The sequence below is a fragment of the Vulpes lagopus genome, chromosome 1 (genome assembly GCF_018345385.1).
Source record: "Vulpes lagopus strain Blue_001 chromosome 1, ASM1834538v1, whole genome shotgun sequence".
NCBI lineage: Eukaryota > Metazoa > Chordata > Mammalia > Carnivora > Canidae > Vulpes > Vulpes lagopus.
In genome coordinates, this window is record NC_054824.1 from 20,628,102 (window position 1) to 20,916,459 (window position 288,358).

Genomic DNA, 288,358 nt, shown 5'->3' on the forward strand with positions numbered 1-288,358 from the left:
GAAGAAGAAATAAAAGAAAAATTTTATTTTTAATAACATTTCTGAGCATATTTGAATTCTAAAACCAACTGAAGACAAAACTATCCAACCTTCATCCTTTATTAAACATCAGCTGTTAACTATGTGTGTGACAATGATCAAATCCTTTGGGAGTATTAGTTTACTCATCTGCTATTAGTGTATTAAATGATGTAGTCTCCAAGATGCCTTCCTATTCTTCAAATCTAGTCTGTTATTAATGCCTGCCACCACCACCATCACCATCACTGCCACCTCTAGCAACAATAATTAAAACAATAAAAGTACCTTAGTGAGAATACAAAAGATTATTTAACATAATCCCTGCTGTCAATGGGCCTCCATGTGTAGTAGTGAAATACAGTTCCGTCAGGATTATAAATAATGATAATATATAGGTTAAAGATTCTATGTTAACTTTAAATCTATAAATGACCACCCATTCGCCAATCTTTTGATGTAAGAACTTTAAAAAAACATAGGTCTAGTAATTGGACCATAATACATTATTTATAATTTCTAGACTTTGTTTCCTTAAAGTGAGAGTTTAAGACTACTCTGAAGATTTATGTGTACAAAATCCTTCTAGATTTTTTCCTTTGTCTACTCTGTTATTAGGGATTTACTTATGTAAATTTTAGGATAGTTTTCTTTGATGACTACATACTGAGCCTTTTCAAAGAATTTGACTTAGTTTTCATAGGTCCAACTCTTGTCATACTTATATTTTGTTATTTTATAGTATTTAAGTACTTTACATAATTAAAATTTTATTTAAACTATTATAAACAGATCTGAAAACAAATTCATCTAACTTTTGTTAAGCATATGAGTATCTGGTGAAACAGAAGTGCACAGTGAATACTGGAGTATGGTTACAAGTGTTCACTGTGTTTTGGGCAGCAGGTAGCATCATTTACAAAGGGATAGCTGAGTGCCTGTTAATCCAGCAGCTGTGTTCAGTGGAGACCAGGCAAGAGACTTTACTGTATTTGGGGATAACACATACACATATAAACAAGTGTGTAAAAATGTGGTAGAAATCACTATAGAAGAATGTAGTGAATATATAAATACATATTAATAACAATATCTAATAAACTGAATGGACATTATATGGCAAATAATGAGTCCAGAAAGAATTTTTCAAGATAAAGCATGTTAGGAGGTAACAGATTTTTTTTCACCCCCCACCTAAATATAATATTTCCGTTCATGTGAGTGTAGATAAAAATCAGTGGAATACCCCTAACCTCTCTCTGCCTCTTTAATTCTCTTTAATCCAGAGAACTACAATGCCTTTTCTCATTGAAAAACTTGAATTTAACATTTCCCTTTTTCTCTTTTGGGAATGACTGGCCAGCACTGCCAAGATTAGGTGCTACTCCAGGAAGCAGAGGCATCTTGCCTCATCCCAGAGCTGCCTATGGTTTGGAATTTGGTATTAGGAAGCATGCATGCCTACAGATAGAAGCCACATTCTTTAACACAGACTTTATCAGTAAGAAAGGTGATATTTTAGCTACATCTGCTTATTATCTCTTTTTCTTTTCTCCATTTGGTTTATAATTTGAGTGAAGAAGACAGTTCTAGGGAGTGGCTGGCCTCTTCAAAGAATCCAGCAATGAGGGGGATCCTTAGGTGGCTCAGTGGTTTAGCACCTGCCTTTGGCCCAGGGCCTGATCCTGGAGTCTAGGGATGGAGTCCCACATCGGGCTCCCTGCATGGAGCCTGCTTCTCACTCTGCCTGTGTCTCTGCCTCTCTTTGTGTCTCTATCATAAATAAATAAATAAATAAATAAATAAATAAATAAATAAATAAATAAAATCTTTAAAATAAATAAATACATAAATAAAATCTTTAAAAAAATAAAATCTTTAAAAAATCTTTAAAAAAAGAATCCATCAATGAGCTCAAGGAAGGCTCCTTGAAGCACGTGAAACTTCAGGCAGAGATTGAGAGAAATTAAGTCCCTAGTATCAACCTGGTTCACTGACCTTACCTTTTAATGGCTATGTCATTCCCAATTCTTTGCTGATACTTCTTTTGACTCTACTGCCTGTGTCTGTGTGTCTAGATATCTTAAAAATGTGTCTGTGACTAGATATCTCAATTACTTTCTTAGCATAACATTCAAGGCTCTTTATGCCCTAGATGACTATTTATCTTGTTTTGTTCAGGAAAGGCCAAGCTTATATTTGTTGTTTTGGTGTCATTGTTTATACCACCTCCTTTCATTCTCAAAGTATTCTATCCAAAAAGTTTTATTGTTGCGCTCAGTGGTTAAGCCTCTGCCTCTGACTCAGGGAGTGATCCCGGAGTCCCGGAGTCCCGGCATCAAGTCCCACATCGGGCTCCCTGCATGGAGCCTGCTTCTTCCCCTGCCTGTGTCTCTGCCTCTCTCTCTGTGTCTCTCATGAATAAATAAAATCTTAAAAAAAAAAAAAAAAAAGTTTTATTGTCACCATCTTTATGATCTCTCTGATACCTTAGCTTTCAGTCTCTTATCCTGCTATTTTCTCACTTTAACTTTTTGTTCCACCCAATATAATCCACTCAGCAATTCCAAACAATGCCTGGGCTTGGCTATTCAGGCCCTTTATCATGCTGCTCCTTTAAATGGAATGCCTTTCCGCCCTTCCTCATTTGATAAAAGCCTACTTTTTCTTCATGGTCTAGATCCAAAGTACTACTTCTGTCATGTCTTCTATGACCTCTCTCATCTCATGGGAATTCACACCTCACCTTCATTTATGTCTCCCACTAGAATGATTGGTACTTTGAGGTTCTAATGCACTGATATATTTTGGTCCACGTATACTATTTAATTTTGTTAAAACAGAATATACATAATGTTAAACAACAATGTCTATAGAGTGAACACTGAGATGAGAGTCCTTTATTATGGTTCAGAGCTGGTACAAGATGCTCTATGTACGAGTTTTAAGCACAGTTTAGCGTTAAGCGGGTAACGGAGAATAAACTCAGATTAAGCGTGACATGTGAGAAGGCTCCCTGGCGAGCATATAACCACGCTTGTTTAAATGGGCAGTAAACAGTCCAGCTCCAACAGTGGCCTGTGCTAAAGAACCATGGGTTTTTTATAGATACTGTGAGACATTGTTATGCTGTGGTAGTGATTGCATTGTAATTATTGCTAACCTGTTTAGTGTCCTTTTGAGTCTTTTAATCACTTGATTCAAGTGTACTGTCAAAAATTCTAGTATTCACAACTGGGTTGTGATGACCAAAAGAGAGAGAGCGATCGGACGAGCGAACAAGCTACTGGTATAGTCAAAAACAGCAAAGGTTTTCAAATAAAAGAAGATCTGGAGACATTGTACCCTAAGTATAACCCAAGACAAATTACGTAAACTTTCTAAGTTTCCTCATCATTAAAAGAAGGACAGGGATGCCTGGGTGGCTCTGTTGTTGAGTGTCTGCCTTTGGCTCAGGGTGTGATCCTCAGGTTTGGGGATCAAGTCCCATGTTAGGTTCCCTGAGGGAAGCCTGCTTCTCCCTCTGCCTGTGTCTCTGCCTCTCTCTGTGTATCTCTCATGAATAAATAAAATCTTTAAAAGAGAGACAAAAACACTTATTCTATAGGAGTTGGTATGTTGATTACATAAAATATCCTAAGGGCATACAGAGTAAGGACTTAGTAAATGCTCACCTCCTCTGCCTACAGAATATTAATGCACTCCAGTAAATTGCATCATAATACTGTGGGAACCAGTCAACTAGTGCACCTTCGTGTCTGTGGGAAGGGAAAGCATACAGAAGAAAAGTAAGATATTTAGAATAAGTTTCCTTTAAATATCTTTGCAGTCAAGCCGACTGAGTCATCCATCCCAGTTTTCATGAACTAGCTCAGGTGGTTTGGCCACGGAGGGACTGGTGGACCTCCTGTTAGTGGACTTCCTTGGTGATCATTTTCCAACTTGAATACTTTTACATCATTTCTCCCCCCCTCTCTCCAGCGCTTGCTCTCTCTGTGTCTCTCTTTCTCTTGCTCTCTATCCCTCTTCATTGTTTTTCTTTTCTTTTCTTTTTATTTTTTTAAACAAATCTAAGTGTTTACATGGCAAGACTGTTTTTGCAACCATTTTCCCAACAAAGGTTTCTATACCATACCTGATATGACAGAATAGATAATTAATTTCCTGCCTTCTCCCCTCAATCTCTTCCAAAACTAAGTATACAACATATTGAAGATTTTATTATAATGTCATTGCAATCAATTAAGGCAAAAGAATAAAGAACCTTATTCTGCTTCCTCTCTCCTCCTTATCATACTCTATGAAAAATAAAAATCAAGAATAATATCCTTCAATAAGAGCTAATGGCAGATTTGGGTACATAAACAACAGAAATAAGTCCTATCCACTTTTGAGAGGAATATAATCCTGAGAATATCGGAGCATTTCTTCTGTGCTAGGGCTGGGAGTCAGTGCATGGGATGTTCTCCAGATAAAGTGCAGGAGAGAGAAGGGAGAAAGGTAAAGATGGGAAGACATCAGCATACTTACTAGAAGAAGTAGCAGAAGGTTAATAGAAGATCAGCTTCGGGATCCCTGGGTGGCGCATCAGTTTGGCGACTGCCTTTGGCCCAGGGTGTGATCCTGGAGACCCGGGATCGAATCCCACGTTGGGCTCCTGGTGCATGGAGCCTGCTTCTCCTTCTGCCTATGTCTCTGCCTCTCTCTCTCTCTCTGTGTGTGACTATCATAAAAAAATAAAAATAAAAAAAAAAGAAGATCAGCTTCACAGAGTTATTTCTCCTCTTTCTATCCCATTGTTCTTACCCAGATCAATATTAATCTTGCCTCACAAGTTGTTCTTTAGTTTTCTTAGGATAGTGATAATATTATCAACTTCATAAAGTTGTCTGAGAATTAAACTAATTAAACATGATAATAAATGCAAAACACTAGAAGCAAATACATTGCACATGTAAGAACTCAATGGTGTTAGTCATTATTATTTTCATTATTTTACCTTTTATTGTTGGCCCTACCCTGGAGTGATACTAAGGCAGGATAAAATACCAGATGGATCGTGTGATGCGTGTGAGATAGGTAGGAGAGAAGACAATGTTTCCTGTACTGTGAGAGGGGCTTGCAGAAGAATGGAGAACATAGACACACACACACACACACACACACACACATACACACACAAATTCAAAAGCAATCTACTAAGAGGAAAGGGGAGGTCCCATATCCATAAACATAGGGATGTGTACGGTCAGTGTTTGATTCCAGCCTAGAAGTAAAAAATGCACAGACTATAAAGTGGTGAGAGGGCAAAAGGGGGGGGGGGGGATTGTGTCAGGATGGAAGTGGAATCAGTAAGTAGGAAAGTCTTATGGTGGATGGATGGTCAAGGAGGATGACCTTAGAAATGCGCACAGATAATTAAGACAGTTTGAAGCCAAACTCCGAGGATTAGAGAGGAGAGCGGTGTAAGAATAAATGGTTCTTCTCAGACTGGAATGTGGTGGCAGAGCAGCAACATCAGTGCAAAGCAAAAACAGTGAATGTATCAGAAGAAATTCAGGTCAGCTCAGGAGACACATCAGAAAATTGAAAGAGATTACGAACAGAAAACTATTCAGAGTTTTGTCCATTGGAAATGAACCAAGATAAATTAGAAAGGAGTATAACCTCAGTCAAAAGGGGGCTCAGACATCAATATTCCCTAGGAACCAATGTGATATGAATTCATAAAAGAATGGGATCAAGTAATTAGCCTAACTTCCCAGGGAGAGTTTTTGAGACAGACTGTTGCCACCCAATCAGGTTGTGTGAGACATTTCCAAGAACATCTTAAGAATAAATTAATTAACTAGGCTTTTATCTCCTAAGAAAATAAGCAGGGCATCCTCCACATACTCAAATGCCCATCTGACACCCTTGATTGGAGCAAAGATAGTGCAAGTCTTCTCTCATGCTGAAAGATTTACATTTATGTAAACCAACATACTACAATGCTTGCCTCAGTTTAAGTGCCGAATAAATGTTAACTATATCTAACACTACATTTACATTTTAATCCCAGTACAGAGTATTGATGGGGGACTTTCTAGGACATTGGCAGGAATACAGATGAAGATATTTTGGAGCCAAGAAGACTTTTGCTTGTTTGCTTGCTTTTTCTTTCTTTCTTTCTTTCTTTCTTTCTTTCTTTCTTTCTTTCTTTCTTTCTTTCTTCTTTCTTTCTTCTTTTCTTATCATTTATTTATTTTAGAAAGAGAGAAAGAGAGCACAAGCAGGGGGAGGGGCAGAGGGAGAGAGAATCCTCAAGCAAACTTCCCACAGAACACAGAGCCCAACATGAGGTTCAAACCCAGGACACTGAGATCATGACTTGAGCCAAAATCTAGAGTCAGCAGCCCAGCTAGTTGAGCCACCCAGGCACCCTGCATCTTTTCAAATCCCATCAGAAACCTGTCTATACCAAGAATGAATCTTAACTCAGGCAGTTTTTATAGACGTTTCAGGGAGTTGTCAAGGATGCCACAAATGTCCACATTCCTTGGGAAAATCAAGTCGAATCACTTACCAATTGTGTTGAAAACAGTCTGAAATTGTGAGGTCTTCAGAAAGTCACAAAAGTTCTGTCATGGGACCATGTGAGCTCTTAAAATTTTGTGATTTGGGAGCTAGAGAATATATTAAAATTCTTATTAGTTAAAATAAGGGTAAAGGAAGCAGGGTACAACACTGTTCATGTTTATATAGAAATTACATATATATCTAATTTGGCTAACAATATACTTGCCAGAACTTTAAATTTGTGGGAAGTTTAGAAAATAAAGTTCAGGGTTACCTGAGAATAAGGGGCTAACTTTATTTTACCCATCACTGTAATGCTTCTATCAATATTTGTTCAAGTAACCTCAAGTTCTCTGAAGTCTTCTGGATTTAATGCAGATTTCTAATACCATTTTAACATTTTACACAGTGGTTTAATAATACAGAGTTTTCAGCTAAAAAAAAAAATTAAGAACAGATGGTGAGAATGGACTCATTCCCATTCCTGATGTGCACTTTATTATACTACTTTCAAAGAGTGACTTAAAGCACATTCCAAAAATGTACAGTAGGTGTGTGGATTGTGTCTCTTGAGAAATGACTATTTTGTGCGGTATTCCTTTAACTATTGCTATTCCTAGCTCTGTTTCAGAATGTAACGGGAAAACTTTAGATGAAAAACAAAGCAAGTATATATTTAGGGATGGAATGCTCAACACAACAGTTATTTTATAACCTGTAAATGAATTTTACTGAGTCTCTTTTTAAAATAGAAAGTGTATTCTCTCATATTTAAAAAGGATTTTTACAACACTCAGTATCATACAATAGGATATTTTTAGTTTTTAAATTTAATTTTTAATTAACTTTTTGAGTTATAATTAATATATAAATATTGATTCCAAATGTACAATATAATGATTATATATAATACAAAATGATCACCACAATGATATATTTTATATTCCTGATTTCAGAAATTGATAATGAAATAATAAGATAAAAATAATAGTAGCAATAGCTGATATCAAATGATTAGTTATTACTTGCCAGGCATCATATTAAGTGCTGTTCATTTTCAAATCTCAATTTTTGCTCAAGGTTACTCCAATTTTAGCAAATACATATTTAGATAGAAATTTATCCCCAAATCATAGATGAGAACATTGAGATCCAAAGAAATTAAATATTTTGCCTTACCAAGATTTATAAATAACATACTCTGTTAGAAGGCAATTAACAGTAACATTTGATCAATAGTAGAATAGGAAATATTTTACCTACAGAGTAAAAAACTTTGCTGATTTTTTTAATGTTCTTACTACTAGATTACAGTATAATTTGTGTCTATCAAAAATATAGCTACATTTCTCCAAGTATCCCATTGGCTGTTCAATGTACTCCACCTACATCCCTAAATACTAGAATTGTGTTTAAAATCTGATATTCTGCTTCATATGCCATAGCTATTATACTAGAATAATTAACAGAATGCAGAGGTTAGGAGAAGCGGATACATCTTTATAGTGGTAATATCTTGCTTGTGTGCACATGTGCTCTGTTTCTCTCTCTCTCATATATATATATATAATATATATATTATATATATATATATACGAAAAATATATAATATATATATATATATGGAAAACAATGGTCCAGATCTGATTCTGGAATAAACCACAAATACTACCAAAGTGACTGAATGAAATATACTTTGGTATTCCTGAGTCACACCTTCTCTTAGGGAGATTTTCAAAATAACATCCTGTCTTTGAAGAATAAATATTTTCTTCATGTGACCTCCAAAAGATCTTGCTTGCTTGAGAAATTCAAGATGGCAAATGAAACAAAAGACCCATTTTATCAAGCGACCAAGTGTTGGCTTGCATTTCCCATGGATTTACAATTTAGGAAGACTGTACTGAGGTAAGCTCAGAATTAGTTCTTGCCAACCTTGTATGCTGCATAAAGCAGTGGTTTTCAAACATAAGTGTATATCAGAATCACCTGGAGGCTTGTTAAAATTCAGTTTATTTGGGATACCACCCCCAGAGTTTTGGACTCATTAGGCCTAGAATGGAGCTAAAGAATTTGCAACTCTAACAAGTTTCCAAGTGATGTTGAACTGCTAGTTGAGAGATCTCACTTTGAGAATCACAATGCAGTGTGTGCTATGTGAGTCTTAAAACCAAGCATTAACCATTTTGATTTGCATATAATTTTAAATGACTGGGACTATTGCCTTAGAGTTAATTGATATTATTTAAAATTTTATAGTTAAGTATGTTTTAAATTTTATACCTCCCTTTTTTCAAGGATGGTTTCCCTATACATTCTTTTCATCTGGGCACTTGGATCCTAAAAAACAAAAACAAACAAACCAAAAACTAGAAATGTAAATTTTCATAAAGGGAAACATTTACATATGTAAATCTTTCTTCCTACATTACCTTCAATTTTAGGTGGGAGTTTCACTTAAGAGAAAGGGTTCTTTACATTGAAAAAATAGTCATATGCTTCAAGTTGATCTTTCTAAATAGACAATATTACAAAGTATTGTTTGCAGTTTTCCAGAGCACATACAGACCATAAAAAGTAAGTGAGACTTTGTGTTAGATGAGTCCCATTATTTTCTCTTTTACAGAGAAAATCACTTATTTTAATAGGAATTAGAATAGTATAAATAAAATTTTGCATAGCACAATTCCTATCAGGTTTTGAGAACAAATTTTTGGTATTACTTAGATATGCCTTTTCTTTTCAATAAGTTTACCCTATAAACCTAATCTTGAAATTAAATATTGACTAATATTATAAAAAGAAAACACATTAAAAGTTGGCTAGAAATTACTTTTCTTAAATAACTTATTAAATTCTAATTTATAGTCACATTTGTGGCTTAATATGAAATACATTTTACAGATTGTTGTCATGTTATTTTTAATGGAACCAGCAAGATATCCTCTGATAACTCTACACATAACTATATTATTAAGGTACCATATTTAAAGAAATGCTTACAAACTTAAAAAAAATGCCTAACATCTGTTTGCAAAGTAATTTTGCAGTCACTAAGAGTAAAACTATATTACTATCAGGAGACACCAAAGAAGGCCAGAGGAGTTGTATTTTCTCGGCTTGTTTGTATTGTGAAGAACAGTTAAACAAATAGTGTCTCCCTTTCATGGTTCAGAATCCCAGCCAATAATACAGCTGAGGGCTGAAACTATTTGAAAGGGTGATGTGGCTTTTGTTGGGATCTGGCTGAATGACCTTGCTTAGGGGAAAGCAAAAGCGCTGTTGCTCTACCACAAATACTTTACAAGGCAAGGAACTTTAGTGAGGGACGACAGCAGAAACTATTAGAAGATTAATGAGGATCCCCACAGCCTGTTCTTTTATGGATTGCCAGGAACTCTTTCATCAACTATATATACTGAGCAAGTGGCTCTACTGCAAAAAAAAAAGAAAAAAGAAAAAAAAAATATATGTATATAGGAAAGGATTTCCTGTGAAGAGACTCTAAACAAAAGAGTTAAAATATTTCATCAACAATGAAAAACTCAAGAAAAAAAAAAAACAAGGGGCAAAGCTAGGAAAACTTTCACTGTGCATGTCAATTAGACATTTTGCTCTTCAATGCCAACAAGCTTCTGGGTTTTCTCACAAACGTAAAGAAGGTAATGTAGGATGAGAGTAAAATATATCCAGGGTGCCTGGGTGGCTCAGTTGGTTGGGTGTCTGCCTTTGGCTCAGGTCCTGATCCCAGGATCCTGGGATTCAGCCCTTGGCAGCCTCTCTGCTCAGTGGGGAGTCTTCTTCCTCTCCCTCTAACCCTGCCTTCTGCTTGTGTTCTCTCTCTGTCAAATAAATAAGATTAAAAAAATAAAATTCTGGGGGATCCCTAGGTAGCTCAGCGGTTGAGCACCTGCCTACGGCCCAGGGCATGATCCTGGAGACCCAGGATTGAGTCCCGCGTTGGGCTCCCTGCATGGAGCCTGCTTCTCCCTTTGCCTGTGTCTCTACCTCTCTGTCTCTTTCTGTGTCTCTCATGAATAAATAAATAAAATCTTTTAAAAAACGATAAAATTCTTTAAAAAAAAGAAAGTAAAATATATCCTACTAACAATGTATTATTGTACATGACAAACCATTTTAAAATTGCTCAACAAATAGTATTTGGTATTTCAACAACAAAATAAAGATTTATGAATTCATTACACAAAATTAACAAATGAGTATTTTTCAATTGCAACAAGTTTGATATCAAGTTGATATACTGCCCATACAAAACTTATTTTTTTAAGTAAACAGATTGGACAGGTTTTAATCTATTAATGATTTAGAGCACCAGAATAAGCTTAAACTTCAGTATTCAAGTAAAACATCAGAATAATCCATGCAATTCTGTATTAGTTTTAAAACAATGCATCTGTGGTAAAGACTGCTCTCTTCCTTTGTAGCTCCCCTCTTCCCTTCCTTACTACCTTCCAAGCATCATAAGCATATATAGCTCTAGCAGAAATATGTCAGTTAACCTAAAGCACACATGATAACTCTGCTAAGAAAGGATGTTCTCCTCCATTAACAGGGACAGTTGCAGCAAAGTTAAATTCTTTTTTAAAAACTGTTTTTGGTAACCAGATTTTATAAAATTTAACAGAGGTATTATGTGGCCTCCATACCACTTTGGATCACTTTATAACATTACTAAACAAAATAGTATCCCAAACACAGAGGTATATTGAACCCAGGATATCATTCATTTAAGGAAAGAAACCAAATTAGTGTAGTGGAGTCTGAGCACCATCAAAACTCATAATGTAATCCCAGCCACATACCCACAGTCAAGAATATCATAGTAAAAGGGATGTTCTGCATCATCATAAGTTGAAGACCATTAGAGATGTCAACTATGTATGATTAGAACAAAATTAAACACATAATTGAATATAATCTTCTCAAAATATATTTCAGAAATACTATTGCTTGCACTATCATATTATATCTCTTTGCCTCTTGTTTAACCAAACCCTAAGACTCTTCCATTAGGTGAATGAACAGTGTCATTTACCAGATTAACGAAAAGTATAAACCAGAAGATCTGTCCCCTTCCTTTCTGAACCAAACCTTAAAAACACAGTCATAAATAAAATGCTTAGACTTCAAAGATGTTCTCTGTTAGGCAGCAAGGAGGCCACAAACGTAATCACGTTTACAAAGAAGATTCGAAAGTAAGGTATATCTCTGAAAAACAACACTAAAGGTAAATTTATTTACAGAATTAGAGTTACTTAAAGGATACTTTCTAATACTGGTTTGGCAGCGATAAAACATTTCAATGATATGAAAAGCTATTAAAAAAAGAATGAACCCAAGAATGTACCACCTAGATTCGTTATCAGTTTGCCATATTTGCTTCAGATATTCTTCCTTCCTTCATTTTATTCTTTTTTAATTAAACATTATAGTCTAATCTTAAAGCTACTTACTACATTTGCTAATCTCATTCCCTATCTCCCCCCACTGGTAGCCTCGATCCAGAACCTGCTTTCTATTGTCCTTTCCATGTTTTAATTCTTTTATATCACATGTTATGTATCAACATACAAGATGCAGCATTGTTCTATATTGTTCCATGTGTTTATACACTTTATATGAATGACATTATACTTTTTGTATCATTCTGCAACTTGAACATTTTTATCAAATATTGTATTTTTGAAATAGCCACTTTGGTACATATCTATTGAAGCTATTTGTTTTAGCTCTAAATAACTTTTATTATAGGTATATAATATCATTTATTTCCTAATTTCTCCCATTGATTAGTGTTTTGGTTGCTTCCACTTCTTTCCAATTTCTACCCTATGAATAATGATGAATTTTGTGTTGTTTTCTGATATAACTTATGACATTAGTTCAAATTTCAGGCTTCTTTCTTTTGCTATAACTTTCTCCCTTTCCTCTCCGCCTCTTCCTTTCTCTTTCTTCTCCTCCTTCTTCCTCTTCTTTCCCTCTCTCTTTTAACTTTAATTGATTTATAGTCTGATGGTAGATAAAATCTATATTCAGAATAGTAGAATTTAGTCCTTCCATAAAAAGATAGCCATTTTGATGAAGGATTTGGAACCCATATTGTATAAGGAAGAGGTAAAGGTCTCAAAGATTTATCTAAGGAGACATAGAAACACTCCTGTCTATATAGTATTTTACTGTTTCTATGCTTTGTTTCATTGACAGTTGGGAATATCATAGGTTAAGTGTTGTTACCCCTCTTCTAGAAATGAGGAAACTGATGCTCCCTGGCTATATCACTTGATCAAAGTCACAGAACCAATAAATAATGAAGTCAGGTTTAGAACTTAAATCCTTCCAAAACTGAACTGTTGCTTGGTCACTGCATGGTATAATTTTCTGAGACTACCATGACAATTACCACCAACTGGGCGTAGTGGTGGTGTTTAAACAACAGAAATTTATTCACTTATAGCTCTGAAGGCCAAAAGTCCAAAATCAAGCTGTCACACTCCCTTAGAAGGCTCTAAGGGAGAACCGATTATTCCTTTCCTCTTCCAACTTCTGGTGGTTCCTCACATTCTTTGTCACTGCATCTTATCTCTGCCTCTGTCTTCACATAAAAATAGCATCTCTAACACATCACATGATGATCCTTCTTTTCAGTGGTTGGAATCATTACTTCTAGTCTCAGCAAATTTAATGATTATAACACAATATTGTTGCTTATATTCATTTTATGGTGAACTATATTTCTAGGACTTATTTACTACTGATTGCAAATTTTCCTCTTAAACAATATCCACCCTATCCCCTCAACCCCATCTCCTGGAGCACCATTTTACTTTCTGTTATTACTAGTTGGCTTTCTTATATTCTGCATATAAGTGATATCAGAGAGCACTCCTCTGTCTGACTTATTTTAGTTAGCATATGTTCAAGACCCAAACGTGTTGTTGCAAATGGCAAGATGTCCTTCTATCTCAGGGCTGAATAATACCACAGAACAAATTCTTAAACAGGTGGAGGGAAAAAATGCCTTTTAAGAGCCCTTTCAACAATATATCTATACTTCAAACTTAAACTTAACTGTTCATAAAGTAGCTCTATTTTTCACTATAGAAGCCATGCTAGTTACTATGGTATACAATTAGAGTTGAAACAAAACTGGAGTACCTGCAAGAATGTTCTTTCAGTTGATTTGTGGAAATGGTATCAAGAGTAGCTTTATCATGGTGTAGTAGATCCATTATGCAAAAATACAACTGGTTTTAATATTTTCAATTTTTGTTAAATAGGTGATAGGAATGTAAGTTACAATAATACTAATACCTGAAAGGTATGAGTGGGTTTTACTGGAAAGAGCATGAAGTTTCAAATCTAATATACCTGAATTTGAATCTTGTGCTTTATCACTATGTGAGTTATCTAAGAGATAGCCTTCTCTCAATTAAGATTTTGAGAAATAATGAATACTTGACAGTATTGTGAACATTTTTCTGAATTATGATACCTAAGATCTTAGTATATAATAGTGGTCAAAAATGTTAAATCTGTTTCTAGTTTTGACTGGCTAAACTTAATGGTGTCTTCCATTAAAATGAATAATCCGGGATCCCTGGGTGGCGCAGCGGTTTGGCGCCTGCCTTTGGCCCAGGGCGCGATCCTGGAGACCCGGGATCGAATCCCACATCAGGCTCCCGGTGCATGGAGCCTGCTTCTCCCTCCGCCTGTGTCTCTGCCTCTCTCTCTCTCTCTGTGACTATCATAAATAAATAAAAATTAAAAAAAATAAAATAAAATAAAATGAATAATCCAGGGATGCCTGGGTGGCTCAGCGGTTTGGCGCCTGCTTTTGGCCCAGGGCGTGATCCTGGAGACCCGGGATTGAGTCCCACATCTGGCTCCCTGCATGGAGCCTACTTCTCCCTCTGCCTGTGTCTCTGCCTCTCTCTCTCTGCCTTTATCTCTGTGTCTCTCATGAATGAGTGAATGAATAAATGAATGAATGAATGAATTTAGAAAAAAGGATGAATAGTCCATATTCTAGAATAATATACCTAAATGGTTACTCATCTCTTTATTTGTGTACCCAATTGGCATCTCAATTAACAAGTATAAAACAAAAGTCTTGGGATGCCTGTATGGCTCAGCGGTTAAGCATCTGCCTTAGGCTCAGGGTGTGATCCTAGAGTCCCAGATTGAATCCCACATTAGGCTCCCTCATGGAGCCTACTTCTTCCTCTGCTAATGTCTCTGCCTCTCTCTCTCTCTCTCTCTCTGTCTCTCATGAATAAATAGATAAAAATCTGAAAAAAAAAAATAAAAGTCTTGACTCCACCTTAGCCCCAAATACTGTACCCCAAAACTCATTCTCTTTTTAGATTTCCTCACTCATGGTCAATGATACCTAGATGATCACACTACAAATATAAAAGATAAAATTTATTAATCTCTTTCATCACCTACCACAAACAATCTACCAGGGAGATCTAATCACTATACTTCTTACATATATCCCAAATCTGACCATTTCCATTGAACATTGACCACCTTGATTGTTACCTTCTTCTCTCATCTGGAATATTGTAACAGCCCCCCAATCTGTTTCTCAGTTTCCATCATTGGCTTTCACATAGCTCATTTTCCACATGCTAACCAGGGCAAACTTTCAAAAATGTTAATCAAATCACTCATCTGATGACATCTTCCAATGGATTCTCATTGTAATTAGATTAAAATGTCCTTGCCCTTATACTCCAAAGCTGTGGTCCATTCTAATAATTCAAGTCTCAGCTCAAATGTTACCTCCTGAAAGAGATCTTCCTTGGACATCTTATTTAAAGCAGCTCTCTCTTCTTTATCTTCCTCAACCACTCCTGATCCCATATTTTAGTTTTATTATTACAGCACTTATTACCATATAAAAATGTCTTGTTTAACTATTTGGGGATATGTTTATACCTGTTCTCTCTATTGGAAGGTATAATCTTCATAAGAGAAAGCACCTCTTTTGACTTCCTACAGTACCTCGTGTCAACTATCAGATAAGCACTCAATAAATGCCATATTTCAAAAAAAGTAGATGACAGCAATAAAATAGCAAAAATGTGTGAAGATTGTGGGAAAATGTTCAAATGATAACAAATATATTTAAGTGTCTGACTGAAATAGAGAAAATAAAGTGTGGTAATTATTTTAAAATTCTAAAACAGTAGAAGAAATGTTAGTGTTTTGAAATATTGATTTAATATCCTTATCTTCCTTCTTAAAATACTCTTTGCTGCACATTGAAAAATAGTACAGAACCTAATTACTACTAATAAAGATATAATATTAAGCAATAATAATGCAATTATTATGATTTGGTTTATAAAAGAAGAAATATAAGGAAAATAACATCCCCTAATAAAACTTTAACTCACATAAACATTTAAAGATCCAAACAACCATGCAGTAGGCTGATTCATGTGAATAGTATACAATAATTCCTGCATTAATAAATTAATAATAGTCATTGCTTTTAATGAAGGTCAATCAATTTCCTTCTTCATGTTAATATAATAATTTTGAAGTTTTATAACTGAAGAAAAAACTATATGGAGGCTTGAAAACTATTTCAAGTAAGTCACGAATAGCAAAGGTACACTCTACTCTTGGAAATTTTATTAGTGTGAAATGAACATGATTATGATTTGATTTGTGCAGTCTTGTATCTGTGATTACTCTAAGTGTTGCCTATTAATTCTTAGAATTATATTAAATATACTGAAGGAAGATTGGTTAATATCCCTTGAGATTTGCATGAGAAATACATGTCTTTTTCATTTGGCTAGTCAGGTGGGAAAATACGAACACAAAGTCAATACTAATTTACATAACATACTGTTACTGTTTCCAAAGGCTCAAGAATATGCATTTTTCTAGATAGTAATAATGCCTTCCACTTTATACTTTGCAAATTATATTGCTACATTAATTCATTTGAATCTTATAGCAGTCATGTGAGGTAAGCATAAAAGCGTATTTCATTTTTACAAATAAGAAAAAAATGAGGATTAGAAATTTAAGTAATTTTTCAAACCGCATGGCTAGAAAATGGACAACTAACCAACAATAGCCCAAGGTTGAAATTTCTGTCCAGCATGCTTTGTATCATACCATCATCCACCTCTGTTAATTTCCTGACAGGTAGGACATGAAATAATTAAAGAATGGTGCCTTGAGCTATTGCTACCTAAGGAAGTGTCATGACATCAATGTTTCCCTGCAACAGCAGATCCAGTTCTGATTCCAAGCAGGATGTGAGCTTTAAAACAAGGAACTAAAAACCCCTCTTGCATCAGCAAAGTAAAGAAGAGAATACTAATTCTACAAAGAGAAAACAGCTGCCAGTAGGCACAGAGCTCTCAGAATAGAAGGGCAGAGAGCAGCTGGAAACTACTCCCGGACAGCAGTTTCCAGAACATATTGAAGTGAAACACAGCTTTCTGTAGAAATCAATTGATAAAGATCTAGTACTTAAAGAGTACGCATTCAGGAAGGAAAATAGGAAAAGACTGAGAATCTTGTATTAAGGATCCTGGAGCTAGGTCAGATAGATTTGGGCAAGACAAACTTGAGACAGAGAGATCAGAACCCAGATTGGATATATCATATTGTTAAATGAATGTTACAAGTTTTATGTGAGAGTAATTTGGAAGTATCAGGACTTACACCCTTTCCATTATAAATCTTATCTGAATATACTGTAAATTTTATAAAGTCCTCCTTTGGTTTATGGACTCAGTTACTCTGGACAAACAAAAGTTGCTACCTTCATTAAGTTTCAGTGTGAAGAAACTTCTCTGAATATCTATTTATATGAAGATACCTAAACCACACAGATATTATTAGAGTTGAAATTCAGGAGCCCAGATTTGATTAAATGAGGCTGATAACCAAGTTTATACCTTTCTGAATGAAATTTATTTCTGTCTTAGGCTGACTGTGTCCCTCCAAGCTCCAAAACTTCTTCCTCCACAATACCCCCTGGATCCAAGTGTGGTAACAATTTGTCTCCTGATATGCTGCTCTACATTATTGCAATATCCTTTGTGGTTACCATACACCTATACCTCCATAATTAGTATCTCTATAATACATTATTCTAGAATGAACCTAGTGCAGGTGTGCTGTTTCTTGCTGGTACTATAACAGACACAGACCCACATGGTACAAGACCATTACCTAGTTCTCATCACAAAGATGACAGATACTAATTTTAATATTTCCTATTGACGTCAATGAAACTTGGGCTTGTAGAGTTTAAATAAGTTACCTAATGTCACACAGAAAGTAAGGTAGCACCAAAATTTTGATATGGAATAATCTGAGCGAAAATCCCTGATATTTCTACAATACCACATTGACTCTTGAGGGTTTTTTTATTGTTGTTGTTGTTGTTTTTGGTTATATATATTTCCACATATATATGCCTTATCTCTAACAAACATTGTTATAAAGTGACAGAAAGTGTTAATTAAAAAGATAGTAGAGATACTCTATCTTATCCTTTTATAAATAAATGAGGTAACAAAACTGGGGAAAATGAACCAATTTGCTCAAATTTACAAAGGTGTTGATTGCCAATTAAGAATCCCATTGATGCAAAAAGGAAAGCGACTTACCAAATCTGAAATACTCAATGGTTGAGACGTTTCTTATCATCCTCAAATACATGTTATACGAATCGAGGGGCAGAGTAGGTCTCAAAAGTCTAAGAGAGGAAATTGATAAATTTTTGTTAACTGAATACATCCATCAATTGATTTCTCTGACCATTAGTGGTTCGGATTAGAAATAAGAAATCAATTTCTAAAGGTAATGGTAATCTGAGGGAATATATTTGATGTTTTGCAATGCTATACTTCTTATTCTTATCCTCACACAATTAGAAGATCACTATCTGATCAAATGAGGAATAATTCTGATATTTGAGGCAACTTGAGTAAACTTTACTACTGGCTTTAAAATATAAAATAAAAGCAGAGATAACTTCATACTAAATATAAAACACTAATAAAATCAGGGGGGAAAACAAGAATCTCCAGTAAAACTGCCATAATTGTTAATGCCTTTTGAAGTTCTATCCACTACAACTAATCAAAAATAGAAATTAAAAGTCAGTCAGAAAAAGACAAGTCCCATATGATATCACTCACATATGGAATTTAAGAAACAAAACAAATGAACAAAGGGGAAGAAAGAGAGACAAACCAAGAAACAGACTGAACTATAGAGAACAAACTCATGGTTACTATTGGAGTGGTTACTGATGGGTTGGTGGGGGGAGGAAGGATGAAACAGGTGATGGGGATTAGGGAGGGCACTTGTGATGAGTACTGGCTGATGTATGGAATTGTCGAATCACCATATCATACACTTGAGATTAATATAATGCAATATGTTAACTAATCAGAATTAAAAACATCCTTTTTATGGATAATATGTTTATTTAGCTAGGAAACCCAAAAGAATAAAGAAGGATACTATAGAACTACAAGAAAATGTAATAAGGTAGCTTAAAACAAATACAAAATGACATAACTTCCTGTGTATCAGTATTAAACAATGAAAAGTATAATTAAAAAAACATATATACTAGTATTAAATTTCAGGTACTCAGTAAGAAACGAACAAGAAATATATGAGATTTGTATAAAATAAACTACAAACTTTCTGAAAGCCAGAAAATAATATTTGAATGAATTGAAAGTCATGAGTTATCTGTGGACATGATTACAAAATATATAAATACCTAATTGTTTCCAAACTACTTTAAACATGTAATAGTATTTTTAATTAAAACTCCAAAGAGGTCTTACCATAATTAAAAAATATATATACATTCATGAACAGACAAGCAGGAATCAAACAATTTTTTTGGAAATTTACATAAAGCAATTGGTTTACATGATGAAAGGAATATATGATTAAAAAATGTGGAACATAATCATTGTCTTGAATAAATGGTCAGGTAATAGAAAGATATCAATTCTTTATATGACATACCAAAATATATTTAGATTAATTAAAAACTTAAATATAAAATACCAAGACACATAAAACAAGCAAAAAAACATACAATTAAAACTTATATGTTTAAAGTCATTGGAAAAAAACAGGGAGGATACAATTAATATATTGGCAACGTGAAAATATAAAACTGAAAGTTGAAGGTATCATAAACATTATTAATAGAAACCAAAGTTTGAGACAGTATTGAGACAACAGATAAAGAATATGAGACAATTCACTGAAAAGGAATTTCACTTAAATGTATAAAATGTATAACTGTATAAAAATGTTGACTATCAAGTGTAATGAAATGCATCTTAATTAAGATAAAAATCAATTCTTCAAGAAATAGCTTTGCAAAGATATTTTTAAGGTTAATAATTTTACAAGTGGGTGAAGAGAAAAAGTTTCATCCATTAATGGAAGTTTGACCATAGTACAATGTTTATGAGAAGTAGTATGAAAATATGTATTGCTATGTCCTGTAATTTCACTCTTGGTAATTGAAAGCATAACAAGGACATAATCTGAAACACCATATTTATGCACTAAATTCTTCTACACTGCATTAGGGTAAAAACAGGAATAAATTGAATATGTAATATGATTTTAACTATGTTCAACCAGATAGGAAAATAGTAGGAAGTTTTGTAAATTGTAGTTCATGTTAATTGATTCTTATATGAATCAAAATATCTGTAATATGCATTGTCCTAATGACAAATGGTGCTGCGCATCATTTCATGTGCTTATTTGCCATCAGTGTATCTTCTTTAGTGAAATGTCTATTCAAAACTTTTCCATATTTTCAAAAATCTTTTCTACATTTTTATTAGTTTCTTTATTAGTGAAATTTGAATGTTTTATATATAAAATAATATTATTTTATTTTATAATATTTTTATTATATCATAATATATTATTTTATTTTATAATATTATTTTATTTTATTATATATATGTATATATATATATATGCTACATGGTGAGGTCTTATTCTACACCTATTAGGATAACTGACAATACCAAGTATGAAAATGTTGTAAAGGAACTGGAACTCTCATTCACTGTTGCTGGTAAAATGGTACAACCACTTGGGAAAACAGTTTGGCAGTTTCTTAAAGTATTTACTATATGATCCAGGTATACCATTGCTAGCATTTACCCAAAATAAACAAAAGAATACGTCTGAACAAAGACTTGAATACAAATTTCCATAGTTACTTTATTTGTAATAGCCTAAAATTGGAAAAAAATCTTCAATAGATCAACAGATAAATGAATAGTAGTACTTTCATATAACAGAATACTATTCTGTCAATGGAAGGAATGAACTTACTGATACATGAAATGATATGGGTAAATTCAAAATGATATGTTAAGTGAAAAAAGCCAGATAAAATGTATGAATATTCTATTACTTCATGTATATAGTATTATAGAAAATGTTAGATAATCTATAAAGAAAGCAGATGAGTGGCACCAAGAGTCTGAGAGGGGCAGAGTGACAGGAGCATGGGAAGGGCAGAAAACAGGAATTCTAACAGAAAACAGGAATTCTAAAGGGTTATGAGATTAGTTTAGGGAATGAAAGATGCATTATCTTGTCCTATTGATGGATTCACAGGCGTAGACATTCATCAAAGCTTATCAAAATATACATTAGATACACAGTATATATGTAATATATATATAATTTAGTATAGGCCATTTACATCATAATAGAACTTAAAAATTCACAATGACCATGTATTACCTTTTATGTTTATTTTCAATATTCTGTGATTATATAATTTTGTGGCCAGATTCTGACTTTGTACCAGTAACATAGTGGGTGAAGAATTTCCCTCAAGGGAAAGGCTTATGGAAGGAAGTCACATAGGACTTTTAGGGAGGGGATGTTACACAGAAGTCTCTCCATAGAATCTACACATAGGAGGGAAGACAAAGAAGCAATAGGAAGGGAAAACCAGAGGAATAAGAAAGGTGAACATGGGTTAGTGAGATGAAATGAGTTTTGAAAAGTCCAGGAGCATATGTATGCCAAGGTCAGTAATTAAAGATACAAGAGATCTGCTCAGGCTAGTCACCCAACAGGGACAGTCTAGACTGTCTAGTTAGATTTGGAGAGCCTAACATATTTCATTGGACTAGAGTAAGACAAGTGACACTTCTATTTAAGGTAGGCAATGAATTTGCTGATTAAACAAAGAAAAGATCTCTCAGTGATCCCCCTTCAAGGAAAAGAAATCCCTATGTTTGAATAGGAAGAGCATTATGCACATTGTGGAAAGAAAAAAAAAAAAAAACCTCTGTTGATGAAGTTGAATTGTAACTGGAAAAGAAGGTATGTGAACACTTTCTTTTCCTTCTGTGTATATAAAATAATTGCTTTTTGAAAAAGTAAAATCTCAATTTAGTGATAATGCTTAGGGATTAAGATGTTCTTGTTAATTGAATTTTTTATTTATACAATCATCGATGACAATCATAGAATTTCACAGCTGGAAAGTACCTTGGGGATCATTTAGTCCAACCTCATTTTATAGATTAGGCAACAGAGGACCAAGAGGTTAAGTAAATGGCCCAAGGTGGCAGTCAATTAGTGACAGAACTGGGATTATAAGAGAAATTTAACTAGAACATGCTTTTTGTTTCAATCTTGTGATTGAAAATTTTCTACTCCAGAATGTGTTCACCTACTTAAATGTTTTAAAATGAAAATACAGGACCTCTGAACCCACAAAGAGGTTGTGCCCACAATTTCTTCTTTTATTAATTTATTTAAATAATATTTATTGAATGCCTACGGGCACTGATTAAGTTCTGAGAATTAAAAAATGTACAAAGAGCTCATAGTCTAAGGAACTGAAGTAAAATAAATGTGATAAATGCTATGAGATGAAAGCTCAGGTCTCTGAAACCACAACAGAGGGGTGTCTGCTGGGTGGAAAAGAGTGGTGACAAATATTGCATTAATACACACAACATATTAATTAGAGATACACGCACATATATAAAACCATAAAGAAGAACAAAGATATGATTATCACAAAATTTAGGATAGCAATTACCTCTAGGATGGAATGAAAGGAGGCAATTATCACGGGCCTATTCAATTGTATTAGTAATGATCTAGTTCTTAACTGGATAGGCACATGTGTGCTCACTGTCCCATTTTTTAAATAATTATATACACCTGTTTGTGAATTAAAAAAAATATTTTAAGCAATTGTGAAGAGAATGAGATGAGTGACAATTACAGTCTCCTCCATGGTAAAAGGAAGAGAATAGATCTGAAAACGTTCAAGAAGTACCAGGGGAAGAGAGAGGAAATGTTTTAGGTGTTCTGATGACCATGATGAAATAGATTGAAAATTAAGAGGAGAGGACTATAGTAAGAGAGAGAATTATAGAAACTAGAGAATGTTAAAGAAGCTGTGTTAGGGGCACCTGGGTGATTCAGTGGTTGAGCTTCTGCCTTTGGCTCAAGTAGTGATCCTGGGATCAAGTCCCCTATCCGGCTCCCCCGCAGGGAACCTGCTTCTCCCTCTGCCTGTGTCTCTGCCTCTCTTCCTGTGTCTTTCATGAATAAATAAATAAAATCTTTAAAGGAAAAAAAAAAGAAGCTGTGTTAAAGAATGGTGTCAGGCACATCTTTCTGTTAGACACAAGGAAAATGGAAAAGAGTTGACAGTGAGAAATATTAGAAGCAAATAAAGCCATTGTAGGGAGCACCCCTAGAGTGTCTATAGTTCTCTTCACAAAGAGGCTTGTTCTTTATTTTCTCGGAGAGTAAGGGCAAAAGATAGTAAGGGAGGAGAGGGGGAGTGGAAGTGATGGGGATGGCAGAAATGTTCTTAGAAGCTGGAAAGAAACGAGTGAGTGTAAAACAGCTTCTCAGGGATATAAAAATTAGCACCAAAGTTTCTTTGAGGGGTAACAATGAACCTGTAGTGGATTACATTGACAGTCTTAGGATTTTTTTTTCTTTTTTTAAGCAATGATAAACAACCTGGCTGCAGATGTAGAGAGCTCAGAAAGCTTAGAATACCATAGAATGTGCTGTGGAATTACTGAGGGAGTGAGGAAGCATAGGGTGTTGGGACATGTCACACATTGGGCTGGGGTATGAGATTTGGAGCTCCAATCAGCCAAACAAAAGAGTGGAAAGGATGAAGCCATTTGGACCTTAATCTAAATCCACTGGACAGAACAGGTGTGGAGATTATGTTTAGGAATCAATAGTTAGATTTATTATGAGACAAACTACAAAGTGCAGTTGAAAAGGGAAGGGGTGTAGGAGGTAGTATGAGCCATGAACAATGTACAAAGAATGCAATAAACTCAATTTGGATTCAGACAAAAGTCAAAAAGGGGTTTACAAGAGCAGGTGTTAGATCCCAGCAGGAAGGCAGAGCATGGCTATAATCTGGTTGATGGCCCAGGAAATTTTGTAAGAAAAAAAAAAAAGGTCACTATTCAGAAACAGGTCTGTAGGTGGAAACTAAGGGCCCAATTAATAGGTAGGTGTTTAGAAGCAACATTTTTGTACATCTAGAAGGGAAGAGAAAAAGAGACTGGCTTATTTATTAGTCCTTTTCTGGGAACGGGATCCCCTAGGGATAAGAGTGAGAATGACTCTAAGGGCTACATTCCAGAGCCTCAGGCTAGAAGAGTCACTTACTCACTAAAAATCTTCAGGTTGATGTCTTAGGCTGTTCACCAGTTCAATAGTTCATTCCTAAGTCAGATGGTTTAGGAACTGGGAATACGAAGTTGTGCTGTAGAGAAGTGGACTCGGTTCTATTGGTGGAGTCAAGAGACTCCACTGGGACAGTAGAGTCAAGAGAATGGACATAGACTCTGTCAAAGAGAGCATGGTAAAACAATGATTTAGGTTAAAAAATTAACATAAGGTCTAGGAGATTGGCAGAATTTGTGTCCAGCAGTCAATGAGATTCTCTAGTTGTGACTAAATCAATATGTTGGTTGTCTTCAGGTTTTCTATTTGTTCATATCTCTACCTAGACTGTATCAAATGATTTATAGTCACTTGTGTTTCTTCTTATAGATGGACTTCAAGATCACATTCATCAGAATGTCAGATCATGGGTTAGTGTTTTTTTCATACTGGTGTTATTCTTAGGAAGTTTGAAGTATGACCCAAAACATGAGCACCAGTGCTGTCAAAACTTCTATAGTATATGAACATGCCACAAAAAACATCAAAAACAAAAACAAAACAAAAAACACAAACCTGACTTTATGACCAGTTCAATCAATTTCACCTATAGGCCGTACTTTGAAAAATGACAAATCAGAGTCACCAATCTTGATTATGCAACCTGGTCTCTCATTTGGGAAGGTTCAAAAAAATGGGGCAGGGGAGGAGTACAGGTTTTTTTTTAAAAAAAGCTATGACATGAAAAATAAAAGGAATAAGGCTACAGAAACATAGAAACAAATATGCGTATAAAATAGAGCAGTTAAAGGTATAATCTTCGCTTCAGAAAATTTCCCTTGTTAAAATGTTTTTTAAAATTATCTTTTTAAATATTAAGGATTGACTCTTAAGCAGCTATGTGTGGAAACCATGTTGTACAAGCTAGGTTCTTCACTAGACAAAACATTATAGAAGAAGCAAGTCTATTTGAGCATCATCTGGAGGAAGGGTATTCATTAAAATACCAGGAGGATCTTAAAATGATTTCACAACAGGAACCCTGAGTACAGTGTTTTAGCAATGTTTAGTATATTTTTGTATTTTAATACTTTGGAATAAAAACCAGAATTTGGTTAGAAACTAAAACAGTACACTAAGAATCTATGACAAGAATGCTAAAAAATTATTTAATGGTCTTAAAAATAATTTATTAATACCAAGAACGTGTCACTATTGGTGATATCTTTAACTTTCACCTTTTAAAATATATTAAAATGAAGAAAAAAATAAAAATAAAAAATAAAAATATATTAAAATGTTTGAAAATTATTTAAATTATCAATCTTCCTTACTGTTGATTTTAATTATTTTCCATAGAAAGTATAAAACTAGCTTTTGTTTGTTCTAAACACAAAACTTTCATGAAAGCTTTTCTTTCCTTTTTCTTTTTTTAAGATTTTATTTACTTACTTGAGGGAGAGAGAAATAAGGAGAGAGCACAAGCAGAGAGGAGAAGGTGAAGCAGTTTCTCTAGGAGGAGGGAGCCCAATATAGAGCTTGATCCCAGGACTCTGAGATCATGACCTGAGCCAAAGGCAGATGCTTACCCAACTGAGCCACCCAGGTGCCCCCATGAAAGCTTTTCTTAACCCGAGTTACCCTGAAAAAATACTCTATTTTAATTTGATTTATGCTCTTTATTTTTTAAGATTTTGTATATTTATTCATGAGAGACACAGAGAAAGAGACAGAGACATAGGCAGAGGGAGAAGCAGTTTCCTTGCGGGGAGCCCAATGCGGGACTTGATCCCAGGACTCCAGGATCATGCCCTGAGCTAAAGACAGATGTTCAACCATTGAGCCACCTAGGTGCCTCTGATTTCTGCTCTTTAATAAATAATTCTGCTTAATAGAAAATTTTCTTAAAATGCACATGCTATTCAACTTCGATTTATATAATTTTGAATTATCGGTCTCTAATAAAGATACATTTTACTACAACATGCCATTGTTGGGGATCCCTGGGTGGCGCAGCGTTTCGGCGCCTGCCTTTGGCCCAGGGCGCGATCCTGGAGACCCGGGATCGAATCTCACATCGGGCTCCCGGTGCATGGAGCCTGCTTCTCCCTCTGCCTATGTCTCTGCCTCTCTCTCTCTCTCTGTGACTATCATAAATAAATAATAATAATAAAAATTAAAAAAAAACATGCCATTGTTCATTTTTCAGTTAGTCTTGCACACACATGCATCTGCCTACAGGTGAATAAAATCTATGGTTATATAAAGTTGTAAAATTACACATGCGCACACGCACACAGACACACACACAGAAAAAGCCATCTTTATTCACTTTGAATTTTGTCTAAGGAATAAGCAATCATGGAAATAGGAGAGAATTATATCAGTCAGGTTCCCAATAAAAAACAGATGTCACACTCAAATGAGGATAACTCAACAAACCACCCAAATATGGGGCTATTTGCAGAGATAGGGGTGCAGAGCAACCACAAAGTACAATGCAGCAATGAGAGCTTAGCAGTAACTGTGTAGTTGCAGCACCTTGACCCAAAGGACAAGAGAGGGGGCAGGTACTGGACCACTGCATAAAGAGGACCAAGAGAATAAATAACTGAGTTTATTCTCTTCCCTCTTTCAGATATTCCACAGGGTGCTAGACCGCTAGACCCAACTAGAAGCTTCTGGGCACAAGAGGCCAATGGCTATAGGCCAAGTTGTTCAGATTTCTCAGAGAACAAGGTAGAGAAAGAAGAGGGTAGAGAATCTAGAGGAGCAAACCAGCAATGTTGAAGCCAAAAATACATAGCCAGAGCAGAAGTTTTTCTCCTAAACTGACATCTAAGGTATTTAAATCTTCTTCAAAACTATTATCTAAGGTGTTTAAATTATAATAATTATTGAACAGTGTTAGTAATTACAGCCAAGAATTATTTGAATTACTTTTGATTTTGATTACTATTATTGATAGAGTTCAACATCTGGCCTAACACAAATCTCATTACTAAATATGTTAGAGGAAATACTTTCTGGTATTTATTCACACACACACATACACACACACACACACACTTAATATATTCAACAGCTACGTTCATTATCCATTCTTTCAATCATTATCATGCACTCTGCTAGGCACTAGGGATTAAAAAGGAGATCTCTGCTTTCCAGAAATTCACACTGTAGTGAAAGAGAGAAATTTAGCAAGCAATTAGAAGACAATGTAAGTGAAAGTGGTTAAAGACCTCAGAACAGAGAAGCCTTCTTAAAAAGCTAACTTTTGACCTGAGACTTCAAAAAAGAATGATCTAGACAGAGAATAGAGCTTCTGCAAAAGCATGAAGTGAGAGGGTCTGGTATGTTTGGGAAACCACAAAAATTCAGAGTGATGTGGACAAAGAGTGAATGGGAGTAAAGGACAAAAATGAGATGAATTAGAAATGATGAATTAGAACCAAATTATTAAAGGCTCATATGACATGAAAATAGCTTAAATTTTGTCCTTAAGATATGCTTTTCAAACTTTTTGTCATAATAATACAGAGAGAAGATAGTGAACTTACACACTACAGGTCTGTTGGCAACATCTGTAGTAGTATTCTACTACAAGCAAAAAAATATATAAATCTTATACTTTATCTTGAAAATTAATGAGAATTTTTCATTCTACTCTTTTGTTTGTCATAACATTAAAGGGATATTTTGACCCACTTACAAATGAGTAAAATGGGTACTACAGTAAGCACAACCACAATCAGTTTGGGGTTTCTAAAATTCCCATGCATTATCTGAGAAAGCAGATTTGAAAAATTTAAAAAGCAGATTTGAAAAATCTCATGAGGGAGTAAAAAGGCAATGGAAAAATATATATGAAATACTTGGATGTTAGGGTGGATTTTTAAATGATGTTGAAAATGTACAGAGCCATAAAACAGTGATAACAGAGAAAAGGGAACTGACTCAAGAAATGCAGGATCTCTTGACTGGAAACATTGAGAGATAAAGCATAAGTCAAGGTTCCTACCTTGGGCAGTTGGTCTCAATGATGATGATATTTTTGAAAATCACAAATAAAGAGAGGGACATTTGCAAATAAACATAGTTGACACAGTTTGGGAACATTCTGAGTGAGTTTCAGGAGGAAGCCATACAGATAAATAGAGCTTTCCAGAGAAATTATATAAAATCAAATTTAGAGTCATAAAAATAAAGATTGAGATTAAACATCAAAAATTAGCCACACTGAAATCAAATCTAGTCTATACAAGTGTTTTGCTTGATATACACAATGTTGAAATATGTTTCTGGACTAATACGACAACATTTGGAGACTGATTTCATCTCTTCTTGAGATACAACAAGTTTAGGGAGGCCTGAACTAAATTAACATATAATTCTTCCACTTACTAAGTAAAGGATGGCCTTTCAGAAGACATACCCCCTCCTCTCTACTCCACTACTTAGTGAGGAGGCACATACATATACCTCCATCTGCCTCATTCATTTGTATTACTTGTGAGCCCCTGATGATGTTTACATTTTCAGCCTCTGGTCTAGGTCAAAGCTAAAGCTGTTACTTTTTAATGAAATCACTTATAGGAGAAAGGAGGAGAGTAAAAGATAAGGAGAGAGACAACAAAAGGAAAGGAGGGAAGGAGAAGAATGTTTTCCTTGAATAACAGCTGAAAATTTGGAGAAAGAAGTGCTATGAAAACAATTCTAAGAATGGTCAAGCAGGTAAGAAAACAGATTTGCTGCCATGAAAGTCAAGAGAGGAACAATTTCCAATAAAGAGATGAGAAATCCCATGCAGTCAGGAGGTTCAGTCCAAATGAATTTGGCAATCTGGAGTTTATTGTTTCAAGAGGATTCAGATTGCAATACATTTTAAGGGAATAAAAAGTGAGAGAAGAGATACAAATAGTCTTAAACAATCTTTTAGGTAAGTGATTTTTATTTGTTCTGTGAGAAGTTTAACACATATGAGAGTATGAATGCATTCTAAAATGATTTTTTAAATTCTTATATTTAAAAGCTTGTGAGACAGATTACAAATTATAAACTCTTGGGACGTCTGGGTGGCTCAGTGGTTGAGCGTCTGCCTTTGGCTCAGACGATCATGGTATGATCATGGGGTCCAGGATTGAGTCCTGCATAGGTCTCCTTATTCATAGACCTCATGAATAAATAAATAATGAGAGACACAGAGAGGGAGAGAGGCGGAGACAGAGGCAGAGGGAGAAGCAGCTTCCTGCGGGAAGCCCAATGTGGGACTCCATCCCAAGATCCTGGGGTCAAGCCCTGAGTCTAAGGCAGACACTCAACCACTGAGCCACTCAGGCATCCCTAAACTCTTTCTTAAACTTGAATTTAAATAAATTTATTTTCAGGATACATAGATCACAAAGGGATCAGTAAAGAGAACAATGACTCCTATTTTATTCTAGAACACTTCTTGAATCTAAGGATAGATGAGGATTTGAAATAATAAAAAAAACCTTCAAGCAAGGCTGTGGTGACTTTTTTCAAATTGACCTTGATACTGATTCATCCTTATTTTAGAAGAATGAAAGAAATATTAGTGAAAGCATGCATTATGCCCAAGATTTATACTGATTACCCTCTCCCCCTAATACTAACAAATATATTTCTGGAACAGAGTAAGTCCATTCCCAGACAATGATGTGTCCCATAGCCCACCTGCATTGGCCATGTTATGGCAGGAAACCAGACGTGCTCCAAAGGAGTATGTGATTGAAGAGAATTCACAGAAGGGAGTGTTTTACAAAGGTTTTGACACAGTGAAAGGAAAACAATAAAGAATGGTATACCGTCCTTAGATGTTCAGGATAGTGGGAAGAACTCTCAGCCTCAGGCCTGAGTAAGGAGAGAATATTTACTAGAACCCAGGTAAACATGCAACTGTAGGAAAAGGAGAACAGGAGCTGTGGCCTTCAACAGAGAAATAGCTACACCCAACCTGAATGCAGCCTGACAGGTAGGCAGCTGGACGAATGAATATCTCAAACTCATGTCCTCCTGATCTCCAATTTCTGGCTTTGTCTCCCATTCTGAACCTAATCAGAAGATAAGGGAGACCAATTGATGTGGCCGTAAAAGTCAGCCTTTCCTAGCACAAAGCAGAGTGAGGGAAAAAAATCGCTAGCACATCCTCCAGAAAGAAAATAAATGAGTTTTCCTTTAGCAAGTTGCCCAGATCCTGTATTATATAATTTTCTTCAAGCAAAAATGAAGTGGAACCCCTATTTCAACAGTAGCGAAGTTTCATTTTCTCTTTCACTTTGGAAGACTTGCACATAAGGCAAATACTTTAATGTGCTATTTCTTCCTTGTTTGCTTTCAACAGCATCAAACCCCCTTTTTTATTTTGAGGGAATTTGTCACTGTTTATCGTTTCCATGGGCAAGTGGGGAAAAGTGTTCCTGCCTTGGACTGTGAAAGCTAGACAGATAGACCTTTCCTCTTGCTGTCCTCTCACCGCTAAGGTGAGTCTCTGGAACTAAGAGCCCTGAATGAGATGCATCTTCACAAGTTTTAAATTTGGAGGAAGTAAACAATATTACCTAAGGAATTAGGATTTATTCCAAGCAGAAGAAGATCTGCTCATTTCCTTAGCAGCAGCAGTAGGAGCCTCTGAACATTTGTAGTACCTTCTGTACTTTTACTACTGGAAGCACTTAGGTCAATCCATTCCACTAACCTAGCCTTCCAGCTTCTCTGTAATTACATAATCTCCAAAAATTCTCCCAATAAATGTTCTTGTTGCCTTCTGTTATGAGTACCCAAGAGCATCTTAATGTGTATGATTCCTGTTTTCAGGGTCAAGTTGCCAGTTGGATAACACCAGATTTCCCATGGAACCACTGGAGTCTTTCTTTTACATCTGTAACCTGGGCCTATCCCTTCCCTATTTGTCCGGTCCTCCTTATCCAGTCACTTAGTCCCCTTCTTTAGTGTCTTACTGGGTCCTCTCTTTGTGCTGACTCTGTCCTCATCTGGGGCCTTTCTCTTCCCATGTCTACCCATCATATTAAATTTGTGATTTTTTTTAAATCTCAATATCATCTTTGGACATTCAGTAATAACAATATTTGAATTCACTTAGGTCTGTATCACTGATAGAAGCTTGATAAGATAACCGATAATTTTTCAGTTGTCAGAGGCACACAATTAGTTAAAATATTTGGAGAATAGGAGGATCATCCTGTTAGTCTTAAAAAAAAAAATCAGTAGTTAGCATGCTGACCACCCTGCTTAAAAACGAGGGAAAATAACACTCTGTACTTGTCTCCTGTAAGTCAACCACACTGTACTTTTTAAAAACATTATCTCCATTCATTCTTACCATAAGAAACTTTAGGTAACTTCCCAAGTCACTGCTATGTAGTGGCACAGCTGGGCTTGGGACCTGGCGCCCACCTTCAGCTCCGCTACACTCTCACCCTGCCTAAAAATGACAGCTACCTCTTTGAAGATCCTGGCACTCAAATATGTGTGTGAGAAAATCAGTGGCAGAAGTCAGTTCAGTGACAAAGGTAAGTGACTATATAGCACCTTAAATTTCGAGATGAATTTTTGACAGCAAGAGGCATTTTATTAAGAAGCCATGAATTTGACTGGGTTATATGTAAAACATCTACTGGAAAACTCTTTCTTAAATTGACATTTTATTTTCTATGATATTTTCTTTGATATACAGAAAGGAAATTGTATAATTTGTTCACGTGTCAGAGATAATCTGCTTGTTTACTGTTAATGATAATCAAAATATCTGACGTGTAATAATGTTCTGGGTAACATTTAAATCAACCTGATTACCCTGGAAACCTAGTAAACAGTAACTACAGAGTCTTTTTAATATGCTTCTGGCTGTTGAAGTACTGCCAATCTGTAAAATATTTGAATTCCAAACCGCAAAGGGATGTGTAATCGATAGCATAATCAAAATAGAGGAAATAAAAACACAGCTTTGATTGACTAGCCTTTTAAAATTAAATTTAAAAAAATAACTGAAAATCATAAAAAATCGATTTCCATTTTGAATGCTAATTTTAGGGAATTAATATTATTTTGTGGGCAAGATGAGTTTCTTCAATGTAATTGAATTCTTTTTGGTAATCGGGTTTCATAGGTGTGACCGGAAGCAGCTGCAAAAGCAAATCAAGTTTGCTCAGAAAGAATATTAATGACACTCTGAAATTCCTTATTCCCAAGAGGAGAGTAAAACTTTAAGCTGAATACTTGAAAGAATACACATTTTACATGTTTCTTTTATTAGTGATGAGAGTTGCTTATTAATCAATGTTTAACAATGTAATTACAGCTGTTTTAGTCCTACCAGATAACACAGATTAATAAATGACCTGCAACTAGTGAAGTGTGTAGAAAGGGTAATGAATTCTTTCCATCAGCACACTAATTTATTAGTAATAAACAAAGACCATGATGAATTAGGAGAATTGTAGAGTTTCTGAATATTGAAATCAAATTTCCAGATGAAAGCATTTAATCATTCAGTTTTCCTTCATTTATTTCTCTTCATGTCTGATAATGGTTTGGGATTTGCCTTTCTGGTCTGCATTAAATAGTTCATCTAAAGCTCATCTCTTATACTGTTTGCAAGTTTACATTGATTCAACTCTTATTATATATTAGTTTTACTTAACACCGAAAGTAGTATAACTTTGATTTCAAGTAATTGGATTATTATGTTTAGAAGAGCAACTTTTTCCAGCTCAACAAAGCACTATTGGATTAGCTCTCTTTTTCCAAAACCGGCTTTAACTATGGAGAATTCTATTTGAAACTTTCAGTTAACTCAAAAGAGAAAGATACAAGTACATGTCACAAGCACATTCAAAACTAACATTGTGCAATGTTTAAGACTCATTTTATAATTCTTTTTTGTTTTAAATCTAGCCTTTTTTGGAAATTCTGTGGCATACAGTTGTTCAAATATGAACTTTGCCTGATGGCATGTATTACAGTAAATGCTCCTTCAATCACCACCGATTGGGAGAGCGAGACAGTGAGGGGAGAGCAATTTAAATCTGAATTAGAAATGCAATGTTTCTTTGAAGAAAAAAGATTAGAAGTATGAGATACTTATTTCAGATTTAAATATGTAGGATATTATTTAAGAAAATTAAGAAATTATTGTGCTTAGAATCTCTGTTCTCAGATGGTAGTAACATTTGTGGTAAGCATGCATAACATATAGACTTGTCAAACCACTGTGTTGTACACTTGGAATTAATATAACATTGTGTGTTAAATATATCTCAGTTTTAAAACTGTGTGTGTGTGTGTGTGTGTGTGTGTATTCAACGGAACTGTCTTTTAAGATGTGAATTCTGAAAGAAAGTTGTAATTCCCTTTAAGAAACTGGATGAAAGTAAAGTAGAAGTAGGAAGAGTCAAAGAACAAGGATTTGAAGCAAAATAAATTTTTGCACTAACTTCCTGACCAGCATGAAAATGAGTCTAGCAAGAAAATTACACTTCTGATGAGAAAGGGTAAATTATAGAATTTCTCAAGGACCCTGAGGGGTAACATTGCCTTCTGTCTGTATCTCTATACAGTTAGAGGTATCCTCTCTTCTTCTAGTCAAGTCTGTCTAGCCTAGTGGAGCAGAAAGCTTTTTCCTTCATGCAAAAGAGGCAAGTAAGCAGAGGAGAGTTACTCATGTAGAAGTGGGAGGTAACTTAGTGTTTTTAATTTAATTAGTACCAGGTTGCCAGGAGATTGGGGAAGAGTGGCACAGACTGATACTGTGTTCACTCTGCAGAAGCATTCAGGCTTTTGGGCTCCTCAAACCTACCCCAGATATATGAGGGCTCAAGCATGGCAGAGATCTGTAACTTGTTCCAAGTAAGACACAGAGGAGACTGGAGAGGGTGAGGCACTTAGTAGGAATGTTGGGATAGAGTCAAAGACTGGGCAAAGGAACCAGGACACATTTAGCAATTTTCTCCATATCAATTAGGCTGCTAAGTAGTCCACAACAGGTCCACAATTTTATAATATATAAAATATATACACAGATTTCATATATAATTACCTATAAATGTGTTTTGTTAAAGACTAATAAAATGTTTTTGCTTAAAAGTTTAATTGTAAAATTTGACTGCAAAGCACTGTAAGGTGAGCTATATTCATAATTTTGAGTCATTAAAATTACTCTGGGAGACGCATATTTTCATCTCTGCCAGACAGATGAGAAAACTGATACTCAACAGCTAGAAGAGACCTGCCCTAAATCACAAAGCATATAAGAATGGGACTGGGATTTGACCCTAGATGTGCATGTGTATATCATTATGTATTATTTAATAATGTACCCCAGAGTAAGGCTGTAATAACCTTTTTGATAGTGTTCCCTGGATAGTATTTATTTCCAAGATATATGTCTGGAACTAAGAGCTGGACTTATTACAAAAATCACATTCAATTAGTGAATAGGTACCATCAATTCTTTCCCTTTCATACAATTTTTCTAACAGTGCGGTCTTAGAACTTAGTCAGGCCTGAGTTATTGAAGCTATACTTATTGAAAACCTTTGAGAAAAATGGATGAAAGTAAATGGTGAGATGGAATAGAGAATTCATTATCAACTTTTGTATGATGGAAACAGAGGGAATAAAGCAGGTGCTCAGAAAATTTAATGAGGACTATTTGAGGTTATATGATGCTAGAACCTATACCTGAAGAAGAGACAAAAAGAGAGCTGTTATATGGAAACCTTCTTTGAATGGATAAAACCATCACACATAGTACCAAGAAATCTACCCTGGAAACCTACTTGTTTCCCCAGTCTGTCCATATATAGCACACATGGTAGATTATGAGTTGCTTTAATAATTCCTTTTCTCTAAAAGTAGTTTTGTCTTTGAAAGACAATGATATATGGATAGCATTTTGCAACTATATTCACCTGCCCAACTGAATTTAGACAAGGTTATTAAAAATAATTGATAAGTTGTGGGATCTGCAACGTGCAGAGAGAATTTGTTTATGGGTAGCTCTGGGTATAAAGAACAAGTTAATCTGTTACAAGTATGTGGAGTGTATTTCTCTGATCAGCTGCATATATATACACGTGTGTGCATATATGTGTACACATGCATGTATGAATATACATATATACACACGTACCCACATATTTTATATACATACACATATATTATACACACACACATATATATGACTTCTGTCAAGGCATAAGTCTCTGTAGTAAGCTAAAAGGATCTTATTCCATCAAACTCTGACAGGGAACTCTGTTGGGAACTCTAGTCTCATATTCTTCCTTTCAAGATGTTTTCCTTGCAAGGAGCTTCTGCCTTGTTACAGTAGATGCAAAGGGAGTGTGTCAGTGGCATTTGATCATTTTACATCTCATGAACAGCTGAATTAGGACCTAGGAGTTGGGCTTAAGGCAAGTTAAGTAACACTATGTTTTCCCTTTTAAATCTACTTTTCTTTTAGTGGGTTATCTTTTGACCTCTTTTCTTTTAAAATTTGTTCTACATATTGAAAATAGTGATCAAGTATATGCTATACATAATACAGTCTATTATGAGGATAGTTTGAGCATAAAAGACTAAAGCTAGGGCAGTCCGGGTGGCTCAGCGGCTTGGTGCCTGCCTTCAGCCCAAGGCGTGATCCTGGAGACCCGGATCGAGTCCCACATTGGGCTCCCTGCATGGAGCCTGCTTCTCCCTCTGCCTGTGTCTCTGCCTTTCTCTCTCTCTCTCTCTCTCTCTCTCTGTATGTCTCTCATGAGTAAATCAATAAAATCTTTAAAAAAAAAAAAAAGACTAAAGCTAGATTTACATCACGAAGATACACAGTCTCCTTAAACAAATCCCAGATTTTGCCCATGAATATGTTCCCATAATTGCTTCATATTAAAATAAACAAACAAACATTGCCCAGTACTTTGCAGAGGCAGTTAAGGAAACTACTAGATCAACAAGACCATCTACTTTTTAGAAACACTGTATTTCAATTTTTAAAAATCAAAAACGTATTAAAAGTCATTTATTTGTGTGCTCATGAGTGTATATATATATATATATATTATACACATACATAAATATGCATTTATATGTCACACATGATGTGTGAACATACATATGAACATTTTTATGTACATGATGAGGATACAGTCAACTCTTCAATAGACTATTTCATAGATGGAAGTAAGGAAAAGTCGAAAATGTGTTTGTTGAATTAATTGCAACCTACATAATCCTGGTTATTGTCCCAATCTACTCCTACAGACCCCCAACCTCCCTGCAATGTCCTCTCCCCACCTATGTCCTAGAACCTCCAGAGAATGTACCACTCCCAGAAACAAGTTCACCCAATAAAGCCAGAGGTGGAAGGGAGTGGTAGAGAATGAAAGACACAGTCAGAAAGAGAGCCTTGGAAATGATTGATTCCCCAGCCTCAGATAGACTTAAAATCAGCCTGAACTCGTCAATTCCTTGTATGAGTCAGTAAGTTTTCATCTAGCTTAAGTTATTTTGCTTTCACTTTTCAACCCTGTATGTGCCACAATATTGCAAAACTTATTATGAATCAACTTCTCAAATTTTGCTTCTATCTTTTCTTCAGACTGTAGGACCAGAGAAACATAAAATTCTGCCATCATATTTCCATCACCATAAAGTCCACGTACATAAAGTCCATGAGCACTTCTCTATCTTAATCAAATACTCCTTATGCTTGACCTCTTGTCAGTATTTGGCAGAACTGACCACTTCCTGGAAGACATTTCCATATCGTACTCCAGTTTACTTGGCTTCCTTTATGAGGGATAGAAGCAGAAAAAGGTACACCTTTAGCCTAGAAGACTGACCAATAGCCTGCATAGTTTCAATAACAATCAAGTAAGTGCTGGTTGCTAAATTATATTTTTTAAAGATTTTATTTATTTGACAGAGAGAGAGAGAGGGAGAGAACGAGCACAAGCCAGGAAAGTAGCAGAGGGAAAGGGAGAAGCAGGCTCTCCACTGAGCAGGGAGCCCAATGCAGGGCTTGATCCCAGGACCCTGAGCTCATGACCTGAACCAGGGCAGAAACTAACCTGTCTGAGCCACCCAAGTGTCCCGGGGTTGCCACATTCTTAAAAGGTCTCATGACTGATTGTAAATTTCACCCATAGTTAATATCAAAATGAATGATAAACATCAGTGAAATCTTGCAAAATTTGTTTTATGAGAGCAGCCCAGGTGGCTCAGCGGTTTAGTGCCGCCTTGAGCCCAGGCCAGGTCCTGGAGACCGGGGACCGAGTCCCACATCAGGCTCCCTGCACGGAGCCTGCTTCTCCATCTGCCTGTGTCTCTGCCTCTCGCTGTGTGTCTCTCATGAATAAATAAATAAAATCTTTAAAAAATGTTGTTTTATGAGTAGAAATTTGAGGAAAATGTTTATGATTTAATACTTCCTGCATGTTCCCTCCTCCTTGAGCACTAAGCATATAACCACCAGCTTTGTACAGCAAAAGCACAGCTGTTTCTACCCACGGGTCTTGTCCCTGTGCTACTTAAATAAACTTACTAAGTTGCCCTGTAAAACATCTCAAGAATTCTTTCTTGATCATTGCACTCAATGATCCCGCAACATGCCTCACTTTCTTTTACTCCTTGACAATTCCTGTATATTGGGATCCTTATATATCCTCTTCTATATCTACATTCTCACTCTATGTGATTTCATCAAGATCTGAGGCTTTAATTACTATATGACAAATGCATGTGTTTGTACCTGACCTTTCCTTTGACCTCCAGATTTGTAAGTCCATTTGACTACTTAACATCTCAACTTGGATATATTGTAAGCATCTCAGAATTAGCCAAGCACAAAATAGACGTAGGACACTCAACACTTCACAGATTTATTTTCCACCAGTTTTTACCTATCTCAGTAAACTATAACATTATTTAGACAATCTCTCATATCATTGAATTTACCTTTGATTCTTCTCTTATGCTCACTCCATATATTTATTATATATACAAATCTTTTCACCCAACTCCAAAATGTAGTTGGAATCCAAGTACCTCTCTCTATCCCCACTGTTACTACCCTGGTCCACACCACCATCATCTCTTACTGAGAATTCTCCAAGAGTCCTTTGACTATTTTGTTTGACTTATTAGTCAAGGGGATCATTTTAAAATGTGTGCACTGGGACGCCTGGGTGGCTCAGCCGTTGAGCATCTGCCTTTGGCTCAGGGTGTGATCCTGGACTGGGGACCAAGTCCCACATTGGGCTCCCTGTGAGGAGCCTGTTTCTCCCTCTGTCATGTCTCTGCTTCTCTCTGTGTCTCTCATGAATATATAAATAAATAAATAAATAAATAAATAAATAAATAAATATAAATAAATAAATAAATAAAATCTTTAAAAAATTACAATGTGCCTGCATTACTTCTCTATTTATAACCTACCACCATCGACCCATGGAATGACAGTAAAATAAAAACTTCTTACCTATGCCTAGAAGAATGCATATGATTTGGTCTCTTTCAACCAACTCCAAAATAGAATCAAACTGTCTTCTCCAACTTCAGCCATACTGACCTTGTGTGTTCTTCAAAGGGATCATTTTTTTTTATTTTTAAGATTTTATTTATTTATTCATGAGAGAGAATAGGCAAAGGGAGAAGCAGGCTCCCTGTGGGGAGCCTAATGTGGGACTTGATCCCAGGGTCCTGGGATCATGACCTGAGCCAAAAACAGATGCTCAACCACTCAGCCACCCAGGTGTCCCAAAAAAGGATCGGTTTCAATGACAACTTAAAGCCTTTGTTCCAACCATTCCTTCAACCTGAAAAGCCTTTTCCCCAGATTTTTCTCTGCCTCCTTCCATCTCATGAATTCAAAATTCAGCTTAAATAGTACTTCTTAAGAAAGGATTTTGCTTACATCTTGATTTATAGTAGTCTTTTCTGCTAATAAACTTTATTATATTACTAACATTTACTAGTTTCTAAATACTTATTACTAAAATTACATTGCTTTTAGTTCACATCATGTCTCATTCATGCAGAGTATAAATTCCATGAAGACAAGTATGATTTGTTCATTGCTATATCCCAGTATCTGCAACCTAATCTTGCTATGAGAAGGAGAAAGAAGAGGAGAAATGGAAGAGGAATAAAAAGGAGGGGAGGAGGAAGAGTATAAGAAGGAAGAAGGAGACATGGAGAAGAAAGCGAAGAAATGTATTTATAAAACTGGACCTCAACTTAAAATACTTGAATTAGCCAAACCCCAGATGTTTCAGTAAATTTGGAACCTGAGACACTTGAAAGATACTTCTAAATAACTTACAGAATGCACTAGAACAGGTGTGGTAGATGTAAGGGTAATAATCTGACAGTTCACAATGGTTTTCAGACTTTGCTGGGGAAGTATTATCATTAAGTAGTGTGGGAGCAATTGGAGCATAGGCCCCTAAAATGAAACTTTACCTAAATCTTCCACCTTATACGAGAGCATTAAATTCAAAGGATCACATTTTTTTTTAAGATTTTATTTATTTATTCATGAGAGACACAAAGACATATAGGCAGAGAGAGAAGCAGGCTCCATGCAGGGAACCAGATATGGGACTCGATCCTGGGACACCAGGATCACGCCTTGGGCCGAAGACAGGCATGCAACCACAGAGCCACCCAGGCATCCCAACAGTTTTAAATATAATATGTAGATCTTTCAAACTTTTAGAAACACACACACACACACACACACACACACACACAATGAAAAACATAGAAGAAAGTCCTAAGTCTTTCTTAGGGCAAGCAAAGAGATTTTAGCCTTGATAATAAATACACAATTTATAAAAGAAAAAAATCAATAAATTGGACCTCACCAAAATTAAAACCTTTTTCCTGTTAAAGACCTTGTGGAGAGGATAAAAAAAAAAAACCAGCTACAGCCTGAGAGATGATATTTATAAAGCACATATCTATAAAAGGTTCAGTATCTAGAATATATAAAAACCCTCAAAACTCAACAGTACAAAAACAAAAACCCAAATAATATAACTACAAAATAGACAAAATATATAGAGTCATTTCATCAAAGAGGATATATAGATGGCAGAAAAGCACATAAGAGAATATTCAGTCTCATTAGATGCTAGTAAAATGCAAATTAAAACCACAATGAGCTATCACTACATTTCTAATTTAATAATTTTTTTTAAAGTGATAACACCAAATGCTGGCAATGATGTGCAAAATTTGATCACTCATGCATGCTAATCATAATGTAAAATGATACAGCTACTTTGAAAAAGATTTTAGCAGTTTCACTTTTTTATGGAGCTTGTACTTACCATATAATCCAATAGTTGTAATTTTGGGTATTTATTCTAGAGAAATGGAAGTTTATGAAGATACGAAAACCCATACATGAACACTCATAGTTTTATCTGTAATGGTTAAAATCTAGAAACAATCCAAATGTCCTCCAGTAGATGAATGGGTAAATAAACGGTGGTACATTCATATAACTGAATGCTACTCATCAAAAAGAGAATGAGCCATTGATACATTCAACAAATTGGATGAACCTCACACATATCATGCTGAGTTAAAAAGCCAGTCTCAGAAGGTTCTAGACTGTACGCTTCCATTTGTACGTTATTGAAATAACAAAATGATAGAGATGGGGAAAGTATTAGTGGTTGCCATAGTTAGAAATGCTGGCGGGAGGGGCTGTGACTATAAACAGGGAGCATGTGGAATCTTTGTGTTGATATAACAATTCTGTATGTAGATTACAGTGGTGGCTACAGGAATCTACACATGTAATAAAATTGCATAAACACAAACACACATATACACGTAAAACGGATGACGCCTGAATATGCTCCATGTATTAGACCGGTGTCAATTTTACAGCTTTAATATTTACAATAGTTGCACAAAGTATTGATATCAAAGGAAACTGGATGAATGGCATATAGTCCCTCTCTGTACACTTTCTGTAACATCTGTGAAGCTATAGTTATTTAAAAATAAAAAGTTTAAAAATATCACCTAACAATCTATTTAAAAAACCAAGCCCAGGCCTCATCTCAGATCAGTTAAGCCAGAACCTCTAGGTGTAGTATCATGTTAAAATTTTCCTAAGGGATTCCAATAAACAGTCAACATTAAAAACCATTGTTTCAAAGCAGTGGCTTTCATGGTGTGATCCCCAAATCAGAAGCAAAATATCACTTGAAAACCTATTAGTCATGTAAATTCTCAGGTCCCAGCCTAGACCTATTGGTTCAGAAACTCTGAGGAAGCGATCTTAATAAAATATTTAGGTGATTCTTATTCATACTGTATCCAATAGGCTAGCCACTAGCCACATGTAACTATCGAACACTTGAAATGTGGCCAGTGACACATGCTGAAATGATAATATTTTTTATGTATTAGGTTAAGTAGAATGTATTTATAAAATGAGTTTCAATATTTATTTAAAATTCTTTGCAGCTCTATTAAGATAGAACTGACATATGACATTGCATAAGTTTAAGGTATATAACAAGATGATTTGATATACATATTGCAAAATGATTACCATAATAAGTTTAATTAACATCCATCACTTCACTAAGTTACAATTTTTTTTTGCTCTTGTGTTGAGATCACTTGAGATCTACTCTCTTAACAAATTACAAGTATATAATACAGTATTGTTAATTATAGTCATCATGCTATATATTAGATCCCCAGAACATACTCATCTTATTACTGGAAATTTATTACCCTTTGAGCAATATCTTCCTTAACTTATTGTTTTTTAATATTTTTAATATGGCAACTACAAAATTTTAAATTACATATGGCTTACGTTATATGTCTATTCAACAGCACTCCTCTAGAACCATTATTTTTAGTTCTGAATATACAATAGAATCACCCAAGGAGCTAAAAAAAACTAGTGCCTATACCCTACACTATATTAGATCAAACTGCTTATAATGAGGCCCTGGTGTTAATAATTTTAAAAAAGCTTCCTAGATGATTTTAACGTGTTACCAGATATGAAAATCATTGATCTAAATTTGGCTTCTGTTTTTTTTTTTTTTTTTTCAGCTTGGATTAGATTTGGGACAATTAGACAATTAGATTTGGGAAACTAACCTCTCTCCCAAGAAAATAAACTTTTACACATGATTTGCATACATTTTCAAGGTAGTTCTAGTCATCATATAAAGAATTGCTCTATCGCTTTTATATAACTTACTTTTTCTTTTAAAACATTTCTCTCAGTTTATTTTTTTATTTATTTTTTTAATTTTTTTTTTAATTTATTTATGATAGTCACAGAGAGAGAGAGAGAGGCAGAGACACAGGCAGAGGGAGAAGCAGGCTCCATGCACCGGGAGCCCGATGTGGGATTCGATCCCGGGTCTCCAGGATCGCGCCCTGGGCCAAAGGCAGGCGCCGAACCGCTGCGCCACCCAGGGATCCCCTATATAACTTACTTTTAAGAAACTTGTGTTTTAGTGAATAATACTTTTTCATGTCCTTTATTATCACATTTCATTTCTAAGTAGGTAAACTGCAGTAGGATGAACTTTTCCACCTAGATCTTCCTGAACTCTCAGAAATGATTTTTTTTTAGACTAAGCATTAGAAAGAGAACTTATTTTGCTTAATTCTTCCTTATTTCCCTAATAATTATCGGCTATATTTTAATAGTTATAGCCCTCTTTAAAATGAATATATATCCTCTGATATGTTGTTCCCTCTGTTGAATTTTATATATTAGCTACTCTAATGCTCTTTAAAGATTTGAATTGTTATTACCAGTGGCATTGCCAAAAATCTTGCCTCCAAGTAATCTAAACTGCAAGAAATGTCCTCATAAAACATTTCTCTAGAAATAGCTTTAAAAGCTAATTATAAAACACATGGTCAAACTAATTGAAAACCATTCATTTATTTAACAATTAAGTAGCTGGTATATGTGTGCAGGCACTGTTCTAGGCACCAGGAATGTAGAATTTAAACATTCCCCATCTTTATGAGTCCTCATTCTAGTTTGGAGAGAAGGACAATGTACAAGGTAAGTAAAGCTATGATATATTGAGATGTGATAAAATCTGTGAAAAAAACCCAAAAGGGATAGAAAAGCCCAAGGGAAACCTTTGAGAGAAGAGATGATTGAGTAAAACTGTAGGAGGTGAAGGAATGATTTATGTACATGTCTAGAGGAATTACATGCCAGGCAGGGGACACAGGGAATCTGAATGCCCAGATGTTGAAGCTTGCCTGGCTTATGAGAAAAGCAAGATGTCAGTGTCATGGAAAAAGTAAGAAGGGGGAAAGAGGCAAGACAGGGGGAGTCAGATGGATCCTAGTTTGGTGGGATTGTTAGGCCTTTTATTTTTATCAGTGAACTTGAGTTTTACCACCAAGTGAGATGGGCCCCACTGGAGAGTTTCCAGTGGAAGAGTGGTGTGTTCTGATATAAGTTTTTAAAAGAATCCCACGGGGCACTTGGGTGGTTCATTGGTTTGAGTTGAGGTCATAATCTTGGTTGTGAAATTGAGCCCCACAGGCATGCTCTGTGTGGAGTCTGTTTCAGATGCTCTCTCTCTAAATAAACAATGTCATCAAATTAAATCTTTGAAATAAATAAATAAATAAATAAATAATAAATAAATAAATAAATAATGAAACAGTTTTAGGACCGTGGGTCCATTACTTGCCCACTAGAAACATCCCTGGTCCCAACTCCTGAGCTCTCCTTGGCCTCTCCCTGCCCTCTTAGAATCTGCCTGGAAGGGGTGAAGTCCTGAGGAAAGTGGCAGTGTTTGGGGGACTGTATTAAGTCTACCCCACCAAAGATACACAGGAGTCTTTGATCTCATTAAAGAGATGTGAACCAACCAAAATAAACAAACAAATAAATAAGATAAAAAGATCCCTCTGGCAAGTGTTCCCTCAGTGCCAGAAGCACAGAGCCCAGTTAACAGAATAATACAAAATTATAGGAGATAGGTAATGTATTTTAAACTTAAATGCTGTATTTTATACCTAAATTTCGAAGTTACTTTAATCACTTAATTTACAATCACTTTCAGCTTGTACCCTGTCCCAGGTTGGATAATGCAAGAAGTGCAAGAACAGGAAGCTGCAGGAACATGGCTCCTGGATCTCTTTTATCTTGGAAAAAGTTGATGGACATACTATTAAAAGCTTTTCTGTCCTGGCCATGATTCATAATATCATTCATGGCACTGCTTGCTACTTCCTATCCAGTGAAATGGGAGCAAGATAAAACATCTGTGGGCTTGTCTACATCAAGCAATATACTTTCCAAGGATCAAGGGAAACTTAAAATAGATAATAACTAGATAGTGTCTCAAAATATAGAGTAAGATTTTTTGAAGTCCTATTAACAAAATTGGGATCTTTGTAGAGCTGTATGTGAGGGCACAGAATTTCAAACAGCACATTTCTCTCTCTTACACAAATAGATAAATATGCAGATTTCTGACTAGCACATTTTTTTCTGACAATAGAATTTCCTTAAAAACTTAGTAGGATTGGGGGATGCCTAGGTGGCTCAGCATTTGAGCATCTGCCTTCAGCCCAGGGCATGATCCTGGAGACACAGAATTGAGTCCCACACCAGGCTTCCTGCATGGAGCCTCCTTCTCCCTCTGCCTGTGTCTCTGCCTCTCTCTCTCTCTGTGTCTCTCATGAATAAATAAATAAAATTTTAAAAACAACAACAACAACAACTTAGTAGGCTCTTCTACACACAGTCATACACTGTGGATCTATGGACCCAAGCTCTATTGCACTGCAATACAGAAAAGTTGGTCTTCTCAAATGTGATGCTGGGTTCATTGAATAGTAAATGGGAAAGAAAATACAACTTGATCCCTAACTCTCACCATAAATACAATCAATTCCAGATGGATTGAAGATCCAAATATAAAAGGTAAAACAGTATTTATTTTAGAGGAAAACAGAACTATCTTTGTGACCTTGAATTAGGCCAAGATTTCTTGAACAGAATGCTAAAATTACCTATCACAGAAGAAAATAATAATTAATTGGACCATATTACAATGAAGAAATTTGGGGATGCCTAGTTGGGTCAGTCAGTACAGTATGTGACTCTTTATCTCAGGGTTGTAAGTTCAAGCCCCATGCTGGGTGTAGAGCTAACTTAAAATAATAAAATAAAATGAAGAACTTTTTATCAAAAGATGTCATGAGCAGAGTGAAAGGCAAACCACAAAGTACAGCAAGACATATATATCTGACAAATGATGCCTATCTGTATATCTGAAAAATTCCTACAATCTCTAACAAAAGGACAACTCAGAATAAAAGTACAATTTTTTAAAAAATGGACCCTTCACAAATGATAATATTCTGATGGCCAGTAAACATATAAAGGAGTATTCAACTTGAATAGTCATCAGATAAATGAAAATTGTAACCACAGTATGATATCACCACATAGAATGGCTAAAATAAAAATGTGGAAAATATTAAGTGTTGGTTACTATCAGCAGCAACTCAACCCTCATACCTAGGTGATCTGATAGATGATTTGAGAAAAAAGAAACTAACCTAGGCATTTTAAGTTGAAGAGATTCATTTTGGAAATTAGGTGCTCACAACAATTTGTGTAAGTTTTTGTATTAGTTTCATATAATTGCATAATAAGTCATCTGCTTAACACAACTAAGATTTATTATCCCAGTTCCTGTGGGTCAGGAATCCTGTGACATTTGTTTGGATCCTCTAGCTAAAGGGTCTCTTACCAGCTGCAGTCAAAATGCCAGTTGGGACTGTGGTCATCTCAAAGCTCAACTCAGGGAGGATTCATTTCCTAACTCACACATCATAAGATCTACTTTCAAGGTCATTTAAGTTAAATTACCTCAGCTTAAAATATCTAGAGTGGTTTCTGTTTCTTCAGTAAACTATAACTTATACACTCCCTGAATATTATCTCTGCTGTATGAAATTACCTTTCCCCTATCACCTTTATTTTATCTGACCAGGTCTGTGCAACACCAAATTAATCTAAAATGCCAGTCCCTTCTAGAATGCTCTCCCAGTCTGATTTATTGCTCTAAGCACATCTAACAGACCACCTCTGTCATTTAAAAGGCACTTTAATCTCTGAATTGTGTTTATTTCTGTCATGTATCAGGAGGATCATTTCCTCTTTATTTTTGCATACCAATACCTAGCCAAAGGCTAAATAATTGGAAGTGCTTTGTAAAATGTGATGAATGAAGGGAAAGAGGAAATAAAGGAGGGAAGGAGCAAAAGAGAGAGTAAGAAGGACAAAAGGAAGAGACGCCAAAAGGGAGAGGTAATTCTAAAACCAGGCCTTATCCTACTAGGTATAGTAATTACAACATGACTTTTGATAATCAGAGGAATAATACATTCTATGGCATCTCATGATGTGGCAAAGACATTGCAGGCTAAATGTAGAAAAAAAAATATGATAGTAGAAAGGGTCAGGGCTTGGGATCCCTGGGTGGCGCAGCGGTTTGGCGCCTGCCTTTGGCCCAGGGCGCGATCCTGAAGACCCGGGATCGAATCCCACGTCGGGCTTCCGGTGCATGGAGCCTGCTTATCCCTCTGCCTGTGTCTCTGCCTCTCTCTCTCTCTGTGACTATCATAAATAAATAAAAAATTTAAAAAAAAATTAAAAAAAAAAAAAAGAAAGGGTCAGGGCTGAAATAAGGTATACCTAGGCTTGATAAACGAAATACCTAAATCTGCAGGTGATTAAGGGCTCTAGAAAGGCAGATGGTATTTACTGGACAATTAATAAAAAATTTGATGGGAAAAAATGGTACTACATATAAATAGTAGAGATATTACATATAAATAGTAGAGATAAGACAGATTCAGAAAAGTATAGCAGGTGGCAGGAGGAAAAAAAAAATAAAAAAGGCACTGAAGAGCAGTTAGCACAGAGGCAGATGGCAGATAGTTCACATCATAACCAGTAATGAGAAAAGTCTAAGAGGCCTAAGTCATAGGGCTAGGTTTTAGAACAGGAATCCCATTAGAGGGATGGGTAGTGGGAAGGGACTTACTTAAGGGACTCACACTTAGGGGCTAAGACGGGGATTTGAATACCAGATTTAGAAAACCAGATACAGGCCTTGATTCAAGAATGAAACATAGGTTCTCTGAGTGTTTAACTCATTCTCCTTGAATTCTGCTTCCGAAGACTAGGCTTAGTTAGGATAGAGACTAAATGTGAAAGTCTACTGGTTTCTACTAGGTATAGAGAAATATACAAAGACTGTGAGTCAAGCAAATCTTAGAAATGGTGCATTATATGTGTATCTGAATAGTGAATATTTCTGGATCTGTGTTCATTATTCCTATTATTTATGTTTAAATAAGTAAATGTGATAGGAAAAGCATTACTCTTAACATTGCCTTATAAGAATAACCTGAAAACATTTTAATTTTGAATAACAGATATTACTAACAGAGTATATTTCACAATAAACAATAAAATATGAGAAAATCAAAATTATATATTTTCACAATTGTACAAAAATATATACCATCATAGCTAAATTTCATATAGAACTTTAAAGATCTTTATATATAGATAGATATAGACACAGATATAGATAGATACAGATATAGATGATATAGATATAGATATAGATATAGATATAGATATAGATATAGATATACACACATATCTCCAACAGCAAAATTTATATGAAATTTATACTTTCATTATCTGGTCAAAAATGAATCTATTTTTTTGAAGTACTAAACTTTATTAAAGACATTTAAATGAATGGTTTACCTGGGTGGTTCAGTTGGTTAGGTGTCTGACTCTTGATTTCTGCTTGGGTCATGATCTCAGGGTTGTGAGATCTAGCCCTGTGTTGGGTGTGGAGCCTGTTTAAGATTCTCTCCCTCTCTCTCTGCTCCTCCCTGCACTGCACACCCCCCCCCCATAATAATAAAATAAAATAAAGACATTTAAATGGTGAATATAGAGTAAAATTTTTAAAATATTCATTTTGAGATATTTGAATACATAGAACTCTAACATTAATTCTAAGCTTGTAACTGCATTTTTCCCTGTTTTATTCAGTATCTTTACCATCCTGTTGTATAGCCTTGAGAACAAATACAACCAATTGAGTCATAGCTATTATTTTGTAAAATGAATGCAACTATTTTTTAGCTAAAATGTGATGATGTACTGGACAGTTTCCCAAAAGTACCTGGAGACATGTATGTTATTATAATATATCTTTATTCAAATTTAGAAGGTAATTATTTCCTCAAAAGGTTAATTCAAAAATATATGTAAATATAAATTGTTAAAATGAAGAGAGATTTTTGATAGTATAGAAACATTAAATCTCAGGCAGCCCAGGTGGCTCAGTGGTTTAGCGCCGCCTTCAGCCCAGGGTGTGATCCTAGAGACCCAGGATCAAGCCTCACATCAGGCTCCCTGCATGGAGCCTGTTTCTCCCCCAGCCTGTGTCTCTGCCTCTCTCTCTCTCTCTCTCTCTGTCGCTCATGAATAAATAAATAAAATATTTTTTTTAAAAAAAGAAACTTTAAATCCCTGTTGAGATCTGAAAACACTCTCATAAGGAGTCCTGGCCTTCTTTATTGTATTGTAGGATAATTTATTCTATTCCTACACTTGTGAGGTAGATAAAGGAGGTTTTGTCTTTTATGGTTCTCGTCTTTCCTTAAATGAAGCAACCTTCTGCCATGCTTTTCACATGCAGTTTTACAGACTTTGCCACCGGAGCTTGCCTGTTAAAAGACTGACAAGAGAGTGACTATCAGATATTAAAATACTTAATTAAACTGAGATTGACCTCAGTCATTTCATCAATCTAAAATCAACTGAAGAATGTGCCAGGTTAACTCTATAGCTTTAGCTAAAGCAATGCATCTATAAAACCAAACAATGATAATAATAACCCCATAGAATCTGAGATGGAGTGTAAATTTTCATGAAAATTTTCTATCTGATCTGAGTGCAGACAGGGGAAAATGAAACAATCTTGGATAAGCCAGATGATAAAATCGTATTGTACACTGAATCATCTTGCAGTTTATGTCAATACTGTGATTATGAAGACATCATCACTGTTGACATGACTGAAATCAACACTGAGGAAAACTGGCTAGTTACCTATTTCTCTAAACATATGATCTCCTTGATTCTAAAAGGAAATATGAGTCACAAAGGAATCCTGCTGATGATATTTGGTCTCTGGAGTATTGGGCTAAGCTTTATTCACCTGCATATGCTCCTTTGATGCCTTTCTAAATATACAATAAATGCTTGAACATTCTATTTTTTTTAGCAGGCTGAGACCCAATGTGGGGCTTGAACACACAACCCCAAGATCAGGAATCCCATGCTTCACCAACTGAACCAGCCAGGTTCCCCCAAATCCTATTCTTAATTGAGGTTTCTGTTAGCATTCTCCTTCTGAGATATTATGCTAGTTAGATTATGAATCTGTAATCAACTTGATCCATATCATTAGGAAGAAATATAGTCATATCCCTTTTAAGTCGGCTTGTCCAACTAAATAGGAAATCCAGCATCTCCTTCTTGAGGCCTTCTCCTCTCCATAACTACGAACTCCTAGAAGTACACTCAGTAGTACAAAGGGTTCAGATTTTTTTCCAAATGAGTAGTATGTTCAGTCCATTTTCTTTCCTTTTTTTTTTTTTTTTTTTTAAGATTTTACTCATTTACTCATGAGAGACACAGAAAGAGAGGCAAGGCAGAGACACAGGCAGAGGGAGAAGCAGGCTCCATGCAGGGAGTTGGATGTGGGACTCGATCCCGGGACTCCAGGATTACGCCCTGAGCCAAAGGCAGACGCTTAACCGCTGAGCCACCCAGGCGTCCTAAGTCCATTTTATTTTCATTACTGCTTTAACTGTGTAGCTTTTGAAACCTGGCTTTATAGAGAATTACTAGTGATGCCTTACTCTGTAGTTCCTTTCTCAGCTATGTTATTTCACATTTGAGCTACAACAGTACAGCTCTTTTAGTTCATTCTTACTTACAGATCCAAGTTGCTGGGTTCATAGAGCTTTTGACCGTCAGGTATATGACACTTCACCTAGCAAATATTAAGCCTAGAATTATCTTTCCCTCACAATGGGTACTTCTTTGAGGTTCTCTAGGTCATTTTTTTTTTTTAAATAGTCAGAACCATTATAATATTTCAGAACTTCTAATATTGTTGAAACATCCAGATTGGGATGGGGATTTATGATACCTCTCCTCCCAGGAGGATCTTTGTCTTATACAAAGTTGCTCACTTTCTTCATAGGGAACAACACTGCATATCAGGTCAAGGGGTTAGTATAAGTCACCACCTTTGGCAGTGTACAGAACTTCATTCTTAGTGCAGAGAGTACCTGCAGTTTTATAATTTTATAGGTTGGGGGTACTCTTCAAATCCATTTTCTCTCTGAACCTATAAAATCTATTCCTAAATTACTTTGATACATAGAAATTCCTACTGTTCAGACCTTTTCTTACACCTCCTTGAGAGAGTAGCCAGGCAGATTTTGATAGAATTTCATTTTTAGTATTAACCATGGCAGAAGGCTATGGTAAGAAGTAGTCTCTAACATGCCCCGTAAGCTAGAGAGAGTTCTAAGAACTTCACAGGATCCTTAAAACTCAGAACCATCAAGTTGGAGAGAACACTCAATCTCAGCCTGGTACTATTTCCCAGGTAAAAAAGACTTTTGGGAGTTAAGTGGGTGGAGAATAAGAAAGAGAATATCTGAGGTCTATCTAGGGACTCAGAGTCCCTCAGATGTTAAGTTTTAAAAAACTGGAGAGAGCTTTCCTGCAAGATATTCACCTTCTAAGGTACTTTTGGAGCCCCTTCAGTTAACTTGGTCTCTATAGACTGAAATAGGTCACAGAACATCTCACAAATTTTTATGAAGGCCTTCAGTTGGCTGGCACGGGTAAAAAGAGAATAAGAAACTCAAAAGTGCCAATGGGGCAAATATATATTAATTACATATCACGTTATATAGATATAAATACATATAATTATATATTTAATTTCATAATTACCTTGTCTTCATTCCGTGTGGACTTGATTGGCCAGAACACCCAGAGATCCTGGTGCCCCCTGGTGGTCACTGAATCATCGCAGATATCCTTGACACCTAAAATCCAAAGGTTTCAAAGAGCTAAAAAGATTGCAAGATGAGAAACTACGAAAGCATGTAGAAGTAATTTGCATAATTTAAGCTAGTTCTTCCTATCAGCGCTGGCAACTTATGGCAAAATGAAATATAACTAATAGAAAGGAAGAACCTCTGCAGGCAAAATCAAATTTAAAAAAAAATAAATTCTCGAGTACTGAACGTGGGGTAAGTGATTGTGAGTATAATGTGCCACTTTCTCTTAGCAGTTCTTTTAATACTATATCAAATAATAAAAGTTATTTGACTCAACACTTTTGAATACTGTAAATGATTAGAAAATTTCTGAGTGACACCTTAGCAAATTCAACTGGACTCTTACAATTTTGATATAACTTTTTTTCTAAATTCTGTTAAGTGGTCTTACAGCAACTCAATAATTGCAGCTAGAGAATTATATTTGTTGTTTTCATAGCAGTATCTATTTATCTGACCTTACAGAAATGAATAAACTTTTCTACACAAGATACAGTCTTGACTTATAATTTGATTCCTGACCTCTGACTTCCTATACCGTTGGCTAAATCTGAAGCTTAGAAAAAATAGGTGAAATTATGACTATGTGTTTTATGAACCTAGCTTATGTACTTTTTTTTACACTGGACTGCAAATAAATATTTTATATATACTACATAAATCATGCTAATGTAAATATGTAAATGGTTTTCCTGCACAGTGGAAAGATTGTTTACATTTTGACTGAAATCACAAATAGAGAACCCAATTTTCTGTAATATCTATTAACAGAGACATAATGTTTCTTTTCTGTTTATAATCAGTTTCTTCTGCACAGTACCTTTTCTAATTCAGTTTAAATTACCCCTTTTTCTGTGATGAACTTGCATTTTCACATTTACCAGCTGTGAATGCATTTAGACAGTAAGTGCAAAAGTAGTAGGTTCAGAAACAGCCCTTTGATTTCATTGTTGTTGTTAACTATTTAGTTTGGCAGCCTTGGATTTGTAACATACCGAAGTCTCAGATTGTACTTTATCCTCTAAAGGCCTGTTTACTATATGCACGTGCACATACACACACACACAAAATGGCTTTTTATTTGAAAATTCATTCCCCAAAGTCACTATGATTTACTCCTAAGTTACTATTTCTTCCTTAAAGTCATAGAATATCTCCCAGAGATAAGCAGTGAGGTGAATATGAGTATTGAAGCATGTTAAAGGGAGAAAACAGCTATATCCTCATTTGGAATGTGTGTCTTGAATTTGTACATTTATTTTCATATATATATATGGTTATGTGTGATTATTAGTAATTAGATGAAAATAACATGGTGCAGAAAAATTAGGCATATCTTCTTGCATCTAAAAATAGGTATTTTCATCTTTCTACTATACATTTATGATAGATGTTTCAAAAGAAGGCATGTAAACGGAAATGTTAAGATGTAGCTCTATTTTTTCCATTTATTTCATATTAGCTAAATATATATAGGCTACTCCATCAACTGCACTGCAAAATTAATACATAAAAATAAAAAAAATAGTTTCAGAATTTCTGCTTTGGCTCACATGTGTTGGTTATATACATCATTTCATATAGCTCAGGAAGATGAATTCTTTTCTAGCTCATTTTGTATACACACAACCCTTTACTTTTCTAGAATTTTCTATAGAGATAATAACAAAAATCATAGATGTGAAGCTAAACTAAACCATTTCTAAAGTGGTAGAATGAGATTCACCATTAAATGTTATTTTAAAACGTGAAAGTTTCGTGAACTGATTATTTTTTATTTCAAGGGCTTCATGTACAAATAGGTTTATATGCTTTTCTGTTACCTGAATACTGTCTATTAACAATTCCTATACTAAAATGTATGCTGCATAACACTGCACGATAAGCATTCTTTTGTTGACTAAGTCATTCACTTTTATTTAAATGTTTTGACTTCTTTATCAATACCTAGATACAAAAGAAAGAAGGTTGGTAAACCTAAAAATGAGTATCACTATGCAATTCTGCAGGGAAAACTGTCAGCAGCCTGGCACATGTGCATTTAATGTGAAGCCTCTTGTCTCTAAAAATAAAAGCAAGGCTGCACATGCCCCTATGTCTGACAGACAGAAGGGACACAATAAGGGGACTCCCTATACCACCTACACTCATCAGAGTGAAGGATGTTACTTCTTTGGTTTCCAGGTTTAATGGAAAGTTATTTGTATTCACATCACTGAGTATTAGTCATTCAATAGATGAAAGGAATATTTTAAACTTTAAAGGCTACCTTGGTGTCATTGTAAGTAGTGGGGATGAGACCCTGGAGAAAGTGCTGAAATCCTGTAGAATTATTTTAACTATTAGAAGTGGTTTAATATTTGTGAGTTTGTGGTTCTGAGATTAATAGTTTTATAGCATATGTGTGGAGATTTATGTTTTTAATTATGTTTTGCCTTACAATTTTTTACTCTAAAGCATTTGTTTGTGTAAATACCACTTGATTTTCTCTGTAACAAGTACACTCTACATTTTTTTCCGGGGGGGGGGGGGGGGGTCTCTTTTCAAGGTTAATCTATTAAGCAGTTTACATTTTCTATGCATCCTTTTAAGGGCACTTAAGATGCTTTTAGACAAAATTTCTGAAATATTTAATAGGCATAATGGCTAGGAACAAGTAACATTTAAGAAATAAACTACAGAAGCAAAGAGAGGCTAGGGAAGGAAATTTCATTTCTTTCTTCTTTGTAATTGCATTAGGCAAGTTAAAACTACAGGAGACAATTTACCATAAAATACAACTTAAAATCCAGGGATCTGTCATCTCTGAGAGTTCTTGGCTACAAATACCAGAAACAACTCAATTTACTTTATATTTCTATATAGAAAGGGAAGGAAAAGTTTGGAGTTTTAGGCAAGATCAAACTTTGTGCTTATCATAAATAAAGGCAAATCATGAATGAATGGCAGATTTTTTTTTTAAAGGAAGAAATATGAGACAAGAACACAGAGCTCATCTTAAACATGTGATCAAGTTACTCTGCTGTGACCTTTGAAATTGGTGATTTGGCAATTAAGGTTTTCAAGTTCTTCCTCTTATTACATTACTCACTTCTTGAATTGCAACGTGTCCGAAACTGCCTAACGGTAAACGGATTTCTCTACGCAGTCGCCCTTGCTATTTTAATTGGATGAATTCAACTGGAGATGTAGGTTATACTTTTTATTCTCAGTTTCCCTTGAAAGATTGAGTAATAGTAATTATATAATTGGCTAATTATTGGAATGTATCGATTTGCTAAAGAGGTCTTGCCTTATGAATTCAACGCGTGGTAACATTCTTTAAAACTAAGTGTAATTCACGCAACGAAATGGGAAACATTCAAAATGGGGCAATCCAAGGAACACCTCAAAAAACATTAAAACATATAAGAAATGTGACATGGAACCTTCTACACGTTCTTAGAGTCCTACTTCACCCCACAAACTATTGTGAGATGATAGGGCGGGGGGGGGGGGGAGAGGGTGAAGAGGGCACCTAAAACAAAAGACTTCCTTTCTCCACTCCCTTTTCCTCTGTTTCTTTTGCCAGAGCTTGTTGCAAACTCTTGGAAACATTGTTTGAACATAATACACTTGGATACTTTTCTTCTTCCAGGGTCTGTGCGGGGTGGTGCCTAGAGCTGACTGCTGTGGAGTAACAGAAACAGGAAAAGTGGAAACCTTTCAAGAAATGAAAAGAACAAAGTTACCCGACTCGCGGAGGTTTTGAGTAAAAAAAAAAAAAGAAAAAAAAAAAAAAGTAGAAGGCACTCTACTCAAAGACACAGCGTATTTCACTTTCCTGGTTCCGTGCTTGGTAGCTGAGAGGTGGCTGGCACTGCCTCTGGTTCCTAAAAGACCACGAGGAGAACCGTTACATGTACATACACAGGGCTCTAAGCTGGGAGCCTTATCCTCGGATTGATTCCGCTGCACGCGAGCTGCGGTCGCTAAAAGCCGAGCGCCCGCAGCAGCACGCACCGCGGCTGCCACCCGCGTCCTCCCTTTGCGAGCATCTACAGCGAAAGCTGGAAGCTCAGAACCTGGAGGGAATCCTGGACCCGCAACCTGACTCCGCTCGCCGCCGATTGGCCGGCGCCGCCAGGCCCGCCCCCGCGGCCGGGGCGGCCTTTTCCCCGGGCCCCGCCCCTCGGCCCTGGGAATCGCCGCCTGGCAGGCCGGTGCGCCTGCCAATCAGCCCGAGTGGCGGAGGCTCTCGGCTCGGAGCCCCGCCCCCTCCCCCCTAATTGATATTATTGGAGTGTGGAGCAAGCGGCCGGTCTGCAGTCGGAGACTTGCAGGCAGCAAACACGGTGCGAACGAACAGGAGGGGCGGGGGGAGAAAAAAAAATTAAAAAAAAAAAAAAAAAAAAAAAAAAAAAAAGGCAAGCAAGCAAGCAAGCTAAACGTGGAGCAGCCGGCCGGAGATCGAGCAGGGGAATTCGATGCGAAAAGCGCAATACAAAAGAACCCACTTCGGAGCAAACAGCATTTTTTTTTTTTTTTTTGAAAAAAGCTGCGACTCAACTGAAACCTAAAATAAAACCTGCTCATGCACCATGGTTTTTCAAACTCGGCACCCTTCGTGGATTATTTTATGCTACATCTGGCTGCTCCGCTTTGCACACACCGGGGAGGCGCAGGCTGCCAAGGAAGGTAAGGTGATGGGAAAGCAAAGTTTGTTCTGACTTATTTATTTAGCGGTCTACCTGCTCGGGCCGCCGGGTCCGCGGGGCTCGGGCGACCCTCCCCCGCCGGCTCCCCGCCCCCTCCCCGCTCCCGCGGCTCCCGCGGCTCCCGCGGCTCCCGGCGAGCTGGGCTGCTCCGAAGCGCCTTCGGCCCGGAGCCCGGAGCCCGGAGCCCGGGGCCCGGGGCCCGGGGCCCGGGGCCGCCCGCCCGACGGGAGCGGGCTTCGGGCGCGGGCAGTGCGGAGGGCGTGAGCAGCGGCGGGGGGCGGCGGGGCGGGGTGGGCTGCCGCGGGCATCACCCTCCCCGGCGGGCCGGTTCCCTCGGAGCGCGGGCGGGGCAGGTCTCCGCGCGGGCCCTCTCCTCCGCCGCCGCCTCCCCCCTCTCCTCCTCCTCTCGGTGTTCGCCTCCGGCGGGGCGAGCTGCGGCCGGAGTTGGTCGCGGCGGGGGAGCGAGCGCCGCGTCTCGAGTCCGGGCCAGCCCGCCGGCGCCCGAGCCCTCCCGGCGGGGCCGTGACTCGCGTGGGCCCCGAACGCTCGGGTGACTAATGGGGCGCTCCCTGCGTGGGAGGCGGCGGCGCGGGCCTGCGGTGGGCGCTCGGCCGCCGGCGCGGAACAATAACGCGGCGGCGGTGGAGGTGGAGGTGGAGGTGGAGGTGGAGGTGGAGGTGGAGGTGGAGGTGGAGCGAGCGAGCGAGCCGGGCGAGCCCCGATCAGCGCGCGCCGCGCGTGGGTCCCGGAGCCGCGGGGCTCGGCCGGCCCGGGAGGCGGGGGAGGGGGACGCGCGGGGGGGGGGGGCTGGGGCCGCGGAACCCACAACGAGGTGCCGCCCGGGCCACTTCAAGTCCCCCAGCAGCTGCCCGGCGGGCAGTTTTGTCCCGACTGGTCAGACCTTGCGGAGGACCCGGACCCTGAAGGCTGGTTCGGGATGGAGGGAGCCGGTTTCGTGTGCGCGGCCACACAACGCCTTAGTATACATGGTCATCATCATCATCATCATTGTTTCTTCTCCTTTGAACCACTGACAAGGTAAAATACCTTTCGGTGCCTGTAGTCGGAGCTGGGGAAAAATAAATCCTCTCAATGGAAAGGTCTTGCTTGTTGAGCAATGTCACCATCCCCATCACCCCCCGCCCCCCGCGCGCCCGGCTCCCCGCACCTTGCCTTCCAGACTGAACACCTAAGGTTGGTTTCCCGGGGTTTAGCAGCACAATACTGATGCTGAATTGTTCCCGGAGGCGGGAGGAACCTGCTATCAGATATAGGTCACGGTGGTGATGCGGGGCGGGGGTGGGTGGGAGGGGGGCTGCGATCCATACCGGTTCTCGCTTCAGGTTGCCCTGAAAACTTAGTGATTCAGTGCTGCTTTTTTTCTTTTCTTTTTTTTTTTTTTGCATTCCTTTCGTGCACCCCTCTTCTTTCACTCAAACCACACTCCCCCCAACCCAACGCCCTGTCCTACTTCTTGAGCCAGCCTGACCTTCTGACACTCCCTCCCCCCCCCCCCCACTCCCCGCGTTTCCACATCTGCAACCGGTGCTGACGCCGAACCCATTCAGAGAAATTTTCGGAGAAAAAGCACGACTCCGAGCTGTCGGTTAGGCGGTAGCGTGTGCACCGACGTCTGCCCGAAACACACAGCCCTCCACGCCAAAGTGCACGCTTTGCTCCTCGCATAGCGTTAGCGATTAGGAGCATTCGATCCCGGAGCCTTGCACCGACCGCTCCGCAAGAGCGGGACCCCCGGAAAAGTTTGCACCGCTGCGGCGGAGCGGGGCGCGCAGGCTCGCGCGGAGCCGGCAGGAGTCTGAGCTATAAACAACTGCGGCACTAGGGGGAGAGGCTCCCGCAGCCTGGACGCCTCGCTCGCTCGCTCGCTCGCTCTTCCCTGGCGCGTGCAGGATACGCGGAGAGGATTCTGGTTCTAGGAGGCTGAATTCTTTCAGTGCAGAAGTGAGATGCTTCAGAGGTGGGCGGGGGGGCGAGGTCCCGAGCCGCGGTTCCGGGGCGAGCGAGCGGGACCCGGGGCGCGCGCTGGGAAACGCCTCGCGCAGGTGCCGGCCAGGCCTCCCCGGGGCGGGGGCGGGGGCGGGGGGTGGGGGGCGCGGGCTGCACGGGGGAAGATGAGGGGGGGCCTCCTCCCTGCACTTTGCTCCCGCGCGTTCTCTCTCGGGAGGTCAGTTCTGGCTCCGGGGAGCGCGTGTCAAAGTCCGAGCCTGACGCTTGGAGGCGAAGTGCAGCTGCTGTTTCTCGTCTTCGTAAATGCCGCCGCCGCCGCCGCCGCTCCCTCCGAGGAGACGCTTCCCGAAAGCCTGTCGCCTCCTCCCGGCCCCTTCTGGAGCTTGGGCGCCACGGCCCCCCGGAGCGGCCGGGCCGGCGGGGGCGTGATGGATGCTCGGCGCGGCGGGCGCGCCCGTCTGGCAGCCCCGGCCCCGCCCCGCCCCGCCGGGGGCCCCGCCCCGCCCCGCCCCGGCCCCGCAGGCTCGGCAGCCGCGCGCCCCGCACCCTGCCCCGTAGCCCTTACCCCGCGCGGCGGGGCGCGGGGTCCCGAGGCCTCGGCCTGGGCGCCCCAAGCCCTGGGGGGCGCGGGGCTGCGCCTCGGTGGGCGTGGAGGTGGGGGAGCCCCGCGCGGGCAGGCAGAAGCGCGCGCCGAGAGCGGACGGCGGGAGCCCCGGCTGAGCGCCCCGGAGCTGCCCCGGCTGAGCGCCCCGGAGCTGCCCCGCCTGAGCGCCCCGGGGCTGCCCCGCCTGAGCGCCCCGGAGCTGCCCCGCCTGAGCGCCCCGGGGCTGCCCCTCCTGAGCGCCCCGGAGCTGCCCCGCCTGAGCGCCCCGGGGCCGCGTCCGCTTCGGCCTGTTTCCCCCTTTGCTGGTTCGGCGTCGCCCGCGCTCCGCGGCCCCTGCACCCGCCCCCCCCCCGGGCCGCGCGGAGGGTTGCAGGGCGGCAGTAAACAATCATCACGTCCCTCGTTTCACTCCAGAATGACCCGAAGGTCACCGGGGTTTAAAATCCACTTGTCTCCAGCCAGTGCAGGAGACAAAAATAATAGGAGTGATGATAAATCACCCCAAAAGGGGCCCAGATCCCACGTTGTTTCGTTGTGCTTCGTCTGTGTGGTTGAGGACGAAAACAAAATAAACTTCAAACATCCCTTTACATAAATTCACTAACCCGACGATTTAGCGGTGTTCCCAGGGCCAGATACAAGTTGGTGTTTTGAAAGTGTGTCCCCCCCCCCCACCCCGCCCCCTTATCAGCAAGTGCTTGTGACCGAGGTTTGTGCTTTCCTGGGCTTCCCAAGAGTCTTAAGTGTGAAACATCTTTGCAAAAAAAGTGTCCCTTTATCCATGTGTTTTCAGTTGCAGAGAATAACCTTGACTGGTGTGAAGGAGCTGAACACATAATCAATGCATTCCTTTGTTTTCTTAGCGTAACACATTTCCATTACCTTTTAAATACACTTTTTTTTTCCTCTAGTGATTATTTAAAAGTTCATATAAGCGTATATTTTGTTTAAACCCAGATTTTGACATCTTTGTTGAGGTTGATGTTAAGCATAATTACGAGATTGGACATACATCCACTATTATTTCTGGACAAATTGATCCATTTGTTAGAACGCTGTAGGGTCAGGAATATTTTTAAAGGATAAAAACTCTTAATCAGTTTGAGCACAGAGATTGCTTTAGGAGAGTAACTGTCTTAAAAAGCAATAAAGTGTATTGAATTGGAGGTATGATCTACATTAATGTATAACATTTGAATACGTTGTCTTATTACTATCCGGAACATTTGTTACATTTATATACATTTAAATGAATTATTTATGCTTTTTGATAGCATAAAAGTGGAATACAACCGTTTTTAAAAAATCAAGTCGGGAACAAAGTCAAGTCAGAGTTTAAATATATCATTTTGAGAATTAGCTAATGCTTTGAAATATTTGGAAATTTTAAAAAATAGAAATATTGAAAACAGATGTTTGACTAACCCAGAAATATATCTTGTAAAAAAAAATGGGCAATTTACTTTTCTCATGATGACATTGTCTGATAAAATTTTCTATTGTAGTCGTTTTGGCTTAAGAGAAGATACTGTATGGAAAAGTTTTTAAATAATAAACTTCAATTCTCAAAAGGTGCTAGGAGATACTTTTGGCACAATATTACAAATTAATGATTAGCCGAGGACTAATACAGAATTACATTTTGTTATGTTCATGTTGTTATATCTGACAAAATTTGGAGTGCTCAATGCTTTATAAAATTCTTTACAATATATAATTATATAGAATCAATATACCACGAATCTTTTTCTTATGTTACTTTCCTGCTATTTTTCAGCTTTTGAACTTATTTAATTAAAAAATATCAAAAATCATATGGTATTTTGACATCTTTTCTCCCTAAGAAAGGGGGATATACTTGTAGCAGGTGGGTATTCATTTCATCATTCATTTACATAGATAGCTGTTTACATATCTTAGATCATAAAGTGATAATTTTATAAAAATTGGATTCACATTAATAACTTTTACAGATATGTTTACATATTTCATGTAACATTTGGAACTAAAACTTTCTTTTTCAGTACTACTGCTGGATTCTAAAGCACAACAAACAGAGTTGGAATGGATTTCCTCTCCCCCCAATGGGGTAAGTGCTTCTCCTCATAGAAAAATCACCTTTTATTTTTGAAAGTAAGAAATACAACCTCCTCCCTTCCCCTATGGAATTATTCACATTCTTCTTATTTAAACTGTTTTAATTCCAAATGTCTCATTCAACATTTTGTTGTGTTATAATGAGACATTGAGTTCTTTGAGTTAAGAGAGGGTATACTTAGTACTTGGGGAAATGGATTTTAAAAAAGTCTCTATAACCATAATCTTTTGAGTTCTTATTGTGAGAGGAATCATACCTCAGTTTCCAGGCTATAAATGCTAACTAATTACAGGGAACAAACTCACTTAAACCTCTTTAGTTGCTTTATACTTCTTAGTATAATCACTAGGTAGGTTGTATGTAGTTCTTTAAAACAGTATGTGATATGTTTCCTCTTTTAAAAACAGTTTTAGCATCATTCAAAATACACTTTAAAAGGTAACTGAAAGTGCAGTATGCTCAATATTTTGGCATGGAATTTGCTGTAAAATATTATTTGGATTCTCCAAGTTTTTATCATGTGTTATCTGCTGTTGTTAATCAGAAACGATGGCAGGACATGTACATATTAAAAACCTACCATAATAGATATGAGTAAAAGCTGCCCAATAAAAATTTATGAAAATATAAGTAAAGATAATTCTGACCATTACATTTCACATGTCAGGAAAGGTATATCACTTACTTAAATGTAGTTCAATGTCTTTGACTTTAGGTCTTATTTTAATTGTGAGAGAGGGCACATACTTTATCCTTATGAAGAAAGGGGCTCTGAGAAAGGAGAGTGTATATCTCATTGTTACTTAAGTTGATCTTCCTTACAGTAAGAAGCATAAGTGAGGATATAAAAAGTATAACACATTTTGCAAAGAGAAGAAGGAAAGTCTGAAAGGGATTTTTTTTAGTATAAGAAGGGCATAAAATCAATATGTCACGAACTGGAAGTCAGTTTAATAATGCAAAATGTGAACAATGCAAGTCTGCTTAAAATATTGAGATTTTTTTTTATTCAATTAATATTTGAGATTGCTGAAGATCATATTGTAGTTATCTGTATAGGTCAGATTGAATTATGAAAAAATGACAAGTATTTTACAGATTAATAATAAAAAGTGTTCTGGGCTTAAGGTAAGAATGTCATACTTTTCTCGTAAGTGGAATAGTTTCCATGAGTAAAATAATACACATTTCAGGAAGACATTCACAATTAAAAAGAAACATCTTTCTTACCAGTGACAGATGTAGACTATTTTCTACCATCCGTCAATTAAAACAAATGGAGGTAGAGGATAGTTTTTATCTCTCTCTAAGGAGAAGTAAACTGATACAGGATTGTAGTGATTGTAGTATTTCATCAATGTAATCCGCAAAATGATAAATTATGACTGTCTATGTTATCTTTGACTCAAATGGGCATTTTTTATCAGTCCAAATATCTTAACAGTTAACCCTACATATTTGGAGGAATCAACAGATAATATTAGGAAATGTTGATCGCAGAATTTTTTTTATATATGAAATGGATTGACTTTCATGTGATTAAATATCTTGCAGGTAATAAAGTGTTATTAAGATAATGTTTCTAGAAAACATTTTTAGAAGTATACTATAAAAGCATAGTATCTGAATTAAGGCTTCTTTCCTAATGATGTCATTTCTAGAAATGATTGCAATCTCTTAGAAAAGTGAGATAATAAAACAAAAGTTGTGTTAAATGCATTTGTGTAGTCTCAGTATTTGTGATCTATACTATAGTTGTCTTGAAATTTTTCCCACAGGAATAAATTTTTTAAATAAAAATAAAAATTAACTGGGTTTCATAAGTAGTGAAATTGATTTTTCATACGTAAAACAAAGTAACACGACCGTTCTTGAAGTTAGAAAAAGGAAATCCTGAGATATGCCTTTATAATAATTAGCCTTGGATTCTTCAGGCTGGGGAATTGTTAAAAAGAGCACATTTTTCTTTAGAGCTTTTGATTTCTTGGTAGATATCATTATTAGTTTTACTTTTAATAATTTCGATCTAATTAAGAGACTAAAATCTACGCATCCAAATGGATGAATTTGGTTATATTTGGCTAAGTGCCATTCAGACAGATTATAACAAGCAGCTAACTGAGACAAAGGGAAATATGCACACCATTAACTAGTCACAAACTCAAGTTGTGTTGAATGAAACCTGCACATGATAAAGGGTTCTTTGCTGCATTTGAGGAATTTTGATATATATAATAAAATTGTAGCAAATATATAATGTCATACAAGAGATTTCTGAATGATAGTATTTTGCTAATTTGTCAGTTTTCTAAAAAACAATTTTAAAAGTAGATATTAATATTTTAAAGTATTTTAATAAATTGATTCTCTAATCAAGTTTTACAAATAAAACTCATTGCCACAGGCTTACTAGTTTATTTTCCTATCTGCTTTTCTTGAAACAATGGTTTAAATATTACATGCTGTATGATTTTTGAATTGAATACGAACATATTTTCATATTTGGCATTTTATTTTGGGGAAATGAATACAAGTGGATGATGATTTCACTATTAAGATAGCCTAAATATAAAGTGGGAAATTTTGTAATATGGGTAAGAAAGGACATAATCAACTGTTATTTTAGACTTCTAGGACTATTTTAGGTGAAATCAATTTATTTGCTAATGAGCAGTATAGATATTATTATACATGGCTTAATAGTCTTTTAATTGTTGCAAGTTCTGCTAAACTTATTATTTTCCCTTTTTATGAAAATATATGTTTGCTATAGTATATATTGCATCAGCATGTGAATGGACATTTTTAAACATGTGATATTTTTCCTGTCAAAAAGCTTATTACTGAAATATGATCCAGCATGCTGATTTGCCATGTACATTTGATTGTCTATTGAAAGCAATTTATTTATAAAGATGAATCATGCTTTTATAACTACTTATTTATAGTTTTGTGGCTTATGTACAGTATTATATATAACACTGCAATAAATAACGAACTCTGTAAAATGTTGCTCCCTTATATCTAATTTTGAAAAGATGGTAAAAGATTTCGCATTATGAATATCAACATGTTGTGGAATGCTTTTGCATTTCAGAGGACTCTTGGCATTTTCTTCCCTTGTTTTTTAGGTGCTCTAAGTTGAACATCAACACTTAAAATGTCAACTGAGTTATCAAAAATTCTGCCATGTGTCCATATGCATATGCATTAAATGGTAATTTAAGCGATGTGTTGTGCGCTTAGTCTATAAAAGTTATAATCTCAGTGGAGACTATAGACATAAGCAAACATGTAAAAAGAAACACTAATACACTAGCAAACAGACATTAAACAAAATGAAATATTTATTGTATGTGCAAACGATACAAGCAACCTGAATGATGTCCCGCTACCAGGATGAAGCTGAGCTAAGAGCCCTGTATTCTCAGGTGACAGTGTTGGCCACGGTAGGAATCTACCTAACTCCTTCAAAGATAATTATTTGTGCTACTAAAGGTTCCTCATGTACTTTCAAAATACAAATGTTTTTTATTTATTATTTATTCTTTGCTGATTGACTGATAGCCTTTTAAAAAAAATTTTACAGTGGGAAGAAATCAGTGGTTTGGATGAGAACTACACCCCAATACGAACGTACCAGGTGTGCCAGGTCATGGAACCCAACCAGAACAACTGGCTGCGGACTAACTGGATTTCGAAAGGCAACGCACAAAGGATTTTTGTAGAATTGAAATTTACCCTGAGGGATTGTAACAGTCTTCCTGGAGTCCTGGGAACTTGCAAGGAAACCTTTAATTTGTACTATTATGAAACAGACTACGACACTGGCAGGAATATAAGAGAAAATCTCTATGTAAAAATAGACACCATTGCTGCCGATGAAAGTTTTACCCAAGGTGACCTTGGTGAAAGAAAGATGAAGCTTAACACTGAGGTGAGAGAGATTGGACCTTTGTCCAAAAAGGGATTCTATCTTGCCTTTCAGGATGTAGGGGCTTGCATAGCTTTGGTTTCTGTCAAAGTATACTACAAGAAGTGCTGGTCCATTATTGAGAATTTAGCTATCTTTCCAGATACAGTGACTGGTTCAGAATTTTCCTCTTTAGTCGAGGTTCGAGGGACATGTGTCAGCAGTGCAGAGGAAGAGGCGGAAAACTCCCCCAGGATGCACTGCAGTGCAGAAGGAGAATGGTTAGTGCCCATTGGAAAGTGTATCTGCAAAGCAGGCTACCAGCAAAAAGGGGACACTTGTGAACGTAAGTAATATGTGCTATTAAAATTCCACTTTGCATTTTTTTCTGTTTCAATATCAGATATACTGAGTAATGATAGTTATTTTAACAAGCAAGTCTGTGCTACCCCAGCATTCCGATCCAGCCGATCTTAAGCGAAGTCACTGTTGAACTCTCAAAGTTTCTCCACAGTGATAACTGCATGAATGATATACAATGAATATTGGCAATAATGAGGTTTGCTACTAAGATTTAATTTGCCCTATGTTTGACCTAGAAGTTGACAGTTGCACCTTGGTCCACGAGATTAAGAAAGAAGAGTGAGCAGAGTGAGGTGTGATATTAATCAGGATTCAGTGATAGGGGATTCCTCCTATTGTGAAATCTGTATTCTCTGGACTTGTAAATCACACAAAAAAAGGAGATTTCAGGGGTCTGCTAACAAGAGCTCTCTGGACAGGGCACATTAAAATATATTTCTAAACTTTCAGAATTTTCTTAATAACTACTAAAACTTTGGTACAAAAATCATCAAATTCCACTTGATAAATCTCTGAGGTTACTTCTGCCAAAGCCATCTTTCTTTTCTGCACTAAATAATAAAATGAATGCTTTTCTGATAAGTCATGTTATCGTGGACCACCTTTTTTGTGGAAGTGGGCCAAAGCAAAGCTTTAGTTATTCTAATACATCAGTTGGACATTCCCTATGTTTTAAAACAATAAGAGCATACGAATTAGTGAAACTTTTCCTTTATTTGGCAAAACAGGATTTTTTTCTTATATAGTATTTTGTAGTCATTATAATTGCCCAGTATTTTTCTATTTAAAACTATGTCACATCGACCTTCAAAATTGATAGATATTTTTCTATTTGTGGATATCCCAAAATATTCTATAATAAGGTTATATTATTTATATATGATTTAATTTATAAGTTATAGAACAAAATACATTCCCAAAATAACTTTTATATACTCTTTGTACTTCAAAGCCAGCAACATAGTTTAAATAATTGCAAATCCTAATTTAGAGGGGACTGGAGCTAACAGTAGTAACTTACTATTTGGAAATACTCTTCCATCTGCTTTGTATATACTAGTTTATTTAATGAGGTAGATTTCATTATCATATATGTTTTATAGGACAAAAATATTGGCACTATCAAGGGTAAACTGCTTGCTTGTCGTTACTTTAGGAAATAATATCTGTCTTAGCTTAGAATCAAATTCAGGGCATTCTGATTCCCGAGCTTGGGCTTTTAGCTACAATATTGACCTGGTTTCTGCACAAAGCAAAGAGAATCCTGGCAAATACTCTGAACTGAACTCACATGTCTTGGTCTTATTAATTTGGTAAATGAAACATTACTTTCTCATAAAATTCTCTTTCTAACAGAATAGTTAAAGAAAAAAATGGTCTTAAAAAATATTTAGGGATGCCTGGGTGGCTCCGTGGTTGAGTGTCTGCCTTCAGCTCAGGGCGTGATCCTAGAGTCTGGGAATCGAGTCCCACATCAGGCTGCATGGAGCCTGCTTCTCTCTCTGCCTATGTCTCTGCCTCTCTCTGTGTGTGTGTGTGTCTCTCAGGAATAAATAAATGAAATCTTAAAAAAATATTTAGATCTGTGTTGCCCAACATGGTAACTAGGAGCCACCCACACATGGCTCTTAGGGTCTAAAAATTGGCTATTCTAAATTGAGATGTACTATAAGTAAAATTTGCTAACTGAATTTCAGTGGCTTAGTAGGAAAAAAAAAAGAATGTGACATATCATTAATAATATTTATACTGCTTACATGTTGAAAGAATCATACTTTAGATAGACCGGGTTAAATAAATTATAATATTAAAATTAATTTTAATTGTTTCTTTTCTTTTCTTTTCTTTTTTTTTGTTTCTTTTCTTTTTAATGTGGGTTTTAGAAATTTAAAAATTACTTACATACTTCTATATTATATTGTCCAATATATAAGTTGTAAGTCAGGTAAATTGTTTATCACATAACTTTCTTAATTATATATATATATATATTGGACAATATATTGGACAATATATTACATTGTCCAACCAAATAGTTAAATAAACTATATAGATAGAGTAACAGAGCAAATATACTTTTCTATCCTGATTGAAGAGTTAAATACTTCATGTGGAGTGGATGGCTGCTAGCATGTAAAGTACTGAGGAACCAGCACTCAATTATGATCCATGCTATAACTAATGTTGTGAAGTGAACTCTGGGCAAAACAAACAGATGCTATAGGTTCAGGTTCTATAGGCCAGTTTAGCAACTTCCTTTGACACCCCTGTGAAGGAGTACAACCTGTCCTACCCAACTGTCGTCTTACCCTATCCCTTATGCTGGTAGAATTTCTTATTGAGTAGATCACCCTGCAGGTTCCATATATGTGGAAATGAAAAACTATTGAAAATTTATCAGTACTCGTAGGTGGAATCCTATACCACTTATTTCCTATATGTTGAAATCTTCTTAGTGAACTAATCAATTCAATGAAAGGCAATATTCTTATTGACTGAAAGTTAACAACAATTACTTATAATAAGAAAATTTAAGAAAAAACTATTACACGATAGCTGAAAAAACAGCCAGTTTGAATAGTATGTTGGTTTTTGATTGATGTGAAAGTGGAATTTAAACTTTCGCACTATTAAAAATGGGAAACATAGTAGATAAAGCGAGAATATATATAAAAATGCCCAAATAAATCTGTCTAAGAAAAGTCTAGGAAATAACGTTAAAAGTTCCTCGTGCCCTTTTAAGGCTTAAAGATTTTTAAAGAAAATTATTGTATTTTTTTATTATTTTGTGTAATTTAATCTAAATGATTTTTGCATTTATTAAAAACAAACAGGAACTATTTGATTTTTATACTTACAAATATAGAACTTAGTAAGAAAAACAGTCTTTAACTACAATAGAGACATTTACCGTGAAGAAAACACTCTCAATTTCTTCCAAATCAGCAAAATAATCTCATTAAATGCGGTACTATTAAAATTATCCACATTTATTTATTTCAGTTTCAAGAATTGGGACCACATTTGTGTACCAAAATCATTGTTACCTGCAAACCACACTCAGGTAGTTAAAAATAAAGTACAATGACTTCTCTGTCATATGCATTAACCCTGCATTGAAGTAGATGGAATTAACTATTAAAAAGAGTTTGTTAAAAAAAAAAAAAAAACTGTAATTAGTCAAGATGCCTCCTTTATGGTTCAACTTGAAAGAGTATGTGTGCACTGTTATAAGTCAAGTAAATTGTTTATCACATAACTTTCTTAAATTTTAACCTTGGTGATGTTGACAAAGGAATTAAAGACCTTATACTTAACTCTGGCACTATGTTCATTTGCAAAAACACTTCCCTCCTTGGCATAATTCCAGTGCATTGCTGTGAGAGTACTTGCCTCTGGAATCAATCCAGGCCTGCCTTTATAGTATTTCTCCTGTTTCCTTTCAATGATCCTGTTAAGAGTTTGAAAACAAATTCCAGTCCCATATTGAGGAAAACTGAAGTGTTTGGGAGAGGATGCTAGTGAGTCTCTAGCCAAATGAGGGTGGTTAGCCACTTAAAGGCAAGTTTATCAAGGCACTTTGTAGAGAGGAAGTTCTATGGTGATATTTCTTAGAGTATAATTTGAAATATGAATAAGTGTGAAAACTGATCACAGTTTTGATTAATTGATATGAGCTTTTTTTTCTTCATGATTTTGAAAAAATTACTCAATTTTGAGAGCCAAATGTTTCTCAAGTCAGCCAATCTATGGAGAACTTGTAATTCTTTATGATAATCCTTTAATGAAGACATCTCTTCAGTCATTTAAAAATATATAATTCCAGTTGGTTAGCAAGCTTTTACTGTCAAAAAGTCATTTAAAAAAATTACTATGAGTTGTTGTAGCTTCTATGCACATTAGCAGGTTATATTATATTTACATATATAAATTTATTCAGAAGATTAATAAAATTGTATTCTGAAATATATTTTGAAAATTTTGGAACTTTTGAATAATTTTAATTAAAAAATGAAAGGAGGATTAAAAAAGTAGAATAGTATTTGTAAAGTGTGGAACTTATTAATATTATAACGGGTTTCTATGGGTGATTTTCAGTTTACACTAAATCATGTTCATTTTATCAATTAATCCTTACCACATCACTAAGAGATTGAAAGTATTATTTTTTCACTCACTCAACATATGAAGAAACTGAAGCTCAAGGATATTAGTATGTAAGAAAATTGGGTAAGAATCCAATATCCTGTTTACCAATTTAAGCCTTTTTTCCCCACTATACTACACTGCGTCCTAAAATTTGTCCTGGATTTTAACCAATGGATTCTAGTTACTGAAGAAATGATGAAACTTTATTCTAACTAAGGTGACTCTCTCCCTCAGTTGCCTGGGGTAATTGTTCTGTTAATATTGTCTCTCTTTGCTTTCCAAAGTGTTCAGATTTAGATGGTAAAATATATGGTCTCCCTAACTGTAAAAAGTCCAAGAATGTTACACAGTTCATATGCACATATGTCAGATCATAAAGATATGATATACTTGCATTATTTATATTGCTTAATTTTGATTTTCTGAATTAAAACAAAAATTTAGGAATTTCTTTTTTGATGAGGTTAATGTAAAGGAGAACTCAAATAATTTTCGATTCCTAATTTTTATTATAAGGGATTTCCCTAATAATTGCTTCTTAATACTTTATATTAATATATTAACAGATATGTCATTATTTTATTAGCATACAATTAGTGGACATATCTATAGTTAAGTAAATGAAAACGTTTATTCAATTTGAAAGCATTGATAATATTAAAATCTGTGTTGATTAGATTTTTGAAGACTATGTTTTTTTTTAAGTAACATATAATTTGTACCATCACTTTTTATGATAACAAGTGAGTCTTTATAAGATATCTCATTTATAATTAAATATAAATAGAAAAGTAAGTTAAAGTATAAGGTTAAGAGCTCAGATGTAGAGTCACAGAGTTTTCAAATTCTCTACAACATACCAAGTGTATAAACTAGGACAATCTCACTAAGTCTTAATTTCCTTTAGTATTAAATGGGGCTAATAAGAAGAGTACTCCTGCATAGGGTTCTTGTTAGAATTGAATGAAATAATGCATGTAAAAACCCTAAGAATAGTATCTGGGACATAGCAAATAATCAATGAATGCTTGCTATTACCTTGTTATTAATAATGCAACAAGGAGTTTGCTAAGTAAAGAAATCTTATGGCAATGACTAAATGAGGCTAGATCTCACGGGCCACAAATGGTTAAATACCCTTTAAGACAGTAATCTTATCCTTGGTAATTTTTTGGAGAAGATATTTCAAAGAAAATAATTTTTCACATAACCTTTTCTTTCTCCAGCAATGTATATGATTTGAAATATTGGAAATAACCTAAATGTCTGAAGTTAAGTGCATCACCTTGATTGAAATTAGTCCTTAAAATATCAGCAATGTGATATAGGAATTTTAAATTGCTCTCTATTAATAATTTTGAATGAAGGATGCCCAGATAGCTCAGCGGTTGAGCGTCTGCCTTCAGCTCAGGGCATGATCCCAGGGCCCTGGGATCGAGTTCCTCATTGGGTTCCCCACAGGGAGCCTTCTTCTCCCTCTGCTTATGTCTCTGCCTCTCTTTCTGTGTGTCTCTCATGAATAAATAAATAGAATCTTAAAAAATATAATTTTGAATGAAAAATAAAGGATACAATTTTGCAGACATTGATATTAGACTATGCAAGATATGCATGGGGAAAGAATAGATGCAAGCATAAATAACACAATTTATATACTGGTGGGATCGTGGGTGATCTTTTGTTCTCTGAGTTTTTAAGTTATCTTGAACATTGATCTTTTTTTTAACAATTATAAGTTATGTGTAACCTGGTATTTCATATAACAACAGCTTGAATTGTATCTTGAATATATGTGTTTTAAAATTAAGTTAGCATCTGTGTAAAATACAGGGCTCAGGTGATGGAGTAGTAAGCAGAAGACATAGTTTAAATAATTTAAAAGAAGGAGATTCAAAAAAAAAAAGAAGGAGATTCAAGGCCTTCAACAAAAGCAGGTCATAGATTTTGGGTGCTTTCTAGTTATTAATAGATAGCAAGAGATTGTTTTAAGTGTTTTCACCATATATTAATTCATTTAGTCTTAGAGGGATGTTACTATTTCATCCAGTAGGTAGGTACTATTATCACCCTGTTTAAAGTACAACAAAATACTCCTACTGAAGTATCACATTATTTTTCTATACTATATATATTGAGATATGTGTATAAGATGTGCATATGTACATTTACATATACATATGATATGTAGATGCAAATTCACACACACACACACACACACACACTCGCACACACCTTTTTATGTAAGGAAACCAAAGCACGGTGAGAAGTGGGTTACGTGCCCACAATCCACATAGAGTGGTAGACTGCTATTTACTCAAAGTGGTCTGGCTCAGGAATCCTTGCCCCTACCCAAAGCAGAGCTCACGTCTTTAGAGATGGGCATTTTATCTATCAGTCTTTTATAAAAATAAACGGTCTTTCTAAATCTCGAAAGTTGCTACAACTCTTAACATTTTCTTTTATTTAAAATTTCAAAATACTTCTATCTCTGTCTTTCCCCACATCCTAAATATTTCATCAGTTTTGCCATTATCTTTCCTCTCCCAGTTTTTTTTTTTTCATGTGGCAGTCAGAATGCAGCTTTGTCAAACACAACACACACATTACTTTATTAATCAGAAGGTTTCAAGCTCCTCATTACCAAAAAAAAAAATCTGTTGTTTTCTAGGCTGGCATTTAACTCCCTTCAACTTGAATCTTCTTTTCTCTTTTTCTGTCACATATGTATCATACTCAGAGCCCCTGTTCCCCGGCCTGGTACAGATCTGTCATTCTACCGTAAGTACACTCATAGATATTTTTATGATGCCCTATTACTTAACATTTGGCCCCACATACACAGAAAAAATAAAACCCATCAGGGCCTCTCACAGTTATTGTATCTTAATCCTGCACATTCCCAAATTCTTCAATGACCTTTCTCTTCCAGATTCTGATAGCAGTTACTGGTAGTAACACTCTCTGGGTACTTACCATGCCTTGCTTCTACCTGCAGTGCTAGCTAGCTTGTGCCAGCAGGTTGAAATTTTGCCTTTCCTTACAATTTCAAGTTAAATGCCTCTTATTCCCTTTTAGATCACCTCTTTTTGTGGATACTTATAAATACTTTGCACTTTCCCTGTAGGAATCATCATAGGAAATCTGATTTTAATCTTTATTTGTCATTCCTTTTATAGCTTCTAAGCTCCTTAACAATCAAAACTTATGGTTTTTTCCTACCAGCCATTGTACCCACCTAAGTACAGTTCTTATACCACCTTAGTCTTCCAGTAAATGTTTTTCAACTTTCTTAAAGAATTAATCATACACTGCCCACTTCCAAGGCAAATATTTTTTAAATTTCATATTCATATAACTATTTAATTTCTTGCCATATATGGCTAGCTTCTGTTATTAGCCTTAAACTTGATGAGTATGAGAACCCTTTATTCTGTTTTGTTCTCCTTATAGCATATAGCAAGATGATATGCTAATCATTAGAAAACCTGAATGGGAGTCTGCTTCAGATATGGAATTTATTTCTGTGAATAATACAACTATTTTTCTTTGTTCATTGTCATATTTTCATTCTCTGTGTCTTTGTGTCTTTCTTTCAATTTCTGCTTCTCCCTCCTCTGATGGATTGAAAGCTAGTCCTGTTACTAATATCTGTGTTTTGAGAAATATTTAGTTCCAAGAGCCTGGTAACATTTTCTTAAATAAGAAGGACTTGGGGCATGTGGGTAGTTCGGTCAGAAGAGCATGCAAATCTTGATCTCGAAGTTGTGACTTTGAGTCCCACATTGGGTATAGATATTACTAAAAGAAAATAAATAGACTTAAAAAAAAAGAAACTCTTGAAGTATATTTATGTTGATCTTACATGGGAAAGTGATTTTTATAAGATTATTTTGCTTCCAAATTATATACTATAAATACTATCTTGAATTGCCAAACAAAATGAAATAATAGAAACAAACCTGAAAAATCAACCCCTAAGCTAATATTATACTGTGTTCTACAAATCAGGAATTATATAAATTGGATATCATGTCCATATATATTTCTATTTGAGTTATAACTACATTACAGATTTTTTATACTCTTCAATCATTCACTCAGAAGCTCGTGATACTTGTTTAAGGCATTTTTGAACAGGTAATGTACGTAGATCTGTAATGAGTGCCATACCTGTGCTCCTGTCTCACAGGGCCTTTTCCTAGTGTACCTACTGTTAGCATTTTTTTCTGTCTTTACAGAGATATGTGCTCATTAGTCTTTAAAAATACAGATAAATATCATGATCATAGTTAAATTAGAATCATACTATAATTTCCTACCAGGACATTGTAGACTTCACTTAAAATTATACTGCTTTTTACTAATCTTCATTCATCTTTGTATGTACCCACTGTGCATTGAACATGGTAACTACTCACTACAGAAAGGACAGGAAGAAGGAAGATCTGAAGTGAGGGAAAATTAAGGGAGCAAGGAAATATGAAATTAATGTATAGAATTTATACCTTTCTATGATTTATATGACTTCAGAACCTTTCTAATTATCCTAACTTTGGCAAGTATATGGTCAATCTTTTATATTTCAGTGGAAGGTTAAATTGTCGTTAATTTCTGGCAGGCAGTGTCATAATACAAATCAATGATACCTGATAATTTTATATTTGGTTTGATTTCTGTATCGAACTTCTAGCCATTTCCTCTAAGATTATTATCACTATAATTACAACCCACAAAAGATTTTCTTTATGATGATATTGTGTATAATATAGTTATTTTGTGCAAATAATATTTTTTTTTCATGGGAGAAATTTGACCTAGCTATACTTTTGATATTTTCCTCTGTGTATAAAAATCTGATGCATGATTCAGAGAGGAACATTTCAGAAAGTCTCTTTATTCTAATTTCCCTCACATTTAATAGAATTTAGTTATCTCATCATCTGCAAAATACTTTAGTAATTCAGTTTATGGAGGCATGTCTTTATTAGGATAGTCATGTCGTGTTATTATGTGAAAAGTAGGTTTTGAGCCTATATAATTTGAGGTTTTAAAAAATCTGATAACAAAAGCAGTTCAGCTTTGAGTTTAGGTCAAACTAATGAATTATAAACATAACTTTTTGCTTTCTACCTGTGATATCAACTTTGTTAAAGATTGTAACATCTGTGTATATATATCATAGTATTTTCCCCATCCAACAGCTTGTCACGGGAACACAGAATAAGATAAACCTTAGTTGAAGTAAATGTGTATTTTTTCTTTCAAATTCTGTGGTCTTATGAACAAGTATGGAAGGTTTATTATTTGATTTACATTGTTTAGTCTGGGGTCAATGAATGATACAGAAAACCAGGGAGAATATATTCTAGGGTATAGGAGTGTGAAAATATTTTTCAAGGTTATGTTTTTTGTGTTGTGGGTTTTGAATTTTTTCATTTGAAATGAAAAAATTACAGTTGATGATAATATCTCTTGCTTCTAAGAGAAAACCAGGAGCCTTTGAATGGACACATACTGTGTTTTATATTTAGGTTCAACTAGAACCTAGTTTAGCTTCTCACTTAGGATATTAGCTTCTGACCTGCACTGAAGCCATTGACACTAAATTACAGCCTTTTATTGAAAACATAGATTTGGTGAAGGGAACACCATGATGGTTTTATTAATAAAATAGACAATCAGATATAATTATTATCTGCATATTTTGCATTTTTCACTTATTAGAGTTGGTTAACAATCTATTATGTTAGTATTACCTACTTTTCTTTTTAAGAACATTCTATAACAGAGTAGGATAAGAGAGGGATTAAGGATGGGAGTGGAAGGTATGGAGGGATAGAATATATCTAAAGAATCACTAGATATAATAAAAGTTTATTCTAAGAAAAAGAAGCTGAATATTAGTGACTTTACTATACTACTCTGTATTTTCCAGTGATTTTTATGTTCTGCGTTTATTTAGTAGTTTACCATTATTAGCTAAACTGGTTCCGTTTAAACAATGACATCTAATGGCATTAACTTACCTAATGACATTAACGAATGTACTTAATTTAAACTAGTAGAATGCTCAAATAAATAAACCTGATTGATTTTAAAACCATTTCTTCATATCTATTACATTTCACAGGCAAAATAACTTATACTACACAGTGCTCCTATTTCACTTGACCTTTTCCTATAAAGTACTTTTATCCTTGAAAAGAGATGTGAGATAGGACAGGCACCTTACTACTCAAATATATAAATTCATTATAACAAAACTGTTCTGTGGACATTCTTGCACTCCTTGAGGGTATAATCCTTTCCAAGACAATTAGAATTATCAGTTCTTGGAGTTTGAGTGTACCTTAAAGATTATATAAAATAAATTAGAGGGTTTTTCTCTCTCTCTCTCTTTTTTTTTTAATAAGTGGGACAACTAAAGACCTCATTTATAGTTCTAACAGTTCATTCATGGCAGATCCCAAAGTGAAATCAGAACTTACTCTTTCCTTTTTTTTTTCTAAGTTGACATTACAGACAACACATACATATGCACACACATACGTATATATGTATGTATACATATACAGATACATGCACACACACACACACACACGCCCATTAACTGCTCACCTCTCCCTGCCTCAAGGGTAAAAAAGCATAAGTCAATATAAGGGAACAAAAAATTAAGTTTATTTTTTCCTTGACCCATTTTTAGATTTCTAAATTGCTCTGCACTAATATTTTAATTTGTAAGTGCTGAATAGTTAAGTCTTCCTTCTCTGTGGAAATCTCAGTTGACTTTTACAAGGAGGCTGAAAACTCTTACAGGATATTCTTGGATTACTGCATATTCAAAAAAGAAAAAAAAAAACAAAAGCTACTTCAGCAATGTCATTAAATTTTCCTTCACAAAGAGTAACATAAACTAACGTTACTTCTTTATTTTTAAGTAGGTTGTTTCAGGTTTCCTCTGCCATTTAAGAAAGTAAAGTCCTATTTTATTTCTTTCTTTTGCTTTGTTTTTTTTAAATGTTCAGTTCTTTTATTTTACCAGCTCTTAGGAAGGTGAATTTTTAGCAATGAACACGTTTTGGATATTGTGACAATTGTATATAAATGTGCTTCAACACAGGATAGTGGACACCTCTTACATTACCAGAAACCTAGAATTTGGAAGGAAGTAGAGACTCTGCCATTTAACCTAGATTTCTGCCTGGATGTCTTCTGAGAAACCTTCAGACCTTAGTCCCTTGGACCCTGCAAGGGCAGAGGGACAGTCAGACTTTTGCAAAATCTATTTCTCAAACTGACCTTTAAAATTAAAACATACTAAGCTTAGGCATTCAAGTTGTGAGCTGGAGCTGGGAAAACATGTGTCTCCAAGCTTAATATGTTGAGATAGTATTTTAGTTTGCAAATGAAACCTGATAGGAACTTTTAAAGTTTGCTATTTCAGCCATGCTCCTTGCTGTTTCTCATGTTTATTCTGCGCAAACGTTATATACAAGAATACTGTGTTATTCAAGGCTGAACATAATGGTTTGATCATTTTACTGCTTCTTAGCTTTTTCCAATATAACAACATTGCTGTTCACTTCAAATTTCAAACAGCTCTCTTGTTGATTTTCAAGATTATCTACGAGGCTATCCCAGTATGTATAGCCATCTCTCTTTCTAATATCCTTCCTCTTTCAATGTGGTAAAGTAGATGTTCTTTCCCATCTCCACTTCCCTCTATTTTCTTCTTTTTTTCCCCTCCATATCTTTTCCCACAGTGTTGTAGACTTTGGCAATAGCTTTTCATTTACTTTTTAGAAAATTCTACGCTATTCCCTGGATTGAAACTTTTCAGGACAAACCTTCCCATCTACCAAGTGCATTAAAATAGTGAAGGTATTACCCATCACTTATTGAATCTATGCATATAGTTGGCAACATTATGTCTTTTTGCCTTCCTTACGTGACAGTGATTTCACATATTATGATTTCGTGCTATGCATATCAATTCAAACATATTAAACCTTATTAAAAACTATTATTCATTATTGTTGCAAAATTTAATCTAATGGTGGCATACCTTTGTGTTTTGAACTACTCTCTATCCTTTTATGTTTTGAATAGAAACCTTAATTAGACATAAAAGGAAATCTATTTTTTAAACCTTTTCAAATCATCAATAGTGTTCATTATTTACAAAAATTTATAAAATAAAGCTTTTAATAAATTGAGAAGAGAGTTTCATAATGGGAAGGTAAAATGGTCAATTTAAAAATAAAAAAAATCACAACTCATAATATGTGGCAAATCTTTTATAATTTGAATTCTAACTTTTTTTTTTTTTTACTAAGCTAAGAAAATAAACTATACTTTGATCAATGCTGGAGGTTATCATCCCTTTTGTAATGTTTGGACTGCGACTATATAATTCTAGAATTATCATGTCAGTGTCAAAAAGGAATTTAGTCAAGTATATATGAATGTTTAATTAAAGTTCTTAATTCTTATTTTTCAAAAAGCTATAACAGTTTTGTTATGGTATGAGAAAGGGAGATGGGGACTTAACAACAAAGGAGAGTTAGTAATAACTTAAATAGTTTTTCCCACCAGGAAGGAAGATTAAGGGTGAATACAAAGACAAGCAAGGTTAGGATACTGCCACAACGTCTTCCGATCTTTAGTTTTTTAAAGATTTTCTGTCATCAAATACTCTATCGTAGAGACAACAAACTACGTGTTAGGTCCGTAAAAGACAGCATAAATATTCAGGGGCCTGTGAATACAGCTCATTGAAGCTTATATGATACAAGCTGCGACAAGGTTGACTTGTTGAAAAGCAAAATACAAATGTATTCCAGAGTTCACATTAAGCACATCTTTTATTGCAGCCACTTGCTTTTGTTTTTGCTTGCGTATTTTTTTTTTTTTTTACCATTGCCTAATGGATTAGATGAGAAACAAACACCCCCCCCCCAACAAAAAAACAAATCTGCTTTTGCATATAGGCTAATCTATACTGACAATAATATACATCGTATTCATATAAACCTAAAGGGCATACTTATTTATTATTCATTAATGTCAATAGATAACTGACTGTCACTGGCAGTCAGAGTGGATTCTGACAGAATGTTGACATTGATTGACGGACATGCTCCTGAGGATCTTCATAGGCAGACTGCTTGGGTCAGTTGAACACATAAAACCATCCTGGACCCAGATTGGGCATGAGGAATCTTACTGGTATTTTTATTTTTAAAAAACATTGCATAGTCTGAAGAACTCATCGGATCTTAATATTAATCTTAGTTGTTTAGTGTCATAATTATCAAATTAAAGTAGTAACTGATTTGATTTTTTTTAAAAATCAGGTTCCTGATCCTTCTGGCTCACATCCTAGAGGCAAATGTTGACTTTGTTCATTCTCTCCTCCAGAAAAAGAAGTGAAAAAAAAAAAATAGAGAGAGAGAGGCTGATAGTTGCTTCATGCATACATACTTGAAATTATTGGCATTGTATTAAGGGAATACTATTAAATTTAGAGAATAAAAGCTAAAAGTCACTGATGTACAGTCCATATGATATTAAAAATAAAAGGAAGCTGTGTTCTTGAAACTTTTTTCCTTGAATGCTCTCAACACTATATTTTTAAGTGGATTCCTCAGCTTTGATAAATATACTTATTTTATTGAGAGTTGTTAATAATTTATCTAGAACAAAATGTTTGGCTATGGAGATTTTAATTAATAGTTACTTTCAACTGTAATTTGCTAATTTTCTCAATTTGTATGAAAGCATTAACACTAAAAATAATAGGCAGAATTTCAGAATCTTTTAATAGAGGCTTAATATTTTTATTTCAGAGTACACGAAAATGATCACATTATATTTTGTCTGCAGTTTAACAAAAGGGTTAACTTGAGATACAATTGGTATATCCTTATCTTCATTTTTGTATAATTTATTTTTATTTTTAGTTCTCTCTTTTTGTACTGAGATCACTATATTTTACATACATATATATTTATTAGTTAACTGCAATTCCATCTATGCCAATATGTTAAATTATATTTTGCATGGAATAAATAATGGTGACAGTTACATATTATAATATTTTAGAGCGTCTGAGTTATCCACACATACTCAAAATAGTCATTTCTCGTAAAATGTGTTACATGTAAATCTGTTTGTAAGAACTTTTCATCATTTTAGCATATGTGTTTTAGAAAATTTGAATTTGAGGTTAGGTAATTTCTTTCAGATTATTCAAATATCAATAACAAATCTCTAACTTATTAAAATAGCTCACAGCCAGGATCTCAAAGCAACATGTAATTTATTATATCATTACAGCATCTTTGTTATATATTAAATATTTTTATATATATTTTTTAGTCAGAGAAGGCCATATTTCACAGTGTCAGCCAGTAGTACAAAGCAAAATGGAAAAATTATATGGAATAGAATCATATAGAATGAAAATCATATAGAATATTTTTGGGTATATTTGTTTTAAAATATGGTTGTCGGTAACTACTTCCATAAAATGAAAAGTACTTTTTTTCCTACCTGCTGACTAGTTCCACATAACGTATTTTACATATATTAGTCATCAAATAGGCATGAGATTTTGACTTTCCATTTAGAAGTATACCATGAGATTATCTAAGGGTTAATTCCTTCAGGCAGATGACATATCACTTTCATTAAAATGACATTGGGAAACTGAGATAAATAGTTCAACATTTTCTGTGCTGACATGATGTTTGCCTGTCTGACTGCATCCTTTCCAATAGACAGCAAAGACGCAATTACAAAAAAAGACATCTGTGCCAAGGTTTAGCTAGCCAAAAGGGCCAAGCTCTTGTGTTTAAAAGGTAGAGAATCCAATCGATGAAAATGTCTGGACCTGTTAGCACCAATAAAGCTGAAGGCCACTGGGAAGCTCAGAGAGGGTCTTTTGTTGTGGAGATAGAAAGAGACCCAAACTATGACACTTTAGGGGAGCAGGGTCAGCAAAGAAGATCATCCATCTTCTTCAGTGGCAGCTCTCTGTCAGATTCTAACCCGGCTCAGTAGAGGAACTAAGCCTCTCCTGTTGACACCAACTGATTCTCAGCCAAGTGTAAATGAAGCTAATATTCACTGACCTTATGCATAGCAAATGAAGCCCTGTGTGTCATTTGAGAAATAATGTTTTCTGACACTTCAAAAAGTGAATGATGGACAGAATGTGTGTGTGTGTGTGTGTGTGTGTGTGTGTGTGTGTGTTGGTCAAGTAAGCAAATATATATCCTTTCGCCCCTCCATATTTTTAGTTGATTTTTCACAGTAGCCACAGATTTACCATTTAGACACCAATTTAGCTTTGTATTATTTTCATTTACATGTCATGACACTTTATATGCAGAGCTTGACTGTGCTGTAGACAAGCTCTTATTTGGCTTCTTTAGTCTTTGTGACAGTGCCTTGTCACAGGAAAAGAAGATTGAGTTTTCACTAATAAAATATGTAAATTTCCAGAAAATTCTGAGTTACTAGTTTGCATTTAAAACATAATGAAACAATATATTTCTTTGTGATTATAAAAAGTGGAATGGTCTCCTTAAAGACTAAGTCAGAAAGGCTAGATTTTGTTATTTTTACAGCATTGTCTAAAAGCACCTTTTTTTTCCTAGTTAGCAATTTTTGTTGCAATCTAATAGTCTTTCTTTGTCTATAAATCAAGATTTTCATATATTTTGCTTACTGAGGATTACACTTTAAATTGTATAGTGTGCATTTTTCACTCTGAAGTATTTTTCATAGCACTTAAAAATTTCTCGCAAAAATGAAGGTTAACATGTACCAGTGATCATAAATGTCCATTACATCAACAATACTAAGTAGCCTCTGTACTCTGTAAGTAAAACATTACCACTGACAAAAAAAGAAAAATAGCTGTGATAAATATAAAACAATGATTTTTTTAAAATTGTGGAATTTAAGGATTTAGGGAAAAGATAAAGCACAGCATTGGATTTTCAAAGAGTTCCATGGAAGGTGATTATCTGACATGGTGGATTCATGAGAATCACCAGGACAGATCTGCATCTAATTGACATCAATCATGTTTGAACTGAAAATAAACAGTTGTAAAATTTTTAGAATCTGTGTATTGATTGTTGTTCACCTCATCAGTCTTGTTTATTTGTACTTATTAAAGGAATGAACATGGTTTTTGTTCCACCAAACTTAAAAAGACACCATCTAATGAGTAAGAAATTTTCTTCTTCCTTCTTTTTTGACAAGTAACTAAGATCAGATGAGATCATAGACAAAGTTTTCTCCTGGCGGTGTGCCTGAACCTAATCATACAAAGACAATAAACATGTGTTTTGTCAATTCTTATTTTTCCCCACATTTGTCTGAATCTAAGCACTCTTCTAAGTAAAGTGATGCTCAAACACCAAAGCGAAGTTATCGTGTTGATAGTACCTTCACTGAGTTCTGACAGCTCTTTCTCATTAGTTGGTTATCTTCTGCAAGATTTAACAATGATGTACATATAAGATGCAAGTATTAAAGTGGTAGTTTTGTTTATGAATTATATGCTACCTCTACACATACAGGTGTTAAACTCAGTCTGTGAATCCATAATTTTCCAGGCAATACTCTGAAAAAGAGTAACTTCCTAAATTATATTACTGTGCCTGGTCGTAGCGGTGATTATGATGGTGGTGGCAGTAAGGGTGATGGACTAAATTGAGCTGATTTTCACATCTGTTGAATTACATTAGTATGTGCAGAGGGTCTTTCAGATGAATCCAGTGACATAAATACACATACTCCAGGAACGACAGGAGCCTCCTATCCTGGATATAAGTTTGTTCTTAGTGATCGGTACAGTCTGTTCTCTTTGATAAAAATTTGTGAAAAGTTGTCTGGGGTACAGATACAATTTTGCTTATTTTTTATTTTGTTGTATATTTTCTTGATTTCCTCAAAAACAAAGAGCTTCCAAAAGGAAAGAAAGTAAGTATTGGTAAAAGGAAGTGGGTTTTGCTTCATGGAATCACTGGCTAATGGATTTAGCCAGGTGTTTGAATCTAAATTGAAAAGGCCAATTGTACTTTATGATCTGCAGAAGTCAGTTTGGATTAGTAACACTGAAGTTAGAAACCAGTGTCGTTTTATGCTGCTAAGTATCAGCCCCTTTGCCCTGAGAGCTTACAGAGTTCAGTCCAGTTCAGTTCTGCAAGCCTAGTAGAGGGTGTTTTATATGCGAATCAGTGTATTATGGTATCATAAAGGTTTTTGGTAAGTTTCCAAAATCATCCCTTGTTGAATCATTTGAACCCGTGGAGTAATCTCACAGGACACTATTTTGGATGGGAAATTTTGAGACTAGGACAGTACTAAACATCTTTCATTTATGTATATAACAATCACTCATTGAGTTACCTCATTCAAAATTATATTAGATACTATAGTCACATACAATATTGATTTATAGTTCAGATTTTTTTAGGCACCAAGCAATGCCTGAAATAATTGGGCTTCCTAGATTGCTGAGGGCTATGATTTGAGAAAAGATACCAATAGGGTTATTAGTAATGGCTAAATAAATGATGGCACGTCCATATGAATTGTGATTTGTTAGAACAGGTCATAAAGTGAATTTCAGAGAGTTTTACATTCAATCAGTCTGCAGGATCAAAGCATCCTTTTTCAGAGTTTATTGTAATTATTGCCATACATTATTATTAAATGAGATATTTGGTCATAACTAATGATGTTCTTCAGAGTAAGAGGTTGCTATAATTTAATTAGTTCACATGTTTATTAAACAATCATTCCCAACAAAAATTTGGTTCTATTTATCTTTATAAATTGAAATATTTCAAGTAGCATTCTTAATTTTGTATTTTATGCTTTATTTTTTAGATCTTGCCTGGGAAATATATGATTTCAAAATAGGAATTACACTTGTTATTAAAATAATAAACGATGTTTATTTTGTAAAGGACAAGCTTCACGTGCTTATATTTTTAAATATGAAAGAAATTACTATGCATTTAAATGTCCTCCCTGAAAGTTAGTCTTTTCCTTGGTAGTGACTTTACACACTGTGTCACAGTGCACTAAATGTTGCTTTCGTATCCTTAAGGTGCAATTTATGGAAAAATCAGGTAAATGGAGAGTAGCATTTAGTTTTAAGGGCTTTTTTTATTTTTCTTGTTTAAAAAAAGTACAGAAAAAAAGAGGGTATTTGCAGTCTTATCAATGGAAGAGAATCATCAGGTGAACAGTGACATCTCTAACCAGATCGCCATGAAAGTTATTTAATTCCTTTGTGTCCATCTGGAAGGAAAAATAAACCGGCATTTCCAATTCCCAGTCTGACATTTCCCATCTTTTCCTATTGAGGCAGCCAGGCAAAAGCACACACTATAACCCACACGGTAACCATCCCTTTGAGGGCAGGGTTGATTTTACTTCTGATTCTTACTGTGCTCTCGGGGTCAAGGATTTCTGGAGAAACATGACCTATGTTTGCTGTCAGGAAAAGTGGGTGATTTTACTCTCTATACCTGCAGGTCTCCGAAGTTATGTGTAGATTGGGGTTTACTCCACACTGCTTTGTCAGCATAGCTGTGGCTTTTTTTTTTTTTTTTTTTGACAGTTGTGAAAGAATCTTGAGATGGAAGGAATTCAGTACAAAAATTGCTTTCTTCTGTAAAGCAGGAAATGACTATATAATTTTTCAAATTTTTGATTGTACCATAATTTTTTTTTTTAATTTTAGGTTGTGTCGCTTCATATTTAAGGGAATCATGCCTAATGGTGACTGACAGATTATTCCAAACTATAAACATTATAATGAGATGACATCCAACTACAATTCAGGTGTTCAGTTTTCAGGTTTAGATTTTCTTTCTCCTAAGCCATGAAGAGTTTTTAACTTCTATTTTTAACTAGCTGGAAATTAAATGAAGAAGTAATAGGTTACAAGAGTGAATTATTTTATTTGGTTCCCTTTATCTTTTAGCTAGTTAACTAGAGAACCAGCTCCCCTTCCTCCATTCCTCCCTTCCATCCTTCTTCCTTCCTTTCTGTTATTCATATTCATAAATATAATACATATAGGTCATAGTCATATAGACATATTCATATGTTTTCTGAGGCCAGCAGGCTCTGCAGTATATCCTTGTTTATCTGCATCTTTTCTTTTGTGACTGAGGATATTCCTATTCATTTTACTTCCTTTTGGTCCTGGTTCCATTCCACCAGGACATAAACATCGACGTGAGAAGGTCAAGACGCTCTCTTTTGTTCTTTGTAAAACCATAGAATTGTGCTTCATCATTTGTATACTATAAAGTGTTTTCTAGTTTTCTTTTCCTCTTTCCAGTTGTCTGTTTCTGTTTATTTCTTGGACAGTGGTATCGTATTAGTTTTTCCAGAGAAGGTGACACTGAAGTTTCCATTCACACTTTTAGACCTGTAATGACCTTTCTTACCCTCAAGGCAGAGATGCATGTTTTGGAATCTGTAGGAACCTCTGGAGGGTTAGTATCTGGTATAAAATTCCAGAGGGATTGCTCTCATTAGAGTATATTCCTAGCAAGGCTACATATTAAGCTAGATTTAAATATTTGTTGACAATTTTAATTATTGCCAAGATTTCATGCATTTTACTGAGAAAAAAGTATGAAACTGACAGGCATATAATATACAGGGAGATTAGGAATTCTGCAGTGCTGCGTGGGAAGTAAAAGATCAAACAATACAAAAATATTGAAGTTAAAAAGAATTCAGCACTCTAAGACTTTTGGGGAAAGATGTTTGGGATATAAAACCAATTCAATTTAGTTCAACAAACATTTCTTGAGTGCTTTTTGTTTATAGATAACTATGATAAATTTGTCTGGGAGAGATAAAATTACATGAGCTTATAGATTGCCAAAAACACTTAAAATTAATAATGTTAACAATCCAGTGATGAATTTTTAACTCCGTTTGGGAAATTTCTACCTTATAATTTTTTATTCTTTTTCAAATGTTTAGCCAATAGAAAAGTATAAAGAATAACACATTAATCACCCTACTGGTCTTCAGAGTCTCCAGTTTTTAAAATACCGCCACATTTGTGTATGTTTACCTCTCCCCACCCTTGTGTGTGTGTGTGTGTGTGTGTGTGTGTGTGTGTGTGTGTGTGTGTGTAATTTTTTTTTTCCTGGCTGAACCATTTGATAATAAGTTGCTGATGTCATTACACTTAACTCCTACTAAATTATTCTAGCATATTTCCCCAAAACAAAGACTTTCTGCCAGATAAACACAAAACTATATTTCAAACACAAGAAATTCAACATTCATTAAAAAGTTTAATAAATAATACACATGCCAATTTTCCAGTTGCCTCAGACGGTCTTTATAGTTGACTTTTTTTAAATCCATGATCTAATTAAGGATCCTATATTTCTTTGGTTGTCATATTTCTTTTCTTCTCTTTTAATCTAGAACTTTCCCTTAACTTTTGTTTTGTTTGACCTTTTAAGAATCTAAACCAGTTACTCTTAGAATAATGCCACATTCTATATTTGCCTGGTTGTCTCTTCATTATTCAGTTCAAGTTAAATTTTTGGCAGGGATACAATATCCTTGATGTGATTTGCTTTCCATTGCATCACATCATGTCCCCTTATTTGTGATGCTAAGTTTGATGACTTGGTTAAGGTTATGTATACCAGATTCTTCTGTTTTAAGTTTACTGTTTTCTGTTTGTAGCTAATTAGTAAACCAGTGAGCCACCCAGGTGCCCCGCAAAATGTTGATTTTTATATTTTCTTCTTCCTTATACATTTAGAAGTTTTATTCTGTAAGAAAGTTTCCTTTTTCTAGTCTCAATTTGTCTTGAATAGTGCTATAGACTCAGATTCTAATAATATATTTTTTTAAAAAAATTATATCTACTGAGTATTTACTTAAAGAGAAATAATTTCTGCTTAAAGAAGAATGAAATTGAATATTAATTATATTTACTTTGAAGTCAGGTTTAATTTTTAGGATTTAAATTTTAGCCCACATCTTCTCGTCTTTGTCCTACTCTTTTTAAAATTTTTTGCTTGTTTTTTAAACCTCTGAAGAGAAGTTTATTTTTTTTTTTATTTTTTATTTATTTTTTTTAAAGATTTATTTATTTATTCATGAGAGACAGAGAGAGAGAGGCAGAGACACAGGCAGAGGGAGAAGCAGGCTCCATGCACCGGGAACCCGACGTGGGATTCGATCCCAGGTCTCCAGGATCGCACCCTGGGCCAAAGGCAGGCGCCAAACCGCTGCGCCACCCAGGGATCCCTGAAGAGAAGTTTAATACATCTTTATTGTTATGTATCTTTTGTAATGAGTGAATAGTATTTTATTTTCAGAAGTCTTTTTGAGACATCTTTCAGATTGGTAGCATCGCTCTACTAAAATAATTAAATAATGGTTAAAAATACCTCTTCTGACTAGATATACATAGGGTCAATTAGCTGTGTGCTCAGGCAAGCTACATAATCTTTCTAGGCCTTGGTCTCTTATATTCAAAGTGAAAAATATTAACTATCAATTCCAGAGATTGTGTATGGACCAAATAATCTAATATACAGGAAACACTTGCACACAGAAAATGGATAATACATGTGCATAAAAATGGGATGGTGCTTGTAGAGCATTTGGCATATTGTCTAACACAGGTTGAGTAATCAATAAATGTTACCTGCAATTGTTATTATTCTCAGAATTGCTCTGTGTTTCTATTTTGGTAAATGTGGCTGGAAAAGATCCAGAAATCATATCGATTCTACTTCCATAAAATCTTTTCAATATATCTAATCAGTTTTCCCCATCTCACTGACACTATCTTGGTTTAAGTCTGTGTCATACCTACCTTACAGGAGTTGGTAGCCTCCTAATTTATTTGTTTGAGTTTGCCTTATTCCTTTTCAGAATTTTTTCTACTTACTCTTTGAAGTTATTTTTAAAATGCAGATTGAGTTATATCATGGCTTTGTTTCTTTTTGATTTTTTTAAGGATTTTATTTATTTATTTATTTGACAGAGAGATAGAGCCAGAGAACACAAGTGGGGGGGAATGGCAGAGGGAGATAAAGAAGCGGGCTTCCCACTGAGCAGGGAGCCTGACATGGGGCTTGATCCCAGGACCTGAGCTAAAGGCTGATGCTTAACCAATTGAACCACCTCACCATAGCTTTCTTTAAAACGTATCATTTCTTCATGTAGTTTCCAAGATATATTTTTTCCCCAAGATATTTTTTAACATCTTATTCAAAAGATATATTTTTCCCCAAGATATTTTTTAACATCTTATTCAAAATCCTTTCTGACTCGCCTCTGCTTATCTTTTTCCCCATTACTCAACCATACTGAATAATTTGAAGCATCCTAACTGCTGAATTCCCCACTGCAATTTTCATATATTATCATTTTCTGCCTAAATTCCATCTAATTGGGGAAGACTTCTAATCTCCTCATCGTCCCCTCCCAACTCTGTGTACCCTTCCCCATAAGGCCACAGTCATGCTGGTCAGACAAATTTCCGATGTGCATTAGCCTTACTGTAATGGGCTCCATTAGATTATAGGTTCTACAGAATAATGGCATTCCTTTATGTCCTTCTAGCACCTTTATATACAACTAGCACCCTACATAGCTAACCCTCCTTGCTCAGTAAATAAAAGAGGAATGATTGACCATATACATGAAGTTAGGTTAACTCCTATAAGGCAGGATACAAAGATTATAAATGTCCAATATTCAGTTAATTGCCAACAAGTAATTTTGATGGTGGTAATTATAATAATTTTATATATTATAAAATTATTATTTTAGAGTAAGAAAAAGACCTTTGACTCTTGGGAAGGAGGTACCACCCTAAATATCCAAGAATAGGAGATGAAGACTGTTATGAATATCCATAAGATGAGATGTCATATAGACTCCGAAATCATGTTGTTAAATTATATATGTATTTATGGGAAAATGTTCACTGTATTAGGCCAAATAAGAAAGCAGTACAAAAATAGTGTAACTGAATTTTTAGGAAAAGAGTGCAAAAACATACATGAAACTGTTAATATGAATCATCCATGGTCAGTGAGATATAGGTTATGTTTAGTTTTCTTTAGACTATTCTATGATCTTTATGTTTTCTGCATTGATCATGTATTGCTCTGTGTGTATATGCATATGTATGTACACACGCATCTATCTATCTGATCTATCTCTAACTTTACAAAGAAAAAAAGGAGCAAAGAAGTAGAACATGACAAAATTAACCAACCTATCCTTGCCTTGTTCTTCACTCTCATTAATATTTGGGGGACAAGTACTATTTTTGGTTGTCATTTAAAAATATGGGCTACCATTCTAGTTAACAAATAGAAGGTTCCTTATTTTCAGGAATATTTTAGTATTAATTTAAAATATAATCTAGACCAACTTGGTGTAGCAGGAAAACAGGGACTTCGTGGAGTTTAAAAAATTATGAAGTGTTTTAATTTTTATGGTTTCTTTCTGAATGCTGGATGAACAGACTACACTATTTAAACACATTGTAATATTTAAAATTTATCAAAATGAATTACGTTGTACGTATATATACACAAATACATAGTTTAGAACTCTTATAGATTGGTAATCCTTGAGATACTGCTGTTAGTAATAAGCCATTATGCATTTTCAGTCAATTGTATTGTTTTGTGGCAATGAATACCACTTATAGAATAAGCTCCAAATGGGTAGCATGAGTTGTAATAGGTTTTATATATTAATTCCCCAAATGTAAGTGTGTTTTTTGTGTGAGGAAGAAATTGATATATAATTGCATATTAACTATAAAATGATACCAAAATAAAAAACTACTCAAAGGAAGTGAATATCATGAAACAATTTTTTCAACACATACTGAGTCTTGGTATATTCTGTGTATTACATACACATTAGTATTTGTAGTGCAAGTCATTTTTATTGTCTGATACAGCATATCTAAATTCTCTGGGCTTCTTAGTTCTATCAAGAATACAGTTTTTTTATTTTAGATTTATTTATTTCTTAGAGAGAGAGCATGAGCTGGATAGGAACAGAGGAAGAGGGCTGAGCACTGAGCCTGATATGGGGCTTGATCCCAGGACTCTAAGATCATGACATGAGCCAAAGTCAAGAATCTGTTGTTCAACCAAATGAGCCACCCAGGTACCCCTTAATAATAGAATTTTTAACTTACCTGCCATTCGGTAGATTTCTTTTAAGGAATTAAGACTCACTTTCATATTAGACTACAGAACATATTTTAGGGAGATAAATCATCTGTGAATTATGTAAAGTATAATAAGAGGATTTTTTTAAGATATATAAACTTACAGCCTCTAGCCCTGCTTAGTCCTATATAAAACAAACTACAAAAATAAGGCAAAATTGTATTGAGCATTTATTCTCTGCACCTCAAGTAGACTTCATATTTTCATCAACAAATGAATGTTTAAATAATTAGTTACAACATAAGCCAGGAAATTCTAATTGCACACAAATTCTGATTAAACAAGGAAATAAATTTCAATTGGGGATAAAATAAAGGCTTGCAGGAGATGGTATATGCACTGAGTTTTAATCAATAGATATGAAGTCATAAAAAGGTACTTCCAGGCCCTGTGAATGTTATGAGCAAAGACGGGGGATATGTGAAATTATAGGTCATACTTGGTGATCAGATAGTTGGGGTTTGTGTGAAAAGGATTATAGTACTAAAGCTGGAAAAATAGATGATAAATTGTATTAAATCTTGGGAGAGGTGGCTTTTTATGTTATATGAAGGAATTTGTAGTACCTTTTATAGACATGAGGAGATCATCAAGAACTTTTAAGAAGGGTATATAATTAAAGTTGTGTTATGGTAATAAATGAAAAGGAAGTTGGAAACTGGATTAGAGGTGGGAGAAGCTGAAAGCAACAGCTCCTTTCCAGTGACTCAAGGACCCTGTTATGGAGAATGGGAAGCAAGGGTTGTGTTAGGGACAACACAGAGGTAGAACTAATGCTTGGAAAGACAACATCTAAAGGGTGACACATGGCATTAGAATTTTGAGTTATCTTTTACTACTCTCCTTTTTAAAAATTAATTATTATTATTTGTTATTTTTTAAATATTTAATTTATTTATTAATGAGAGACACACAGAGGCAGAGACACAGAAGGAGAAGCAGGGTGCCTGTGGGGAGCCCAATGTGAGACTCTGATTCTGGGACCCCAGGATCACGACCTGAGCTAAAGGCAGACGCTGGACCACTGAGCCACCCAGTTACCCCCCTACTATCCTTAAAAAAAAAAAAAAAAAAATATATATATATATATATGTATATATATATATATATATATATATATATATATGGGGGGGCAGAGGGAGAGATTCTTTTTTTTAATTTTTTTTTAATTTTTTAAAAAATTTTTTAGAGAGATGAAGAGTGAGAGAGTGGGGCTGGGGGAGGGGAGAGAATCTTAAGCTCCCAGCGTGGAGCCTGCTGCCAGGTTGCATCCCATGACCCTGAGATCAAGACCTAAGCCAAAACTAAGAGCTGGAGGCTTAAACTGACTATAGCACTCAGGCACCCCATTACTACTATTCTTTTAAAGCCCGTTTTACTTCAGCCAGACTGATTTGGTTTGTCAGTAGTTTCTAAATGTAGCCTTTACTTTTTTGTTTTCAATATTTTCTATTTTGCTTATTTCATTTTCTTGACATGGCTTTTCTTCCATATCTTCACAAAATATTCATATATTTTGTGTCCTTCAAAAGCCCAAGTGTTAGCTTCTTCAGGTAAGCCCCTCTGATCTTCAAGGTCAAAATTGAACTTCCTTGTTCTAGAAGTCCCAGAATATTTAATTTTTCTGCTTCTTATGAAAATTAAGTTAATTTTCTAAGTTACGACATTTTAGTTGGAGTCAAATTTTTATTTTATTTACTAATTATGACCTTAGGCAAATTACTTAATCTCATATAATTTCAGATTCTTCATTTCAAATTGAGTATGACGATAGAATCTATGGATTCTGAGTGATATCTGATATTATTATTAACATTAAATTATATAATGCATATTACTGAGTGACATCCCAAGATCAAAAATTAGTGCTTGGTAAATTTTAGTCTAACTGCTTGTGTGGTGTGTGAAATGATGTAAATTACCTCAAAGATTTAAGACAATGGGGAATGAGACTCTCCTATCAAAGGATGGGTCACTTAAATTGAACTCTTAATGCTGGGCTCCTAAAAATAAGATAAAGACTTTGATTGAGTACATTGGACAAAGAATGAGAGAGTAGTTTCAAATACCTGCATTTGCTAGTCTCATCCTTGACAGGTCAGAAAACCTGACAGTGTGGGCTTCTCCCTTTAAAATGAATGTGGTTGTAGATGTTGGCTGTGTGTAGTAGTGGCTTGTCAGAGATAATCTGTGAAAGTGGTAGTAGTAGAAAGTAGTGGAGAAAGCTGGGGAGACAAGTTAGATTAAATCCTGGTAGGAGGGCTTTTCACGGGGGTGTCATTCCATCACCTAGATAATGGTAAGGGCAGAAACCAAATTCACATGAGCCAAGAATGAATGGTAATGTGAGAAAATCGCTGGAATGAGAATAAACAGTTTTGTCTTGAAGAAAAGAAGGCAATAACAAAGTAAATTGTTGCAAAGTCGTTAAGAGTTAAGTTATTTGGATAGTGCACATAAAATGGGATCTGTTCCATTTGGAGAGTTCATAATAAGAGAAGAAAGCTTTGAAAGATTGTATTAAAGACCGTTTCTGTCCAGAGTTTGCTAAACTTATTTGATTGATAGAATGTGGAGGGTTGACTTTAAGATAAATCCTTTTTGTGTAGTTCAAATATTACTATATTTGGAGCAGTGTTTGCAAACACAGTTGGGAAAATGATCATCTAGGATCCTTGTAGGAGAAGAGCATAGAAAGCAGGATTATAGTGGGAAAGGAACAAGATTCAAGACTGAGATCAAAGTGAGTCATTTCAGTTTGTGAGTGGGAAATAAAAAAAATAAAATTCTGATTGATGATGGTGGCATAAGTATGGCTGGGCATGTTGACAGACAGAAATGCTATCAATTCATCTCTCCAAAAATGAAGCTAAAGAATTGAGATGAGAGGATCACAGGGTGTGAGAAAAAGGGTGGGGGTGGGGGAGAGGGGATTCTCTTAGAATTCCAGACTGTAATGACTTTTTTCTCCTAACTTATTAGCTCATTGGTTCCAACAACCTTTGATACAGTTTTTAAGCTTTTTAATTTGTGAAATAATTTGTGATTAATTTAACTTAATTTGTGATTAATTTGCTAATGTTTATTAATTATCCAGTTGTTAGAATTACTAACTACATGTGTTAATAATCACAAAGTCAAAAGAAGCAGCTTATTTGCCCTACAGAATAAATTAAACAGAAAGGTTCTGGTTTTTAAGGACATATTTCAAAATGAATTTTTTTTTTAAACAGAAATCTTTGTTTTGTTTCAGGGAATTTAGTAAAACACGGTATTATCTTTTAAAGGCATATTGCATTAGATCTTACTTGCATTCCCCACTATTTCTTTTAAGTTCTTAATTTATGAAAATATGAATTACTTACCAACCCAGTAACTTAAAAAAAATAATGACTTGCTTTTACTGCTTATTTTCCTTTTAACTTAAAATTCATCACCTTGGAATTTTCTCTGTGTATAATGGTATTGTCAAGGACATATGTACAGGGAGTAGTGAAAATAGATGGATTTGTAAATAGCAAATGTGATCCTTTGAAATGAGTATACCTGATTGTAAAACAGTAAAAAAAAAAACAAAAATCAGAAAAATCTACTCTGTGTTTTTCTAAAGAAGACTATTATTTTTAACTAAGATGCTCTTTGAAAATGTTCAGGGAGGCACTTTTTTAAAATGGTAAGTGAAGCAAATGAAAAGCAAATGGCAACAAGGCAGTCACCTTCTGCAGAGCTTTTAACAGTGAAAAATTAAGGACCACCTGCCATGTTGGATTTTATAAGTATGAATGATGTAGAGGCACTCGCCAACACATTCATGACTATGTGAAAAAGAGGGGTTTTATATAGTAACACAAACCTTCAAATGGAGTTAATAAAAGACGAGGCTTTCCTTTACTGGGTGGAAAGTTATCTGCTATATAGAAAGACCTACTGAATGAAACATTTGTCCTCAAATTCTTTTTAATCTGCTGTGAGGCTCTGCCTGTTACCTCACTTGGAATAATGTGCCAATTTTGTAAGGATAAAGAGAATTTTATCCTTTTTTTCGTTCCCCCAGCTTCTTGATGCAGCATTTCCTTGAATTTCACAGTACCTGCCTGTTTTTAGCAGCTCTAATTTCAGACTATCACTTTCCTGGACTAACGTGTAAAAACTGATATTCTCATCTCCTTGATGGAGAATATTCAAGAAATGCAATCCCAGTGAGAATGCTGCTTACTAATGGATATTTCTTTCTCCAGGCATGTTAAAAAGTTCTGTTTCTGTTTCAACTCTGTAATTCCTCCCGTTCTTTACAAAAAACGGATTAAAATGTCTCCTATCCATGGAGGAATGCTTCTGTGGCAGCATATTGCTTTTGTATTATATATTGTGAGTGGTTCTTGTCACAGCTCACACCGTAATGGTTCTGAGTTAAAGCATTTTTCTTTGCCCCTACCAAAATATTTACTTTGTCCTGTGACAGTTTAAAACTGACATGCAAGAATTGTGAGAGAAATAACCCTATTATTTGTTGGATTTGTTTGGTGTTTGTGCTGTACTTTTCAAAGTTAATTGGGTATTGTTCTTACAGATTTAATAGAGTTAATGGAAATAATAATAGATTTTTTAAAATGCTATTGGAGATTGACATCTGATTTGTAACTTGTGGCAAGGACCCCCGGTTCTAGCAGTATACGGGGTACTTTAGTTACTGTGGAAGAAGGTTAAAAGCAAATAGCCATAAAACCTTCTCACAGTTTTAAACTCAGTTTTAAGCAAGTTGTTATTGTGAAGTATATTGATCTTAATTCAAAAAACGTGTAGAGGAGCTTGCTGCTAAAATTTCCCAAATCTCCAAATTTTGGAATTTTGGTATATGTCCAGGTTATTTAGTTACTACAGTTGTATACTAAAGTGAATTTTATTAGGGGCTCATCATTGGAATTTCAGGAACTCTTAGAAAAGCCATTTCCCCTTGTTGTTATCTCATTCTAGTGATTAAGGTGACACTCATTCCGTTGTTATTAATGGCCCTCCTTTCAGTCTTGAAAGGGTCCTGGCCGAGATGATGAATTATATAGTTACCTTCTATGTAAGGCATTTGGTGTCCTCTCACCACACATTTTATAAATTTCCAAAATAATCACTTTTTAATTTATATTCTAGTATGTTTTGGTTTTTTAGAATATAAAGTTGTTACCTCCCATATACAAAATAAAATTTATGTATGTGTAACTGGTAGTTATATCTACTAACAAAAGTAATTATTTTATCCTATAGTTAAGTCATTAAATTGTGACTCGGGTATTCATATTTCATGATAGCAAATTAATTATAGGCTTTTTTTGAGTCAAATTTAGAGCTGAGAAGGTAAAGCACCTTATAGGATTACTTGTCAAATGCAACTAGATGGAAAGAAAAATTATGTTTTGGGGGAAGAGGCAATTTAACTTTTTTTGCTTCTCTGGAATTAATGTGCATTTAGAGTGAACTTACATGAAGGCAAATTTGATTTTCATAATTCATTAAATATTTATATTCTGATCATACTGCCAACTAATCCATGTGAAACATAGTTTTAGCCTGGACAGCACTAATAGATCTCTTTTTTCCTGTATTGCTTATATTAATATAAATGTCTATTTATGATTTTATTCATTTAGTTATATTCCATATAATCAGAGTTTATGACTTTCCCCCCCCATTTCTTTGTGAGATGGTTACTGAATATACATACACATTTATGAAGTGATTAGAAAATTATACTTGACAGTAATCAGGTGCAAGACTGCACAGTATCCACCAAACAGCCCAGGACTTTGGCAGAGGTGTAGTTCCAGAAGAAACATGCCACTAGAAACTGAACTGGATTCAGAAACTGCTGGCTGGGTTCTAAGCCCATTATTACCACCTAGTAACATTATAAATTGGTATCAGTTACTTAACGTCTCTAAGCCTCCACTTTATCTATTGAATGAGGGAAATTTGCTTGCATTGCATATCTCATATGGTGCTGTGAGGACCCTCTTAGCTATCGTAAATCAAACTGCATTTTAATTTCCAATATTTTAAAACCAAAACTGCTGGCGTGAGCTGGATAATTGGAAAAATGTAAGAGTAGAAACTGGGGACTATCTAATAAAAATCTCTTGATTCTACCTCCCATAGATTTACTGAATGTCCAGCTCTCTCAAATGAACCCCTGCGTCCTGTTCCAGTCCACCACACCATGATCTTCCACCTGTTACCATGGCCCTGTCTTTTCTCTCTTCCCTTTTTCTGCTTCCTGCTGATCCACTGCAGCTACAGTGATGTTTCTAAATATGAGTCTTATCATATAAACGTTGTCTACTCAAAATCCTTCTGTGGCTTTCTGTTCCTCTTAGAATGAAATAAAAGCTCCTTAACTCTCGCCCCTGCCTCTTACCAGCATCATCACTTGCTCCTCTGCCATCTGTATCCTACATTCCGGCATATTGACATCCTGCCATTGCCTCAGATTGCCATGATCTTTTTCCTCTCTGTTCTGTCTTTGCCTGTGAAGAATCTCCTTCCCCTCTCTTTCGCATTTTTCCTACTTATTCTGCAGGTTTCACTTACACCAGAAGAGATGCCACTTATCTGTGTCCTTGCACTGATTCCTGTTCGTGATACATCACGCTTTTTAGAATTGCTTGTTGAATTATTGGCCTTCCACCAGACAGAACTCTGTGAGGACAAGGATTATGCCTGTCTTTCTTCCCATAATGTCTACAGTTCTTTGCATAGTGAGCACGTAAGAAACATTCATAATATTTGTTGGATGATGAATACGTGAATAACTGTACAGGAAGATAGTAGAGTAAATAAGATAAACATTTGTCACAGGGTTACTGTATTGAGATTGTCAAAAGAATAATGGACAAGAATTAGCTTGATATTAAGGGAGAAGGAAGTAAAACCTCCATGTTTCCTGCTTCTGAAGGAAAAACAAGTTCAGGCTTTATTTTTTGTTGTTGTTGTTGTTGTTGTTTAATTCTACGTTAAGCTGGATTTCTTAACTGGAGACATACCTTATATGTAGATGGAAATTTGAAATGGTGACACTGATAGGAGAGAGGGGATAGTGATAAGAAGAATGTTTCTGTCACATCTATGTAGCATTTTAAAAAAAATTTTAAACCTTTTTAAATAGAAATTTCAAGCGAGGTTATTTTTTAAGCAAATAATCTAGGGCTTTAGCTGGAGAAATTTTGAGAAAAACTAAGTTTATAAAAGCTAAAACTAACTTTTATGGCAAAATCATGTCCTATTTTGTTTGCATATCAAAAAGTCTAACTGTAATTTTTTTCCCCCTGGTTAGGACAGGACTTCCTTAACAAGGTGACAACTAGGACTCAGAAGTAGGATGAACAGATACCTATTTGTAGGAAAGCAAGGTTTCTCAAGAGTAGCACTGTTGACATTTGTGCCAGATAATTGTTGTTGTGGCAAGTTCTGTAGGTTGTTTAGCAGCACCGCTGATATTTACCCACCAGATGCCAGTAACATCACTCAGTTAAAATGATCACAAATGTCTGCAGGCATTGCAAAATGTTTCCTGGGGGCAAAATAACCCCCACTTGGGAAGTATTGCACTGGAAAGTTAAAAATTATACCCCTATGTCACATGGATAACTTTATAATATATTGGAGCCTTTTAATTCCTATGTAAATTGTTTTTAGATCTATATTTGATGATAATTAGCAAAATGTAAAGGATCAATGTGACTACTTTTAGATTTTGTGAGGAATGTGAAAGTGATGAGGACTCTGGACTACTTGTTTCAGAAGGCAAAGACGTCCGAGGAATAGAATGAATGACAGAAATATAAGATAAGAAAAGACAGTGAATTTGTGCTTTGAGGATCTGCCTTAAAGGTGTAAAGAGAGAATGAATGAGTCTGCATGAGTCTTTGACTTGGGACCCAGGACTGAAGAATTGAAGAAGTCTTACATTTCTTCCCAAAGGGCAGGGCTTGAGTTATTGGGGATGCACTTATGTATATAGTCTTTGTTTTTGTTCAAATGCACCTGAATGGAAGACAGTGAATGGTTCTTATAATGGATGGATACAATTTTCCAGAAAATCAGCTGCATATATTCCTGTACGTGGGTGAGACATCTTTGGGGTTCTGTTATCATACACTACGATCAGTTGTTTTCATGTGAGTTGTTTGTGGACTACCAGTGTTGTATTAGTATGTGAAAATGAAACCACGAAATGTCACTTGGTCACTGATGCTGACAGTATGGCATGCTTTCTGGAGTGTTCTCTCTCTCTCGATTATTATCTTCAGACTTGTTATTAATTATGAGAAGGCCCCACTTCCTTCTGCCTAACTTCTCTCATGTCTATATATCATAAATCTCTCATAATGAAGGCTTTGTGGACATGCTTGCTAAGAGAAATAATGACAGAAGTCCTAAAATACTGTGATTTTTCTTCTTTAGTGGTCATGAAGAAAGAGAATGGTAGTTTTCATTTTTCTTAGTTGTCTTTAGAAAAAAATGTCAGACTTTACAGATATGGATGGAAAGCAGATTGCTATCATGTGTATGGATGATTACATTACTGTTAAGAATAGCAAAGAAAACTCAGTAACTAACTTGAAAATAAGTTGTATTTTCATAGAAATCTATTCTTTCTTCATGACTTTTCCTTCCTTCTCTCTTTCTCTCTCTCTGCCTCTCTTTTCAGTGAATGTTTTATCTGTAATAGCTGCCTGTAGTGTATTAGAGTTTTTCTTGACCCTTTCAAATCTCCGAGTTTTTATCAGCCTGTCTTATGTTGTTTTATTTTGGTTATTACATGGCAAGTTACACAGTTTGAAATGTGTATTTGGCATATTTCCTTTCATTGTAGAGTATAGGGTGAAATTGTACCTCTACCTAAATAACATACTAAACAAAGTAGATTTATTCAGACCAAAACAACAGAAGAGAAAATAGGTTAAATTTCAAGTGAAGATTTTTTAAAATGATGTTATTTCAAAGAACTCTTTGTATATGATTTCTTTAACTGTCAAACCTATTAAATGAATTCCTAAAATGAAACTTCCAGACATTTAGCTACATAATTTCTATAATGATGCAGTTAAACAGATTGCTTGTAAAAATGTTGGAGAATATTCCAGAAGTGTTTTTTTCTTTTTTTACATTTTAGTGGAAGCTAAATATTCTTAATTAAAAAATAGTGTTCTCTACTATGTTAACATAGTAATTATAATATTATTGACATGTATAAAATGCTCATGTGTGCTAGGCACTTTTGTAATTTCTTTAGTTCACATAAGAATTCTATTATGAAAAAAAAAAAACAAACTTACTTTTCCTAGGCAGTTTCCTATCTAGTGGTCTAGTGGTAGATCTGGCATTCAAACCTAGGGTTTGAACATAAGGTGTTTGGTCCCATAGGTTGCCTTCTTATAAATACTGTTCTCTACTGATCTATAAACTTTTTTTTAATCGTCAATATATATTCATGTATACAGGATTCTTCTATTTTGGCAGGTAAAATTGCAAAATACGTAACTATGCTTGAGACCCTATCATCCTGGGCACTATTACAGACTTGCTTAGTCAGGCATTACACTCAGAAGGAAGTCTTCGAAGGACCAAACTCTTGTGAAATATCAAGGAAATATAATTAACACCTTTATATTTGATTGGAAGAGTATGATAACTATCTTGCAAGATTGCAGTGAGAGTGTAATGTACCCTGCATGAGATAGATAGATGGACAGACAGAGACAGAAGTATACATTTTAGCTATAGTGATTAATTATAGAAATGGGAAGAGACAGGAGGGACTCAGTTGTTTAAACCAGAGGTCAGATATGGCTTCATAGGGAGATGAGATTTGGAATTATAGCAAATGCATTTGTAATGAATCTTCTTCAGAAAGTTTAGCACCACATAGCTTACTTCTTGATATAAATGGCTCTAAATTCAAGCCTGACTTAAAAAAATGCTCTAGTTAAATACCTTTTATAAGACTCCATGTAATTTTAGTGCTTTCTGTTAGTTGGAAATTCAATATTCTACTACTTTTTTAAGATTTTATTTTTTTATTCACGAGAGACACAGAGAGAGGCAGAGACATAGGCAGAGGGAGAAGTAGCTTCTTGTGAGGAACCCGATGAGGGACTCAATCCCAGGACCCTGAGCCAAAGGCAGACACTCAACCACTGACCCACCCAGGTGCCCCAATATTCTACTACTTTCTTATTGTTTCTTCTGACATTTGATAAATGCTTCTTTATTTATTGTTACGCTGTTTCTCTCTGGAAGTTAATAGTAGGGGTATTTATGAAACACTGAGGTGTATTGTAAAAGGATTTGTTCCTTCATATATTATTAATAAAATATGTAAAATGGGAATCAGAATACAATTTATTTTTTTTCCTTTTTCAAGAAAGCATGCAATATATTTATCCATTAGTAAATAGCATGCTTATGTTAAGCTCATGATTCTTCAGAAGGGGATGCATTGGAATGCCAGTTTACTTTGCGTGATACAACTTAGATGGAAAACTTAATAAAGCAAAGATATAATGAAGATAGTAAGTAAAGAGTGATATACCTTATCTTGATAAAAAATTGTTTCCTCCAAATTCTAATTTTGCAAAATATTTTTATAGCACTCAACACTTGTCCCTTTCTTTTTTTTTTCTTTTCTTTTTCTTTTTTTTTTTATTGGAGCTCAATTTGCCAACATACAGCATAACACCCAGTGCTCATCCCATCAAGTGCCCCCCTCAGTGCCCATCACCCAGTTACCCCACCCCCCACCCACCTCCCTTTTTTACTACCCCTTGTTCGTTTCTCAGAGTTAGGAGTCTCTCATGTCCTGACTCCCTTTCTGATATTTCCCACTCATTTTTTCTCCTTTCCCCTTTACTCCCTTTCACTCTTTTTTATATTCCCCAAATGAATGAGACCATATAATGTTTGCCCTTCTCCGATTGACTTATTTCACTCAGCATTATACCCTCCAGGTCCATCCACATCAAAGCAAATGGTGGGTATTTGTCATTTCTAATGGCTGAGTAATATTCCATTGTATACATAAACTACATCTTCTTTATCCATTCATCTTTCGATGGACACCGAGGCTTCTTCCACAGTTTGGCTACTGTGGGCATTGATGCTATAAACATCGGGATGCAGGTGTCCTGGCATTTCACTTTGGGGTAAATCCCCAGCAGTGCAATTGCAGGGTCGTAGGGCAGATCTATTTTTAACTCTTTGAGGAACCTCCACACAGTTTTCCAGAGTGGCTGCACCAGTTCACATTCCCACCAACAGTGCAAGAGGGTTCCCCTTTCTCCACATCCTCTCCAACATTTGTGGTTTCCTGCCTTGTTAATTTTCCCCATTCTCACTGGTGTGAGGTGGTATTGTCCCTTTCTTTCTTTGATAAAAGAAAGATTTGGGGATGCCTGAGTGACTCAGGGGTTAAGCATCTGCCTTCAGCTCAGGACATGATCCAGGAGTCCTGGGATCGAGTCCCACATCGGGCTCCCTGCACGGGGCCTGTTTCTCCCTCTGCCTATGTCTCTGCCTCTCTCTGTGTCTCTCATGAATAAATAAATAAAATCTTAAAAAAAAGAAGGACTTCATTTTGGGAGAATTCTAGAACTCCAAAGCTTTACTGACATTATGATTAGACATACCATTTTAACATTTGTAGCTTTGAAAAGATTCAGCTTTTTAGCCTCCTAAAGGACTGCTAATTTAAACTCTAAGATAGTCATATTGAAAAATGGCAAAAGTCATATTCTTGTGAGGTTAGGACTCTCTCCTCTTATCATCATTGGCATTTGGCAGGGATCTCCATCGGTCTTATCATGCCATAGTTATTATTTGCTATTTTCATTATGGTGAAATAAAATAAGAACATATGAAAATTTTCAAGCATCAGATGCCTCATTTTTCATTGGTATACATCCACTTATAAAAGGGTTTCACAAATTCTTATACAATGCTTGATTTTCCCTAAAAGTCTATTACATTGTGGCTTATAGACATTCTGTTTATTTAGACATATACACAACTGGTATTCTAATCACTCTGTTGAACATTTATAAAAGAGTAATTCAACTTAAATGTTGAAAAAAATTATTCTAAAAGTATTGTCTGACCTATTCCACCTGGTTTCCAACTGTCACAGTGTGTCTTCACAATGAGTTATTGTTTTTCTCCTGTATGTTCTTTACCATTAATATTGCACACAATCTTTGAACTGCTTTTTTCCTTCTTGACTACCTGTAATCTGGTTAGTATAGGTTGATATTTTCAAAACCTTTAGGTAGGTGTTGAGATTACTTGATTCTGATTAACTAGGAATATTTAATGCACTGCCAACTTTTGTGCATATATTGTGCTATATTATAGCATCATTGGTGTAGAAATAGAATGGATCGTTATATTCCAGTTTATACTTTCCTTTGCAAGAATGTCCAACACATTTTTTGTTTGGAAATATACACATTTACATTATTATCCTCTACCATGTAAAAATCAATATTTAACTTACGAAGTTTTCAATTATTTCATATTTAAATGTACTTTGTAGTACTTACATTACTTTTTTTGAGCTCATTCTTTATGGTAAGGTACTTAATGTTCTTATCCAGTTTTCTTGTCTGTTAGTTTTTATTTGAAAAGAGAGGGGATGGCTGGGTGGCTCAGTGGTTGAGCATCTGGCTTTGGCTCAGGTCATGATCCCAGGGTCCTGGAATCAAGTCCCACATCAGGCTCCTTGCAGGGAGTCTGCTTCACCCTCTGCCTGTGTCTCTGCCTCTGCATCTCTCATGAATAAAAAAATAAAATATTTTTTTAAATATGAAAAAAGTAAAATATATGTACATATAAGTAGGCTTTAACCCTTACTTTTGTCATGCCCCTCTGCATAGGTCATATGCAGAATGAATTAATTTATCTTAGAGACATCTGAAATTCAATGCAAAAAGACAAAGATACAGAATGGTGTGTGGATATTTGTGTGTTTATACTTAAAAGAAAAGATGTAACGGCCCATTGTATTTAAATTAGCTTTTTTGTTTACAATAATTGTTTTTAAAATTTAAAAGAGAGCCAGTAAGAAATAAATTGAAATCATTTTTCATAATGTAAGGCATCAGTGATATTTCTGTGTTTTCCAATAGAAATGTTAATTACAAGAATTTATTTTAATAGTGGCCTGTCTAGTTTCAAATTACTAACAGAAATGAAAGTATATGTGTACTTTCTAGAATATGGGAATTCTAGATTATCTACAACTAGGATATTCTTGTTTTTGAGGTTGGGTAGGTCATATATTTAAGGAAAAATGGTCTTTTTAAGAATGGGGAGCTATCACTTGATCTTTTTTGTCTTAGAAAAGAACCTTACACTGACAGTTTTATTATGATTTATAATTCACAACTAGTAGTTTTCCTTCTGGAACTTTTCTTTACCATGTTCAAAGAAAAATGCTCTAATTATATGCTTATAAAATATTTCACATCTCCTTCACTTATTCATGTTACTGTGTTAAGGATGCTCATAGGATCATGTTAGAAATTATCTAAAGCATTAATCTAAACATGGGTGTGCAATTGTCTCCTTCTACAGCATAAGGGGAACCTCCTTAAGAATAAGAGCCCATGAAATATCTTCCTTTAACCGATACAGTCAGGATTCTGCTACATTCTACTTAAGAATGTGCCATGCTGTTTCCATGGATCTGATTACTATAAAAAGTTTACTAAGTTGTTTTGGTGAATTAGCCTTTGGTAAATGGGACAGTTATTACCAGATGCCTAATATTGCAAGATGAATAATGATTCATTCAGTAAATGCAGGTTAACTTTTTGCTATGTGCTAGACATTGTGCTAGGCTCTGGGTTGTATAGATACACATATCATAATCTCTGCCCTTGAAGGTCGCACAGGGAACTGGAAGACATATACATGGAAAAATAAATATGACAGCATTAATGCCATAATTGTGGTATGTCATACAGACCAGTTTGTACTGTCCACTTTAGTAGCTTTAGGAGGAGTTAGGCTTTTAACTGATTCATGAAGGGTGAGTTAGTTATTCATTAAAACAAGAACTAAACCAGATGTCTTTTTGCATGCTAACATAGCTACCATTTCTAAAAATAGTTTTTATTAAAAAACATATTAAACAATATTCTGGTCTTACATACATTCACTTTTTGCAAAATGCCATGAATGCAAAGTGGATCAGATACAGATAGAGCTGTGTCAGATTGTTTGCTTTGTGTGGAGATAAAAATGAACAATTATTTCGTTTTCTGTTATTAAGGAGTAGAAAATATGGGGATTCAGTTACAAAATTCTTATTGTTTTCTTTATTTTTTTAAAGATTTTATTTATTTATTCATGAGAGACACACAGAGAGAGGCAGAGACATAGGCAGAGGGAGAAGCAGGCTCCATGCAGGGAGCCTGATGTGGGACTTGATCCTGGGACTCCAGGATCACACCCTGAGCCAAAGGCAGACACTTAACCGCTGAGCCACCCAGGCATCTCCTTACTGTTTTATTTCTAACAATTTTGTTTATCTCAAAACTCTCTATACATACATACATACATACATATGTGTATATATATATGTAGAAGCCTGTCTGCTTTTGTGTGTGTGTATGTGTGTGTGTGTGTGTGTAGTGAGCTCCTGTTTTTTGAAAAAAGGTTTGAGCTCAACATTATCATTTGTTGTGAGGATTTATTCTGTCTGTTATTTTCTTTTATTTCTAAGAATTAAGGATTGAGTGAATATCCTCATTGTCCTAATGCATCTTTTTAAAATGTCATGCTTCAGGGCAAACTGATTTCTTTATGATCTTCAGAAAATTTTCCACTGACATAACAGAAATGATTATTTATCTCCCCACATGTTCAAACTGCCTTAAACTGCTTTAGGGTTATTTGCTTCACAAGACTTAGTATTGATTCACATTATATAACTGACTAAGGAAAAAACTAGTCTTCATAAAAGAGCTAGAAAGATTGTCTTAACTGATGATTTTGTTTTAATAATTTTTGAAATTTTTGCTGAAAATTATAGTGAAAAGCCCACATTTTATACTACTTGAAATGGAATGACTGCACTTTGTTTTAAGAAATTCAAATGGAATTATTTCTTTCATTTTGTCTGTGGATCTTGCAGACTTTTTCTACAGATAGGTAGATTTAAGTGTATTGTGGGAGAAAAACTGATTATTGATGAATCACTCATAAGATAGTTTAATTTTCAGTCTTTGAACTAAAAATGTTCATTTTATTAAATAATTAAATTTCAAACATTTGTATTTATATACTATTTCTTACCCACCTAAAGTTTTTTGAACTTAAAGTCACCTGCTTTTATGAAATATTTTGATATTGCCAGATCCACTATTAGCCTCAGTGAAAGACAAAACAGTAACTGCCACAAATAACTCTCTAGTTTAAATATAATTGGTCAATAAGTCCCTACCCACATTTCCTGCATGTCAACCTGTGCTGAATTCTCTCTCTTCACATTGATGAAATGCTACAGCCCTGGCAGGAAAGGTGACTTTAGTGTCTATATTCACCACTGAATTGGGAGATAATTAAGCATATTGCAAAATATACAAATTAAGACACAATATTTATAATTTATATAATAATTTCTAATCACATATCAGAAATTTAATTAGCTTTAAGCACATAACCAACTGATTATACATAGTATTTGATACCAGGTCAGAGGTAAAATGTATTTAGAGATCATCGTATTTGTTTTTTTAGTGGACATAACTTTGGTCCACTGCCTAGCACAATGCAAAGAGTAGGCAAACAATAATTATTTAGTCAGGGAAGGAATAGTAATTTGGCTGTATTTACCTAATAATTAATTTGTGTTTTTTGTTTGCATACACATCTGATAATAGAGAAGTGGCTCATTGTTTATCAGAGGTAGAAACTAGGGTGAAATCAAAACAGCATGGACATTGGCATTGTGAAATAATCATAATAGTTATTTATTGAGTGCTTATTCTCTGCCAGGCAGTGTGCTATATTTTTCACATGAATTAGCACTTTAATTCACAATAGCCTTATGAGATAGTCGTATTATTAGGTTTCTCTATTTTTAATATGGACAAACTGGGCTCAGAGAACTTAAGCAGATTTGCAAAGGTTACACAGCTAGTACAGGCTAGAGGGGAAACCAATGTCATAATTTATGTAAAGGGCAAGTTGTATTGCCTTTTCAGGATTGTTGAAGTAAGACTTTCTGTGGTGAAATTAACAATATCTGTCATTCAGAATATGAATTTTATCTTTTAAGAAGTGCTGTTTTAAAAACGATTGTGTTAAAAAAAATAAATAAAAACGATTGTGCTAAAACCAGAGTATTGATCTTTCAAAAGAGGAATCCTCACTCCTATATTTTGCATCATTTTTTGTCTTATTGCTACATTGGCTACATTGTCTGACCTTTTTAGGTATATTTTCAAAACTGTGAGGAATGGCTTAGTATAGTGAAAATGAATAATAAAACTGAAATTATAAAACTTACAGTACTATAATAAATACAAGAGAAATATTTAAAAATAAACTTGACAGTGGCCTAAATGATATAGTAATTTGTGCCCCTGCCTGAAATCTTCCCAGCACCAATTGCTATTTAAGAGCGCTCCTCTTTGCAGCCTCTTGTTCTTAATGACAATGCTCTCAAGGAAATCTATAGTAAAATAAAATAATACTGTATCATAAATAAGTGACTTTTTTTAGTCACTATGAATAAGTAATGTGTGAAGTTGGCTTCCCCTAATATAAGTGTTTTTAATTCATGGGAACCCAGTAATTGTATTGTTTTTCTATAGAGTTGAATTAGGGCTAAAATACTCTGGTTTATCCCTTTTCCAGTAGGTAACTAAATTCTAAGTTTGTGTAGGTAATTCAGTTTTTTTTTTTTTATCTGAAGGTTGATCTCAGAATGGACCTATGAGGACAATATTGAGTGAGATCCAGAAGGGTCTGATTTCATTCTGCATCTTTCCTTTTATGGGAGTTGGTTTTTAAGTTATTTACATAATTTAAAAACTCCGCTTTTGGATTCATATCTGCATGAACCAGAATGAACATGCACGTCTCTGGGAACACAGACGGTGTTTGACAACAATGGCATAGGGAGAGCTGGAGGTGAACTGCTAGGCAGATGCATCTCTGACACAGTGCATGCCACTGCCTATCAAGGATGGCATGCAGAGGCAGACCAGCTCTTCAGAACCCGTCTTTCACACTCTTGCTGATGCACAGCTGAAACACTAAGTGGGTCTAAGTTTATATGTGGGGTTTTGGGGGTTTGGTGATGGTGGCTGAAATACACATTTCAATAAAAACCAATTGTATGGGAGCTTAACAGCTAGATAACTGTGTTATTGTTAAAACAAGTTTTTGTAACTAGAAAAAATATATATATATTTATATATACACAAACACACTAATGTCTCCATAGCACTTAATAATTAGTAATGAGGAAACAAAGACATCGAAGCCCAGGATGTGAAGTAGCCTTATCCAAATTACATGCCACTAAATGGTACAGTAGATTTGAACATGGATTTTTTAAATTAAAATTCAGTTCTCTTTTGCTATATCACATTACCTATTTAATAAAACCTAATATTTATAAAATAGAATAAGAAGAGAAAAGAGATTTGAATGTTCTAACTTGATTTTTTTTCATCTTTTTTTTTTATCATTTTGGCAATGACGTCAAAATTACAGTGATTTTCTGGTAAAATAAAGAGTATTTTAATGCCAGACCTCAGCAAAATTCCTAGCATATTCTAAACTAATAATTTAATACAGAACAAAAAAACCTGTCTTTATGTAATCCTTTATTTTCTTTTCTTTTATAGTTTTAAAGAAGTTTTAAAATAAAACTTTTAGAAGGTTCTTATTTTACATGTTTCTTTTCCACTGTATGGTATTAATAAAACATCAAGTTCTCAATTAACTAACACAGATAAATAACACAGATATATTTATAATGCCCTGAAATTAGTTGTTTTTTTTTTTGTTTTTTAGTTTTTAAAATCCCCCAATATTTTTGGCAATTGAGCACCTGTTATCACAAACTTTATGTAATGCATCATTTCTTCTCCAAACTCTTACAAGTTATCTGTAGGGTAATGTGGATGGTGCCTCACAAGCTATAATATACTCGTTGCATCATGTTGTTTTTATCCTCTCTGCCCGCTGTTCATTCTCAATGTGAAAAATCATAGCATATCAGTGACAGGAGGTCTGGCGTTCAGGCAGACTTTTGTAATTATTCCCACTGAGGCACTGTCAATAGGATTAAAAAACAGATTCTGGATCTGTCCATCCCAGATGAGGTCAGCACTTTGAGCAGTGGGAGTACTATTTCTACAAGCTGTGCTTTTCCCCTTCGCATTATAGAGCATAGACATTAATATGACACAAATATTTGAACGATCCTATGGAAACGGACTAGCTTTTTCTGAATTAAGCTCTGGATTAAGTACAGTGTCCATCTGCAATAAATAAAATAACAACATTCGTTAGTATCCCTAACTATGTATGTGTATAGATTCTACAATATTAAAGCCCAGAAAGTTTCAATTACAGAACAATCCACTTATAGTTCATAATTAATAAACTCTTTGCAGCTGCATAACTGTGGCCGGAAACATCTGCAAAGCCTCGTATTTTACACACAGACACATAAACATAATTCCTTCAGAAAAAGTTCAATTGTGCTTAAAATCACAGGTCTGGAAACAGAGTAAGACTTGAAGAAGCTGAATCTAGTTGTATTCAGTTAGTTTATGGTAGGAGAAAGAGCTGCTGGGCTTTTCTTGCCTAGCAAAGAGATGGGTTAAAATAAAATAATGTTTAAGACCTATTCAGATATTCACACAAAATTAACTTTGTATAATTAAAAATCTCTCCTAATTATAAGCTTGATTTTGATAAGAATCTATTTCCTTCTTTATAAAATTTATAAAATGAAATTGCTATCCCTCAGATAAAAGATAAGTTATTATTTATGAAACTCTAAAATTAACAAATGGGTGAAATGAATATATTGATTATAGATTATGATGTAGATTATAGATTTAAAATTTTCTAATGTTTTTTATAATTCATAGTTAATTTATTACATCTAACGATGGCCTTAATTTTTTAAAAGATTTATTTATTTATTTTAGAGAGAGACAAAAAGAAAAAGCAAGAGCTTACAAGTGGAGGAGGGGCAGGAGAGGGAGAAGGAAAGGGAGTGAAGTGGACTCCCAATTGAGTGTGGAGCAGGGAGCCCTATTTGCAGGCTTGATTTCAGGACCTTAAGATCATGACCTTAGTTGAAATCAAGTCAGGTGCTTAACTGACTGAACCCCCCTGGTGCCCCCTGACTACAGCTTTATAAAAATAGATGAATATAGAGTATATGTGTTAGAAAGACAAATTAATATATTATTAACATGTAAATTGGCATTTTTCCTTAATGTTTGCTTGCTCGTATGTTCAATTTGAAGTTGAATTATTAATGGATTTCATTATATATGCCAGCTTTACTGAAATGTAATTCACATACCATACAATTCATCCACCAAAGTGAACAATTCAGTGGCTTTTCAGTAGAGTCCTGATTTGTATGACTATCACTACAAATCAAATTTAGAGCATTTGAATTACCCCAAAATGAAACCCTACACTCATTAATAATCTCTTGCCATTTCTACTCACTGCCTCAGCCCCTGGCAACCACTAATCTACTTTGTGTTTTTAAGGGTTTGTGTATTCTGGACATTTCATATAAGGGAAATATATTTTTGTGACTGGATTCTTTCACATAGCCTAATGTTTCCAAGGTTCATCCATGTTTGATTGCTGAATAATATTCCATTGTGTTTATTTATTAGTTGATGCACATTTGGGTTGTTTTGGGGTTTTTTGGCTATTATGAATAATATCACTGTGAACCTTTACGTACAAGTTTTTGTGTCAATATGCATTTTTATTTCTCTTGAGTATATACCTAGGAGTGGAGTTTTTGGTTAATCTGGTAACTATATTTAGCTTTTTGAGAAATTGCCAGTTTTTGTTTTAAGTGGTTGCACAATTTTACATTCTTCACAGCACGGTATGAGGCTTCTAACTCCTTCATATCCTTACCAACATTTGTTATATCTGCCTTTTTTTTTTCTTATTGCCATCCTAGTGGGTAAAAGTTATATCTCACTGTGGTTTTGATTTGCATTTCTCTGATGGCTAATGATATTGATCATTTTTGTGTGTGTTCATTGGCTGTTGTTATGTCCTCCATATAGAAATAGCTGTTCAAATCCTCTGCCTATTTTTGATTGGCTTATTAATGAATTTTCATTTTTATTTTTCTTAAAATTCTAATTTGCTAGATTTCTTCATAATATCTCATTTTACCATCAATTTTATGATGGAGATATCTTGTCATGCATTCTTTAGAAACTTTGCTAGTTGGAAAAAAGACCTGGGACTTACAGGATGATAGTTCTAAACACGTAGAAAGATTTTAAAATATAGAAATGTCCGGACCTTAATAATGATTCAATTATTTTGATAAGGCTAAGTTATTAGTGTTCTTTCAAAGAGTCCCTAATGTGTAGTCATGGAAGACAGCTGACTAAGATATAGATTATCAGTGCCTTAAAGTCCAGGATGGTGTCAAGTGTGTCTGAGATTAGAAGTGGAGCTTAAGACTTCCAAAAAATGAGTCCATTAATGACCAGAAAATCTTTCTTATCTGTAGAGGAACTCTAAAAGCATGTGGATTTTCTGGGATAACCAGTTTGTGGGAAAGGGTCTTTAGAAATACAATCGATAGGATATCCCCCAAGTTTACCTTTATAGGTCATAAACCTGAAGAACCAGAGCCAGTGTGAGAATCTGCACCCTCTTTCACAAGAAAGATATTTCATTTCTCCTAATTGCTTAACCTACCCAGAAATCTGTCTGTGGCTTTTAGGATGACCTTTAGAATTGTTCATCTGTGTTGAACACAGATTTGTTCTACTAGTACCCTGATTGTTCCATAGACTACATGCATCATGCAAGTATATACTCAAAGGCCTGGCACCTTGTTGCTTAAACACTTGACATCCATTGAAGACAAGTATGGAATCTGATTGTTAGAAGAGTTCAACCAAGAAATCAGAATGCCAGGTTTTAGTATCAACTATCATGTATTTAAATGTCCTCATGTTCAGAATTTGTTACAGTATTATTACTTTTAAGTAATTCATTTCTAAATGGGAAACTCTGTTGTCTTTGTGTTCTTTTTTTAAAAGAATTGAAATCTCAAACATTATTTGAACCAATGCAGTCAAATAGGGGCACTACTCTTATTGAAAAATAGTTGAAATTAAACATAATAAATTATATTTATTTCATCACAGTAGATAATATAACATCTTGTAATATAGCTTATTGTAACATCATTTAGTGGCTGTATTGCAATATATTGTTAGTGCGTGGTAAATAGACGTTTCGCATGCTTCCTAGATTCCTTTTACTTTGGTGGTTTTTCATTTAAAGAGTAGAATAAGTGAAAGCTTGCTTGAGGTATGAAATCTGACAAGATTATGGTTCTTGGCTCTAGGATAATGAACTTACGTTATTTTATTCATTAGGACCCTAAAAGACTGAAAAAAAAAAAAACAGTCGAAAGAATCAATCCCAGGCCTTTGTGGTAACACTGCTAAAAAACTATTAATCAAATGATAACTGAAAGATTATTTTTACCAAAGTAATTAAATATTGTAAACAAATTTTATACATATTCCCAGTCTTCATCAATCTAGTGAACGTTAACTTAAAATAATATACAATTAAAAATTCAAAAACATCAAAAGGCAGGAAATTACAATTGTATGTTTTTTTTGCAACTAACTTACCATAGTGCTCATACTGCATTAATTAGATCTTGCTTTGAGTTCAAATGCTGTTGAACAATTTGAGAAATAAGGCAAAGAAAGTTTTAAAATTGCATTTGCACAATTCCTAGAAAGTTATTCTTGCATACTTCATAGTTGCGTATAAAGGGAATTTTTCTTTAAGGTTTTAGAAGGCCTTTACCTCTAAAAAACTTTTTATTATTATTATTATTATTATTTATGATAGTCACACACAGAGAGAGAGAGAGAGAGGCAGAGACACAGGCGGAGGGAGAAGCAGGCTCCATGCACTGGGAGCCCGACGTGGGATTCGATCCCGGGTCTCCAGGATCGCGCCCTGGGCCAAAGGCAGGCGCCAAACCACTGCGCCACCCAGGGATCCCCTCTAAAACCTTTTGTATTAGTACATTTTAGAAAACCAGCTGAAAAAATAAAAAAAAGGAAAGAAAAAGAAAACCAGCTGCATTTGTAGAAAGGAGAAATTCCCTTGATTTCCACATAGGCTTTTTGGGAGCCATTGGAGAGATCACCTAGTTCTTATGTGGCTGACTCTCAGATATGTCACTTCACCCCAGTTTCTCGCACTGAGTATTTTACTCAAGCTATTTTGTATGATATCTCATCTAAAATTTTAATTTTAAGAGCATCTGTTACTTCCTTCCCAAACTTTTTTACCACCCAGTCGTTCACTATTATCCTAAGAGATACAGCTTATGCCTTTGCATGTTCTTGGCTTTACTTTTAACACCATAGCTCCAAAGATTTTGTACTTATTTTTAATAACTCTAAATTAATAGTCTTCCTAGAGATTAAGTGAAAACTGTCTTGTCACAACTTATTATTTTCAATATTAACTGAACTGAAACAGCATATTACTTCAAAGAAAAAATGTTAAGACTTTGATGACCACATTTTTCCGGTACTGCCTCTATCATTATCTATTTAATGATAGCCATGCATGTACTCCACAATTTTGCAGGCATCTTTGGTGCCAGAATTCACAGTGCAATTGAGAGCATGTACTTAGTATCTCTTCTGTGAGGTGTGCGAGGCTATTATTTCATAGTTTTCTAAATTAAAATAATAGTTTTAAATTAGTAAAGGGGTATAATAAAAGACAACAAGGACCCATAGAAAATTAATTTTTAGGGTTGCTAAAGCCCTGGAGACCCATTGAATAAGTGCCAGACTTTGGCTCATTGAGCAGTCAAGGCTGGTGGAAGAGCATATGGTTGAGTATCAGTAGTCCTGTGTTCTAAATCCAGTTTTAACCTAGACAAACAGAATTATTTGAAGAACTCAGGTTACTTTTGCTTCAAATCTGCTTTCCCATCTGTTAAAGTGGTAACAGAATTTAGTGTAACTTTGAAAGTTGAGTGATAAGGGTTTTAAATTTCTCTACGTTAGGTACCATATATATTCTACAAACCATGCAAGTTGAACAAGCAATGTCCCTCTTTATTTGTAAGAAAAATAGGAGTATGACTTTATTAGAAGATTTTATTTGCAATGGGAGAATTAGGATTCTGCAGAATTCCACTAGGTACTGTGCTGCCTACTAATTCTGGAAGCCTTCCCTAGTACATGTTAAGTTATGTTACCATTGTGGGCCCCATCTCCCTGCTTCCTAAAAACTAATATACACATGTCATTAAAGAGTGTCAGCACATACCTCTTCTCTCTGTCTCTTTCTTTTTCTTTGTTAATTCTCTTGTCCTTAGTTATCAAGCTGCAGGTTGTGAGTAAAGCACGGTCTTCTCTATTTTACGGATATCATATGTGATCATTGCATTATAGATAATACATAAAGCAAGATACAATGAATACTTACAAAGAGGAATTTCTATCCTGAGAAACCCATGCCAAATCCTTTATCTTACCAGTTAACCATTTTTTTTTTATGTGGCATTCTGTCTTTAGAAACATTTAAAAAAATAAAAGAAAAAAAAGAAACATTTAAAAGTGTGATCTTTGGTTATGCTATTTTATGATCAATCTCATTGTTCTCTCTGTGACTTGTAGCAATTGCTACTGAGAACATGTGAAGTTGTATTAAGCTTCTTTTCCTAAAATATTTGTGAGTGTTTTCCTCCTGTATGAATTGAGGAAGCCAACTAAAGGTAGACTGGCTTCCGAGGACAGTAGTGGATCATATATTTACAAGGAGATGGATGTAGTTCTCTGTTTATACATCTATCCCTTGTCTGTTGCAATATAACACACCTTTAAGTTTGTAAATTATCTAAAATACATGTCTCATTTGTGTGAAATAGCCTTATGCTCTTGAAGCTCAAAAGATGATTGTAAACTCTCAGGTAGATCAGAATAACTTGTTAAAATATTGAGCATGTGAACACAAGTAGAGAATGACTCAGTATACCATTTTGGTAAGATAGGACTGTTTATCCCACCTAAGAGTGAAAATGTGAGTAAGTTCCTGAGTGATGCCCAAGTTGAGGACATTAAACAAATGTGAATATCATAAGTTAAAAGTCATAATTGAACTTATGTTAAATATTCACTAATCTTTCTTTAGAAATATGATTAATTTTTATTAAATATGAAAGTCACTAAAATTTTAACATATTCATTTGATAAATATGAAGGGTAAATTAAACTTATTTAATATATTCAGTGTATAATGCCATTAATTAATAAAATTGTTGAAATAATGAAAATTTAATTTGCTGAATTTCAATTAAACGTAAAAAATGAAAAGTAATAGAAAATGGTTCAAGGTTACTTGATTTAATAGAAAATAGGATCTAAATGAGTAAGAGCAACTTCACTAGGAGGTGATAGAGACATTCTTTGTACCTGTCTATTCATTGCTGAGAGCAATTGCCATGTTAGTATGATTGTAGTGTTAACCTCTCTCAGCAGAGTAGGAACAGTCCTCATCTGTTTACAGTTGAAGGCTTTCTCCTTATTTCTGGGGGAATAGGTTTCTCCTTTTCATAGGATTTTGTTATTTTTAGTAACAAGGGAATCCACTAGTGGAAGGCAGCCTGCCTTATAATTAAGAATTGGTTGAAATTATATCTTGAAATTTTCTGAAAATTTGGGGGGGGGCATACATTTCTGTCATTATCAGTTGATATTTTTTATACCAATGTTCTTTCTGTAAGGTAATTAACATTATTTTAATATTTTTCTATATGAACCAAATTAACACATACAAAGTTAATTTACAGCTACATTATATTTAGAAAACAAAACTTTGAAGTATATGAATATGTATCAACAAATAAGTTAATTATATTGAAATTGAAGTTACCGTGAATTAAATAACCTGAGTTTTTGTTGAGCTAAATTATGCTTTTGTTCAGTTTGGGGCTCTAGATTTTGAACTGATCCCAACTACAGGTGCAAGGTCACTGTATCATTTGGTTTTTATTATTTCGTTTTAAAATGTAGTATCATAAAACTAGGTTATTGATATACACTAAAATTTTGTCATAGAGAGCTTGGGTTTCAGAAATTAAATTCATATTTTATTCTTTGCTAAATATTACTAAAATCAAAAAGTAAGTCTATTTGTTCATATTGCTATTTTCACTTTCTTTTGCATACCCAGCCTGTGGCCGTGGGTTCTACAAATCTTCCTCTCAAGATCTTCAGTGCGCTCGTTGTCCAACTCACAGTTTTTCTGATAAAGAAGGCTCCTCAAGATGTGAATGTGAGGATGGGTATTACAGGGCTCCATCTGATCCACCGTATGTTGCCTGCACAAGTAAGTTCATAATAATAAAATAGGAAAGGACTTTCAGAATCCTTCCACTTGTTTGTACTAGTGTAACATTGTTGAGATAGTCATCGGATTTGTGAATGCATCCTTAATTATTATTAAATGTCTGCATTTTTTCATGAACCGATAAGGCTAAATAATAACATAAAATAGACACATCTTATGCTGTCTTTAGTGAGACTTTCACATTTGTAAAATCAAGATACATTTAATAATATTTTTCACATATATCTAATGGGAATCATAAATAAATGTAAAACTTATTTGAGTCTTAACGTGGATATGAAATGTGATTAAAAAGTCATGATTTCCAAATTAAAATTCCATCACTAACTAGAGCAAATCTCACATCTTGGTGCTTCAATTAATGAATGTTGGAGAGACCCAAATCCAAAGCCGATCCCAGACTTGCTGTAAATCATTCTTGAGCACATTAAGAATGAATAGATGTATTCTCTGTTATATAGTTAAATGGGAGACTATTTTTAAGCAATTGCACAACTTTTTTTTTTTAGGTGCATTAACTGTTCTTTTTAATTGCTTAGAAGAAAAATAACTAAAGACTGTGGCAAAAGTACAAAGACAGTTGTTATCCTGTTTTCATTTTGACATATTAAATGGAAAATAAATAAAGCCTCTTGCCAAGTGAATTCAAGGAGGCTTTTATGCAGCTTCCCTAGGCAAGGTAATGAAATGTTTATGTAAAAGAAAGCATTTCAACTAGTTTTCTGTATGGTAATTGAGCCACTAGCTTAATGGCCCATGTAGAACCTTTCATTCATTTTTTTTCTATTTTTGTTTATTTGTTTACTTATTTTTTATTTCCAAAGGGCCTCCATCTGCGCCACAGAACCTCATTTTCAACATCAACCAAACCACAGTAAGTTTGGAATGGAGTCCTCCTGCAGATAATGGAGGAAGAAATGATGTGACCTACAGAATATTGTGTAAGCGGTGCAGTTGGGAACAGGGCGAATGTGTTCCCTGTGGGAGTAACATTGGATACATGCCACAGCAGACTGGATTAGAGGATAACTATGTCACTGTCATGGACCTGCTAGCCCACGCTAATTATACTTTTGAAGTGGAAGCTGTCAATGGAGTTTCTGACTTAAGCCGATCCCAGAGGCTCTTTGCGGCTGTCAGTATCACCACTGGTCAAGCAGGTATGTTTTTGTGTTTGTCTTCACTAAGTGAATAATGTGACTACATAAGTGAGGTGTCTCACTTGGATATTTAGTTAACTTGGCTACACAGAACACAATTATTCCAGCCTGTTGATTATTCACACCTTTAACTTTTCTTTGTTATTTCTCCTGTCGCCTATTAAACCATTTGCTAGACTCATTAACATCTCCTCCAGAGATCTGGCCAGAGAAATAAAAAGGGATAAATTGTAAACCAGTTAAGACTGTTCGAAGACAGGCAACTCTGCTGAAAGATCTTGAGGAAGAGAGTGAAAATATTGGACAAAATAAGATGTAGGCTAATTCTTGCAGTTTTACTTTTTTGTGTGGTACATGCTTATGATCAAAATCTACATGATAATTAGTAATGATGGAAGAGTTGAGTGCGCTGTCTCACATTGTGTTAGCCAATATTTTACCACATTGAAGGTGATATTTGTAATATATGGCAAGTCTGTTAAAATTTGCATGAGGGAATTTTAAGTTCATCAGTAGATTTGTGATCATATTACTGTTCATAATATTAGAGATCATATTACTGTTCATAATAATAGAATACTTGGAAGATCTCATGAGGGTTTCAAAAGAAATGAATTAGGAAATAATAACCATGATGACTGTGAACTTGTAATTTAGCCTAAAAGCAGTTTTCATTTACTTTCTTCTTGGAATTTGAGGTATCCTACTCAGTCCTTTGTTGTGGTATGTTTTGGAAAATACAAATTGGAAAGCAAGTTTCAGAAATTGGAGACTTTCTAAACCTTCAGAAAAATCTTATTACTGAAAGACGTTTCAGAAATTGAGGGCTTTCTCAACCTCTAGCTGCTGAAAGAAGATGCTGTGTAGTAGATGTAACCAAGTGCCATGTCATCATCATTAATAAAATGGGACCTGTACTGGAGTACTGAGTTGTGTGAGCATCATAATAAGCTTATAACAAAGTCTTCTTGATCTTTGGCTAGTTGTCAGAAACCAGTATTATCCCAAATTCCTGGACATAGATTAATCTATTCTTCACTTCTATGCCAATTTTAACAAAATGTTACCTATTTAAATTGTATCTGCAGAATGAAAACTATGCATATGGTCTCATGCTTACCATTTTGAACAAATTAGTGAGTCTTAATCTAAAGGTTTCATTTTGATGTTTATTTGAAAGGCTATTGCAAATCCGATCTCCTGTGTAAAAGCAGAAATCTGGGGGAAAAACAACCTAGAAAATTTAAAATTTTCAAAAATTAAATGAAAGAAATTTTTGCCTGTGTTGTTTTACATTGGGATATGTCACTCTAACTTTACAGTGAGTGGGTTTGAATCATTTTAGGATCATGATTGTGACACTATAGCTATCTTTGGAACTATTAATAGAAACTCTTAGGTCTACTGTGTTGGTATGTTCTTTTATCCCTGCTGATATCAAGTTAGAAGGGACATTTTTATTTATTTTTGAATATGACCCAAAGGTGCTGAACTGATGCCACAAATAGAGTTCACCAAATAGGCTGCTTTGGGGGTTTGTTTGTTTATTTATTTATTTATTTATTTATTTATTGTCGTTTAATTTTTCAGGTTAATACTTCATGGGCTAAATAGGCCATAGATTTTTCCCATAAATTCTTGAATCAAATATCTTACAGTAGTTAGGTAAAGTGGTTTTGGGTGTTGATTCTCTTCTGGTTAAGAGCAAAGTAGTTTTGTTTGTTTATAGGGAGGGAGGGAGGAGGTAATTCAAACGTACAAAAATTAGATTGTGATGATTACAGAGCTCTGTACATATACTAAAGAAAATATTGAATTGTATACTTAAAAAGAGTAATTTTTATGGTATATAAATTATACCTCAATAAAACTATTAAAAATTTTTAAAAGAATAAATATAAGAAAGTTAAAAAGCAAACCATGTTTATACTTCTATGTTAAAGTATTAATTCACAACTGTATAGTCTCTACTGCATCTCAAATGCTAAGACCCCATGAATTTAAAGTTAGCTTTTTTTTACTTTCAAAAAGAAATGCACCTGTGATAATTGTAATCACAATTGTGATTAATCTGTGATAATTGTAAACGTTTTCCTTTATTATTTTTTGAGGATTTTATTTACTTGAGAGAGAGTGTGTGCACATGCATGCGAGGGAGCATGAGCAGGATTGTGGGAGGGACAATCTGTCTGCAAAGGGGCAGACAGAGAGGAAGTAGGAGATTCCCCACTGAGCGGGGAGTCCCAACATGGGGCAGAAGTTTTTCCTTATTTTTTAACAGAGGAAATTTAGATTATATTAGTGATTGCTCTATGGAATTTGTATACTCACTTCCCGCTGCTCCCCATCACCAGTATTTTTGCTCTTTCTAAAGGAGGAATGATTTGAAATTTTGCCTATGTTCATTACTGTCCATGGAAACCTGCAATGATCCTTGAAATTCTCATTCTCTATTAACTAAACAGCATCACCTCCCACCTAGTTTATGCTACAGTCATTTCAATAATGATTTTAAATCTGGATCTCTGGTCAGTTATCCCCCTCATCAGCAATCCACTGATGCCTGCTATAAAAAGATTTATTAGGGGAATCTACATGTGTCTGGGCAAGAATAGAGTGAAGATGGAAAATAATCAGCCAGTGTTTGAAAGGTAGTGTGTACACTTTGTAGTTTCTTTTAGTTTGGAGTCTAGAGCACAAGACCTCTCTCCCCACCGGTGTTTGTGGACATGGAACTACACTAAGACCCCTTATGCTTTGTTCAGGGTAGGAGTAAGGTATTCGTGTTAAAGAATCTGTGCCCTAGCCCCTCCCCTGCCCCTTATGAGTTATGTGCTCTTTGCTGGATCACTGAAGATCAACATAACTAAAATGGAGATAAAATGTTTGATGATAGATATTAGAAAAAAATTGAAAACTCTTTATTGTCATAAAAATATTATTGTAGTGAGTTGCAAAATGAATGCTGAATTAATCCTCTTTTTATATAACTCTTTGTGAACCTGTCAAGGCAAAACACTGTAAAATCTTTATCGAAGTGTGGGGGGAATTAGCAATTATGTTTCATAACATTGGAGGAGAAAGAGATTAATTTTGTTTTGCCTATGTAAAATGGGACTATTATCTAGTCACAGGCTATCTTAAGACTGAGATTCTACTTTAAACTAATAATTAGCTTTAAGATGAAAAGTGTATAGAGAACAATATATGATATTCATATCTAGATAATTTTTGTATGCATTTATTAGGAATATATGACCTACATAAACAGTCTAATATATATATTTCTCATTTTTGTTTTATTTGGTTAGGAATGATATGACACATATCAAACATATGTATGTTGAAGGTATTTTTAAAAATATATAAGTGAGGGGGAAAGCACATACACTTAATATTAGATGTTATAATCCTGATTCTTCCTTACATTGGAAGGTTCTCTTGAACAGAAATGGTCTTAATAATTACATAAGTGTTCTTTACAGCTGAGTATTTAAATGCTATTTTTTATAACAATTATAATGTTAATTCAGCCAACTGTGTGTATCAAACAGTATAGAGGATGGTGGGGATAGCAAGGTAAAGTTTGGGTCTACCCTTATAAGGATTCTATATTGTAGTAGATATATTTAGTTGCACATCTAATAAGGCAGAGTGCTTGAATAGAATGTGATGCATATTGTCGAACATTAGGAACAAAATACAGGAATCCCAAGAAGGAATAATTCATTCTATCTTTGGGGAAAAAGTGAGGTACTCACAGAAAAGATGCCAGGCAGTGTAGAACATTGGAATAAACATGATTTTGCCAGAAGGACAAGTGAATCATGTTCTAGGCCCTTAAAAGGATCTCGCCTATTAAAACATTGTATAAGTGCCACTACATTCCTTCTACAGACTAAGTGCATTAACACAAACTTCTGGTCTGCAGAAGTATTAAAGTTCCAAAAATTGTTGTCTCTTTTTATAATACCTCAGTTCACTGCCTGATCACTTAAACAATTAGACAGTTTTAAAAGCATTTATAATATGTGGTCTTACCCCTGGAGAGATTTAAAGGACTCAGTAATTATTCTTCAGGTCAGTGATTATATGTTATGTTCATCTGTACCTTTACCATGTAACACAGTTCTTTCAGTCTTGCTGAATGTTGTGCAATTAATTCCAATGGGAAAACTAGTCATACACAAGAAAAGTTAAATGATTTTACAAGAGTGGAAACATTGAGACATGAATGGAAAAGGCATAGGATTTGATATTCGATGACATAATTACTTAATTTTAGATAAATTATTTCAGCTCTTTGAACTTGAATTTTCTCCTGAAATGGTATCATGCACTTGACTCCTCATATTATAAAATTGAGCTTTTAGCTTAACACCAGTTACATTTATTAGAATAGAAAAGTGTGTTATAGTACTATAACAATTATAATAGTGGAAATAATAGTAAGAGTGATGAGTTACTGAATACTTACTATGGTCTTGATATTTTTCATATGTAAAATGTACATAAAGAGAATGCCAATTGAATCACTTAACTCCTTTGAACTCATGTAGCCCTCCTAAATAAAGGAGAGGTTTGGGACAGAAGACCTCTACGAGCCTGTTTTATGCCCATAGTTAAATGGACAGTCATAATACCATACAAACTATACATTGTGCAGTATGTTGTTGATTGAAATTATGGATTAATTTATAGCTGAATAATACAGGTACAGATACCATGATTTTAATGGGATTGATAATTTTAGAATGCTGTAGAAAGCACTGAGTCAGAATTAAAGATGAAAACTGTAATCTCTTGAAAGAGGATCTAATTTTCCACGTTGGGCTCCCCATGAAGCAGACACTTAGATGGAGACTACTGTGCAGGAATGGTATATATTAGGCCATGCCCTTGGGACCAGTGCCATAGGAAGAGAAAGGAAGGGAGCAAGTATGGAGCAGAGAAGCAGCTGAGATGTGATGCAATCTCACGGAATCCTCAGCCTACTCCATGGGGGAGCTCTCCACCTGTATGGAATCTTCATATTGCCCAGAGTTGAGGAGAGAGCGGCAGGCTTTCATACCTTTGTATTGTCCCTACATGGCTACAGGAAGGAGCCTAGGAAGGAGGAAGGTGTCATTTTTCAGTCAAGGAAATTCTAAAGTGGGGTAGGGAACTAGGTTTGCTTTTTAGCAGCCATCTTGGCAGCTGGGCAAACAAATTCTTCAGTTCTTCACTGAGGAAAATGTGGGCAGTCCATCACAGCATCCCAGGTTATTGCAGTCAAATACACTGCTTACCTAGAATTATTAAGTATTATGTCATCTTATCATGGACTACTTGTTTTAATGGATTGGTAATAAATTATTCTTCAGTGAAAAAGGGACGTACTAAGAGGTGTTATCTGCTGAGGATGTTAATAACAAAATCTCTTGCCGAGAACATTGGCTGTAGCATTTGCCTCTGGCTATGATTTTATTACCCTTTTATAAGAAACTTTAAAAATACCCCTGCATATCATAATTTGACTAATTTGTCTTATGTTTTCAAATGCCCATATTTTTTTTCTGTCAAAATTAACATTTGCTTCACTGTTCTCTTTATTTAGATTTATAATGTTTATATAGTGCCCCAAATGAAATATAACCATAGAGTTATATAACATCATACATAAGCAAATCTATACGGAAAGGAGATAGAAAAAGTCATTTCCTAAATATGTTAGATATATCTTCACTCACTTTTATTAGTGTGACTCAACTGTGACTATTTTCTCATAAATTAACTCAGATCATCTCTTTTCAATGATTTAAAATGGTAGGCCATCAAGTTATGTGTCCTGTAAGTAAAATAAATTATTCTTATTTAAGTTTATACATTTTGATATTTCTTTGGAATTTATAAGCTTGATTTATATTTTAAAGGAACAAGATGTTAAGAGAATATATTTTCTTGTTTGAGAGCATTTACTGATTATATCAAGTAATGTGAAATGCAGCAATCTCCGTAAAGTGAATGAGATAAATGCAAAAAAAACAAAATCTGCCACCACTACCAGCAAAAAAACATTTTGCGGAAATAGTGTTAGTTTTCTTAAAACATATGTACATAAACATACATGTACTCTACAGCAGAAAAATCAACCGAATAAGATTCCTTCAACAGTAAGCCATTCAAAATACACATTTCTGTCATGTTTCTAGTTATTTTATAAATCTGATGCATCTGAAAGGCAGACCAGGATTCAGTCATACTAATTCATGCCTTAGGGCATGATACTTCATTTTATTTTTTTCCGAAGGATTTTACTTATTTATTCATGAAAGACATACAGAGAGAGGCAGAGGCATAGGCAGAGGGAGAAGCCCTGCAGGGAGCCTAATTCGGGACTCCATCCCAGGACCCAAGGATCATGACCTAAGCCAAAGGCAGATGCTCAACCACTGAGCCATCCAGGCATCCCAGGGCATGATATTTTAGAAATTTATATATATAATTTTGTTTAGCAAGTCAGAGTCTTAGACTATATTAGTGATATTTAATTCTTTAAAGCTTAGGTATTTTTGACATAATTTAAAAATAAACATGTAGGTACATTTATGTTTTTTTCTTTAGTTGCTATTAGCAATTAAAACATATATATATATATGAAGATCTTTTCAATACTATTTTAATCAAATTGGTGACCATATTGGCATTGACACTGACAACTAGGACTTAATGAATATTTAGTATGTGCCAACCACTTTATATGTAAAGACCTGTATGCCTACACAGTATCTTCACATCCCAAACTTATAATGGACATTTAGAAGAAAATTACATCTTTCTGTGACATAGTCTTACAGTAAATAGCTCATGGATTTTCTTACAATATTTGTCACATAGTAGACTTCCTATTAGAATTCAGTGTAAGAAAACAGTGACATCTTTGGTCTTACTCTCTAGCCTCTGTAACTATTTGGGCCTAGGGTCCATGCTTAGTAAATTCATTGGATTAAATATATAAATTCTTTGTATATAAAAATATTAAGAGATTTTGTAGGATTATCAAGATTAGTATAAAGGGTTAGTTCAACTCAAATTCAATATAATTTTATTTAAATTATGCAATAAGTATAGAAGATAATAATTTCAAGTATAAAAACTTTGTGATTTGGTCTTGAAACTATAGACATATTTAGAATCTTAAAATGAATTTTCACCATAACTTGATATTTAAGTAGAGATTTAAAAGAAAAGCTTAAAGGACTTGTATTTCAAAATACTAAGGTATAAATGACCTTTATATTTGAAAATTTTTACAGTTCTTCATGGTTTGAAAACCTACTGGAAATAGAATTATTATTTTCTTTTAATATAACATTGAATATAAGGGCACCTAGGTGGCTCGTTCAGGTGATGGGGTGTCTGGCTCTTGATCTAAGCTCAAGTCTTGATCTCAGGATTTTGAGTTTGAGCCCCTTGTTGGGCTCCACGCCCAACTTAAAATATTTTTTTTTCATAACTTAATCTCTTTCCCTTTTGTGGTTTTGTGACTTGATAAGACTATAACATATAGCTGTTATATGAATTTCCTCAATTAAAATATATGTAAGGAGATGTCCTTAAATAACCTTGTTCTCAACCCCATATCATCACTTTCTTGCGACCTCTATGTTTTCCAGTCCCAGTGTCTATGTGAGCTGTCATATCTCCCCTTTTCTAATTTTATAAATACTTATGATGAACTATTTTGCTTATGTTGAGGTTAGGTTGAGGTTAACAAGTTGATCTGTACACTCTTGAGTGGAAGGACTCTGTAAACATTTGAAAGAACTCTAGTGTTGTAAGGTGTTTTAAGTAGCCTCTCATATTTTTCAATTTAATATATCTTAATCTTTTCTCAAGTTCTTTCATCTCAGCTTTGCTATTTTGTGGATAGTGATACTTAAGTATCTGAGAAGAAAGAGTTTAATTTGTATAATAACTCATTTATAACATTGCTATGGATTGAATTGTGTCCTCCTCTAAATTCATGTGTTGAAACCCTGACCCCCAGTGTAACTATTTGAAGACAGGGACTATAGGGAGGTAATTAAGGTTAAAAGAGATCATAAGGTTGGGGCCCTGATCTTGATAGGTTTAGTGTCCTTATGAAAAGAGACACCAGAGAGCTTGCTCTCTCCCCATGCACATTCACTGATGTAGAGCATGTGAGGACACTGTGAGAAGGTAGCCATCTACAAGCCAGGAAGTGTGGTCTCATCAGAATGTGAATCCCACTAGACCTTGATCTGGGACTTCCAGCCTCTAAAACTAGGAGATAATAAATTTCTGTGTTTTTGAGACACCCAGTCTATAGTATTATGGCATTCTGAATGGGCTAATACAAGTATCCATCCCTGACATAATTTAGTTCCATCTTATCATGCTGAAGGAAAGTACTTATTTTCCATATGCCTACGACAGGCATAGACACTTTTGTGGGTGGGTCAAGTGGTGGGAGTTGAAGGAATTTTATGCATTTCTATGGTTTCTCCCCTTCCAAATGGCACTAAACTTATTTATTGCAATGCATTGGTAAGTGCCAGAAAGACCAATAGTAATATTTTGCTTTTGACATCCAAGGCAGTTTTTTTTTAACAGAGCCAATTTATTATCTCATAAATTATAGAAGGTGCTACTTTGATGGTAGCAGAACATTCTGTATAAAGGAAGTTATGTGGTTTGTCTCTGAATTTTTAAGCTTGAGCAAGTTTGTCAAATTCTTGGCAATTTTAAACTAGCAATTTCAACATGATTAAGAAGTGAGTGCTCTTTTAGGTTTTCTAGTGAAAAAGTTTTTATAACTGTATTTTGGAGATTTAAATTTGTAACTTGTTAAATTTAAGCTTCCTCTAAATAGGCTCTTCAACAAAATATATGACTGCCCATTAGGATCATTGTCCTGGAATAGTAGATAATGATGGAATTATGTAAAGTAATTCTTATTATATGTCTTGCCCTTAATAGGAGGTCCTTCATTTTGCTACTGTTAAGTTTATTGAGTGGAGATTGTAGAGAATTGAAAATGCATTCACTAGAGTATTATTTGTAAAGAAATAGCTACTTTACTTTTAAAGTCAAGAAATTTGTTCAAGTGAGAAATAGAAAATCCGTTTTAACTCAAATGTGACTAACAAGACCACCTACTCTTCAAATTTAGCAGGAAATAATATAAAAAGCAAGTTACCACCAGAGACTTAAATAAAATATGCAAGAATTTTTTCAGAGTACAAACCCCAGTCAATATATATTGAATTCAGTCTCTTTTTCTGGAAGTATTACACAATTATAAATAATAAAACAGCAAAATATATGTATGTAGGAGGATTACTGTGCTAAGAATACAAATTAACACATTTGTAAAAGATTGTCAATATGAATTGAATCAGGAAGTGATTTTTGTTTGATTTTTAGTTGACCAAAACTGGTTACCTGATTTACTTGGTGCTGTTCCACAGTACAAAATGGTTTTGATCTGGGAGTTGTTTGCTTATTTCTTATAGAGCAAACTATCACAATCATTCCCCCGAAGTATTATTAAAGGAATTGGATTGTGAAGACAGACACTGTTTCAGAAAGAAATCATTTAAGAGCAAGAAATCAATAAGCCGCATTTCAGAGAATGAAAAGCCAGTGGATGGTAATTTCGTACATTATTCATATATAGATGAATACACATGCGAATTGGTGATGAGGAGGAGGATGATTATGATGATGACGATAAAAATTTGATGATGAAACTAATATAATGTATGTCAATTATACTTCAATTAAAAAAAACTCAGGCTCATGAATTTGAAGTACATATTTTGGTTCCTCTTGGTTCCGTTTCCTACACTGCTACACCACACCATACAAACCATTTTAAGCCCTTGGGTAGGCTGAGGGACATAGCTTTGAAAAAGGTTAGAGATGGTTCTAAAATTGACAAGTGTTTAGTTGTTCTATTTTTGGTACCAGTGTTAAGAGAAAGTAAATGTTGATTATTTTATTCCTTGCTTCATTGGTGATGAATTGAAGCAAATTTGATTCAGACAAGCAATTTGGTGGAATGATGCAGAGCCATCCACAAAAACATCTGTACTAATCATCCAATGCAGTAAATTAGAGCTACGAGCAAAAGACATTGATCCAAGAGGATCATTAACAGTTTTAACCAAATGATCTAAGTAATAGGGTAAAGGAAAGAACACTATCAAGGTCTTGCTTTTCAGATGTGTCGATTACTAGTGCAGAACCCTGTTGGTACTTGTGTCAATTCCAGCTGCTTTCTGACTTCAGTTCCCTTTATACTACTGTAAGCAAGAAACAAGGATCAATTAAGAGTAAAAACCAGGAAAAATTATCCAAATTTCTTGCATTTCATTTACAAAGAGGTCTGTTGCACAGGGAGAGATAATTACTGCAACCGAACAAAATTAATCAAGGAGAAGGCAGAGTAGATGATGTATGTCCTCTGACAAAGTAGGGGGCAGAGATGTACTTGCAGTCCTGTAGCTGCTTGACTTGTTTAAGACACAAGCATTAGAAAAGATCTGTGAAAAACAATTATCATAGCTTAAATGCACACAGTTCTTAATTATCCATAGCATGTTGACATTAGATAATTAGTGTCCAATTTTTAATAATAGTTGATCATTAACTTCAGCATATAGAAAGATGCAGGACATTGTCTGAGTATAGCATTCATAATGGCAATCATATACGGAAATAAAATGCAGAGATACTGGTTAAGCCATATCACTATTGTACAGTTCATTCAAATGTTCCTAATATACTTAAACATAGCACCTTTAGCTCCTGTGACATCAAGCTATATCACCTGTAATGTGATGTATCTGTGTGTATAGGCATGTATATAGACAGTTTTGATTATATGTACTTTTAAATTTCATACATTTTATGAACACATATATATTCCTATGAGAATAGGTGTTGAAATGGTAGAGGAGCCTAAGTGTTACAGATTTGGGAATCAGGAACCTATAGATGACAAGTTAATGAATGACCTTTTTGTGGGGAAGAGGAGGGAGAGCTATAATTTAAAAGTTTGAGAGAGGAGTTTTGAGAATACCACAGGAGCTGGCTGGCTATCAAAACAACATGATGAAGATCAAAAAGGAGTACCCAGGCCAGTTGGGATGGTAGGGTGTCATAGTAACTCGAGGAAGGGATATTTTCCAAGTCAGTTAATCATAGAATCAAATGTCACAGGAGGTCAGTAGAATGAAGACAGAAGAAAGTCCATTGGATTTGACAGTTTTGAGCCATGAGAAACAATTTTGATAGACAACTCGGAGTAGAAAATGTCATAATCGTATTTGTCATGGTTGAAAACAAAGCATAACGCTATGGCATATGTGGTGTAAGTGCTCAGTGTTGGCTGAATTGAATTGTAATAGATTACTTTTTATGCTGATTTCATACAACATTTATCAGACTGGTAAAAACCCTAAGATAGATTATGAGTCTGAATTTTGTTTGGAAAAAAATTACTGCCTTTGTTCTTTTCTAATACATTATCATAACCTTGTTTTCTCCTTGTTTTGACATCTCATCCTATTTTCGCACGTCTCTGACATCACTAAGAACCCAAATTTAGCCTCACATAAATTTCATTGTTGAGAACCTGGTAATCTCAGTAGAGGTCATAAAAGGAAAGATGTTAATTCCATAAAGATAAACTCTGCATTTGTAACACTGTCTCCTCTAATATTTTTATTGTCATTCGTAATATGAAATATTGTTATCAAATCAAATGACTGCACGGATCTCATAAAGACTGTGTCTGTTATTATATATAACATATATGGTATATATGTATATTTATAGTTATATTTTATACTTTTATTTTCACATTTCTTTGTCTTCCTAGTTTCTTTTTTTTCTCCCAGACATTTTAAAACATGCCACCTCTCCTGTACTCACCCATAGAAAAGTTGGAGACCCACCTAAATAAAGTTTGGAAACTTTATTCTTGCTATCTTCAGTCTGTATATTAATACTAGACTTTACCTTTTATTTTTAACCACATTTCCTTTATTTTTAAAAATGACATAAATAACAAATCCATAATGCTATTGCAACCAACCTGGGATATTAATATGATCTGTAAGTTACTTCTGGTGCACCTGCAGCATTAAATACCAGTGTTATGTTTGAAAAGATACTAACTGACCTTCTTTAGATTGCTGTCTGACTACTTTGATGTTTCATTATTTTCTTCAATCCGGGGATGAAATGGATGAATGAATCTTAATTATAGTGTCCTGGTGACTCTTTTTTTCAGACCATTTTTCTGGACAAGCATCAGCTAATCTGACAAATCATGAACAGTTTACTTTATAGTTTGGTTGGGATTAAGTTACTTACTGGAACCTGCAGAGAACATAAAAGCAGTGTCTTCTGATAAAATATCTTGGGTGTTTGCCATGCCTATTTTCAACTTTAATTAGTAAGTAACCTTTAGGAGTTGGGAACTATAAACAGATAATTTTTGACAGATGTATTTTTTATACATTTACTTATAGCACTTCAAACACAGACCCTCATATATCAAATTTACATGTCTAAAATCTTGTTACGTATTTGCCTGTCAATTTTCTTCTGAGTTTTCTCCATGTGAAAAGAGCTGCAATGTAAAATTTATTTTTATTGAAAACAATTTTAGAAATATTACTTTATTAGGTTAGAGTATTTGCAATAAGCCTCTTAATTGCCTATAGGTAATATTGCAAAATCAGTTTTTGTTATTTTGATGGTCTCTTAATTGGAAGGATTTTTATGTGATATTGAAATGAGTGGATTCTTGAGGGGAATTTCAACTCAAATTTTGTCTTTTTTTCAAGTTTAAATAAAATATAAAGTGGGAATTTTTAGAAAGGTTACACAATTACTCAAATGTGTGTCATAATAAGGCAATATCTACATTGGTATTAAAGATTTCCATAGAACAAAGATTTTTCAAGTTTTATACTGTTATGTTTTTTTCTAACAGTGATTGTCCTTTTTTGTGAACTTTGTATGCCATCTACTAGATGACACAGTATTCCCATTCAGCATTAACTTTATTCTTGCAGACAAGAAAACTGTTATGCATTTTTATACAGGCCGATAAAAGCAAGTTATGTTCATTAGTTAGAGCAACCAAATGAGTAACATATAAAGCCATATTTTCCAATAACTATCATTTAATTGGACATTTTGTTTCATCTGTCTTCTCTTAGGTGTATAATAAACACATCTAAAAGAACTCAAGGTAGAAATTAGATTTAGTATCCCTCTGGGTAACTGAAATTACCCTGCTGTTGTTATAAAACACTGTTTTTTATTGTTCTTAGACTGTAAATAAATATATTGACAGTAAAGAATTAACAACACATCCAGGAAGACTTTATTTAATAATGATGATGTAAAATACTTCTTATGCCATTCAATTTATCTAATTTATAACTCTGTTTGATTACCCCAGCATGCCTTTCATCTGTAAGAATTGCGCCCTGGGGACTAGTCAACTTATTAATTCATCACTTGTTCTTTTTATGGTTGCAATCCCCATTATAGTATGAACATAGAGTGATACTCTCTTCTGAAAGCTGCCAGCCAACTGGTTCCAGTCTAGCTGACCTTTTGTTTGTAACTGTGATCCTAATGGTTTTTCTATTGGCTTCTATTTTTAATAGGTTACATTACAATCTAATTTTTTTTTTTTTTTTGTCTCATGGTATCATGATGAGGATAGGACAGGAAGAGTGAATTCCACACCTGCAATTACAGAGTTTCATAAAGAGGAAAGACCTGCTTCAAGTTAACCTGTAGTCTTTTTTAAAATGTCTTTTGATTTATCTGTCACCTGATCCATCAGCAATGAATAATTTTCATGGAAGGTGCACTTTAATTACATTCCCATTTGACTTGCATTATCAAGCCCTATCTAGGTAATTAATCTCACCAAGTATCCAATTTCGGCCTTTATTGCTGGCAGGCAGGCCTCCTGAATTATGTGTGCCTGAATGGGTCTTGGGTCTTTTTAACTGGGCAGACCCTGAAAAAGATCCGGGGCCTTCCAAATCCTGGAACTGTATCTCAGAAGTTTTTTTTTTTTTTTTCCTTAAATATTATGATTAAATTATATTTGGCATCACAAATACACTTCCATATTCAGTGAAGCCTATAGATTATTGTAATCATGAAAGGCTTCACTTCTAGGTGTAACCAATCTGCATGTCCTTTTGTTTGTGGGATGTATGTGTTAAAATTGTTAACTGTAGCTAACATCTGTATCAATTTGCTGATATAAATTTGCCACAGTTACCACCTAAATTTAGGCATGTTCTTTTACTTCAGGATTTATTTGTATGAATTTAGGTGAATCTTTAGGTTAAAAGATGATTAGATAAAAATTAGAATCAGAATTATTCTGCTTTATATGCAGTCATATACTCTGTTTTCTACAATTTTCTTTATTCTGAATTAATAGACAATTTGCCTTTTATGTTTTACCTATCCTTTGATTTTAATAATTTGTATTCCTTAATTACTTATACCAATTGATGCCAAAGTTCAATGATCTTACCAACTTGGTTTACACACATACACATACAATAATTCTGACCTATATAATTTGCCTTTTTGTAATAGTCTTGTTTAATAGTCTAGTGCAAAAATGCATTAAGTGTTTTATAATGTTTTAATTTGGAGAGGGTGTTTATTATATGTATGGTGTTTTACTTCTCTTCTCTGAAGACATTTTAAAAAACTCTGGGAGCTCCTTGAAAGTCAAGTTGAAATATAGTGTAAATAGATTAGCTGTCTGATTGAAGGTGATCTAAATATTCAACAATATTTTAAGCTATAGATGGCCTGATTAGCACAAGAGAATGTGTCCAATACTTAGAAGACTGAATAGGTTATAATGTTTACACAGTAAAGTAAGATATTTTGGAAAATTTGTTCTGATATTACTGGGGAAAAGGATGAGTATTTCTTCATCTTCTGCTATCTCATCTATATAGTTAACTCTATAAATCTGTGCCTCTAAGACTGTTCTCGCTCACACAAATTCCTGCCTTGTATTTTTACAAAACTGTAGGTTATGATTGGATATATAAGTATTTCACCATCAAATCAAATTCTATACAACTAAAATCTAACTTTATTTTTTAAAAATCTCTTAATGTAACTTTAATTTGATCCTTTGTTTTTATGCAAATAATTGAATATGTTTTAATGTAATATGTATTAAAATGGATTTCTGAAACATTTGATATTACTTTGTAAAAACTGCATATTTCTTTATCCAAGTGTTGGTTTCTCTCATCACACAGAAATGAATCTTCTATTTATTTTTTTCTTAATGATTTGATTGCAAGAATATACAGAAATATTTTACTATCCATAATGTTTCCACATGAAGATGTAACAATTTAATACTAATATGATATGTTCAAAATATTGCTTTTAAGATGGTATAGATTAACTCAGAATTTAAATTATCTAGGAATATTTATTACTGAATGGTTCACTTTTGTGAATTTCTCAGTAAAGTATGTGCACATGTATTTGTACATGCATGCATGCATACTCAGACATGCATATTTATGCCATATGAATATAAATAAATTCATATTTAAAGGAATTCTTTCATTTGTGACTATACTATAAATATATACTGTCTCTAATAATTAGGCTTATTATCTCTTAAGTAGTTAGATATATTTCCTCTTAAATATTAACAGCCAAGCAGTTTATGGCTTTTTTACATTTAGTTTCTTTTTGGCATTTCTGAATCAAAAGTTTATATTTTACAGTAATTATTATTGTTTGCCATAACACCATTTTGAATTATAAATATAAAAATATATGCATTTATTTATTTTTAAACATATAATTAATTTAATGTTTGCAGGTCAAGGAATTGAGACTTAAACAAGAAGACTATTTGTGTAGCATTATATAATGAGCCAGTAGGGTCAAATGGCTTGTTAACCAGAAACATTCCAATTGAGTTATTTTGCCTTTCTCCTATATATTCTTAGTTGTAGATCTCAGTGTATTGACTTGCCAAAAATATGTATTGTGTAAGCTCTTTACATAGTCAATACATATACTGAGTTGAGCAGATTATTTTATTTCTATCAAAATAAAATCTGTTTTTATATAGTGATGCATGTGTAGAAATATAGGCTTCAGAAATTTATCAGACAAGTTGGACTCAGAACACTGAAAAAAATATGTGTGTGTATACATATATATGTATTTATTTTACTTTTTAAAATTTAAATTCAAGTTAGTTAACATATGGCATTATTAGCTTCAGGGGGTAAAATTTAGTGATTCATCAGTTGCATATAACACTCAGTGCTCATTATTTCAAGTTCCCTTCTTAATGCTCAACACCCAGTTGCTCCATCCCCCTCCTACTTCCCCTCCAGTAATACTCAGTTTTTTTCCCTATAATTGAGAGTCTCTTATGGTTTACCTCCTTCTCTGTGTTTGTCTTACTTTGTTTTCCATCCTTCCCCTATGTTCATCTGTTTTGTTTCTTAAATTCCACATATGAGTGAGATCATATGGTATTTGTCTTTGTCTGAGTGACTTGTTTCTCTAGGCTAATATACTCTAGTTCTTTTCATGTCATTGCAAATGGCAAGATTTCATTCTTTTTGATGGCTGAGTAATATTCCAGATATCTATCTATCTATCATCTATCTATCTATCTATCTATCTATCTATCTATCTATATTTATCCATTCATCTGTCGATGGACATCTGGGCTCTTTCCATGTGGCCATTGTGGACATTGTGCTGTAAACATTGGGGGTGCATGTACACCTTTGAATCACTATGTAGAACACTGGATTTAATTCAGAATATTTGAATACAAGTTGAACAGGTTGCTTTTTGACTTTGGGCAAGTAATACAATCTTTATATCTTGCTAGTTAATATCAGTATTACATGAAGCAATGCATGGAAAAGTGTGTTAGAAAATAAAAACACTTTATTGTTGACTGTGGTGATATTGATATACAAGAATATAATTTTGAACAATTGTGCTATAAATTTAGCTATAGCGAGGCACAGTCTTGGAAAAGTTAGCAAAATAATGCCGATTATAATACAAATTAATGTTGACTTCTTTCTCACAAAATTCAGCCGTCTCAATAGACAGGACTACAAAAGCGAAGGCATTTCTAAAAACTTATTTCTGGGCAAAACCATTGTAATTCATAGAGTTCCAGGAATTTATAAGAGGTGTGTTAGATATAATCCACCCCTTAAAGTGAATCTTGAATTCTTAAGACGCAAGAAATTTTATTTGTTTATTTATTTATTTATTTATTTATTTATTTATTTATTTATTTATAAATATTTTTTTTATTTATTCATGAGAGACACAGAGAGAGACAGAGAGGCCTAGACACAGACAGAGGGAGGGATGCACGGAGCCCGACATGGGACTCGATCCCAGGTCTCCTTGATTACGTCCTGGGCTGAAGGCAGAACTAAACCGCTGAGCCACCCAGGCTGCCAAGACACAAAAAATTTTAAAACTATTTCTTTTGTCAGTTTTCATATTGTTATACTTTGAGAAAAAGATGCTAAGTATTAATGTATTTTATCCCTAGTTTTAAAACAAATTAAGTAGTGTTAAAATATTTGGCACCTCATGATACTATATGTGTAAGTGTTTACCTTAAGTTTAATGTTTACTTAATTTAACATAAAATTTAGTTCTCTAGGTATACCTAGAATTATATCTCTAGGTGTAGATCTCATATCCATGTATACTTTTCTCTATTGCTCTCTCAGAATACAGAACTGCTTCCACTATCGGATCCAATTTATATAGTATTTTGAGAATAAGATAAAATTGAGAGAGAATGATTTTATAGAAACAATTGAAAGATTATCTAAAGATCAATAATTTTTATTAAATTTTTAAAAGATACTCTGCTGTCCATCTTTATCACATAAGAAGAAAAAGATTTAAATGACTTTTTAAATTTATTTAACATTCAGATATGCAATCTTTGAGGAAATTTTAAATGTTTAGGAACATCTACATTTGAAATATAAACCCACTTTTGGCAAACTGGGAGCAGGAGAAATAGGATTTATTGAAGTACTAATTTAGAAAGTTGAATTTCAGAATTTCAGATGTGGTATAGAATCACCCTTTTGTGACTCTGTAAAAGCTTCCAGAGTACCTCAAAGTTTTTCTCTCATGTAATATATTTCGCTGGTTTCTGGTTTTCCATTGGTTCTTTCTCTGTTGGATAGAAAATGAGCCCTTGAATACACATCCTTGTATGCACATCCCTCTTAGATTACTTCAAACTATTGGGAAAACAAAGGCAAGAATTAGAAAGCCAAAAGATGTAAAATAGAATTAAAAAAAAAAAAAAAGCAAGGAAGGAGAAGAACATAATTTTGCATATCTATCCCTTTTTTTTAAAGATTGTATTTATTTATTCATGAGAGATACAGAAAGAGAGTCAGAGACATAGGCAGAGGGAGAAGCCCGTACCCTGTGGGGAACCTGATGCAGGACTCGATTCCAGGATCCCAGGATCACAACCTGAGCCCAACACAGAAGGTCAACCACTGAGGCATCCAGGTTTCCCTTACGCTAGTATTCTAATTATGGGTAGAATAATACATAGCAGCAATTCCAGACAGACCTTTACCTTAGAAAGTTATTGCCTTTGCCTTTTACATTTCTACCCCCAGGGGCTGTTGATGAGGATTTTTGGAAACTTGTCAATATTCTTGGACTTCCTGCCCTAGATCTGTATGCTATTTGACATGTCCCCTCTCTCTTTTTCTCTTCTTTCTTTCTCCTTTATCCTCCTCCCTGCTCCCTCCCTTACTTTCTTTTCTTTACTTATTTTTTTAACTTCCTTACTCCTCCTTTCACCGCTTCATCTCTGTTTTTCTCTCCTTCCTGCCTTTCTTGACCTCCTATCTGGTTTGCCCATGAGCCGCTAGGTACAGGAAAAAGCATGAAACAATTGGCAACCACTATTCCAATGTCACAAGAGTCCTATAAATGGTGAACAAAGAACGGGCTGTTCCCTGAGAATTCATTTCTTTGCCTCCAGGATGCTGCAGATTTTTACATCCTGTGATATTTACTTTTCTTTCTGACGTACATCTAACTTGAGAGCTGCAGGTTTGAGATCAGTAGTGAAAATAACAACAGACTTGTTTCAGATGCTGTACTATTTGATATGGAAAAATATTGGAATATTTTCTTTTTCTGCTAGCCCTCTATAAGATAAATCTCTCAATTTCTGCTGAATACATTTATACAAATAAGAATGAGTGTTCTTAAAAAGTAGTTGTTTAAGGCCCCTTCAAAACAGATTTTCTTTCCTTGAGATACTTTAGAATTCTCCTAAGTAAAAAGCAGCATTATGAACAAACTGATTTTATATTTGTAAGAGTAGCTTTTTCTAAGGGTAGAATTTGTCAAAGAACTTCCCACAGAAAAGTAGGTCTCATTTCTAATCTGTATTCCAAAGAATGAAAATAGAGTCTTTTGTTAAAGTCTTACTCAATCAGTCTGTAAATACAGTCACTTACTACAAGATCTCGTGATTCTGACCTTTTGGAAATGGTGTGCGGTCACTGGAACCTTGCTTTTGATCACTAGTAATCTTTGACATTATTCAGCAACCTTATCCTTGAGGATCTTTCTCTAGTGTTCTGGGTCAGTCTCCCATGGGAGAAAAGTGAGGTTTTGAATTGTGGATTTGAAAACAAAGCAGCAATACACTCTTCTGTTGTTTAAGGTACTTTCTGTAAAGATTCTCACTATAGTGAGTGTGCCTTTGCCAAATACCCTAAAACAACACCATCAATCACTTTTAATCACTCGTTTATACTTCACTCATGCCTTTTTCCTGACCATTTCCAACCCTCATCCCTACATATGCCGAACAAAGGAACAGGTTAGCCGATATGAGCCTGTTTGTGTTTTCTTTCCCTTGTACAGTTTTTTATGAAGGGTATCCAATTTTTATCACTTTAAACATTCTTCTAATTTATGGTAAAATTGTTAAATTGGAAGCAAAAGGTTACCTTGGCTGCTGGAGCAGTAGTTGCTATTGGAGTTAGTGTTGAGGAAGATCTGTCTGCTTCTGTTCTTATAAGCGGTTTAAAAGGCTTTGTTGGGTGGTACATGTGACTGCCCACTAGGCTTTCAAAGTGATGGCATATCATATCAAAGCAGTTTGTAACATATGGCATATGAATAGAATCTGAAACTTTCATGTATGCCATGCACTTGCATGGTTTACTGATGCTAAACTCATTGAAGAGAGTGTAAAGAGTATCCCTCTGGGCAATCTTAAAAATCAAGAACCATGTTACAGTTACAGTTATGCAATGCTTGTATATTATTTTTCTCTTTTATATTAAACAGCCATAGTAATTTTTGAAAGGCTCGAAAGTCTTTGGTACTCAATACACTATGTGAACTAACTTTTTTCTCTTTTATGATACTACTTTACATGTACTTTTCAAAATTTATAAATTGGAATTAAACAATAAATACAATAAAACAATATAAATATAAATATAAATAAATATAATATATAATTAATAATATATAATATAAGTAAAAATATAACATTAATAAAAATAATATAAATAAAAGCAATAAATACAATACAAATAATACAAATAAAATTTATATTGGATAACTAGGATAAAAATAATTGTGCCACTTTTCTAGGTTACAGAGAGAAAGAGGCAGTGTTATCTCTCATATCCCAATAGATCTTCAGATCTCTATCCCACTGTTTCTCTGGAATATCAAGAGATATATAAGGGAGTTTCCCCATGAGTGATTTGAATCCTAATAATCTTTTTTTCATTATTACTAATCGTTTCTCTCCCTAAGATTTCACCAAATGCAAAGGAAAATTTACAATTATTCACATGCTAGTAAGAAATTATCATTATGAGAATTCAGAAACTATACCTAGTTTTTAGGTCTCCATTTTGATTGCTATAAATAACATTAGATTTAAAAATAAAAAAAAAAAACCTGTAGATGATTATTTCAGTGTTACCAAATTACAGTTTAACTTAGGGTCCAATAGGTTTTTCCTTCTTGCCTCTTTCTTTTTGTTTTCACTGCTCTATATCTTTTCTGGTGGTCTTACAAGACACAGGTGCTTTTTAAAAATATAATTATTTCACTAGTTTTTTTTTTTTTTTAAGTAATTCCTTATGTCTCTAATGACACCCAGAACTTTAATCCTTTGGAATTATAATGTAAATACCAATGAAGTTGTAAAATTTTAAATAGAATTCATGTCCCAGATTTGGTAAGGGCAAAAAGCTTATATTACAACCCTAGACAGATAATATAACACATATGTAGATGATTATGCTTTACATTGGATGAAAAGTCTCATTTCATTCTAATACTACAAACAGAAGTAAGGAGAATTTGTATAATATTTCTTGAGTCTCTCCCCTCACCCCTCCACCCATACTATTTGGAAGCAGAAAAAGAAAGAATGGAGTAACATAAAAGATATTTAAGGATTCAGCTCTGCCTGTTAACACTTTATTGACTCCCTAGGTATCAAATTCTCAACAATTTTATGAAGAATATGTTATTATTCAGAACACAGGAAGAAGTTAACAATTTGCCCAAGGTGATAGGCTGTAAAGTGGCTGAGTGAAATGACCAGTGACGTCAGACAGTCCCTGTGGCCAATCCTCTTTTTCCCTAGGTTATATTATCTCTTTCTGCTCTTGATTTTTATGGTTGTGTTGTCCTATTTCTGGAGAAAATGTCAATTCTAATAAACATGTGATGCATACTCATACTGGAAAATTTCTAAATATGGTCTACACATCACAATCTATACTACTTTTGGGTTAAGTATAACAGGGAAACATCCAAATAGATTCATGGTTATCAGGGAATTAAATGGATTTGCATCACACTTTTAACCCTGGTATTTTTGGATTTTATTCAGAATATATCCTAATTACAATGCATGGAAAAACCCACAAGGACATAACAGAGTAGCAGTCATGATAACATTTAATATGCTTCTTTGGACACTTTTTCTAACACTATACGTTAAGTTTGCTCTGTAGTAATTGGAAAGTATTTCAAACTGTACCTATTGTATATTAAGATTAGAGAGCTTTTGCTAGAAATATATTAATTTCTATTATTTTGATGATTTTGAACCATCATTTTTCACATTTTCATTAACACTGCACAATTTAATTGCTTTAAATCTTTGCCTGATCACATTGTTGATCAAATCAGTTTATTTGAAAATTTGAAATTCAAAAATGTTCTAATATTTGTAATTAATTGTACCAAAACTTTAAGGCATTTTTCTAAAAAAATTCTTGCCTTTGGCTTCAGAATTTAAGGTGTATTAAAAAGATGTGCACAAAACCAATACTAATGTTCATACAAACTTGCTTATGTTGCCATGAGCAAATACATTAAAGTGTAGCACAAAAATTAAACTTTATTACAGTTATGATTGTGTTCCACTGTAGAAATTGCATGTAATAAAAATATAAGCCACCTACCAGAGAGAAATGAATTTGAAATTTTTATAAAAGTTTGTCAGTTTAAAGATGACAAATATACAAAGCCCACATTCTGTAAATAACTATTCATTGTTTATAGCATGTTCTCTTAAAATCATAGCCAGAATTAGCAGAAATGTAACTTGCCAGAGTGAGGGTAAAAGGAATTATAATTTTAGTTATTGTATTTTATTTTCTTTTTTTTTTTTTTTTTTTTTTTTTTTTTTTAAAAGGTTTTTTCTTTTTTTAATTTATTTATTTATTTATTTATTTATGATAGGCACACAGTGAGAGAGAGAGGCAGAGACACAGGCAGAGGGAGAAGCAGGCTCCATGCACCGGGAGCCCGATGTGGGACTCGATCCCGGGTCTCCAGGATCGCGCCCTGGGCCAAAGGCAGGCGCCAAACTGCTGCGCCACCCAGGGATCCCTGTATTTTATTTTCTGAATATTATTATTCATCTATTAAGTTTCCAAGATTATTTTTTACATTTTTTGCTTGATTTTTATCTACTTCTCAGTTCCCACTAGGTTCTCTGAGCTCTGCTGTAAACATACTTTGAATCCAATTCTGTGAGAATATTCTTGAATAAGTACTCTTTATTAAACTTGTTTTCTAAAGCCAAGCACCTAAAAATGCAGGTGCATAGCAGGTGCATAATATGTGGGGTTTTTTTGAGAAAATGGGTTAAGACGTTATTTCTTTTGAATTGAACTATGTGAGTGAATGTGACTTAGAGTTGTGTATGTTCCCCTTAAGGCAGAGTTAATAAAACGAAAGACTATTCATTCAATATTGGCTTGTGGATACCACAGAACAGATAAAATGGCACAGTAGTTTGCACTAGCAACTAAAAAGTGAAAAATACGTACCTTTGAAGCAATCATTGATAAACTAAACAATGCAAAATGTAGTTGTTGCTGTTTGCCACACACAGATTACATTGGAGATTCATTGGGTGAGAAAGCATCATTACCTCAATTGTTTGCATATTTTAAGTGAAAAAAAAAAATTGTCCTCAGTTAAGGAGGTTATTTCTTTAACTCTCCATGATAATTTCTTTGAAAAATGCTATGCGTGTTTGTAAATAAATCTAGTATACATTCTAGAAGGAATCTCTTTTACTAAGTTCTAAAAGAAAAAAAAAAAAAACTATGTCAATGTTTGAGGGAGCTCCAATATATGCTTCTTATATTTGTTTTCTGCTAAAGATATAATCTGCATATTTCAGGAAGGCATGTATGTATTCAAGAGTTACAGATTTGGAAAGGGTTTATGGGTGAAGAAAATGAGAGAATAAATTCAGATTTAGCTGGAAGAATATCAATGGAGACCTTAGAAAATGCATTATGATCGTAATGCAACTATATTATGTGGAGTATAATAAAACTAGAGAAACCTGGTAGGCTACCTCTCTACTTATTTTCCTAAAGAACAGTGATATACTTTATTTGTAGTATTCTCATTTACACATTTTTTGCCAAAAGTTATATTTAAACTCATACTTTTACTACATTTCTATGTTGCTAATTTATATTCCAACATTTGCAATATTTTTCCTTCAAATAGTCATTGCTTTATTGAAATGTTTGATCCATATGCCCACTCTTGAATGTGAACTTGATCAGAAGATCTTCTAATGTAATGCCACTTAAGAAATGCTTGGGGTTCGGGGATCCCTGGGTGGCTCAGTGGGGGATCCCTGGGTGGCCTAGCAGGGGGTCCCTGGGTGGCTCAGTCGTTTAGTGCCTGCCTTTGGCCCAGGCCATGATCCTGGAGTCCCGGGATCAAGTCCTGAATCGGGCTTCCTGCATGGAGCCTGCTTCTTCCTCTGCCTGTGTTTCTGCCTCTCTCTCTCTCTCTCTCTCTCTCTGTCTCTCATGAGTAAATAAATAAAATCTTAAAAAAAAGAAAAAAGAAAAAAGAAATGCTCGGGGTTCAAGATTGTAGTTAAATGTGTGTGTTCTCCATAAAGCGGAGTCCTATGATCACTTCCAGAGTAAGGACTCCAATAAATGCTTAATACCTTTTGAGATGCCTTTTTGGCCGATGCCCAAGCTAACAATGAAGAGAGAGAATAAAACATTTTTTGTCTTTGGAGAAAATGCTGTTGATTGCCTTGGAAAAAGAGTCACTTTCATTCTATGATTACCAATTTATGCATTGTTTGAAAAAGAACTTAGTTACTATGTTTAATAATGTATAGTAAGGATTATTCCAATTACCCATAGTCATGCCCTCCCCTCATTCCACTGATTATCACATTTTCTTCATTGCCCTAAAAATGTAGTTTATCTTAATCAAAGTAAAATAATAGATCTGGTTATACTTTAGAGTATAGTGAGAGTTTACATTGCTAATAATTTAATTATCAGTATCCTTGTTCAGTATCTTCTGTTCCAAGCCTGGTTTTTGTTTCTGGTTTCACTTCAAATGTTTGGTATAGTGGAAAGAAAATGAGCCCTTGAGCAAGAGAGACATGGTTTTACCTACTTCTGCTGTATTATTATTGTGGGAAGTAGACTATGCATAGAAAAATTATTTTATACATAACATTCTCAAAAATATTTGAGAAAACGGCAAGGATATTTGAGAGGATTTAGGATAGCCTAAATTTATTGAACCTCAATCATACTTTCCAATGGATGTCCCCTTATTTTCCAAAGTATACAGATAACATCTGTGTTGGAAAAATGCTTGCAAAATCCCATATATCAGCATTTGTAGTAAATGGTAATGAACACCTATTCTTTATTAAGTGTGGAGTAAAATTCTTGAAAAGGCTCTTTGACCACATGCTGTTGCAGTGTTGTATGACAATTTTATTTATTTTTTGTGTTAACCTTGCTTATGGTCCTACTTAGATGTTAATTGACAAAATCAAACTTGTATCTGAAATATAAACTGCTAATGTTAGCAATTAAAATTTTTAATTATTTCTGCTTAACATATAGATAAATGTTTGGAGGCCAATGTCTCATTCAAAACTTGAGGAACATTCCCTGAAGTCATTTATCTCAGGCATGTGTTACTTTTATCATTACAATACAGATCTGAAAAAAAAAATATTTTCATTCAGTCTAACTGATGCTAAGATATAAAATTTCTAAAGGAGACAATAGTTAAAAGTTAATGGTAATAAAAAAACTGCATTATTTAATTAATGACAATTCCATGAGGATTTAGTTAATTGTGTGTGTTAAAATGATGAGACTTTCACAATAATGGTGTCATCATCGCAAGTTGTTTTGATCATGAAAGATGTCCACAGATTTTTATAGTATAGTTTTGGTTAATTTATTCTACAAATTGTACTTTTCTCTTTGTTTCTTAATTTTGTTATCTTTAAATTAGGAACTTAGAATGTTCGCTTATTTTCTTATTTGTTTATTTAGCTTTTTTTTTTTTTTTTTTTTTTTAGTACAAGTTTTATTTTGACTGTGGTTGTATGTAGTTTGCTTAAGGGACCATGCTATCTTCCCCTGGCAGATTTCTCTCCTGTTATTTAAGTTATGTTCTTTGAGGGGTCACATTGATTATTTAGGGCTTCCATGGGAGTTTTCTAATGAGAATATATAATTTCCCAGAGTGAATAGTAATCATAGTATGCTTTAAAATTGGTGTCACTCAGGAACCAATGTCCAAGGAGAAATTTTGACATCCGAAGATAATAAAGTTGGGTAAGACCAGCTTATCTCTATTTTGAGTGAGAAAAAAATTCAATGGAGTGTGACATATGGTGTACTTCTAGGAAGGTATGGATTTTGTCACACCAAAACTCTTCCCAGCTGGCTGATACTTGAAAGTGTACAAGTGAAATGTTTCTCCTTAAAACTTTCATTCATTCTTTTATCATTCAAAAATATTTATTCAGCGGATGATAACTTTTACACATTGTTCTAGATACTGGGAAAACACAGAAGACACATACACACACACAAATCTGCCCTTATGAAACTTTTAGTAGGAGTAAGATACAAGGTGCAACAGACAAAAATATATTAAACATAGGGAATATTTAAACATTAGATGATGTCCATATAAATAGTTGTAGGAAAGGCATGAATAGAGTAACAGAAGGGATGCAGTTTTTAAAAGGTTGTCAGGATAGACTTCAAAGTTGACTTTGAATAAAAGCCTAAATAAGGTAGAAAAGCAAAACCAAAAAAAAAAAAAAAAAAAAAAAAAAGAAGAAGACTGTTTCAGTTAGAAAGAACAGTCTATGTAAGGTCCTGAGCAAAAAGCATGTTTGGTATGTTCAGCATGCATGTGAGCATGGCTGGTGTGGAGAGAGAGAAAGTAGAAGTGGCTATCAGAACACCAATGGGGTTGGAGGATGTTTTATTGGTCCTTGCAGGTCATGATAGTCAGTATTCCCTCTCTTATCCATGGCTTCAGTTACCCACAGTCAGCTTCGGTCTAGAAGTAGATGATTCTCTTTCTAAGAGATCACCAGAAGGTCAATAGTAGCCTAACACTGTGTCACAATGCCTATGTCATTCACCTCACTTCATCTCACCACACAGGCATTGTATCATCTTACATTACCATAAGAAGAATGGTGAATATAGAACAATAAGACATTTTCCATGAGAGACCACAGTCACATAACTTTTATTATAGATATTATATATTTTTCCATTTTATAATTATTCTTGTTAGCTTCTATACCTATTTGATAAATTAAACTTCATTGTAAGTATATATGTATAGAAAGAAACATAGTATATATAGATTTTGGTACAATATGCAGTTTCAGGCATCCACTGGAGTCTTAGAACATTACCACCCCAAATAAGGAGGGGTTCTGTGTAATCTCTGGCTTTAGATTGCGATAGAGAGCCATTGGGGATTGGAACAGAAGAGAGGTATCAATCTACTTCCATTTTAACAATACCATTTGCGTGCTATATTCAGAATAGACAAAAGGGGCTCAAGGGTGGAAACAGGAGAGTAGTTTGGGAGGGATTTTGCAATAATCTAGAAGAAAACTGACATTGGGTTGGCTTAGACTATTATCAGTAGAATGGTAAGTGCTGGTCAACCTGGGTACATTTTGAACAGAGTCAACAAGATTAGTTGGCCCTTAGAATGTGAGGTAATGAGAAAGACTAAGGGTGACTGAGGATTTTAGCTAGAGCAACTGAAAAGATGATATTGCTGGTATCTCAGATACAGGAGATTATGAAAGGGACATGTTGGAAGTTTAGAAACTCAGTTTTGTTCATGGTAACTTTAAGATGCATGTAGTTGACTTCTGGTTGTATATACACATCTGGAGTTTTATGTGTGAGATTTGAGGCTGTGATATAAATCTGGAGTTATCCGCATAGATATGGAATTTAAAGTAATGAAACTAAATATGATAGTATGGAGAATGCATATCAATAAAATTTTTAAAAAGTTCAGATCTGAGTGCCAGAGCATTGGATGATGAAGAACAATTAGAAGAGTGACAGAGAATGAATGTCTGGTGAGATTGGAGGAAAATTCAGTTTCATGCCCTGAAGTGAAAAGAAATGTTTCAAGGAAGAGGCAGTGATCTGTGTCAAATGTTAATAGCCCTGCAAGGTGAGGAGTAAAAACTGAACTTTGGATAAAATCAACTCAGTATGAGTCTAATGGCCATCAGAATATCTTATATATCTTATATTGCACTAACCTATAGACTAAGGGTGGCTGACATTCAGCTCTGCTCTACACTTGTCACCTCCATCTGGGACTATTGTGTCCAATTATGAAATGTAAGTCACAGTTGAAAGAACGGGTTTAGCTAACATGGAGAAAACTGAGGAAGATATGATAGTAATCTTTGAAGAACTACGAAGCTTTATTTCTTAGGAAGAGTTTTCTTTACAATTTGTCTAAGTAATCTCTGCCCATTCACTCATTTATTCAATAAATATTAAATGCCTATAATGTGTCAAACACTCTGCTAGCCACTAGAGATCAAGTAGTATGCAAAGAAGACAAGAGTCCTGTGTTCGTGGAGTATAATGTCTAAAGAATTTTAATCTAAAACTGTGCTAGATCATGATAAGATCCCAGGTCTCTGGATATTTCCATATTAGCAGGAAACTCGCCCACTAAAATGGATGAAGAAGAAGGAACGAATATAATTTTACCTTAAAAAATCCAGGGACAAATAATTTCTATTTTAAAAATCACTCTATATGTTTGCTTCTGCTTATAATTTTCAGTGAATTACTAGAAATCATCAGATATGGAGGATTTTAGATCACAGGCTAGTCAGCCGTTCTCCTAAATAAGTTCTAGTTATACTTTTCATTAGATATTTGACACTCAAATAATTTTGCTGAGGGCTGGGAACTCAGTAGTGAAATGTTCATAGTGTCTCATGGAACCTACATTATTGGGAGAGATAGACATCAATCCCCTTTGCTCTTTGCTTCCATCATCACTATGGTGTTATTCTTGAGTGTTCTTATAAGATTTTCATGAACGGACATTAGCCCATGGATAAAATTATCTGCTATGTGGCTGATGTTTGGTTGAGGACATCAGACAGCATATAAATCTACAATTATTGTTCTTGAATCTTTAATGGATCTAACTAACGGCAAAGATAGGATGTTATGCCATTGTTTTCAGTTAGCGTATGCATCAGCACTACATCTATCTTGAGCCAGCAAAGAAAACAGATAATTATTTAATCTCGTGTTTGATGATAACCATTTTTTCTTGGCAAATGCTTGAATTAAGCAAGTTTTCTTCATTGATATTTCTATGATTCAAAGTCCTTTTTTTCAGCCAATTAAATATATTCAGATTCTGCAAAGTGTGTCTGGATAAATATAAAGTATTAAGCATACCAGTGTGTTCAAAACAATTTTTTTTACTGCAATCAATGTTGGTTAAGTGTACACCTGTTTTCAATATTAAGAAAAGTGGTAGTCATCTTGTTGGCACAGTTTTTAAATTCCCTTTCTTATTTTATCTTTTATTTTTCACCTGGGTGCCTTAGGTGGTTATATTTTGGCAAGATCAGGAATAGGTGTGGAGGGTGGAAACAGTGTAGTATAGCAGGATGTTATTTCCTAACTTTTACAGCTTTAAACAAAGCTTGCAATTATGGAAAGTTTTAGACAATTGATTCTAGAAGATTTTTATTTTGAGTCAGTTACCCATCTCTGGTCCGGCCTGTGTTATATAACTGAAAAGTCCTGATATTTATTTTGATAAAGGGGGACATTATCTCTTTTAGAAGGATAAGTTGAAGAGTTTTTTACTTAAAGAGGGTTTTTTTTTAGATTTTATTTATTCATGAAAGACATGAAGAGAGAGAGAGAGAGAGAGAGAGAGAGAGAGAGGCAGAGACACAGGCAGAGGGAGAAGCAGGCTCCACGGCAGGGAGCCTGACGTGGGACTCGATCCCAGGTCTCCAGGATCATGCCCTGGGCTGAAGGCGGCGCTAAACCGTTGAGCCACCCAGGCTGCCCTAAAGAGTTTTGATTATTAAAAAAATATAGAATAGGTGAGGTAATATTGAGATTTCTGTGAAGTAAAAACCATTTAGGACTAATTCTTTCTAAATTCCATTGGTCTCTTTGAATTCAGCACTAGAATTGAGCTATATTTTTACAAGTGTTTCCCTATGTACATATATTATTCTTTGTATTTCTAGTTTTTTTTTTCTGCTGGTAGAATCTTATAAGAAATTTTGGCCTCCACCATAGGTGTTCTTATGCATTGTGATTTGGATCCTTAATTTGTCTCCTTAGAGGAAGTACAGAGTTGGAAGCTGAAAGGTGTTTTTCTTGTAAGATACTTACTTACCTGAACAAAACCTCTCTATGTGTACTCTCTTCCTCTCAAATCACCCTTCTCCCATCCACACCCATTTTTTATCGTATATAACCCCCATCCTGGAAAAGATATTTACCTGAAATAATGTTTTTTCTGGATTGTTATTAATAAGTGAAGAATAGAATAGTTAATGGAAAACATATGGATAAAGGTCTTATACACCCCTTCTCCCTCTTGGAAAAAGAACCTCTCTTCTGCTCTTGCTAGGAACACACAAACATTTCACTCTGCTTCCTGGCCAAAGACTTGATGTGTAAAAAATTGCAAAGTTCTGAATGCTTCATGTTTGTTTGCCGAGGTGCTAAGAAATGCAGATTTGTGTTTCTCTCTGTAAATCTTGAAGTCATCATTAATCCTTTGCTTTCTTGAATATGAGAGAGTGGACTCCTCCTACTTGCCCCAACATACTTACACAAATTTTTAAAAGGATGTCCATCGATATTACCTAAGGTAGTATACACAGTTCTGAGAGCATACAGTTTCCTGTTTCCAAACTTTTCCTATTATTCAGTAATATGTTGTATGAATTCCATGATCCCACTTTTGCCTCAATGGCAATATCACTATATTTTTCTACTTCATACCTTTCATCTGCTCTTACGTTTCCTAAAATCTAATAATCCTTTATAGATGATTCTTCCCCAAGCTAGAAAATCTAATAGCCATGGAGGCTTATGGAACCATCTTAATTAATTTTGTTTTTCAGGTAGAAATGTTTAAAAATTACTTGAGATGTCATTGGCCCCTTTGTATAATGGAGGCCCAAATAAAAAGCCTTTGATTTTCTTTTTTTTTTTTTTAATTTTTATTTATTTATGATAGTCACAGAGAGAGAGAGAGAGAGGCAGAGACACAGGTGGAGGGAGAAGCAGGCTCCATGCACCGGGAGCCTGATGTGGGATTCAATCCCGGGTCTCCAGGATCGCGCCCTGGGCCAAAGGCAGGCGCCAAACCGCTGCGCCACCCAGGGATCCCCCTAAAAAGCCTTTGATAACTATTATAAAGATTTAATTATAAACACATTTATTGACAATTAATTAATTCATATGTAGGCAAAAAAATAAAAGCTCTCCCAAGACAAGCTTAATGCGTATTTCTACAAAATCATCCTGTCCACTAACATTAATTTTGCAGGTTATTTTTTCCTAAGCAAACATGTCAAAAGCTGCTAAGCCAAACTTCTGTGAAAAATCTAAAAAATATTTCTTTTGCTCAGAAGTCTGTCTGCCCCTTCATGGATAGTTTAAGATAACTTTTGACAACAGAGAGCAAGCATACCACTGATAGTACTCGGAGGTAGTTTTGTATTCGTGCTTAAATGCATGTGAAATATGTAAGTGGAAGGACTCCTGGAGTTAAGATTTTAATATTTCAGTTGTAGATAACTGTCTTTGAAAACATAGCTTTTTATACAGATTTGGTGTGAAAATGTTTAGTTGAGCAGATGGAGATCCAGCTGGTAGAGTGTATGTTTGTCAGGGTATCTGGCATTTAGCTACATCCAAAAATGATATCAAGCTGAAAGATGCTAAGGAGCAGCACTGTGTGAAAGCCAGTAGGATCAGTTAGGGGTAGCGTTCTTTCATTTCTGATTTTCTAACCTTGTAGGAATATATTTTAATCCAGATGGAATTTTCAATTTCAAAAATAAAATCTGAGAAAATGTAAATAAAATTGTCAAACAGCTGCCTTTCCAAAATCTTGATTACAGTAGGCCAGGAAACACATGCTACTTTGTGTGTTGAAATCTAGTACCTAATGAATAGGATATATCTGTAAGCATACAAAATCTTTCACATTTCCCAGAACTTTCTATTCTATATACCTCAAATCATTATTTTGATTTCATGAGCTAAACTGTAAGAAATGGCAGGAGATAATGAGTAGAATTGTGAGAGAGAGAAGGAGAGCATTTGGGGAAGAATGACAGGCGTCCTAAATATATAGGAACACATTTTTCCCTATTGGAGCCCAGATGAGGAGTTAAAAGGCCATTTTAGGAAGGTAGAATAATATATTTAGCCCTAAACTTTAAGGCATGTATATTTGGCTGATTAATATAGACCACTTACTCATTTCTTTACTAGAGAGATAAATATTTAGAAGTATACTATTAAAATACTTAAATACACATACTCAAAAAGTTCTATATTGCACATTTTAATTTGTCCACTTGAATTGAGAGCAATGAACAAAAGTTTTAATTGCAGTTGATAAAGAATTTCACATCATATTTTCTGTTTGGCTTCCCCTTTGGATACTGTATTAATAAAGTCTGAATTCAAACTTATAAATTGGTTTCACTGAAAACGACCAGTTTAAGTATTGTTTTATATGGTCCCCAGAGAGCATTAATGTATTTATTCATATAATTGTTAAAACTCACTCTCTCTCTCTCTCTCTGACACAGATACATGCATGTATGCGCGCGCGCACACACACACACACACACACACACACACAGTAGGGGATGCAATATCCCTGAGTACTTGAAACTACTTAATATAGTGAGTAAAAGTATCTGCGAGTGACTTTTGGAAGTCTTGCCTCAGAGATTATGTGAACCACTGAAACCACAGATAATTTTTTAGTCTGATTTGATGCAAGTACCTCATGAATTTGGGACCTAAGGTTTACAGAAATAAAGTCAGGATAAGAGAGTCACTAATATGCAGCCCTGATTTAGTCATTGATATAACCATAGCTAACTGCTTTATCCCCATACCTAAAACGTGGACTGGAAAAAGCATGATTCTTAGTGAGCATGAACTAGTGAGTTCAAATTTAGAAACTGTTTAAGGAAAAGTATCTATGTACTCTATCAGAAATGCATCCTTCTATGAAATAAAAATCTTTTTTATTCTCCAGGAAGTTTCATGTTTTATAAAGCAAGACAAAAATAAAATAATTGTTATGCAAAGACTATAAAAGTCGCTTGCTTCCAATATCCATGTAATTTTTATTGGAATATTTTTTCCTAAATTTTAAAAAGAATGTTAATAAATACTTTATTTCCTTTCTTCAAATATCCATCTTAAATTTACTTGCTTATTTCACTTTGATACAGTATAAAATTATATAGTATATTATAGCTATATAAATTACATAGAGTATAAATTTTATATGTATATGTGTATATATATGTATTATATACATAAAATATGTGAATGTATGCATCTGTGTGGTGTGAAAAACTGATTTCTTCATTTACTTTATACTGACTTCTGTGTTGTTTTTGCACCCACTATTTCAATGAATCTTCACAATACTCTCTAATGTAAGTAGTGTTAATTTCCCCATTTTACAGATAAGAAAGTAAAGGTGTAGAGGGTTTGGGTAAGTCAAGGCTGTACAGAGGCAGAAATCAAACCCCAAATCATGCTCTTATTCACTATGCCTGTGGCTTTTCCTCATTTTCTAGTGCTTTTAAAAGCCAATATTAAGTCTTAAAGGGTGGAGTTTAGATAACTGACCAATTCATTTAAACAAAGTCCTGAACAACTGACCTATTGATGTTGAAGCCAATGTGGAGTTGTGGACTAAGGGGACATGGAGAGGGAATTACTCTTCTTGAGGGAAACAGTGGCCTCCCAGTTCTGGTTGAAGATGCATGCATTCATATGTGGGGCCATATGTCCATTCCAGAAATCTATATTTTTCAGTAAAATCTTCATATTGTGCAATTTTTGTCTAATAATTCAGTATTTTTTGTTAAAGATTTTATTTATTTATTCATGAGAGACAGAGAGAGGCAGAGACACAAGCAGAGGGAGAAGCAGGCTCCTTGCAGGGAACCCAATGTGGGACTTGATCCCAGGATCCCAGGATTATCCCCTGAGCTGAAGGCAAATGCTCAACCACTGAGCCACCAGGCATCCCTAATAATTCAGTCTTAAAGCAAATGATGCTTTCATTGTGTCAAACAAAACAGATATATAGGAAAGAACTAGAGGAGAACTAATTTGTAAACTCAGCTATAGCCAGGCATTGTGGGTTGAATTCCAAGGTTAAAAAACTTTGAGACAAAAAACAACAACAACAACAAAACAAAAACAAAAACAACAACAACAAAAAACTTTGAGACAGAGATGTGTGCAGGAAATTTATGGAGGACAGCTCTTGAAATGAAAACATGTGGGTGCAGAGGGAGCAGGATCGGATAGAGGAAATCCTTGAGCATCCCAAACAATCTCTTTAGTAATCCCATGAGTGCTTTGGAGTTGGGAGGGCACTCTACAGTTGTCCTGATTGGGGTAAGGAGCCAGGTCTTCATGCCATCCCTACTTCTGCCATTAAGTAGTCATTGGATATGGCCCCTATCTGAAGGTGTGAACTTGGGCCAGGGTGTTCTTATGAGCCCGGAACAATTGTCAAAGTGATAATCATAAGCTGTCAGTCTCCAAAACACTTAAGTACCAAAAAGTAAGTTTTGGAGATCTGGATTATACATACAACAGCCTGCTATCCCCAGTCTAACCCAAATCACTTTGACCACCTAAGTCATACCACTACTGTTTTCAACAATTCCCTAAAAATCCAGAAATGCCTTCCTCCTTCAAATTCACAAATTTAAATATGTGCATTCAAATTCTACCTATCCTTAAAGATCTGCTCCAGTCTCCTTTTTTTCTACTGATCTTTATAGACCATATTCTCAGCCACTGTGATTGATACATATATACCAACAATTAATAATGTTTTACTGTTGCCCATTCTTTGAGTCTCAAAATTTTATGTCCCCAAAATTCATGTCAGATGCATGTTACAAATGCAGATACTGGGGCCCACATTTAAGAAGTCCTCATTCTGTACATAACTGGAGTGGAGCCTAGTTCTGTGCATTATTTATATGTATGCAGGTGATTCTTAGGATTTTAATATGGTTGCCAAATGTTTACATAGCACTTTGTGATATACTAATTTAAAAGCGATGCATAAAAGTACAAATTCATTTTCTTCTTCAGGGCATAGGTTGTGTATTAAAGACCTCTTTTTTTTAAGCCTTCCTCATAGAACTTATGATAAGTAAAACTTATTGCTATTTTTATTTAGTAGTTGTACATGATAACAAAATATATAAAAATATACAGAATCTTGAGTAAACCATGGGACATTTTATAAGTGAAATTATATTTTAACTAATCAAAATTATTTTGGAAAACTTCTTACTTGAGAAGCTTCTACAATGTCGTATTTCAGGGTTTTAATGCTGCCTCAGGATTTGGCTAATTGTGTTGGGCCATCTTGTCTCTAAAGCATTATATACTAGTAAAGCTGTGTAAGCATTAAATATAATTTTCTAAATTATATTTTCTGAGTAATGCTTATGAAATTTAAAATGCAATATATTTCTTTATTACAAAATATATCTATTTTCCTCAGTTTTAATTGTACATCTGACCTGTGTCTAGTGGCACCTTTTTAAAACCATGCAAGAAAAAAGTAAGCATTATGCTTATATAGAACCTGATTTTTCTAGCTCCATTCTTTCTTTTATCTAGCTACATTCTTAAGTATATTTACTAAATATGAAAGGGAATTGTTTTCCTCCCAATTGAAGCAAAATTGCAGTACAAATCATTTTGTGCTAATGATTGTATTCTTTTAAAATAGCCAAGCATATTCAGTGTCTAATCACTCTGCCTATCACTGTAATATAATGTTAATTTTAAAGAATTCTCTTTTGGAATGAAGGAACTAATATACTGAGTGTTTATTTGAATTTTACATGTATATCAAAATGCTTTGCTAAGCTTTTGTTAAACCTGTAGGATATTCCAACATGCTGCAGCTTCTTAGTATTAAAATATGACATTTATTAGAGCACTTCTGAGTAAAATAAAACCAGGCATGAAAATATAATATTGAGTAAAATTTCCAAAGGAGGTTAATTAATGAAATGGATCAGCGATTTTCTTTTCTTTTCTTTCTTTCTTTCTTTCTTCTTTCTTTCTTTCTTCTTTCTTTCTTTCTTTCTTTCTTTCTTTCTTTCTTTCTTTCTTTCTTCTTTCTTTCTTTCTTTCTTTTCTTTCTTCTTTCTTTTTTTTTCAGTGATTTTCTTTTTCTTAAATGAGTAACCTGGTAATACTAGCACACAATGCTTGTTACAGATTTTGCCACTGAGTCACAGCTTTCATTATCTACCAAACTTTCTTATGGCAACATTTTACCCAATTCAATACACAGTCCATCATCTAAATAGCTAGTAAATATATACTAGTAAGAGAGAGCTTCAGTATAGAAAATTTATTTTTCAGCTTCCTACAGAAATGAGGAAAAAAAAACTATAAAATGAACTGTATCATTGATTTATAGTTTTTTTATGTGAGTTTATAATTATCAGTTATTGGTTCCTAAATAAAGATTACTATAATACTTGATTGTCAATATATGCAGTCTCTCAGGAAATTCTATTGACTCTACATTTTTATACATTAATAAAAAATATGTAGAGAGAATCTGACTACTTTTCCACATGCAAGGCTGTCTGGCTGTTCCAGGCAACTAGCAATTTTTACCTGGATGACTGCAAAACTTTCATTTAGGTTTCTGTTGTTCTACACTTGGCCCCTTACAGTCTGTTCTCAACATAACAACTAGAACCTTTTTATAGTATAGGCTATTTTATTCCTTTGCTCAGAAAGCAGCTATGGCCCCTCATCTCACTCAGAGCAAAATGAAAAGTCCACCAGACCTTATGTGCTCTGCTTCTTGCCCCACCTCCTTAACTCCGCCAGCCTCATCTCTTACCATTGCCCTCTGCTCTCATTTATTCCAACCACATCAGTCTCTCCCATGGTCCTGAAAACACATCAGGAATGTGCCTACCTTTGGGCCCTGTTCCAGCTAATCTTGCTACCTTAGAATTATCTTCATCTGGATGTCTCTTTGGCTAACTCCTCTCCTTCAAATCATCCTTCAACCCCTCTGTTTTCAATTAGGTCTATCTTGACAACGTACTTAATATGACAGCTTGTTACTTCTCAGCATCTTGACACCCTGACCCTGCTCTACTGTTTTCTTTTTTTCCAGATCACTTTTCACTTTCCATACCATACAATTTTCTGAGTTGTTAGGTTTATTATTGTCTATCTTCCTTCTGGCAAATGTAACTTCATTAGAATAGATCTTTCTTTTCCTTGATTTTATGTCCCTTAAACTTCTCAAGAGTAGTGTGAACATAGTAAGCCCTTAATAAATATTTGTAAGTTTGAATTGAATTGTGACATTAGGAAAATGAACTATTGTATATATATTATAGTTCAGAATTTTAATTAAATTTAAATAACAACAAAGATTGAAAAGTTGAAACACCAGAAAAAATTTGTTATACTTATCAGAAAAGACCATCATTTTTTTTTTTCTGTCAGCCACGACAGTAGTTTTCTGGTTCTAGAATTTTAGGCGATTTTAAAATTAAAAAAGAAAAGAAAGAAAGCCTGACAAATGAGAAAAACTGCATGAAGCATTAACAACTAATTCCATTATCCTATTGCCATGATGGTAATAACATAGCCAGGAAAGCAGAAAACCCCAAAATACCCCCAAATGACAATATACTTATTCTCCACTATTTCGTAAAAGCAATTGTTGTTTAAAAATTGTACAGGCAGAAAATAAAGTTGTATGATTAAGTACATCTAACAAAATAAATACATTTGTCTTTATTAAATATGCACTAATTTATAGCATTATCTGTCTTTTTCTTCTTTCTACTACATTGAAATGAAAACTACATTAAGGAGTTGCACCAGTCCACAAACCTGTACTTAGATACCATAAATTAGTGAACTCATTGGCTTCAAAATGCCAGATTCCAAGTAGTTTCTTTCCACACATTTCTTTCACTTTCTCACCAAGCAGATGGCAGCATCGTGGCAAGCTATGGAGACATGCAGGCCAATTCATTCTGCCATGCATTGAAAACTGTGTGAGAATCTGTAGGCAAAATAAAGGCAAGAGAAAGAAACTCACAGTTTTGAGAGCCATATTATATACCAAGCGCTGTGTTAGTGTTTTCATATATATTATTTCATTTAAGAAACCCATGAATTAGCAAGAGAGAGATGTTAACACATAGGAATACAGTATGTCTTATAAGTACAACATTTTTCTTCTGAGGGTAATGCCATAATTGGATTAGCTCTCCAAGCTTCATGCAATGTAGTATTTTGATCAAAAAGAAATGATAGAGTGTTCCAGATACAAAAAAAAAAAAAAAATGACACTGAAGAAGATATGGAGGTGAGAATGAGTGCTATGATTATTGGGTGGCTGACGTGAAGGAGGATGAAGAGTTCCAACTCACATTGTAACCTCATTAGATAAGCTATTTCATTTCTTTCTGTAGCTAATGACTCTCCAAGGGATTCTTAAGCCAGCTGTGATGGCAGCAGGAGCCAGTTTCACATATTGTAGGTGCTAGACAAGGTCAAGGATTTCTGCTTTTATAACAGCTGAAGGGATTGGGGATGGGTAGGATTTATGTGGGGGAGTATACAACTGAGCAATGTTTTTATTCCAGTAAAATTGGTTCTGCCCAAGCAGTTAATATTTAAACTTGTAATTATGTATAACTCTGGGATCAAGTATAAATGCTGCTTAAGACTAAATCTTCATTTGGCAAGGCCCTATTAAAAGAAAGTTCATAGTTGGATTAATCACTTTGCTATTCTTAAAATGAAATACCCTGAAAAATATGTCAGAGAATCAATCATGGCCCATAATTCACACATAAAGGACCAAAAGCAGCACAAAGCTGAGTCTTACATAAGTGTGTCTCACAAACTAGTACCTCTCCATTCTGAACTCTGTTTCCAAGCTGACCTCTATTGTGGTTCATACTGTACATTCCTAGGACACACTTCCACCTATCATGCAGGAGCATGTGAATTTGTTTTCATGTTAGTTTATTTGAAACATAATTAAAATAGTAGTAGATCTTTAAAATTCCTCTGATAAATTCCAAAGCCAGAAGGTTATGGGGTTTCTGCAACATCGTTGTATGTCTATCCAAGCAAACATACAACATACACAGTATAGAGTAAAGCCCCAAAAAGTATCTGCCCTTAAGCTTACTTTCGTCCTAGCAGAGAGAAGAGAGGAAATCCAAAGTGTCCAGCATGTTATTATTTGTTTGGCAAAGAGCAGCTAGGGAGGAATGACCCTAGTAAACACAGCAGGTAGCTTTACTAAATGTGCAATATGAAATTACTACATTCCATCTTAAGGTTGTGGTTCAGTTTTCTCTTGTCAAGGCTAATTGTTATTTTCCATCCAACTTCTAAGTGTTTCCAATATTTGTTTTTATAGCTGCATCACTTATACATTTAGAAGCCATACATATAGGATATATGTCCAGAGAATCTTCAAATGAACACCATTAATTTATGTAATATAGAAGCTCAATAATCAATAGAAAGTTCTTGAAAATATATCATTCTTCTTTAATCAGACATAATAAAAATGTATGCCTTAGGTTTACTTAGTCATTTTTAGCAACTGGTATAGGAAGTAATTACAATTTCTAGTTGATATTTTATGTGTAAATGATTAATCACATATCAAATAAGCAACTTGAGACCTGATAAGTAGTAATTTAGAAGAACAGATATTGCTTAAAAAGTGTAGATGTTTGCAGTGAAGTTGTATTATACACAACCTAGAAATCCTTTAAGTGTAATATGTAATCAAATACAAATCAAAATGATATACATCAAAATGATAGCTTTCAAGATCTCTAAAAATATCTATGGCTTCAGATGAAGAAACCTTAAATATTTTCCAGTTGATTCTGTAAGAGTAAATCCTAATATTATAAGCTGCTTGACATGTTCAGTTCAACAAATGAAAAACTTTTAAGGATTTAGTTTTCAACATTAAATTATTTAGGAAGTTAGAAAAGGGATGTCATGTTCTCATTCTTTTTTTTTTTTTTTTTTTTTTTTTTTCATGTTCTCATTCTTAAACATAGATAATCTGCCACATATTCATTGTTGAATAGAAAAAAATTAGAAATCAATTCTTGCCTGCATTATCATTTGTGTTTTGAGAGAGTAAAGTACACTCACCTAATTATCTGTTGGCTTCACTCTATCATTATAACTATGGCAGTGCAGAACCTTCCTATGGTAGCATAAATAAATCTCATGCTTTTTATTTTTTTTTTTTATTTTTTTTTTTTATTTTTTTTTTTTATTATTATTTTTTTTTAATCTCATGCTTTTTAAAAAAAAATCGTGTGTTCTCATTGCACCCTCTAACCATTTTCAAAAAAAGGTAGGAGCTTAGCTCAGGCATTTCTTCTTTGAACCTGATGAACTTTAAGTTCTATAACAGGACCAATGGAATTTACTTTTTCATAAGCCATTAAAGGTATATCTTAAGGTACCCATTCCAGGAGGCCCAGTCCTGCAATAGGGCTTATAAAACAAACTGGTTCTCTAAGGAGAGGATCAAAACTGAGAATGAGTAATGAGCACTTTAATCATGAGTAAAAGAACGCATTGTGGAAAGCTTAAACAGCTTCACGAGCCATGAAATTCGCAAGGCAAAAGCATGGAAGACCATAGGTAACAAGTTGAACAAGGAAAGGTCGGCCAATAGTGGAAGGTGTTTAGAGTTCAAAGATTGTCATGTGTTTTTCTTCAGAATAATGTCCATTAATGTGGTTCTAATAGTTGGTCGTGGTTGTGGATCATGTACATAAGGTTTACTTGCTACTCTGTTGGTTGAACTGAGTTCTCTGTCAAAGCTTAGTAAATGAATATTCTAATTAATGATGGTGAAGCACGTTAAGAGCAATGTGGGGGCCAGAACGAATCTGGGAAACCTCCTCTGCCCCTTTGCAGTTGGATGTTCGTATGCTACCTTGTTAAATGCTCATCCAAGTCTAAAATTCTTTGTCTCTGAAATTGGAATCACAATAATAGTTATTAGGTTGATTACTATGCCACTTAAATAATAGATAATTAGTATTAGAAATGCTGGTAGTGGTAATGGGTATATTATGTAGACTATTTTTTTCATAATAACTCTCTTTAAAAATGAACAATTTAACCAAAATGAAACTTCTCAAAATTTATTTTCTGGTGTAATTTATTTTGACATATTGTATTTTTAAAAACAAATTACTTTAGATATTTTCCTGAATAAAAAGCAATATTTCCTATGGAATTTGCTTGTTTAGCCTCAAGGGGAAAGATGTGAACACTATAAGATTGTTTCAATATGACTATTTTCAAAACACTCTACCCATTTCTATCCAGAAATGGATAAATAGAGGGATAAGGCAGTTGATGGAATAGAAAAGTAATGGAGAAAAAAAGTATAAGCTGTAAGACAGAAGTAGAAGGATTGAAAAAAAAGATGTTAGGAGTGAGAATATAAAATAATGTTTTACTATATGAGGGTCTCACAACATTTATTGTTTTTAGCTATAAAATATATGTGTTTGTTATAAAATAGGAAATTCAGATATGTACATTGTACAAACAAGGAAGAAGATAATCAACTGTTAAAATCTACCCAAATTTTTATTAATAACATATATTTGATTCTATATATTGATATATATATTTAATATATGCTAACATGTATTTGATGTTACTTTTTTCTCAATATCATATAGTATCATTTTCTCATGAATAGAAGTATTTTTGAAAATGTTACATCACTTTCTGGTTTTATAATAATAATAATAGGATATTTACGTTGTTTTCAATTCTCCACCATTATTGATAATACCCTCCTATTTCTTTAAAAATAGATCTTTTATAATCTATTTGGTACATTTATTACTGAAGTAGACTTACACAAAGATTTGGTGCTTATTGTTAAATTACTTTGTAAATGGATTATTTCAGTGTATATTGTAACTAACAGTATAGGAGAAAACTTGCTGTGAGCTTGTTTCATTTTGAATTTTAAGGAGTCTATAAAGTGAAACACTATATGCAGAAAAATTGATGTCCTCTATTTGGGGGATTTTCCATTTCTGATTTTCATTCAATTTACAATGTCTTCCCACAAAGAAACTGAAAAATTATATGGGGGTTGGGCGTGACAATTTTCTCCACTGAGGCTATAACCAAAATTTATATGAACTTGACTCATGTCATAGGCCAAGTAATTTATTCCAAAACTCAGCACCATGAAAATGTAAATGAATTATAATTCATCTTTATTAAGACTGTTCAAAAGCATACCCCCTTTTAGTCTCTTTAAATGCACTTGTTAGATGCCTGATAAAGCAGTAAAGCTGTCAAGGAATTAAGGACTGTGAACCAAATACAAAGTGACTGAAGTGGTTAAAATCCACCTCTTAAAAATTTATTCTCCACACTCCTGATCTCACTTTTCTTGTTTGCCTTTTAAAAAGTAAGAACTGGAAAATGTTATTTTCTGATGTTAGTGAGATTAACAGAATATTTACCTACATTGTTCATTTAATTGTGAGACTACTCATATCTCTACTATGAGAAACTATGTTAAAGCTTTTAATTGCTAGTCTCCACGTGAACATTTATTTTACTCTTTACTTAAATTGAACGGAAGAATAAAATGTCTTATGATAAAATATTTTAATACTAGTATAATATTTGTGTATAGGTATGCATTTTATATACTTATATTAATTTTATACATTGCTTATGACTATAATTTATGAAATTTGAAAAATAGATTTCATTTGAAGGGTATACATAATAAAGATATCTTTGATTAGCCATATTGGGTGACAGGGATTTTTTGAATTATTTCAATAAGAATGATAATTTCTTTATAAGCCATTAATTTTTAAATCAAGATCAGCTTTTCTTTTCTTTTTTTTTTTTTTTTTTAGATCAGCTTTTCAATGAAAGTATTTTTGTGGTAATGCTGGAAAAAAGTTGTGCCTTGAAAAAATTTAGAACTTTGGTAACTACAATGATTTCTTACTATCGGCATTTCCTATGGTAAAGTATCTAATACAGATCATTTTAAAAATAGCTCTCATATGAAGAGTTTTGAAATTTAAGATTACTATACGTACCCTTTCAAGGGAAAGAGAGCTCTGAAATTTATTTATTAAAAAAATATTTGAGGGTCACCTGGGTGGCTCATTTGGTTAAGTTTCTGCCTTTGTCTTAGATCATGATCCTAGGTTCTTGGGATCAAGCCCAGTGTCAAGCTCCTGTTTAGTGAGGAATCTGAGTCTCCCTCTCCCTCTACCTGCCACCCCTCCTCCTCGGCTTGTGCACTCTCTCTCTATCTCTCAAATTAATAAGTAAAATATTTTTAAAAGTATTTGAATCACTCATAAAAATATCATATGAAATCTAAATATAAATATCCATATAAATCTACATACAAATAGTTAAAAGTTATCAGAATTAATAGTGCATTGATTCTACTGATTATAACAACAGAAATAATAGAATACTCTTTCCTTTTGTGTATTAATCTGTTGCATGGCAGCCAGAGCAGGTGTGGAAGGGACTGTGTGCTTAGTTCAGTGAGCCACAGAGAAAAAGTTCTAGTATCCTGAGCAGAAGGGATGGCTGGAGCCTGAGACAGAGTTTGAGTTATCATATAGCATATCACTCAATAGTGATTAAACCTCAAAAGATTAAAAACGGTCAGCATTTCATGAGATAACAATGGGTATGCTTTCTGTTTGGACAGTGTCAAGTTTCTGTGACTGATACTGTTAGTCTGCTTCTATTAGCTTATTCCACTCACCCACATCTCTCCCACCCTCCACCCTTCACCAGGAACACTGAAAATGGAAGAATTCAGGATAATGTTCTTCTTTTATTCTGACAGTGATGACATTGGAACAGAAATGTCCACATTCATATTCATTATAAAAAAATATTGATATCTGAGAACCAACTACTTTCACTAGTTTCAAGTGACCGTACAGGGTACTGTTGTTATTGGTAGATCTCCCTGGTTTCACCCAGGCTCAGAGCTTGGATGAGTGCTCTCTCCAGAATGAAAAGGACCCCATATGATCACATAATTGTCAGGGGATAAGGAAAACAGTCATAACGACTGGTCTGTATTAATATGTGTCACAGGTGCATACATATTTTAACATAACTGTTCTTCTTTTTCCACTGTCTACTAACAGTTGATCTCAATGCCATGAAATTCAATTTGTATTAATCAGCCTGAGGAGAATAAATAAACTTTACTTGAAAATTCTATACTCTCCAGAATAAAATTTATTTATTTATTTTTAAAGATTTATTTATTTTTAAAGATTTATTTATTCACGAGAGACACAGACTGAGAGAGAGAGGCAGAGACATAGGCAGAGGGAGAAGCAGGCTCCTCACAGGGAGCCTGATGCGGGACTCGATCCTAGATCCCGGGATCGCAACGTGAGCCAAAGGCAGGTGCCTGACCACTGAGCCACCCAGGCATCCCTAGAATAAAATTTAAAATAAAAATAAAATACATATATATTTTATTGAATAGATATTTAATTGGATATATAGCTTTGATTGAATAGATTCAGTACCCTGGTAGTCTTCTAAGTTAGGAAGAGAAAGGGAGTGAGGTTAATCTACTTTTCATAATAACTATTGCTGAGGTTTTGTGGGTGACATTTAATCCAGAGAAAGCTGAAGATTATACAGAAAAGGTTATTCAAAATGTGTCATCAGAGTCAAAACAACTCAATTAATTAGCTGAATAGTTTTAAAGGTTTGTTATCTTTGATTTATTTCTGCTATACTGTATACACAGTATCTTCTCAATTAGAATTTTATGTTTGTCATCATGGTGAATTTTTTTTTTTATACTACATATTGTCAGACTGGCTGGTTTTCTAACACAGAAAATATGGATAACTTAATATTTAGTTGATACAATGATGACAACATAAGCATTTCTTTTGTAAACAGATGCAATTTAGATAGGTTTGATGATTTACAGTCTGATTTCACTTTATTACCAGTTATGTTTTCAAATATAATATTCATATTTATACTCCTTTCATACAATTGTATCCTATTAAGATTAAATTGAAAATGGAATAATTCTAAGTGTACATATCCACTATGATATTTTCTGTTAAATAATTTCTACCAGAACAACGAAATTCCTTGGTTTATCTTCACAGAGGGATTTCTCTCTTTCAAGAAAGAGTTGATTTCTTTCATCTGATAAACCAAAAGCTGTTGTTTCCATTGTAGGTTCCAGAATTCAGTTCCAATTTTAGCCTAGTTGGAAATAAACTGAGGACTAGTGGTCTTGAGCCTTAGCAAATTTATTTAGGTTATCTATAAAGGTTCTATATTACTTACATATTTTATAAATATATAAATTAATTTGAGTTGCACATACATGGAATTTAGCTTAGAAATTAGGGGGAAAATCAACCTATTTACAATGAGTTATATTAACCATTGGAACTAATTTCACATTTTTTAAAAAAGCTTGTGTTTAGTTCAGTACCACAGACTGTGTGAAATATTGCCTAGCTTTAGGTCTTTATTTTCCTCTAATTCTTCATATTTTAGAATTTTTAAGTCCACAGTACTGTGTCATGGACACATTTGGGGGTTGGCTACATCAACATAAATTGCTACTTAATTAAATCTGTTTGAGTAGCTGAGAAATGTATTCCTACAACTTTTTGGTACTTTGTAGAAACTTGATACTTGGCAAACTCCCTAAGGGCGTTCTTTATATTTTCATTCCCACAGAAGCTAACATTATGGTTCCCTTATTCCATTAAATGAGATAAAGTGGAAAGTTCTCAGTATAATCTCTGGCACATCAGCCAAATAAAGAGTCATCCAACTGGGATTCCTGGGAGGCTTTATGAGAGAGGAGAAAAAATTGTGGGCTGTTTCTCCAATTCTCCAGCCAAATCATATTTTCTTTAAAGTTCTTCTAAAGTTAGAGATATGTGTGGATTTACTTAGTTCAAATAAGTATGATTCTAGCGTAAATAGTGATTTTCACACTCATTTTTTAATTAATTAATTAATTAATTATGAGAGAGAGAGAGATACTGAGGGAGAGCATTAGCTGGGAGGAAAAGGAGAAGCAGACTCCCCACTGAGCAGAGAGCCCGATGTGAGGCTTGATTCCAAGATCCCGGGATCAGGACCTGAGCCAAAGGCAAACACTTTGTGATTGAGCCACCCAGGCACTCCCATGTTAGTTTTTCTTTAATGTAAAAATATTAGCAAATATTTCCACTTCCTATACTAAAATAGGTTTTATTCTGATATTTTATTGTGGCATTCATTATGCAGATTGATTTATTTTAAAGCAAAAAAGTCTGGATGTTAACTGAATATCTGTAAATGAGTACTGGTGTTTGTATAAATATCATTATATCTCTGTGAGCATTCAGAGTATATGGGAGCAAAAACTATTTTATCTTTCTACAAGTTTGCAAAGATGTCAAAAATGGAGGTATTGACAACAAAAAAATTGCCTATTTCCTAGTATCTATTCATAGAGGTAATAGAATAAAGACTGATTTTTATTTGCTTGGCAGTTACTAGTCTACATTATTTTTCACAGTAACCTAAATATGTCTAATAAGTATAAATTAGCATTAACACAAAAAATTAGCAAGAAAGCCACTTTCAGAATTACTAGTTATTGGTCACTTACTTGTATCATTGTATGTATTGTGTTTTTTTTTTTTTATTATTAAAGTATTTTTCCCTTACATGGTTATTTTATTTTATTTTATTTTATTTTATTTTATTTTATTATTTTTTAAAGGAGGGGGAAAGTTGACCCAAATCTTGTCCCTTTAAAGATTTTTTATTTATTTATTCATGAGAGACAGAGAGAGAGAGAGAAGTAGAGACACAGGCAGAGGGAGAAGCAGGCTCCATGCAGGGAGCCAGACCTACAACTGGATTCCAGAACTCCAGGATCACGCCGTGGGCCAAGGGCAGGCACTAAACCACTGAGCCACCCAGGGATCCCCTACATGGTCATTTTAGGTTGGAGTTGCCCATGTGGCTTTTAATGGTTATAGCGAAATTGTAGGAGGAAAGATTCCTTTAAAAAGTGATTTATAACCAGCATTTGGGAATTATTAGGGGATTTTAATCCACTATATTCTGTATAACAGAACTGCTTCAGCCTTTCATATAATTCCTTGTACTTTTTCTTGCATAATTTTTCTCTTCGCTGTCCTCACCTTTTATATTTCTTTCTCCTTGCTTAATCATATTTCTCCCTTTATTTTAGGTTCAGTACATGCTTTTCTTCTGTGAACTCTTTCAGTTGCTCATTGATTCTATATACATGTATTTAGTATCAGGAGGCCATCAAATTACTGTGGGGGGAAAAGACAGACAAAAATTACAGACCCCATTGGAGCTGCAATTTATTCTTTTAAATAAATTTTAAAATTAAATTTTAGAATTTATTTTTTAAATAAATACTAGAGAGATGAAGGACATAATCAACAAAAAAATAATAAACTGTATGATATTTTAGAAGGCAACAAAGAAGAATAGGAATAGGAATGAAGTGGTAAGGCAGGGGCGGATTGACAATTCTAATAGTAAAAGGGTGACCTTAATAATAAGGAGGAAGAAAGAGGGCAAGCCTGTGCATAACAAAGGGAGGAATGTTCCAGACAGATTGAACACCCCATGTGAAGCCATCAGGCTGAACTGCCTGGTGAGTTGTGGTAATATGGCAAGACTATTGCTAAAAATTCAAGAGGGAGATGGTAGTAGGCGATGAAGTCAAGTAGCCCCCCTCTAAGGACTTGGGCTTTTTAACTGAGGTACTTGGGAAGCCATTAGAGAGTTTCAGCAGAAGAATGACATAATCTGACTCAGGGTTTCAAAGACTTCTGTAAGCCCATGGCATTCTTTAAAGTGTATGTCTTATTTTCTGCACTTATGCCTTACTTTCTTGACCTGATTATATCCTCCTTTAAGTCAAGGACATAAGGTATAATCAATCATTCTGTATCCCCTAGAGCATCAAGAATAAAGTAGGTGGTTGTAGTGGCATTCAGTAAATAATCATTGATTTGGTTTGGGAGGCTGGAGCAGAACAGATAAAGCAAGCATTGCTACCAGCATTAGCAACCCCAGACATCTTTTCTACACAGATTCATTAGTTTACCTTGTAAATACAAGCAGTCCGATAGAAACTGCTTTTCTGTCTTCAATCTAGAACCAAGAATCAATCACAGACCCTCAGGGTGTCTTTTTATTGCCTTTCAAAACACGTAGTTTGAACAAGTATCCAAAATGTAGAACTTAAGTATTAAAGGTCCCTCTGTCCTAAACTGCCTATTAGTCCTTTATACTTTTTTTTTTTAGCGGATCCTGTGATTTAACCAGAAAATTTTCCAATGAATGTTCTCTTCATTTGAGTGCAGTGACGGCTGTCTTTAACAACAGATGCGAAATCATCTTTCTTCTATTCATTTCTCATACATTTATGTCTTGCAGCATGTGAGAAGCATATTAAGTGGCAGTTAGGTAATAGTAGAAAGGTTTCCACAGATAATGCTTGACAATTCAATCAAAGAAAATCAGGAGGAACAATTCATGGAAAAAGGTGACTGAGAGATCAGTGAGGTTTCTGTGGACATTCATAGGATAAAAAGAGTGGTCTTTGCCTTGCTTCTTCATACTTCAAAAACACAACTTCACCTCCCATTTTTACAGAATCCTAAATCACCTATCTACTGATGAAATTACAAAATTAGAAAATCTCCAGTAAAAGCCTATTTAATTTAATTTAAAAATGCAGAGCTGGTACAATGCTGATCATGTGCTGCTTTTGTCTCCATTTATTTCCATTTTATGTCTCAAAAAGGAATATATGGTAAAGTTGTACTACTTAAGGTGATCTGTATGCTCGATCTAAAATTGCACCCATCTTGGCGCTTGCCTTTGGCCCAGGGCGCGATCCTGGAGACCCGGGATCGAATCCCACATCAGGCTCCCGGTGCATGGAGCCTGCTTCTCCCTCTGCCTGTGTCTCTGCCTCTCTCTCTTTCTCTCTGTATGACTATCATAAATAAATAAAATTAGAAAAAATTTAAAATTGCACCCATCAACAATGTTTCCCATATCTCACCCCTGCTTTATTTTTCCTGGTTAGTACTTCTCACTAGTAGCTAACTATCGATTCTACTTATTCATATTACTTTCTAGATATCTCCTTCCTACGTCTATTAGGATATAAGTTCCTTAGAATTAGATATGTATTTTTAAATCTATTTTATACATTGTTTAGCTCAGAGCTTTAAAAAGTACTTAGGATATCTTAGACACTAAATATTTATTAATTGAATGAATAAAACAAATAGGATATATTTCAAATTATTTACATACAGATGTTTCCAGTTTGTTGTGTTTTAATTTTATATAGGCTGCCCCATGACACAGAGAAGTTTAAGTTTTTTGTCTATCATTTGCTTAATGGCTGGTGAATACAGTATGTTTTGAAAAACCTTTAACAACATTATAAAAATACTTATTCATACGTTTTTTTATTCAGTGGCTTAGATCTTATGTTAAAATACTTAGTTATCAAGGATATATATACAGCATGAAGGTGTTTCTGATGACTTCCACTAATCTTTTCAGTGGCTTTGATATTATTTACTGTAAAATTTATCCTTCTCACAGTATTTTAAAATGCTTAAATTGTCTACCAATGCCACGTAGGGACTGCTGCCTATTTCTGGACTTTCTAATCCTAACTTTTCATTGTTTGTTTGTTTTTTGCCTAATATCACATTTGTAACTTAATGTAGATTTAGATTCTTACATTTTGTCATTTCTGCCACTAAATTATAATCATCATTCTTAATTTTATTTATTTTTTCTCAAATATTATTTGCCCAGGTAAATGGTAGTATCTTTTTGTTGAGTTTTTTAAAAAAAATCCTTTTTGAAGTTCTCAGTGAGTTGGCCTTTAAAAAAATTATGTCATAATTTGAATAAAGTAAATATCTGTCCAATATTGAGTCTTCCTATCGGAAAACATTCTATACCTTTTTAAAATTATATATGTCTCTTTGTAGCTGACTAAAGAATTAATATTTTCTTTATATAAGTCCTGTTCATTTCTTAGGGTTATTCATAGGTGATAATTCTTAAAGAGTTTTTGCATCTGAAGGAAAATAAAATAGCTGTTGACTTTCAGAGCTGTAAGACTAAGTCTATAGAATAAGAAAACCAAAATTTCAATTCATAAAATTTACAAGTATGTGCTATATCTTGAAGGTCATTAGTTCACTATGAATAACTGATCATGTATTCTTTCTCAACCAATTTTCTCAACTGAGAATTTCTTGAAAGTGCTTCACACCATGCTCAGCAGTCCAACTGTTTAAACTCTCTAACAAAAAGACACCCATAAGTGGAAATGTTTTTTGTTTCTGTCCTTTGTACTTCTAATACATAGATCAGAAAAAAGTTGTCTTATGGCTGTCCAGAAGGGGCCATTTTAAATACTAGAGAACCCACTGACCATAATACAAGTAAACCAAATCATAATCTAATCTCCTACTAACTAAACACTTTCACTTCGCTTTTTGAAGTCTCAGTGTCCTAGCTATAAAATTCAAGATATTGAACTGAAAATGTATTTTACTTTATTCACTCTGTTCTTACTGTGTTCCTAATACTCTTCTTCTTGCTGAATATATGGGAGTGAATAAGGCAAAGTCTGTGTCCTCATGGAAGTCAGATTCTAGCGCACCAAGAACTATTCTGATTCTAATATTCTCTGTGCCTATTGCAAATTTTGATGAAGTGGGGAGAGGAAGGGAACTAACCCTTAAGTTATAATCAAGAAATTTATCATAGTTACTGGAAACCAAATACAGTAAATTGGTAGCTAATACCAAAACCAAAGGCTCAGATAATAGCATCGTGTAATATTCTAGGCTTTGTAACCTGTGTATTTTTACTTAAATTTAGTCAGTTTCTGCATGTGCCTATGGACACGCTTCTTTACCTTTACCTCTCTGAACTTCAAAATGCTCATGTGTAGAGACTATAATAATAGCTACTTTGCTGGTTTATTTTGTGGAGTGAATGGGACAATATTTGTGAAGATTCTAATATAGATCCTTAAAAAAACTGTGTTCAACAAATGTTAATTTTTAGCTCTGTTCAACATCCCCTAAAATTGGAACTTTTCTTTACCTGTGAATTATATTAGGTTGAGGTCAACATAAATATCACAGTAGGTCAAAAATCAAGGAAGCATAAGACACAGCAGCAGCCTCTCTGTTGTACAGGATACTGATCTACCATATACCTCCTGGAAAGGCAGTCTCCGAAATGCCATGTATCTGAAGGCAGAGCTTGTTTAGTTGAAGGCTAATTTTGTTCCTATTGAAACTTAGGATAATTCCAACTCTAATCAATGGGGAATTACATATGAAATATCATAATGGAAATAGTGGTGACCTGGGTATTTTGGGCAGAGACATATGCTGAAGTAGAAACTTTAGCGGCTTAAAAAGCATTTAGCTCAAGCCTTTGTAGTATGTTTTGGTGCAAGCTTGCAGATATAGTATATAGGAGCCTCAATTACCGAGTTCCTGTTTTTAGTAAATAGTAAATCCCTGTAGGTCACTAAGTGCTATTGCTGACAAGGTTGTATATGAGAAAGCTTTTATTTTAATAACCAGTGGCAACTTGCACTTATAAAGAACCTTGCATTTCTCAAAATCCTTCTTTAGTTCAGAATAGCTACAACAGAATTGCAGCCACCTCTGGTATAGTGATCCTAAACCAATTATTAACACAGGACTAAATGGGAGACAAAGAAAGGAAGATTTTTGAGTAGTAGAGAGCACCAAACCTTATTCTTACAAAATGTGGTTTAGGGTCTTTACAGCTACAGAACAAAGAGAACTTTGGTTAAAAGAAATGCTTTTCTTAAGATTCATATGCAATAACCTGCAAGTAATTAAGCTCACTTTCTTAAAAAGAATTAAGTTAGGCCTACTCCATGCAGAATCTATATTGTACTTGTCAGCTTTTAGTGTTATAGGTTTAGTGACCTTGAGAAAGTTATATAAATTCTTTTAACCTGTTTCCTATCAGTAAAATTATGAAAATGTCTTCTCCAAGGACTGTTTTCATGATTAAATTAGGTGCTTCTATAGGGCATCTTCCTCAGTGTGTACCATACCGTGTTGCTAATGAATGATGAAAATGAATTCTGTATGAAGAGAAAACATAATTTTAAAAATGCAATTGGCAGCTGTAAAAATTAACAGACAAAAATCATAAGGAGCAATGATATATGCATGATTTTATAGAGAAAATTACAAAACATTCCCAAATGGCATAAAGAAAACCTCAAAATATAGAAAATAGATAGTATTTATTGCTTGGAATTCTTCATACCATAAATATATAAAACCCTCCTAAATGGATTTATATATTCAATGTGATTAAAATCAGATTTCTAATACAGTGTGTGCATGTATGTAAAACCCCATTCCTAAATTGAATGAAAAGGGAAAATGGCTAGGAATAACTAAAACAATTTTGGAAAAAAATGGTAGCAAGACATCACATAAAGCTATATAATTAAGAAAATATGCTCATAGCAAAAGACAGGTAAGCACCCTAATACAAAAAGATAAATATCTTAAACATATATGGAAATATGATCTGTGACAGAGGTGATATAATTAAACAAATAGTACTACAATACTATTTATTGCACTGTACATAATAAATATCAATTCCATAGAATGAAGACAACTGTGAGGGGAGAACATTATAACTTAAATAATTTTGAAGAAAATATAGAAGGCTATCTTTATGCCCTTTGATAAGAGAGGCAATTTCCAGTAAATGCAGCCCATAAAGAAAATATTGATAAAATTGACTGTGAAAGTGAAAATATAATGGGCAGGCTGGGCATTAGATGTTATATATTTGACCAAGGGATAGGGAAGTAGTTTATATTAAAAGAAAAGTGTGAAATACTAAGAAAAAGAAAACCAGATATATGAAACTGAAGAAACAAGAATAGATAATAAATCAATAAATAGGAAAATGCAAAAATGAACGGCAATTAAATGCATAAAAAGGGAAATTTTATAAATTCCTGATGAAACTAAGAATTTACAAAACTGCTTAATGTAGCAATATCTGTTAAACTGAAAAGAATATTACTAATGAAACTGTAGTACACACACACACAGTAGTTCACTGTATCAATTATCTACAAATAAAAATGGAGATTAAATGTCTATTAAGACAATAGCTACTAGGTTAACAATTTTATTTCTATTTTTAGATTAGGAGTTTTTTTTTTAATTTCTTAATTTTGTCCAAAGCTCCCTCCGTCTCTCCCTCCTCTTTTCTTTCTTCCTCTCTTTCTCTCAATTTCAAAACGTAATCACACTTTGTAAGATTTAGGAGATTTTTTCAGAAAATAAATTTTTTTCAAAAATGGTAAATCTGAAACTTTGAGAGAATGATTATCAAACAAGCCAGTCTGTTTTAAAATAGAAATGTCACATGTTCCAAGTGAATTAAGTAAAATGTGTGTAATCAAAACAAAAGTATTAGTTGCATTCTACTTTCTGTAGACTTCCCAAATTTTGACATACTATCAGTGCCCTATGTGAATCTTTGCCTATTAACAGATACACTGAAAAAGTTGGATTTAAACTAAGCATGAAAAAAATAATAATCAAGGGAGGCATGGATGTTTTTGAGAGCTGGTAAGCTGCAATTAATGTAACTATAGTTTTCTATGATGATATATATTATATTCATATATTCTTTGGTACAAAGCAACATTTAACATTTCTTTAACAAATGTGAAAACAATGTTTAATGCTTAATGAATTGATGACATCATAATCTTATTTTCTAAAAACCGGTATATGTTGGCAAACATTCACCTTAATAAGGATCAAACTAGTTACCCATCAAAAAATATGCATTTCTCCAACAAATATTCTTCTTCATGTTATCAAGAGTTCTATAGAAACCAGCTTTTTGATACATCAAAATGGAGTTTATTTTCTTAACAATACTTGTCACTGAATTTAAAGTTAGACTACCTTGACACCTTATCCCTGGTGCATGGCCTATTTCAGGGGTAAGGAATATCCTTATTACATGAAAAAAAAAATTAGTTTGGTATATCCTATTCCGAGTCCAGGGGTAAAACCTACGCTATATTGTCATCTACACATTCAAAATCATAGTGTATTAAGACTTTTTCCACAGCTAACATCCTTGAGGTTGACATCTTCTTGTGACTGAGTAGATAGCAGCAAGAAATTCAATTACAGAAAGCCGGCTCTGTCATTGCACCTGTCTGCTTGCGCAGGAAATGATTTGTAAATTGGGCTTTATCTTTCCCATCCCATAAATCTCCTGTCCATAATTGACACTTGTCAGCATAGATGAATAGTGGGAGAAAGAAAACAGAAAGTAAATGAGTAGCCCACCTGGGAAAACGATGTCCTGTTGCCTTTGGGAGTCATTTACAAACAGCAGTACCTACGGGCCAGTTTTTATCCACGAGCAGGTGACAAACATTTTGCTGTTGAAAAATATAGTGCCAGAGCTGAGTCACAACAAACACCAGGCAATTGAGTGATAATTAATATATAATATTTTCCGGAGAATATAAACATGTCTTCCAAAGAAGTAGAAGCTTTCCTTTGCTATTTTTGAAATCTTCTTATTGCTGCTGCACATTTGTAAGTATCAGGTTGGTGTCTGACCTGTCAAATGCATTCATGAAGCAAGCATTTCGGCTGTCTTGGGAGTTGATATTGTCACTTGTTACACAACTCAACATCAGTTCAAAGTTGTTTAATACCAGTGTCGACAGATTGGTTTAAAAAAGACATAAGAATGACGATGTTTTCTTTCAAATGTCAAAGAAAGGAACAAGGGATTTCATAAAGATGATCTTGGGAGCAAGCACTAACCATAAACACATGACAGATAAATCTTCCTATCTAATTTTCCTAAATGACTTATGTAATTTTATATTTCTTTCTGAAGCTTATTTCACATTGTGAGACATGCATATTTTAAAATAAGAAAATATTTCAGAATTTATCTCTTGACACTGAAATATCAAAGTATTCTAAAAAATCCTTATCACCAAAATTTTAATTGTTTTAAATAAAAAATATATAATCATATGTGCAAATAAATTTAAAAACAGATAAAATTTTACAAACTAAATTATGAATAACAAAAATCATTGTGCATCATGTGTGGCTTTGCATAGTGTTTTCTACGTATTATTTGTTTTTCAATAATTTAGTTCTTAAGCATATACATTTATCGATATTTTTAATAATCTCCAGCTTGTTAGGAAAAAACAATTTATCATTCCTTTTCAATTTTGCAAGATCTAGAATTATTCCTTTCACTTGTAACAGACTAACCAAAAGGGTAACACCTTCATCTCTCTCTTTGCTCGCATACATCAGCAAATTATAAAGAGCTTATATTTGTCCTAAAATGGGAGTAGATGATTAGAAATTAGAGCATTGGTAAGAGCATAGGTTTGACTTAAATACCTCTATTTACTCCTCCTTTACTTAGGGTTGAGTTGTTCGGCTGTCTACCTAGCATGTACAGAAATTGTAAGCATTCTGTTATTTTTATACTCCAGAATGAAAGTTTGCTAGAGGAAGTTAAGTTACTTCTCTGTAGGCTATTGTTGGTGTAAAATAAATGATTTATTTATGCCCACGTTAGTATGCTGGGCTTGTAAACACAGCAGGGAATTTCTGGGATATTGATCTAAAGCAATAGGCATTTATAGCATAATACAGTGGTACTCCATAACCCTTTATCAGGGTCAGCTTTGTCATTTGGCATCTTAACTGAAGAACAAAGCAAAACCTTTCAGTACAAATAAGAGTGCTGCATTTTTCCTCGTCTTTTCTTAAAGCAGCAGTTTTCAATAACAAGTGTATCTGCTATTGTTATCTAATGAGTATCTTCGGTTTAGACACAGATATTTAAAATGCTCAGGTGATATCAACAATAGTGAGAAGCATTGAACATAGAGATGTGAATATTGTGTTCACATGACAGATTGATTTAAAAGCTTCTTTAAGTATTGTCCAAATGTGATTTAAAAAAAAAAAAAAAAGCCTTTCAGTTTGTTGCACAGAAATGCATGAAGTGCCTTCTTTGTGTATGGTACTATGCAGTGTCAGGGATGTCCCCCAGTGGAGCTCATATCCTGTAAGAGAGCAGGCATAGAAGCAAGTGGTTGCCTAGATGAAGTGGACACCAAGTACAGAGACACTTCAGTTGTCTTGAAGTGGTGAGCAGGAAGTTGGCCAGCAGGCTAGGGTATAAGGATTTCCGTGTAGAGTAAATCAGGCAGCCGTAATGATGGAGTAATGAAATAGCATGAACTGTTCAAAAAGAGAGAGATAAAAAAAAAAGATAAAAAAAAAAAAAAAAAAAAAAAAAAAAAAAAAAAAAAAAAAAAAAACAAAAAGAGAGAGATTTTCCTTTTAAATAGACTTGGAGGCATTTTGCAAACTTGACGTCTAAGTATGAAAAGGAAATGATGGGCAGTGGTGCTGGAGGAGTAAACAGAGGCCAACCATGACAGACCTTGTATGCTGTGCTAATATTATGCCAGCTACCATTCATTCTATACTTAGAATGATATACACTTCCCATCGTTTCTCATTTTATGCTTTCAGCAACTCAGTATTATCTTAAAATTCAATATTATCTCGACTTGAGAAGTTAGATAACTGAAGCATAATGAAATGAAATGTGTCCAAAGTCACACAGCTTAAGGTATACACCCTGTGACTCTCAATTGGAATTTATCAAAAGCACTTCAAAGTGCCATAATAACATAATCAAAATATGTTTTATTTTTTTATTTTTATTTTTTAAAGATTTTATTATTTGTTCATGAGAATACACAGGAGACACAGAGAGAGAAGCAGAGGCACAGGCAGAGGGCTGCCCTCAAAATATGTTTTAAAAGGTTATAATAATGTTATAAAGAAGTGTTAAGGTTATACTTCCAGATCAGTTAAATTAACAAACCAACATATTAGTAAAGAAATCTCCCTATAATCAGGAATATACTATAGTTTATAATTAATATCCAGAGTTTAACATATAATATTTTATGTAGTGTCCTCCTTACATTAGAATCAATATGGATGGATTTTGTAGAGCATTTACCAAGTCATGTTCAAAAATAAAAATAAATTATATAGGACACAATAATTCAATAAGATGGTTCATCTCTGCACCTCAGCAGATTCCTAAATATAGTGTATCCTTGTGGACTTAAAATGTCAGGATTCCAAATATATTGCATTTAAAATTTTGTTAAATTTTAAAATGCCAGTTTACATTAAAACAAATGCAAATATTGTAATGACCTGAGTAGAAATGGTTCTTGAGTGTAGCGCCAGTGGCTCAGCGGTTTGACGCCGCCTTCAGCCCAGGGCATGATCCTGGAGTCCTGGGATCGAGTCCCACGTCGGGCTCCCAGCATGTCACCTCTGCCTGTGTCTCTGCCTCTCTCTCGATCTGTGTCTCTCGTGAATAAATAAATAAAATCTTAAAAAAATAATAAAAAAGAAATGATTCTTGATTTGTTGCTTTGTAAAGTCATTTGACATGTTTATTCTTTAATTTTTTTCATAGTAATACTAACATTTATTGGAAGATTGCTAAGTATTGTGCTAAGTGATTTCTAAATCCTTGCAACGTTCTTTTTATTCCCATTTTACAGGTGAAACATATGCCTCAGGGCAGTTTAGCAAATTGAGCAAGATGGTGTAGCTCATAAGTGGCAGAGTTGGGATGGGATCTTTTCTGTGTGACATACAGTTTTCGAAAAGGATAGTGGGCATAAGCTATTGTAATGGTTCTCCATTTCTTCAACACATAACCTAGTAATCTGGCACCAGAAAATTATTCTTTGTCTGTTATTTAATGGTAGAATAGTAATCTCTTTTGCAACTTTTAGCAAATATTTTATTTGGCTTGTGTGGCTAGGTACTTAATGATAATCCTTTCTTTTGTGTTTGACTAAAAAAACCTCCAAAACCATAAAACCACTAGACTTCAGTTCAAAAGTTCTTATTTTATTTATAATTTTTAAAGTTTTTACTTAAATTTTAGTTAATTAACATACAGTATAATATTAGTTTCAGGTTTATAATATAGTGATTCAGCACTTCATACAACACTCTGTACTCATCACAAGTGCCCCCCTTAATCTCCATCACCTATTTCACCTTTCCCCTGCCCACTTCCCTTCTAGTAACCAGTAAACTTATTCTCTGTAGTTAGGAGTCTGTTTCTTAAAAGAAGAGCAATTCAAAAGTTCTTAACTTAAAATACTATGGAAGGAAACTTGTATTTATTTTTTTTTTAAAGATTTTATTTATTTATTTATTTATTTACTTATTTATTTATTCATGAGAGACACACAGAGAGAGGCAGAGACATAGGCAGAGGGAGAAGCAGGCTCCTTGCAGGGAGCCTGATGTGGACTCTATCCCTCTCACCCCCCTACCCCCTACCCCCCTATCCCCCCACCCCCGGGGATCATGCCCTGAGGCAAAAGCAGACCCTCAACCGCTGAGCGACCCAGGCATCCCTAGGAAACTTCTATTTAAAGTAAATTCTTAGTAAGTACAAACCATTCAGAATCTGCCTATCGTTTTTCATTGATATATATAGCACAGAATATGTTATACACTTTCTTCTGCTTGCCTTCCAAGGCAATTTAGAACAAAAATAAGTAATGTGTTCAGAAATTTGATGTTTTCCAGAGAATAAAACACTGGACACATCTTACTAGTGGACAAAAGAGAGAATGTACACATTTTAAAAGGTAATTAAACACATGGGGGCTACTGATTACAAATATCAAGTGAACATTAGTAGGGTACTATTTGCAACACAGACAATGGTGATATATTTCAGTGTTGTAGTCATTGTCTGCAGTTGTATTTTTTGTGTTGTTTTGTTTTATGATAATAATGAATCAGATTTGTATTAACCAGAAAGTAGAATGATCTTTAATGAGTCATTTATGTAACTTTCTACCAAGACTCTAATCTTAAATGGCCCAGACAGTGGGATCCTGAGGAGCCTTGCTATGGCACTGAGTGAACTAAGATTGGTATATGAACATGTAATGAAAGGTGCTGATACCCCTTCACTGCTGCCCTTCTCAAGAACAAGAGTTGTGTGTGAATACTCTACTGATTTAAGGCGAAAAGATACAAAACTAAATGATTAACCTAAAACTAAAACTAAGACAGGAGAGAGAAAGAAAGATGAAGAAGAAAAAAATTTCTTTCAATTCCAGAGGAAAAGTTTAGATCAGAATTTTGTAACAAAAATGAACTACAGTGACAATAGTCCCTTAAAATTAAACCTGACCCCACAGAACTGAGGAACGTCTAATGCTATTTCTCATACACTAACTCTTTTTGAACAGGGAGTTGAAGTGTTGTCAATTCCATACCTTTATTAAATATGGAGTTTATTTTTAGAAAATCTCAGCCAATAAAATTTCTGAGGCTATGTCTTACACAAATGAGAAATGTCTTTAAGAATGTATAAGTCTTTTCATTTACAATATCTTTCTGTAGTTACCACATGAAGGAAATTAACCATGGAATTAGCAAGACATGTTGGTCATAAATTGCCAGCTGCAAATATAAAGAAATTTTTATATAAATATCATTATGTATATGTACATATATTTGCATATGTTCATATATGACTTCTATTTAAAAGTCATTTTTATGACTGTTTAGAAACTATAAATTAAGGACTATAACCATTCCATTAAATGGAAAATTACTTAGAATAAATATTAAGAAGATAAGTTTTATAAATAAGATATATATTATCACTTTTGATTAAAAAATAAGTATAAACTAAATCCATCATTATAATAACAATTTAAATAAAATTCAGGGAATTGAAACTAACATTTTTCTTTATTGCTAATTTTTTTAAATTGTATTTATTTACTTATTTATTTGAAAGAGAGAGAGAGTGAGAGGAGGAGCTGAAGGAGGGGGAAAGAGAGTCTCAAGCAGGCTCCCACTGAATGCAGAGCCCAACTTAGCACTTGAACTCAGGACCTTAAAATCATGACCTGAGCCAAAATCACAAGTCAGATGTTTAACTGACTGAGCCACCCAGGCACCCCTAATTACTAATTTTTTAATTGGCATATAATTGACACACAATGTTATGTTAGTTTCATTTTAATAGGCTTTATTTTATTAACAAGTGTATTATGTATGACCAATTATTTTATATGTCCTACTTGATCTCCAGAATCCTGAAAGGCACATAGAATAAGACAAAATGAGAGAACTTGGTTGCATGTGAAAAAACTTTTTAATAAGATAAAATAAAGCCCCAGAATACCATAAGCAAAATTATGCTAGGTACTTTCAAAAGCTATTAGTTTAAAAACTATTTTAATTAATAGTTTGGACTCATTGCTATCAAAATTGGTCTTAGTGATATACTGAAAATTACTAAATATTAATGCCTGAGTTTTAACTTATCCTAATTAACACAGATTGGTATCCCTAATTTGTTTCTTCTTAAAAAAATCATTTGGAATTTTGTGATCTTTTCCCTTAAAGAATTGCACTATACATTGCAAGCGGTAGTCAAAAAAATGAAGTCTGATCTTAAGGTATATATAATACATTACAAATTTTTATGAGATATTTTAGCACTGTAATTTGAAAGAAGAATTAACCTGGAAGTAGAATAAGAAATACACATTTGCATTCTAGATGAAAATTCATAATAATTGAGAGTTATTATTTATTCATTAAACCAGAATTTAACGGACACGTAAAGACTGGGATAAATAGTGGGGACATACTGGCTAGCAGAACCAAACATGACCTCCCAACTGTATGGAACTTACAGTCTAATGGGGGAAACAGACATTCATCAAATAATCCTACAAACACATGTCAGTTTCCAGCTCTAAAGTGCTGTAATGGGGCATTCCCTAATTCCAGGAGGACACATAATATGTTGGGTTGTATCAGAGAAGAGAAGTTGGGAAATATACTCTAAGAGGAACAGTCAGAATGATGTTTTAACTCAATGCAAAAAAGGAATTTGACACAGCCGAGGAATAAAATGGAGTCCAAGGGGGGAGCCTGGGTGGCTCAATGGTTGAGCATCTGCCTTTGGATTTGGTCCTGATCCCCAGGTCCTGGGATCCGGTTCCACATCCAGGCTCCCCATAGGGAGTTTCCTTCTCCCTCTGCATATGTCTCTGCTTCTCTCTGTTGTTGCTCATGAATAAATAAATAGTTAAAATAAAATAAAATAAAATAAAATGGAGTGTCAGATGCAGACAATGAGGGGAGATTAATGATAAGGTTGGAAAGATAGATGGAGAGTAAGTCATATTAAGAATTTTGGTTCTTATTCTAGAAGTCATTCAAAGCCAATTTTTAACAGCTTTCATTAGATATAATTTGCATACAATAAAACGCACATACTTCAAGTGTATAATTCAATGGATTTTTAGTAAATTTAGAGTTCTGCAATCACACCCGAGTCCAGTATTAAAACATTTCTGTTACTTCAATAACAATAAATAACAATAAATTCAGTAATAGTCACCATAACCATTTACCTTCACTCTCCATTTCTACCCCTGGACCTAGCTAAAAACTAATCTATTTTGTGTCTATATTGGGTCATTTTCTAAACATTTCATGTAAATAGAATCATGCAATGTGAGTTTTCTGCATCAGGAATTTTTCACATAGCATAATGTTTTTTGAGGTTCATCCCTGTTGTCCCATATAGCAGGTCCATTCATTTTTATAGATTAATACTGTTCCTTTGTATGTATTCTATTTTATCTGTTCACCAGTTGAGGATCTTTAGGTTTCTTCTTTTAGGATTTTTTTTTCCTACATGAATAATGCTGTTGTGGGCATCCAGATTTATGAACTCATGTAGACCTATGTTTCCTCCTGGGTGGGCAGCTAAGAGTGGAATTACTGGGTCATATGGTAACTTTATGTTTAACTCTCAAAATTACCAAACTGCTTTTCCAAAGTAGCTGCTTCGTTTTACATTTCCACCAACAATGTATAAGAAGAGTACCTTTGTCCCCATCTTTGTTTTAACACTTGTTATTATCTGTCTTTTTGATTGTGGCCATTCTAATGGGTAGCAAGCGGTATCTTAACATGGCTTTAATTTGCATTTCCTTAATGACCATTGAAAAGGAGCTCCATTTTATGCAACCTTGAGGAAATTAGACTTTTTTTTTGTGAAGAAGGGGCTTGCAAAGGACAGATTAAAGAAGTAGCCACTCAGAAAAGCTAGAATATGTCATGAAAGCCAAGGAGGGAAGGAGATAAAGAGTAACAATATTAATGTCACAAAGAATCCAAGAAAGATGAAGAATGAGAAGAATACTTTCCTGTGGTTAGATGAGGGCACCAGTAGCCTTATCAACAACTCAGTAGATAGGATGAGAATACTGCAACCCTACTGGAGAAGGTTGGAGTGTGAATGGAAGTTGAAGTAATGAAAACAAAGAACCTAGACAACTTTTTTTGACATGTTTGTATATAATGGGAAAAAGAAAGATTCCTTAGCAGATGGAAAGGGAATATAGGCTCGAGAAAGAATTTTATTTCCATGGGAGAAAGTTGAGTTTATGTAAAATGTTAGGAAGGGCAGCCCGGGTGGCTTAGGGGTTTAGCACCACCTTTGGCCCAGGGCATGATCCTGGAGTCCCTGGGTCAAGTCCCACATAGGGCTCCCTGCATGGAGTCTGCTCCTCCCTCTGCCTGTGTCTCTACCTCTCTGTCTCTCTGTTTCTCATGAGTAAATAAATAAAATCTTTAAAAAAATAAAATAAAATAAAATAAATCTGTTAGAAAAAATCTAATGGAAAGAAAGAGATTAGTTATATAAAAAATAATGAGGGATTTGTAACATAATAAATTTATCCATTTAGTTAGCATATACTAAATGTCTAAAATATGGATGGTGGAGTGTTTCTTGCTAGTACTGTGAATCAGTGTGAGACCCTCTTTTTCACAAAGGAATTTCCCAAGTATAAAATGGTTAAATGAAAAAATGTCATTGAAGGTGTCCTTCTAAAAAGGTCTGTATTTATGTTAGTAGACATATTATTCATGGTGTATAGTAAATGTTTAAATCACTTGGTACAACCTTTTCAGAACTGGTGTTACTCTGCTCATGTTTCCTACAACTTTCTGGCCCTACAGGGAAAATCCTTACCTGAAATAATCCTTGATACAGTCAAACAAGGAAAACAATTTTTTCCCACCTACCTCTTAAACGTGACAGATAAGGACTTAGTGGTGTCATAAATATCTCGCGGAGTCCTAGTTTACATAACTTTACTTTTTGTTCATGATCTAGTGCCTTCATTTAGGAATCTGAATGACTTCCCTTGGTCCTTACTATTCTGTATTCTGAAGAAACATGAATTAAGGAGGTGGGGGGTGGGATGGGCATCATGTGAATAATCTTACTTTCCTCTGCTATTGGGAAGATGACAGTGGCAGGCACTATTACTTTCCTCTTTAATATCAAGTTCTTTTTTCTCTTTTTATTATTATTTTTTAGGGCAGCAATATACCCAGCTTAAGTTTTAAAAATCCATTTCCAGTCTAGGGAATGAGATGAATGAGATGTAAACAGAAGATTGCTAGAGCTTGCTGGAAAAGTTGGCTTTCCTTATTTAGATCTTGAGCATTCCACATTGCCTTTTCATTGCATGCCAGCCATGTGGATGTGAGTGAGAGCTGTAGTAGCAGCAACAGCAGCATATTGAAGCCATGAGGGAAAGGCCACAACTATCATCTTTAAATTCTGGAGCCACTGAACAAAATATAGCAACTGCCCATCTGCAGAGTACTTTTTTTTTTTTTTTTGCATGAGGAAACAAAAATAAAAAACTTAAAACACTGTTTATTTGCTTTTTCCTACTTGCAGCCAAACAGACTCTAAGTCAGGGGTACACAAACTTTTTCTGAAAAGTATTAAATAGATAATAAATATTTTACATTTTACAGGCCATATTTTCTCCATTGCAATTTCTCATCTTTGATATTTTAACACAAGAGCAGCTATAGACAGTGTATAAACAGAAAGATGCAGCTATTTTAAGCACTTAAATTTTATTTATAGGAACAGTTGACTAGCCAGGTTTGACTCATGGTCATTGACCCATGCTCTAACTGATGAAAGGTAAAATTGAAGATGTTTTCTTAATTGTATTTATGTTCTAGTTAGTTACTGACATAGTTATTTCTTGGAGACTGGGTAATATGTAGGAATAAGGTTTAAAACTGCATAAATGGCAAGAAGAGGAGGGAAGCAGAGAGCAAGCAGAAGTTGATCAGTTTCTGTCTCTGGCTAAGAGACATCAGAATTTTTTAGGGGGATTTGGGAAGATCTTAATTATTGCATTGAACACTTTGCTCAGTAGTGATTACAAACACATTTTATTCACTATATTGTTTTCTTTCTGTTTAATACTAGTCCCTATTATTAAAATAGGATTGTTTAACTCCTTTTTTGAACCAGTGTAGAATATTTGCGGTCAAATATGTGTTTGTATACTAACGTGGCAATCAAAATGCTATTTATAATAGCGTTTCTATGAGAGATGGAGTCCAAATTACAAACAACTAAACCTCAAATTAACTTTTGGAACCAAACATTCATGAATCAGTAACTCTCCCTACATAGAACTATTCATTATAAGCTAGATTTTCCCAGTGCATAAAAGTTACTCCTTGGGTATTAATTGGCCACTATAGTAAACGGCAGTAATTTTCTCTTGGAACTAAAATATTATTTAGTAAATTAATGCCATAGTGCACTATTGGCATCATACAGGTTTAGAGAATTTAATGAAGTTTTCATTTATGCCTAACTTCCTAGGCACTACTGAGCTTATATATTGTGAAACAGCAACTTTAAAATCCAAGCTGCAGTGCTAGGTGAAATGTATTTAGCAGACTCTATTAAACGAAGTGCTTCATTTATAGTAAGTTCTGTAGTCAACTAATAATTCATGACTGGTATTGATAATATATTAAGTAATATAAATGTGTTAAGTTTATGCACATTGGAGAGAAAATATATTCAGAATACCTAGAGAAATCAAAGTGATAACATTTTATACTTACACATTTTAAGTGAAGTAATTTTAGTCAGTTTTGAGGTACTTTAGGTTTTATTTTTCTTCTTCTTTTCTTTATCCGTAGCTTCTCCCTTCCTTTCCTTTCATTTTTTCCTTCTTCTCCTCTTGAACAATTCAACTTATAATGAGATTAAAATGAAAATCAAAATTAATTGTGAGCAAACCACCATAGTGTGATTTTGGGGAAAAAAAAGTTAAAAATTAAAATTAACAAAAGCACAAATGGGGAACAATTTCTACAAAAAAAAAGAAAATTGTTAGATAATATTTTAGAAAGTAGGATGGTTTGGATACATATGAGTTTTAGGTCTACAGAAAAAGAGTTAAAAACAATTCTCTGATAGAGAATAAAATGAAACCATAAAGTGGAAAAGTATGAAATTGATAGCAGACTTAATAGAATTGGTCATTTTCTTTAATTATTATCGAGAACTTTGAGATACAGTAAAAGAAGAGTACAATATGAAATTGTGAATATTTGCTGCCTTACATTTAGTATTGTATGACTTTAAACACGTGTATATCATTCTATAAGTGTATAAACCCTGAATTATATATCTCATATAAGGAAGTGGCTTTCAAAAAATGTTAATATATTTACTAGTAGTAATTCACAGAGACATGTTGTATATCTTTACTTTGGTAAATATATATATGAATACTCACATGTGAAACATTTTTATGAAACCCCATCATCATACCAATGAACACTCGATTTTTATTCTTTCATTAATTTTTAAAAATTCTGGTGGCAATACATTGTATTGATTTTTCAACAATGAAAAATAGTGGTATTCTGGGAAAGAATTTGTAAGCTCTAAATGCAGTGGAGGCACATAGTAAGCATACAGTGGCAGTCAGTAATGCAAGTTTTATTCTAATAGAAAATCTGATTTATTCTGAAAGTATATAACTAATACACTGCTTTAAGGCAAAACTCTTGTCCCCTCTTTCCTTAATATTCTTGTTAACAACATTCCTGTTAGTAAACAACCTACTTATTTAAATACACTCTTTACTGCTCCTGAAAAATAAACCAAATCTGTGGATTTCAGAATATTGTTATAATATACTGAACAATATTTTAAACATTGTGTGGATATTTAGGAGAGGAACTAATGAGCTTGCTTAGCCACAAATTTATATATATATATGTAAATTTATATAAATATTAGTGTATCATTACATAATTTAAGAATATTCATGAGATTTCATGATATATGGAATAGTATATAAATTAAACTTACCTAAATAAGAGATTACATTCATATACATACTGTAAGACCATCTAGTTACAGTAGCCAAATGCAAATATTCAAACATAAAAACAATTTACAATATTTATTTAAAATCAATTAATAGAAAGAATATTTATGTTGTAAAGAACTTAGGTAACTATGAAAATTAAAGATATTCATAACATAAGAATTTGTACTAAATTAACATTTCAAAAATTATCAACTGGTATTATTGCTGGTTTTGATTAAAATACAACACAATTCTTTATTTATAATAAAACGTGTTCCAAGACCAAAGAAAATGTACACAACTGAAAATGATACTTTGATGACATATAGGGGAGGTTTTGGTCAATAACAAATACACACACACACACACACACACACACATCTCTTATTCTACCTAAGGGTTCATTTCAATTATTAAAAAAATCTGGTTGTGGATCAAAGTCATATCATTGGCCTTATAAATAACAAAGTCTTTAGCCTTCTATGGATTCATGGAAAATTAGAGATGGAGGCAGATTTCCTGATAGACCACATGTGATAGGGGTTTTTAAAACTAACATTCAAAATATTTGCTTTTTTACTACCCCAAACAGAGAGGTTGCTTCATCGTATTTTGTTCTGAATTCAACATATATTATAATATATGTCCCATTTTGGGTGTTATTTCTTTTTTTAGAATGATATGTTCTTTCCGAATAACATTAATGTCTTTCTGTCTATCTGGCACATATAAAATAGTATAAATTACAGAATTTAGTTGTTTCTAAATTCTAGAAATTGAATAAAAACTCAATATAATATTTAAAAATGCAACTGTTGTCAGTATTAATTAGGGAGAACACCTTGAGATTTACATTCCTCCCATAGCCGGAAAGGAATTGTTATCAAACTCAGCTGTACATTAGCTTCATCTGAGAAACATTTGAAAAATACTGATGGCTGACTCTAACTGTAGAGTATTCTGAAATGAATCCCAGGCATCAGTAAATCCAATATAGATTTTTAAAAAGTATAGGATAATAATACATTATATTTTGTTTTGAATTCTTACCATATGCCAGGAATGGTTTTAAGCATTTAATGTATATTTATACATTAAATTTCTAGAACAATTCTATTTATGAAGCATGCGATCTGATTATGGGTATGTTAAAGCTGAGAAAGCTAAGGCACAGGAAGTTTGGTTCCTTGCTCAAGGCTGCATAATTTGCAAATAAACAGTGGAACCCATGATCGGATCCAGTATACTAGTTCATGGGGGCCATGCCCTTCACTCCTACACTCTACTGCTTAGATTAAAAAAAAAAAAAAAAACTACAAAATAATTAAATGTTACATCTTATAGTACTGTTAACAAAGGAAATATTATTTTAGGAAAAAAGTTATAATTCTGTATTAGCTGAAGCAGAGAAAGGATGTTTCCATAAGTTGTGACTTATTAGTGGAAGCCGTTACAGAAAAATCATGCACTGTTGTTATTCAGTTGATATAAAGTTCTCTCTTGCAGATTATAGACTTGATGGCAGCATTCCTGATAATAAGTTTAAATATGTAGTTATACAGTTAAACACTGCATTAGAAATGATTTTTTTTGTAACAGGGAAATTCGGGGGGCACTTGGGTGGCTCAGTGGTTGAGTGTCTGCCTTCTGCTCAGGTCATGATCCTAGGGTGCTGTGATCAAGTCCCATATCAGGCTCCCTGCAGGAAGCCTGCTTCACTCTCTGCCTATGTATCTGCCTCCCTCTCTGTGTCTCTCATGAATAAATAAATCTTAAAAAAAAAAAAGAAAGAAACAGGAAATTTTTTTGTGTGGTTTGCTCTTTACTGCGTCCCAGGAATTTACTAGCACTTGGTTCACATCTCATCTAGACTATTACATTTACATGTGCATTCAAAATGTGCATATTCACATTTTAACTCGATTTCTACATTAAAATCTCCTGAAAGTGAGAATTTTGGCCTCATCATCTCAGTAGTCCATACAATTCTCAGTTTATATTTTTCAGTCATGAAAATTTTTATGTTGAATTTATAATAAAAAGAAACTCTCATCAGAAATCAATAACCGTGTTGTTAGAGTGATCTTACCTTCTAGGCATTTTAGTGTAATAGTGAAAGGTACTTAAGACTAATGCTAGAGTACTTTTAAAAGACATTGCTACTCAGAATGCTAATATATGATAAGTAGCTTGTCCCATAAAGAAGATCATCAAGGAGTCTGCAAAGAAAAAGAAATGCTTCTTTCATCAAGAAAGTTTTGCGAAGGAAAAAGATGTCAGCTGAGCAATAATAAAAAAAAAAGAAAACATACTGTTGTAGATGTATATCTGACATAAATTCCTCACCTCCTCAAAGGCCATTGACTGACAGCTGCACAGAGAGTAGCCAATCTGCACTTAGAGTGGTGCTGTCTTTTTTTTTAATTTTTTTTAATTTTTATTTATTTATGATAGTCAGAGAGAGAGAGAGAGAGAGAGAGAGAGAGAGGGGCAGAGACATAGGCAGAGGGAGAAGCAGGCTCCATGCACCGGGAGCCCGACGTGGGATTCGATCCCGGGTCTCCAGGATCACACCCTGGGCCAAAGGCAGGCGCCAAACCGCTGCGCCACCCAGGGATCCTGGAGTGGCACTGTCTTAAACATTTAAGTGATAATAAATTTATTTACTACTCATTTCCTTTTATTAAGCAATGACTCTAAATGAATTTTAACAATGGCCACATTTTGCCTGTCCTATCCATGTAACCTCACCCACCTTTTTGTCACTAGCTGGCACTAGACTGCTCTGAAATATTTTATTCTCCTTAGAGGATTCATATTAAATACTGGTTTACCAGCAGTTTTATTGAAGCATAATTTACAAGAGAAACATATGGGGAAGACCCATGCTTATTGGTAAAGGGCTGGTCAAATATATTATAGTACATGTGTATAATGAAATAAACAGCTGATGAAAGAGCTAGCAGATCCGTGTGTGTAATGCAATTTTTGAAACATCAAGGTTTTCAACTGTGCTATGAGAATATTGCCATTCATGTAAAAACTGCATATATTTATACACACCTAGACTATTTCTGGAAAGAAAGCAAAGAAACTAAGAATGGTTGCTAGAGAAGAGTAACTTTGTGACATGGGACCAGATTGGGAGAGAGTCTTATACCTTTCAAATTTTGTAGCATATACATGAATTTGCCCCTTAAAAAAAATCTCTATTCCATTTAACCTCTTCTGGTATACGCAGGTTCTGGGACTGTTGCCTACTGAGCAGATCCCTAAGGGTCTCTTCATCATTATGGCACATCATGGATTCTCAACAAATGTTGAATGAATGAATGAATGCTCTGCTTTCCCCCTTCTAGAGTCTGCTCTCACCTGGAATTATTGTGCTATAGTTGAAACCAGATGGGACTGAGAACTTAAAAACACGGGATTCAATTTAAAATCTGCCCCTGAGGGATCCCTGGGTGGCGCAGCGGTTTAGCACCTGCCTTTGGCCCAGGGCGCGATCCTGGAGACCCGGGATCGAATCCCACGTCGGGCTTCCAGTGCATGGAGCCTGCTTCTCCCTCTGCCAGTGTCTCTGCCTCTCTCTCTCTGTGTGACTATCATAAATAAATAAAAATTTTAAAAATAAAATAAAATAATAAATAAAATAAAATAAAATAAAATAAAATAAAATCTGCCCATGAGGGGCAGCTGGGTGGCTTAGTGCTTGAGCATCTGCCCTCAGCTCAGGGCATGATCCTGAGGTCCTGGGATCAAACCCTGCATCAGGCCCCTGGGCTTCTCCCGAGGCTTCTCCCTCTGCCTATGTCTCTGCCTCTGTGTGTGTGTGTCTCTCATGAATAAATAAATAAAAATCTTTAAAAATAAATAAATAATAAAATCTGCCCCTGAGTGGAAGCTACTTAAGTTTCTGTAACCCTTAGTTTCTTCACCAATAAAATAGAACAGTACCTACTTCACAGGGTTGTAGTACAGAAGAAAGAAGATTATATACATATGTATTACTATATAAAGAAGATTACATATATAAATATTGCAGACTGTAATAGATTTATAGATTTGCCACAGTTCCCTGCACATAATAAATGCCAAACACGTACGTGTTACGTAGAACTGAACTACAGGAGGTCCCCAATTTATAATGGTTAGGCTTAAAATGTTTTGACTTATGATTTTTTAACCTTACAAAAGGGGCAAAAGTGATGCATATTTTCTCAGAATTGTACTTGTACTTCTAATTTTGAACGTTGATGTTTTCCTGAGCTAGTGATAATGTGGTACGATCCTCTCTTGTGAGACTGGACAGCGGCCCTGAGCTGTAGCTCCCATTCAGCCGCTCCATCGCAAGGGTGAACGGCTGATATGCTTACAAGCATCCTGTTTTTTGCTTTCAGTACAGTATTAAATCAATTACATGAGATACTCAGTACTTTATTCTAGAATAGGTTATGTGTTAGATGATTTTGGCCAAGTGTAGGCTAATCTAAGTGTTCTGAGCATGTTTAAGGTAGACTAGGCTAACTGCTGTGAGGTTTGGTAGGTTAGGTGTATTTTAATGCATTTCTAACTTAATATATTTTCAACTTAGATGCATTAATCTGGGCATGACCCCAACATAAGTTGAGGGAGATCTGTAGTAAAAAAGCATTACCTGTTCTTAAAATGATAGATTAAAATGTATGATTTAATATTGAGGATTCCTTAACCTTTCTGAATTGTTATATTAGATCATCATTTAGTTACTCCTTTGTTGGCATGACTGACGTGAAGAGTACAGCTAGTTCTGGGAAGATGCCTATTTTATACCTACTGTTTATCCAACATTTTACTTTATTTACATTGAGAGTTGCAATTACATTGTAGTTATATGAAAATGACAAATTAAGCCCTCATCAATTTACATTTTAGAAGTTAGCAGGAGTCCCATTATACATTTAGGACCAATTGCTGCTGTATGTAGCTTTTCTCCACACCCTCACCTCCTTGCCCTTAATGCATTTTGCATAGAGATTTTGCCGGGGAGTGCTAACTCCTATGGTAATTAATTAAACATGCAAACAATTGGTTGTTAATCATCTGATAGTAGCAGAGAAGACAATTTTATTATTAGCAAGATGTTTTCTCAGATCATTTTTACAGAGATGTTGTGACTGTATCTTTAAAGACAAGGCCATTCTTAGTTATTCAGATAGCGGAGTAGTGACTTCTGTTGTTCCTGTTATGTATTTTATCACTCTACCGGAAATGTATTGACATGACTTACATATATCCCTGACTTGGATTCCAATCCAGGATGCTCTCTTTTCCTGCACTGTTAGTTCAACATCAATATCACTTTTTCACAGAACTTTCAGAGGTTATTTTTAGCTCTCACTCAAGTTGTCTTTTTAGTAGTTGTTTTTAAATGTTATTTCAAAGTCTCTTCTGTGATACATCTTATTTATTCTGTTGTAAATCTTACATTTTGAATAAAACATCATCATCCTCATTGGTATGCTAACTGTGTAGCAATGCAAAGTATGTAATTTAATTTTGAAAAAAAAGATCAATTTATTTCCCACTGGTTTTTTTTTTTTTTCAACTACTTATGGAATGAGACCTTGTCTGTTTTAGCCTCAGATCATGCTTTTATCCAACCAAAAATAATTTGACAGACATCTATTGCAAATGGGTTGTTCATAATTGCTGCAGACTCAAATGCCCTTAGTCCCTGCACTTTTTCTTTCATATAGAATTTTGTAAGTATTACTCATAATATTATTAGTGACTATTTTTTCATGAGATTAGTGAAATCACATGTTAAAACTTTTTTTTAAAGATGTATTTATTTTTTGAGTGGGGGAGCACACACAACTGGGTGGGGGGATAGACAGAGGGAAAAAATCCTCAAGCAGACACCCTGCTAAGCACAGAACCCCACAATGGCACTCAGTCTCAGGACCCTGAGATCACAACCTGAGCCAAAACCAAGAGTTGGATGCTCAACCAACTAAGCCACCGAGACACCCCATTTGTTAGAATTTTTTATGTATTCTAACATACCCTAAAAATAGAATTGATATGTTACAATGATACTCCACTGGGTCATGTCTACTTATGGCCTAGTGTTTGTTATTGAAGTAAATTTATATATATTTTTTTATATATTTGTCCAGTAGCATAAAAATGAAACATCTGTGGGGAAAAGTGAGAATGCTAAAAGTTGGGTTATAAAATGCTAAGCTTGGAGGGGATGGGTGACGGGCACTGAGGCGGACACTTGACGGGATGAGCCCTGGGTGTTTTTCTGTATGTTGGTAAATTGAACACCAATAAAAATTAATTTAAAAAAAAAATTTAAAAAAAATAAAAAAATAATAAAAAAGTAAAAAGAAAAAAAAGAAATAACAGAAAATAAAATAAAATAAAATAAAATAAAAAATAAAATAAAATAAAATAAAATAAAATAAAATAAAATAAAATGCTAAGCTTCTAGGAATACACATATTGGCTATTTCAAACAATTGTTACAAATGAATTCCATACTGGATAGCAAATAAAGCATTAAATAAAGACTTATTCGATTATTGTCAGATTTGCATTTGACTGTATTCTAAAAATTTCTTCATTTTCATTGTTTGTATTTACCACATGGAAATCTAACAACTGTCAATATATTTAGCAACTTGAGATACATGGTAAGAGGTCATTTCATGTTCATCTATCCAACAATACCTCACTGTATTGTTTAGAAATACAAATACTATTTTTTCACGCACCATTCTTTATTGAAATTCGGTGAGAATGCTTAACTACAATAAAAATAATGACTAGTGTAAATAAATTACTTTTTAAAGCCAAAATCAAATTTATGAGCTTCGTTCACGTTCCACCAAACACACACACACACACACACACACACACACACACACACACTTCCAAATATGTATTGGAGATTTTTTTTTCCTATAAGACATTGAATTTTGAGTCCTAATGAAGATCAAAATTCTTTGACTCCATGCTATTTCAACATAAAGTCTGACAGATCACATTATTAAACTATCACTAACCTTTTTTCGTAGACTTCATTAAAATTCCAGGAAGTCTATTTTTATTTTTTACAATGTTTATTAGTTTTCTCTTGCTCCCATAAAAAACTACCGCAGAAACCTTAAAGCAACACTTGTTTGTTATCTTCTAGCTCTGTGGGTCAGAATTGTGGGTGCAGCAGGGCTCAACTGGATTCTCAATTGCCAGCCTCACTAGCTGAAAACAGGTTGTTAGCTGCACTGGCCTGTTACATGGAGGCTCTGGGGAAGACCCACATCCAAGTTCATTCATGATGTTGTCAGAATTTGGGGCTTTTGTACTTGTAGTATTGTGGCCTCCATTTCCCTTTCACTGTCAGCCAGGGCCAGTCTCTGATCCTAAAAACTACTACACTCCGTATCTTCTCATGTTTCCCATGTGGCCCCTCCAACAATGGCAGGTTGATTTATTCTCATATTTAAAATCTCTCTGGCTCTTCCTTCTATAGCATCTCTCTGACTCTGGCTGGAGAAATTTCTCTGCTCCTAAGAGCTGATGTGATTAGATTGGGCCAACAGGCAAAGATCCAGGACAATACCTTTATTGGAAGGTGTATAACCTTAATTACATCTGCAGTGTCCCCTTTGACATGTAATGTTACATATCCACATGTTCCAGATACTAGAGTATGGACATCTTTAGAGGGCCATTTATCTATTATACAATGTTTTTAAATTATCTTTTTCCTCCACTTCATGCTGGGAAATTTTCCCATGTATGTAGTAAATTTAATATTTTATCAGGAAAAAATAGAGTCCTTATAAGTATTCTCTATCTTGTAATTTAAATATATCTGCTATACTTGATTTTAATTAGAAATTGATTAAGATCGAGATGCCTCAGTGGCTCAGTCAGTTAAGCATCTGCCTTTGACTCAGATCATGATTCCATAGTCCTAGCTTTGAGCTCCACATCAGGCTCCCTGCTCTGCATGGAGTCTGCTTCTCCTTCTCCCTCTGCTCCTCACCTCCCACCACCACTCATGCACTCTCTCTTGCTCACTGTCTCTCTCTCTAATAAAAATAAATAAATAAATAAATAAATAATTAATAAGTAAGTAAGTAAATAAATAAATAAATGAAATTTTAAAGAATTAAAAAAGAACTTGATTAAGATTGAAACCTTGCACCAGTACTAGAAGCTTAAAATCTGTAAAACGTTGATTGGCTCAGGTTTGTACGTAAACCCACCATTCTTACTGATTATTTTTAAATTCAAATCCTTGTACTAACAATTGCAGCCCACAGGTTTTATTTTGGTCTGTTATTAGACCTTCGATTTCCTTACATCAACTTCATCAACTTTGTTCTTTTGTGTTGAGATTTTCCACTTTGAGCGGTAGAAACCATTTTCTGAATTTTCTAAGATCTTTCACTGTCAATTGTAGAGACTCCATATATGTCCCTAATAAGTTGTGAGAATCTTTAGGGGTAGAAAAAGTTCCATCTGTTTCTTCGGTTGAAATTAATTTTTATATTCAAATATTGCTAGAAACTTAGGTGAGAAATGAATGTGTTAAATTTTTGTTAGAAACCCTGTTAAAAATTTATATTTAAGAACTCCTCTCTATGTAGTATTTGTTTTTCCTACATTTTCCAATTTAGGAAATTTATTTAATTACTATTTATTAGCATCACATCAATTTCAATGACAGTAGGTTTTGTTTCACTTTACTAAGTACAAAAATTATAATTTAAATGTCATAACACCTAACTTGATCTTAAGTATGTATATATTTTAGTTGTAGACATTTCTTTTCAAACTGAACTTCAGATTGTAGTTAATTGGATATTTTGGTGTAACAGTGAGTGTATCATTTAAATTGTTACAATGTGATTAATTTAGATCAACTATATTAAGCATAGAGATCATTGTGTCTTAAGATTAAGGTCTTTGTAGCACTTCAATTTTACCTTTACATATAACTTTGTCTGAAAGTAATGACTGTTAGAATCCAACTAGCTTAGAGATATTTTTGTTTATAAGGTATATATCTTTATGCCTAAGATATTGAAACTCAAGGGAAAATATTATCAATTCTCTTGTACCAAAATGTTGTATTTGAAGGACATACAGCAGACAGAGATATTTCCTATCTTGCATTTTGCCTATCCTCAAGGGCCATGTGCTAGTACTTCTAGCTCTGACCCTCTTAAATGTGTGACTCGATATAGTATCAGCAAGGGACACATTTTTAAAAAGGAGATATCTAGAAAATCACGAGTATAGTCATTTATAGCTGTGGCTCCTTGTACAAAAGAGGGAAAAGTCATTGTTAATGCTGTGATATGGGTTTCAAAATACCGTATATTACAAATGCATTTTTTGACATCTTTTTCCCCCAAGCCCCAAATTACCATAATTTTATTGGTAAAAGTGCTTTTCCAGGAGAAAATAATGAATATAATTTTACAGTGTAACTTGCTGAAATCAAATCTCATTATATACTTAGATTTTGCTAGGATGTGTCATAAACAAACTGAGGTACATCTATGCCGCAAGTCTCCTCCATACCTTGGAGAATGCAGTCTCTCTTCACCTTACTATTTAGGATAGAAACTAAACAAAGTGTCATATAGTTTGCTTTACACTGAAAATCACATTAAGCCGGGTGTGTTGTGTGAAAGAGACCTAGATGGCACCTCCCAGCTCTCTATTTCCAGCGAATGTTTCCAAATAGCCCACATCATATCATAAACCCCAATCAGAGACCAACAGCCTTACTGAGTAATTCAGCCTATTGGCTACTACTGCAGTAGTCTTACTTGTGCTGCATTCTAGGGTTTTTTTTAATTATTATTACAATTTAAATACAGATTTTTTCCGAATGATTTTAAGTGAATTAGAGTACTGGAGATTATTTGCTAAGTAGAATCTCACCTCAAAATTCAGTGGGGTTTGTATTTCCCCAGGCTCAGGCTTGAGGATGTAGCCTCTTGAACATCCTAGGCGGCTGAAATATGCTAAGCATGTTCTGGATGGAGAGACAAATTCTTTAGAATTTAGAAACAAATTCTTCTTCTGCACTACATTCAAGTTTTAAAAGTTATAGCAAAATAAGACTTCTTATTAGAAATTTGTTTCATTGGAAACATATCAGAAATGCATCTAGTCTGTAAACACAGTCTGCTGAGTACTTCAGCTGCATCCCCCTAAAGGGAAAGTTGCTCCACTTAATATGCCCTAGTTACGCTTCTGTTAGTAATCTGATAGGAAATGGGAATCATGCATCTTCCACGTCCTTCCCTGAAAATCGCCAAGCCAGAGAGAAGTGAAAAATGCTTTTTCTTAGACATTGATACAAGACAATATTAAGAAGTAGAAGAAACAAAATAAAGTCAAAAGGATAAACATCAGAAGCTTGCTTAAACAGCTTTGGCCCTATATAATTGCTTTTCTGTCAGCAGGATTATTAACAATTTTGGACATCTGAAAATTAAATTAACAGCCTGAAAATATTTTACAGAATGAGATAGAGCATGATACATGAAACATAATGACCCCACTGAAATTCAGCCAACCCAGTACAGCTACTCATTTAGACAGAGAAGACAACTAGTTAATCATCACCGAGCAAATTAGACAGAGCAAATTAGTTTGCTACATTCCACAGTCTTAGCTACCAAAAAGAGTATATGCCACTAATTAGAATGAAAGGACTCTAAGCATATTATTATCTATATAGAAAGAGAGAGCAAAATTGTAGCTTGAATTGCTTCTATCAAAGCTTGAAGCCTAGGTTACATAGAATTATATGTGTGAGTCTATATGTGTGTGTGTGTGTGTGCGTGTGTGCATTCATACACATATTTAAGTAGCAGCAGCTTTAGCGTTCTCTTGCATCTTGACCTAATGAAGTGTAAAAAATTTTTCCCAAGGTTAATTGGAATTCTTTGGGAATACACACACACATGCACGCATGCACTTGCACACACGCCCCTACACACAGTTAAAACATAAAAACGTTTTTTTTTTTTAAAGTGTGATCCCTTTAATTGAAGGCCAAAGTAGCCATTTCATATCATTTTTTCTTACACAGTATTAAACTACTTTTTTTCTTTTAAAAAGTGTATTGCCATTGCATGTGAAGTAAATATTTGGACTTAGTTTATCACTGGAGATTAATCTGAAATCATATTTTGTAGCCTTAATTAGCATTCATTTGCTTAATTGTCATTCTCAGCCCCATCATTTCCATTTTTCACTAACTTGAACAATGCTATCTTCTGCTGTTTGCACTTTAATTTAAATTTCTATTAAGGTTTATGAACAGTAATAAGGTCCTGTTTGAATATTCATTAGCTTCTGAATTGTGAGCTATGAAAAGGTGCTTTCTTTTACCTTAATGAAACTGGCACAGCATGGGACTGATCAGTTGTGACATTTGATTTGAGGCATCCAGTGAATTTTCTCATTGTTTATTGACATGTCTTGTCCAAACAGCTCCCTCGCAAGTGAGCGGAGTGATGAAGGAGAGGGTGCTGCAGCGGAGTGTCGAGCTTTCCTGGCAGGAACCAGAGCATCCCAATGGAGTCATCACCGAATATGAAATCAAGTATTACGAGAAAGTAAGTGCTAAGAACAGCTGAAATGTGCAGCCGATGTGTCTCATGTCATCCTACTGCACTGTAGACTGAACTTGGTCATTATGCCAACTATTTGGAGCTATTTTGCAATTCATAGTTAATTTTAGCCATTTTTAATAACCATCCTATTGCATCTCAGGTTCATCGTTATTATGATTGCTATATATTGTTTCTAGGTTACACAAAGGAAAATATTCCACTAGTGGTATATTTGTTTGATTTTTGATATAGTTATTAGATACAAGATGTTTTAGTATCATGGGGCCACACAGCCCAATGCATTTTTGAAAAAAGAAGTGGTTCTTTTATGATCTCTACTTGGGCATTTAATGATTTTATTTATGTGGTTTTATTGATAATGATGATGGCCTCAAATAATTTAGCAATTTGAAAAAACAAAAATGTTTTCTGTAATAAATAATGTAGTTCCTCTAAACTTTGGAATCTCCTGATGATATTCTGCTCCTTTAAATTCCTCCTGAAATTTATCCCACATATGTTATACTAAATCATATCTACCACTTCTTCACACTCCTTTCTCCATGAAAAATGGGATGGCTAAAACCCAAGCACTGCCCTTTAATCTCTTCATGCTGACTCGAATTTAGTATATAGTCACATAATTGAGTGTATGCATGCGTTTATTTCTGACCCATCTGGAGGGGGATGGGCACCTGTTCACAAATTATTATTTTTTAAAATATTTTTATTTATTTATTCATGAGAGACACACACAGAGAGAGAGGCAGAGACACAGGCAGAGGGAGAAGCAGGCTCCATGCAGGGAGCCTGATATGGGACTCGATCCCGGGTCTCCAGGATCACACCCTGGGCTGAGGGCCGTGCTAAATAGCTGGGCCACCGGGCTGCCCCCTGTTCACAAATCATTACATAGGCTCCACTTCACAGAAAGACTTGGTTCAAGGTGTGAAACATGGAATGATTACTATTACCAATATTAATATTAGTAATTAACATTAAGGTTATTATTAATACAACTGTTACTTATCGACTTAAGTTAGCTAAGATACTGTAACATACATGGCCGTTTTAACCATTTAGACAGAATTTCAAAATAGGAACCCAAAGCTTTGGAAAATCTTGGGGGCTGAATTGACTTGTTTGAATAATTTAAATGCATATAGTGCATTGGCAATAGATACATTTTTCCCTTTGAAGAAAAAACAATTCAAGATTAGTTTCAGTGTTCAGATTGTTTATATTTTTGGTTATTATTTGCATTATGAATTAATGACCTCCATGGCCAAAGTTACATTTTAAACACTTTATTTTTGTACCAGGAAGTACATTTCTTGCCCCATCAAATGTGTTTCTGAGGGAATCCTTGTTTTACTGTTGGTTTTGTTATGTCTCTTTTCCAGTGAGTTCTAAGAGTTTATAGTCAGTGTCTTCTGAAATTTCATCAGATTTCAAAAGCAATGCAATACATTCAAAAAATATGTTGAGTGGTAAATGAGAGTGAAGTTTCTCACAGGGCAAGGAAATATTTTGCACATCCTTACTCTAGAATAGATTTGTTCAAATAGTTTCTTTTCTATTTTGCATGATAAAAACAGAATGTATCTACATTTGCTGAACTTACAAATTAGACAATTATTAGAACAGAATAATATATTGCATTGTAATGTACGTAAGCATGCGATCTCTAGATATCATCATGTCATTTAGTATCAGTTATGCCAAGTTCTTTATTTTGAGATAAATGTATATTTATGATACCAACATTTTTATAAATAATTATAATTAAGACAATCACAAACTAGCTTCACTAAATACAGTTTAAGTATACATTTCTTTACACTTTTGCAAATATCAATGTGAAAGCAAATCAAACAACCAGACTGACATTTTCAGATTTCAATGAATAGTTTTATTGTCAGACATAGTAGAACATAGCTATTTAATATAAAACAAATAAGACACTATCTAAAATTATATATTTTGATGGATAGTTTTTAGCTTTTTAAATAAAAAGTCCATTAGAGTCATATCAATCAAGATTGTTTTGATGGAATATTTTTTATATTCTTTTTTTTTTAAAGATTTTATCTATTTATTCATGAGAGACCCAGATAGAGAGAGAGGCAGAGACACAGACAGAGGAGAAGCAGGCTCCATGCAGGAATTCAGAAAGCCCAATGCGGCACTTGATCCCAGGACTCCAGGATCACTCCTTGGGCCAAAGGCAGGCGCCAAACCACTGAGCCACCCAGGAATTCCCTGTTTTTTATATTCTTGAATTTTTATACTTCTTTAATTTTTAGTCTTATCATATATAATATGACAAACATATTTTTAAGCTCTAGGCCTCTGAATAGTGAGGACATTGAACTAAGTGATCTTTAAAATATCGCCAAACCATAAATTATACACTACTTTAACTTTATGTTGATAATTTTAATTTAAAATACTCCATTAAATACTGTTATTTTATTTTGTGAGAAATGCAGTTTTTAATGAGAGCAATTGATAGGTGAATATGGTGTGGTATTAGCTAAATGTCTTTATTTAATACCTTTCTTTATTTTGTGCATATGAACTTTTGCTTGCTGAATAACATTCAGGAAAAATATTAAAGGAACTACATTATTAAGGAAAAACCTCTACTAAACCATGGATTTTGCAAGTGTACCCAGGTTTTGTTCAATAGGACATTTGATTATATTTATGGCTAAATAGTTCTCACCACTGTACCCTCTACCAACAAAGCAAAAGCTCAAAACATATAAATGATTTAACAAAATTATTTCTCTTTGAAATTTATAGAACAAAGGCATGTGTTCACATTTACATTTTATATTATCTTAGAAACAACTCAATGTTACAATATTCCACAGGGTACAATGTAGCCTTTATAAAAACAATGCAGCAAATTGAAATAAATTGCAAGAATTGGCTGTCAGATTGCCTGGTTGCAATTACAATTAAATATTCCCTGAATATATTGTTTCCAGGATCAAAGGGAACGGACCTATTCGACAGTAAAAACCAAGTCCACTTCAGCTTCCATTAATAACCTGAAGCCAGGAACAGTGTATGTTTTCCAGATTCGGGCTTTTACTGCTGCTGGTTATGGAAATTACAGCCCCAGACTTGACGTTGCTACACTAGAGGAAGCTACAGGTAAAATGTTTGAAGGTAATTACCACCTTTGGTTTGGATTCCTATTCTATAACTGTCAATTTTTTTCCCAGTATGAGGGTACTGATTTGGTTTAAGATTATTTTTATATATAAAGGTAAATATGTAAATATGTAAAGGTTATACAGAATAACACTTTAAAATTTGCTGTTTTGTTTCTCAGTGTTATAATCTTATAATTCAAATGAGTCTCTTTAATACACACTGGGTTTATTTGGAAAAGATGAAGTCAGAAATAGAAACAGGACATGTTCAATTGTGTACTGACACAAGATGTTTCTATAGAACCCAGAACAATATTACCCTGATTACGTCAGCCAAAGGTACTCCTTCAAAGAAACCCCCAAATGAAGCCAGGATATACACAGGGTGAGCCAGAGAAAGATGATCTATAAAAATCTTTGTTAATTGAAGCCACTTGGATTTTAACAATGATTTCAATAATGGCAGTTCAGAGAGAAGATCTTAGATGTTGTATGTATTTTTTTTTATTTTTATCATCACTTTTCATCTTTTATAAAATATTTCAAGCATCCTAGAGAATATATTCAAAGTATATATGAAATATTAGGAATAATAATTAAATGAATATCTCTGTGTCAACCACTCAGCCTAAAAATAGAACATTATGTATCTTGAATCCCCTCTATCATTTTGTTTGTTTTATAATTCAGCAGAACATAACAAAAATGTATGTGTCTATAGGGTAGCACAGATAAGCAGATATATGTTGGAATGCATGTCCCTGTTTATTGTCAGAAAGCAGGATCAGAAAAGCTTGAGTACTATCCTGGTTGTTCTTCCATTCACTGAGGAATCAGGGTGTGTTTCAGCATTTTGCTCTTGATTTCTCCTGATATTACTGCTCAGACCTAGGGTTCACCCAGCTGTTACCTTGTTGTCTTGCCAGTATGGTCTACCCACAAAAGTCTAAACAAACATGAGCTAAAAACTATTATGTGATTTTTTTCTTTCCTCAATTTTTAGTAAAAAGTTTTTAAGTAAATTATTTTTTTTTTTTTTAGTAAATTAAATCAGTATAACTTTGATCAATTATTTTGACTTCAGAAAAATATTTTTATGGCTCTCTTAAAAGGCAAATTGACAAATGTTCTTTGATTAACAAATCCTCTGTAAGTTCACTAACTGCATTTTTCTTTCAAAATATGTTGCTATGTTTTTAAATCAAGCTTTACCTCTCAGAACCTCAAATAATAAAACAGACATTGAAATAAGTTTGAAATAGAAATTATTTATATAGAATTATAGACACAAAGGCATCAGTTGAAAAAATGTCACTTAATTTTGTTTGATAAACTTAACACCATTATTCTTTATTATCTTTTCAAAGTGGAGTATCTAAGATTAAAAATGAGAGCATCTAAGTTCAATGGCAACAAAAACATTAAATCCTTTTATGTTAAGGTTTCAACATTTGAACATTTGAGTGGTCTTGTATCAAATGTGTTCTAGTGGTTTTCATTTTAGACTGATCTCATAATACCACTTTGTGATTTCTCATATAACAAAACCTTAAATGATTTTTTTTTATTCTAATGAAGAGTTTAAACTTAAGTTAGACACATTAATTAGTTGTCTCACATTTATCTAATCATTCTTTATCAGTTAAACCTCTAGGTTTGAAAACTTTCAAAATGAATTTGTTCATTGTGTTCAGTTCATAAGTTGAGGATATTGGGCTAAACTATTTTTTATTGATGCCTGAGATTCATAGATATTATTTTCATTATTTAAAAATTAAATAAGATTCAAAGAAAGTAAGATGCAGTAGTAGAACCTGAATGATCATATGAAATTAATGTTAAAACTAAATTTTTGCACTGGAAAGAATTTGCAATTTTTATCATCAGAATATTCTCTTCCACTAGAATATAAAGTTGATGGAAGTATAATCCATATATTTTCCCTTGCTATTGTCATACCAGTTCCTACTATCAGTGCTTGACAGGTAGAAGGCACTCAGTAAAGAAGCAAGGAATGAATACCTCACAATTATCAACATAGAGCAGATTACCACTATCAATCAGTGCAGTAGGCATATTTCTGGTTTCACATCTTAGCTCCACTATATCCAGTTGTAAGACTGCATAAGTTCATGTACCCTAATTGCTAGGATGGCAATACCTAATTCAATGGTATTCTGAATATGACCTAAGTTAATGCACACAGAGTACATGCAGAAAGTTAGTTTTTATTTACTATTTAGCACAGCCATTCCCAAGCTTTTGTTCTACTAAAAAATACTGAGGATCTCCAAAGAGATTTTGATTATTTCGGTTATATCTATCAATATTCACCATTAGAAATTAAAACTGAGAAAAGTTTCAAACACACAAACAAATATTTCATTTGCCATCAGAATAATGATGTTTTCACATGTCATGTAACTTCCAGAATACTCAACTATGCACCTGTGAGCATATGAGTGTGAAAAAGGCAAATAACATCATATCGTATAAAATAGTTTTATAGCCTGCAGATCCTCTGAAAAGCTCTTGAGGGACCACTAGGTTTCCAGACCACCCTTTGCAAGCAGGGTACTGTGCTAAGAATTAGAGATGCAGAGAGACACATGACACAATTATTCTCTGTTGAAAGTACTTTGAAAGAGAGAGACTTGTACACAAATTCTGCTATACAATTAAGCATTGGAGTGCATGTCCCAATGCTATCGGAGTATCAGGAAACAGTGATCCACTATGCTTGGAAGAAGGGAAAAAGAGAACATGCCACCAAAGAGAAGTCCCTTGAGCAGTGTTTGAAAAGGGAAATTAAACAGATTATTCCATTGCACATATATCCTAAAATCCCCATCTCTTCAGAGTCAATCCTAGTGTTTTTACAATGATAAAACCATGGTGTGGTGATTATGGCACTTAAAGATTACTTTTAAAATTTATTACCCATGAAATAGATGAAAATATTAACCATAAATGTTGACTGTGGAAAGATTAAAGTGTGACCCTGTCTATATATAAAAACGTATAAATATTCACAAATTCTAATCATCATTCACTTGAGTTCAATTTTCTCATTGGAGTTATGTTTCTGACACTAACACAGAACGAAGCCTAAGACAAGCAAAGAATTAGACCCATGAGACACATAGACTGAATGGAAACAATTTCTACACATAGACGTATAATGTTTTCCTCCCTTATGAACAGTAGTTATGAACTACTCTGTTCATATATAGAGAGAGGGGGGAATAGAAAGATAGATAAAAATTTGAAATAAACAACCAAACCAAACCAAAAATCAAAAATACTTGAAAGTTTTTCTTTGTAGAATAATAGCTGCAATTCAGAAATTAAAGCCTAAAAGTTTTCTTTTTCTTCTTTCCCAACCTTCCTTCCTTGTGTAATTCCCTCAGGGAGCTAATCAGCAGGTGGTGAATTAGGGAGAGTGTATATGCCTTTGTTCAGAAACTGTCAATTACACCGGAGCTACTTCACTGTTTTTCGATATAAAATATATCTATAGTTAGCATAGGAATACAAAATTAAGAAATGAGTGGTCAAGAGAAGAACATAGATAAATAGAGAAGAGCCAATCAGAGAAAGCTTCATGCTGCTTGTTGTGGCAAGACATACTCTGCCTACATATAATTTACTGCTCTGGAGACCTAGTCCCTTGCTGCCACCGAGAAGGAGTAGTATTTTCCATCCGGCCTTATATTAAAGATTACAGCTGTTGATTGTTTCAACAATAAGCAAACTATATTAGTTTGACATTATAAATTAAATGATATTTGGAACTGGATCATTTGTTGGAATACACATTTCCATTGTTTTTTACACTCTTTTGATTGTTTCATGAAATCTGCACTGGTATTGAAAATATAATACTCTGGGGAAAATATGACAATTATGAATTATCGTGTAAGTAAAACTTTTCTAATTTGGAAAAATGGAAGTGAGAAAGCCATGTGACTTGATGAGGAATCGGAATCAGGGCCTGCTTTAAAGGACATGTAAACATACACTGCTCCCAAAGAGACTCTCAAGAGAAAGGTCTAGCTAGGCTTGTCTTATTAATAAGCTTAGAAGAATCACTTAGCATTGTACAGGAAGTATCTGCAATTAGATAATGCTAAAATATTTTAAAGTATTTCCAAAGAGTTTGCTCTCTCATAAATAGCCTACCTCATCTCTAACCTAAACTCTCAATTGGGTGTATAGCATACTTTGTCAAATGAGTACAAATAATTCTGCTTATCTTTTTCCTGAATTATGGTACATTATAAAATCAGGAAGATTTACTATGAACCCATGATTATTTTTATTTTATATTGATGGTATGAGAGATAAAGCACTTAAGATGCTTTGAAAAAATTAACAGTATGTGTTGCTTCCTTTTTAAACATATCAGAAGAAGAGACACAGAGATCGAATACCTTGCTGGGGAAAAGATGGAAAGTTAATAACGATTGTAGATCAAAGATCTCTCTCCATTGATTCATAACTAAGTTTTCAACAGCTAAGCGGGGGATAGCCATTCAATAAAGGCATTTTATAAGTATCTTTCATAGCTGAGAAATATAAAATAGATGAAAGTATTGTCGTTGCCACACCCTCAAAATGCAAAACATAAGCATTTATTTAAATTTATATTATTATAATATAATGCATTTATTTAAAATTAGAGGTAAATTACAAAGCATAGATATCTCTTATGCACAAGATTTTGTTTGCCCTCTCAAGTTCTTACATGGTATTGAGTGTTTTTGAGCCTATTTTCTCTCTTTCTAGCAACAGCCGTCTCCAGTGAACAGAATCCTGTTATTATAATTGCCGTGGTTGCAGTGGCAGGGACCATCATTTTGGTGTTCATGGTGTTTGGCTTCATCATTGGAAGAAGGTAGAACACAAATTTGTTCTAATCTTTAACACAGAATGTATTGATTTTTCAGGATTATGTCAGCCTATTACTTACTATTTAGTGTATTAGAATGTTAGAAAGTAAATGCAAAAGCTCTTTGATATAAAATATTAAAGGTCAGTAAATTTCACTTCTCCCAAGGTCAAAATACAATGTGAGTTTAATCATCCACTGCCTTTCATTTAAGAGCAATGAATATTGTAATTTCTTTTGGATGCGTTTTTATTAGTTACTTTTAGTTAGGTTTTCATAATAAATATAGGAGATAGCTGGGGGAAAATGTATGCTTTCACTTACTGGTCTGTGGAGACCATTTAAAATCTGTTGTTGTCATTGTTGTTTTTCAGAAAAAGGTATAAGCAACTATTCACTTACTGATAAATCTAAATCTATGAACTATGTTCCTTCTATTTTGTTTCACACAAAGATTTTATATTCTGTATGTTTTTAATCATATAAGTTAGTATGTTATTATTAATGAGTCCATAACTATGGACAGGAAGTTTCTGTATTTTGTTTATTGCTCTAACTAGCATGTTGTTAAAGAATTAAGGTATGTTGTACTGAATTTTAAATATATAAAGTAGGATCATTGATTGGGATCATCACAAATCTGATTTTTTTCTAGGCACTGTGGTTATAGCAAAGCTGACCAAGAAGGGGATGAAGAGCTTTACTTTCATTGTAAGTGTTTGGCTTTTCTTTATTATTATGTACCCCAATTAATGCAGACACCTGGTTGTTAGTATTGGCATGAATAAATTCCTAATGTCTCATGCTTCAGAATATGTAATGAGCTCAAATGTTGCTTTAAAGCATTTGAACAAGACATTTAGAATGAAAATCATATGATGTGAATTTTAAAATCATAAAATAGATTGAGAAATGTAATCTCTCACAAGAGATTTTAATATTCCTGTAGGATATTTAGCTACTTTTATGTCACGATTTTTCTTTTTGCAAAATAGGCCCAAGTGTTTCATACCATTGTAACAATACTCCATTAATTGTTGTATTGCCCATATTCTAGCTAAGGAATCCATTTGGAATTAGAAGGGTAGACCCTTGATTTCCCACCCAGTGGGTGATGCTACCACGAAAGACAAAGCTATGGAGCCTTTTCTCTTCAGCTACCATACATTGTCTGTCAGACAGATATTGCCCCAGATATAAATTACATAATAATGGGATTCAATTTTCCAGTGTTTTTCTGAGGATTTGGGTTACCTGACTCTTAAAAGTTGATTATAGAAATCATATTTTGATGAGATCTTCAGAAACCCAACAAAACAGATGCCCATCTGTGTTAATCTTATTCCTATTGCAATGTGGATGGCAAGTAAAAAAATGAGAGCTATGCAAATAAATGTTATTAGTTCATGTAGCCAAAGTAAAAACCTCACAATCATATGATTTTAGTTCGGACAATTAATGATGTTCTTCTACAAGCCTATTGTTTTTATTGTTAATCCTTGAAAAGATTAAAAGAAAATTGCATTTATTATTTTTCTTGGTAGCATAATCTTTACTAAAATTTCTCATGGATAGATAAATTGGCCTAAGAATTACATCAATTATAGTGTCATTTATCAAATTACTTTGTCAGTATCTAAAAAGACACTGCCATGTACCCATTCTAAAGTCACAAAAATGTATAAACATCAATCAAGAAAATGTGTGGGTTAAAGACACAAATTGTGCACATTGTTATTATCATTACTATTATCAGTGATGAGAGTGCCATAGACAGTTTATAGAAGATACATAGAAAAAATGGAGGTTACATTTTTTTCTCTTTCACAACATGAATTATTTGTAACACTTCCCCAACAGAAAGGAGCAGATTGAAACCTGAATGCCTAAACTTTTATATCTAGTTTAAAATGTATATAGAATAGTAACCTACAGTTTCGAAAATGCCCAATTCTACCCATTTGTGAATAATTTTATGACAGAGTCATTTAATTTTACCTTCATCAGTATGTCACTTTTCTTTCCGTTATTGAGCATATCTGAGATATCCCCAAATTATCAAATACCTTTTAGCTTATTTGCTTTTAGCTTTCAGGTTAATGCAGAAGGTAAATTGAAACATGGCATATCTAAAACATGTTGTATAACCTTATGTTAAATTGTCATCACTCAGTTTTAATATTTTGATGCCATTTGCTTCTTTTACCTTTGACATCAAGTTTGTAATCAGAAAAAAATAGAGCCGCATGTTTTACTTGCTGACATAGACAAGATAAACTTACTATATAAAAACAGTTTTCATCTCTAGAGCAAAATATGAATGGTGGTTTTAAGATATTTAACACTTGTGAGAAATGTAAATGAGATATTAAAACACAAAAAAGCTTATACTCTTAAATTGAGAGAAGCAACAAACCACAAATTCAGAAATTATGTTAATGTTTTCCTTACTTCGGAACATCCATTTTTAGATGAGTAATGAAAAGCCAAAGTGCACTTCACAATATCCCCTCCTGGTAAATCCTGGATATTTTAGAATCACCTTTTTTACAAAGATATCTTTTCTTGTCATTTGATGAGAACCAGGCATTTTATTTGATTTTATAGCTGTATCTAAAATACGTAAAGCACAATGCTATGGTCACCAGCTATTTACAAGTCAGTGTCCTTTTATTTCATTAGTATACAGACAATTTTCTTAGGTGCTAAGACACCAGATTGAATTTTTACAGGAACATGAAAGCAACCATTTAACTAGCTTTTAGAGCACTGAATTTAATAGAATGTCCAGTCATTTGTATCAGGCGCCCTCAACTCTCCATGGCCCCAAATGCTACATTTAAAGATATAAACACAATGGAGAAGTTTAGTGAAGCAATTCCAATTTACATTTTGTTTCCTCCTACCATTTCTTCTAACAATGTCTTTGAATCCAAGCTGGGCAGTATTTCATGTTTTTATGCCAAAATTGCTCTGGCCTGTCAAAATGTTTTATGACAGCTTGAATAAAGAACCATCAGAGACCCATTTGAGATGCAGAAGGTTACCTCCAATCTAGCTCCCTTATCACAAAACAAAACCAAAAAAAAAAAAAAAAAAACAGTGAAAGAAAGAAAGAAAGAAAGAATAAAAAGGGAGAAGATGGCTCATTCTCCATCTGCCTGCCAATCTAGGAGGTTAACCTATTGTTTTCTTCCCTTCTCTCTTTTTCTCTTTCCCCCTCTTCCCTGTACTCCTTCTTCTATCTTTTCTCTTTCTATCCCCTCTCTCTTTTCTTCTTGTGTTTTTTTTTTCATGTTCAGCTTTAGTAACAAATGAGCATCTGTCAGTTTTATAAACTGCAACAATAATTGTTTAAGACAATCAATTTTGGATAAACAATCAACTACAACAGAATAAATCAAGATTTTTAAATCCCATTTTCTTTAGACATTCTGCTTCTTTTTGTTTGTTATGTGTTTATTTTTAAAATATAATTTTAAGTTAATGTAATGACATAAGCACAGTTAGGCTGCAGTGTAATACATAAAGAAATATATTGTTCTCAAAATAGTAAGATTTAATGAAAAGATTGTTCAGTGGCTTTGTTAAAAACAATAAAGTTTTTTTGAGGATATAGTGTAATTCTTTTTATTGCATTAATATAACCAAATATATGCCTATCTATCTTATCTTTGTCTTTAACCAAATGATTAGATTTGGAATACATTATTGTAATTGAATTTGATTTAAAGTTGACATAGCATTATCTGTTACCTGCATGCTTCTGGGTGCATTTTAAGACGAATTTTAACTTTTAAGATGATTCTATGTTGTTTGAATTTTGACTACCTTTTCTGAGGCATATTGGCTACCTCTTTCCAGAGCCTTATAATTGAAAGTTCATATAAACCATTCCTTTTCAAATTGCTGTCATACATGGTTAGCAGATCCCAGGAATATTGTAAATTTTCTAACTTTACTCTGCATTTTGTATCTGGCCTCTACTGCCCTTCAAGGTGAAGATGAAACTGTGTCTTTAGTAGATTTCTCTCTGATTCTGTGATAGCGGTCCCTCACATCTTGTACTAATTTTATGTATATGTCAACGGTGGTTGGTCTTTAAGAAAATAAATCAAAGGAATAAGTAAGATGTCTAAATGTTTTTAATATTGCTGTCAGTGTAGTAGGCTACCTGTAAATGAAATGTCTTCTTTTCCCAGTGTATTAATTTGATTGATTGACTGACTGATAGATTTACAAATGTGTTTCCAAGTCCATTACAAACCTCAATATGGCTTGAACTATGCCATGATAGCAGTGAATTTAATTAAACCTCCACTCTGATAAGAGTCATGTCAGAGAATTTTGGTGATGTCTTTTGTTGATTTACTGGAAAAGCAATTCAGTTAGTAACCTATGAGCTGGATCCTATGTTACCTATAGAAGCTTGCAGATAATACCTATACGCCAACAGACTGAAGTAGTCTGTTGAAACTGCTGTGAATCAGGTGATGTGGAAGCAAGTTCACTGTTCCAAGGAGCACTCTGCATAATGAAATTCCTGGGCTGACTGCACAATAAGTGCTTTGCTTCATCACAGTCATGCTTTCTTACATCATTACAGTTAAATTTCCAGGCACCAAAACCTACATTGACCCTGAAACCTATGAGGACCCAAATAGAGCTGTCCATCAATTCGCCAAGGAGCTAGATGCCTCCTGTATTAAAATTGAGCGTGTGATTGGTGCAGGTAAGGCTGTTGTAGCTTCCTTGTTCAGCTGTTCCATTTAGCCAGGATCGAAAGTCATACATCATAATGACAGGCAAATAATTATACCTCAAGTATAGAACTTTTGCATTTACCTGAACTGTTGGAAGCAATGAGGCTGTACTTGTTTATGAGAGCTCAAGGAAAAAAAAAAGTGAAAAAGAAGCATGTGGCACAGAGAATCTGTGCATCTTTTGTCTTCTGTTGGATTTTTAACATATCATTCTACTGGAAGCTACTTCATAATAGTTCTGGAATGTTGTTTAGGAAATGACTTAGTATTTTATTTTAATTAATATTAAATTTCTTAATATTGCTGAATTTTGCTGGAATATACATTTCCTCTTACTTGATTTACCGTCTTCTTACCAGGCTTTAATTTTATCTTTTTTTCATGTATTTGTAGGTATCAGCCATTTAATTCCATGCAGAAAATTAATATATGTGACTTATTTACAAGGAATGTTATTTCCTATGTATACAACATATTTTCATAGTAATTATCCATGTTGGGTCCAACTCCATTAAATTTAGCAGTAATGGTACACACGAATTCCAGACTTTTAAATCTTTAAAAAATATTCCCTTCTCAAACAGTAAAAGCAATAGCAATGTTCAGAATTTGCAAATGTGACCTTATGCTTTTGTCACCAGTGTACATTATATACTGTATTTCAAATCTAAATGTTTTTTTTTCATAAAAAGTTTGTGCTAATCCAGTTGAAAAATAGTAGTTTAACAAATAGTTTAGTAAACCTTAAAACTGTTTCTAGAATTATGCATTGACTTTGAGAGAAGAAATATTTTTGAGATTAAAATATACCTGCCTGTTCTATTACTTCAGGAGAATTTGGAGAAGTCTGCAGTGGTCGTTTGAAACTTCCAGGGAAAAGAGATGTTGCAGTAGCCATAAAAACCCTCAAAGTTGGTTACACAGAAAAACAAAGGAGAGACTTTTTATGTGAAGCCAGCATCATGGGGCAGTTTGACCACCCGAATGTTGTCCATTTGGAAGGGGTGGTTACAAGAGGTAGATATTGATCTTTCATTTATCAAGTGGACTGTCAGAAATTAGTGTTATTCTGTACCTAGTTAAAAAACCAAGTTATGAACATATTGCATATTCTAAATGAATGTTTTTCTTGGTATATAACAGACTAACTTCTTCTTTTATGTTACTACCTCTGAAAAAAATCCGTATAAATGAAGACAAGATGAGAGTCAAAGAATAAATCTGATAGACAGATGGAGCGACTGATATTTTCATTCAGTTTCAACATCCATAAAAATGATACACTTTAGTCTTTACACTTTATATCAAGTGTCATTTTCTCTTGAGTTTCATTCATAGAGCAGGAATCAGAAGAGCACACTGACTTTGTTGTTTAATTTTGTGAATCATAAGCATCTTCCAAACAGACAGTAAATGATGCTGAGTTTAGCAGCAGCACTGTGGACATTAGAAACACTCACAGCTCACCCATTCAGCCTCTCAGAAGAGTACCATGTATTTTATCCAGGGTGATAATGGGAATATGCCTGAAGTCTAGGTTATGGTTCCTCGAGCAATGCTTTTTTCCTTATGTATACATATATATATATATATGTGTGTGTGCATTTCTTTTAATTTTAGGGAAACCAGTCATGATAGTAATAGAATTCATGGAAAATGGAGCCCTTGATGCATTTCTCAGGGTAAGTAACAAAACCGTCTTCTCATTCTAAATATACAATCCATACTACCGCTATAGTTGTTTGATTTTCTTTTTATAGTATAAAATGTAAACATTATAAACTTTAACTGATCAGAAAATTGCTTTCAAAAAAGCAAAATAGGTTAAAAATCAGTTTCCTAGTCTGGATTGAACTATAATCTTTTTGAGCACATAAGTGATACATTGTAGTAGTTTAAACAATAGTTTTCATTAATATGTTCCCTCAAGTACAGAGGATACCTACCTGAAGCCCTTTACTTTGAATATATGTTGTAGAGTAACATTGTACTTTTTCAGGACAAAGAAGTAGTACAGAGAAGACTAAAAATTGAGATCACCATCCAATACTGGCATGATGATCCCAATTCTGCTCTATGGGACCATTTCTATCATATTGCAATGTGAACAATGAATGTAAAGGACAGAATCACTAACATTTTGGAAATTAACAATATGTGGTTATTTTTGTAGTAAATTCTAAATATATAAACATACACAGTTTTGCTCTGAGACTTTTCTCCTACGTATATAAACACGTTAACATTTTTCCAAAAGGCAAGGAGAAAATAGTCTGAGGAATAAGAGGACTTCCAGTTTTATCATATGTAATCTGGAATGATACATTAAACTTAAATTTATAAGCAATTGGAAGATTTAGAGAAACTTTTTTTCTCATCTTTATGATATACATAATTATCAATTCTTTGGAATAAAGCATCACCCAGCAAGTTTATTAACTCAAACCAGTATTGTCATGCATCATATTTAAAATCCAATTGTAAATTCAGGAGAAATCTATGAGTTAAAAACAGCTTAGAAATAGATGGTGGGGGATGCCTGGGTGGCTCAGCGGTTTAGCGTCTGCCTTCGGCCCAGGGCGTGATCCTGCAGTCCAAGGATCCCGCATCAGGCTCCCAGCGTGGAGCCTGCTTCTCCCTCTGCCTGTGTCTCTGCCTCTCTGTGTGTGTGTCTCTCATGAAAAAATAAATAAAATTAAAAAAAATAATAATATATGGTGGCCTGTTTTTTGCAAAGAGCTCTCAATCCCACTTGCTAGTGCATCTGTTTTAGAGAATCTTTGTTGCAAGTAATATTCTCACCAACAGCAAAACAACAAAAAATATAAAATGAAAATAAAGTCAGCTAGGATAATCATTTTCTACTTCCTAGTTTCTCTTCATTTTTAATCGAAAACTTTCTCCTTTCCCTTTATATATTTCTAGATTGTTTACATAACTTTTTAGCAAAAAAAAAAAAAATTTAGCCCTGACTAGTCAGGGATAAAATTTTCACATATTCCATTCCCTATCTTTGCCTCAAAAATCTTTGTATCCTGTTGGATCTGACTAACCTGATACTATTTTTAATCAACACAAATGGCATCAATCTAAATAAGTAAGCAATTACCAAAACTCTATTTTGTATTCTTTGAAGGTCAGTTGAATCAGCAGCTGTTTTGTTTTTTTTACAAATGTCTGTATTACTGAGGGGGGCACTTGGCGGGATGAGCACTGGGTGTTATGCTATATGTTTGCAAATTGAACTCCAATTAAAAAAAGTCTGTATTACATAGAAAAGTAGTTAATAATTCCTATTATACTATAGTAAATGACTAGCATGCAGACAGTTTTCACTGCAGTTTTTTCCCTTTGAAAGTACAGTAAAGGACTTTTATTCTTGTCTTCCTGTAGAAACACGATGGGCAATTTACCGTCATTCAGTTAGTAGGAATGCTGAGAGGAATTGCTGCTGGAATGAGATATTTGGCCGACATGGGATACGTTCACAGGGACCTTGCAGCTCGCAATATTCTTGTCAACAGCAATCTTGTTTGTAAAGTGTCAGATTTCGGCCTGTCCCGGGTTATAGAGGACGATCCAGAAGCTGTCTATACGACAACTGTAAGAAAAAAAGTCTCTTACTGCACCTCTTCATCTTCCTAAGATTTTCCTACCAAGAAGGCAGGACTTAACATGAAACTAAACAGTAGAAAAGAGACCAATTGATCTCAGCTTTTTGTTGTTGCTGTTTTTTTTTTTTTTTTCCTTTTGGAAGAATCATTGCTGCTTTTCACTCTATGTATAGACTAAGAGAAGAAGTGTGATAAGAGTAGCAACATGTTTGTCCTGTATCAAAGTGTTCCAATATATAACACACAGTTACGCAATTTCATCTAGTTGCTAGCTCTCATAATTGCAGGAGAGAAATATAGTCCCATTTCCAATAAATATTTTCAAAGAATATGAACTATCCTAATTCTTACAACTTTTGTGAGATTAAAAAAGGAAAATATGTGAGAATTTAAATTCCCCACATTTCATTCCATTTTCATAATTATGCTGCCTGATATGTCATTGTCTTTCCACTAGACTCTTGCCCTAAGACCACCAAAGGGTCCATTAAATTGAGTTGCCTTAAAATAAATAAATAAATAAATAAATTAATTAATTAATTGAGTTGCCTTAAAAATGAAAACTTGTGGTGATATTTTAAAACCAGATTAGTAAGTTTAAATACACTTAAGAGAGAATCAAGATGGATAGATGCGATACTGCTGAATTGCTAACCAATATATAAATGTTTAACTGTAGCTATATAGTTTTGCTATAAATGATTTATAAGTTATTATGCATATTTAAAATTTCAATATCTTTTTATAACAGGGCGGAAAAATTCCAGTAAGGTGGACAGCACCTGAAGCCATCCAATACCGGAAATTCACATCAGCCAGTGACGTATGGAGCTATGGAATAGTCATGTGGGAAGTTATGTCTTACGGAGAAAGACCTTATTGGGACATGTCAAACCAAGATGTAGGTGTTACACTATTTAAACAAAAAGGATTTCATACATTGATACCCATTGTTATTGGAACATGTAGGTAACGGCTCATAAAAAAGAAACATAGGATTTTTAAAATATGATTGCTGAGTTTTCAGTTATTCCCACAAAAATTACTGTAAATTAGTGGTTCAGTTAATTTCATTTTGAAGACTTGCTTTCTCTTTCCTTTTTTTTTTTTAATCTTCTTGATATAATAGAAGTGTGCAAAGGATATGTCCTCCTAATAAAGATAATGATACTGTACTTGCACGGCTGTAGAGGAAAAGTCACACAAGAAAGATCATTTGCAGAGAGGAGGGGAAGGAGGCCTGTGTTTTGTCTTCGAAGCTTATCTTTCTTTTTCTTTTAATGTTCTGAGAAAACTAGTTTAAACTATCTATTGTTGGTTGATTTGATTAAATTTTAATTTCATGAGACAAACTAGAGATTATGATCAACATTGGTAAGTATTTCCTAGTGTTATTTTAGAATGCAATCACATGGGAGTACTTTTGGAAATTCCTAAAAATTCAGTGCTTATTAAATATGTATCTTGATACATACTAAGGCATAAAACATATTGTTATCCAGGATATTGGATATATCCAATATTTCCAGTATTCCCTGGAGAAATGAAGGTGATGGCAGTTCTTAGGGTCATACATCCCATAGCAAGAGACCACTTATAAAACAATATAGCATAAGTGCGAGTGAATATTTGCTTCTCATAGGTTGAATCTTATGAAATCAGCATTTGTATAGGTCAGTAACTTTCAAATACTGGCAGATTCATATAGTTCAACTTACTGAAAATAGGAGTGAAATTTAGATAAAAGTAGAGTAAGTATAAAATCTAGGAAAGTACCCTAGATTTGAACTAGAAATCTGGAGATGACTTTGGTCATAGCTAATGAGAGGATTTTCCAAGGGGGCATATTCAACAGTCCAGGAGCAAAAACTTAGTAAAGTGTGTGGAGACCAGCCAAATAGACTCCCTGTCCTACAACAGAGATGTACACATTGGTAGTGATTTGATATGCTGATTAAGTTGGGACAAATTGATCAAAGGCTTTATGAAGGAGTTTGGAAATGGTACAAATGCATGTTCCTTACGAGTAAAGACACAAGTGGTGCTTAAGGAAAGTCTATATTGCCATTTAAAAGAAGGATGTGACCAGCAAAGTGGAATAATGAATTCTGGAAGTATTATAAACATGCAGAGCAAAAGGTGAGTAAGGTTAAAAATGACTTATTTTTCAAAAAGAGGTCATAAGCATTGTTATATCAAATCCATATTTGCATTTTGTTTTGTTTTGTTTATTAGAATTTACCATATCAAATTCCTGAAACTTGTAGATAGTTATTTTTTGACAACTAAAATCAGATTGTTTGTTGGTAAGGTTATTTTCAGGACACTTTCCCACAAATTTCTGAATTGGCTGAGAAGTTCACAGCCTGAAGAGGTGGAGCTTTTTAAGTCATCTAAATGTTTTGGTGTTTTGAACTGAGAGATGACATGAAACTTTTTTGTTTTTTTGGTTTTGGTTTCTGCTTTTCAAAGATAAAAGTCTAAATGATGAGTCCGTTTGGCAGAGGCAAAGTTGTTAATATTTGACAGGACTCAGTGTCAAAGATTTCATGGACTGTCAAAATATGGGCAAACAAATCCTTGGGGCAGAGAAAGAGAAATATTTACATTCCCTAGACACTCAGTGGAGTTTCATTTCTTTTGACACCTTCCTTCTGTACCAGATTCAAACATAAAGGGAATGACAGGAATATAAGATGACTTAAATTCAAAGTTCACTTAACTTCCAAAAATCAGATAATAGAAATGGCTATAAGAAAAAAAATCTTCAATTCTAATTTTTAGAAGTCCTTAAATATTGTTCTTTTGTTTTTCCTGAAAATGAAATGTCAAAAATCTATAATTATTATATCAAGAATTAATAAATATTTTTGCTGATCAAAGAAATTATGTCTTCAATAACACTGACTTCTGACCTAGAATGCTTAGCACGATCTTTCTTCTTTTTTGTGATTTTGAAAGTCTGATTTAAAAATTCAGACAGAAGTTCATATTAATAGTAAGAGATTACCTACACAGTTCAGTTTTTATACTGAAATTTATATTAATACTCCTCTTATAGAATAATATTCATTAGTTTATACTTATGTTGTTAAAGTGCTATTTGAGCAACTACACGTTTAAGTTTCAAAATGCAAATGGTGAAAAAAATGGATAATTCAAAATAATTTCATTCTGGCAAAAAATTACCTAGATAAAAGTGTTTTTGTTGTTTTTTTGTTTTGTTTTGTTTTGTTTTTTGTTGTTTTTACTATAAGTTTCTGGTAGGAGTAGTATTCCCTGGAGAAATTTAAGAGATATGACAGCCCTTCGATGCATATGCAAATCCTGTGTGTGTGTGTGAATAGATTGTATTATTGGGGAAGTTTGCTTTCAACAGATCTAACTAGATATTATTTTTAATTAGCCAGGGTTGATCTATTAAGTGAGTTAATTGAATTGTTCAAATTTAGTAGCTAGGAATTTGTCAGGAATTTTAGAAAGCCTTCAAATTTCAAATGCCTTGGATCTTAAGACTTTTCATAAGACACCGTGAGAAAGAAACTGTAAATTGATGGTTATGTTTGTAAGCAAGTCCACAAAATTCCAGGCTGAATAAAGGGAGGTTTCTGTGATCACTCTGAACAGAAAAGGGGTATTTTAGAAGTCAGTGAGGTAGATAGTTTCCAGAAGGCTTTATTTGCATGCTAGGCAGGGCAGTGAGCAAGAAAAACTTGGGAAAAGATAGTATGTGTGTTCTGATGATACCCACATCCAAACAGGTTATCACTTGATTAACACTTGAACAGATTCTTACCGTATTTTCACATACTTACAACTTTCTTGAATTTTTACTGCAACAGAAGCAGTCAAAATTTAGTTATTTGCTAATGAAAGTGACAGTGAGCTTCCCAAATAAATTTCTAATTTTCATTAAAAATCTGCAGATGTTTAGCCTTTTCTGTAATGGCCTTTCAAAGAAAAATCTGTATGTATGTAAATTCAGTCCATAGTAAATATTACAGAAATTGAAAATGGTCTTATTTGGCATTCTCAGTAACTATATTTTAGTTAAATCCATGTCTTAAATATTTCAAATAAGACTTTTACCCTCAATTCTTTGAGGGTAATTTTGAAATTTGAAATTCTTTATATAGATTATTTTTTTTCTGTTCATATATTCAATAAAGTCATTTCTTCTCACTTTAAGCTAGACCAATAGCTTGTTAGTTCCGCTAGTAGATAGTCAGAAGGATGATAAGAACAGCTAAAGTTCCATAAGATATGGGACATAAAGATAAATTTTTAAAGTGGCTCACTAAAAACATTTTAAGAGCTTCAAAAATATAATACACTTTAACTAAATGCACTCAGTTGAATTGTGAGCCCTCTATATGTTAGCAAATTAAATTTAAATAAAAATAAATTGTGAGCACTTCAGCTTTCCTTTTAAAATTCACCACTGGTTTATGACTTTGAATTTTTTATATTATGGTAGAAAGAAAATTGTGATTTTTTGGCAAAACTTGCTATCATCCTGTATGTGGGGTCCAAAATATTTAATTGCATAAAATGTGGGTCATATATTATTGTAAGGTTAATGGAATGGAAATGAGCATGAACAAAAAAACAAAGTCAGTCTCATTAGATCACATTTTGAGTTATTATAGGCCCATTATCATGGAGTCTTTCTGTATTCATTTTTCTCTTAATTACAATGATCATACTATAATAATACTGAAACACTTTGCAGCAAGCAACTTTTGTTTTTATGTCTAAGTTTTTCTTTACAATATATACCAAAGAAGTGCTCCCTTTATAAATGTCATTTACCAAAAGTCACTTCCTATTAATCTGGGACCTATCTAGAATTGGAAATTGCTTAACATTTTTCTTTTTTCTTTGACTTTTGTTAGAAGATTAAGGCCAGACCTGGATAGGCAAACCCCTGTCCAAGGGGTTTCTGGTAATTTCACACACAAAAAAAAAATGTTTTAAGTGAATTCTGTGAAGACTTACATAATGCTCTAAGAAGTGTAGATACAATCATTTTACCTGTGTGCCTTGTTGTTTCCAAGAATGTATAACTATTTGCAGAAAGTGCTTTGTATTTTCCCAATTGCAATGAAATGCAGCTAACCAAACAAAAACTGCAGAACCTCTAGATTCAGTTTGTGCCTTCATCATCACCCATCAGCAGGTTTACCCTACAAGGGTATGTATATCTTGGATTATGCCAACCTGTGTCCTAGAGAAGATGAAGGTTCCAGGCAATTATCTCTAGTGCTCCTAGAGGTAGGTGCATGATTGCTAATGGGAAATTTAGAGTTCTTAAGTCCATTCCCCACCCAAAGCATCTCTTATTTTAAATGCCATCCTCAGCTGCTGTTCCTTTAAAAATGTGTAAACCGCTGAATCTTTGAAAGCCAGAAGTTTCATTTGGTGCTGAGATAAATGTTTCCTGCTGTAGTAATAGGAATCATGAAATTCCTATAATGCAACAGGACTAACTCCAGAGGGTTCATTAACTCAACCCTGTAGGAATCACTTAATGGTACTATGTTCATTGGGACAAAGACTTAAGAATATATTGTGTTCGATGGTGAATTCTAAATGTTTTTATGAAGGCTTAGAGAGCTGCTGAAGAGTATTAATGTCAGGAGAATCATGATAAGATTTAGATTTACATTTTATTTTATTTTTAAGTAATTGCTACCCCAAACTGGGGCTCAAATGCTCCATCGACTGAGCCATCCAGGCACTCCTAGATTCCCATCCTTAAAGATTATTTACAGGGCAAGGAAAAAGGAAAGATCAGTCTACATGCATTGTTCCTTTCTGGACATCTGAAGACAAACTACAAGAAGGGACATAGATTAGAAGGTGGTTCAAAATAATGACTGCACTAATGTCATGAACGTGGGAATGGAGTCCTGTCAAATCAGAAAGAGACTGCTTATGTTCAAATACAAGCAACCACAAAAATAAGGAAAGCCCCTCCTTTCCCCATAAAAAAATGGTTCTCAATTGTTTATTATTTGGTCATTTTCAATATGTAAATTTTTAGAAATTGTTAACTTTTCTTATTCACAACTTAAGCCACTATTTAAATAACTTAACCCAGCTTTCCAAAGTACAAGTAAACTGATGTGAGGACATACAAACTGAATCAGGGGAGAATTTCACCTGAGGATTTTATCATACAATACTTCTCAAAAATTACTATAACTAATTTATTTATCTTTTAAATTGTATCAATTTGCATACAAACATTGATTTTTCTTAAAGTATACTTTTTTGACTTTTCTCGTACAAAGAATTTCCTGTAAAAATTGTTGATCCAGCTACTTTATTCATCCCGTTCTGCAATCTTTTACATTTTAATATGCTATTCTTGAATGTCAACAAGCCTCTTAGGGATATGTTTCCCTACAAATATTAAGCTAATCAACATTTCTTAAAGCCAGCTTTTAGTCTGCCTACATTTGGCTTTATTTTCTTGAGAAACTCAAGATTACCTCTGTTTCTTTCTAGAGTCACCTTTTTTTTTTTTTTTATTTCTACTGCTATTTGTCAGTCAGTATCAAAAAGGATTTGTTAATCCCGCTTGATATTACATAAATGTTTTACAAGACCTTATTTGTGTTGCTTACCTTCTTAATTATTTTGCTGTGCTGCTCAGATTTATAACAATTTCTGATTTTTAAGATCTATTTTTGCTTTCCATATAAATAAAAAGAATCAAGTCTGAATAAGTAGCTTTCAGACTTTTTGATTGCCGTGTACCAATATCTCTGGAGACTTACTTTTCATGAACATTCAAAGCTTGATTCAGTGTCTTAGACTGTTATTAGATATAAATAGAAAGTGACGTGCTCATAAAAGTTCAACAACCAGCACTCAGAGTGGGAGAGCCCTAATTTCTAACCTTTCCTGATTTCCTGGTGTTACCTGCACTGTGCCCTTCCCAGGGCTGATTTCACTCTGCTAGTGTGAAGTCACTAAACCTGGAAATTGGTACGTTCACCTTCATTGAGCCACCTGTTTACTACTTGCTCTGGCATACCATTGTAGATTATAACACTGTACATTTCAAAAGTTTTATAGGCTCTGTATTATTTAAAGTTATAGTGTTCTTGGTAATATTTTCTATCATAGCATATGCACGTACTTTGAGATCTTGTTTGAAAGTGTCATTTGTACCCTGCAAAAAAGTGAAACTTTTGGGGGATCAATTCTGGGTAACTTAGACCGCCCTCTTACAACCTGAAGAATTCAGACATTCATAGATAAATATGTACACGTACAACCATATCCAGGTAAAATGGTATCAGAAAATATTCCCTTTTCGAAATCTCTGGGATGACACAAGTTTTTTTTCTATCTTTTGCACCCTGGGGGACTTTAATCACTGCTCCTAATTGCTGAATTATCAAGGAAGTGTCATGGGGTCATGCTCTTCATGCACCCCTTAATTACATATTTAACGTTCATGGGTGTTTGGGAATAAAATAAGCAAGTCTTCCGCAAAGCCTCAAAGTGTGCTTCACTCTTATCTAGATGAACTACTTTGCCTACTAGATAATGCATTTTATTATAATTGAACCTCAATCAGTAATAATTTTAATGTCCCTTTGGCTATTAGGTTATAAAAGCGATAGAAGAAGGTTATCGTTTACCAGCACCCATGGACTGCCCGGCTGGTCTTCACCAGTTGATGCTGGATTGTTGGCAAAAGGAACGTGCAGAAAGGCCAAAGTTTGAACAGATAGTTGGAATTCTAGACAAAATGATTCGAAACCCAAATAGTCTGAAAACACCCCTGGGAACTTGTAGTAGGTAAGAAATACCTATGGGAAGGGAATCTGGGGGTCATTCAGATACTCACTTAAATCATTTATCTCCTCAGTCCTAACTCAATGGCAAGTTGACATTTGTGTTAAACTATAAATCAGTGTGAAGTTTATTGTGTTCTTGAAGTTTTTGTTTTTTCAGATGGCTTACCTTAACTAAATTAGTGTGTAAAGAGACCTATTATTATTATTGCCTTTTGTTGTTGTTGTTTTTTCTTAAAAGTGATGGCAGATATCACTGGCTGTCATTTTTAGAAGACTTTCCAAACTGGAATTTTGTGATTAGGTGGCATTTCACATTTTCAAGTCAGTAATATTGTTACGTGGGTCTTTATTTCTCTCGCCTTACTTTTTTGCATGCTGTATTTTCTTTACTTTGAGTCTTTTCATAAAATGACTCTGGGAAGTTAAATTTTATGACAGTAGCTCAGTGTGTGATGAACAAGGCTTAGCTTACCCATTAAAAGGAGCCCAAAATACTCCATCCATTCTCTGCACTTGGCTTGCACCATTGTGAGGAACACTAGAAATTATTCAGCTCCAGCTACCAGGTAAACCTGATGCTCATTGTGCCTTTGTGGAGGTGTGTGAGCTCACAAGGTACCCACAAGGGTCCAATGGCACAGCAAAGGTACAACTTCTCAATGGCACCACTTAGTCCAAACAAGTAGTCCACAGCCAACTGTGCTTCCTTCCTTTACTCCCTGTCACTTTTGGTGAAGCAGATGAACAAATAAATGTAGACTGATTACAAATACTTTTAAAAAATACATGGAAGACACATCTGGGTGATTGTCAAATCTAAATAAACTGTAGCTTTTGGAGTTTGTAGTGACCAGGCAACCTTTAGCTTTTTTTTTTTTTTTTAAGATTTTATTTACTTATTCATAGCCACAGAGAGAGAGAGAGAGAGGCAGAAACACAAGCAGAGGGAGAAGCAGGCTCCATGCAGGGAGCCCAACGCGGGACTCGATCCTGGGTCCCCAGGACCACACCACAGGTTGCAAGCGGTGCCAAACCACTGTACCACCAGGGCTGCCCAACCTTTAGCTTTTTATTAACTTGTCTGTTTATCCGTTACTGTAACACCCATTAGGATATGTAATTTTATTCTTTATGCTCTCATTTTTGTATGAGCCAAGACATTCTTTCTTTAGTAGTTGATGAAAAAAAAAATTTCCTTTCTGTTTCATTTGTGTCTAGGCCAATAAGTCCTCTTTTGGATCAAAACACTCCTGACTTCACTACCTTTTGTTCAGTTGGAGAATGGCTACAAGCTATTAAGATGGAAAGATATAAAGATAACTTCACAGCAGCTGGTTACAACTCCCTTGAATCAGTGGCCAGGATGACTATTGAGTAAGTTGAAACTTTCAAAACTCTATTTAAGTATATATTACGTACATTCCAAGCTTTTTACATCAGGTCATCTGCCATATTATTAAAGAGGGGTAAGCCAGAAAATCAGAGAGAAGGTCATCTCTTTAATAAGTGCCTACTATGTGCCAGGCATTGTGCTAAATAGACCTCTGAATTTACGGTATATTTTTAGGCTCTCACAGCAATAATTTTATTCAGTCATTAGTTTTGTACAAAAGGCTCAGGCCTAGAGAATGTATATATTTTCCCTGAACTGACTCAACTAGTAAGGGGTAGCTAATTTGTCTCCATAGCCAGTGTTCTAAACACACAGTGAGTCTTCCTCTTTCCTTAACCACAGTATCATTTAGATGCCTATTCACTGAAGGAACTTTTGCCACCGCAAAGAAGGATTTCTTTCACTGTGTTTGTATGACATTAAAAACTCAAAGCTTCAAACCCAATACCAATGCATCACTGACTATGTGGTCTTAGGGTATCCACTTCTTATCTCTGAACTTCAGCTTCTTTGTCTGCAACATAACTCTTATGGGCAACGAAGTTCCTCTCATTCCCTATGTGTGAAAACAGGAAACAGTTATGGAGGTTCTATCCAGCTTAGGTTCTGTTGTGCAAAGGGTTTCACATTTTTCAGCTGAGAAGGCCAGCAATCAACGCTCTTTCCTGGTGGGTCAGGAAGTGGCATCTCCAAAAGTTTAAGCATGTGCATGCTATCTTGTTTGGTTTACTTCTGTTCATCACGTGGGTAGAGCTAGCATAATTATACCTTATCTCTCCAAAGCAATCTACTTCCCTGAAAAACTAGGATTCTCAAAGTCTTATTGGACCACTACTAGGAAATATTATGGCACTATACTCTTGCTATATTTTAGCTGCTTGCGAACACCTAAGCTCAACCTCTGTGGCTATTAGGAAAGGTAGAAGTGCACACACAGAGACACAGTTAGTTGGTGTCACATTTACACTATTAAACATAGAAAGCAATTTTTTTTCTAAAATTGAGTTAATAAATGATTGAACTGAACCGGGGTTGAGTATGCAACCAATAATATCTGCTCAGGATTACCACATGGTAATTAAACTCAGTATAAATCTTCTGTGATCATCGAAGATTCTTCTCTTTTTTAAAGATTTTATTTATTTATTCATGAGAGACACAGAGAGAGAGACAGAGAAAGAGAGGCAGGGACACAGGCAGAGGGAGAAGCAAGCTCCATGCAGGGAGCCCAATGTGGGACTCAATCCTGGGTCTCCAGGATCACACCCTGGGCTAAAGGCTGAGCCCCCCGAGCTGCCCGAAGATTCTTGATTCTCACATTCATACTGTATTCTTTTGTGACAATTTAAAATTTTAGACTTCACCTAGGTTCAAGGATGCAGTGTTTCAAATAACATTTCCTGATCATACCTTAAGTTAAGAATAATTTTAAGATTGACAATTCCATATACAAAATTTCAAATCAGTTTAAAAATGACTTATTGTGAACTGAGAGCCTGAGTAGTTAGGTTCTTGCAAAGGAGCACGCTGAAACAGTTTGCCAATCTGACCCACGGCAGGAATAGGATCATAATACCCAAGCCCACTAAGATAAGATCTGTTTGTTCATGATAAACAGGTGATTTAATTAAAGCGCTGATGACAGTTCAGTACCAAATAAATTCTTTGTAGGGTAACTAACAAAATGCATTTGTCTTTTTCAGAGATGTGATGAGTTTAGGGATCACACTGGTTGGCCACCAAAAGAAAATCATGAGCAGCATTCAGACTATGAGAGCACAAATGCTACATTTACATGGAACTGGCATCCAAGTGTGATAAGCATTTCTCCCTTATGAGGGAGATTACGGACTATATGAGAGAACAGTACTGGCCTTCGGTATATGCATAAGAATGCTGCTAGAAGACAGTTGAAGTCCTGGGTCCTTCCTCCAGTGAAGAGAAGATCTAAGAAGCACCTATAGACTTGAACTCCTAAGTGCCACCAGAATACATAAAAAGGGAATTTAGAATCCACCACTGGTGGCCAGGAAAACAGCAGTGACAATAAACAAAGTACTACCTGAAAACATCCAAACACCTTGAGCTCTCTAACCTCCTTTTTATCTTATAGACTTTTTAAAATGTACATAAAGAATTTAAGAAAGAATATATTTGTCAAATAAAATCATGATCTTATTGTTAAAATCAATGAAATATTTTCCTTAAATATGTGATTTCAGACGATTGCTTTTTAAAACCATTTGTGTTTATTCTTCATAAGGACTTTGTTTTAGAAAGTTGTTTATAGCTTTGGACCTTTTTAGTGTTAATCTATGACACATTACTACACTGGGTACCTTTGAAAGAATCTCAAATTAAAACAAACAAACAAACAAACACATAGCATGATTGAAGATCTATTTCCGTCAGAACATTGGTATCCTTTGTGTGCCATTTTATTTTGTTTAATCAGTGCTGTTTTGATATGTTTGCTAATTGGCAGGTAGTCAAGAAAATGCAAGTTGCCAAGAGCTCTGGTATTTTTTAAAAAGAAATTTTTTTGTAAAGATCAGACAACACGCTATCTTTTCAATGAAAAAAAAGCAATAATGATCCATAAGTACTATAAGGCACTTTTAACAGATTGTTTATAGAGTGATTTTACTAGACAGAATTTAATAGAATAAACAAAACTCAAATTGTAGGTTTGTGACTATAAAAAAAAAAAAAACAAAAACTGAGGCACTTCATCTAAAGAGTGTTGGTGAAGGCAAGTCTCTGAGAGCAAGAACTATCCAGTGTTACCTAAAGTTTAATCCGAGCACATCAAGGTTTTTTTTCAATATTGAGACATTAGGAAATTTAGGAGAAATAGTTGACGTATATTTTGTATCCTATTCTGTTAGCAGTCCAAACACGAAAAGAAAGAAGTTTTATATTAGAACTCCAAAGCGTGAGAAAAGGGGCAGTTCACATTTTCACCTCTCACAAATTGGCTGCAGAGAAGATCACCACTGCAGGTTTTAAAGTCTTTTATTTGTGAACGCTGACATAAGAAACTTATTAACTGAAAGAACTCTTTTTACCGTATGAGGAAGAGGTGAAGGATCTGGCTTTTCTTTTTTTAAGCTTTATTTATTAAACCATATTATTTGATTACTGTGTTAGAATTTCATAAGCAATAATTAAATGTGTCTTTATAGATATTTCAGGAATGTATACATATTGTGAGTAATGCTTTCAAAGTTACGAAAATCATGAACTACCCCAGAATTGAACTGTTGTACTTCCAAAGAGAATTGGGCTGTTTATAATGATTTTAATAGAGAAAGATCCCAGGGATCGGTCATAATTGGTCTTGTTTGATAATGTGGGCATCCACAAACAAACAAATAACAGAAACAAAAACCTGTAAATGTTCCTTTGTAAAACTTGTAAATTTTATTTATACTGTCTTGTTTTGTACACACATTTCTCTGTAGTGGGCTCTGAATACATTGAAAATGCACTATATTTTTCTATTTTACTTGCAGAGCATCACAAAAGAACAGGTATTTTCAGTGCTACATAATGTGTTTTCCCACATTTAGGACCAAAGATGGCTATAGAAAAACTCAAATGGATTGCTTCCCAAACCCCTCCCCACCCTTTTTTTTTTTTCCTTTTAAATCACTGTACAGTGTTATTTGATATTTTAATTTATTTTTTGATTGACTAGAAAAATCATTTTAATTTCACTAAAATGTTTTTTGTCCCTAAGGAAAACTAATCTGTAAAATAATTTTAATTAGCATAATACAGTCACCTAGACACTTCCATTTGTAATCTTTGTAATAGACTGTAAATATATTTTTGGAACTATAACACAATGTGCTTGAGGGTTATTTTTCAGTGTCCGCAGTGTATACAAGTGTTTATACTAAGTACAGCACTTTACAATTCTAATCAGTAGCATTGGCCTTTGAGAGAATGAGTGAAAGAGTTTGAGTGAGTGTTCCTAATTCCGTTTGGATTCTAAACTCACTAATAATGAAGTTCTTTTCCTGTTCATAGCTTAAGGTGCTTATTTTTTCTATTAAAATTAAATTAACAAAAAGCCATTCTAGAAATAGAAGACATAGTATGGTACATGCAAACGGTGTCTTTCCTGCTTTTTTCTAGCACTAGATTTATAGTTGAGTAGTCTTTCTTGAGTAGAAGGGCAGAATAAAAGTTTTTTTGAGTTTTTTTTCAAAAATAACTTTTTTCTTCAGCAATATACCTCATCTGCCTTAAATTTTTTACAGCTCTTTACAGGGAAAGGGGAGAAGGGATGGGAAAGACACACAGCACAATAGGAAGTGTATGAATACATCACTCTCTCGTTCGTAGGTTTCTTTTCCCAATCAACGTTATGATTTCGAAATACATGTATGTGAAACAAATATTCAGAGAAAAAGAATTAACGTTGTAATGCTGATTGTAATACTCTCTTCCAGAAAGAGACGAAGTGGTATAATGATAAGAATGTACAACTTGCACCTTGAAGTCTTTTTTTGATAAATTAGTGCTCAGGGGAGGAAAGGTAGAGAAAGCAAACGTCAAAAATAGAATTGAGAAATTATAAAAATGCAAAAGGAAATGGCCTCCTTGCTTTAATAGAGCCACCTTTTTAAGAATGCTGTCTTCACACTTGACTTGTGTTTTGCATTCAGTACTGAAATAAAAGTAACTTTTATTACATCTGAATCTAACATTTTCTCAGCAATTGATCTGGGCCTTGTTTACTAGAACTGGTGGTTTATGCTTGTCAGAGCACTATTAGTTGAATCATATTGTATACTTATGTAATCTACATTAGCTAGTACTATTTAGGACTATATTTTAATTGCTCCTCTTATCCGTGTTTTTAAGACAATTAAAATGGTGTAATTCACCTCTTTTCTTTTTTTAATTTAGGTAATGCTAATATTCTCCCTTTTGTTTCCCGAGTAGCCAGAACTGGGCTACTCGCTGATGTGCATGTTCAAATAAATTACTGATGTGTATTTTTTTGCTCTATGTGGAGAAATCATGGGGAACTTGGGGCGAGATGTGCTTTTTGTTGGTTGAATTTGTCCCTCCTTGCCTAAGAATTACTACAGGGGTCATCCTTTTATAAGGACAAACTGCTTTTGAACAGTGTCTTCAATGTATCAAGCACAAATAACTCTTTCTTCAACACGAATCATAAGTCTCTTTTTACCAGCTTAAAATAATAAACGAGTCTATTAGACAATGTAAAGAAAATCCTGTCTCCAATCATTGGCGGGTTCCTTTATGTCCTTTACTCATTTATTTTATTACACAATATCATGAAAGGAGATGTCTAGAGTAAAGGTTTCATTGAAATATTTCAGTGGACCAATCAGAATATGAAGAAAATTAATAGCCACTGATTCCCTTCATCCTTTTGCACAGTGACTTAATTCCACTTTAATTATTACAGAATAACAAGTTAAGACTGTATCTTCAAAGAGCCCTGCTATCAAGCATTTTAGTTAAAACCTTTATTGTTCTTTTTTTGAAACTGCACTTACATGATCCTAACCAGGATATTTGCGTGTGAAAGGAAATATTTTGTCATCAAATTGGGACAAATATTTTAGACACTTGATATAAAAAGGCAACCTGGGGAGGTTTTGCATTTAAGATGCTGCAGGATGCAAACACAGGATCCAGAGCAAACAGAAAAGGTGAAGCTCGGTGGTCTGATTGGGTCGTTTGCCATTGACACTGAGTCAGTGATCATTCCAACTTGCCCCTGCAATGCATTGAACTAAGCGCTCCCTATTCTGCAGCATCGCCAACTTAAGCTCTAGACACTCTTAACAAATATCTAAACATGCTTCCAAAAATGAGAGTAGACAAAGACCAGATAAGGTGCTACCATTGCTGATCAGTTGTGATGCTGAGGTTCAGGCGAGGCTAAGCTGAAATGCAAAGTTGAACCTTGAAGTCTTGGCTATCCCTGACTTTCCTACAGGCAAAGCTCTTGTGAAGTTCACACGGTGAGAATAATATGGCTCAAAACACCGAGGGGCAGTCGCATGATGATTAAAAGGACTGGATTCGTAAGTAGTAGCAAAATACGCTCTCCTACCAGCACCCATTTCTCTGCAAAATAATAAAGCTATTAAAGATACACAATTTCTATCACTAGGCAAAAAAAGTAGATGTGAAACTCATGGTGATCATCAGTAACAATCGTTTGTTAAGTATTCTTTTTTTTTTTTTTTTTTTTTTTGTTAAGTATTCTTAACTCCTACCTTTACCATTTTGTTTTACGTTATTAGCTGCAGTGAAAACTCAGTATCAATTTTGAAGAAAGCTGCTGAAAGGAAGACAGGTAAAGCAAAAAGGTGATCAAATTCCTGAATGCAAAAAATCGTTAACTAACTACTGATTCTAACGAATGAGAAAAGAGTGCATGGTGACTGGCAAAGGTCCAAAGTGCCCTAACGGAATGCCATCCTTTTGGTTTAGTGACAGTGTCCCCTCAATACCCCTTGTGTCCCTGCTCTTCTACCTCTGGCTAGTACATCTCAACTTGAAGAATACAGGCAGGAGAATATAATATTTCAACAGGAATGCTTCTGTGAGCCTCATCAGGTTTAAGTGCTGTAAGGGGATATTTTTTTCAAGTTCAGTGATGGAATGTAATTAAATCTATAATTAAACAATAAAAGACCTCTTCTGATTGACCTTGAGGTTAAGAGAAATTTAATTAATTGATCTAATTTAATTGGACCTATTGCACAAAGTTTGGTAAGTAGCAATAAGTAGCTCTAGTGTTCTGTAGGTATGTAACAGCACTAGGAATTCTTTGTGTCTAACAGTAGTGGGGATTTCTAAATTTCCAACATTTGATGATTTGGAGATAGTAACAAGTGAGGTGTTATCTATTCAAAGCCTCCATAAATAACAAAGCTCAATCAGATATAACCTGCAGTGTGTGTATCATCATTTCGAATATCCCAAGGTTCTATTGCTGAAAATTATCCTTGTTTCCCTTTTGAAATCTACAGCCTTTAATTAAATATATTTGTGGATTTTATATCTAAATAAAGAATGCACAAAATATTTTGAAATGAGTGCCCCTAGTACAGATACTCAGGGGCACATTTATTTTTAAGTAATGTTGGGTCTGGCTTAGTAGAGAACAAACCTATACCGTTCAAATCTCACCTTTCTCTATGTAACCAAAACTAATTAAAGACAACTACTGGACAACAAACTAGTAAAACAAAAAGAGAAAATTAAACTATATATGTAGAACGAGTGTTCAGGGAAGTCATATGCTTCTTTTAAAAATATTTTTGCAATGCATAGAAATGAGGCACCCAACTCAAGAATGCTTTTTAAAAGTGGTGCGAATTTGCAGATACTTAGTACACTGCTAGGCTAGACTCTGAGGCAAATTAAAAGAGGAAGTCCTAAGTTTAACCTGCTATCCCTCTTGACGATTTGCTAGAGGTACAGACACTGCTAACATTAAAAACTGGATAGAATACGAGGCTAAGATGTGCTCTTTCCTGAGGAAAGAGACCCACACACTTCTTCAGCTCTGACATTTGCACAAGTGTCTTCAAGGCTCTGCTGGGCAGGGGATCTGCTGGTCATGCATTATTGTGATTCCATGTTTTCACTAGATCTTTGCCAGTTGCACACCAAGCTCCATGTGTGTTCACCAGAACCCAACGTAACGAAGAATAAAACAGGAACCTGATGCCACAAGCAGACCTGCTGAGCTCTACCTGACGGGTGGATGGGAGTTCAGGCACGGGCTTTACTGCTGGTTCACTGACTGCACTCATCCAAATGAAGTGCTGCCTGTTAGGTCAGGTGTGGTGTGGAGCCAGCAGAACCCAGAGCAGCTAAACCTCCTCTGATCTACGGACAAAACAAAGCCAGCAAACACCAACTAATGCTACCCTTTAGATAAGAGGCAGGGATAAATGACAGGAAGCCAAGGGAGTCAGCTAGGAGACCCTGAATTTAATGAGAGAAGCAATGGAGAGCTGTTGACAATTCCCACCAGAATAAGGATATGGTGGGAATGAAGTCTGAAGGACCACAGTCTGGCGGTGGTGCCTGAAATACGAATTAATTATTTTTTATTTCTGGATCAGAGCCCTAGAACATACCCTATGCCTCCATTTCTTGGCTCTTGATTTTCACCTGCCCTCTTACTTTTCTAAACGGGGAAAATTCTCCAAGACGCATCTCAGAAGTTCCTTCCTCCAAGTCTTCTCTTCCTGACCCCCAGGAGCCAGAATTCTCTTTCCTGTGCTTTGTTTTTTTGGTTGTTTGTTTTGTTTTGTTTTGTTTTGTTGGCTGCTTGTGCTGCGGTTTTCCCACTGTGCTCTGTCAGACTATTTGTACGTGTGTCCCTCCCACTGGATCAAGTACTCTTGGAGGGGCAGAAGCCAAATGGAAATCTTTGTTTTGCGTCCTTGGGGATTTAGCAGTTTCTGGCACTCGGTAGACACTCTATAAATATTTTAGAATCCTTGAAGTGCAAATTAATTCAAATTGGCTTCTTCTTAAAAGGTAGTGAGGATCAGGTGCTCTGAAGGATGAATGGGGTGCAGTGAAGGTGGTAGTAAACCGGGTGCTGAGGGAGAAAACTAATTTCCGAGCACGGATGGCTGCTCCTGTGATAGGTTGGGGCAGCAGGATGGCCCAAGGGACCCTGCAGAGGAATGCGGACACATGGACCTGTGTAAGAAAGGGAGGCAGAAGGAGCTGATTAGCAAGCAAGACGAGGATGCATCAAATCCAGGATCTTCCAGCTGTTGGAGAGGAGGAGGTATCCCTGGTTGTAAATAACTGAGCAAGATTAAAGAGGAACTTGAAATCAAGCAGAAGAAATTGGACTTGATGAGAGAAACAATGAAGGGCTATTTACCAATATCTTGTTTGATGAGACAGAGGCGTGACAAAAGTGGTTTTTGTTGTTTTTTTTTTAAGGAACAGTAATCTGCAAAAATAAATGAGATGTGATTGTGACTAATTCAAAATCAGGCTTAGACAAGGGAAAAGACTCTTTTTCTTCTTCTATGATGAAAACACCCCTCACTTCCAGCTCTCTCAAACTCAAGACAGCGTCAGTAATTCCATAGTTAAATCAATATATCATAAAATTGACTTTCGTGAGCCAGCCTGTAAGTCTACTTACCATTTACATCATGAAGAGGCAGTTGTGGTAGGTGATGGCAGAGGCTTTGAAGACAGACCACAGGGGTGGGATTCCTGTCACTACCCGTGCAACGTGGGGCAAATGACTTAATTTCTCTGTTTCCTTCGTCCTATCTTATTTGTAAAATAGACATAAAAAAACACCCACTTTAAGAGTTGTCTAATTTGTGAACTGATAGTTGGAAAGTTCTCATAACAGTAGGTACTTAATACATGTTAGCTCTTATAACTTTAGAAGAAATATTTTTGTCTATATTTCTAATTATCTATTTAACAAACACTAATGAACACACTTTTGTGAATTCTGACCTAACACACAAGGAATTTTAGAAATAAATTATGTGTTTTTGTCCCAAATTTCATCCTTATCCTTTTTTCAGGTTTTGAGGGTTTTTTTGGTTTTTTGTTTGTTTGTTTGTTTGTTTTTTAATCACCATTTAACATATCTTTCAAGTCAGGACCCAAAGAGTCAAACTTCACTTATCTGGCCATAAACCATCTTTCACTATGTCCAGCTGATTATACCTCTTTGATATCTCTGGAATCTACCACCATCCTCCCAGCCACTGTCCTAAGTTAGGTTTTCATCACTTCTCACCTAGACTAATGTCACATCCTCTACTCTGTTTCTCTTCCTCTAAGCCTTTTTAATTATAACTTTCAGAGTCATTTCTCTAACACGTGTCTGATCATGTTTTCCCCCAGTTTAAAAGATTTTAACGGCCCCTCACTAATTGGAGAAATGAATTCACCTCTGTAACACAGCATCATCAGTTGAGATCCTGCCTGTGTGATCTTCACCATTATCACCTCCTGCTGGACTAACCAATTTGTGTCTTTGTCATACAAAATTCTTTCACACGCCCTTGTCATTATGATTTTTCCGGTGAGGGCAGGGGAATGTCTTTTATTTCACCTAGTAACTATTGAGCTCAACCCAGGTTTAAAGGACAGAAATAGTTTCTATTCCCATACCCCAAAGCAAGAATATGTAATTACCTTTAAAACACATATTTGACAAAAAAAGTTAAGTCTGAGGAAAAACACATAATCCCCCTCAATTCGTAATTGATATCTTAATATCATTTTCCCACTTTTTATGCATCTCCTTCAATGACTTAAATATGCCTCTGGAAACTATAAGAAAAACAGGTTAATAAACATTGCATTCTGAGCTATAGTAGAAAATCACAATCTACATATCGACATGCTAATTGACATTTTCTTTCCTCTAAACATACATTTAAAATTTTGTCTTTTACTGTTATGTATTGAAGAAGTGGTGGGTAGATTTCTGCATGGCTTTATTCAGCATCTTGTCTGGAATTTGGAAAACCTCTCATTTTCCTTTACCCAGTCATATTATATTATATTATATTATATTATATTATATTATATTATATTATATTTATCTTAGATTTTCCTTTATGTGTCAATTATGTTGCCTCACAGACAGGAAGTAGAAATTTTGTCCGGCTCACATTTCTATTTCAAAGCCTGGCACAGTGCCTAGCACCTAGTAGATTCTTAAAAGGTATGTGTTGAGTGACTGCAAGTCACGTGACCCTCGGGTCGGGGGCTCTGATACTCCTGCAGTTGGTCCCAACCTCATGCAGGAAGACCAATCTCCCGAACTGAGCCTCTTAATCACTCTCAGCCTACTAAAGTGTTTCTCTTTTCAATGTCACAGAAATTTCCCAGATGCTGCCCTGTGCCGTTCCTCACACAGCCCTCATCTGTATTGACCTTGAAGCTGTGTATAACCCCATTAGGAACCTCAAGACCACAGTATCACAATGATCAAAACACTTTGTACCTACACATGATCCAAAAGAAATCAGCAGTTGAGGGTCACATCTCAGTTTTTGATTGGATAAAGCATCATATTATATTTAACTAACTGCTCACAAACTTTTTTGTTTGGGAAACAGATATGGAATTATAACTCCATCGTTTCAAATTTGGACTAGTTTAAATATGGCAGCTGCCATAATATCTATTTATTTCTTCTACTTATCTTTTACCAAATAATCGATTAAGTGATTTACATATTTTCCTAGCCTTATAGCCACTTCTCTCTTTTGGCAAGAGGTCTGTATGGCCTTAGCACAGAGCAGTATCATGCTTAGTATTTAGCCTGTTTTCTTGACTCTAGTATTCTTAAAATGCATACCTTCATGCTTCATCATTTATTTATACATGTAAGCTGAGTTAAATAGGCTAAACACAGGCTTCTGTAATTCTTACTCTATCTCTGTTATCTGCTCCCCATGCAGGAGCAGACCCTGCTACCTGCCCAAGCAGTGTGTTTGGGAAGAGTGCTGAAGCATCTTTGCATCTGCTGCCTTTATACATTCAGTGCGTCAATGATAAGAACCAAAATTTGTTACTAGAGACATGCATTTAATTACATGCTTTTGCCACCTTTCAGAAGTAAATATATTATCCTGTTTCTTTCTGTCTTTAATAAATAGAGGTTGAATTTACTATTATAGCAGTGCAAATTTTCTCTATGCATGAACTGTGGCCCTGGAGTTACTGCAAGGGAGCTTCCTTCCCATATATTTACCTAGCATTGCCTAGAGGCTGAATAAATAGTGTTTGCACATGGTAGGTACTAATCAATAATTTTGACTGGATGAACAATGATGTAGTTGCCATGGGGGCTAAAAAAAATTACAATTTCAAGTTTAACTGAAATACAACCTTTTACTTCTTTTATGATATCTCAATTTTGACTACTAAGTTTTAACTACCATCATATGTAAGTCATATCAATTAAATATCAACAAAGAATCTTCACGCTTGGAAAGGATAAATAAGAACCAAGTCGGATGGGAAATTCAGAAGCTCTCATTTTTAGAAGTATTAGCCTCAATTTCATCATTTACTGATTCCTTGACCTTGACAGAACAATTCAGATCTATGAAACTCAGTTTTCTCATTCATCAGATTGGATATATCTGCCTTCCTTTTTTCTTAATGGCAATTTTATGAAGAACATATAAAATTAAGCAGACAAATGAGATTTAAATAATATAGAGCAAGTTTTAAATTCAGATTATGATGATTTTATTTTTTTTGAATTGAATTTGACATGCTGTCTTCTTGCCAACTGTTTTTTACAATTTCCAGTTAGCCTGACAAATTCTAAATATTGTGTGTCGGAAAAGACATCGACAGTTCCTTATTTATTCATGACTTTGGTATATTTTCTTCTGATCTGGATTGGTATTTCCTAATTTCACTATGGCTTTGAAAGCTTCCTGACTTGGACATTATGTAACCTAAGAATTTCTCCACTTTGCTTTCACTTCAGTGGGTTCCAGTCAAGCGAAGGCTCAAACTCAAGGTGTTTTAGCTTCTAAAGCTTCCTACAATCTGACGGCATGTAACCTGCTAGGTCCCCTAATCCCATAAACTCTAAATCATATCCCCAAATCTCCAAACGACATACCATTTATCTGTTGTTACAGCCCACCCGGAGTTTCTCAGTTGCCATGAATTCTGTGTGTGGGCCCCTACGTTCTGGGAGGCAGGTGTCACCCAGCACACGTGTAAGCTGCCTAAATGTAACATCTGTAACTTCTGCACTTACAAGTCATGTTTGCTTGTTCGGCAGTGCTCTGGGGTACAGAAAATTTTGATTTCTCTATTTTAATCTTGTTGGTACGCATCTCTAATTATGCTTGTTGGTTTAGCACTGTGTGGAGAGTGTTTAGCTAACGTTATTATCTAGAGTTTGCTTATCTTGAAATGTCAGCCACAGGACCAGAGCAAAACATCTAGAATTGAAACAACATGACTAAGGTTGGGTCAACATTGCTTCTAGGCTCTGTATAATTGTAGAGATTTATAACTTGGGTGTAAATATTCCCATCGAATTCAACCATGGCAGGCCTTTGTGGCCCTTCTCACTGTGTTTCAGATGATCTCAAAATCAGGTAAGAAGACGACTGGTATTTGGGGGACTGTTTTTTGTTTTGTTTCTGATTACTCTTTGGATTTTCAAATGGCTCATTCCATTTAAAATAAAATAGACTCCATTCTACCTTTTTATTTTAATATATCTCAGGTAGAAATATGTTTGCATAGGTATAAATAGCAATACTTAAAAGCTAACCATTTCAAAACTATTGCGATTGGGAAAGTTAATCCATAAATGCTATTGAGACGAAAGAAATATATTTCACAGTTACTGAAATAAACTTGATTTACTTGGTAGTTCTTCTACCTTTGACTGCAAAATTATAATTATTATCAAGTTCAGATATGCATAATTTTTATAATATATGGCACCTTGTGTCTTGATTTGCATTTTGCAGGTTCCTAAAAATCTCCTGCCATTCCGCTTCTCAAAACTCACTGGTTATCAAGTTTGCACCATCTTTTTCTCAATTTAACTTTTGAAAATCTGATGGCCAAAGGTGGTCCCTGTTTGCATTTCTGAAGCAGATGTGTGAAATTGTCACCTTAGTGGGATTCTAAGACATGACAATTAAGTCTCTTCTGTTCTCAGTCAAATTATAACAAGTTTGAGCAAGTTAGGCATCTGCACATACTTGCCCTTGGCTAGAGGGAAAGGTTAGTACTTTTTGTGACAGAATAAGGTAAGAAACTACTTTGTTTCTTCTTTCAAATCCAAGTTCTATCCACTATTAGGGATATGACCTTGGGCTTGTTACACAACCATGATTGGCTCATTTTCTTTTTTGTTAGAATAAGAATGATAAATAGCACCTGTTTCATAAAGTTGCTCCTTAAATTAAATAAATTAATGTATGTGAAGATCTTAGAAGCATGCCTGGAGGTTTCTATTTTAATCGTTAAGCTTTGTGACTAAGGACCCTGCAGTACCTGTCAATTAAGAGGCAGGAACCCATTAGAGGATGGTTTGCTTTATTTTACATATCCAGAAAGGTTCTCTGGAAGCAACTTAAATGTTAAGCATTTTGTTAGGCCTCAGAGCCCTGTGATTGTGGAAGAGTTAATGATAAAAGATGTTAGAGAATCCAGAAAACACCTATAGAGAACTTTCAAAAGAAGGATCTATGCCCAATATGCAGATTTCTGGAGTCAGCGTAAACTTTTGGGAGAAACCTGCCCAGGCACTGCCTTAGGATGCAAATGTGAACTGTGGGTTTCTTAAACCTCTTCCTAATCAGTTGTGGATGAGACAATTGCACAGATATTGGGGCAAGACACACTTTGCTTATGGTACAGACTTGGCCATTCATTCATTGTGACTTTGAGGAATCCCCTGGAGCTATTTGAACCTGTGTCCTCACCCACGAAGTGAGGCTAAAATATTTGCCTCCAAGTGTGGCTTTGAGAAAAAAAAGAGAGAGAGAGAGAACAAAGCCTACTGTCTACTCATATAATACAATCCTTATGTTCCTCTCCTTGACACCACCAAGGCCTCAACAGGACACATTGAGGTAGAGTGCACCTTTTCCCTGGTCTACCAGGTTCTGTCCCCAGAGACAAGAAATGCTGCAGCCCAGGCAGGGGTAGCAGTGACCACATTTCCACAGCATACAAGAATACCCTGGCTGCTCTCTTTTTGCCAAGGAAGCCGAGGGAGCAAATTTTTCCAGTTTATCTACACCCAAAATTCTCTCCCTAGTAAGGTGCCATCAAGGTATGGCACAGCCTAAATTCATTATTATTATTACCCCTAGTTTTTGTTAAGATTAGGTACAGAGTTTCTGGAGGGAAGCAGACATGAAACATTCAGTCTGCACCAGTAGCCTGCATGATCAAAACATAATCAGGATACTAATTTTTTAAAGATGCAGCAAAAGTATTTGGATTACTCCAAATTGAGGTTTGGTATTTCCTAAAACTCAGCTGAGATCACAGATATACAGAATCCAAGTAGAAAAAGAGGGGAGAAATAGTCAAGGTGAAAGAGATTAAAAGCCAATTATTTGTGGAAGCAGAGGTATATTGATGCAATGCACACACACACACACACACACACACACACACACACACCAGAAATAAGCTCATTGAACAGGGTGTTTGTGAATACACAGGATAACCTAGTAGGAATAATGTAATCTAATTCTGCTGGTAGTGAGGATAAGATTAACTCTCTATCAGAACTTGATGATTTAAATAGTGATGAAATGTAAGGCAAAGAAAGAGAAATGCCTAATTATTATTTTTATAACTTAATGTCCCTTTTTGCCCAAATTCCCTTTCCTTTTACTACTACTACTTATTGAAAGTTAATTTTCAAGAAAGTATAGCAACAGCCCGTCTTTCTAAAACTGCATAGGTTTACAAAACCCATTTCTTTCCTATTTTCTAAATAGCTGTAGGCAGAATCATGAAAATTATAGAAAAACACAATCTTCCTCTACTTTATCTTGATATGCATTCTATATTGTGTCACCGGTAGGAAAAATAATATCTTGCCTTCATGCACAGTTCAGCATATAAAAGGTAATCTATTTGAATAACTATGCAAAGAGCTTCAGCTAAGCAATAAAATGTAAGTCAAGAAAGTATCTACATCTCATCCTTATATGAATGTTTTAAAATGGGAGCATGTAAACTTCTAGTTGGAGAGCAGATAGTCTTCAAACTTACAGTTCTATCCAGGCTAATGTTGTACTGGACAAAATCTCCATTTGAAATATTGGGGAAGCTTTTAAAAATCAAAGTAATGTCATGATTTCTATATTATAGAATTCCAATGGTGAATTCCTGCATTTTTGGAAGCATTTCCACCTATTGATCAAGCTTTCAGTGTTAGATGTTTTCTATTTCTTTTTCTTTCATCTGAAAGGTAACAGTTGAGGCTTACTTGAAACTATTTTTTAAAGCTTTCAGTGTCTTAACTGTTTCTGAGGGAGAAGCCATGAGAACGTATTTGTTGGGATCTTAAGGAAAAAGAAAGAAGAGTTAGCCTTATTTTTTAAATAACCAAAAATAATCAGGCAAGCAAACAAGTAATGGAGTATTAGGTCACCTAAGATTGTCTTGACAGAAGTACAATTTCCATGTTTACCTCATATAATTTTCATAGAACTATCAGGAAATATTTGCAATTGCTTAGCTGTCTTTAGAGCTAAATAGAAGCACATTGGTCAAAACTCCTCCAATAACTATTACTTCTCACACTACCACCAGGTTGGGAATCATTTGTCAAAAACCTTGAGGGACCCTGGCATTTAAAACACGCACACACACACACACACACACACACACACACACACACTTAATTTTACTTCAAAACAGTGTAGGAGAATAGCCTTTTTGTTTATATTAGGAATCAGAGTTCCCATTGCTTAGTAAGCTATAAATAGTGTTTTCTATAATTATCTAAGCCCAAGCATTCTAATTCTCTTGCCCATCTCATAACTGCTAGCACCCCTTGCACCTTGCACACCCTCTATAGCAGCCCTGATATGTTACTTACACGGTTTGAAATCTTGCCAGATAGAAATATCTTATTTTTTTTCATTTTCCCACTTTCCTTGGGTATTACTCATACAGAGGCCAAAATTCATAGCAAGAAGGCAACCCCAAATAATTTCACCGAAATGTCTGCCTGAGTATGGAAAACTTTAGTTTGCCAACTGCTGCTACATATAAGAGAACAGAGCCTAGGGCTGAGGTCTCCACGCTCACATTTGAGCCGATGATTTCCATACTGGGACACATGGAAGAATCCATTGGGGGTCTTTTAAAATTACTGATGCCTTGAGTCCATCACCAATATTTTGATATAATTTGTTGGAGGTGCGATCTACACATGTGGAGTTTTATTTTTTAAAATCCAGGTGATTTTCTTTTGCAGCAAAGTTTGGGAACCACTGATGTGGAATGTGGATTTACATGCTTTGGGATGGTCCAGAATAGCACTCTCTCAGCTCTTTCCTCGCCTACAAGAAATCTTATAAATGATGATTGTTTGCAAGTTTCCTTTCCACCCCCACCCCTCATAACCTCAGGGAAAATGAAACAGTTGCCTCTGTCTCGTGATTTTTCATAAAGCTTCAGACATGTCTACAATGGGGGAATGTACGGGGAAGGATATTCATCTTAATTATGTTAATCCTCCTTAGCCAAGAAATGGGAAGTTGAGATCATCCCTCTGGATCAACAGAAATATGTTTATCATTGCCATAAAATTGTTTGGGGCCAATTTGAATACATCCTTCAGGTTTGTAAAAGATTCACGAAATAGCACTATATTTCCCTGTGGGTCATTCTATACCATGTAGAATACCAAAGGCTATGACTTTTTTTTAATTTCCCAATGTTATTATTTCAGAATTCTAAGTGATTCTGTATGAGTATGCCAATTTAACTCTATAGTAGTCATCATGATTTTGCTTCTTTGTGGAAAATATTTTCTGCTCTCTCTCTTCAGTGGGATTTTCAAATAAATGACAATTTTCAGACAAGTAATAATAGGGCTTTGTAACATCGTTACAAGACAAAATACATAAATGATTATAAAGTTTGACTGATTTTTATTAGACTTGAGATAAATATGCTTTTAGAACCGTTTTAGATGGACTAAAAATGAGACAAAGGGTATTTTCATAGATTTCATCGTACTGAAATTGGTTTGTAATTTCTTATATTTTAAATATTAGAAGTGTTCTTTACATATATATAATCAATCATTTTTTTTAGTCTCTAAACTTTTATTATTTATTTGAGTATAGTTGACACATAGTGCTACATTAGTTTAAGGTGTATAACATTCAACATCTCTCTACATTATGCTATGCTCACCACAAGTGTAGCTACCTGTGTCACCTACAATCACTATTGCAGTATTCTTGACTATAGTCCTTTTGATGCCTTTTATTTCTGTCTTATTCACTCCTTAACTGGAAACCTGTATCTCCTCTTCTCCTTCACCCATTTTGCCCATCTCCCACTCTCCTTCCTACTGGCAGATTTAATTTATTGACTATATCAGGAGCTCTTGAGCTGATCTGTTTTCCTTCTTTTCTTAATTAGTATTAACTAAGCATGTTTCCAAATATATTTAAATAATCAGTAATAAAAATAATAATAATTAAAGTACTATTAACAATAATAGTAGTTAACCTTTTGCCAAGAATATGCTACACATGGTACATGAATTATTTCAATTATCCCATCTAAAGTTCATTAAGGTAAGAATTTTTATTATCCCCACTTCCTAGATGTGGAAATAAGATTAGAGAGATTAAATGATTTCCCTTAGTTGCACACAGACCAATAAGAGCCAGGATTCAAACCTGGGTAAGTTATCTCCAGAATCCATGTTCACTGTAACATAATACATTAAGAGCTTAAGTAAATGTGTTACATCTAAACAACCTGAAGGAAAGCTTAAAAGCCAGTCACTATTTATTGGCTTTTGTTCAGATATTTAGAAACATTAGTAGATATGGATTTTATTTTATTTTTATCCAAATACTTGCGATCGCTTACATGTTATCTCTGTTCTTACATAAATGAATAGATAAATAACAAAATCCAAAAGGTTTTTTTCAAAACATATACATTTAAAATACTAAAGATTCTATATGAATTATCACCATCTGGATATATATTAATGGAGCTCTTAAAATATATAAACTTATACATTAAATAGAAGAACATGTATTGTCCATTTATGGTGTAAACCTCATATCCCTCCTTCACCCTCCTATTATCTGACAACATAGGAGCATCAGGGACCAGATTCTTTAGAACATCAAACTTAAACAGCTTAACCCGTGACTGCTTCCTTTCAAGGACTTCCAGTAAAAAACAAAAACAAAAACAAAAACAAAAAAATGTTAGGTTTTTCTTGCAGCTACATTCACGCGGTGATATGTGTTCTGATGTGTTAAGACAATACCTAGAATTCAACAGTTCCTCTTGCAAATCATTGTCATTCCATAATTGCACATAGAAATTAGCTACTTTTTAGACGGAATATCTAATAAGCTAATTGTCTATAAATTCTAAAAAAGAAGAGTTTCCATTTAAAAATGAATTCACTACATTTTGGATACAGACTGAAAAACCATATCAGAAGTAGTGATAAACATAAACAGAATTGCAAGAATAAAAATTGTCCTTAATTCAGAGATGATGCTGGGGTATTTGAAGCTGCTGAAAATACACACACACACACACACACACACACACACACATACACACATTCATACATATTAGGTACACATAGGATTATGTAGTCTTTTGATGAGAGAATAAAGAGGCATATATAAATCTAATAATTAACTGTTGATGGCTGGCATCATTACATCATAGCCATCTGTAGGGGAGTGCATTGCTAGACTCAATATATTGGTCTCTTTTTATTTATCATAATTCTATGAGACAGGTACTATCATCATTCTCAGTCCACAAATGGGAAAGCCAAGTTCTAAAGCAGTTAAGTAATATATCCAGGATCTTATAGCCTTCATAGCTATATTTAACTCTGAAACATCATGCTCTTTTCTGCATATGATAATAATCTATTTGTTTTTGTTTGTTTGTTTGTTTGCTTTCCTGTTTTTAAAAGGGCTCTTGCTGAGCAGGAGAGAAATATAGGCATATATCCCTGGAACTTTGTCCTAAAAGCTTTCAAGAACCAGGGAATGTAAATATCTTGTACTCTCCATTAAATGATCAAAAATGTAAATTAAGAAATGCTTTTACTGAAAATAGTCTTTATTTCAGACTTGTTTAGTGATTGGTTTAGTCTTTCAAATAGCTTCCATTCAGAAACATAACAAAATTTGATATCTTGAAGTTCCCAAATGAGAAGTATAGTTTAAAAACATTGAAAGAGGGCAACCCGGTGGCTCAGTGGTTTAACGCCGCCTTCCGCCCAGGGCATGATCCTGGAGACCTAGGATCAAGTCCCACATGGGACTCCCTGCATGGAGCCTGCTTCTCCCTCTGCCTGTGTCTCTGCCTCTCTCTCTCTCTCTCTCTCTCTCTCTCTCTTTGTGTGTCTCTCATGAATAAATAGATAAAAATCTTTAAAAAATAAAAACATTGAAAGAAATACCTTAATAATCGCTAATAGGCAACATGAAAGCATTTTGAAATGTGAATAGTCAACAAAGACTCCATCTTTCCAGTAGATGCTGGAAAAACCCAGACCTAGTCTTTCAGGTGTAGGGGGCCTGACGATTTATGCTATCTGGAGAAAAAAAATAGAGCATAAATGGAATAAAATATGAGAAAAATATCCAAGCAACTTAAAACTGAAAAAGCAGAAAAGACTACAGTAATTTTATAATCATTAATTACAAACACCTGCAATTAATGTTATTGGTGCCCTAGAGTTGTAGCAGAATGCTGGGTCTCTGATAATAATTCAAGGCTGAAATCCTTGAGAAACACACGATCCTACCACTGTGGTTCTGCTTCTTTGTTTCTACCCTGCAGACTTTTTTACCTCTAAGTTCTCACAGCTGTTCTCTGAAGAAAATGATTACTTAATTCATGACTCAAGTTCAAAATATAAGCAAGTGCTCAGGTATGAAAAGAACAAATACCACCGGCAAAAGAAACTTGGTTTCTAATCTCACTTTGCCCAAAATGATGAATCTGGTAACCAGTCTGAGCCTCAGTCTTCAGCCAAGTGAGGACCCTGAATGGGATCAGTGGCTCTCAAACTCCAGTGGGCATTGCTGTCAACAGGAGGGCTTGTCACACAGATACCACGCTCTACCCAGAGTTTCTGATTCTTTGGCATTGAGGTCAAGTGGCGGAACGTACATGTCCAACAAGTTCCCGAATGATGCTGCTGCTGCAGGCCTTTGCAAATGACTGACTTAGATGCTATCTCAGGTTCCTTGTGTCCATCATTCTGGTCTTTCTATGTGAAGATTTCAGCACATTTCTCCAATTTTTCCTCCAACAGTATTGTAATACTGGCCTTTTCACATTTTTATTACACAAATGATAGAATAACCATATCCTTGTACTGGCTAGTGTGAGTATGGATAAACATTAGTATTTTCTGGCATCTTTTTTAGGAAAATGAAACCTATACTATAACTAACCAATTGTCTTTTGTCTACTGTTCTTATTATTAACAGTACCAGAAGTGAAGACAGAGGAATTAGCTTCCTCAGAAGCTTGCTACTTAAAGGAAAAAAAAAAAAAACAGTTTAACTAAAGTTTTTTTTTTTTTTTTCCACCTGGGTCACTAAATTATGCGTTAGCTCAATCTTGCTTTAGAGAGATGTGCCTGATACCGTATCTTTCCACTGAGGAAAGATTTTGAAATTATTTTGGTATCTCTATATGCTCTAGACATGAATAGATTCAAATCTGAATCAACACAACAATCTCAAGGTGCAATTTTTCTGGGTAATAGTGTGAACACAATGATACCAACAGTCAGAATAATCATTATCACAGCCCAGCATAGTAGTTTGAATGTATATCTGATGTGTCAGCTTTGATACGAGTTCTGGGTATAAATATCAGTTCCATAGTGCTTTTTTCCCCCCCTTTCGAAGAGACAAGTTCAACAAGAGCTCTTTAGCAGTCATGAGTCCGGGGCAAGGTTATAAAGTTGTCTGATATTTCAGGTGCTCTCCTGCCACACAGATGTTACTGCAATGCTTGGCAAAGAATTGTCTGCAAAGGAGGGATCCAAGGGCAGACTCATAGACCAACAAGGCCATGCTCTCACAATAGCTATGGGGCTTGGGATGCTTTGGTCAGTTTCCTCACAATTTCCTCACAACAAATCCAAATTAGTTTTTCCACATATATAAGGTCTGAAAAGATTGCATTGCCTTCCATCCCTTTTATACTCAATCCACACACCTTATTGGTGTTGGGTTTAGACTGTGTCTTCTCTATGTGGAAAACATAGGTGTAATTTAAGACACCTTATTACAGGCAAGAAGAGTCTTTTTTTTTATCTCCTAACATCCTAAGTTACCTGCAGACTTGCTGATCTCGTCTTAAATCCTGGGCTGGCCAAGCCAGTAGAGCTGAGTGTTGAGGTGTGCCATCCACCCAAGGAAGTGAGAGAGAAAGAAATCCTTGTTCTGTCAGCCAGGCTTCATGTTCTTCTTGTGCTGGATTTAACACTTCTGTACTCTAGCTTGGCTCCTGAGTACCAGCTGGGACCTTTATTCTTAACGTTTGGTAGCCAAGGTTTTTCATCTGGACTTCGTCATAAATTGTCCACTGTAGGCAATTTAGTATAATTCCTTATTGTAAATATTGTTATAATAAATAATGAAAAATAAAAGTAAGGATAGTATGGTCATAACATTATAATTGTATGATTGCTGGTCATTTCAGACACTGAGATAAAGTCTGAAAGAGGAGACACATAGGTTGTTAAATGTTCCTCAATTACCAATAGGTTCTGAACTTAGTATGGTGGCACAAATAGTAAAGAATAAAGAATCAAGACTAATGACAGTTCTACTCATGTTGCTAAGTGTCAGAATGTAGTTCTTTTAGATTATCATCACATGAGTAAAAACACTAATTGCTTGGTGGAAAGAAAATGTTCAATAAGTTGCCTAGGTGACTCAGCAGTTGAGCATCTGCCTTTAGCTCAGAGTGTGACCCCAGCGTCCTGGGATCGAGTCCCACATTGGGCTCCCCGCAGAGAGCCTGCTTCTCCCCCCTGCCTATATCTTTGCCTCTCTCTCTGTGTGTCTCTCTTGATAAATAAATAAAATATTTTTAAAAAATAAAAATAAAAAATACTGTAAGGATTGATTATAAAGGTTGCCATAGAAAATGTTAATTTAAATAGAATCCAATTTAAAATATTTTTCAAATTCCCTTTAATGTCTAGACTGAACTACAGAATTATCACACATTTTAGTCAATCATATAAATCAAAAGAAAAGTCTAGTCACATATGTACATGTATGTGTACATGCATATGGTTTTTTAAAATAATTTTTAAATTATTAAAATGTGTTAAGAAAAAAATTCAAATCTCAAAAACTCCTCCTCCCATACTTTTGTGATTATTCTTACATTTAACTTAAGAGAGTATAGACAATCAGTCTCAACTTTATTTTTTAAAATAGTTTATTTATTTATTCAGAGAAACACAGAGAGAGAGGCAGAAACATAGGCAGAGGGAGAAGCAGGCTCCATGCAGGGAGCCCAATGTGGGACTTGATCCCAGGACCCCAGTTCACGACCAGAGCCAAAGGCAGATGCTCAATCACTGAGCCACCCAGGTGCCCCCTCAGTTTCAACTTTAAATAAGGTTATGATTTCAAGCACTTCGGGGAAGGTAAAACATTGAGTTAACAGGCACAAAGGTACTATGGCTAATTATTATAGTCTTCTCCTGAGCAGCTCTTCACAGAGAGATGGGCACAGGGTGAAAGCATAGTGACATAGAATATAGACAAGCTTGGAGCAAGAAAGTGTGAATGTCCAGCATTAGCACACTTCAGGTTTTGTCCATAAATACTTTCCCTAGTGAAGAACGACTAGACAATATGCTGCCATGGTGAGTATTTGTCAGTTCCCTTCCCACCATTCATTGCTTCATCCTCCTGGTGGTACTCTATATCCGAGAGTAGGACGCTATTTCATGAAACTTTTTAATTTAATTTTGTTATTTGAATTAGGTATACAGTTTGGATTAATGGTCTTTGACTTTTGATGCACTTATTTCGCTGGTCTAAATCTGACCCATTTTTATATATTTATTTAGTTAAGTAGTGAGTTTAACATTGTAATAAGAACACATGGATCCGATATCTTAAAGGTTTAACTATGAAATTGTTATAATATCGACAAGTTAATTACTTGTACTGATTTTGTTAAAGGTCAAATAAATAGAGGTATTACACTCTGGCCATCTGACCAACTAGGTGATAGTGGACATTTTTTTGTTTTTGTTTTCTTACTGTCCACAACCTTTCTCTGGGGAACCACCTCTGCCTGCTTCATATCATTCTGGTGGTCTGCCAATGCAAAGACCCTAACTATCCACAGGATGGGCATGTGATCCAGGCCTGATCAGTCATGGCAAAAGCACCACCTGGCTACTGTGGGTAGACCAAGGACGGATATGTCACCAAAGAAAGATCATCAGAATGATAAGTTACACACTGATGCTGAGAGATGGTGACATTCTCCTATCTAGGATTTTAGGACCCATGCACTATTCCCAATCTCCCCCACCTGCAATTTTCTGAAGAAAATCTATCTGAAAAAAAAAATAAAACAAAACAAAAACAAGCAAACCATTAAACAAAAAAGGAAAGGAAACATGCTCAGAAAAGCAAAGATTAAATAGGGAGAAGGAAAGTCCTAAAGATAAAATGTGAGTCCCTTGAGTCACTGAGACCGGTTCTATCATAATAAAATATAACAATAAGTTCCTTTTGACCTGTAAACTAATCTGGCTTGGATGTCTGTTACTAGAAAATGAAGTTCTCAAACTTTAAGATCAAGTTTAGTCTCTTACTGAAGAGAATTAATAAATTATGATGTTTAAAGCATAAAACCTAAACTAGGTTATTTGGATATCCTATGTATGTCACTGACCAATTCTGAAACTTCATACACTCAGTTTACCTGTCTTATTATCTATAAAATGGGACAATAATGGTATCTGTCTACACAGGCTGTTGTAAGAATGAAATGAATTAACTTATTTCAGAATGTTCTTGGAACATATGTAGTCATCGATAAGTCTTACAATTAATGCCTCTCCTCAAATCATTACTGTAAAGGGCTTCGTTATAACCCATGTTTCCATCTGGTGGAATTAAGTACAATAATAGTTATATTCATTATGTGCACTTATTCAACAACTACTTTCTGAAAGCCTATTTACACAAGAAAGCACTGTTCTAGGCTAAGTTGCAGCAGTGAATGAAAGTCCACAGAAATTTAAAACCTCACATTCTAGACTCTAAAAGGTAATGAACAAAGAATGATTAAGTAAAATATATTGTTTGTTAGATGTTGATCATGCTATCAAGAAAAATATGGTCAAAACGGAGCAACATACTGTAGGCTTTGTTGAAAGCCCAGGTCTGTGTGTCAGCCTTATAGAGGATGGTTGGGGAAGACTCTGGTGAGAAGGCATGATTTAAGCACTCTTAAAGCAAATGAAGAAGCCAGAACATTCCAGGCAGAGAAATTCTAGGAAGAGCAAGTACAAAGCTCTGGGGTAGAAGAAAGCTGAATAAGTTTGAGGGGAAAAAAAAATAAGGGAAGACGAATAGAAAATCTGAAAGGTAATAAGGGGCAGAGATGATGTAGAGCCTTCTGGACCATTATAACAGTTTCAGCTTTCATTCTGAGTGAGATTGTGAGTCACTGGGAGGTTTAAACAGAGAAGTGTGATTCTCTGATGTACTGTTTTAGGATTATTCTAGCTTCTTTGTGGAGTACAGGCTCAAGGAAGAAGCCCACCAAGAGTATTGTGAGGGAAGGATCCTAGCCCAGCTGATGCCTTTCTTCTTTTCCCTAAAAGGACCTTGTACTTTGTACAGAATAAGCTGGCAAGCTCACAATCCCATTGCATGGAAAGAGCTCAGAGCAGTCAGGATACCCCTGTTCCCACAAATCGGACACATAAACTTTCCTTGGCTATGCCCATGGCCAGTGGCCCTCGGACATGCCCTCGGCTTTCTGTATTTCAGACCTCACTTTTTCAGGGTCAAAGTCCTTCTACTATAAAGTGCAGTGCATGCCCGCCTCAGCTGGAGAATGGATCCATTGACCATAGGGGATCAACACATTGCAAGGGGCTGGATCTTGTGTACTCTCTCTTCTTGCTGTAGCACTTAAGCCTGCTGTACATGTTGTTTGCTCTTGGTGACCTCAGATCATACTCTGTGTGATGTTTGTCTGACTTTTGACCTTGGTTGCACCCGTGTTATATTCTATTCTATGACACAGCCTGATCGCCTAAGAAGCAATATCCAGGAGAGAGATGATGGTGGCATGGAGCTGGTGGCAGGGGTAGAGTTGGTCAGAAAAATTAGATTGTGGATCTGTTTTGAGGTAAAGACAAACCAACACTTATTGGAGTAAGGTGTGGGCTAAAGAAGCAGAGCAGTTAAGCATTACTTGAAGGACTAAACAGCTGAAAAAGAGCAAGGTAGATGAGGGTCCTGGAAGAAGAGTCTATTTGAGGCTAGGCAGAAATTAGTTTGTTTTTGGCAATGCTGATTTGCAGCAGGGGTCATTGGATAAAGCAGTGGAGGTGGTGAACAGTAGTTTGGCAAGAGGGTCTGGGTTTAGGGTAGACGCTGAAGCTGGGAGATAAGTTCAGAAGGCATTAGCATGTAGATGGCAAGTAAAACCACGAAACTGGATGAGATCATCTGCAATGAGTGTAGATAAAAAAGTAGGCCAAGGACAAATCTGGGGTATTCCTGAGGCCAGAGAGAGGAGGAACCACCAAAGGAGAGGAAGGAGAAAGGAAGAAAACCAGGAGAGAGCATTATCCTGGGATACAGAGGAAAGAGGGCTTCATGCAGGAAGAAGTGATCAACTCTGTCAAATGTTGCAGATGAATCAAATAAAATGAGGACGAGATACCGACCCAGGGTGACCTTTACAACAGCGGTGTTTGCTGAGTGGTGGGGGGAAATATTTACTGGAGTTGTTTCAAGGGAGAAGGAGAGAAGAGAAATTGAAGATCGAGAGTACTGATGTTAGGCTTCCCCCCTTGGAGTTTATATCTTAATCTTTTGGAAAGATTTACTTGCTATTAGACATTTTACTAAATGTAAAACTTACATGGCAATTAATTTAATAAATTCCTTCTTAACATCTAATAAAACATCTGTGCCTTTTTGTCCACTGTGATGATTGAGATGTATGGCATGCAATAAAATTATTAATAATGTTATCCTTTTGAATGAGAATCTACTCTTTGATTCACACCATTAAATACCCTTCTAATCTGTGAGCCAAAATGTCAACCAGTACCTTGGACTGAATCCTAGGGATATTAGTGGGTAAAGAAGAACATTCCTTAGCTGGTTTATTTTTCTTTAGTATTAGTGCAGTTTGGCTCATCTGAACATCTATAGTAAATTACTTTTTACCCTGGAATTCTCAAATAATTTAGTTGGAGCATTTCTAACCACACATATATATGTATTTCTTATTAAATCCTGGCTAGAATCCATCAGTTCTGGAGTTGTATTGTTTTACAGATTTTGTGACTGGTTTGTCACAGAAAGTAGAACAAAACCCAATCTTTTTTCTTTGTTTCTGGATAGCAGTTTCATTTGGCAATGCTGGTATTTCAACAGCATCTACGAGATGCCTGATACTGGGTCATGGCAGAGGCTGAGACACTGTTGAGTGTTTTTGATAACCCACATTCATAATCCTGAGCTCAGTGTATCACTAGACAGACCAAAAAAGGTTGGCTCTTTTGAGCAATGTGTTCCTAGCAGTCTACTTGGTTTCAACTTCAGTACAAACAGATTTCAATAACATACACAAAGCCCCTGCAATTTGGGGAAAGATATTTTTCCCTAAACTATTCCATTTGAGCATTGAATTTTTCCACTTATAATAATTAGCAAGAATAGACAAATTTATAATTACATAAATTACACGAATTTTAACACAGATACACACACATATATGTATATAGTGATCTCAGACTATATGATAACTGTAATTTATGTCTGGAGATTTCTAGATGCAGGCATAGAAGATTTAAATGGATGTATCATTCATATATGGTATAATTTTAAAATATCAGATTTTAAATATCTATAACAAGCACACTTATGTATATAAAAAAAGAAATCCCTGAAAACTGACTGGAAAGAATAAGGACACATTTGTGCAGAATTTTACAGAAATCTGTATTGTCTCAGGGCACCTGGTGGTAGGCTCAGTTGGTAGACCTGGCAACTCTTGATTGCAGGGTCATGAGTTCTAGCCGTACATTGAGTGTGGAGCCTACTTAAAAAAAAATTAAAAAAAGAAATCTGTATCTTCTGTTTCATTAGTTTTCTGGGGCTACTAAGGCAAATACCAGACACTGGGTGGCTTAAACAACAGAAATTGATTGCCTCACAGTCCCAGAGGCTAGAAGTCCAAGATCAAAGTGTTGGCAGGATTGGTCTCTTCTGTCTCTCTCTGTGGCTCATGGATGGCTGTCTTCTTCTTGTGTCTTCAGGTGGTTTTTTTCTGTGTTTCTCTGTATCCAGATTTCTTCTTTTTAGAAGGACACCAATCATACTGGATTGGGCTGACACTAGTGGCCTTATTTTAACTTCCCTACCTCTTTAAGACTGTATGTCTTCTCCAAATGCAGTCACATTCTTAAATACTGAGAGAATTCAGCATAAGAATTTGAGGCAATGGGGCACAATTTAGCTATAACATTTTCTTTTGTAGTAAACAACTTAAAACTCATGCTTAGAGCAGTGGTTACCAACTGTATTTGAGTGTATAGCCTATTTAAAAATATTCTCAGTGCATACCCACAATATTTATCCATTTATTTGTTTCTAAATCGGGACATCTAAACATACACAGATGTGGACAGTCTAAAGAATTACCTGAAGAGGGAACATATTACATTTTTTTCATCGTGACTTCATATGGCTAGGCTATCTGATTTCTCAAGGGGCAATGTGCATTTAAAAAGAAATCTGTCATATCAATAATACTATTCAAATAATTCCCTTGCTTATGTAATTTTAAGGGGAATAACCTCTACTCACATTGTCATTGTTTTTCTCTTAGTGTGGTTGGAAAAGAGCTCTGATAATTGGAGATCTGGACAAAGTCCCTGGCTTCACGGAGCCTGCCTGGCTTCAAGAGGATTGCCTCCTACTGGGGAAAACAGCTAAAATAAGAAACAAGCAACTGTAGTCTCTAAAGCAAGCTGGGCAAGGAAGCAAAAGTCAGTAAGATAAAGGGAAGGTGCTATTTGAGTTGAAATGCCCATAGAAGGACTCTACAAGGTGACATGAGAGAAGAGACCAGAATGAAGTGAGGGACAAAGCCTTGGGTAGGTTTGAGCGGTGATCCAGACAGGCGGTTGGTTTGCTTGTTGCCTGTTGCTCTCTCCTTCACGACAACATAAATGCCACAAATGCAGAAAATCTTGACTGTCAGGCTATCTGCAGATATTCCCTCAGCACTCAGCAGTGCACAGGGTAAAAATTCAATAAATCTTTTATCAATTCATTGTAAAACTACTTACCTTTTGAAAAATTAGTTCGGTGGTAAGTTAGGAAAGATCATAAAGAGGTAGTGGACAAAAGTGTTTTAATAGCAAATCTGGGGTGACCCGGGTGGCTCAGCAGTTTAGCGCCGCCTTCAGCCCATGGCGTGATCCTGGAGACCCGGGATCGAGTCCCACATCGGGCTCCCTGCATGGAGCCTGCTTCTCCCTCTGCCTGTGACTCTGCCTCTCTCTCTCTGTGTCTCTCATGAATGGATAAATAAAATCTTAAAAAAAAAACAAAACACAAATCTACCAAGATTCTATGTGAACAATGATGTAAAAACAAATCCAAAGGAAGCAATGCGAGATATGCTGAAAATAGTGAGTGAAATGTTGATTATTAAAGGTACAGGAAACAAAGTAGACAACTGAAGAAGCAAAAGAAAAGGGCAATAATATCATACTTATTCACTTTCTGTGAGAACTCAATTTCCAGGTCCCAAGTCTCAGTTATTAAACATTTGTGGACTCCCTGTGTCATTTAGGTTCCGTGGGAAGTGAGGCTGAGATGCTGGTCCAAGAGTTTTGTTGGGTAGAATCAGAATGAAGCTTCAGACTGCCAGGCTGCAGGACTGACATGCATGGGAGGGAGGGCAGAGCTAGGGGGGGCAGAGGTGGAGAGGAGCAGGAGTGGACAGGGAAAGCCTCTGTCAGAGCTGCTGATCTGAAAATGTCTCCACCACGCCAACAGGGAGCTCTAGAGTAAGGATGGCCCAGAAGGAGTCCTGCACTGGGCAGAAATGTGGGGTCCTCCCTTCCCCCAGGGCTCAGTCATTGCTGGGGTGGGGTGTGGGGTGCCAGCATAGACCAGAGGCAGATGATACAGCATGAATGCCCAGAGGCCATCAGCTAACTCTTCCCTGCAGCACCCCCGTGCCCCCCCACCACACTTCTTTCTCACTGGGAGATCAGAGAGGGGCACCCCATGCCCACCGGTCTCACAGGAGAAACAGCCACAATGTGGATGCCAGTCCAAGAAACGAGCATCAGAGGTTTCCTCCTCACTGTACTGGCATTATTAATTGTGCTGGCATTATTAATTTTATCAACAGCCAGACTCATTTGGTGGAAATCCTTTTAAGCGCCCTGCCTATTTTGTGAGTGTTGATTTTGTTAAAATCAAAAATTCATGCAATTAGCCACAGGTAAACTGCAAACACTCCAAACTGCTAAAAGCTAATGGACACTTAGCGTCCCATCACAGCTTACCCCTCTCTCAGAGACTCTCCATGTCATGCAGTTGTCCCACACCAGGGGTGGGACAGGGCCAGCTTAGGTCTCTATTAATATTAGCAGAGACTAATTCATCTTTGCCTTATTTATAAAGTTGCATATACAGACAACTGGAGATTCTATTTCCTCCCGGTGCCCATTTAGAGTGGGAACGATCCATGACATCAATGACATCTATGAACAATGAGGACATTTTGCAAAAGGGCATGAACAGGTCTTGCAGGCCTTCTGGAGGCAAGATTCTGTGAGGGATTTTGCTTACCACACCTGCCAACTGCTGGTATCAGAGGCAATCCCCACCGCCCAGTCCCCTCCAACACTAGCCCAGGTGGCTTTTCATATGGCTACTTGACTACCATTTCTTGAGGGCTTAATATATGTCAAGAGACTTCTAATCTATTTTCTTTTTTGGCCTGTAGAGTAATAAGATTATTTCCTCTCTTTTGTAGATGGTAAAATTGAGACATAATAAGTGATTAAATATCTCACTCAAAATCACACAGCTGGAATGTGACAGAGCTGAGATTCAAATCAAGGTCTGATTCCAAATTTCAAAATCTAACCACTAATTATTTCTCAGAATGAGAACTTGCATGGCTCCCTAAAATACCATTTAAAAAATTAGAAGCAAGAGCATCACTTCTAGCCTATATATATATATATATATATATATATATATATATAATACAAAGATATATGCATTTATTTTTCTTTGTTTTATGATTTTTTCTATCTCATTACTTTAGATCTTGCTTCTTATGGGCAGCTACTCTTCCTATGCCCTATTTATATTTCAAAAACTCTCTTTTGCTGTGATATTGAGAACAGGTTTCTCATTAGTATTCAGGTGACAATGAGAGGAAGCTACCAAACAATGCACACGAAGGAGGCAAGGCTGTCATTATAAACTGAGCTTATGAGAAATGCCAGTCAGTGCTGGTTGCTCATAGGCTTTTCTTTTTTTTCTTTCATTGTCTTTTTTTTTTTTTAAACAAGGGAATCATTTAGAAGCAGCCTCTGCCTGCATGGTAACATGCCGAGAGCAATGGTAGTGTCTGGGTGGGTTGGAACCAGAGCAGAGAGCTTAAAAAGAGATTTAGGAAGCATGCCAGGTCCACAGAATGAGCCTGTGAATCAGGTGGGGGTATAGTTGACCTTTCACAGAGGGCAACAAGCTTTGCTCTCTTTGTTCTTGACAAAATTACTCAGCATTGCCATGTTCATGTCCCTGCTCCATGTTCAAAAATTCCTGGGGCAGGCTCTGCTTTGACACCCTAATAAGAGCAGCCATCTATAACCGGCTCAGCATTCATTAGTTGGCCAAATCCAGGGCAGTGGTCACTCCCCACCAGGTGTTGAGGACCCTCCTGTGCTGAGATGTGTGTGACTTCCCAACACTGTGCAGCGAGAGCGCTCATGGAACAGCATTCCTTGGTTGGATTCCACTGGCTCCTCTGTCCCTGCCACTGTGAGAGAGGTTTCCAGGGCCATCCATTTGCACGCTGCTAGGTGCTCATCTCCAGACAGGACACAGGCAGGTGGGATGGCCCCCCCAAACTGGAGGTGGGGAATACATTCCTGCCCCGGAAGAACTCTCTCTGCCCTTACTCCTATGTGGCTGGTGATATGCATTGAGTTTAGTACTTCTACCCTAGAAGGTAAGTTCTCTGAAAGGAACAAATGGGTCTGTGGTGATATGTCTGTATCCCAGCACCCTGGCACTGAGTTCATCAAAGGCCGTCGATGAGTACTTACTTATTTTTTATGAATAGATGGGCTGAAAGAAATCCTTCTCTTTGTGGATTGGTGTCATCACCTGATAGAGTACCTCCAGGCCTGCCGAGAAACTCCCTGCAGATCCACTGAGGTTCTTTTTTTTTTTTTTTTTTTTTTCCACTGAGGTTCTTAACCACACACCTGGCTTTCATGGCCCACCTGGCAATTCCCTGCTGGTTCCTCCTTATCTACCTATTACTGCTTCTCTCTCACTACGTGTGCCTCCTCTAACTCTGGCTGACTCTCAGGGCTCTGGCTTCCTGCTTTCTCTAACCTCTCCATGCTACCTATCTCCTAACAACCCGACCTCTGTTCCCATGATCTTCACTCTCCAGGGCCTCCCAGGCCTTTTCATGACAAGTCACAACTTTAAAGCTCAGTGATCAAACCAGTCTTTCTCTCAGACAACCACCTTCCTGCCGCCTCTCCCTCCCTAAACTTCATTCATGTTCTTTAGGTGGGACAATGTTATGAACATGGGGGATTTTCTTTGAAAGTAATGATGCGTGCTAATGTGAAATGCTTCTCTGGGAACAGAGTCTACGGTGAGCACAGCGAAAGAACCCTTGCCCGGGGTAGAAATGAAATGCAACGTGGCTTTCCATGCTCTGTACTTTGAAGATACGCTCTCGTTCAGCGGCTATCTGAGCAGCTATTTTGAGCATATCACCAGGCCTGGCTCTGGGAGGAATACAAAAAAAGCAGGCTCCTCACCATTCAGTGGCCTGCAGGAAGAGCACTGTGGTTGGGCCTACAAGACTAATACGGGGAGAGATAATGGGATGCGAGGTGTATGTGAGCACTGCTGATATAGCAGGAGTTTGAGGAGAAAGAGGATTGCCAAGAATCCCAAAGACCAAAAATAAATGCTTTACCTCAGGCTGGTTTGGTTCACTCGTAAAGAAGTGCAATCGTCCTGGGAGAGTTCTCATATGCTGGAAACATCCAGTGGGACAGATTCTAAAACCTTTTATCTATCATACTTCAAAAAGAAATAATGGAAAATGTTTCTTTTAGAATGTGTGCATTAAAATATTTGCCCTTCCAACAAATTGTACTAAAAATGTTTTCCCCATGTGTTTTCCACACATATCTCACTTTAAAATAAAATCAAGGAAGGTGACCTTAAAATATATTATTGTTATTTTTAGAAGTATTGAGTGTACAAACATTTGCACAACCCAGACCAGAAGTCATGTGAATAATTTACTTTTTTTTTAAAAGATTTATTTATTTATGATAGACATAGAGAGAGAGAGAGGCAGAGACACAGAAAGAGGGAAAAGCAGGCTCCATGCCGGGAGCCGGACGCAGGACTCGATCCCAAGACTCCAGGATCACACCCTGGGCCAAAGGTAGGCGCCAAACCACTGAGCCACCCAGGGATCCCAGTAATTTACCTTTTTTTTTGGCTACTGGAGAGATTGTTATCTTCCACATTGCAAGGGATTTGGCTCCTTAATCAATGATGTTTAGCAAAGGAAGAGGAAGAAGGCAGGGTCATCTGTAGGGTCTGTTATAATTTGGACATGTTTCAACTGAAGTAACTTCTCTAAGGTAACAATTCCTTTCTTCTGACTGAACACAAGCCTTTTGTATAGATCGTCTACTGTTGTGTAACAAACTATCCCAAACTTCATGGTTTAAAAAAACAATTTATTCCCATCTCTCACTCACATGGAGGCAGATGGTGCCTGAAGCTGGAGTCATGTGAAGTTCAAACTGGGCTGAACATCCAAGATGGTTCACTCACCTGAATGGCTGTTCAGACTGGCTGTTGGCCGAGAGCTCCTCTGGGGTTGTTGACTAGAACACACACTTAGGCTTTGGATGTGGCTGTTGAGTGTTCAGCAGCATGGCTCCTAGGTTTGAGAGGGATTATAACAACTGTTAGATATCACATAGCTATAATATATGTTACATAATATATCATATATAAATATATATTATACAGGTATTATAATTACATTATATGAATATATTACATATTATGTTATTATATATTCTATATATTGTACAATATAGTACAATATATTATAATAATTGCTTACAATTTTGTACATTGGGAACTTGGGAAGAACTTGGTTGAGAGGTTTATCTCTGGTCCACGCGATGTGTAATTGGGGCCTATTCCAAGAGACCCAAGTTAGAACTAAAAGGTTTCTTATGATTAAGCCTCAGGAGTCCCAGACTGTCATTTCCACTGTAGTCTATGAGCCAATTAAACCACTGGGATTAGCCTATCATATTCAAAGAGAAGATATTAGATTCCACTTGTTAATATGAGAAGTTGCATGTGTTTAGAGAACAAGATTATTTGCCAAAAAAAAAAAAAAAAGACTATTTGCCAATTTGCCCCTGGCCAGAATGGACTATTCTTTCACTTGGAAAATACACTCAGCCCCATCTGAAGGCCTGCATGTTCTCATTTCGGTATGACATTAGCTCAAAGTCCAGGAGCTCACTCTCTAAACAAGGTCCAGGTGTGGTAAAGGTTTCTCAAGTGTAGTTACTCTAAATCTGAGACCTGTGAACTAAGGAGACAAATAATCTGTCTCCCACACATCTAGCATACAATGCTGATTGAAGAATACGGTAATGTAAGAAATGGTCCAGTACGCAAAGCAGAGAGTGTAAAATGGGAAATATGTGACAGTGACTCATAAAAAGCATTTCTGAAATCTAGCCAGGCTCCAATTCTGCTCCCTTGCAAGTGATTGTGGATTTAGGCTTTGTGCTCTGAGCTTTTTTTGTTTGTTTTTTAAGATTTATTTATTCATGGGAGACACAGAGAGAGGCAGAGACATAGGCAGAGGGAGAAGCAGCCCCCCTGCAGAGAGCCTGATGTGAGACTCCATCCCAGGACCCCGGGATCACGACCTGAGCCAAAGGCAGACGCTCAACCGCTGAGCCACCCAGGTGCTCCAGGGCTTGAGCTTTGGTCCAGGTATGCAGTTGCAAATCTTTCTCAGCCTGATTCTCGCCCCAGAAGATTGGGGGCCCAGAGGACTTTTTTTTTTCATTTTGAATTATCCTGTCTTTTTAAATCCAAGCTAGCAAGTAACATTTTCTTATGAACTTTATGAGTTCTTCTAAATCACATCGGGGGTCTGCTCTATTAGGCAAAAGCCAGCTTTGTTGATCTCTTAGATACAGGTTCTTCTACTTTGAGTCAAGGTGGCTGTGAAACAACACCGGTAGGATCCATTAACGTCCTTTTATCTAGCCAAGTATCTAAATGGCATATCTTCAAGATTCTTAGAAGTCTCATTCTTTTTTTCTTAGAGAGTCTCTGATCATACCCTTAAATCTTTTTGAGTTCTCAACAAAGGATCTTAGCATTGTATCCTTGACTTTATCTTTACCCCAAGACCATTTCTTACTTGGAGAAACTTTTCCTTAGCTGGAAAGGCTGTCTCAGACCCTGTATAATTCCATTTTAAGCTTGTTTCTCTCTCTCTTTACCATACGGCTAACAAAAGTTGTCACTTTCATCATTCTGCCTGGAAATCTCCTTAGTGAAACCCACCAGGTAGGCACATTCTATTTTCCTTGTTATTACAGGTGACAGTGTTGGCAAACTTTCCTCCGTAACGTAACAGAAGGTGTCTCTTTAGCTCCAATAACAGTATCCTCATTCTTCACTAATGGTCTTCCCAAGGCTTCTTTAGGTTCCACCTGCCTTCTAGCTCTAAAGAAAATGCTTTTTGTTTCAGGTTTTCCTTATAGCAGGATGTGATCTCAAGATATAATTTCTGTTTCAGTTATTTATTGCTGAAGAAAAAAAAAAAAACATTACTACAAAGTTTAGTGACTTATAACAACTATGTTACTCTGCATAATTTTGTGTATCAGGAACTTGGGAAGAACTTGGTTGGGTGTCTGTCTCTGACCACGTGATATCACCTGGGGCAGTTGGCATTGAAGATGCACTTCCAAGATGGCCTCTTTGCTAACATGTCTGGTACCTCAATGTTCATTGGCTTCTTTGTCCCTCTCCACATGGTTTCTCACCCTTCAGGGCCTCACCACCTCACGCAGGCTTTTTATAGCATGGTGCTCTCTAGTGGAGCCACCTCTTACAGAGCAAATGGCTTCCAAGAGGAAGGAAGTAGAAGCTTTCTGGCCAGATAAGATTGGAACCTGGAACTGGCACAATATTATTTCTGCAGTTATTTCTATTTGCCAAAGAAGTCACAGGGTCTACCAACTTCTATAAAGTGGAGCAATAAATTCTATGTTTGATGGGGAATGTCAAGGTGTCATTGCAAAAGGGCATGTGGGTCAGGGAATAGAGTGTGAACATCTCTGAATATATAGTCTGCCACCCTTTGTTTGGTGTTTCTGCCAAAACTTTCATTCCATAGACCTCATGGTCATATCCTCCCACCTATCTGCCCCATTCAATGCCATACTGAAAAATTGATGCTGTCTTACCCTATCAACATGAAAATTGGCTTTTAGTGTCAAATTGACATTTTATTTACTTAGAATTTTAAGAATAAAATTTAGATGTTAAAAGGAGGCTCTGTGCTTCATCAATTACTTGGTTATCTGTAATTCCTCCCCAAAATGATGAAACATTAGGACTGCACAAGGATCATCAGGTGAAAGGAGATCAGTTCAGGCCTTCCCTTGGCCTTTGATGTAGACAGTATTGTTGTGAGATTTAAAACAATATTTATAAACTTCTGTATGAAAGAGAAATGCACAAATTCTTTGATAAAATTTAGCCATCTGCATTTATTTCTGAAGAAACTTTAACAATCAGAAGATTGCCAAGTAATCTGTGAAATGCACAGTATTCAGCATATATCTACATATATTATTGTAACTTCACATCATGGTTTTTAATTTTTCTCAACTTGTGATTTTAAGAATAATTTTTTTAAACAATGATATAAACTTGCCATAGAAACAAAACACAATTTTGGGTTTAAAGAAGATGTTACTATGAAATGGACACAAATAAGCTAACACTTCCCTATGTTTAGATGATAATATTTTGATAACATTTTATAGCAACCAAAGAATTAAAGAAAATGTGTTTAAGCTTTTGTCTTTTGTCCATTGATTAAGATTCATTTATACTTGCCCCAATGTCTAAATAGTATATGCTGTTTTCCATTGTGGTTGGAAAAGATGCTTGATATGATTTCAATCCTCTTAAATTTATTGACTTGTTTTGTAACCTAACTTATGATCTATCTTGGAGAATGTTCCATGTGTACTTGGGAAGAATATGCATTCAATTGTTTTTGAATGAAATATTCTATAAATATCTGTTAAGTCTATTTGGTCTAATATGTCACTTAAGGCCAATATTTCCTTATTGATTTTCTATCTGGATGATTTATCCATTGACATAAGTGGGGTATTAAATCCACTACTGTTGTTATATTGTTGTCTTTTTCTCCCTTTGGGTCTGTCAATATTTTCTTTATTTGTTAAGGTACTCCTATGTTTGGTTCATAAATATTTATAAATGTTATATCTTCCCATTGGATTGATTCCTTTACTATTATGTAACACCCTTCTTTGTCTCCTAGTATAGTCTTTGCTTTAAAGTCCATTTTGTCTGACACAAGTGTAGCTTCCCCAACTTTCTTTGGTTTCCATTTGGAGGAAACATCATTTTCCATCACCTTCTCTTTTAGTCCTTGTGTCCTTACAATTTTTTTGTAAGCAGCATGTAGATGAGTCTTTTATTATTTTTTTTATTCAATCACTCTAGATCTTTTGATTAGAGAATCTAGTCCATTTACATTTAAAGTAATTCTTGATAAGTATGTTCATATTGCCATTTTGCTGATTATTTTCTGACTATTATAGTTCCTCACAGTTCCTTTCATCTCTTCCTCTCTTCCTTTGTGATTTCACGACTGTCTTTTCCAGTACACTTATATTCCTTTCTCTTTATTTTTCGTGTATTTACTATAGGCCTTCGCTTTGTGGTTACCATGAGGTTTACATATAACAACTTCTATTGCTAACAGTCTATCTTAAGTTGATGTCAGGTGAGGTGTCCCAAATGGTTCTTGGGTGGTTTCCTGATGGAGTCTACAGTGCAGGCAGTAGAATTGGTGTCCCCTTAAATGCTTCCTGAGATTCCCTGGCTAATGTTTTCCCAACTCCTCCCCAACCCTATTTCAGCAGCACACTTTGGTATTCTGGATGGGATTAGAAAAAAGTGGGCCTCTTTGGCAGCATCTTTCAAAGCTGGGGAAGTCAAGCACTCACTCAGGCACTCTTACCTTCTCTGTCTCTCAGGCTGAGATAGTCTCTCTTGGCAATGAAGTGTACTGCCTTAAAGGAGGAGAGCGGTGGGTAAAGTGAAACTGTTGCCTTACTGTCTTCACTTCATCTAATCTTTTTTTTTTTCTTCCCACAGTGTGTTGGAACTTTTTTCTGGACTCCTGGACTAGAACTTTTGTCTGTGAGAGATTATCACAATGAATGTTTTTGAGAAGAAGATGTAGAAAACTCCCATTCCATTATTTTGTTGATATTTTTTCTAATTTGATATTTTTGTGTTTTTATAAATATTTTTGAGCTTTGTTCTGGGATAAAATAAGTTACTTGTAAATAGTCCAATTCTTTCAGACATTGGTCTTAAGTTTTGATAAGAGGGACTGGGTCTGCATTTGATCTCAGTCTAAATTTTCCCTGTTACTGAAGCATAACCCTTCTGAGCACTGTACCCATTGCCCCATGAATTATGAGGATTTCCAGTCTGATTGGTAGAGGAAGATACTGGTTTTGTATGCATGACTATTGGGTACTGTTCTCCCTAATTTTCTTGAGTATTTTTTCCCCTAGTATGGGGTAGCTTCCTTCCTCTCATGTGCTACTCAACACTATGCTGAATAATCTAGAAGGATCCTCTTGAGATCATCAGAGTTCTCTCACTGTGCAACACCCACTTATTTATTACTCTGTTTTACAAAGTCTAGCACCTTGATCTCCCCAGACTCCCAGCTTTGTCTCTTCAACTCAGAGAGTCTGCCTCACCATGATCTGTCTGGGTCCCCCTTTCTGAACTATAACCTAGAAAATTTCTAAAGAGGAAAGCTGGAGCAATTGTAGGTTCATCTGATAGGCTTCCCACCCCTCAGGGATCACTATTCTTTTTGGCTTGATGTCCAGAGTCTTGAGGTCCATTGTTTTGTGTAGATATATATATATTTTTTTTCATTTATTTTGGTTGCTTCATTAGAAACATCAGTTTGTTCTCTGTTGTTCCATTTTGGTCAGAAGTAGAAATCTCAGCTTCTTCTTTTATATGTTAGAACACAACACCCACCTCTAATTTAGGCAAAGTGTCATTTATCTGTTTTAGATTAAGAAAGCAAACAAATATAAACCTAAATATTATCCAGTGTTTAAAAGAGAATTTAAAACCATTTTGAGCATTCTACGGAGAGACACGGGAGGCACCAGACACAAATTCCATTCATTCCATTCTCCCAGAATCCCCCGTCTTCAGCTCAGCCAGACCCCAAAGACTCAGCACTAATTCTGCCCAGAAACCCTTTTCAGACCAAGTCTGAGTAGGAGTTTTTCTTTCTCTGCTCACCTACGTAGTCTCTTGTGTCTGCCTCTCTAATGTAAATCAGTACATACTTTCCAGTCTTCTTTCAAATTCTTTTCTACCCATCTTTTAGATTAAGAAATGCTTGACTTCAAAAGAGGTAAAAAATGGAAACCTCCTGACAAAGTGGTCTGTGTTTGTGTCTGCGTGCATGAAAGAAGGGTTATGAACATATATCATCTAATTTTTCTTTTGGATTTGTCATATACCTTAAGCTTAGAAAAGCAATAGGCTTAATTAATCACTCTTATAATTAGACAAATCACATATGTGTCTGTTTCTAGTTTCCTGATTGCTAAGATCTTTTCCAGCTTAAAAAAAAATTATGAATTCTCCTGGATTGGATGACTTCCAATCCTTCTGTGTGCTTCTGAAGGCATTTTTAGGGACTGGAAAACCTGGAGCATCAGAGTATCCCCCTTGTGGCCTGACAGGAAAGCAGGGATCATAAGGACCACTGCATATCTGCCCCTAGGATCAGCTTACCTGGGAGAGGTGCACCTGTGTTCAAGGCCGCCATAGCCCTCTGGTTTAAAGGTAAGGCAGGAGTCAGCAGAGGATGTTTAACTTTGCACTTTCCTGACAGTCTGTGAAATGAATGGCCCTGACCTGGTCTCTGACACTGACCTCAGAAGGCATAAAAGCCTACTTCGAATAAGCAATCACATGTGGCAAGGGAGCCAAGAATCTTTCCTGAGAGGAGCACCTGGGAAGGCAAACAAAGTTGTCCTGGAAGCACTCTCACATGATTTCATCTTGTCCTCATGTCTGTGTTAAGTTTTTTCTGCAAAAGAGAATCCCCAACCTAGAAATGGTAAAACAGATGGTGGTAAGAGTGAATTCAAATTCAGAAGAGAAAAAAAAAAGAATATGCATGATAGTAAGATGGTAGTTAAATATTTTAAATATTTAAACAAATGAAAACCCAGTTCAGTGTAACAATTCCTTCACTGATTCAGTAAATATTTGTTGAGTTCCTACCAAGTGCCAGTACTGTTCTAAGTATATGCTCATGCAGCAGAGAATAAAGAAGATAAAGATCATGTCCTTGAAGTGCTTTTATTTGTAATTGTGATTGTAAAAGTGTTTGTGCCACTCTGTGAGATGTCATAAGGAATGGGAAACTGCCAGATGACAGGGGACATCAAATTCCTTCTTACTGTTCAAAGGAAATGGCAGAAACAGAACTCAGAAACTGTGCCATTGACAACCTTGGGTAAAATTACAGACTGGATTTGAATCCTGAACCCAAGAAAAAGGAACTAACCACATGCCTGATCATACTTGCTTTGCTTTATGATTATTATTAGGTGGGGAAGTCAGGAGAACTCTGTGCATATCACAATCTTGATTTCAGCGAGACATTTCATAGTAGCTCCATTGTCACTTTGAGGATTGGTTTGAAGGGTATGAACTGGCTGAATAAGTACTCTGAGAATCTAGATTCAATGGATTGATACCAAGTTGGAAGGAAATTTAAAATTTCAGCTGATATAAATATGCTTTTCTCTAATATAACAGAGGCTCTTGACAAAAAAAAAATATTTAATTGTGAACCAGAGACACAGGTGAAAAGTGAAATAAAATAAAAACATCTACCTCATAAAATTTATATGAAGATTATTACTTCACATGCTTGAACACATAATAGGAACTCTGTAAATATCACTTTGATCCCTTGCTCCTTGGCTCAAAACATAAAGTTTACTTTTCATCCTATTCCTGGTGATATGCATAAATATCACCATTCCTAAAACAAAAGATATGCATACTATAATTCACACAAGAGTTTGCATTTAAATTTTTTAGTATAGCCTTAAAATAAAGAACTTAGTAAATCTAATAATTAATATTTATGCTTTTTAATAAGAGCTAAAAACATATACAAATTCACCCTTGAAATACCTACATTTTCTCATAAAAGGAAAATAGAAAGCGTACTTAACCATGTTCTCAACATAAACTATAGCCTTGGTTTGTCTTTACTGTGAATGTTAACAGCTGAATGACAGCTTCATAAAGATAAATATACAAGCATGCTCTTTGCAGCATTATTTGAAATTGGAAAAATAAAACAAAATTGTGCCTTTAGGGCAGTGGTCATGTAAGTTATAGTACATCTATACAATGGAATTATATGCAACAATGAAGGATAAGGAATGACATGAAACGACCTCAAGAAAACTAAGAAAAAAAATGAAGCCTTAGAACTATGCAGTGTATTTCTAATAGCATAACTAGCAAAAGGACAGAGGATGTGTGTATATGTGTGTGTGCACAGGAATAGATCCCTAAAAGATGATACTTAATCTCTCATAGTTCTTACCTCTGATGAAGGAAAAGGGAATCAGTATAAGAAAAGTGAATGGGACATTTACATTTTGTTCTCGTTACTTCTATATTGATCAAGTCTTTAAAACGAAAATGCATGCATGTGTATTTTTTTAATTTAAAGTAAAATATTGACAAACACTCAGAATTATTGGTCAAGGGACAAATTTGTCTTTAAGCTATCTCTCAAAGAGCACAGTGGTACTAGGAGAAAAATTAAGGACTCAAATCCAAACTGTGATTTATTTGTTTAAATAGAAAAATGAAATAATATTCTCATGATTAAATTTTTCTCTAGAAGTCTAATTTGCCTATACAAAGAAGCAATTTTACCATTTGCAATTAGTCTTCTTTAAACAATAAAAGCAAATATAATTACCATACTTTCATTTTTGCAATCATTACATGAAAAGATCTAAACCAACAATATAAGAGGGAGATTCATTAACTAGATTTTATTTTATATTTTCATTTTAATTAATTTGTCCAGACTGACCCCCAAATGGAGTAAGAACTCATTTTCCACTTTTGATATTCACAGAAGGGATGCGGGCTCTAACACAGATTGTGGTCATGGTGTTCTCCTCCTCCCTCCTCCTGCTCTTTTTTTTCCTTCCTTATTCTCCTTCTCTTCCTCTAACTTCACTTCCTCCTGCTTCTCTTTCTACTCCTTCCTCTTCAAATGGCACTTATTTGTTCATTTAGTTACCAGATCAGAATACAGCAAATAGAAAGGCCTGCCTGTTACCTATGTTAACTAAATCAACATCAATAAAAACATTTCTAAACAATTTTATAAGGGAAATCTTTGGAGAGACCATCTTCAAGCTCAGTGTTCCCAGCAGTACCTCAACCACATTATTCTGACCTTTGCTTTTTCCTTTTTGACCCATAAAATTTCAGAGACCGTTGGGTATAAAATAGAAGTTCCAATGCCAATCAATCATCCCACTTGAATTTAGATATGTTCCAGAGAACTAATTGGTCTTTTCATAGGGCAATGCCTTTGATGTTGCTGATGTCAAAAATGTCATCCCCTCCTGCTAGAGACCTGTATCTTTCTGAACAGGTCATAGCTTTTCTGTCTATCTTGGCAAGTTATATCTGCTTTTAAAGAGGCTGTCAGTTTGGTCATAGGTCACTTAAAGCACTTATTTTGTAAATTGCGGGTGTTTTATTCTCTCAGAGGTGTCAGAGCACTTTGTTCTTATTCCTTTCTAAATTTTGCCATGGAGAAAAAGAGCTGTCATAAATCACCTTCTTTGACTTTCTCTGGGTCGGGACTGTATCCTTCAGCTCCAAGAAACAGTTATTACCACACATATTTCTTTGTCCTGCCTCTTATAGAAAAAGACAAATTAAAAAAAATCATATGTAACCATTTGTATGATTAGTGAGGACGTTCTGGTATAGTTACTGTGTACGCATCCATGCCACTCTACAGGGAGAAGGCCACCCTGTCCCGCTGGATGAGGATGGGGGCAAGACTTCTCTTTTTTCAACATCCCATTCATGCAGCTTCCACCAAATTTCTTAGTCTGTTTGCAACACTCTTTCCATGAACACAGATGCAGAGAGGAAGGAGATATATTCTAGTTTTAGAGCTTGAGAAGTATGCATCCATAATTGAGCTTCATTGTGTTCATGTGTATGTTTAAATTATTTTCTTATATTAGTTGAGCAAAACAAACAAATAGCATTTCTTGGCTCAGCATAGATCTGCTCGAGTCAGCCTGGATTCCAGTCCCTTGACCCAAATTCAGTGAACAAGAAGTGCTAACCATGACGGAGTCTAAATTTTCAGCTATCTCATTTGAAATCAGAATTTAGGTGGACATACAGAAAAGAAAGTGATGCTTTATTCACTTAACAAATACTTATTCAGTATCGCCTCTGTTCTAAGCACTGTTCTAGGGGCTGGTAACAGAGCTGAAGAAAAAGTAGTCAAAAATCTTTGGCCTGATAGAGCAGACACTCTGGTGCACATCTATGATCATGTACTGAGGATCAACCTATTACATGTTGGGACTGCTTGGAGTTTGCTCACCATCCTCCACAAATGCAGAGTTTTGCTAAAGTCCAATTATTAACCCTGGACACTGGCTGTGATTGTCCTAAGACACACAAGGCAAACATGATGGTGGACTGTCAGAACTAATTACATATACAGTGTACTAAGTATATGGCTGAATAGAGACTTTTTTTTTTTTTTAAGAATTTTGCAACAACCTTTCTTTGTTCCTGAAGTATATTCAAGAAGGAGTAGCATGCAAAGTAATGTAAGGCCAATAGTTCATACTCAAAATTCCTCTTAAAAGCTGTATCCAAACTCTGGAGTGCTACATGATAATGCTGCCAGAGTTCTATGAAATATAAACGTCCCTATTGCCTGGACCTACACTCTGAGGCTTTCATCTGAGCTAAGGAGTTGGGATAGGCTAATACTATAATGGGAATGATGAACCTTTGGAAATATGTATACAATTTGGAAATAGAGGCTGCATTCTGAAAGTGAAACTTATGCCATAAAAGAGAGATATTTGGAAGTAAGTAAGCATTTTAGAGATGCTACAACAGAGCAAGAATGTAAAATTTTCCCATATATTGAAATATGACCTGAGCAGTGGGAGTTAGTAAATAGGTTCATAAAATAAGTAACAATTTAGTGATTGTGGATGAATAGCTTTACAATTTAAGATAATTTTGAGCACATATAAAAAAAATAATTGTCTAGAAAAAAATTCAGAAAACTTACCAGAACACTGATTAAGGACAGAAATGAATATGGTGCCCACATTGCTATGGGGGTTAGAAACTGTGGTCCAGAGGCTGTATTCCTATACCAGATAATCTGGTTCTGTTGATCTCTAACAATTTTGACAGAGTCTAGGTCAAGTCCCATTCTGTTCTCAAGGTTTTCCTGACTATGTACAAGGGTTTCCATCCTCAACTTCTTCTAAGTACAGAAGCCATTAAAGGAGGGAGAGGAGTTGTAACATCTCATGTCTGTAAGCCACTGGCTCCAAGCTAAGTCTATTTGATAAGCAGCACCTCAGGCCAAGCCAGGCAGGGAAGAATGACATCTTCTGTAGCAAGTCAAGTCCCCTGCCTGGCACTTTAGAGAGATTTGAGGAACCAGATAAAAGCACTTTTTGCAAGGTTCCTAAAAACTATCTGTCAGATAGCTTTCTAGTATTCTAGAAAATGGATGTGCCATTTATGTGTTGGCCAAAGGCCAAGATAGGATAATGCTGTTGCAGAACTTTTGCCCATAACCAAGAATCATCAGCCTCACTAAGAAGGTCAATATCATGAAAAAGACATTAAAAATTTCATGGAAGGTCCATGAAGCAGGGTTAATATGCTAAGCACTTCATAAAACAGACTTAATAGACCAAATATTGAATAAAAGCCAGAAATAACCTTAAGTGAAATAGATATACAAAATAAAGAATATTGTGTTCAGTTACATGTCAATAAACATGAAAATATGGATGAATTTTGGGGAAACAAGAAAAATGCCCAAATTGGTGCAAGAAAAGATAAAAATGTGAACAGACTTATAACTAACAAAGAAATAGGAATGCAATAAACAGGCATCCTCTTCAAATACTTCTAGACCTAGAGAACATTACAAGTAAATACTATCAGGATGTCAATGAACAGATTGTATTTCTCTTTCTCAATATGTTTCTGCAAATTAAATCCGTATATTATGTCAGGCAAAGTGTCCAATTAATTTCATTATGTAAGTATGACTTTGATACTAAACTAAGAAAACAAAATTATAGACACATTCCAAATGAATATAGATGTAAAAATTCAAAATTAACATTAGCTGATCAAAAAGAACAGGATATCAACAAATGATACTTTAAAATTGAGTAGATTTTATTCAGAAAATGCAAAGGTAGTTAAATAGCAGAGTATCTCCCAATATCTTCCACCACATTAATGGAGGAAAAGAAATCACATACTTTTTCATCCATGGAAAAATCAGTTGAGAGATTTCAGCACTTAATAATGGTAAAGGTGTATAGAAAGCATGAGCAGACAGGGAATTTCTTAACTTGATAAAAGCTGTTTTCCAAAAAAAAAAAAAAACAAAGCAAATGGACAAGGAATTTTAGAAATATTATTTCCAAGGTTTGGATTCTTTGGATTGTCCCCATTGTGCAATATATTATGGAAGATCCTGGAAATGTGTGGAGTAGAAAACACAGACATTATTTCTGGATAATTTGGTAATTTATCTAGAAACCAAAGGGGAAAAAAAGAAACAAAAAGCTATTAGAACCAATAAAAGACTTCAGCAAGATTGTCAGATTAAGAAAAAAGTACCCTAAGGTCAGCAGCATCCCTGGGCACCAGCAAGGACCAGAGATAATATAGTAGAAAGCATACAATAAATATATGGGTGTTAATCTAAAAAATTCTATTAAAAGACACAATATAAGGCCTGAATAAATGGAGATTTACATTTTGTTCATAAACTGGTCAATGTAACATCAGGAAGAAGTGAATTTTCTTGGGAAGTAGGGAAGGTTTTTTAACACAAGCCACAAGACTACCAGCAATAAAAAAAAATCTGCATTTATTTTACAGCACTGCACAAGACATACCATTTAAAGTAAAACTCTAGGAGCACCTGGCTGGTTCAGCCAGTGGAGCACAAGACTCCTGACCTCGGGGTTGTAAATTTGAGCTCCCTATTTGAGTGTAGAGATTACCTAAAAATCAGATCTTGGAAAAAATTAAAATGAAGTAAAAAAAATCTAAAGACAAGTGATCACAAGGAAACATTGCAATATGAAGACTCAATATCAATAGAATACAAAACTTCTAATAAATCAGTGAGAGAAAGCAACCTACTAGATACAAAGTCAATCAAGTGCTATGAAGAGGCAATCCCAAAGGACAGCATTAGAATGCCAGAAGCAGAGGAAATCGTGGTCAACCTCACCAGTAATTAGAGATATCATATTAGAAACACTAGCAGAATATCATTTCCCCTCAAACAGAGCAACAAAAAACATAAATTCTGACATTATGAATGTGTTAATAGTGAGGGCTATAGGGCACTGATTGCCAGACATGGCTACACATTGGAATCACCTCTCTGGTAGAGCCTAAGGTGGTGGTTGGGAGGGTAAGGGACAGTTAGAAAGTTCTCTCACCTGACTACCACCCCAGTCTCCTGATTTTCTTAATATGGACTTTCAAAACCATGCCTTGGCTTAGCTTTATACATATCATATGAGATGTCCTATACAATTTCGGATGTTCTAAGGGATCTCACATCAAAGTTCAGATTGCCTAATATGAATCTAAGGGGAAGAACAAGTACAAATAAATGGAAGTTGCAGAAAACTACAAGAACTTGTAGTAATAGTTTCCAAAGAAAGGACCTGTTTTATGAGATGGAAAGCTTCCTGTTGGAATAGATTGGTAGATGGAATAGATGACCTTGAAATGGTCTGTAAAAATGTGATACTAGAAAATCTGGTGACAATCTAACCTGAATCTTTCTTTCCACTTTTTTTTTTTTTTTTTGCTTGCAAGGATTCTGTACTCAAGCTTTTTTTTCTAGGAGGAAGGCATAACCCAAAGGTGATTGTGCATTCTCAACTCGTTTCTACATGGCTCTCCCTCAATCTCAGTCTTCTTTTTTTTTTTTGTTTTTTGGTTTTTGTCCTTTTATGTTGTTGTTGTTATAATAGGGAAGAAGATGGAGAATAGGAATCTGACACCTAACATGGTATATTTAACAAAATATCTCGCACCTTGGAAGAGAATGGGGATTTTCCTTCACCTTTGTGGGTTTTAATGGGCTCCAGCTTCAGAGATCAGGTTTATGTGATCATTCCACTGTTCAGAGGCTCGGGAATATTGGGGCACATCCTTATACAGGACCTGAGGTTTAGCAACATGGAGCTAAAAAGGCTGCAATTTCTATGCTGCGACTGTTTACTGACAACAAAAGTGATTAAATTCAGTAATCATATATACCAAAATTTTTATTGGGGGTCTGGCAAGAAATAGAGTTTTCAAGGCAAATAATCATACATCATCATTCAAACAACTCCTTTGTATGATATATCAATTATTATATAAATAGTGTTTTTTCTTACTAAAGAGATGAAAAATTCCTTCTATTTAGTAAAACAAAAATAGGCCACACTTAATCCATATTTATGCATGTATATTACCATATGTATAATATACCATACATATATATTTCCTTCTGACAATTTACTCCAAGAGGTTATAAATATAATTATGGACAGGAGAAAGAAAAGAGGATATTTGTTACTACCAAGGATACTCAAGCTTTTGAAAGAGGTTAAAAATCAGTAGAATCATTTATTAATCAGTGAAAATGAGTTGATTTGTTACTTAGACTATTGTCCTGACTGCCTCATCTGTTTGATCACTCTTAATATCTAGATTTCTTAAATTCTCTGGTACCTTAATTTTTAAGGAAATTATCCTTGATTCTTGGCTGGGTGGAGATGAGGAGTATTGAGGGACAGCTGGGTGGCTCAGCAGTTGAGCATCTGTCTTCGGCTCAGGGTGTGATCCTGGGATCCGGAATCGAGTCCCGCATCAGGCTCCTCGCAGGGGGCTTGCTTCTTCCTCTGCCTGTGTCTCTGTCTCTCTCTGTGTGTCTCTCATGAATAAATAAGTAAAATCTTTTTTTAAAAAAAAGGGGGGGGGAGAAGAAGTATTGATTGGAGAGCCAGCATGCAGTATAATTAGGGTGTGGTGAGCATTGTGCAAAATGCTTCATAGGAATTGTTTTACTGGAGCCTCACATCTCCATCAGGTGTAATTATTAGCTTCCTTTTACATGGGACAAAAATGAAACTTAGATTAAATCATTTTCCAAGGTCACACAGTGTGGGGCATAACAGTGACTTGAACCCAGTGCATATGACTCCCCCAGTGATGTTTGAGTCTGTGGGCACTTGTTAAACGTTGGAAAGAGAGGACTTTATAAAAATCCCATACTACGAAGCAGAACAAAACAAAATCCCATATTACATATAAAGACAGAGAGGACGGGGTATTCATTAAATCAATTCAGTTTTATGTGATCATACTTTATAAAGGAATTTTATTTAATTTGTATAAAGCTCAGCAGTGATGTACATCTGCTATCAAATGCTGCAAGACATCATCTATTTATAAGATTTTAATTCAGACTTTGTGAATAATTATACCTAAGCTAGATAAAATCTACCTGTGCGCGTTTTTAAGAAAAGAGTGTTGCTTGTAAAATTACAAGTGATTTTTTTTTTGACGCAGTCAAAAAAATAAACTCTTGCTGCGTGTTTTAACAGGCTCATTCTTTGCGACCAAATGGCAGGGCTAAATGCAGCGCATCCTATTAAATTTAGACCTGACACGATCTCCTTTTAGCAATATGTAGCAGCTAGCTCAAATTATGCTAAGCACTTTAAAGCAATAAAATATAGTTCATTTAAAATATTTAACAGTTCAGATATTTTTCAAAATCGAATGAAACTTCCATCCAGTAATTTCAGATTAATGAAGTTTTATTAGGCCTATTGGAATCCGGGCCTCTAATTCCCATTACTTTTGAAGAGACCCGGGACTTTGTTAAGACGTTTCAGTTGTAGGATGCGATAAATGTTCATTCTCCTTTTAACAAGCATTTGCTTTTATTAGCTGAAGCTAGTGTTACAGTAGTCCTTCCTTTTGAGTTTTATATTCAAATTGGTTTTAAGGGATCCCTGGGTGGCGCAGCGGTTTGGCGCCTGCCTTTGGCCCGGGGCGCGATCTTGGAGACCCGGGATCGAATCCCACGTCGGGCTCCCCGTGCATGGAGCCTGCTTCTCCCGCTGCCTATGTCTCTGCTTCTCTCTCTCTCACTGTGTGCCTATCATAAATAATAAATAAAAATTTAAAAAAAAAAAAAAAAAAAAAAAAAAAAAAAACAAATTGGTTTTAAGTCCAGGCACCTGAGACCAAAGCTACCCAGCATTCTTAAACCCTAAATGATACAGAAGTTTCTAAATTTGGAATGCATTGTTCTTCCTCCCAGTTTGGGGATTGTGTTTTATGGATAACTAATAACTTGCCACAGCCCTTGAATGAAATTACTGATGCCATTTCCAGGGCTGTTCTTGTTACGCTCTACCCCTGACACCGAAAGCAATAGTTAGGGCCCAAGCGCAGCATAGGTGCTTGTTCGCAGCCTGATCAAACAAGCTTAATTATGACCTCCAGATAAAGGTACTGCCATTAAGCCATTGAATTATCACAGATAAGGCCGAGTCTCCCTTACCGTCTGATGATAAATCACAGCTAACAACAGCAAAGGAGTCAGAGCTCACACAGCTAATCCTTCGGAGGTTTTGGACGGGCTGGTTCTCCTACTGTTTTGCATCTATTTATGTTGCACTCCGAACCCCCAAATGGCCTCTGCTTATCTCCAGCTTTAGATAATTTATGCTTTTTGGTGTGTCACCTCACTGCCGAAGCTGTTATCAGGAATGAGGAGGTTTAGGAAATCGGATCCACTGAAATGCTAATCCTCCTGCCAATTACGACACAAAAACAAGTTTTCTTCACTGATTTGCCTTTGTTTATTTGATACTGCCAATGTGGATTTTATGATTACAGTTTAGGACAATTGTTTAGCTCCAAAACAAAATAAGCATTTAATTTGACTAGCTTCCTCTTTTCACAAGAGCGGTTGGGCAATTTGCACTGATTCAAATGGCCAGATGGTTTCCTCTCTGTTTGTCACTGACTAAATAGATGTGTAAATATTTTTATTTTCATAGAGGGCTGGTCTTGAGAAGAGAATTTGTTGAAACCCCTCTCAATGGTGGGCTTCTGCTCCAAGATGCACTCGTCCTAATTTAGATTCTCCGATGTAAAGTGTCTTCTGTGTGGAACTATTTCACGTAGAAATATGATGCCTGTCTTGGAATTTCATTATGATGAAATTTTTTTCATCCCTTAGTGCTGTCCAAGTTTTATGAAATCTTATCTCTGAGAATTTTATGAGGTTGTTTGACTAGTAGTTAAATGTATTACTTTCAGTGATATGAAACATTCCTAAATGAGTAACTACCAAGCCCATAAAATTCTCATGTGCTTATTAGCATAGTATAATGAAAATTTGAAATGCAAGGTTAGACTGTACTTTCAAACAGGCAAATTAAACTCATACCTAACTGTGGCTATGTTTTTCTATTTACTGTTTCTAAACAAGATCTCTAAGGTTTTTAAGGTTGAGGAAGGATGAGGTCACCCAATTGTCATGATTGATCACCAATTATTCAAGTCTTCTTGTGTTGACTGTTGATGCCAGTTATTGAGATAGTAATCTTTGGAGTGATAAGGGAAGCTACAAAATTAATTCAACCTTGAGATTCCATTACACTTAATGTCACCTAATAGAACATTTGATATTTTTAATCCTAGTTAAAGGCTTTCTCCCTAAGCTATTGCTGATGGCAGAAATGATGGAAAAGAAAAATATCTGACTTTATAACTCCTGCAATTCTTTTTCCTCTGGGTATATTTCAGTGTATAGCATTTATGTAGGTGGCTTCTCAAATGGCTCCTTGATTCTTTTATGGAAATGTAAGGTAGGTGTCTGTATTTTAACTTGAAAATGAAATGATCATATTCCCTCATATATAAAAGCTGCTTCTCTTAAAGGACTTGTTTCTGCAAGGTATTCTAAAGGTGAATTTAGAAAACTTTCTTAACTTTTTCTTCTAAGGGATTACATTTTAAAAAAAAATCTGGGTTGGTAGACCCGCGCCATTCCAGAAACTACTTCAAATTGAATTTTAGGTGAGCTCCTAACTATTAGCAAAAATCTTGAATATAAATATTAAGTCACTAGCCAAGTAATACACCTCATTGTTTGTTCTGTATTTATTGGTAGGCACATTATTTTTGAAATTGTCACTTTTGTTTTATTTGGTTTATTTTTCTCCCATTTAACCATGTTTTTGGATATCGATTTCAAATTCCTTGGGTACCAACAGACTCTACTATGAACTTTGACACTTGTTTTAGTTGTATCCAGGTCTATGGTAATAAAACTCATTGCTTTTTATGGAAACACATAATAATTAAGCAAAGCTGCCAAATTGTTTGCTTCTCTATATCCGGAATGAAGTTTTCAAAAAGAAGAGTGAAAGCATTCTTTGTTTTATGGCACAAATAAATCGTGTTGTGAACAGGAAATCGGTAACAGTTTGAATCTAGAAATAACAATGTCTGCTGCCTTATTTAGCTTTGATGAGCAAAAATCAGAAATTAAGTAGCATTAAGGAATGTATGTGTGTGTGTGTTTATTCATCTCAATCTATTCAACTTTTCTCTGATATTACAAAACACAGTTAGTAAGCTCATGTGTCACAGAGTCCTGGTGGATAGAATGTCCTTCATTGAATATAAAAACAAAATAAATACAAAGTAGACAAATGAAAACAGAATAATTTACCTTCTTGCTGGTGATAATTTTTTTTACAGGAATGGAAAACAAATATGATAAAATTAATTAAGCATGAAGGAGCTATAAAGTCCCATTTTGTGCAACTTGGGAGATGGTCATAAGTTTTATTAGTCTATTTGTTTTGCAATGATAGTTTTCCTGTACTACCTCTACTTTCATTCACTATCTTTTCTCTCCTCTGCGTCTTCTCTTTTTCTTTAAGAGAAGTCTAGCCTCTTTGGCCTAAACTTTCTTACTCTACTACCAGAGGAGCTCTTCTTTTAGGGTACACATTTTCTCCTAATCTAAAACATTTGTTTTCTCTCTGATACCATTCCCCTGCCTTCCTATTCTCAGATATCGCCCTGCTTGGTTAACATTTTACACATGGTCCTCACAGTAGTGATGCCTCAAATGATTTTACTATGAAAATTGTCCTCTCTGTGAGAGTAAAGCCTTAAGTCAATGAAAGAAAACTTCTGACCTTAATATGAGAAACGTTAAGCATTTAAAGTTTTACAATTATTTTTCTGAAAAGATGTGCTATCTTTATGACTCAACCTAGCAAAGTTCAGGGAAATGTGCTTAGGGAAATCTCTGTCAGCTGAGAGAGAATGTGAAGGAGAGGAATACGGGGAGAGAGAAGGAGGGGGGATAGAGAGGGAGATGAGGAGAGAGAGAGAGAGAGAGAGAGAGAGCAAGCTGAGGAGAGTGAGAGAGCTGGGGAGAGGGAGCTGAGACAAAAAAAAAAAAAAAAAAAGACATTCGCCTGCAAAGGAAACCACAGAATTTGAATATTCTATTTCCCATGACCTAAATGTTAGTGAGGAAGGAAGTTACCATCAAATCATACATACAACTACTGACATTGTCATTTTTCTCTACCTCAAGCTTGGGTCTCTTAGGAGAAGCAAGGAGACTATTAAAGGCTCTTTATTGCTCTGTCGTTTTTCCAAATTCTAAACATATTTATTGTCTGAATTACATGATTTAGTACTTGGCTATAAATAATCTTATACCAGATCTTTAGTCGTCTCATATTTAAATTTTATCTTCCCAAACAGATTCTGATTTCCTTGAGAGTAGAACTGCTTCTTCTTATTCTTTTCTGTTTTCTTAGCACTGAGATAAGTGTGTGGCCCATCAATATTGGCTATCGGTATATATTTGGAGATAGATTGAGATGGAGAGGTCATAGCTGATGATCAGTGGGCAGCTGCTCAAAGGTGGTGCCCACAAAACCCTCTGAGGGCTCGGGCTTGAGGATGATGCATGTTTGCAAGAGGACTTTGACAGCAATGGCAATAAAAAGGATAAACTTTGATTTTTCTGAGAGGTCGAGTGACTACACAGCCTGGTAGTTGGGAAGCCACTGTAGAGTTGTTTAGGATACATGTTTCCTTCTGTAGCCTGTACAATGTAAGCCAACAGCCACAGATACCTGAGATCATATTAAGAATTCTGCTTAGACACATTTTTGGTCTTTCTCCATAGGTATTTTTGGCCATTCGATATAGTTCTGTTTTGTGTTATGCAAAAATACATAACTATTAGAGATCTTTATTTTTTTATTTATTTTTTTTTAGATCTTTTAAAACTATATCTAGACCAAGAAGAATGAGAACAAAAATTTTGGCATTGGCTACAGAGAGTGAGGATTTTTGTCATAAGTGTTTATACCCCGTTCTATAGAGTTGCAATAATCATAAAGCCAAACAAAACCAAATGACCGCATGTTGTGGTTTGAGTTAAGCAAACAACTAAGGAAAACATGGAAATCGCTGGATATCTATGTAAACTTGCAGTTTGTTCCCTGGTTTATGCACGTGTATTCATGTGAGGTGTTGACTCTGTTTTATGAAAGCTCACTGAGAAAAAAAAAAGTATTGGCTTTAGGATTTTATTAGATTCTTTTTTTAGAAAAGAGAAGTCCAAACCTTTTATAAATCTTGCCAGCCTCTCTAAATCTGTGAAAAATATTAGAGTCCTCAAGAGCAAAGGTGAAAGTGCTTGTGTTTATTTTTTCCCCTATTTTTCAACAGGGGACTCTCAAAGGCAAAGACATTTCTTTGTATCTCACATTAGTGTTTGGTACACTGGTATGGAAACAGGGCCGTTTCTCTGGAGATTCTGGTTCCCTTTTCCAATCTCTCCCATGTTTATTTGCAGGAGATATCAAGTTAAAGAGCAACTTTGAATGGAAGAAAGGACAAAAAAAAAAAAAAAGATACTGAAGCTCAAGGGGCAACCGGGAAGAAATGGGGTCAGGAAGATGCGGCCACCTTGATTGAAGGCTGGAGCTGAAAAGGACTTTAGAAATCTGATACCCTGATTCTACAGCTAAAGAAATCGAGGTCCAGGGGCTGTAACTTAAACATACTCACACAAGTAATCAATTAGTGGCCAATAGGGAACTGGATCTCCTTTTCCTACTTCCTACTCTAAGCCCTTTCCCCCACCCCAAATCAAATCGTCTCTCTCACTGCAAGTGAATTGTAAGGGAGAGGAAAAGTCACAGTTTTGAGCATCTTTTCGGCTTTCAAACTCCTTGCTGTCAGAAACCTGAGCTTTGTCTTTTCTTATGACTGCTGACGACAGATCTCCAGCCTGATGGTAAAGTCCCATAATTCATTATAATCTAAGAAACCACAGGCTACCAAACTATCGAATATTTGTAACTGATTGAGTGACTACACATTGGTTTGGAAAGTAAACTAATGTTTGTTTATCCCTAATGAAATAGAAAACAGACTATGTTGTGTTGTGTAAACAGCTCTATCGTGGGCCTGCATGTTGTTCCTGACTGGTGGGCAGGTGCTTAGACCTGTTTTGAAGTAGCCAAGAGAAGGCACTGGGATGGGAGGTGGGGGCAGTTGGTTGTTGGCAGTGAAGGCCTGCCTGAGATCAAGAGCATATTGAGTTGAATGAGCTGGATCCACATGCTTTTTTTTTATTCTAAAAGCTCATGGCAATGAACTGAAAAGAAATTTTTTGAGCTAGAGAGCACAGAGAACATATAAAAAATTGCACTGACAAGGTTGTGTGATCGCTGGGAAAGAAGCATACAGTAAACTCTTTGCACAGCATGACTAGTCAACTTTGGAAGAGACCGAATGTTATAATGAGGATTCATCTCCTTTCCGAGCTGAGGGACAGGTAGCTGACCGCGTCACCAATATTTTAAACATTCACTATCTAAGGTGCCTGGTGACAAAGGCAATAGAAAGCCAAAAGCTCATAATCACTCATCTTTGTGCCCATAACGAGCTATGTTGCTGCATGCTTCTTTTTGATCTTTAAAGCAAATGGAGGGGAATGTGTAAACCAGAGCTGCCTCTCCTTGTCTCTGTGAGAACTCAGGCAACAAGCGCGTGGTTCCTGCTGCGCAGCATTGTTAGCTGTAGGCCTGCAGTACTGGCTGCAACAGAGCCAAATAAACTTGCAGACAGCAGAAGGAAACACCAGTCCTCTTAACATGTTGGGGTTTGGGGGGTTTCTTTTTTTGGATTTTGGTGTTAAGTTTGCAAAAGATTACAGTTCACTGTCAATGTGGAGGAAGAAAACACAGATCTCCAATGAGAGAACATCATGAAAAGGAATGTTTTCTTTTAACCTCTACCTAACAAAATTTTCAGACTAGTAGAAATTAAACATAGATGTTACATGGGACCAGGAAAGCATTTATTCAGTCACTCATTCGTTTATCTGTTTGCTATCTGTTTGATGGCCCATGCATTAGATCTTATTCTAAAATAAGGTCTGTTAGGAGTCTAACATCAGTATTAAGAGACATGTAAAATGAGTTCAAATGTTTTCTGTTCCTTTAAATAAAAAGACATGAAAAATAATGGGGACATATGTTATTTTTCATATTGAGAACACATTTACTCTATCTTTTTAAAATGAATCTCCTAATCATTGTTTCATGATGCATCACTGAAAATGACAATGCAGGAGCATTAAATGAGAATCTATAATGGATCCTGACTCCATTTTTTTCTTGCCTCACTTCTGAGAAAATTAATAAGAGGGTTCTGGAGCTCCATATCTTGTGCCAGTGGGAAGGAGACTCAAACTACCAAACTATGCTACCTGCTGGTGCCTGGGAAGCCTCACTCCAGACCTGCCCTCAAAACACAATCCCCAAAACAATTGCTCGTCCTTCCTCTCTCAAGTCATTTTCAAACTTCGTTAGGAGCCACCTATATCCTTCCTTCTATGAGTAATAAATGTTTTCATACCCTCTTGGTGCATGCATGGTGTTTCAACATCTGAACAAAATATTGGGTAAAGAATTGGTCCTCTGTAGGGTGACCACAAGGTAATATTTAATATATAAGGGTCTTATATAAACTATCAAATGTAATTGTAACACAAACCAATAAAGTAGGTAATCACTGATGAAAGAGCAGACTTAATGTGATTAAATACATTGCAGAATTTCCATTTAAATTTAGATCTGACCCCAAAGTCTATATTTTTTTTACAACATGTGTTAGGGAGACTGTTTTTAGCTTCAAATGTCAGAAGATCCATACAAATATTCAAATAATAAACAGATAATTCACAAAAGAAGAGTAAAATCAAAATTGCTAAATTTGTAAAGTAGTTGTAGGAGACACATGATATCTAATGAACAAAAGGGACATTTCTCATCCTGAGTTTGTTTTGATCAATGAGAAAAACTTCCAGAAGCCACAGAACATATTTCCTCCCCTAGTATTAGATTCACATTAGAAAGCCTCAACCAGACACTGACAAAGGCATTGATACCACTTTGTCTAGCCTATATGGGTTATGCTTCATTCTGGAAGGAGGAACAGCCCACAAAGCACATCATAGAAGAAGATGACGGTCTGAGAAAATTAGGGGCTTTGGCTGCAAGAAGGAGGAGAAAGTGATGCCTTTTGAGCAAGCAATCAATACAATCCACTATTCTGTCCTGTTCTGCCTTATATGTGCCATGATCACATGAACCCTAATACTATAGTTTATTATGTATTTAATACATTTTTGGCTTATTTTACATGGTAGTATTTACTAGCTCCTATCTCCCCAAGCTAAACAATAACAACAAAGAAATGACCTAGAGACTCTCTCACTTTCCTTCAGCTCTCAATTGCAAGCAGTTTGTCACTTCTGAGTCTGGTAGCCACTGAGACTTATAAATGACTGAGGTGGATGGATTCCTGGCTCTGCTTGGGTCCCGCTCATATCAGCTACTCAGTTGACCAAAGAATAGTATCAAAGCCCAGAGAAGAGGGCAAGGTGAGTAGTGGGTCTTAGAAAGATCTCAGTGTTTGGGAGTGTGTACACTCTATCACCAAAGGAGGTTTATGATCCCTTCTTTTAACCCTGGTTAAATGATCCCCTAAAAGCCAGAATTAGGGTCTTGGCGGATTCTTTCCTGATCCTACACCTGTGGAAATGCAAGGAAAGCAGAAAATAGAGAGGCCACTTTGGCTGTCTCTGGAAGAGGCTGATAGCCTACCATTGAAAACATGAGAAGATAAAAAGGAAAGAAAAAAAAAAAGATAACTCTTGAGCCTTTTATCCTGTATAGAATTTCTGTCCCAAATAAATTTTAGCCAACAGAACTGGGATCCAGTGAGCTGCTTGAAAAAATAATGTCCCCTTTAAGGGTCCATAGCAGCTAGAGAGAAGAGGATCAGATTGAAATACTGAATATTCATCCAATGATATATGAGCAAATTAACAACTAAATTTAAAAGAATCAGGAAAAGAAGGAAGGAAGAAAGAAGGAGGGAAAGAAGGAAACTTTTAAACACAAATGCAACACACACAAATTCTTGAATTGGCAACTAAAAAATTTAATATAAAATTAAAGGGGAGAAGAGTTACTATTGAGAATAGATGATCTAAGTAGAAGAAATATCTCAAATTATAGAAAAAAAAAGCCATATAGGTAAGTCACACAAAGAAGAGAAATTATGAGGATAGCTTAAATAACAAAAAACAAAGATGATTTGGAAGAGGGAAAAGGAGGGGATGGGAGTGAGGTATTACTATACAACTTCTCACATAAATTTTCCTGAACTGAGAAAAGATTTGAGTCTAGAAATTGAAAGGACTGACAAAGTTCCTTAATAAGCCACAGGCCTTATTATTTGACTTTGGAAGCTATTAGACAATAGGAAATTATTTAGTACTCTCAAGAGAAAAACAAACTAATGAACTAGCATGCAAAGAATCCTATACTTAATTTTCCTGTAAATGTAAAAACTCAGTTTTCCATGCAAGTATGCTCTCCAAGGAAAATACTTGAGAAAAGACTCTAAATAAAGATAATCATTAAACAAAAGAGAGAACACAAAATATAGGAAGATGAAGTAGTGGTGAAAAATGAAACCTAAAATACGTTAATTCAGTAAATGAAGACATGAGGACTTTTAAAACTTAAGAGACTTAATGCAAAAACAATTCCAATAATCACTGAATTATTCTGGCAAAATCTAGAGGTTGGGAGTGGGTGTGAGTGAGAGAAGAGAGGTTGGAGACATTCTCACAGTCTTGGGGTACGGAGGAGAGTGAGAGAAGAGGGAGAGAAACAAATGTATTCTAAAGGTCTTGTCCTATGGGAGTTGGTGGAAGGAAGTGAAAAAAAGTAAAGGATTGCAGGAGGAAGGAAAGAATACATTTTGGAACAACTAGCAGTAGAGTCATAGTAGAATGATATAAACATGAATGTAGAATAGAGCCCAGAAGCTGGTGATGCTGTGGAAGGATGGTATTCTGGTCTCTCTGGGGGTTGAAATTCCACTGACATCCATTGAAATTTTGTATATCCCCAGTGAAATTTGGGCAACCTATGAGCTACTGTTTAGCTCCCATGTATCTAGCCTGGTTCCTGCCAGTCTCATGGACAAGTCCAAAGAGGTGATTGAGTGACAGATCAGCAGAGACTTGGAGAGGAGTCCTTGCAGATGGATCCTGGGACGATGTGGAGAGTTCCCAAGAGTGCTGTGTGTGAGCATAGTGAAGGACAGCACAGTATGCAGGGACATGCTTCTGCTTCAGCAAAGGCTGTGACATTTCCTTCAGCACAGGAAATGACTCCTAAAAGTCCAGTAGGACTCTTGTGCTAGACACACCCATTATTCACTGATACTTGGTTCTCTACCCCTTTGGGCCACTGGGAAAGGTTGTATTTTGAAGTTAAGCATGGCAATTGGCTCTCTTTGGCCAGTGAAACATGACAATTGATAAAATGTGTCACTGTGGAGGAAGCATGTATTGCTAGTGTGTGTGAATCTCCCCCTCTTCCCTACCATGACTATTGTGCAAATGTATTTAAATGTCACCATCGTAAGGTGATGGAGGCTCCATCAACCTGGGTCATTAAAAGACAAAGTTAGTGGTAAGAGATTTGGGCAAAGCCATCTATTGACCCACTTTGATCACGGAACATGAGAAAGAAAGAAAGTCCTGTTGTTTTAAGCACTGAGATTTGGGGCTGGCAGTATTATCGCATCTATTTTGATTGATTTATCCAGCCATCGAAGGGCAAGGCCATAGTGTGGCTCTCAGACAAGACTGTTGTCTCCTGATGCCAGGACAAAACAAAGTCCTGGTAAATTGGATCATCTCATTGAACAAGGGAAGAAAAAGAAAAGGGAACAATATGAAAGCAGATACATCTTAAAATACTAGAGACAGAGTGTTCAACTAGAGGCAACTCTATTCATGAATTAGCAAGATTAAATTTCTCAAAAATCAGAAGAAAGAAAGACAAAGTTCATTCAATTAGGGGGAAAAAGTCATCTTCATTTACACTATTTTAGGGATGAATGTGACCATTAAAAGCTATAAGGTGCAGAAAATCATAATTTTAGTGATATAATAAATTTAATTCAAGTATATATGCTGATGAATAAATCCAGTGAACTCTTAAGAACATTGTATTATAGAGTGGTATTGTGGTATCATGACAGCATCACAGTGTTACTAGCTATCCTTAGATGATTTTAAAAAAAAAAATAAACAATCTGTCAGTTGGGCTCTCTTATTCATGCTCAGTTTATTACGTCCAGGAATAGATACTATAAACAAAAGAGTACATAAAGGAGTGCGGAGCAGGGGAAGGGAAGCTACCTATTTTTTTAAAAAAATGAATGAATACCGAGGTCTAAGTTTTAAAGATGTTGTCATTGGTTTAAAATGTTAGAAATTGGTGAATAGTCAGCAATGCCTTTACAGTAAGGTTGGCATAAAATTCCAGTGGCTCTCCAAAGAACTCTGAATATCCACACTGGTGTGGCAAGTACAGAGGCCACTAATCACACTCCTCTAGTCATCCTTTGCCAAGTAAGTAGGCACACTGTTTCCAGAATTACTAGCCTCAATGGCTATACAGAATTTGGTCAGACATTTTCAATTATAAATGCAAACCATCCTTTTATAAAGTTATTTATTATAACCATATATTAATTTATAATATAACATAATTAATAAATATCATTAAAATACAACATGCTCTTTATTATAGCATATAACTAAATTATAATTGATAATTATAATTTTGCATTATAAGCAAGCTGAATACTTTTTCATTTGAAACTGACTACCGGGGCACCTGGGTGCCCCTACATAAGAAAATCTTAAGAAAAACAACTGACTACCATATATACATTAAAATTTTCAAGACACATTTAAATGACAAATTTTTAAAAATCTTCTTAAAGAATGGACAGTTCAAAAAAGAAGGAAATCCTGTCATTTGTGACAATAAGGATAAAATTTGAGGGCATTTTGCTGAGTGAAATGAGTCAGACAGGGAAAGAGAAATACTGTATAATCCAATTTATATGTGGAATCTAAACAGGCCAAGCTCATAGAAACAAGAGAGTATGAATGGTGGTTACCAGGAACTGGAGGATGAGGGGAACAGGGAGATGTTAATCAAAGAATATAAACTTCTGGTTAAAAGATGAATCATGACTATAGCTAACTATACTGTATCACATCCTTAAAAGTTGCTGAGAGCAGATCTTAAATATTCTCACCACTCACGCAAAAGAATAATTACGTGAGTTAACAGAAGTGTTAGCTAACCTTATTGTGGTAATCAGTTCACAATATATATGTCTCAAATTATCACATTGTACACCTTCATCTTACACAATTATATATGAATTATATCTCAAAATAGCTGAAAAAATTTGCAGTACATATGCACACCCAAACCCACTCATGCATGCACACACAAACAAAATTAATATGTCAAAACTGAAGATTGCCTAAAACATGAAGGTAGTAGAATCTGCCTCCTTTAGTTTAACAAAAAAGTCATTGCTCACAGTCCTCAAATACTCACTACTGAGCAGTTTACTTGTTGCTTTGGATTCCAAGTGTCCTGAAGTCACGTGTCTTAACTTCTTATGCCTAGTAGTCCATATTACAGTAGTATACTTATGTTCAGAGATTGAGAAATAATTCACTTTAATAATTAACGTTGGTATAAAAATACTCATTAAGAGTGCCTGGGTGGCTCACTTGGTTGGGTGTCTGACTCTTGGTTTTGGCTCAGTTTGTGATCTTAGGGTTGCAAGACTGCGCCCTGCATTAGGCTTGGTGCTGGGCATGGAGCCTGCTTAAGAGTCTCTTTCTCCCTCTTCCTCTGCTTCTCCCTTCCACTCCCCCCAGCCAGGAAAAATAAATAAATAAATAAATAAATAAATAAATAAATAAATAAATACTCATTATGTGAAGAGTCCTATAATGTTATACATTTTTAAAGATTTATCCATTTTTAGATAATTTTGATGAAAGTTGCCTCTACCTGCATGTATGTGTGTTATTTAACGATATGGAAAAGGAAAAAAATGTTTATTGGAGTTCAGCTGTCTTTATTGTCTATTTCAGTGTTATATTGTGATCTGTGAACTGCAGATCCCTAATTGCTAATTAAAGAGTTACAAAAATTGAGAGTGAGAGTTGAGAAACTTTCATGACGGTTTGACATTGTTCATGCCTCACAAACACAAAATTGGTGGACGCATCTCATCGAACAAGGTATAGATCGGTTTCTATTTTGTTTGACTTCTTTGTGAGTCACTTGGAGTTCAAGCTGCTGAGTTAGATTGGTCTAAGACTGGAGAAAAAATAATAAAGGCTGATTCTTGACAATGGCTAAATTGAGAAGCACTGGTCTGCATTGTGTAAGATGGATGGTAATCTTAGGTCAAGATAGTTTACTTTTTGGCTTTTGTTATTAGCATTTGTTTAAATGATTCTCTAAATTAAACTGCCGCTGATTATCAATCAGAGCAAGTAGCGATACAAAATGCTATCTATTTTCCTCGTAAATAATTTGCATATACTTGAATATAGTTATCAGTGAATTTATGAAGTTACACTTGAATGGATTTAATAACTAATAATAATAAATATAACAAAATAGCGATTAGGCAGTACTTATGACATGCCAGGTTAAACACTTTAAAATCATTATGTCCTTTACTCTTTACAATAACCTTAGAAGTTAAGTACTGTATTATCCCCTAATTATTTAGGAAGCTGAAGCACAGAACAGTTAAGTAAATTACCCAAGGTCAAATATTTAGGAGGTGCTATTCCAGGGATTTGAATTTTGGCTCAATAATATTTAGGCTCAGTACCTCACATTAGTGCTTCTTTAACTTTAGCAGAGCTCATTAGAGAGATTCCTTGTCCAATAAGTCTGGGAATGGCTGAAGAATTTGCATTTCTAACAAGCTCCCAGGAGATGCTTGACGCTGCTGATAACACACTTTGAAGAGAGTATTACAGGACCCTCTACTATGAAGAAACGGGGCAATCAGGGTGCCTTTCTCTTCTTCCTAGGTATGCTATCCATTGTCAAAAGGTGATGACACCGTTGCACAAAACCTAAAATAAAAAGCACAAAGATGAATGTATTACAGGAGAGCTTTCTGGGTTGAGCATAGTGTCTCAAAGCAGAGCAGACAACTGATCTCATGCGGGTTTTAGAGAAGGATAGAGTACAGGCGTTGACATACATTCGCAAACGCAAGTGGGTTGACATCATCTGTAGGTGCTTAGGGGCTACTTGATACCATGGCTGAGGAACAATGTCTCTTCTTAAAGTTGTGGAAACTTTTTTATTTTCACCCCAAACCTATATTTGTGTATTACAAATATACTGCCACAAGAATCAACTGTGATCTTCTTCATACCATTGTCCCCAATTTTTGCAAATATATTTGATAACTGAGCCTACGTGAGCATTTCACAAAGTCTGTATCTGTTTTTAGAGAACTCCTCTTGAATTTGCAGTGGATGCTCAATCCATGTTTGTTGGTAGAGGTTTTGAAACAAAGTAGGATTCTTGAGAATCAGGTAGCAGGGATAAAAGAAACATCCATAGGGGGGCACCTGCGTGGCTCAGTCTGTTGAGTGACAGACTCTTGATTTTGACTCAGGTCATGATCTCAAGGTCATTGTTTTGAGCCCTGCGTGGGGCTCAGTCCTCAGCTCAGAGTCTGCTTCAGAGTGTCTCTCCCTTTGTACCCCCCCTACTCATGCTCTTCCTCTCTCTCTCAAATAAATAAATTAAATAAATCTTAAAAAAAAAATAAAGAAACATCCACGGGCATACTTAGCAGATATGGGAAAAGAAAGGCTCTTTCAGAAGCTCTTATTCATATATACCATAATTCTACATCTGGATGAATAATTTTAAACATTTTTGTCTTCTGTTTTTTACCAACACAATCAGCAGTGTACTCACTCAGGATACTGTGTTTGTGTGCACATGTGTGTATGTATGTATATAAATATATGTATATTCATGCATATGCATGGGTATGTGTGTATGTACACAAAAATATATAAAATGATGGAGAACAGTTTTTTCCAGCATATGCACTTTTTATTCTATTTGATGTTAGACACTGAGAACTATGAATGAATTAGTTCATTACTGAATACTTAAGTACTAATTGAAATATTAACAATAGCACAGAAATTCTGTGTACCACGTAGTCAAGGTTAAAAACATCACTGATTTATTCTTGTTTTTCTTATGGGTCTAACTATATAATGGGACTCACTTTTAGAAATGTAAGACTATGTTTCAAGGTGGCCAATAAGTTAACTCACAATTTATAGAATTATCTGTTTCACCCCAGAACTAATAATTTTCTCTATGAAATAGAATTTTGCAATTATTTTCTTATTAAGTGTTCTGTGACTGCTTAAATGTTTTTATGCTTCTTCTCCAGGGATTATCCTGGAAATAGATATCCAAAGAAAAAGATTATTCTAAGTAATACTAATACTAAGCAAGTAAAATACTGATTTATTAAAGGCCTTTTAGGTAATACCACCATTTCAACCATTCTGAAGAAGTAAAGAACAAAAGTTAAATATACTATGTAGATCATCAATATGTAATTGTGTAGTATTGGATCCAAAGCCCCACTCTGTTTAAATTATGCTGCTTCACCAACCAGTTAACAAGGATGATGCATCAAAATTTTCTGTAGAAATCACGTGCTTTATTTGCTTAAGGACATTAGGAGTTAAACTCTATGGCTGCACTAAAGTAAGGATTTTTGTCTTGAGAAGAGTCTAGAAGAGTGTCTGGGATACAGTAAGTGCCCATATCCTGACTGAGTTAATGAATGCCCTCAGAAATAGTCTTCCATGAGAACCTAAGCCACTGAACCAAAAAATACAAAAAGCATGTCTCTCCATAATGGACCTAGCATTTCTCAAACTTTACTGTGACTTGTAAGTAACCTGGTGGGCTTGTTATAATGCAGATTTTTCACTTAGTAGGTCTGGGAATCTGCATATCTAACAAGCTCTCAGGTGAGGACAATGTTGCTGGAACCTGAGCAATAACTCAGAGAGCAAAGGTTCAATCACTTCTGCTTGAAACTGGCCCTAATGCCTTCTTACACAGTAACTGTGGCAACTAAGTGCATTATAAAAAAAAAAAAAAAAAAAAAAAAAAAAAAAAAAAAAAAAAAGGGCAAACAAATTCTATGCTGGGGATTTTAAAGGAAATAAAGTACAATGCCACGTTATTGTTCATAGTTCTCTTTGTAAATTTGCTTGGTAGGACTTTGTAGTCTTAAGTGATTATAAAGCTCATGGAGAAAGTGTGCTTTTGCTTTTCACAAAAGGGTCTAAGTCTTCAATGGGAAGCAGACTGAAGTTGCTGTCAGTTAAGTTAATTGATGGTTCCTGCTGGAACCTGTGAATTTCCTCAGGTGAGCTCAGTGAAAAAGTCACATTGTTTTAATAAGCCTAGTTGGTTCACTGCTTTAGGTCCCCACTCACTCCTCCTTCCCACACACTAGAAAGTTTGTTTTTACGCGGCTTCTTTCCTTTATTTCTCGCAATAAGATTTTCCTATTTTGGGAGTTTTTAGAAAGTGTAGAAAGTTGGCAGAGTCGGCCACAATTTATTTTGTAGGAATGTAGAGAAAGGGGATGTTTTGTGCTTGTAGAACTGTAACCCATTCCAAGCTTACGGAACAGACAAGAGCTATAAAATAAAGTCATCTGGAATAAAGTAATCATTCTCCGGACGTAATACACTAAAGAAAGAAGAATCTCTGAGCCTTTTCTGTGACATGTTTGATCATCCTAAAAACAGGATGTGAAAACAATACTATATAACATCCTGTTGCTTTTTAAAGTCTGGGTGGCTTGACAATACAGAGGGTATTGAACAATACACCAGGTAATCCTCAAGCTACCTTTTTTTTCAAGGTCAAGTCCACACTAGCAATTACAAGGCTTGTTGAAATCATTTGAATGGCAGCTATATAGGCTGCCACTTAACCAAACTGGTCGATCGAGCAACTTTGTAAATTTTGCTTCTGACTTTTGATTTAAAAGAATCACTTGTGTGGGAAGATAAACAAGTTACTGGCCTAGCCTAATTAACCGGAACACTAACAGTGCCTTGTAGATAAACCTATCAAGCATTCTCACAGAATTAAACAAAATCCATTCATATTTAATTGAACACGATCTCTAGATTCTCACCCTACTGTGAACCCAAGATCTGGGGATAGAAATAGTCATCGGTGTTCTTCTTGTGATGGTATTCACCAAAATAGGAACCAGGGAGAACACTCTCAATACACATAATTAGATTTTTAAATTTGGGGACAGGGAGAGGTTTTGTTTGTTTGTTTGTTTTTACGTGTGGGTTTGGGCCACTAAGTTCTAATATATTCCCATGTTTTACCCTTTGTCACTTTTGGGTACCTGTATCTATTAGATGATTTGGGAGCAAATTCACCCTTACTAGCACCTGGCAGACACACAAAAATAATTTTTTTTTTGGAACCTTCTACTTTTTCTGCACAAAGCAAGTATGCTTGGAAGAATGACATTTTAATGGTGACCTTAAATGGGGAAAACAAAGCTTCCAAAATAAACTTGAAGTGTATCATGAGTAACCATACTTACTCTAATACAGTTTATTACAGAAACTATAAACAGGCCTCGATTATCAATATCATCACAGGTCATCATTTGATTGGACAGATTTTATAGGATAGTTATAAATATTTCTCCATTACTAAGGTACAAATTTGTTCCTGGTGTCAGTTGCTTATTACATGCTTGATTAATATCAAGGATATTAAATTTTCTTTGGACTAACCAAGAGATATGGTGTTTGTGAAGGCAAGTTGTGAATTGGTATTTATACCATCATCTCAATTTTAAAAACATAAAAGTGAAAATGTTTTTATATACCCTTGTTTAACTCTCCATGTATGTTTATATGCATAGTATATCAGTCGGGATAGGAAAGGTTTTCTTGTGGTAGTATACGATTTTAAAGTCTCAGTGATTTAAAGCAACAGGAATGG

The 288,358-nt window shown here is 35.0% G+C and overlaps 1 protein-coding gene across 5 annotated transcripts; it reads left to right on the forward strand.

The window, feature by feature from the left end:
• Positions 1-55,815: 55,815 nt before the first annotated feature.
• Positions 55,816-225,919, forward strand: EPHA7 (EPH receptor A7). Of its 5 annotated transcripts, none has more exons than XM_041769621.1 (17): positions 55,816-56,256; positions 60,873-60,937; positions 64,536-65,205; positions 115,184-115,339; positions 116,185-116,520; positions 194,926-195,050; positions 198,044-198,227; positions 203,003-203,111; positions 203,761-203,816; positions 207,724-207,837; positions 208,700-208,885; positions 209,489-209,550; positions 211,262-211,471; positions 212,234-212,383; positions 219,107-219,300; positions 220,518-220,673; positions 222,396-225,919. In XM_041769621.1, exons 1-17 carry the CDS (start codon positions 56,160-56,162, stop codon positions 222,508-222,510), a joined length of 2,985 nt encoding a protein of 994 aa, XP_041625555.1. In that variant the 5' UTR covers positions 55,816-56,159; the 3' UTR covers positions 222,511-225,919. The 5 variants fall into 5 exon arrangements, with proteins under 5 accessions (XP_041625555.1, XP_041625568.1, XP_041625549.1 ...); XM_041769634.1 differs by having other exon boundaries at positions 198,044-198,212; XM_041769615.1 differs by having other exon boundaries at positions 55,817-56,256; positions 207,712-207,837.
• The last annotated feature ends 62,439 nt before the right edge of the window (positions 225,920-288,358 follow it).

Coding starts and splice junctions, on each gene's coding strand:
- EPHA7 (XM_041769615.1), top strand. CDS start 56,160: ATGGTTTTTCAAACTCGGCACCCTTCGTGGATTATTTTATGCTACATC. Junction 198,228..203,002: donor TACAGGTAAAATGTTTGAAG/GTAATTACCACC, acceptor CTCTCTTTCTAG/CAACAGCCGTCTCCAGTGAA. Junction 203,817..207,711: donor TGAAGAGCTTTACTTTCATT/GTAAGTGTTTGG, acceptor ACATCATTACAG/TTAAATTTCCAGGCACCAAA.